The sequence below is a fragment of the Pongo pygmaeus genome, chromosome 20, assembly GCF_028885625.2.
Source record: "Pongo pygmaeus isolate AG05252 chromosome 20, NHGRI_mPonPyg2-v2.0_pri, whole genome shotgun sequence".
NCBI lineage: Eukaryota > Metazoa > Chordata > Mammalia > Primates > Hominidae > Pongo > Pongo pygmaeus.
Window position 1 is genome coordinate 58,360,973 of NC_072393.2, and position 210,398 is coordinate 58,571,370.

The 210,398-nt window shown below is 44.0% G+C and overlaps 5 protein-coding genes across 13 annotated transcripts; all 5 read left to right on the top strand.

Moving 5' to 3' along the window:
* Positions 1-308: 308 nt before the first annotated feature.
* Positions 309-36,805, top strand: PPP2R1A (protein phosphatase 2 scaffold subunit Aalpha). The gene is made up of 15 exons (XM_054461987.2): positions 309-634; positions 12,137-12,227; positions 16,160-16,260; positions 21,604-21,836; positions 23,018-23,165; positions 23,289-23,444; positions 26,086-26,200; positions 26,311-26,381; positions 26,835-26,969; positions 30,106-30,279; positions 30,606-30,666; positions 31,395-31,549; positions 32,519-32,661; positions 36,101-36,192; positions 36,349-36,805. The coding sequence occupies exons 1-15, from the start codon at positions 557-559 to the stop codon at positions 36,363-36,365; spliced, it is 1,770 nt and encodes a 589-aa protein (XP_054317962.1). The 5' UTR covers positions 309-556; the 3' UTR covers positions 36,366-36,805.
* A 38,073-nt stretch (positions 36,806-74,878) lies between these two features.
* Positions 74,879-98,062, top strand: ZNF766 (zinc finger protein 766). 4 transcript variants are annotated; one of them, XM_063658317.1, is made up of 5 exons: positions 74,935-74,973; positions 82,372-82,475; positions 87,458-87,584; positions 88,632-88,760; positions 95,402-98,062. In XM_063658317.1, the coding sequence occupies exons 1-5, from the start codon at positions 74,943-74,945 to the stop codon at positions 96,532-96,534; spliced, it is 1,524 nt and encodes a 507-aa protein (XP_063514387.1). In that variant the 5' UTR covers positions 74,935-74,942; the 3' UTR covers positions 96,535-98,062. The 4 variants fall into 4 exon arrangements, with proteins under 4 accessions (XP_054317979.2, XP_054317980.2, XP_063514387.1 ...); XM_054462004.2 differs by lacking the exon at positions 82,372-82,475 and having other exon boundaries at positions 74,879-74,973; XM_054462005.2 differs by lacking the exons at positions 82,372-82,475; positions 88,632-88,760 and having other exon boundaries at positions 74,912-74,973.
* Positions 98,063-107,196: 9,134 nt separating this feature from the next.
* On the top strand, positions 107,197-134,497 carry ZNF480 (zinc finger protein 480). 2 transcript variants are annotated; one of them, XM_054461990.2, is made up of 5 exons: positions 107,197-107,247; positions 110,389-110,479; positions 123,872-123,998; positions 125,554-125,682; positions 131,301-134,497. In XM_054461990.2, the coding sequence occupies exons 2-5, from the start codon at positions 110,408-110,410 to the stop codon at positions 132,578-132,580; spliced, it is 1,608 nt and encodes a 535-aa protein (XP_054317965.1). In that variant the 5' UTR covers positions 107,197-107,247; positions 110,389-110,407; the 3' UTR covers positions 132,581-134,497. The 2 variants fall into 2 exon arrangements, with proteins under 2 accessions (XP_054317965.1, XP_063514399.1); XM_063658329.1 differs by lacking the exon at positions 123,872-123,998 and having other exon boundaries at positions 107,206-107,247.
* A 16,974-nt stretch (positions 134,498-151,471) lies between these two features.
* ZNF610 (zinc finger protein 610) lies at positions 151,472-181,916 on the top strand. 4 transcript variants are annotated; one of them, XM_063658330.1, is made up of 7 exons: positions 151,495-151,735; positions 162,246-162,411; positions 162,870-163,107; positions 164,296-164,377; positions 168,778-168,904; positions 169,338-169,466; positions 180,495-181,916. In XM_063658330.1, the coding sequence occupies exons 4-7, from the start codon at positions 164,315-164,317 to the stop codon at positions 181,559-181,561; spliced, it is 1,386 nt and encodes a 461-aa protein (XP_063514400.1). In that variant the 5' UTR covers positions 151,495-151,735; positions 162,246-162,411; positions 162,870-163,107; positions 164,296-164,314; the 3' UTR covers positions 181,562-181,916. The 4 variants fall into 4 exon arrangements, with proteins under 4 accessions (XP_054317985.1, XP_063514400.1, XP_063514401.1 ...); XM_054462009.2 differs by lacking the exon at positions 151,495-151,735 and adding an exon at positions 160,510-160,823; XM_054462010.2 differs by lacking the exon at positions 162,246-162,411 and having other exon boundaries at positions 151,472-151,735.
* A 3,323-nt stretch (positions 181,917-185,239) lies between these two features.
* On the top strand, positions 185,240-210,069 carry ZNF880 (zinc finger protein 880). Of its 2 annotated transcripts, XM_054461973.2 has the most exons (5): positions 185,240-185,318; positions 187,836-187,962; positions 190,320-190,448; positions 198,867-200,513; positions 208,966-210,069. In XM_054461973.2, exons 1-4 carry the CDS (start codon positions 185,307-185,309, stop codon positions 200,501-200,503), a joined length of 1,905 nt encoding a protein of 634 aa, XP_054317948.2. In that variant the 5' UTR covers positions 185,240-185,306; the 3' UTR covers positions 200,504-200,513; positions 208,966-210,069. The 2 variants fall into 2 exon arrangements, with proteins under 2 accessions (XP_054317948.2, XP_054317946.2); XM_054461971.2 differs by lacking the exon at positions 208,966-210,069 and having other exon boundaries at positions 198,867-201,582.
* The last annotated feature ends 329 nt before the right edge of the window (positions 210,070-210,398 follow it).

Consider the following 210,398-nt stretch of genomic DNA (forward strand, 5'->3'; position numbering starts at 1 on the left):
AAATCAAAGTCTCACTCCCTCCTCCTGCCGCGCAAAGGCGCAGGGAGCCAGCCAGCCATCCAGCGTAACCACGGCCTGGTAACTCAAAACCTGCACACCCTCGAGCTCCCCACATGACGTCACGTATTACCACCGACGCACGCGCAGAAGCCTTCCCGGGGACTCACGACAGGGCAGGCTTAGCCTCCTCCCCATATCGCCCCTCATTGGCTAGAAACTACTGCTCGTCTCGGTCGTTGTTAGCAGCGACCAGGGCGGGTACAATCTTGGTCGCTAGGACACGGCTAACTTCCGCTTTCTTCCCCCTCTCCTAGGCTCAAACTAGTCAAATCTTGTTCACTCGACCAATGGCAAATGGGAGGTGGGCGGGACTTCGCCAGTCCGGACCAAAGAAACGCGAGCTTAGCCCGGCGTAGCGCGGCCAATGGCCGTGGAGCAGCCCCTGTAAACTGGCTCGGGCGCCCCCACGCCCGCTTTTCCTTCTCCTCCCAGCCCTGCCCCCCCACGTTTCAGCACAGCGCTGGCCGCAGTCTGACAGGAACGGGACGGAGCCAAGATGGCGGCGGCCGACGGCGACGACTCGCTGTACCCCATCGCGGTGCTCATAGACGAACTCCGCAATGAGGACGTTCAGGTCCGGAGGCTACGGGGGACTTGGGGAAGACGGGGAGGGGTACCTGGGGGCACTGGCGGCCCTCGCGGAGGAGACTCAGCGTTCGCTGGGAGTGGCGGCAGGGTGCGGCGGCCAATCAGCGTGCGTCTCTTATCTCCCCGGGTGCCCGGACTCATTGAGACGGCGCTCCCGATTGGGTGTCGGCCCAGTGGAGGGCGGGGGCCAGCGCTAGCCTCGAGGGTCCCGGGCCTGCTCTGTGCGCGCGGCGGTCCGCGGTCCTGGGAGGTTGTGGCCGGGGCTGGGGTCGGCGGACTGGGTCTGGGGGAGAGGAGGATTCCGTGATTGGCAGCGGCCTCTGAATGGCCTCTTGGAGTTGTGGGGCGCGCATGACTTGCTCCAAGTAGGGGAGGGCCGCCTGGTGGGTCGGGACCTGGGAAGGTTTTTTTCTTTTCTGGGTTTCGACTGCTGGGCCAAGTGGGGACCGAGAGGCGAAGGCCTGCCATCCCAATTCCTGCTCTTCCTCCGCCTCTCATTTTGGTTTAGGTGTCCTAAGAGGACGGGGACACAAAAACACCTCCCCCCCCCCACCAAAGGTGGGGACTAGCCAAGTTTAGGAGCGAATTAGGTTGTAGAAACCCGCCTCCCCACCTCCCCGGATCCTCCCATTGACCAGGATAGGGGGTGAAAGATTTGCTAAGCGAATGAACATTTATTTATTTCTTTTTTTTTGAGGCAGTCTCTGTGTCGCCCAGGCTGGGGCTGGGGAGCAGTGGCGCGATCTCGGCTCAGTGCAACCTCTGCATATCGAGTTCAAACCATCCTCGCGCCTCAGCTCCCTAAGTAGCTGCGATTACCGGCGCGAGCCACCACGCCCAACTAATTTTTGTATTTTTAGCAGAGACGGGGTTTCGCCATGTTGGCCGGGCTTGGTCTGGAACTCTTGACCTCAAGCGATCCACCCGCCTCGGCCTCCTAAAGTGTTGGAATTACAGGCGTGAGCCACCGCGCCCAGCCCTGATGAACATTCCTGGTTATGGGATGAGGTGGCCCAAGACTCTGAGCCGGCCTGGTGTGGGGTTGAGAACAGTTAGAACTGCAAGTCCACCTCCCACCCGCTGTGTGACCTTGTGCAAATTACTTCACCGCTTTGGGTTTCTGTGTTCCATAAAATATGCGCTAATAGTAGTCCTGGTCTTGCTGGAGGGACTTGTGAGGGACTGAACGAATTATGACACAAATAAAAAGTAGAATGGTGTCAGGCCTGTTGTAAGGGCTCGATAAATATTAGCTGTAATTATTGGGAGTGGTGATTAAAGCGGTCCCATCCTCCCTTTAGGTCTGTTTTCCCATTTATAAAATTGAACAAGGTGCACTGGGTAACCTGCCAAACGTGGGTCTCGCCTCCTAGGTTCGTGGTATATCACTGTTTCTGGTGGCAGACAGGTTGTGGTTGTACTCCCGGCCCTTCCACTTGTTACTGATTGACAAGGGCAAGTTAGTTAATCTCTCTAGGCCTGTTTCCTCTTCTCTTTAATGGGGATAATTACCTAGTTCATAGGGCGGTTGTATGAATTCTTTTGTTCAGTAAATATATGCCATGTATGAGATATGATGCTGGGGATATAGTGGAGACACCAGTTGCTATACAGGATCCAGGTGTGAAACAGGTCAGCAGAGCTGAATAGATGAGTGTGTGAAAAGTGATGGGAAGGAAACAAATAGGATGTAGTGGTAGTGAATCCATATTGAATTGGGCCTCTGTTCTGTGCAGGGCACTGTTCTAAGCACTGGTATATAGCAGGAACAAGACAGACAAAAACTCTAGGCCTTGGGGAGTTTATTTTGTAGTGAGGAGAGACAGACAATAAACAGAGTATACTGGGGATAAGCGTTAGGGAGACAAATAAAAATAAGAGAGATGGGGTATAGGGGATGCAGTTTTAAAGTGTGGTCAGGGGAGGCCTTGTTGAGATCCTGTTTGAGAACACGCCTGAAAGCAGAGGGCACAGCAAGTACAAAGTGGGGTGGGGCAGATCCATTTTAAGTAGGCCAATCAGGCAAGGTCCCTCTGAGGATGCAGAGTTTGAGAAGAGATTGAAAGAAGGTGGGGGAGAGCCTTCCAGGAAGAGGGAACAGATATGTAATGGCCTTTTTTTTTTTCTTTTTTTTTTTTTTTGAGACGGAGTCTTGTTGCTCTGTTGCCCAGGCTGGAGTGCACTGACGCGATCTCTGCTCCCTGCAACCTCTGCCTCCCGGGTTCAAGCAATTCTTCCGCCTCAGCCTCTTGAGTAGCTGGGACTACAGACGCAGGCCCCCACACCCGGCTCATTTTTTTGTGTGTGTTTTTAGAAGAGACTGGGTTTCCCGGTGTTGGCCAGGCTGGTCTCAGACTCCTGATCTCAGGTGATCCTCCTGCCTCAGCCTCCAAAAGTGCTGGAATTACAGGTGTGAACCACTGTGCCCGGCCGGTTTTTTGTTTTTTTTTAACTCCAGGATCACTTTCTTCAGCTGTCTATCCTCCCATCTTTTCATTCATCCATCCATCCACTAACCAGCAAACATTTGTAGGGAGATGTCTTTGTGCCAGGATCAGAGCTAGGCAGCTTACCGGTTTATTCTAAAGAATATTACAAAGGATACAGATGAAGACACATGCAGCTGAGGTGTAGGGGAAGTTGTGTGGAGCTTCCATGCCCTCCCTAGGCATTCCACCCTCCAGGAACCGCGAGGTGTTCATCTGTCTGGAAGCTCCTATGGCTACTTTTGTGCTACAGCCCAGAGTTGCATAGTTGTAACAGAGATGGCCTCAAAGCTTAAAATATTTGCTGTCTAACCGTTTGCAGGGAAAAAATTGCTGACCTCTGACTTAAACCATCTGTGTAACAAATTATTGGGTGCTTGCTCTGTGCTAGGTACAGTACAGAGGAATATCACTGACGATCTTACTGAATTCTCACAATCACTGTTTGAAGTAGGTCCTGTCCTTGTCCACATTTTCCAGATGAGGAGACTGAAGCACCATAAATAACATGGCCAAAGCTGTGCAGCTGAGAAGTGAAGGAGCCAGGAAAGGAAGTAGGACCTAAGGATGGAATAGAGTCTGGGGTGGGACACACGGTTGCTGATTATATTCATATGCCAGATATTTTAATTGTGTCTGAGACAGTTCAGGATACTAGAAGGAACATGGGATATGAAATCCTGTAGTCTTGATTTATTTGTTCAGCAAATATTTATCAGCACCTCCTGTGTGCCAGACTGTGTTTTAGATACTAGACATACAGTAGGGAACAAAACAGCAAAGCTGCCCTTGTGGGGTTTACATTCTGGTTTGGGAGACAGATAGATCTGTAGTGGGATGTCAGTGGCAGTAATTGCTAAGAAGAAAAATTGCTGGACATGGTGGCTCAAGCCTAATTCTAACACTTTGGTTTTATTTTATTTTTTTTGAGAGAGAGTCTCACTCTGTCATCCAGGCCGTCTCTGCTCATTGCAACCTCTGCCTCCCGGGTTCAAGTGATTCTCCTGCCTCAGCCTCCTGAGTGGCTAGGATTACAGGCGCCCGCCATCACATCCAGCTAATTTTTGTATTTTTAGTAGAGAGTGGGTTTCACCATGTTGGCCAGGCTGGTCTCAAACTCCCTGCCCACCTCTGCCTCCCAAAGTGCTGGGATTACAGGCATGAGCCACCGTGCCTGGCCAATTCTAGCACTTTGGAAGGCCAAGGTGAAAGGATCGCTTGAGCCCAGGAGTTTAAGACCAGCCTGGGCAACAAAGTGAGACCCTGTCTCCACCAAAAAAACAAAAAACTTTAGCTGGTGTGATGACACAGGCCTGTGGTCCCAGCTACTCAGGAGACTGAGGTCGGAGGATCGCTTGAACCAGGGAGATCGAGGCTGCGGTGAGAGCCTGGGCGACAGCAAGACCCTGTCTCCAAAAAAAAAAAAAAGAACAAAATAAGACAGGTACAGGGAATAGAGCAAGCACGTGGGGCTGCTGTGTTAGATAGGGAGGTTAGAGAAAGCTGCTCTGAGGAACTGATGTTGAACAAGGATTTGAATGAAATGAACAGGTCGTGGAAGAGCAGTCTGGGCAGAAGGAATAGTTGGTACAAAGGTCAGGAGTGGGAGGATGCTTGATGCGTTCAAAGCACAGCAAAAAGGCCAGTGTGACTGAGGCAGAGAGAATGGCAAAGTGGTGGGAGGTGAGGACTAGACCAGGACTAGATCAAGTGAGGCCTGTGGGCCAAGGTGAAGGCCTTGAAGATGGGAGGGAGGGGGAGGAATTGCAAGGCTTTGAGTAGTAATGATGGATTCTGGTATAATTTTAAAGGATCCTTCCTCTGGCTGTCATAGGGGTTGGGCCCTGTTGAGGTGCCATTACAAAGCACCCAGGACCAGTGTTAGCATGCAGGGGGGAAGTACGGTTACAGTCAGGACATGTTGAGGGGGGCTGATGGGATTTGCTGGTGGGTAATGTAGAGGGAAGAGTTGAGGATGACTGAAGTTTGAACCCCCGCTCTGCCAGTTTGCTCTCTGTGTGCCCCTGGAGCAGTACTTTCCCCTTTTTGGACCCAGATTCCTCATCTGCAAAATGGGGATAATGATGAAGAATCAGCATGTGCCTGGTTGTGAAGATGCAGTGAAATTGGCTTGTTCGTTGTTCTGCGGTAGTCATATGGCGGGGATTGAGCAGACCTGAGGAAATGGGGCATCTGGGGAACCGTGTGGGACCAAGTCAGCAAGTGCTAAGGCCTGGGTTGGGAATACACTGGGCTGTTTGTTTTTTTGGTTACTATCAAGGAATCAGTTGTGACAAGCCAGGCCCAGTGAGAATGCATCAGTAGACTAGGGTCAGATTGTGTTGGGCCTTGTAGGCCAGAGTAAGGCCTTAGCTTTTATTCTGAATGTGAAAGGAAAACATACCACATGTGGGATTACACCATATACATTCATATTATGGAAGGCTCCATGGGTTGAATGCAGGGTGGATCTTCAAAAGTGGGTCCCCTTTCCACAGGTGCATATAGTGGGAAGGTGGATTTTATTTATTAACTCACCACAGAGCAGGCTCCATGCTGAGGCCTGCTGGGACACAGTCCCAGTCTAGGGTGGTAAGTGCTGTCATGGAACCATAATGGGTGGACTCTTTGGAAAATCCCAATTCCTATTCTCTCACTTAACACAACAATCAACAACACAGAAGAAGACTTCCGTGACTAAATGTGTGTTGGGATGGGGAGAGATTCTTCACCACCACTAAGCAAGCAATCAGTTCTGCAGCACACACCAACTGGGTGTCCTCCAGTTCAATTCAGACACGACCTGGAGACAGTGTTGGATCCAACAGGTTGAGGGCTCAGGCCTCAAAACTGCCCCTTGGCCCTCGCCTTCAGTTGCCATTCTGGGTCGTCAGAACTTCTGATCTACCTGCTTCAAGTTGGAGTTCCCATGACCACCCTGCCTTTGGGTTTGATTAATATGCTAGAGCAGCTCTCAGAACTCAGGGAAACATGTAAGTTTATCAGTTTATTATAAAGGATAGTATAAAGAATACAGATGAAGAGAGGCATAGGGTGAGCTATGGGGGAAGGGGTGTGGAGCTTCCATGCCCTTCTTGGGTGCACCACCCTCCAGGAACCTCTGTGTGTTCAGCTATGTTGAAGTTCCCAGGCCCTGTCCTTTTAGGTTTTTATAAAGGCATTGTTAGGCAGGATTGATTAAACCTGGTGATCACCTTGACCTTCAGCCCCTCTCCGATCCCTGGAGGTTGTGGGGTGGGGCTGAAAATCCCAACCCTCTAGTCGTGCCTCTCTGTTTTCCATGACTATCTTTCCAGTGACCATGGACCCCATCCTGAAGGTATCAGTCAACATTAGCATACAAAAAGCGCCTTGGAGATTCCAAAGATTTGAGGAGTTGTATGCAAGGAAATAAGGATGAAGCCCAAATCTGTATTTCACAGTATCACAACTGTAGCAGGTGCTTGGTGGGGACACACTTGGGAGATAGTCAGTGCACAGGGAATTCTCCTCAGGATATGACATGATCAACGGCCAGTCAAGGTTTCTGAAATGATATTAATAGCTTTTCTATCAGGAATGTGACAGAGACCCCAACCAAGAGTTGTTTAAACAAGTAAGGGTTCTTTTTATTTCTCATAGCAAATTCAGCAGCTCAAAGCTATCACAGAATTGGGTCAGCTCAAAGATATCACAGAAATGCGGTTTTTTCGACTGGCCTATTTTGGTTATAAGATTCCAGCAGCATCTGCTGTCCTAATGGAACTGCACTTTTTAGTGCAGTTTAGCAGAGGCCAGCTTAGGACACAGAGAGAGGTTCTTCCCTTCCTCCCGTTTATGAAGGAGGAAAATCTCTCCTGAATCTCCTCGGCAGACTTGCTTGTATATCTCTTTGCCGAGAACCAGGTCATATGCAGAGTTAGTTGAGGTTAAGTTTGGCTATAAGTAGTAGGAAAACTCTAAATAACAGGGGCTTAAATGAACTTGAAGTTTATTTCTGACTGATGACCAAAATGTCTGGTGGCAATCCAGGCTGCTGTGGCACTTCATGGTGTCAGGGTCCCAGGCTCTTACCATTATGCGCTGGTTGTATCCTCCATTCTACCCTCCGTGTCCCCCAGGTTACCTCAGGTCCCCAAGTTGGCTGCCGAAGCCCCAACCATTATAGCTCCATTCCAGACAGGAAGGAGGGAAGATAAGTGTGACCCGCATCCCTATAAGTTGCACAAAACATTTCCACTTAGATTTTATTGGCCAGATGTTAGTCTTACGGTCACATTCAGATGCAAAGGCAATTCAGAAATGTCTTTTCCAGGGGTCATGTGTACAGCTGAAAACCAAGGATTATGAGCAGCAGTATAGCCCCGTGCAGGAGCTCTTAACTTGGGGATCATCTGCAATTCCCAGGCAGGTCCATGAATTTGGATGGCAAAAATAACATCTTTATTTTCATTAACCTCTAACTTACATTTAACTTCCCTTCTGTTATGAATTATAATATCACTATTGTATATCATAGGTACTGTTAGCAAAACCTGTGACTGTCGCCAGTGGAAATCAGGAGTGTGTTCACATGTCATTTCTGCTATTATACATACCTTCTAGTGTTGTTTATGTTCACCTTTTTCAAAACTGCGTTCATTATTAGACCCACTAAGAGGATTCATGGCACCACCCCCACCCCTCTATAAGAAAAAAACCAAAAAAAGCCGGGTGCAGTGGCTCATGCCTGTAACCCTAGCATTTTGGGAGGTCGAGGTGGGAGGATCGCTTGAGCTCAGGAGTTTGAGGGCAGCTTGGGCAACATAGTGAGGCCTCATCCCTACAAAAAGTTAAAAAACTAGCTGGGCTTGGTGACACCTGCCTGTAGACCCATCTACTTGGGTAGCTGAGGCGGGAGAATCACTTGAGCCCGGGAGGTCAAGGCTACAGTGAGCTATGATCGTGCCACTGCACTCCAGCCTGGGTAACAGAGCGAGACCCTGTCTCAAAACAACAACAAGAACAACAAAAAAGAAAAAACAGAGCAAATATGAATCCATAGTACTGGTTAAGAACCTGGTGGCTGGGATTCAAATCCTGGCTTTGCTACCAGTAAGCTGTATGCAGTTAACCTCCCTGTGCCTTTGTGTTCTCTGTCATAAGATGGGGGATTCTGTATTTCCCTCATGGGATTGTGAGGGTCAAATGAGTTAAAACATTAAAGCCCGGGGCATAGTAGAGACTAAGGAAATATTTACTGTTATTATTCTGTCATGGTGAAAAAAGGGAAAAGAAACATCAGTGGACTAGCTGCCACAATGTCCTTCTTAATAATCTGAACAAAATCAGGATGCTGTCAGTGAGGCGTGGTTGCCACGGCTACCACTATTAATCTTCCCCTAGTGCTAGGGTGTCCCTGTAGAATGTCATTTTGTACTCAAGACAACCCTCTGAAGGTAGGTATTCTCATCATCCCCACTTCGCAGATGAGAAAATTGAGGCTCAGAAAGGTACACGGATTGCCGAAGATTCCACAGCTAATATGTAAGCAGTTTAGCCTTGAACCTGGACAGTGCAGCTCTGTAGTACCACCCTAGGCCACCTTTCTCAAGCATTGATGATGCTGTCTGCCTGAAGAAGCACTTTTAATGAAACCAAAAGCAGAATCCCAAAGAACAGCAGTGGAAGGAAGGGGGCTCTCTGGATGGGAGAGCAGCCTGATTGTCATGGGCCTACCTCTTGGACATCCCCAGCTTCAAGTTGGGGTTCCCATGACCCCCTCTTTGGGTTTGATTGATTTGCTGGAGCGGCTCACAGAACTCCAGGAAACACCTAGGTTTACCAGTTTATTATAAAGGATATTGCAAAGGATACAGATGAAGAGGTGCATAGGGTGAACTATGGGGGAAGGGGCAGGGAGCTTTCATGCCATCCCTGGGGATGCCACCCTCCAAGAATCTGGATGTTCTGCTATCGGGAAGCTCTCTGAATCCTATCCTCTTTGGTTTTTATGGAAGCTTCATGATACAAACATTTTTGCCTAAATGACAGTATGTTATTGAAATTGAGTCAGGCTGCCTGGCTTCATTGCTTTCCAGTAAGTGACAGCCTCACCTCTGTGCATCAGTGTCCTCACTCGCCTCTGTGCATCAGTGAAGTGGGGATGCTGCTAACGATACATACCTCGGAGCAGTTAGGAGGATTCAGTGTGTTAATCATCCATGTCAATCACTTGGAATGCTGCCAAGCACGTAGCAAACAATAAATGTTTGTTGCTATTCTGGCATTTATGATTATGATTATTAATTGTGATTATTCCCTGCACCATCTCATTGTCCTCACGTGGTCACCTAGTGTGGCCCTAGCCCATGTGTATATTTCCCCATAGCTCAGGCTTAGAGAAGAACACACAGATCAACTTGGAGAAAACAAAGAGGAAAGAAATAGGCAACTAGGTCAATACTCCCCACAATATTTAATTTAATTAAATTAATTAATTTATTTATTTGAGGCGGAGTCTCGCTCTGTCACCCAGGCTGGAGTGCAGTGGCACGATCTCGGCTCACTGCAAGCTCCGCCTCCCGGGTTCATGCCATTCTCCTGTCTCAGCCTCCCGAGTAGCTGGGACTACAGGCGCCCGCCACCATGCCCGGCTAATTTCTTTTTGTATTTATGGTAGAGACAGGGTTTCACCGTGTTAGCCAGGATGGTCTCGATCTCCTGACCTCATGATCTGCCCGCCTCAGTCTCCCAAAGTGCTGGGATTACAGGCATGAGCCACCGCGCCCGGCCTCCCCACAGTATTTTATTATGAAAGTTTTCAGACATGCATAACGTTGGAAGACTAATGCAAGGGTCAGCAGACTACAGTCCATGGGCCCAATTCAGCCCACTGTCTGCTTTTGCAAGTAAAGTTACTGAAACACAGCTATGCCTATTTGCTTCTCTAGTTCTGGTTCTATGGTTGTTTTCAGTGCCAAACAGGCAGAGTTCAGTAGTTAGGTTTGCAAAGCTGAAAATAATTACTGTCTGGCAATGTATAGAATAAGTTTTGCTGACTTCTAGCCTAGTACAGTGAGCACCTCTATACTTATACCCCAGGTCAGTGATTGTTAGTGTTTGCCATATTAGTTTTTTATCTTTCTATAGGTCTCTCTCTATATATGTTTTATTTTTTAGCTGAAAATCAGTTGCAGGTTTTGTAGTACTTTATCCTGAGGTCTGTTTAATGCCAGAATGGTGAGTTTTTGGACTACCTGTATGAAAGATTTACTGTGTGCATTTTTCTGAGGAGAGACCATCACAACACTTCATCAGACGCTCATCATCTGTAATCCCAAAGATATTCTTCAACTCCTGGACCGGAGAACCCAACTCACGCAAGATCTTAGTCACTTGTAGACCTCGTCTCAGTTATGTGGGGCCTCAGAACAGAACAGGCTAAGGGAGCTCCTGCTCCTCAACCTCGCCCTGTCCCTACCTGTTCTGCCTCTATCCAGGAAGAAAGGTCCCCTGTGGGACCATTAGTCACGCTCCCACTCACGAAAGCATTTCCTCCCACTCTCAACACTCATGAACTCATTCCATTCTTGTGACAGTGCTGGGAGCTATTAATAATAGGAGAGGCCTCGTGGTGGAGATGAAGAAATGAGGGGAGAGTTCCACAGTCTCTCCTGCAGTCAGAGCAGCTGGCTTTGGATCCCAGACTCCCTCGGTGCTCGCTTTGGCAGGTGTCTTTACCTCTCTGAGCCTCACTTTCCAAAGTGGTGAAAAGAGGATATTAGCCATGCTTTTCTTCTAGGATCTAGAGGATCAAATGAGGTCCCAACATGTAAATGCTTGTTGTGAGATCTATTATGTGTGTTAGCCAAATATAATAGTTCTCTAGGACTGCCACAGCAAATCACCACGAACTGGGTAGCTTAACACAACAAATTTATTCTCTCACAGTTCTGGAGGCCGGAAGTCTGAAATCAAGGTCTCGGCAGGGTTGGTACCTTTTGGAGGCTCTGAGGGAGACCCATTCCATGCCTCTCTGGAAGTTAGGACTTCTGGTGGCGCCAGCAATTCCTTGTGTTCCTCGGCTTGTGGATGCATCTCCTGGTCTTTCCACCCGTCTTCACATGCCTGCCTTCCCCTCTGTATCTGTCTTCCTTTCTGTCTCTTAGAAGGACACTGTCACTGGATTTAAGGCTAACCCTCTGTTTAGGATGATATTATCTGGACACACTTAACTACGTCTGCAGACTGTTTTGACATGCACATCACTGGGACATAACTTTTTGAGGCTGCTATTCAGCCTCCTATACTGATGGTATTACTACTGCTAATGCTACTCTTGTTTTTGTAGTCATTTTATTATAATATTGTTTGTTTGTTCTTTTTTTTTTTTTTTTTTTTTTTGAGACAAAGAGTCTTACCCTGTTACCCAGGCTGGAGTGTTGTTTGTTTTTTTATAATCACTTAGCCAGCAATCCTGGCTTTAAATCGTGCTCCGTGTGATCTTAGCTGTCTGACTCTGAGAGGGGCTTTTGTTCTCCGAGCCTGTTTCCCTGTCTGTAAAATGGGACTCCAGCTAGTGACATGGGTGCAGGTGTGTGGATGTGTTTAGCCAAGTACCTGGCACAGAGGAAGCATGTTATAAACGTGGCTGCTGCTGTTAAAGCACAGTGCATTGTCATGTTAATGGTACTATGTACAGGAGAAAGTGATGAAGAGAGAGGAGGAGAGGAAGTACGGTTTTCAACAGAGTGGTCCTGGAAAGTGCAACTGAGTAGGTGTCGCCTCCATAAGACCCAAGGGATGCTTTTGCATTTGTTGCTGCTGCCACTACTATTGTTCTTATTTAATGGTTCACTCGAGGTCACAGGGTCTCTTGGTGGGTGTTTGCCAAATTACTGTTGAGCATCTTCACATAACCAAGCAAGGCTTCCAGGGGCTGACTGGGTTCAGAGCTGTGAGAACTCATGCGTGTCTGGGATTTCTAACTTTTTCCCCTCCTCTTCTTCTTCTCTCATTAGCTTCGCCTCAACAGCATCAAGAAGCTGTCCACCATTGCCTTGGCCCTTGGGGTCGAAAGGACCCGAAGTGAGCTTCTGCCTTTCCTTACAGGTAACAAAGGGGATCCCTGGGGCCCAGATGTGGGGACTCTTGGGAGGTGGTTTTCGCTAGATAAGAGAAGACTTGTGGATTTAACATATTGTTTGTGAATGTCTGCCCTGTGTTAGACACTATGGAGTGGGAAAAGGGATTCAGAGAAGTGCAGTCTTACTCTAAAAGAATGGTCTGGAATGATGGAGGCAGACAGATGGTGAAAGGGATCTAGAGGCAGATAGAACCAGGTTTGAGTTGCAGCTCCAACAGCTGGAAGCTGGTGACTTTAGACAAGTTAGTTTACCTGTTTCTTACATTTTCATCTGTAGATTGGGATAATCATCCATGTGCCAAAGTGTTGATCTGAGCATTCAATGTTAATAACAATTGCTAATACTTATGATATGCTTACTGTATGCCAGGTGGTGTTCTACACCGTATCTTGTGAGGATTGAGTTCATATAAAGTGTTTAGAAAGCTGCCTGTACTCAGTAAACATACATCACTATAATTTCACCCAGTTGATCTCACAGCAGTGCCTTAAGCAGGTAATACTACTGTCCCCATTTTATAGATGAAGAAACCAAGGTGTAGAGAGGTGAAGTGATTCATTTGCCCAAGGTCGTGCAGTTAGGAGGTAACTGAGAAGGGATATTTATCTAGTCATTCTGGCCTTTAACTTGACAGCATTGGTTAATGACTGATTTCAGATCCGAGCTCTACTACTTTCTAGGTGTGTGACTTTGGGCAAGATATTTTACATCTACCTGTTTCAGATTGTTCACAGGTGAAATGGGCATAATTATGTAACCTAACATGAAGACTAAAGAAGATACTGTAAAGTGCTTATGACACTGTGCAGTACGTGCCACCTAAGCTATAGCTGCCAGGCTGTACTAAGCACTGCTGTCTGTCAGGATGTAGGTAAAGCACTTAGTACACTGTCTGACACAGACTGCATCACAATTAATAGTAAATCCTCTGTTATCATTATTCCCATTACTACTTCATGTTTTATACTTAATACCAGCTGAAATCACAGCTGAAGGTTTAGAGTGCTTTGTCACTAAACTCTTGTGTATGGGATCATCTTACTTGGACCTAGTGATGATCCTGGGGAGGAAGGAGCTTGAGGTTGTTCACCCCCCCAACACTGGACAGATGGGGTATTGGAGCCTAAAGAGGTGCAGTGACTCGCCTACAGTGGCACAGCTAGTGACTCAGGGGTGCAGGTGTGTCTGACTGAACGCTACATGAAGAGTAGATGTCTGCTCATATGACACTGAACAAGTGGCCCCAAACCAGGTGGCTTCTGTTGGTGAACTGTTGGGGAGACTTGAAAGCTTTAGAATGCTGAGGCATGGCAGGATAATGAAGTGGTGAAGAAGTTGTAAAGGAAAAATGTTGGAGGGACCTGGGTTTGCAATAAGCAGCTGTGCCACTGACTTGCTAGGAAAACCTGAGTAGGTCACTCCACCTCTCTTAGTCTCATTTCCCTCGTCTGTAAAGGAGCCTAATAAGAGCAGTACCTAACACTCGGGGTGTGTAGGGAAAACTCTCTGTCTTTCCTCTACTTTCACATCACAGCAATCATAACACAGAACATGACTTCTGTGACCATATGTCTGGGTTTTTTCCCCCAAACTAAGCAGTGGACAGCAGCTGGTTGTCCTCTAATTCAGTTCCGACATGTCTGCCCAAAGACAGTGTCAGATCCCACAGATTGACAGCTCAGTCCCCAGGACTGTCCCTAACACCGCTCACCAGTCGCTGGTCCTCTGGAACTTCTGACTGATCAGCTTCAAGTTGGGGTTCCCATGACCCCCTCTTTGGGTTTGATTAGGCTCACAGAACTCAGGGAAACACTTACGTTTACCAATTTATTATAAAGGATATTGCAAAGGATACAGATGAAGAGATGCATAGAGTGAGGTATGGGGGAAAGGGCCGGAGCTTCCGTGCCCTCCCTGAGCCCACCACCCTCCGAGAACCTCCACATGTTTCACCATCTGGAGGGTCTCTGAACCCTCTGGGTTTTTATGGAAGCTTAATGACAGAGGGTCCTGAGTGGAACGGAGGCACCAGTCATGTGGGACTCTGTGGGAAGAGCATTTCAGGCTGTGGGGAGAGGCAGATGTGTGCTCAGTGTGTTGGAAGAGTAGCAGTGAGGTAGCCATGGGTTGAGCAAGATTGTTAAGGGAGAGTGAGACTAGGACATGAAGTTGGAGAAGAACAGTGACCACAACATGTGAGTTCAGGTTTCTTTGAAACTATTGGGAGATTGAAATGAAAGAGTGTCAGGATTTCTTTTACACCTGAAAGAGTCACTCTGGGTTCTGGGAGATCAGATGGTGTAGGGGGCAAAGGTGGAAGCAGGAAAACCAGGTAAGAAGCTGTTGCAGTCTCCCAGGCGACAGCTAGTGATGATCAGAGTGACCTTAGGTTGGGAGGGTTGACAGGCTTGGCTCAGAAGGAGCTGCCAACCCTTCCAAGAAGGATAGTTCTCTGTGGATTGGTGGAAAGACAAGGTGCTGGCAGCTCCCAAGTGTTTGGCCTTTGGCAGCATTGCTTGGCTATAAGCTCTAGACTGGAGATAGAGATGAATAAGAATTGAGTCCGTGGATATGCATAAGGTCTTCAGGAGACAAAGAAAACAGGGAGGGTGGTTTTAACTGCGTGCAGAGGGAGCCAGGGAAACTGAGGCTGGGAACGAGCCTAAGAACAGCGTAGCCGGAGTCATATTGCCGAGAATTTATTTATCGAAGGAAGAGGCAGAGATGCTAACCCTCCTACTGGGCGCTGTGCTGAGCTCTTCACTGAAAGCATTTATTTCCCTTCAGTCTCAGAACAACCCTATGAAGAGAGAACAGCCCTGTTGTGATTTAGGGTATGAGAAAGGCTCAGAGAGATGGAGTGAGTTGCTGTATAAGCACCCAACAGTAAAGCAAGATTTGAACCTACCATAAAATGGGGATGATGATAATGACTACTTAAATGAGAGGGTTGTGGTAAGGAGGTGACGCAGAAGTTGAACCCACCACTTACACTCACACCCCTTTGGCCAGAGCAGGGTCACATGGCCTTGCCAACTGCAAGGGCGTCTGGGCAATGCAGTCGGCTGTTAGATTGCCATATACCCAACTTAAATGCAGGAGGTTTAAGTGCCAGTAGATGCCAGGGATATTAGCAGCTTGTGCTGTGCAGAGATTAGCCGTTCCCACTGCCTCAGGGATGAGAGGATGGAGCTTAAGAGAGAGGCCTTTGGATGTGGGCATTAGGGACAGAACAGATTTTCCCTTCACATATTCATTCTTTCAGCAAACCTGAATTGCTGTCTGTCTGTGCTCAGCTCTAGCAGGAACTGGGGCACAGAGGAGCCAGTCCTGGGCTCGCTGATTATAGCCTATGTTAGGGATGTGGTAAAGGTGGCATGGAAGGAGAGAGAGACTGAGCCCAGAGAAGGTGTAGCGGACATCCTAGAAATCTTCCAAGAAGGGGTAGCTAAACTGAATCTCCAAGGATAAAAAAAAATTTCTGGCAGAGGGAACAGTGCTGAGGGGAGAAGCTGGACCCCAAAAAAGCTCTTGTTGACCATGCTCTGCGCTTTATACACCTGGTCATATTTGCTCCTCACTGTAACCGTTGCTACGAGGGAGGGATGGTGAACACCATTTTACAGACGCAGAAGCTGGGACTCAGATAGGTGGAATCACTCAGTCAGTGTTCCACACCTGCTAGAGGGCAGAAGCAGGACTTAGGGTTCTCTCATCCCAGCCAAGCCTGTACCTTAATCTCTGTGTCAGCCCAGGTGGAGAGTGGGGAGCAAGTGGGCGGATGGGAGAACTGAGGGCTGACAGCCTGAGGAAGCAGAATGGAGTCCATGTGTTCTGAGCTTGGGCTGGGGTCAGAGTTGAGATGGAATAGTCACGAAGTCTATCTTGGTTCCACAGATACCATCTATGATGAAGATGAGGTCCTCCTGGCCCTGGCAGAACAGCTGGGAACCTTCACTACCCTGGTGGGAGGCCCAGAGTACGTGCACTGCCTGCTGGTGAGTGGAAGGCAGGAAGTCCTCTTGCCCACCCCTTAGGGTCGGCCCGTGGCCCTGCCGGCCTAGGGCAAGGGGGGGAGCATGTCGGAGAGCGTGGGGATCACGTCAGAACAGCTGGGCCATGGACATCCGCTTTAATCCAACAAGTCAGGAGTGGCTTTTAATATCATGAACTCAGGGTGTAGTTGTCATCCTTTCTGTTTAGTGGTCAGGTAGGTGCCCAGTGCCAGGCCTTACCTGGGATTCTACATACAGGGCTGTGGGTTTAGAGTCAGGCTGGGTTCTACTACTGATTTGCTGTGTGACTTGTAAGAGAAGTATGTAACCTCTCTGTGCTGCACCTTTCTCATCTGCACAATGGGGTTATGAAAACCTTTTTAAATTATCTTGAAGAGCCCTAGCACAGTACTTGGCACTTAGTAGGTACTAACAGATGTTAACTGCAGTTGTCATTATTGTTGCTGTGACACCATATCCAGCCTGGGGGTAGGAGGGATTCCCTGTTTATGGGCGAGCCACCTGGAGCACTGAGAGGCTAAGCATCTCTTCAAGATTCTATGGCTAGTAGATGGCAGAGCTGGGATTCTTGGTCTGTCCATTTGACTGTCTGCCAGGTCCCCACCCCAGTGCCCGCCTGTGTGTCCTGTGCTAGGTGATGGCTAGGGACGCAACGATGGGTCAGATCCCAACAAGAAGCATTGTTTGAGAGAAGATGATCTGGGAAGGCAGACTCTACAGGTTGCCTAGTCCCCTGGTTTTCACTGTTCTCAGAGTGCTGGGCCGCTGCTGCTGCCTCTGCCTCTGCCCCACTCGCCCAGTGATTCTGTATTTCACTGTTGCTAGAGATACAGTGTGGCACTGGCACTTGATGATGTTTTACGGTTAGCAGCAGCCTTTCTCCCTCTAGTGGTGTATAAAGAATGGTGCTTATCATTGTTGGGATCTTGGGATTTGAGCAAATACAACAATTTGTTTTTTCCCAAACAGCGTTATCTAAGGAAACTTGATAGTTACCATTAAATTCTGGTATCTCAGCCTTCATCTGGGCATATGTGTATAATTTGTGCGTATGGACACACAAAATTGTATACAAATGGATCATTTCATACATTTTACACAAAACAGGGCTTCTTAACGTGAGCATGATGAGGTTTGGGGCCAGCCTAGAAGGGGTTCCTTGAATTTCACAAAATTGTCTGTAGCCCCTGCCTGGTATTTGTCAGGTGGAACTTCTGAGCCGTGAATTCATAGCTTTCAGTGGCTTCTCAGAGGACTTAGGAGCAGAAGACATCATTTTTATGAAACCGCAAGGCTTCAACAAGGGCCCCCAGGGTCTGCAACTGAGGTTGGGACTCAGGCTTGCTGTGGAGTTGGGCTGGGACCCAGGGATGCTTCTACCTGGCCAGGGTCTCCCAACAGAACATTCTCAGTGAGGAAAGTTCCAGTCAAGCCATGCTTCCTTTTGGGAAGCAGTTCCCTGTGACTGATGTGCCTGACGTTCATGTCAGCCAGTAGACATATCCTGGGGCTGTCTGGGCCAGGCAGTGCTGGAAACCAGAGAAGAGTGAGATCAGAATAGCTTGTGCTTGCTCGTTGCCTGCAGTGCACATCCCAAGAGCCTTACACAATTGTATACTGATGGTAGCTGTATTGCCCAGATGAGGAAACTGAGGCACAGGCTGATTTAAGTGAATTGCCCGAGCTGGGAAGAGGCAGAGTCCAGATTCCATCCCAGGCCCCTAATTCTTAGCCAATCCTATGTGCTATCCTCAGAGGGCTCCTGGTTGCTTTCAGAGCTGTAAACAAGGGAGGCAGGGGGGTCCTTAAAACCCAGGGAAAGCACCTAACGTGCTTAGGTGGGATGGGAAGTTGTCAGGGAAGGCTTCCTGGAGGAGGTGGCTGTTAACCTGGATTTTGACAGGTTATAAGAAATAGAAAATGGCTTTGTGTAGTTTCTTCATTCCACAAACATTGAGCAAGGTCTCTAGGCTGTGGAAACCCAGAGATGTGTCAGACCCACTCCCGGCACTCGCTCTCAGCAGTGGTGAAATGGAATTAATTACAGAGACTCCTGTAGTTGCAGTGTAAGGATTGTTTTTTTGTTTGTTTGTTTTGTTTTTTTCCCGAGATGGAGTTTCACTCTTGCTGCACAGGCTGGAGTGCAGTGGCGCGATCTCGGCTCACTGCAACCTCTGCCTCCCAGGTTCAGGTGATTCTCCTGCCTCAGCCTCAGGAGTAGCTGAGATTACAGGCATGTGCCACCACACCCAGCTAATTTTTGCATTTTTAGTAGAGACGGGGTTTCACTTTGTTGGTCAGACTAGTCTCGGAATCCTGACCTCAGGTGATCCACCCACCCCGGCCTCCCAAAGTGCTAGGATTACAGGTGTTAGCTACCGTGCCTGGGTGTGAGGGTTGTTTCTGTGTCAGCAGCTCTTTTTATTTTTATTTTTTCTTTGAGACAGAGTCTCACTCTGTCACCCAGGCTGGAGTGCAGTGTTGCAATCTCAGCTCACTGCAGCCTCTGCCTCCTGGGTTCAAGTGATTCTCAAGCCTCAGCCTCCCAAGTAGCTGGGATTACAGGCACCCATCATCATGCCCGGCTAATTTTTGTATTTTTTGTAGAGACAGGGTTTCACCATGTTGGCCAGGCTGGTCTGGAACTCCTGGCCTCAAATGATCACCTACCTTGGCCTCCCAAAGTTCTGGGATTACAGGCGTGAGCCACCGCATCCGGCCAGCAGTTCCTAACTCTTTTGGAATTATGGATTCCTTTGAGAATCTGTTAAATTCCGGAACCTCTCATAAAAGTACACAGGATTTTAGGCGGTTCACACTCTTCCCTACCCTGTGTGGTCTCCAGGTTTGAGAACCCTTTCCCCCAGACTTCACAGAGAGGCTTCACAGTAGTGAGTCTTCACTGTGCAAAGGCATCAATTGCAGTTTCTTAAATGTGTACGTTCCTGGGCCTGGGGGGACAGACCTGCGAAGGAAGACACTGTAGCTGGTAGCTGGCCCTCCACTCAGTCTGACAGCCCTTCCCACAGAGGCCTGGGCGAGACCAGCCTCCTGCAGCGTGGTGTCCAAGTGCCCTGGCCTGGCAGAGGCAGCGCCCGATCAGGAATCCTGGCTCTACAGCTCTGAGCGCTGTCCATGCTGGGATAGGCCTCCCGGGAGATCTGCTGCAGGGTGGTCAGGGATCATACTTTGAAAACTACTTCCTGCGGTAACCTACTGGAGAAGAGAACCTTGGCTTACATCATTACTGCTCAGCCTCTGTCCCAGGCCTCCTTATAACAGATTGCCATAAGTTCTACCTGTAGTCACTTGGCAGGTGTTCATTGAGTGCCTTCTCTGTCCCAGCCCAGGTGGTGGGAGAACTGAGGTGAGCAAGAGGAACTCTCTCCCTGTAGTATCCCAGTCACACCGCACCTATGGTCACACTCCCATGATACCGTCCTGAACCTGAGACGTCACGATAGCATGAAGACCTGTGACAATGACATTACGCTGGCTTGCTTAGTATTACATTTTTCCTTTGAATCATTCATTGCAACTATTTTTAAATGCTATTTTTAAACATTTGTTTTTATTCTTAGTTTTACTGTAAAAATATACATAGAATGTGCTATTTTAATTATTTTAAAGTGTGTAGTTCTGTGGCAGTAAGTTTATTCACATTGTGCAGCCATTATCACCATCCAAATTTTTCACCTCCTCAAACTGAAATTCCAAACCCATTGAACATGAGCTCCCCATTCCCTCTCCCCCAGCCCCTGGCAGCCACCGTTCTACTTTATGAGTTTGACTGTTCTAGAGTCCTCATATAAGTGGAATCAGAAAATATTTGTCTTTATGACTATTAGTTCATATCCCTTGGCATAACATCTTCAAGGTTGATCCGTGTTGTAGCATGTGTTACATGAGACTTCTCACATATAAGACTCTTGAGTTTTTTTGAGGGCTGCATTTGGAAAACCAGATTTGCTTATTGCCAGCTGCATTCTCCCATAGTGACAGTCCTTGGAGCTGGGGAGCACCTGCCCTCCCTGGGCTACATGCTCTCCAGGGTGTCACAGTGCCTGCCTCTTCCTATTCACGCCTTCTGCCGCCACCCCTGCCTGTCACCTTGGCTGATGGTATCATTCTGTTACTTGACTGGGCCCTGGAGGCATTTCCATTTATGATTTTTTTTTCCTGCTTTAAATACCTGTCAGCCCAAGTTGAATTTCAGACCAGAGACCTCCACACCTTTATTTGAACATATTGGGATAAGTTTAGTTTCCCTTCAGTAGGTCACTAATTAAGAGTTCCTGTCTTGTGCTAAGAGTGATGCTGGGCTCTGGGGATACAGTAGAGAGCCAGTCATATGTATCTGAAGGAGCACAGTCGTTCTAGGCCCACAGTAACAACCAGCGAGCAGTCCCGAGCCCCATAGTCCCCCAGAAACATGAGATCCCAATTCAGTCACCAGAGCTGTGTGTAACTGTTCATGGAAGCTTAGGTCAGGTTTTCGATCCTGACCTGTAGCTATTACTAGCTTGGGCAAGCCAGGCCGTACCTCACTTTTCTCTCTTTTTTTTTTTTCATTTTGAGAGGGAGTCTCGCTGTGTTGCCCAGGCTGGAGTGCAGTGGTGCGATCTCGGCTCACTGCAACCTCTACCTTCCGGGTTCAAGGATTCTTTTGCCTCAGCCTCCCGAGTAGCTGGGATTACAGGCGCACACCACCACACCCAGCTAAATTTTTTTGTATTTTTAGTAGAGACGGGGTTTCACCATATTGGCCAGGCTGGTCTCGAGCTCTTGACCTCGTGATCAACCTGCTTTGGCCTCCCAAAGTGCTGGGATTACAGGCTTGAGCCACTGTGCCCGGCCCGTTTTCTCTTCTTTAAAATCAGGACTTGCTTTATAGAATTCAGTGAGGAAGAACAAGCACCCCTGGTACAACACGGTGGTCCTGCCTAGTACACACAGTGAATAGATGTTGTACGCAGTGTCAGTGATGATCATTGCACTTTGAGAGGCTAAGAACTTTCTCCTCAGAAAGTGACGTGTGTAATTTTAAGGTTCATGGACCCCAGTGAAACTCCTTCAAGGACCCCTAAATAAGAACCTTTGTGGAAGGCACGCTGACAGAGACCTTCTGCTGGCTGGCATAGTATTACGTTTTTCCTTTGAATCATGCATTGCAACCATTTTTAAAGGCTATTTTAATGAAGGCCGGGATGGGTAATAAGGAAGTTTTCTCTGAGGAGATGAGCCCATGATGGGGTGCAGGATGGGGCTCCAGGGCCGGGGATGGTGGAGAGGGAGCTGTCCAGTGACTTCGTGTTCTCACCACAGCCACCGCTGGAGTCGCTGGCCACAGTGGAGGAGACAGTGGTGCGGGACAAGGCAGTGGAGTCCTTACGGGCCATCTCACACGAGCACTCGCCCTCTGACCTGGAGGCGCACTTTGTGCCGCTAGTGAAGCGGCTGGCGGGCGGCGACTGGTTCACCTCCCGCACCTCGGCCTGCGGCCTCTTCTCCGTCTGCTACCCCCGAGTGTCCAGTGCTGTCAAGGCGGAACTTCGACAGTGAGTCTCTGCCCCCCTTGGAAGCGCCAAGCTCCCCCCTCAGCTCCAGCCTTCTCTGAAGCCTCAGACTCCTTTCGATCTAGCTGGGGCCCAAATGCCCCTGAACTCTCTCCACTCCCACTCCTGCTTACCACCTGATGGGCCACATCCTCGAGAGTTGGTCTCTGGACACAGCCACCTGTCAGTTTACCACCTCTGCCCCTTTGCTCACTTAGGAATTGAGATGATGGCAGGTCCTCCTTCCCATTGGTTAATGTGAGGATTTAAAAGAATAATCACACATAAAGTGCTTAGAGCAAAATCTGGAACATAAAAACTTTCAGCAAATCACATCTGATGGTATCTCCAGCCTGTCCCAGGTCCAGTGCCTTTGGCAGATAAACCACCTCAGTTTTCAGCCTCCTGCTCCTCTACTTTGCAAACAGTTGACCATCAAGCCCAGGTTTGAGCCTGGCTCACTCCAGAACTCTGGTTTACGGCTGTACACATGCTTAGATACTTACACTGGCCCCCACCGTCTTTGACCGAAGCAATTGCTGCTGAAAAATAAAGCCTTTCTGTGGCTCTAGACCAGCCTCTTAGTTAAGCAGTTTTTGTTTGTGTGTTTTTTGAGATAGGATTTTGCTCTGTCATCCAGGCTGAAGTGCACTGGTGCAATCATAGCCCACTGCAGCCTCAACCTCCTGGGCTCAGGCATTCCTCCTGCCTTAGCCTCTCAAATAGCTGGGACCACAGGTGTGCAACACCACACTGGGCTCATTTTTTATTTTTGGCAGAGATGAGGTCTCACTATGTTGCTCAGGCTGGTCTTGAACTCCTGGGCTCAAGCCTTGGTCTTCCAAAGTGTTCAGATTATAGGTGTGAGCCACTGTGCCTGGCCCGTTGGTTAAGCAATTTTTATGGTCATGATGTAATCGTCAGCACTTACCATTGACTAGATTTATTATGTGCAATCTGTGAAGTGTCTCACACACATTATTTTCATTTAAACCTCATGCGGACCTGTGGGGTAGGTACTGTTACTATCAGCTCCGTTTCATAGGGCTGGGAAGACAGAGAGGGGGTTGTCACTTGTCCAAGGTCGTTCAGCTAAAACCTGGACCCACACGACTACAGAGTCTGTGCTTGCTCCTCTCTGCCATACTGCCTGCTGCCTCAGGATCCCCATCCCCGACTCCCAGGTACTTCCGGAACCTGTGCTCAGACGACACCCCCATGGTGCGGCGGGCCGCAGCCTCCAAGCTGGGGGAGTTTGCCAAGGTGCTGGAGCTGGACAACGTCAAGAGTGAGATCATCCCCATGTTCTCCAACCTGGCCTCTGACGAGCAGGTGAGTTTTGCTTCCTGGCCCTCTCTGCTCTCCCCTCCTTCTGGTGGCTCCTGCCCATGAAAGAGAATCCCAGAGCTCAGCAAGGCCTCTGCTGCCCTCCCCCTGTTCCTCTCCTCTCCCCAGGACTCGGTGCGGCTGCTGGCGGTGGAGGCGTGCGTGAACATCGCCCAGCTTCTGCCCCAGGAGGATCTGGAGGCCCTGGTGATGCCCACTCTGCGCCAGGCTGCTGAAGACAAGTCCTGGCGCGTCCGCTACATGGTGGCTGACAAGTTCACAGAGGTAGATGAGCGACCGTTGACATTGTCCCACTGGTGGGGACACTGTGATACCCTCAGAAGGGAAGCATACAGGAGCTGAGGTTTAACATTAGGCCGATGGAAACATTGGGCGTTTGAGCAATAGGATCTCTATGATCATCTAACTGCATCTCACTTCATATGCCAATCCTGGTTGATTGACATGGCATCTTGAGGTGCTACTTTGAGAAGGATTCTGAGGCTAAGTTAAGGCTACGTGGAGGAAAGTGCCACAGGAGCAGAGAAGGGTAGCACATGTGGGGGTGTTCCTGACATAATCAAGCTGTCCTTTCACAAAGGGGAAGACACAGCCCAAAAAGGTGGGGGTTTTTGTGTGTGTGTTTTTTTTTTTGAGACGGAGTCTGCGCCCAGGCTAGAGTGTTGTTGCCCAGCTGGAGTGTGGTGGCGCAATCTTGGCTCACTGCAACCTCTCCCTCCCGGGTTCAGGCAATTCTCCTGCCTTAGCCTCCTGAGAGACTGGGATTACAGGTGCCCACCACGACACCCGGCTAGTTTTTGTATTTTTATTAGAGACGGGGTTTCACCATGTTGTTAGCCAGGCTAGTCTCGAACTCCTGACCTCAAGTGATCCGCCTGCCTTGATCTCCCAAAGTGCTGGGATTACAGGTGTTAGCCACTGTGCCCAGCCCCGGAAAGTTTAATTAACTGATCAGAGTGACACTACCAGCCAGGCAGAAAGGGGACAAGACTCCAGGTCTGAGACTCTCAGGACAGTGCTCCTTCCACAGGGATCCAGATTGTCTCATCCCACAAGCATGTTTGCTGAGCACCAGCTATTTGCTGGGCCAGTGAATTCGGCACATTCCTGGCCTTCACGGAGCCAGGCAGTCTGAAGGGGAAGATTGACTTAGGGGAAATTTGATTATAAAGTGTCACAGGTGTGGGACAGACAGACAGATGTGGGGCCTTGGAAGCATTGAGGAGGGGAGGTGGTGTTGCAGCTGGTTCTAGAAGATGAGTGGGTAAGAGCTAAGATAGGAACTTTGTTCCAGCCAGACGACAAAGAACCCTGGGAGGCGAGAGCAAGTGCAAGCAGGAACATTCAGGCCTGATCTTGACGGCCCAGCCTGAGAGAAAGCAGGAGAGAGGGTAGGGTGGGATCAGAGAGGCCTCGAGTGCCACTCCACCCTGGGGCGCCCTTTGCCTGTAATTATGCTGGTTCCCACTGGCATTTGCGGGAAGGACTCAGAGCTTCAGAATAGCGCACCATCACCACAGTTAGGGAAGGCTCTTCGCGTCCTTGTCTCCTGAGCTGCATAAACTGTGTCACACTGGGTCTTAGAATAGAAATTCCATGAGGGCAGGAATTTTAGGCTGTTAAACCAGTTCTTGGCACATAGTAGACATTCAGCAAATATTTGCAAGATGAATAAAAGGCAGTATTTTCCCAAGATATCATGAGGTCCTTCAAGATTTTTACTTGTTCATTCCCGTCTTCATAATGAACTGTCCTGCTTCCTACCAGGTCTTCAGGAACCAGCTTTGCAGCAGGAGCCATGCGTCTTTCCATGCCTGGTGCTATGAAACAGGCAGGGCCAAGCGTGCCTCCCTTTTTTTTTTTTTTTTTTTAAAAGACAGAGTCTCAGTCTTTCGCCCAGGCTGGACTACAGTGGCACAAGCTCAGCTCACTGCAACCTCCACCTCCCAGACTCAAGTGATTCTCGTGCCTTAGCCTCCTGAGTAGCTGGAATTACAGCTGTGCACCACCACACCCAGCTAATTTTGTATTTTTAGTAGAGATGGGGTTTCACCGTGTTGGCCAGGATGGTCTTGAATTCCTGGCCTCAAGTGATCCACCCACCTCGGTCTCCCAAAGCGCTGGGATTACAGGTGTAAGCCACTGCGCCCGGCCCTAGAGTGCCTTCCTTTCTGTCAATCTTTATTGTTTTATTTTTATTTTGAGACAGGGTCTCACACTATCACCCAGGCTGGAGTGCAGTGGCACAGTCACGGCTCACTGCAGCCTTGACCTCCTGGGCTCAGGTGATCCTCCCACCTCAGCCTCCTGAGTAGCTAGGACTACAGGTGCCTGCCCCCACACCCAGCTAATTGTTGTGTTTTTTGTAGAGTCAGGGTTTCACTGTGTTGCCCGGGCCGGTCTTGATCTCTTGGACTCAAGCGATCTGTCCACCTCAGCTTCCCAAAGTGCTGGGATTATAGGCATGAGCCACCGCACTTGGCCTATTATTTTATTTTCATTACAAAAGTAATACGTGCTTCTGGTAACAGATCTTTAAGAAATACAGCCATATATAAATCAAAAAGTTGCAGTCACTATATCATTTGAATGTTTTTGGATCAAGTAACAGAAAACTTAACCCCAGTAGCCTGAACAATATGGAAATCTGTTATTTTTAATGCTGACAACACTGTGAGGTAGGTGCCCTTGCAGTCCTCATTTTTCTTCAGAAGCAAAAGAGGCTCAGCGAGGTGAAGAGCCTTGCCCCGGGGTCAGACTTGGCACTCGAATTAGATCTTAGCACTGCTTCCAAGGCCCACGCTCTGTCCCCTAATTCTGGTGCCTTCACTTTGATTTTGGCTTCCTTAGCCCAGAGTAAACTGCCAGGCCTTCTCACTCTCCCCCTCCTCCTTCCTGTCTGCAGCTCCAGAAAGCAGTGGGGCCTGAGATCACCAAGACAGACCTGGTCCCCGCCTTCCAGAACCTGATGAAAGACTGTGAGGCCGAGGTGAGGGCCGCAGCCTCCCACAAGGTCAAAGGTTGGTGCTGGCAGCCGAAACACAGCAAGTGGGGTGGGTATCCGAGGGGCTGGAGGTGGAACTAGCACATCAGGTCTCACTTCCCTTTGCCTCCCTCTCCCTGCCCACAGAGTTCTGTGAAAACCTCTCAGCTGATTGTCGGGAGAATGTGATCATGTCCCAGATCTTGCCTTGCATCAAGGTAACAGAGAGTTTGATGGGAGGAACCAAGTGGATCCGAGCCTGCCAAAAAGAGGGGCTGGAGACAAGGCTTTGGGGATAGTCAGCTGCAAACTAGGTTCCCAGCCCTGTGGGACCAGGCAGCTGTTGGGTTTCAAGCAGTTAGGGGACCTGACTGCAGCTTGAGGCTGACCTTAAAGGTGGAAGTACTTTCTAGAACCTCAGACGTCACTGAGTCCTCTCATTCACAGGGTCTTGGGGTTGGAGTGGGGGCTGCTGAGAGCAGGGGTCATTGAACTCTAAGTAGGTGGTACGCATAAGGAATAGTGATTTCCCCTGTACCCTAAGCCATCCCCTGCTCTATGAATGAGAGGGGCAGAAACAGGTTATTGTCTCTTAGGAGTTGGCATCTACTTGGCCACTTGCTGCTGCAGGGGTTGCACTGACCCCTGTGCCTACCTCTTCTCTCTCCCAGGAGCTGGTGTCCGATGCCAACCAACATGTCAAGTCTGCCCTGGCCTCAGTCATCATGGGTCTCTCTCCCATCTTGGGCAAAGACAACACCATCGAGCACCTCTTGCCCCTCTTCCTGGCTCAGCTGAAGGATGAGGTAAGGGTGCCAGGATCTCAGCTCTGGGTTTGTGGAGGGGACAGGTGGGTCTTCCTAGATAGCTAGGGTTTACCTAGATTGACCAGGAATCTCCTGATATCTCAACAGACATCCAGATCTTTGCTGAGTTGCATGTTTGTGGGCATACCTGTGTGTTCATGCATTCATTCCTCCAGGCACTCTTCATGAGTCTTTTCCTGGACATTGAGGATATGAAAAATAGAAATTTAAAGTTTTATTTATGGCCAGGCGTGGTGGCTCACGCCTGCAATCCCAGCACTTTGGGAAGCTGAGGCGGGTGGATCACCTGAGGTCAGGATTTCGAGACCAGCCTGGCAAACATGGTGAAACCTCGTGTCTGCTAAAAATGCAAAAATTAGCCAGGCATGGTGGCAAGTGCCTGTAATCTCAGCTACTTGGGCAGCTGAGGCAGGAGTATCACTCGAACTCAGGAGGCGGAGGTTGCAATGAGCCAAGATTGCACCACTGCACTCCAGCCTGGACAACAGAACAAGACTCTCTCTCAAAAAAAAAAATTTATGTATGTTTTGAGATAGGGTGTTGCTGTGTTGCCCACACTGCAGTGCAGTGATGTGATCATGGTCCACTGCAGCCTTCGCCTTCCAGGCTCAAGTGATCCTCCCACCTTAGCCTCCCAAGTAGCTGGGACTACAGGCAAGAGCCACCACATCTAGATAATTTTTAAAAACATTTTCCATAGAGACAAGGTATTATGTTGCCCAGGTTGGTCTTGAACTCCTGATCTCAAGCGATCCTCCTGCCTTGGCCTCCAAAGGCCTGGGATTATAGGCGTGAGCCGCCGCGCCCAACCTAGAATAAGAGTTTTGATCCTCAAAAGCCTTCAGAGACTGGCAGTGGAGGGAGACAGGCAGTCCCATGATGCCATTAAGGTGTTACAGGTTCTGTTAAGGATGAGTTCATGTTTTTTAGGGTTTAGGCTAAGGTGCTGTAGTATAGACCCCAGAATACATTCTGGCTTAAATTAGGTGGTGGATTTTTTTTCTCTCTCTCATAACAGTCTAGGCGGCCTTACACTGGTGGGTTAGCCCTGCTGACCTCAACTGTCTCTGAATCTCAGGAAACTACTCCAATTTTTAGCATCTCTTAGCTGGCATGGAGGGGTCAGGCACAGACCACAGCAGGCGCAGTCCTATGAAGGACGAGATTCCTCACATGTGCTTGCACCCCGTACACCCATTGGCCAGGAGGATCATGTGACCACACCCAGCCGTTCAGGTTGCCTGGATTACAAAGGATGAGAGGCGGTGCTGGGTGATGACTGGAGAGATCATCAGGGTGACCACTGGGGAAGGATTTGGACTTGACTGTGGGCAAGAGGAAGAGCCAGAATAGAGTTGGTGTTAGAAGGCACCCTGAGGCTTATGTGAAGGAAAGATTGAAGTGAGGCGGCCAGCAGCGATGTAGGAAGACCAAACCGGAGGCTGTGGGAGTCTGTGGGAGTCTGGAAGGCTGAGGCTAGACTAAGTGATGTGTAGAGATGAGGCTGCAGTGATACGGAAGGATTCAAGATTGTTCAGGAGGCAGAAGGGACCACATGGTGGTTTTTGCCTTGGTGGTGAAAAACTGGGCAGATGGTGCAATTGTTTGCTGGTGTGTGACATCTTTGTTCCCAAAAGCCTCAGTCTTTCTCTCTTCCCCATCCCCTTCTTTCTTTTTTATACACAGGCGCACACACAGTGTGCTAGAGAGTTGGAGGAAATACTGTAACAGAAAGTACTGCATCACATTTCAGTCCCCCATGCCCCTAAAAGTTACGTTATTCAATTCCGTTACAGTGGAGTAATCTCTTAGCCCCAGAATTACAGTCAATTTTTTAATACATTGAAAAGAGTGCACTATTTTTAATATATTTTTTGCTCTTTTTGTTTTTCCCTATTAGTGGGTGATTAATTGTACTGTTTTTAATCAATTACGTCAGTTGCTAAAAGTCTGAATCTTCATTAATGTTCATGACGAATTTTATGACTTAAGTAATTTATCTGAGTTATGCTTCACATGCACATAGTTTTTATAATCATATTTTGTAGATATTAATACAATTTATATTTGTTTTTGATGCTTTAATGGGCATAATTTGGCTGGTGAGAGCCCCTCAAGTTGTCTGCTATGTCATTTCACACCTCTCCAGAGTTTTGGGGATCATTTTGCCTCTGGCATGAGGGAAGGACCCAGGCTCAGCCCAGTTTGAAGGCAAGCCCATATGTGAGGACTGGAGCATTTTTTGCTCCAGTTTCCCCTTCAGCAAGCACTATATGGTAATCATGTGCTGGCAGCCAGCCTGTCTCAGGGCAGCTTCTCTTAGAAGAAAAGAACCAGCATGGTTTTCTTGGTGTGAGGAATTCATCTGACTTATATTTGAGATTTGCATTTTAGATTTATAAACTTTATATTTCACATTTTGACTCTCACCAGAATTTATAAACTTGTCTAAATGAAAAAGGCTACCTTTTTACTGGTGCACCAAAAAGAAGTCTTTTTAAATGGGTGAGGTATAGTCTCTGAGCCTTCTCTTCTCATGCGCATGTTCAGCACCTTGAGGCACACACAGCAAGGGCTGGAGCTGGGTGAGGGCCAGTCCTATCCTCGGAATGTGCAGGGTTTCAGCAGCCCAAGCCTGCCAGGCTTGTTCACTTGGTTATTGATTCATTTCAGTGCTCCTTTATTTATTTATTTTTTTAGACTAAAATAGTTTTAATAAGGAAATAGTTTTCTTCCTTCCCCTCGCCCGTGTTGTGGACTGATATCCAGAAAGGAACCCTTGTTAGCAAGCAGCGGAGCTAGGATTAGAAGAATCATGTCTGCCTGTTTTTTCCAGGGTGTTGTATTTTCCTACTGTGATTCTTAAAGTCCTTTCAAAATGGATAAACATTTCTTGTGATACTATTGTAAGGTTTAAAAATCTCCTTAAGTTAGTGATCCATGCTGCTTGCTTTTTGTGTGCCGTTAATGTATTCCCAGAACGGGGAGCTGGGCTTGGACAGGAGTAATCCCTCGGGAGATGTCCATAAAAGTTGATGCAGCTGAGCTCTTTCCATCCTGTCCTGGGTTGCTGTGTGCATTGCATTCTCTCAGAATCCTTCTTTCCTCTCCTCAGTGCCCTGAGGTACGGCTGAACATCATCTCTAACCTGGACTGTGTGAACGAGGTGATTGGCATCCGGCAGCTGTCCCAGTCCCTGCTCCCTGCCATTGTGGAGCTGGCTGAGGACGCCAAGTGGCGGGTGCGGCTGGCCATCATTGAGTACATGCCCCTCCTGGCTGGACAGCTGGTGAGTGAGGAGGCCTGGGGGCCAGGCAGTGCTGCCTCAGGGGAGGTACAGTATGTCCGGGGCTGTGATAGGGAAACGGGGGGCTTTGAAGGCTTAGTGGAGGCTGTGACAACTGCCTGGGGAGTCGAAGGAAGGGACCCAGGAAATAGGGCCTTAAAAGATGCATTGGATTTAATAAGAGAGAAGAGGGAAACGAGCACCTCAGATGAAGTTGAGAAGTGTCCGGTCTTTCTAGGGTGGGTGTAGGTTCCATGGGGTGTGGCTGGCAGCTCCCCCTGTTTGCTCTCCTGGAACACTTACCTTGGAACCCTTGGTTTCTCCTGTAGGGAGTGGAGTTCTTTGATGAGAAACTTAACTCCTTGTGCATGGCCTGGCTTGTGGATCATGGTGAGTACCTCCACAGGAGCAGCAAGAAGAGATGGGAGCTCCAGAAAGGCAGGATGGATTGGCTGGGGCTGTGGCGGGCAGTGGAGGAGGCTAGAGTCACTCCCCATGCCACTGGATGCTCGTATGGACCAGCTCGCGTGCTTGTTAGAGTCCCAGAGAAGTGTTGAGTGGGAGGAGGATGAAACAGATCACCCAGGGGTTGCCTGGTATAGTGGAGAGCCAGAGGGCCACTGAGCAGCCAGACCAGGGTTTTGAATCCTGCCTTTGGGGCTGTCAGATCTAAAACAAGTCACCTGCTGTCTTTGAATGAGCCCCACACTCATTCTTTGAAACTTCTTATTCTGGTCCCTTGGGGCCATTATGAGAATTGCTCATTGTTTACACTAAGAGAGGTAAAAAATAAAAGGTAATATTTATCTCTGTGAAGCCCTGTTTGAAGTAATAAGTGCCACATAATTTAGGCAAATCACTTGTTAGAGCCTTAGTTTGCCCATCTGTAAAATGAAGCCAGTAGTGGAACCTACCTCTTGGAGTGGTTGAAAAGATAGTATATAAAAAAAACAGTTACTAGATATAGCACATAGTAAGCCCTTTTTTCTCTCTTTGCCTCACATGCGGCCTGGCACCTAGGGGCTGCTTTGTAAGCCATGGTGAGTGTGACCTACATTTTGCCCACATCAGTTCTTCACCTCCAAATCCCTGTCTGTCTCACCCTCACCCTTCTGCAGTATATGCCATCCGCGAGGCAGCCACCAGCAACCTGAAGAAGCTAGTGGAAAAGTTTGGGAAGGAGTGGGCCCATGCCACAATCATCCCCAAGGTCTTGGCCATGTCCGGAGACCCCAACTACCTGCACCGCATGACTACGCTCTTCTGCATCAATGTGAGCCTTCCACCTGCCTGCTGGCCCATCCCTAGGGAACTGGAGTGCCTGGGAGAGGAAGGATGCTAGAGGGTTCCCCAAGGGAGACACCTGGCTTGGGAATGGAGACATGGAGGGCATCTTCTATCCGGAGATGAGTCCTTGGGGAACTGCAGGCAAGGGGGTGGGGCTCCCAGGGTCAGGGTCGTAGGGCCTCTGGGACTGGAGACTTGGATGGTGAGGGACCCAGGTCCTGGGAGACTTGACCTGTTGGAGCAGCGATCTCAAGCTTTATGAGCACCCGTCTCCTTCCCTGAGAAATGTGTGTCTCTATCTGTGGTGCGGTGGGTGAGTGTATGGGCTCTAGGTCAGACCTAGTTTTAAATTCTGGCGCCACCATACATTAACTATGGACCTTGGATAGTTACCTAACCCCTTCATGCTTTGGTCTTCTCATTTGTAAAGAATTCACACTGGTAATCACAGCCTGCTGAGTGTAAAGATTAATCAGGTTATACACGCACAGGGCTTAGAAGAGTTATGCTACAGATAGGAAGTGCTCCTGTCTGTTTGCTTTTCCTACGATTATAATTATCTCATGTACTACTTATTTATGTGTAAACCATACACAGAGCTAGAAAGGAAGGGATTTAAAAATAAATACAACTAAGTGTTCTGATCATTTCTTCCCATGCCACACTCTGGAGATCACTGCTCTAAGGAGGGATCCTAGGGCTTGGTAATTAAGGTCCATCTCCAGAATAATTAAGGGAAGCCAGAGGACAGAGAAACTGGGACGTCGCAGAATGGAGACATGGTGTTAGGATGGTGTTAGTGGAGTTGGGAGATTCACTCCACTAACTGAGTCACCCGTATTGCTTAGCCTCTGTAGGGCCTGATGATCACCAGAGTGGCCTGGTCAGAGGCAGAGGGAAATGAGAGTTAGCCAGGAGCTTTGCATACTCACCCCTGCCACTCACTGACCCCCAGGTGCTGTCTGAGGTCTGTGGGCAGGACATCACCACCAAGCACATGCTGCCCACGGTTCTGCGCATGGCTGGGGACCCAGTTGCCAATGTCCGCTTCAATGTGGCCAAGTCTCTGCAGAAGATAGGGCCCATCCTGGACAACAGGTGAGGTCTGGATACTCCCCCACACACTGGCAGGGGCTTGTTGTGGGCACCTTAATCTTTGACCTTTGAAGGTGGAGCCCAGGGTCAGAGGCCTGGCAGCGCTCCTTGCTTTCTGTGTGACCTTGGCTCCCTTCCCTTCTCAAGATCTGTTTTCTCAACTGTAAAATGAACATCACAGCATGAAATAGAAAGAGAGGGTGATGGGATGGCAGTCCTATGTACTGGCAACAAGTCATTAGAAAATGAAATCACCTTATGTTTTATATGTAAGTATGTGTATAATTTATAATTGCACCAAAAATATCAAATAGCCAGGAATAAATTCAATGAAAGATGTGTATGTAACACCTCTAGTGTAAACTGTAAAACACTACTGTGAGAAATTAAAGCAGACCTGACCAAGGTGGGCGGATCAGTTGAGGTCAGGAGTTCACGGCCAGCCTGGCCAACATGGCAAAACCCCGTCTCTAGTAAAAATACAAAAAATTAGCGGGTGTGGTAGCAGGCGCCTGTAATGCTAGCTGTTTGGGAGCCTGAAGGCAAGATAATCGCTTGAATCCAGGAGGCGGAGGTTGCAGTGAGCTGAGATCACGCCACTGCACTCCAGTCTGGGTGATAGAGCGAGACTCTGTCTCAAAAAAAATTAAAGCAGACCTACATAATATTCATGGATGGGACAGTTCCCTGAACTCATCTTTAGATTCAATATAAGCCCATTAAATCTTAACAGGTTCTTTAGTGGAAAATTGACACTTCTAATGAACAAAGTTGGATGATTTATACTACCAGAGACCAAGACTTACGACACCGCAGTAATTAAAATAGTTGTGAACACAAGAATATTTAAATCACCCAATAGGATGGAATCAAGGGCACAGAAACAGTCCCACGTGTGTTTAACAGCAGGCACCTCTGTAGTTGAGTGGAGAAATGTATGTATTTTAAAAAACATATTTGGGGCAGTTTGATACCCATGTAGGAATAAAAGAAGCCTCACCTCAATGCATAAACAAATTAATTTGAGATGACAGACTAGAACCAGAAAGATTTTAAGACAAAGGACCTAGAAGAAAATGTAGGAAAATATCTTCATGAGTTAGTGTAGGCACAGATTTGTTAAACAGCAAACCAGAGGAAGTGATGGGTAAGTTGACCTTCTATAAAATGTAGCACTATTTCTCAAAAGACAGCATTTTGAGAGTAAAATGCAAGCCACTGACTGGAGGAAGATGTCTGCAATGTATGTTTCTGAGAAAGGACTCATCCACAATACCTGTCTACAAATCAGGCAGGACAAGAAAGAGATGGGGAAAAAGACTTGAATAGGCACTTGAAAAAGGATCTCCAAATAGCCGGTAAGCATATGACAAGGTGTTCAGCATCATTAGCCTTCAGGAAAATGCAAATTAAAGCTCAGTGACATATCACTACACACCTCCCAGAGCAGCCAACATTAAAAAAGACTCAGTGGTGCAGATGTTGGTGAAGACATAGAAGAGCTGGAACTCTCATCCATTGCACGTGGGGCTGTACATTTAGGGTTTGATCACTCTGAAAACGGGAGTGGAACTGGAGTGGAATTTGGTGAAGCTTGTTATACAAACACCCTGTGAAACAGCCCTTCCCCTCCTGGGTCTCTATCCAGGAGAAATGAGTGCTGTTTCTGTCAGAAGAATGTTCATGGTAGCTTTATTCATAGTAGCCATAAAAATGGAAACAACCTCCATGTCTGTCCACAGTAGAGTAGATAAATTTTAGTTTACTGATGTAGTGGGAAACAATTCAGCAGTAACGAAACAAATGCCTGCTATAAGCAGCAACAGGTGACTCTCACAGATAACCATGTTGAGTGAGGAGCCAAACCCAAGAAAACACACCATTTATGTCAAGTTCAGAAACAGGCAGAATGAAGGAATCGAGATGATAGAAGTAAGAACAGTGGTTATTTGGGGAGAACAGAGAGCTGTCAACTAAAAGTGGGGGACCCACAAAGCCTGCAGATTCCTCTCTGTATCTGTTCCAGGACACAACCTCAGCTTTAGTTTCTCTCCGAAGTCCTCCTCCGTTTTCCAAAACAATTGACTCTTGGTGCAGGCGGATTTCCCTGGGTCCCATAGATGAGAGTGGGTGCCTCCTCTGGGCTCCTGGAGGACCAGGAACTTCCCCTTGGGGCCACTTACCACTCCCCTCTTATGTACCAGTTTGGTCTCTTCCTCCTGGCCCGGGTGCCTCATGGCAGAAATCAAGAGTGATTTAGCTCCATATTCACTGCTAATACATCGTAGGCCTCAGTGAGTATGTGTGAAATCAATGAAAGATCCATTTGCTGGGCCTCAAAGACTTGGGGGTTCTGAGATTCTGTTCCACTTTCCCAGCCTGCTCTGATCTCCCTGTTTGGGGCCCCAGAGAAGTCTGTCCTTGTTTGTCATACTTCTGACCTTTAATTGGTTGGTTGGTTGGTTTTTTGCAGTTTGTTTGGTTTTCCTTTGAGACAGAATCTCGCTCTGCCACCCAGGCTGGAGTACAGTGGTGCGATCTCGGCTCACTGCAGCCTCTGCCTCCTGGGTTCAGGCAGTTCTTGTGTTGTGCACCACCATGCTTGGCTAATTTTTGTACTTTCAGTAGAGATGGGGGTTTTCCCATGTTGTCCAGGCTGGTCTTGAACTCCTGGCCTCAAGTGGTCTGCCCACCTTGGCCTCCCAAAGTGCTAGGATTACAGGCATGAGCCACCGTGCTCGGCCTTGATTTTACCTTTTCTTTTTTTTTTGAGGTGGAGTTTCGCTCGTTGCCCAATTTGGAGTGCAATGGTGCAGTCTTGGCTCACCACAACCTCCGCCTCCCAGGTTCCAGCGGTTCTCCTGCCTCAGCCTCCCAAGTAGCTGGGATCACAGGCGTGCACCACCACGCCTTGCTAATTTTGTATTTTTAGTAGGGACAGGGTTTCTCCATGTTGGCCAGGCTGGTCTCGAACTCCTGACCTCAGATGATCCACCCGCCTTTGGCCTCCCAAAGTGCTGGGATTACAGATGTGAGCCACCACACCCGGCCTGATTTTACTTTTAATTGACACATGATTATACATATTTATGGGGGTATAGTGGTGTTTCAATAACGTATGCAAATGTGTAATGATCAAATTAGGATAATTAGCATATCTATCACCTTAAACGTTTACCATTTTCTTTGTGATGAGAGCATTCAAAATCTTTTATAGCTGGTTTGAAATATGCAAAATATTATTATTAACTGTGGTCACCCTCCTGTGCAGTGATCAGAGATTTCTAATTCCTGTGTGCGTCCTGGATTCTTGAGACTCCTCCCACCTTGGGTTTGGTGTGTCCGTGTCTGTGTACACCTTCTTGCTCAAGAGATGTGCCTACCTGTTGCCCCAGTCCATCCTGGCTCACCCTCTCTCTCCCTGTCTCCTTTCGCTTTCCAGCACCCTGCAGAGTGAAGTCAAGCCCATCCTAGAGAAGCTCACCCAGGACCAGGATGTGGATGTCAAATACTTTGCCCAGGAGGCTTTGACTGGTAAGACCTAGAAAGCACAGAGCCCTAGCAGGAGGGTGGACTTTGAGGACAGGCTCTAGGCCTGCGGGCAGCAGCTTCTGGGAGGGGGAGGTACCATGGCATTGTGGGCAGAGAGAGGGCTGTGGTTCTGATTCTTTCTTGTTCCTGTTTTCCTAGTTCTATCTCTCGCCTGATGCTGGAAGAGGAGCAAACACTGGCCTCTGGTGTCCACCCTCCAACCCCCCCAAGTCCCTCTTTGGGGAGACACTGGGGGGCCTTTGGCTGTCACTCCCTGTGCATGGTCTGACCCCAGGCCCCTTCCCCCAGCACGGTTCCTCCTCTCCCCAGCCTGGGAAGATGTCTCACTGTCCACCTCCCAACGGGCTGGGGGAGCATGGGGTTGGACAGGACAGCGACCCTGGGAGGAAGGGGCTACTCCGCCCACGTCGGGGAGAGATGTGAGCATCCCGGGTCACTGGATCCTGCTGCTGTGATGGGAACCCCTCCCCCATTTTCTTCTCCACCTCCCATCCTCCCTCTCATTGGTTTTTTTTGTGTGTGTGTCAACTGTGCCATTTTTATTTTATTCCTTTTATTTTCCCCCTTTTCACAGAGAAATAAAGGTCTAGAAGTAGTCGGTCCTCTGGCCTTAGTCGTCAGCATGGAGGAGGGGGCACCACCGCAGAGCCACAACATCTGCCCTTTTCTCTGGAGAAGATCTTGTTACAGGACCCATTATACCCCTATGTCCCGAAAATTCTCTGGGGATCCCGCCAGGAGTGCTGCTGGCCTTTGGGGTAGAGGGTCCATGAGGTGCTCTGGCTGGTGTCCTGTAGTGCAGTTCAGATTCATAGATGTTGGCCGAGTATTTGGGGGGTTAAAAGCAGGTACCTTGGAACCAGACTGCTTGGGTCCAAATTGTGGCTCCTTCAGTTAATAGACATGTGACTAGGAGTAGCTTGTTAAGTCTTTATGAGCTCAGTTTTGTATTGTGTAAAATGAGAGTTACAGTAATACCTAGATTGCAGGGTGGGTGGCGAGGACCAAGTGAATTAGTACCTGGAAAGTGTGTAACAGTTTCAACATGAGAAGTACACAACATGAGAAGCAGAGTTAGCTGTACATTGCCAGAGAACCCCCTGTGGGCCATTTCCTGTGTTCTTGAAGAAGACTTGGGCTTGGACCCTGTCCCCAGGAGGTCTCAGAGTAATCAGGACGGTACTAGGGAGAGAACTATGGCAAGATAGATCAGTTGTCTCTCAGTATCTATTCTCCCCTTCCTAATGTAGAAGCTCTGATTTTTAGCTGGGCACATGACTACATGGATTCAAGGTATTTTCCTAGTGTTTCTTGAAATTAGGTGTGGTATTGTGACCAAATTCTAGCCAAAAAGATGTTGAACAGAAGTGGTATATGCAGCTTCTAGGAAGTGTTCTTAAGGGGGAAGGCGTGATCCCCCACCTTTCCTCCTCCTTCGTGCACTCTGGAATGTGGACCAGATGGCCGGAGTAGGAGCTGCCACCTTGGGCCAGAGAATGATCTTAGGAGCGAAGGTAAGTAAGGCAGGACAAGATAGAAGGAGCCTGCCTCCCTGAGGCTATGAAGAGCCATGCCAGTATTGTCACCTGGGAGAATTAAATTGGTCAATTGCCTGTTCGTTTGGAGTTTCATCACTTGAAGGTGACCGGAATTCTAACTGATGCAGGGAGGGGCCCAGAGCACCCTGGAGAAAGGAGCAAGGGACGTATGGCTGGTGGTGTCTGCATGGAAGGGTTTCACAGAGGAAATGATGCTTGAGCACATTTTGACCCAGGTGGTAGAAGGGAGATGTGGCTTTGAGTGACAAGGTGATTTCACCAGCTCAGCCTTCATATTAGCACATCCCTACCCTTTGTTAGACTTTATTGTGCCCTAGGGGATGAGGCTGAAGGAGACCAAAAAGCATCTTTAGAAATTTCCATTTATACCCTGGGCGATAAACTCTCTCCCAGTTGAGAACCACTGCTCTAGAAATGTGAACACACGTGTAACCAGACATCAAAGTCTGACATTAAACTTTGACTTTCCCTGTGGTTAACGCTGCTGGTCCATTGCAACAAGAGTGCAGCGGACCAGCAGCCTTTGCATTCTCAGGAGCTTGTCAGAAATGCAGAGCCTCTCGCCCCTGCCCCGACCTGCTCAGTCAGAGCCTTCATTTTAACAAGATGCCCAGGTTCATCTGCACACTGAAGTTCGAGAAGTCCTGCCTTAAATACTAACCCAGTTTTTCTCTCTTGAGAATGCTACGTGGGTCTAGGGCTGAGGATGTGCTATGGCTCAGAGGTGGGGTCTAGAATTGGACATGTGTATGTAGACAAGGCTCAGGGATATGTTGAGGTTGCAAGATTGGGCAAGTGATGGAATGGGATCATTACAGGAGGTGGAGGTGGGATGGATACCCAGGATGTGCTGGGTAATGAGGTGATAGTCAGCGACCACAGGAGTGAGTATGAGAGACGAGGGTGAAGGATAGCTTGAGTTATTGAACCCTGGCAGAGTGTCCTCAGTTAACCAGGAGTTGCCTAGTGTCTTGGGTCATGTGTTCTAGAAGCAGAGCCCGAGTGGAGACTCGTTCAAGTGTCTGAGGGAGTGCTCTCAGGAGAAGGGACTGAGGTAACTCACCTTCTGTGAGCTTCAAGTTGGAAGAATCCAATCAGGTGATTAATGTGATGTTATTAAGTCCGTTGTTAGGAGCGGTTCCTAATCTCCCAGGCTGCAGGCTTTGTTTGCTCCATACACCTGGCTTTCTCTGTAGCAGCTGAAGTTTGATGCTAGAGCTGGGTCAGGGTGGAGAGACTGTGTGGAGCCAGGACTCATGACCCTGGCCTGTTTCTCCCCCTCTCTAGGCCTAAATCCCAGCAGTTACACTGGCCGTTTCTAATGGTTCCTTCCACAGCACTGTTCTCCAGAGCCCACACACAAATTTTGTCTCCTTTTGTGATGACTGTACTTCTTTGGCCGTTTTCGCTAACAGCCTCTTCACTGACCCCTTCCTTCCACTGCTTTGACCCAGACATCTGGATGCGAATGAGGTTGAGTCACTTGATGCCTTTGGCTAATGCATAGGGGCACAAGTAGAGCTCTAGAATCACCATGCCCTTGACTCAGGGTGCAGAATCTGCCTGTGGTGCTTGAGCTGTGGTTGTTGCTAGGCCATCGTGGCTCAAGCCTGTAATCTGAGCACTTGGGGAGGCTGAGGCGGGTGGATCACCTGAGGTCAGGAGTTCAAGATGAGCCTGGCCAACATGGTGAGACCCTGTCTCTACTAAAAATACAAAAAATTAGCCAGGCATGGTGGCAGGCACTTGTAATCCCAGCTATTTGGGAGGCTGAGGCAGGAGAATCGCTTGAACCAGGGAGGCAGAGGTTGTAGTGAGCCGAGATTGCACCATTGCACTCCAGCCTGGGCAACAAGAGCAAAACTCCATCTCAAAAATAAGTAAACAAACAAATAAATACCTTGAATGTAAATGGATTAAATTATTAAAGACACAGAATGTCATAATAATTTTTTAAAAGACCCAAGTATATACTGTGAGAGGAGACTAACTTCACCATTAAGAACACAGGAAGTGAAGAACTAGAAAAATATATTCTATGCAAATAGAAACCAAAACAGAGTTAAGGAAAAATATAATAGTACAAAAATTGTCATTATACAATGATAAAGAGGTGAATTCATCAAGAGGATGTAAGAATTGTAAATGTAGATAAGTGCACCATCAGAGAACTTTAATATATGAAGCAGATATTAATAAATCTGAAGGGAGAGACAGACTGCAATACAATACTAGTAGGGAGCTTAAATATCTTACTTTCCACAGTGGACAGATCATTCCGACAGAAAATCAATAAGAATTGTTGGATGCAAACTGCACTTTAGACCAAATGTACCCTAACAGACATACACAGAACATTCCATGAAACAGTAGCAGAGTATCATTCTTCTCAAGCATATGGAACATTCTCTAGGACAGATGATATAGATAAGACAAAGTAAATTTTATCAAATGTAATTGAAATTATATCAAGTATTAGTTCCTACTACAATGGGACAAAATTAGAAATCAATAACGAGGAATTTCAAGATGGAGGGATATGGGAAAATTAAACCACATGCTCCCAAACAAACAATGGGTCAAAAAGGAAATCACAAGAGAGATTTTAAAGTATCTTGAGACAAACAGAAATAGAAACACAACATACTAAATCTTATGGAAAGCAGCAAGAGCAGTTCTAAGGGGGAAGATTAGAGCAATAAATGCCTACAACAACAACAAAAAAGGTCTCAAGTAAACAACCTAACATTACACCCTAAGGAACTAGAAAAAGACAAGCAAACTAAATGAAGTCAGTAAAAAGAAGGAAGTAATAAAGATCCAATGTAATCAGAAAAAAATGAGAGCAGAAAAACACAATTGAGAAGATCCTTGAAACTAAGATTGCTTTTCTGAAAAGATAAATCACAAAGCTTTAGCCAAACAAACCAAGAAAAAAGAAGACTCAATATCAGACATGGAAGATGAGACATTACACTTAATACCACGGAAATACAAAAGTTCGTAAGACAACATTGTCCACAATTACATGCCAACAGGTTAGACAACCTAAAAGAAGTAGAGAAATTCCTAGAAAGATAAAACCTGCTAAGACTGAATCATGTGGAAATAGAAAATATCTTTCATTAATGCAGAATCAAGGAAAACAAATTAGGCCAGGTGCAGTGGCTCACCGCTGTAATCCCACAACTTTGGGAGGCTGAGGCAGGCAGGTCACCTGAGGTGAGGAGTTTGAGACCAACCTGGCCAACATGGTGAAACTGTGTCTTTACTAAAAATACAAAAATTAGCTGGGTGTGGTGGTGCATGCTTGTAATCCCAGCTACTTGGAAGGCTGAGGCACAAGAATCACTTCAACCGGGGAGTGGAGGTTGCAGTGAGCCTAGATCGCACCACTGCGCTTCAGCCTGGGCAACAGAGGGAGACTCTTGTCTCTAAATAAATAAAATTTAAAAAAACAAAAATTAAAAATCTGAACTGACCAAGAATGAGAAACGAGACTCAATCAGTAATAAAACACTCGCATCAAAGTAAAGCCCAGGATGTGATGTGTTATTTGCAGCATTCTACCAAACATTAAGAAAAGAGTAATGCCAATCCTCAAATTCCTTCAAAATATTTAAGAGTAGAAAACATTTCCATTCTCTTTTTTGAGGCCAGCATTACCCCGATGCCAAAGCTACACACAGGGGTACTACAAGAAAAAGCTACAGGTCAACATTCCCCGTGAACTTAGATAGAAAAATCCTAAACAGAATAGTAGCAAAAAAAAAAAAAAAAATTGACCTGCGCGGTGACTTCATGCCTGTAATCCCAGCATTTTGGGAGGCTGAAGCAGGTGGATCGCCTGAGGTCAGGAGTTCGAGACCAGCCTGGCCAACATGGTGAAACCCTATCTCTACTAAAAATACAAAAATTACCTGGGCATGGTGGCAGGTGCCTGTAATCCCAGCTACTCAGGAGGCTGAAGTAGGAGAATCACTTGAACCCAGGAGGTGAATGTTGCAGTGAGCCCAGATAGCGCCATTGCACACTCCAGCCTGGGTGGCAGAGTGAGACTCCATCTCAAAACAAAAAAAAAAGCAACACATTAAAGGATTATTTACCATAATGAAGTGGTAGGTTATCCCTGGATGAAGGATGGGTCAACCTATGCAAATCTGTGAATGTGATGCACCACATACAAAGAATGAAGACATAATCCATATGAGCATCTGAACAGATTCACTGAATGCATTGGGCAAAATTCAACATTCTTTCATGATAAAAACTCTCATCAGATTAGGTATAGAAGGAATGTACCTCAGCACAACAAAGGCCACATATGACCAACCCACAGCTAATACTATGCCCAAAGATGAACAGTTGAAAGCCTTGCCTCTATGATTGGGAACAAGTCAAGGATGCACACTCTCACCACTTTTATTTAACATAGTAGTGAATGTCCTTGCCAGAGCAATTAGGCAAGAAAAAGTAATATAAAGCATTCAAATAAAAAGGAAAGAAGTGAAATTATTCTTGTTTAGTAATGACCTTATACACAGAAAACTCAAGACTAAACAAAAATACTGTTAGAAATAATAAGTGATAATAAATGAACTTTAAAAAGTTTGAAGATATGAAATTGGTGAGCAAAATTAGTTGCATTTTTATATACTAACAGTGAACTCTCTGTAAAAGAAATCAAAACCATCTTATTTTCAATAACCAGCAAAACAATAAAATACATAGAAGTGATTTTGTCTAAAGAGGTGGATAACCTGTAAACAGAAAATTATAAAATGTTGATAAAACAATGAGGAATATACAAAAAGATGAAAAGATATGTTGTGGTTGGGAATTGGAAGAATTAATAGTGTTAAAATGTCCATACTAACCAAAGCAATCTGCAGATTCAGTGCAATCCCTATCAAAATTCTAATGGCATTTTTCACAGTAATAGAAAAAACAATCTTGAAATTCATATGAAACCCAAAACCCCCCAAATTTTCCAAAATAATCTTGGGTAAAGGAAACAAAGCTGGATGTATAACACTACCTGATTTCAACATCTGCTACGAAGCTATACTAATCAAAACACATGACACTGGCATAAAAACAGACACATGGACCAATGGGATGGAATAGAGAGCTCAGCAATAAGCCTATGCATTCATGCTCAATTGACTTCAACAACAGTGCCAAGAACACATGATGTGGAAGGATGCATTTGGATATCTACATAGAAAAACAATAAAATTGGGGTTTTTTAATCCGATTTTTATTCAAATATTGCCTCAAAATGCGTTAACAACTTAAACATAAGGTCTGAAACTATAAAACTACTAGAATAATTCATAGGAGAAAAGCTACATCATATTTGTCCAAGCAATGATTTTTGCATATGACCCCAAAAGCACAGTCAATGAAAGCAAAAATAGACAATTGGGATTATATCAAAAACTTCTGTACAGCAAAAAGTTGGGGTAGTGGTGGTGAAGAAATTTTGATTAATTAGTACAAAGATATGGTTAGAATGAATAAGCTCTACTGTTAGCACAGTAGAGATTATTGTTAACAGTAATTTATTGTACGTTTCAAAATAGCTAAGAGACGATCTAAAATGTTCTCAACGCAAAGAAATGATAAGCATTTAATGTGATGGGTATCCTAAGTTCCTTGATTATTTCATTTTTTGCTTCAGTAAATGGGATCTTGCTCTGCCACCCAGTGGCGGTCATGGCTCACTGCAGCCTTGAACTCGGCTCAAGGGATTTTTCCATCTCAGCCTCCAGAAGTGCTCAGATTACAGGCATAAGCCACTTTGCTCAGCCAAAAGGGGCCAAAAGGTGGATCACTGAAAGGTGTTATGTGAAAAATTTTTGCTGCTACCCAAATCTAAATGTTGAACTGCCCTGAATCTCCAGTACCTTAGAATGTGTTTTGAGACACAACCTTTTAAGGGCGATTAAATTAAAATGAGGGCGTTAGAGTGGGATCCAATCAATCTGACTGATGTTCTTATAGAAAGGGAAAATATGGACACAGAGAGAGACACCAGAGTGTCGTGCACATAAAGACTTTGAGGACACTTCATAATGGCGACCATCTGCACGCCAAGGAGAAAACAGCAAGCCTGCCTTCACCTCAATCTTGAACTTCCAGTCTCCACAACACTAAGAAAATTAATTTCTGTTGTTTGTACTACCCAGTCAATGGCATTTTGTTATGGCAGCCTGAGCAGATTAATACACAAGGCAAGAATCTGCCTTTTCTTTCTTTCTTTTTTCTTTTTCCTTTTTTTTTTTTTTTTTTTTTGACAGACTCTCGCTGTATCACCCAGGCTGGAGTACAGAGGCACGATCTCGGCTCACTGCAACCTCTGCCTCCTGAGTTCAAGCGATTGTCCTGCCTCAGCCTCCCCAGTAGCTGGAATTACAGGCACCCGCCACCACGCCTGGCTATTTGTATTTTTAATAGAGACAGGGCTTTGCCATGTTGGTGAGGCTGGTCTTGAACCCCTGACCTCAAGTGATCCACCTGCCTCAGCCTCCTGAAGTCCTGGGATTACAGGTGTGAGCCACTGCACCCAGCAGAATCTCCCTTTTCAATGCTGACACCTCTATGAGTTTCTTATAATCTCTCCTCATGAATTCCAGGTTCCCAGTCTCTGAAGATGTCAGTTCTTACAGCTTGACCCTCTCAGAAAGGAGAGGCTTCACAGGGAGGCATAAAGAAAGCAGAATCTGGGCATACATCTCCCATTATATTGTTTGCCCATTTTCAGGAATTAAAGGATAACAAAGTCACCAAGGGATCTTCTCCATTAGAGGGAAGCTGCTGAGATGTAGTGTGAAGAGTATTGATTGGTTTCAGAGGCAGAACTTCCTGTTGCTGTCTTTGGACAAATCGTTAACTTTTCTAAGTCTGAATCCTCCAGTGATATAGCAGTTGCCAACATTCCTCGCAGGGATATTGTGAGTCTCACAGGGCATTCTGCACGTGAAAGGAGGTGGTAAATATAAATCACTGCACATATGTGAGGCTTCATATTATAGTCATAGATGTTTTGGATCTTGCTTCCTGATTTCTGATGCTCACAGAATCTAAAATTGCAGAATTTAACCAAAGAGGGCATTTTTCTCAACCTTCTGTAAAATCCCTTTGTTCTTAATTTTCACCACATGAGAAGCAGACTTCTATCTTCTAGCTCTGATATTATTCAGTGTATGGGTCTCAATTTAGAAAAGTGATTGAGTGATGACACAGAGAGGCCAATGGGATTTTTAAAGGAAAGGCAGGGCAGAGCAGGGTACACAGTTTAGGACTGGCCAGATTGAGGCATTCCTGAGGGCCTTGGGGAAAGGGGTTGTTCCTAGTTTTCTGGTACCTGGCTTTGTGTTGACTTAGGAGAGCAGAATATTGGCTTGGTGTGTGAGAGTTTGACAAGGAGAGGGTTGGGGCATGGGCTCTGGGTGGCTAAAGTTTCATAGGAAAGGCGGGCTCCAGGAAACCCACTTCTACCTGTAAGAATTTGCTAGCCCCAAGATGGGCAGTCTCTGCCCAGTCAGGGAAGACATAGTCACAGCACCAAGAACACAGAAAATAAGGAAATATAATAAATATAATTGGCCCTGTGATGGACAGGTGCCAAACAGACAAATACAGAATCTAAAGAAACGGATTTAAAACAGAGTTTGTCACACACAAAAAAGAGAAATCCTGGGAATTTTTTTTCAAAACAACTTCACTTCTAGTCTTTTTTTTTTTTTTTTTTTGAGATGAAGTCTCTTGTCCCCCAGGCTGGAGTGCAATGGTGTGATCTCGGCTCACTGCAACCTCCGCCTCCCAGGTTCAAGCGATTCTCCTGCCTCAGCCTCATGATTACAGGTGCCTACCACCATGCCCAGCTAATTTTTGTACTTTTAGGAGAGACGGGGTTACACCATGTTGGCCAGGCTGGTCTTGAACTCCTGACCTCAGGTGATCTGCCCGCCTCGGCCTCCCAAAGTGCTGGGATTACAGGCATGAGCCACCATGCCCAGCCCACTTCTATTTTTTAAATTTCTATTTCTAAACCAGTCTTTGCAATTTCAGTCTCCGGTGAAGTCTTGGGTTGACATTACAGGAAGAGGGGGAGAACCTATAGGGAAGAGAAGGGTCTCAGAGGTGGCTATTTGGATGTAGGACTCATAACTGCCTCTGTTCAAGGTAGGAGAAAATGCTGTAGTCACAGGAATGTCTGTCCATGGGCTCTGCCTGGGAATGGGTTTCTTCCTCTATTGACTCTCCTCTATCTTAGCAGTGTTTTTGGAAACCCTAGTCAATGAATGTCTTATTATCTTGAGTTTCAGTGACTCTAGAGTTCATCTAGAAAGCTCTAATACTACATGGATTTAGATATTGTCTGAGGATAAAACTGATTTGCCTTTTTTGCAGGGCAATTTTCAGTTATTATTTTGTTCCTGGGTTGAAGAAACTGATGCATATGTGTCTTGGAGTTTAACTTTTTTTTTTTTTTTTTGAGACAGAGTCTCGCTCTGTTGCCCGGGCTGGAGTGCAATGGTGAGATCTCGGCTCACTCCAACCTCCACCTCCCAGATTCAAGCAATTCTTCTGCCTCAGCCTCTCAAGTAGCTGGGATAACAGGCGCCTGCCACCACGCCCAGCTAATTTTTGTATTTTTAGTAGAAACGGGGTTTCACCATGTTGGCCAGGCTGGTCTTGAATGCCTCACCTCAAGTGATCTGCCCACCTCAGCCTGCCAAAGTGCTGGGATTACTGGCATGAGCCACCACGCCTGGCCAGAATTGAACTTTTGAAAGAGTTTGTTCTTTCTGTGGCAGGAATAGATTGTCTTGTCCACATGCTTTTCTCCTACACCTGTGTTCAGGGCTTGGGGAGTCTTTTCCTCTGAAATAGGAGGTCCTGGTTCCACATGTCCTTAGTGAAGCTCTACTGATTTCAATCTTCTCAGATCATCTCTCTCTTCAGTATGGGCTAAATTCTTATCAGATCTCTGCAACCTGCAGCTTTGAGGCACAATGATCCAAATACACCCAGCTGCTCCTCCTGTGAGTGTCCATGTAGAGGGCACTCAGCACCTGGGAAGCTGCCGCAGGTCTAACAAGCACAGTCTGGGGATGATGCAGTGACACCTCAAAAGCCACCATCTCTGGGCACAGTCATAATAGTGGGAAACACTTAAACTTGGCTCTGGTAATTTACCTCCATTTTATTAGTAGCCTCAACTCATGAGCAAGGTGGTTTTAAAAGAATGACTTCTCCACCATATTGATCATCAGAGTTCCTGATGGAAGGGAGCATGTTATTGCACCCCTTAGATGGCACATACACCATTTAGATTTTTAATATTTTCTTTTTTGAGACGGAATCCCGCTCTGTTGCCCAGGCTGGAGTGCTGTGGCATGATCTCAGCTCACTGCAACCTCCGCCTCCTGGGTTCACACCATTCTCCTGCCTCAGCCTCCCAAGTAGCTGGGAGTACAGGCGCTCACCACCACCATGCCCAGCTAATTTTTTGTATTTTTTGTAGAGACGGGGTTTCACCATGTTAGCCAGGATGGTCTTGATCTCCTGACCTCGTGATCCACCCGCCTTGGCCTCCCAAAGTACTGGGATTACAGGCGTGAGCCACTGCACCCAGCCAGCTTTTTAATATTTTCTAACTCACCCTCTCTCAGCACATTTTGTGATATAGGTTGGGGATCAGGAGACTTCTTAGGCTTACCTTTTTCCATGGATCTCCAAAATTCTTGTCTCCTGGGGTATTTCTTGGCTGGAGTCTCTTATTACTATACACAGCAAACAAATCTGTCCTGTACCCCGGGGGCCCCCAGCTCCCATGCCATGGGCCTGTGCCGGTCCCTGGCCTGTTAGGAAACCAGCCGCACAGCAGGAGGTCAGCCGTAGGTGAGTGAGCATTCCTGCTTGAGCTCTGCCTCCTGTCAGATCAGCAGCGGCATTAGATTCTCACAGAAGCACGAACCCTGTTGTGAACTGCACATGTGAGGGATCTAGCTTGCATATTCCTTATGAGAATCTAATGACTGATGATCTGAGGTGGAACAGTTTCATTCCGAAACCATCCCCTGCTGGCAACCATCATTGGAAAGATTGTCTTCCATTAAACCAGTTCCTGGTGCTGAAAAGATTGGGGACCACTGCTCTAACCCCAAGAAGCTGACATTGCCCCTATCATTCAAGGTTCCTTATTTGCATACACATTCATGAAAAGAAAGTCCACGGTAAATTGCACATGTCTCCGCCTATAAGACCTCACATGTACAGGCAGCCCACAGAGTTGTCTAACAATTTTATCCACCACCCATTTCTTCACCATATTTACTTTTGGCAAATATTTTCATGAGTACACCATATAGTAAACCACCCTGATTCATCAGATGCAGAAGGTAAAATGAAACACATTCAATTCCCTCAAGTAACATTGGATTAAGACCATTGTAAACAGGATAATACACACCAGAATTAGGCTAACCTGCCTAAATCCACTCCACTGTGCTCATGAAGGTACCACATTCAGACAGCGGAAGAAACTCCAATAACCATGAGGGTTTATTCTAGAAATCAATGTGGCTTCTCCTTAAATTTCTATATTGACTTTTCGAGGGTGATGAGCAAGTAAACTACTCAACATTTTTCAGAAACATGAAGTTTACATATTTCTGATCAGATAAGGACATTTTTTATTCCTTATCCAGACAAAGAAGAGCCTGGACACATTGGAATCACGGCTTATGAGCAGAAAGGGGCTGACAGTTGGAAAACGTAGAGAAATTAGTTTAGAGATGTTTGCCAACCACCAGCTGAGATTATGATAGCTGGTGAGATTATGATAGCTGGTGGTTCGCCAACCACCAGCTGAGATTATGATAGCTGGTGAGATTATGATAGCTGGTGGTTCGCCAACCACCAGCTGAGAGGGCAATAGAAATGTGAAAGATGGAGGAGAGGGTGTAGAAAGACACAAAGGTGCTCGCCAGGACGAAGATGCTTTGGGTGGCTCTGGACTTGGGGGAAGATCCAGGAGAAGCATGAGTTCTGTGCATGTATTGGACCTGCTGCTTGTGCCTGTACAGGATGAAAATCGTAGAGCTACTCACCCAGATTATAAGCACAGAAAATAAAACTTCAGGGAGCACTATCAATGCTGTATACATGGAGACAGGGATTTTCTCATAATCTACAACAAAACAGTATCCCAAATCCCTTTCCTTTGTGATATTTTTGGATCCGTATTTGCTAGACGAGAACAACAGATATAGTGGAAAAATAAAATTGACCAGCATGTGTAGGATCCAGCAAAGGGAAATTGAGAAGCCAATATACTTTGGATCTTTTACTTTAAAATCTTTCCAACAGGAGTTCATAGGGCTGATCATGATGGTCTGGAAGACACTCAAGAGGCAGGTGGTGCCAGTGGACACTCCCCTGCTCATTCTCTGAACAAACAAAATAAGTTTGCATCCAAAATCATTGAGGAAATGTTTCAACCCAAAGCCTACTATTGTTTGTGGTACTCCATAAGAGAAAATGACCAAGGAGTTGGCTGTAGTCAGGTGCTTGAGAATCAAATCTGTGGACCGCAACCTGCATTCAAAGTGGTCAAACAAGAGATAATGGTAAAGAAGAGAGAAATTGCCCAAGATTCCAACTGTAGTCTGTGATAAGAAGATCATTCCTATTGCAAAATTCGTGTAAACTATTCTGTCATTCAATATGTTTTAAAAAATTATAGCAATTATTCCTCTGATAAAAAGGTTCATAGTTGAGTTTTGAAATCCAAAATGTACTTTGAAAGTGTGCTCTTCTGGGATTGCCAAAGACTGCAGGAGGCAGGAAGAGATGCATGGAATTCCCAGTAAAATTCACGGAGAAGTCAGCACTAGGAATGAGGTAGCATTAACCTGGAGGAAGAAATGACAGGTGAGTTCAGATGGAAAGAAGACATAATCAGACATTTTCATTATAACCTGAAGTTTATCCTAGTCATATTGGAAAAAAGAAAAACTGTAATCATTACCCACATCATAGAGTGTAAATTCTGAATGGATTACTCATCTAAATATTAAAGATAATAAAGGTTTTAGGAAGAAAAATTGATATTTCAGTGGTCTAAGAATAAGAAAATATCTCTAACAAAACACAAACATTAACAATATGAATGAAATGACAAATTACATTAAGACTGGTAATTGTTCGCATCAAATCCACATACATATGTACGCACACGAGAGAGAGAAGGTGGGGGAGAGAACAGAGGTGGTGACAGACGGAGAAAGATGTGTATCCGTCATGAAGAACTTTAACAAACCACACGAGATTACAAAGTGGGCTGATTGTTCCATCTGAGACTATGAAAAAGAAGTTATTCAGCCGGGCGCGGTGGCTCACACCAGTAATCCCAACACTTTGAGAGGCCAAGGCAGGAGGGTCACTTGACCCAGGGGTTTGAGAACAGCCTGGGCAAAATGGTGAGACCTCGTCTCCACAAAAAATCCAAAAACTAGCCAGGCATGGTGGTGTGTGCCTGTGTTCCCAGCTACTCAGGAGGCTGAGACAGAAGTATCACTTGAGCCCAGGAGGTTGAGCTATGATCACACCATTGTAATCCAGTCTGGGTGGCAGAGTGAGACCCTGTCTCCAAAAACAAAACAAAACAAAAAAACTAGCTTGGTGTCATGGGTGTCCATGTGAAGAGACCACCAACAGGCTTTGTGTGAGCAATAAAGTTTTTTTGCCGGGTGTGGTGGTTTACGCCTGTAATCCCAGCACTTTGGGAGGCCAAGGCGGGTGGATCACAAAGTCAGAAGATCGAGACCATCCTGGCTAATACGGTGAAACCCCGTCTCTACTAAAAATACAAAAAATTAGCTGGACGTGATGGCGGGTGCCTGTAGTCCCAGCTACTCGGGAGGCTGAGGCAGGAGAATGGCGTGAACACAGGAGGCGGAGCTTGCAGTGAGCCGAGATCATGCCACTGCACTCCAGCCTGGGTGACAGAGTGAGATTCTATCTCAAAAAAAAAAAAAAAGTTATTCAGTGGCTAAGGAATATGCAAAATATTCAATGCTGTTAGTAATCAGGAAAATTCAGAGGAAACCAATACCTGGTACCGTCATACACCAAACAGAAAGCTCAGATGGAAATGACAGGAAATACTAACTTTGACAAGGATGTGGATAAACTAAGAATTCAGGCACTGCTGGTGGATGTTGAAATGGATACAAACATTTTATAAAACTGTTCCAATAACCTCTAAATAAACTTACCAGATGTCAATTTAAGTTGCAACAATTTCATTTCTATGAATTTACAAAACATAAATTCTTACATATACCACCAAAAGATGAGTCACACGCTGTATAGTAGCACTATTCATTACTTATAAGATCCACAAACTCAATACCAATCACATGCCCATTAACAATGAAATGGCTTCATCAATTGTTTGATATTCATGCATTGGAATCTGATGAAGCAATACTGATGAATACCATCAACAATACATAATCATAAAGATATATTCAGCCGGGCACGGTGGCTCACGCCTGTAATCCCAGCACTTTGGGAGGCTGAAGCAGGCGGATCATGAGGTCAGGAGTTCAAGACCAGCTTGGCCAACATAGTGAAACCCCGTCTCTACTAAAAATACAAAAATTAGCCAGGCATGGTGGCGCATGCCTGTAGTCCCAGCTACTGGGGAGGCTGATGCATGAGAATTGCTTGAACCTGGGAGGTGGAGGTTGTGGTGAGACGAGATTGTGCCACTGCACTCCAGCCTGGGCAACAGAGCGAGACTCCGTATCAAAACAAACAAACAAAGAAACAAAAACAGAAACCATAATCATAAAGATACATTCACAAAAAATTCTTATGGAATATAGGAGCCAAATATGAAATAATTTATGCTGATTTCATTTATATCAAGTAGCAAACAGACAAATGTGATTTAAACTCTTACATACTGGAATAAATGTAAACCAGTATCTTGACAGCAACACTTCTACAAATAGTTCCAACAGAACGATAGCCTTGAGGATAGTGACTTAGCACAGAGGAGCTTCTGGTGATCTGGCAGTATTCTGTTTCCTCATCCATGTGTTGCATAAAGAGTTATGTTCTTTTGTGAAATTCCAGTGAACTGTGACTTATAACCTATGATAAGTCTTTGACTTAATCAAAATACATATCACTGGAAGCCATTATCCTCAGAAACTAACACAGGAACAGAAAACCAAACACCACATGTTCTCAGTTATAAATGGGAGCTGAACAATGAGAACACATGGACACAGGGAGAGGAACAACACACACTGGGACCTGTCGAGGAGGTGGAGGGGAGGTAGAGCATCAGGATAAATAGCTAATGCATGCAGGGCTTAATACCTAGGTGATGGGTTGATAGGTGCAACAAACAACCATGGCACACATTTGCCTATGTAACAAACCTGCACGTCCAGCACATTTATCCTGGAACTTAAAATTTAATTAAAAAAACAAAAACTATTAAAAAAATAAAAAATAATAATACATATCATCAAAAAGAGTTAGAAAAAGTTTAGGGTGGGGATATTTGTGCTAAGAATGTGTGCGAACTTCCACTTGTGTCTGTACCAGATAAAATTTATGAAGACGCAGGCACAGATTAACAGCCACAGCAAGAAACATAAGAGAATAATACCAATGCTATATATGCTGATTCTTTGATTTTTGTCCTGAATACAGAAGAAAACTATCCTGTCTTGTTTTGTTTGTAATGTTTCTGCTGCTATGTTTGGCAATCACACGCATAGGGTAAAGCTGTATTTATCAGCATACTCAAGGTCCAGTAGGGGAAAATAGAAAGCCCCATATACTTAGGATAGTTTATTTTAAATTCTACATATCTGGAGTTCCTGGGGCTCATCATGATGGCTTGAAACACTGCAGGCACAGGTGGTGCCAACGGTCACACCCTACCAACTCTGTAAGGATAACAAATTAGAATCCAAAATCACGAAGGAAATTATTCAATATAAAATCTGCCATTGACTTGGTGCTGCATACAGAGGTGTGTCTTGGGGATACCCTTAAACAGAATGTGTAGGAAGTGGCTATAATCAGGTGCTTCCAATTCAAATCTGTGGTCTTCAACCTGCACCCTGTTAAGTAAAAGAAGACATAATGGTAAAGAAGACAGAAACGCTTCAGGGTTCCAACAAAATTCTACGATAAGTAGATCATTCCTATTGCCAACTCCCTGGAGGCCATTCTGCCAGTTCCCAGTGACTGATATTCATCTTTAGAGCCAGAAGATCCTGCAGAGAACATGATAATATCAATGGAAAAACCCATATTCTACTGAGAAACATTTAAAGTTTTGTTTTGCGAAGAAGCTTTCTAGGGTTGAATGTGTAACATTTAAAGAGCACTTACAATATAGGAATCACTGCTGTAATGTGGTATGTATGATACCTTCTTTGATTTTTATAACTGTATGATGGATTCGCTGGCATACTTTTCCTTGTAGAGACAAAAGGAACTTAAGATACAGACAGGTGCAGTGATTTGTGGAAATTCACCAGCTGCTTAGGGGCTAAGAGGAGACTTGCACCTGACTAGGGTGGCTGCGAAGGTAATTGCTAAGGCCTGTGTTATGCTAACAGACCATTCAGCTGTGTTTTCAAAAAATCTGAATCTAGTTAGGTTTGTTTGTTTACCGTGCCATTTTATTTTCCATCTCTGGTATTTTATTTTATAATTTTGTTCAAAACAAGTTTCCATTCCTGTGTAAAGATTTACTGCATAAGTCAATATCCAATGTCAGTAACCTTTGATATCCCAATATACTGTTGGTGCACTAATTAGCATATAATCCTAAAGGAAACTTCCCCTGGTACAAGTTGGATTTACTGAATGCAAGAATGGCTCAATATTACTTTGGTAGCAGAAGAACTCATTAACTCATCCAATAGGAGGAAAAAATACTATGGCATTTATCAATGAAATTATTGAAGTATATTACTCTGTTTCTAGACTGTTAAACATGAAATACTAACAGGTAATAAAACAGTATAGATAGAAACTCAGTTATTGGTAATTTTTGATCAGTCAGATATCAACATGTTAATGTACAGTTATGTGAAACTATTAGCAGGGTAATGTAATTTGTAAAATACATTAAAACAGAAGAAATATCTGCAAAATTGAATCCAGAGAACACAAAATCTTGAGCATTATGGATGTTGAAATCATAGTAAAATGAACTTTTACAACTCAATAGCAAAAAATAACTCCTAAAACAAAAAAGTAATAGATCAATTTTAAAATTTTAAAATTTTAAAACTCCAAAGAAGACATTCAAATGCCCAACAGGTGTATGAAAACATGCTCCATGTCACTGGTTCTGCAGAAAATACAAGTCGAAACCACAGTGAAGTATCACTTCACACCTCTTATAATTACTATTAGCAAAAACCCAAAACAGCAAGTGTGGCAAAGAGGCAGAGAAACTGTAACTCTTATACACTGTGGCTGAAAATGCAAAATGGTGCTGCCTATGTGGAAAATGATACAGATGTTCCTCAAAAAAATTAAAATGAAGCCAGATGTGGTGCATGCCTGCAAACCTGCAGTTACTTAGGGAAACTCTGTCTCTAAAATAAAATAAAATAATAAAATAAAATAGTGACAATTAACGTATGATCCAGCCTTCCCACTTCTGAGTATACAGCAAAATAACTGAAATCAGGACTTCAGAGATATCAGAACTTCCATGTTCATTGCAGCACTGCTCACAATAGCTTGGATGTGGAAACAACCTAACTATCCATTGAATGATGAATGGATGAAAAAAATGAGATGTGTGAATATAAGGTGGAACATTATTCAGCCTTCAGAAAGAAGGAAATTCTGCAAGAGATGACGACATAGATAAATCTTAAGGATGTTGTGCTAAGTAAGTAAGGCGGTCAGTGAAGGACAAATACTGCATGATCTCACTTGTGTGTGTAATCTGAAATAGCCTAATAGAATGAGAGAGTAGGATAGGCTGGGCACGGTGGCTCATGCCTGTAATCCCAGCACTTTGGGAGGTCGAGGTCGGTGGATCACCTGAGGTCAGGAGTTCGAAACCAGCCTGCCCAACATGATGGCACCCTGTCTCTACTAAAAACAAAAGTGCAAAAATTAGCCAGGCATGGTGGCATATGCCTGTAATCCCAGCTACTCGGGAGGCTGAGTCAGGAGAATAGCTTGAACCCGGGAGGCAGAGGTTGCAGTGAGCCAAAATCATACACTCCATCTGGGGCAAAAAGAGCAAAACTCTATTTCAAAAAAAAAAAAAATTAAAGAGTTATACAGAATATTTTTGACCAGGAAAAATAACACAAGATACAGTTGATCCTGACTACTGCTGTTTGCAACTCTTAATAGTAAAGTGACTCTTCCCTTAAATGCTACTTCCCTAACTTCAAGAGGGAAAGCAGCCTCACCATAATCCTAAGAGCACAGAGGTTTTCCGTGGAGGACAATCATTGTCTCCATTAAGCACATCATTTATGCAGAGTTAGATTTCTTAAAAAACAATTTTATTCCAGAAATGATTTCAGATATATGGTTTCTGCACAGGATAAGGTAATTTTTCTAGCTCTATCCTACTCTTCATTATAACCATGGAGGCAGTATAAGCATATTATTAAAAATACTGTAAATGTACTGTGTGATTCTTATGAGGTATGTGAACAACATATATATTTATTTACTACAATCCTTGAGCACCATAAATCTTATTTAATTATCACTGGAATTATTTACCAACTCTCATCCTAAGGGAAGATTTTATTAAGATACCTTTGTTTTGTTTTGTTTCTGAGACGGAGTCTAGTTTTGTCACCCAGGCTGGAATGCAGAGGTGTGATCTCAGCTCACTGCAACCTCCGTCTCCGGGTTCAAGCAATTCTCCTGTTTCAGCCTCCCAAGTCGCTGGGATTACCGGCACCTGCCAGCACGCACAGCTAATTTTTGTATTTTTAGTAGAGTTGGGGTTTCGCCATGTTGGTCAGGCTGGTCTCAAACTCCTGAACTCGAGTGATCTGCCCGCCTCAGCCTCCCAAAGTGTTGGGATTACAGGTGTGAGCCACCGTGCTCATCCGGATTTTATTATGATACTTTGTATCCATCAGGGATTGGTATAGGGTTTAGGCCCCTCATCTCTCTTTATTGACTCAGCCCATAAGAGAGAAATTATTCCTCCTCCCTGTCTGGCTTTGCTACTGACTCTGTTTCTACAAAAGAGAAATCACTTTCCAGACATGACCGCTTGGACTTCTTTTCTTGCAGATTCTGCCTCCCAGACTGAAACACAAAAATACTCACCTGATTCCTTCCCATTGCCAGGACAGCCCAGTTTGTGTGAAGGTCATAACAGCACTGTGTGGGAAGGAGGCAGCCAGACCCTGAGATAAAGGTTTGTGAGTCTGTGACCTCATCTTCCCTCAGAAGTGCAATTATAATTTAACCTGTAGCAGCAATGACAGCCTACTTAGGGAGTTGATAACTCTTTGAAAAACTTTTTGCAGTTGCTAATTACCAGAGGCAGTTACAACTTTCTCATAAATGTCTCCAAAGAGACCACTGAAGTATCCAAAAGAGGCTCTTACTTTTTCACAATCCCTGAAGACTGCAAGGAGCAGAAAATATTGAGGTCTGGTCTGTGAGGCACTTATAGAGAAGCATGTTTGTCTCACTGGATTTCCTAATTCTATGAGATACTCTTCTTCCTAAAATCAAGCTCATCCTTAATTTGCAGATCCATTATGTAAGTATTCAGCAGGTAACTGGAATCAGACAAAGGATCTAGAATGGATTAATAATAAGAAATGAGATAAAGGTGGGAGAAAAACATGGAGTAATTTGCATTAGAAATCGATGGACTCATTTATATAATTAAATGTAAATTAACTTAGAAATGATAATATGGACACGTTCTAGGAATATACTTTACCATTGTGACCTCAGCAGTGACAGAAAAAGTCTGGACATAAAAATATTCTAAAGAGAAAGATGTAAAAAAAAAACATCTCTTACAAATAAAACAGATGATTTAACAGGCAAATTCTACCATTCTTTTTTTTTTTTTTTTTTTTTTTTTGAGTTGAAGTCTTGCTCCATTGCCCAGGCTGGAGTGCAATGGTGTGATCTCGGCTCACTGCCACCTCCACCTCCCTGGTTCAAGCAATTCCCCTGCCTCAGCCTCTCAAGTAGCTGGGATTACAGGTGCATGCCCCCACACCCAGCTAATTTTTTTATATTTTTAGTACAGACAGGGTTTCACCATATTGGCCAGACTGGTCTTAAACTCCTGACCTCAGGTGATCCACCCACCTCGGCTTCCCAAAGTGCTGGGATTACAGGCGTGAGCCACCATGCCCAGCCATTCTTTTAACTATTAGATAAACCTAGGCTATCTTCTCAATTGAACAGCAGTAGATAGGAAATTTCTCTACATTTACCATTCCTGAATTTTTAGTAAAAAGCACTAATCAGTTATGCCATTAATTTGAAGTTTAAAATGGAAGAGCCAAAAATGAAACTTTGGTTTCCCAACACACAAATCCACAATTTGACCCAGATCCACTCTCCATTCTCCTGGGAGACATTTGAGGTAAACTGAGAAGTTACAGGAAACATAGTCCACACAAGACCACACTCACTTCAGACGCCCACTGCAATTTCAGGGCTTCCCCAAATCACCCTAAAGTTGGACAATTCACTGGAAGAACTCATGGAACTCCTTGAAAGCTGCCATGCTCACGGTTATGGAAAAGATCCAGGGTAGCAGCAGGCAAGGGAAGAAGCGGATAGGGCAGAGTCCAGGATAAGCACCACATCTGGAGCTTCCATTTGTCTTCGCCCGTACTCCCAGCTACTCCGGAGGCTGAGGCAGGAGAATCGCTTGAACCCGGGAGGTGGAGGTTGCAGTGAGCAGAGATTGTGCCACTGCACTCCAGCCTGGGTGATAGAGCGAGACTCAGTCTCAAAAGAAAAAATAAAAGAAAATGTAGAAGATTTGGGTGGATGGGGGTGGGGCAGGTGTCGGTAAAGTGGTTCTAGAAGGATGGGACAGAGAGAAGATTAGGTGATGAATAAGCCCTAAACGGCAGTGGGATGATGGTCAAGCTATGGATACTGGTGGATGGGATTATATCTTCAAAGTCCCTATTTCTAAAAAGGTCCTGTGCTGAGGTACTGGGGGTTAAGATTTCAACATGAATTGGGTGGGGGAACACAATTCAACCCATAGCAGAAAGTGCATGTTGATGCCCTAAAAGGCATATTCTCAAAATATAGATATTTCAAGATGATGAGAAAGGGGCTTAGAGGAGAAGAGAAGAAAATCCTTCTTTCTTAGGCCAATGTGAAGTCCCAGGTGAGATGCTGTGTCCTCTCTTCCTCAGGAAATGCCATGTCTTTAGAATTTGAAGCTCTTTACTGATTTCTGCTTCTGAGATACTGAGCCTAGAACAGAATATGTTAGTTGTGTGTATGATATTGAGCCTAGAACATTATATATTAGTTGTGTGTGTGTGTGTGTGTGTATAGACAGAGAGCAACTTCAGATCCACTTTCAGATTGAATATGTATTCAACCCTCAGAGGGAGAATACATTTTAATACCGAAAATTGTTCCTTCTGGAGATCCAAATAGTATCAGTCATGGATTATTAATGAACAATTTGCCTTTAATTTATTATTTAAATATTTTCCCATTAAATTTGTATCTATGTGTATTCCTTTTTGGTTTTTTTTTGAGATAGAGTCTCCCTCTGTCACCCAGGCTGGAGTGCAGTGGCGTGATCTCGGCTCACCGCAATCTCTGCCTCCCGGATTCAAGGGATTCTCCTGCCTCAGCTTCCTGAGTAGCTGGTATTGCATGCGCACCACCATGCCTGGCTAATTTTTGTTGTATTTTTAGTAGAGATGGGGTTTCACCAGGTTGACCAGGCTGGTCTTGAACTTCTGACCTCAGGTGATCCACCTGCCTCAGCCTCCCAAAGTGCTGGGATAACAGGCATGAGCCACAGTGCCCAGTCTAGTACTATTTTTACATAGTATATACTATGTGTTATCATACATAAATATCCTGAAGTTCATTAAGATAAGCATGCACCTCGCATTCTTGATATTATGTAATACATATTATATTAATTCATTATGACGGTTCATTTTATGTGTCTGCTTGACTAAGCCAAGGAATGTGCAGATGGAACATCATTTCTGAGGGCGTCTGTGAGGATGTTTCCAGATGAGATAAGCATTCAAATCGACGTTCTCAGCTGAGAGGATTGCCCTCCCTAGTGTCCCTGGGCATCATCCAATCAGTTGAAGGCTTGGATAGAACAAAAGGTAGAGGAAAGAAGAATTTACCTCTTTTTCTTCCTGCCTTCCTGCTTGAGCTGGGACATTGATCTTTTCCTCCTTTGGACTAGGACTGGCACCACAGACTTTCTGGTTCTCAGGCCTTTGGGCTCAAACTGGAATTACAACACTGGCTTTTGTGGGTCTCCACCTTGCAGACAGCAGATTGTGAGACTTCTCCATAATCTCGTGAGCCAATTCTTCATAATAATATTTTTCATATATATATGTACACACACACACACACAACTACTGTTTCTATTTCTCTGGAGAACCCTAACTCACACAATTATGCATACATTTTTTGTCTCCTATGCATATTCTTTTTTTTTCTTTAAGAGATAGGGTTTTACTTTATCACCCCAGGCTGAAGTACAAAAGTGTGATCATAGCCCACTGCAGCCTCCATCTCCTGGGCTCAAGTGATTCTCCTGCCTCAATCTCCTGAGTAGCTGGGGCTACAGGTGCATGCCACTGTGCCTCACTGATTTAAATTTTTTTTTTTCTTGTAGAGAGGGAGTCTCCTTGTGTTGCCCAGGCTGGTCTTGAACTCCTGGGCTCAAGTGATCCACCCACTTCAGCTCCCCAAAGTGCTGGGATTACAGGCTGGAGCCACAGCACCCAGCCTCTTATGAATAGTCTTTTTTTTTTTAACTTTTATTTTAGGTTCGGGGGTAAATATGGAGATTTGTTACATAGGTAAACTTGTATAATGGGGGTTTGTTGTACAGATTATTTCATCACTTAGGTACTAAGCATAGTACCTGATCGGTATTTTTTTTTGGTCCTCTCCCTCCTTCCATCCTCCACCCTCAAGTAAGCTCCAGTGTCTATTGTTCATTCCCCTCCATCTGTCCATGTGTTCTCATCATTTAGCTCCCACTTACAAGTGAGAACATGTGGTATTTGATTTTCTCTTCCTGCATTAGTTTGCTAAAGATCATGGCCTCCAGCTCCATCCATGTCTCTGCAAAGGACATGATCTCATTCTTTTTTATGGCTGCATAGTATTCCATGGTGTATATGTACCACATTTTCTTTATCCAGTACCATTGATGGGCATTTAAGTTGATTCCATGTCTGTTATTGTGAGTAGTGCTGCAATGAGTATATAGGTGAGTGTGTCTTTATGGGAGAATGATTTATATTTTTTTGGGTAGATATTCAGTTGCTAGGTCAAATGGTAGTTCTGTGTTTAGCTCTTTGAGGAATCGCTACACTGCTTTCCACAATGGCTGGACTAATTTACACTCTCACTAAGTGTATAAGTGTTCCTTTTTCTCCACAATCTTGCCAGCATCTGTTATTTTTTGACTTTTTTGTGAGAGCCATCTGACTGGTGTGATGATTGTGGCTTTGATTTGCATTTCTCTAATGATCAGTGATATTGAACTTTTTTTCATATGATCACTGGCTGCATGTATGTCTTCTTTTACATGTATGTCATCTTTTACAGCTAATTAATGAGTGCAGGAATGTTGCAAGGTGCAAAGTCAACATAAAAATTAGTTGCATTTGTACATACTAACAATACACTGTTTGCAAAGGAAATAAAGAAACAATCTCATTACAATAGCACCAAAAATACTTGGAAATGAATTTAAACATGTGGGTGAAATATTTGCACCCTTAAAACTATAAGACATTGATGGAAGAAATTGGAGAAGACATAAGTAAATGAAAATACATCCCATGTTAATGGATTTGCAGAATCAGTGTTTCTAAAAGGTCTATAGTATAATGAGTGATCTACAGAATCAGTTCAATTCCTATAAAAATATCAATAGTATTTATCACACTAATGTATAACCAATCCTAAAATTCATATGGCAACAGAAAAGAACTTTCTACTGAGAAATCACAAGACCTACAATTCAGATGGGAGAAGTCATTTCTTATAAAGGGTTACAGCCTGCAAGGTGGCCATTCTGACAGACTGGGAAGTGTAAATTCCAGTAGAGCTCCCAGTGGAAAAGAAATTTATGCTGAACGAGTTAGCCAAGTATACATATTCAATAGGTAACAGGATGAGCTATGACTATTCATGCAGGGGGTCCTAACGCATGCATTTTGAACAAACATGCATGCTACCTGTGTCTCATGCTAACCTTGATATGGAGGTTGAACATTCAAATGCATTGCAATTAGGCCCTACAAGTCAAAAGGTGAAGGTGCTCTGTGTGCAGCCTCTGTAAAGCCCACCAGAACCAGTCCATGGTTGGTGGTCTCTTATCAGGAGAATGTTACCAAAATCAGTCTCTTGTCCAATCAAAGCTGTAGTTATGGCTTGTGGAACACGGGGCTTTGGGTCAGTATCTGGTGATGGATATGCTGCAATTGTTTTAATATTGCCTGTTTTGAGGCCAATGCACTTTATTTGTGCTGCTAGAGAAAAAGAACAACCGTGTGGCAGTTAAAACATAGTTTATTATTTAAGCGTAGGGGTGTGTGACCTAACCGTTGCCTGGTGTGGCTTTAGGTCTTGTTCATAATTTGGTATCTCATTGCCGCAAAGAGTCCATTATGTCGGTCTTGTGATCTCTATTTTTTTTTTTTTTTTTTTTGAGACAGAGTCTCGCTCTGTTGCCCAAGCTGGAGTGCGCTGGCCTGATCTTGGCTCACTGCAACCTCCACCTCCCAGGTTCAAGCGATTCTCCTGCCTCAGCCTCCCGAGTAGCTGGGACTACAGGCGTGCGCCACCATGCCCTGCTAATGTTTGTATTTTTAGTAGACATGGGGGTTTCACTATGTTGGCCAGGCTGGTCTCAAACTCCTGACCTTGTGATCTGTCTGCCTCGGCCCCCCAAAGTGCTGGGATTACAGGTGTGAGCCACCGTGCCCAGCTGTGATCTCTATTTTAACATTAATGTTGGTCAGTTGTTGTGTTTAAGCCACAAAAGGAGGGTATAACGAAATATCTAACCTCCATCCTGTCTTGGCCTGAACTCAGTTTTTTTTTTTTTTTTTCTTTTTTCTTGAGACGGAGTCTTGCTCTGTCGCCCAGGCTGGAATGCAGGGGTGCGATCTCGGCTCACTGCAACCTCCGCCTCCTGGGTTCAAGTGATTTTCCTACTTCAGCCTCCCAAGTTAGCTGGGACTACAGGCGCATACCACCATGAGTGGCTAATTTTTTGTGTTTTTAGTAGAGATAGGGTTTCACCGTGTTGGTCAGGCTGGTCTTGAACTCCTGACCTCGTGATCCACCTGCCTTGGCCTCCCAAAGTGCTGGGATTACAGGCGTAAGCCACTGTGCCCAGCCTAGAACTCTGTTTTTAAGGTTCCTCTGGGGTCCCCTTGGCCACAGGTGGTTGGAGAGCTTAAGATTTTATTTTTAGCTCTCAGAACCCAAATAGCCAAAGCAATCTTGAGCAAGAAGAACAAGGCTGGACAACAATTCCACCAAGGCTCAGGAAAATAGCCAGGGCAGATGGACTCTAATCTAAGTGAGTTTCACTTGCACTGAAGGCTTAAGGAAGGACCTAGAGAGCAAGCTACCCTGGGTTTCATACCCTGGGGTCACATGAACAATGGGCTGAAGCATTGAAGTACATCCAGTGTCTAGCAAAGACTGAAACAGAAGCCAGGCTGTTCAGCCAGCCCCTCCCTATCTCAGGAGGCTCCATTTCCAGAACACTCTACAGTTATTCTTGAGAACTATAGCAAGAAAGGGAGGAGAACCAGGTCAGTCCATGATCACTTGAAGAACTATCCATTGGTTACTGCTGTGATTGTGTTATGTTACATGGTAAAAGGGATTTTGCGATTGTAATGAAGGTTACTGCCCAGCTATTTATTTATTTATTTATTTTTATTTATTTATTTATTTATTTATTTATTGAGACGGAGTCTTGCTCTGTTGCCAGGCTGGAGTGTTATGGCGCCATCTCGATTCACTGCAACCTCTGACTCCCTGGTTCAAGCAATTCTCCTGCCTCAGCCTCCTGAGTAGCTGGGATTACGGCCACATCCCACTACGCCCAGCTAATTTTTGTATTTTTAGTAGATCTGGAGTTTCACCATGTTGGCCAGGATGGTCTCAATCGCCTGACCTCGTGATCTGCCCGCCTCGGCCTCCCAAAGTGCTGGGATTATAGGCGTGAGCCATGGCACCCGGCCTGCCCAGCTGTTTTTAAGACAGGAAGATAGCCCTGGATTATCTGATAGACCCAATGTCAGCCCCAATTACATGAGCCCTTAAAGAAGGAGAATAAGACAGAGAGATGCAGCAGAAGAGGAAATCAGAGATAAGAAACTTCAGAGGGGTTGTACACATTATTGCTGGCATTTAATATGGTATGGATATACCTGCACAAAGAAACTCTCAGAAGTAAATAAATTTTTGCCAACAATCTAAAAGACCTTGAAAGTGGATTGTTTGTCTCCCAGTGTCTCAAGATGAGAGCCCAGGCTGGCTGATCCTTGATCCAGCCTTATTACACCCTAATCAGTGTATCTGACCAGGCCTTCAGATTTCTGATCCAAAAACAGCAAAACAATAAATGGGTGTCATATTAAGTTGCTATGTTTGTGGTAAGTTACATTCTTCCTATAAAACAAATTTAATGCTAAAATATTTAAATAATAAAAATAAAGATACATTGTTCATTAATACCATGACTAATACTGTTTGGATCTCCAAAAATAGCTATTTTATTTTCCTTTGAGACAGAGTCTGCCTCTGTCACCCAGGCTGGAATGCAGTGGCACGATTTCGGCTCACTGCAACCTCCGCCTCCCAGGTTCAAGCGATTCTCATGCCTCAGCCTCCGAAGTAGCTGAGATTACAGGTGTCTGCCACCACACCCAGCTAATTTTTTTGTAGTTTTAGTACAGACGGGATATCGCCATGTTGGCCAGGCTGTTCTTCGACTCCTGACCTCAAGCGTTCTGCCTGCGATGGCCTCCCAAAGTGCTGATATTACAGGCATGAGCCACGGCTCCTGACCAGAAATAACAATTTTCAGTATTATACTATATCCTTCTTCCTCTGCAGCTTGAATGTATATCTGAATTTGTATCTGAAGTTTCTCACTGTCTACACACACACACACACACACACACACACACACACGCCCCTAACATAATCTGTTCTAGGCTCAGTATCTCAAAAACAGAAAAGTAAATATCTTCAAATTATAAAGACATATCATTTCGTGGGGAGGACACGGCATCTCCCCTGGGACTCCACATTAGCCTGAGAAAGAAGGATTTTCTTCTCTTTCCTTCTAAGCCTCTTTCTCATTATCTTGAAAAATCACAGTTGCATTTTGAGAACAAGCCTTTTTTAAAAACATATTATCAACATGCACCTTCTGCTATGGGTAGAATTGTGTCTCCCCAAAATTCATATATTGAAATCTTAGGACAGGCATGGTGGCTCACGCCTGTAATCCCAGCACTTTGGGAGGCCGAGGTGAGTGGATCACCTGAGGTCAGGAGTTTGAGACTAGCCTGGCCAACATGGTAAAACCCCGTCTCTACTAAAAATACAAAAATTAGCTGGGCATAGTGGCATGCGCAGTAATCCCAGCTACTAGGGAGGCTGAGGCAGGAGAATCACTTGAACCCAGGCGGCGGAGGTGGCAGTGAGCTGAGATTGTGCCACTGCAATGCAACCTGGGCGACAGAGCAAGGGAAAGAAGAAAGAGAGAGAGAAGGAAGGAAGGAAGGAAGGGAAAGAAGAAAGAAAGGAAAGAAGGAAGGAAGGAGAAAGAAAGAAAGAAAGAGAAAGAAAGAGAAAGAAAGAAGAGAAAGAAAGAAAGAAAAGAAAATCTTAACCTCAGCATGTGGCCTTATTTGGAAATAGGGTCTTTGCAGATGTGTCTCCATTCCCCAATCTCCATACTGCTTCTCTGTCCACCTGAATAACCCCTTGATGTCCACCTCACTGCCTTTTAGGTCTTTATTCATCCCCTAGTCCTCTCTTTGTCCCATCACTCTCCAACCCCTTTGTCTATACCTGTTCCCCTGCCCCCTCATCCATCCAAACCTTCTAGATATTCCTACCCCACCTAAATTCCACACCAATTTGGATTCCTTCCTCTGTCAACTTTATGCCCTGCACAATTACAGGGATCTCAGCCCAACAGTCCCCCACCCTTTTAGGACCTTCACACCCTTCCTCTCGACTTCTAGTTGCTCCCATTCTTGTACCCATGGCTCAATTTCCACATTCTCCATGGCTTCTCCCTTGAAATCCCACATCTCAGTCATAGGTTGCCCTCAGCTCCCTCTGTCCCTCACCCTTCAGCATCCTCAAGTCCACCATCCTCACTACCTTATTAATCACCAGAAATCATTTTGTCTCCCCGTGTCCATTAGCTCTCCTGCAAGGCTTGAGCTCCCCCTCCTGGCCTCTGTCTCTCTCTTGGAATATTAACAACCCCCAGGACATCTGCACTCCACCAAAAGACTTTTTTTTTTTTTTTTTTTTTTTTTTTGAGACAGAGTCTCGCTCTATTGCCAGGCTGGAGTGCGGTGGTGCAATTTTGGCTCACCACAATCTCCGCCTCCAGGGTTCAAGCCATTCTCCCGCCTCAGCCTCCCAAGTAACTAGGATTACAGGCATGTGCCACCATACCCATCTATTTTTTATATTTTTCACGGGGATGGGGTTTTGTGTTGCTGCCCAGGCTGGTCTCAAACTCCTGACTTCAGGTGATCTGCCTGCCTCGGCCTCCCAAAGTGCTGGGATTACAGGTGTGAGCCACCGTGCCCGGCCAGATTTTACAGTATCCTTTTTTGTTAATGCTGCCTTGACTCAGATCTGAGATACTGGCTAGAGTTGGCCAGTTCCCCTAATTGAGTAGCTGTTTAACTCTACACCCCCAGGCCACTATGTACCCATTTTAATCCCCTCAGGGCTATGTACCATGTAACCTGCCACGATCCCTGGTGGACTGAACAAAAGGGGTGAACGCAGGAATAAAAGACAAAGACAAAAGAGTATATTTGGAAAAGGGAGTACCTTGCCTCTAGTGGACAAGGGCCCTGAGCTTTTTCAGCCCTCCAAATTTATTAGGTAAAAGAGATAACAAGAAAGGGAGGGTGATTGTTGCGTAATTGTCAGTCGGCTGTTTGGTTCACGGCAGGCTTGCGAGACTGCATCCTTCAAACCATAGGTGCTAGATTTCCCGGTAGGTAACTTCAAGGAGCCCAGCACCAGGGAGTGATGGCCCTCAGCAAACCTCCTGGCGGCAGGCGCAGTCATGAGTTTTCTCACGTCCTGTATTCATGATAAACAATTTGCTGTTTGATCATATAGCCTCCAGTGGAAAGCTGAGTTGGTCACAATCCCTTTGGCCTTTTCGGCTCCCAAAAGTACCAGATTACTAGGTACAGCCACTTTGCCTTGAAGCCCTTGAAATGGTTCAACTTAGGCAATTCACAGGGTGGCCTGCAACACTAGCTCAGCCTCTCGCTCTGCTTGCCCTCATAAGCCCCAGTACTGCTCCATTTCGCTGTTACCTGACCCTTGGTGCAATGCCCTCCGTGGCTCTTCTGACATTTTTCTGTCCTTTGGAGCTGTAGGTAGCAGAATACTGCCTTTTCTCTTTCCAAGTGTCACTGTCTTGTGTCTTTGCATGAAAAGAATCTTTAAATCTTATTCAACATATACACATCTCCATCCCCCATGTTCTTTAACCATCTATGGACTTCATCTCTCCTGGGTGTTTTACCCACTCCGCTCCATCACTTACTTCTGCCTATGGTCCCCTCTCCATTATTCCTTTATTCCCATGACTACTGCATCCCTTAGTTCCTCAGAGTTCACTGTGTGCTATTCCCTAACTTCCTTGCACACTTTGTCCCATAGTGTCCTGAAAACCAGCAGTGCCCTTTAAACACATTGCATCCTTTAACCGCAAGTGCATAGGGAGCGGATCTCCGTGCCCTTAAAATGCCATGCCTGATAGGAGTGCCTCTGTTTGCTTTCAGGCTTACCTACTGAACACTAACACTGTGATTTTTGATTAGCGATTTGGATAAACCATATGAATTCCAAATTCTGGAGGAACTGTACAAGGCTGGACAGTGAGGAGGGCCTGAAGATGAAAGGTCAACCATGCAAAGTATTTGATCACATTCCACTATAACTCTGGGCACCAAGGCTTGAATGAGCTTCCCTGGTTGGTAATATTCCATAAGTACCATCATTTATTGATGCTGGGAAAGTAATGCTTCCATGACTGCAGGGAGAGGACAACAGGAAACTCCAGATACGGTGCTTTTCCTAAATTCTGCCCTGTCTGCTTCTTCCCTTGTGGATGTTAACCTGTATTTTTCCCTGTAATATACTGTAACCATGAGCATAACAGCTTTCAGGGAGTTCCGTGAGTTCTTCTAGTGAATCATCCAACTATAGAGTGACTTGGGGAAACTCTGAACTTCCAGTTGGTGTCTGAAGTGAGTGTGGTCTTGTGTGGACTGTGTTTCCTGTAACTTCTCAGTTGGCCTCAAATATTTCCTAGAAGAATGGAGAGTGAACCTAGGTCAAATTGTGGATTTGTGTGTTGAGAAATCAAAGTTTCACTTTGGACTCTTATATTTTATTTATTTTCTTTATTTTTTCTGAGATGGAGTCTTGCTCCATCGCCCAGGCTGGAGTGCAGTGGCGGATCTCAGCTCACTGCAACCTCCGCCTCCTGGGTTTAAGCGATTCTTCTGCCTCAGCCTCCTGAGTAGCTGGGACTACAGGTGCCCGCCACCATGCCTGGCTAATTTTTGTATTTTTAGTAGGGATGGGGTTTCACCATGTTGGCCAGGCTGGTCTTGAACTCCTGACCTCATAATCCACCCACCTCCTGGGATTATGGGCGTGAGCCACTGTGCCCAGCCCTATTTTCTTTTTTTCTTAAGACTAATCAAGTGCAGTAGTGACAAGGGAGAAAGAGTAGAACAAGGAGTTCGATCTGTAACTGACTGTGAACAATCCATTGAGATAACTGATTACCTTTGGACCTGGCTCTTATATTTTACACTTCCCAATTGATTACATAACGGATGAGTGCTTCTTTCTAGAAATTGAGGAACAGTGTATATAGACAGCTGTGGTAACCATCTACTGCTGTTCTACCTATTAGATAATGCAGTAAGCAGCAGATGGTTACCTATTATCTAATTTTACCTATTATAAATATCTAATAGGTAAAAGAATGGCAGAATTTTCCTGTCAAATCATGTGAATTGGTACTTTATTTTTGATGGGCATTTTTTTCAGCATCTTTCTTTTTAGAATATTTTCTTAATTTTTAAATTTGTTATATATTATATATAAATTATATATATATACACACATATATATACACATATATATATATATATATAATTTTCTTTTTAAAGACAGAGTCTCACTCTGTCACCCAGACTGGAGTGCAGTGGCACAATCTCAGCGCACTGCAACTTTCGCCTCCCAGGTCCAAGCAATTCTCATGCCTCAGCCTCCCAAGTAGCTGGGATTACAGGCGTGAACCACCACACCTGGCTAATTTTTTTATTTTTAGGAGTGACGGGTTTCACCATGTTGGCCAGGCTGGTCTCGAACTCCTGACCTCAAGTGACCCACCTACCTCCACCTCTCAAAGTGCTGAAATTACAGATGTGAGCCACCACACCCAGCCTTATTTTTAATTTGTATTATTATTTTGAGATGGGCTCCAGCTCTGTCACCCAGGCTGGAGTGCAGTGGCACAATCTCAGCTCACTGCAACCTCTGCCCCCCAGGCTCAAGCGATTCTCATGTCTCAGCCTCCTGACCTCCTGAGCTGGGACTACAGACACACGCCACCATGCCCAGCTAATTTTTTTGTATTTTTGGTAGAGACGGGGTTTTGCAATGTTGCCCAGGCTGGTCTCAAACTCCTGAGCTCAAGTGATCAGCACGCCTTCCAGAGTGTTGGGGATTACAGGCGTGAGCCACTGCCTCCGGCCAAGAATACTTTCATGGTTAGACTTTTTCTATCAGTGTTGGGGTCAAAACAGGAAAGTATATTTTCCTACAAAACGTCCATATCATCATTTCCAAATTAATTTCTGTTTAGTTATACAAATAAGTCCAATGATTTCTAATGCAAATTATTGACATCATGTTTTTCTTTTGCACTTATTTCATTTCTTATTATTAATCCATTTTAGATTCTTTCTCTGATTCCATTTACTTGCTGAATACTTAAATAAAGGAGCAGCTTAGGATTCTGGAAATTAACAGTGAACTTGATTTTAGGAAAAATATCTAAGAGAAGTGGGGAATCCAGTGAGACAAAGGTGCTTCTCTGCCAATTCCTCAGGCATCAGAGCTCAATATTTTCTGCTTCTTAAAGCCTTCAGGGATCTTGAAAAGTAAAAGCCCGTTTTGTATACTTTAATGATATCTTTGAAGACACGAGAAAGTTGTAATTGCCTTTGGTAATTGGCAACTGGAAAAAAAAGTTTTTCAAAAATGTTACTGTCTCCCCAAGTCTGCACTGTTATTGCTGCACCCGGTGAAATGATAATTGCAATTCTAAGGGGAGGTGAGGTCACAGGATCACAAACCTTTATGTCAGGGTCTGGTGGCCTCCCTCCCATACTTGCACAAGTTGTTGTAATCTTCACACTGAACCAACCACTCTGGCAGTGGGAAGGAGTTAGCTGAGTATATTTGTTTTTCAGCCAGAGAGGTAGAATCTGCAAGAAAAGAAGTCTTAGGGCCAGGCACGGTGGCTCACACCTGTCATCCCAGCACTTTGTGAGGCCAAGGCGGGGGGGTCACCTAAGGTAAAGAGTTCGAGACCAGCCTGGCCAACATAGTGAAAACCCAACTCTACTAAAGATACAAAAAATTAGCCAGGCATGGTGGCGGGCACCTGTAATCCCAGCTACTTGGGAGAATGAGGCAGGAGAATCCCTTGAATCCAGGAGGTGGAGGTTGCAGTGAGCCGAGATTGCGCCATTGCACTCCAGCCTGGGCGACACTAGCGAGACTCTCTAAAAAAAAGAAGAAAAAAAGAAGTCTTAGTAATTGATTATGTCCAGAAAAGGGGTTCCTCTGAGGTAGAAACAGAACCAGTGCTAAAGACAGACAAAGAGGAGGAATAATTCCTTATTTATAAGCTGAGCCAGTGAAGAAAGATGACAGTCCTAAACCCTATACCAATTCCTGATGGATACAAAGGTATCTTAACAAAATCCTCACTTGGGATGATGGTTGGTGAATAATTCCAGTGATAATTAAATAAGATTTATGGTGCTCAAGGATTGTAGTAAATAAATATATGTGTTGTTCATATACCTCCCAGGAATCATACAGTAAATTCATAATATTTTTAATAATATGCTTGTACTGCCTCCACGATTATAATGAAGAGTAGGATGGATCTAGAAAAATTACCTTATCCTGTGCAGAAACCATATATCTGAAATCATTTCTGGAATAAAATAATTTTTTTTTTTAAGAAATCTTGCTCTGTATAAATGATGTGCTTAATGGAGACAATATTGTCCTCCACGGAAAACCTCTGTGCTCTTAGGATTATGGTGAAGCTGCTTTCCCTCTTGAGGTTAGGGAAGTAGCATTTAAGGGAAACGTAGCTTTACTATTAAGAACTTCAAACAGCACTTGTCAGGATCAACTGTATCTTGTGTTATTTTTCTCTGGTCAAAAACATTCTCTATAACTTTAAATTTTTGTGATTTTATTGTAGTGAGATTACTTACAATGAGAACTATCCTCTTAACAAATATCTAAGTGTACATTATAGCCCTGTAACCTATAGGTCCAATGCTGTGCAGGGGATCTCTGGAAGTTATCCATCTTGTTTTCCTGAGACTTTTTGCCTCTGAATTAGCAACTCTTCATTAACCCCTCCCCGCATTCGCTGGCAGCCTCCGTCCTACTCTCTCGTTCTATGAGGCTGTTTCAGATTATACATACAAGTGAGATAATGCAGTATTTGTCCTTCACTGACTGCCTTACTTACCTAGCACAATATCCTTACGGTTCATCTATGTTGTCATCTCCTGCAGAATTTCCTTCTTTCTAAAGGTTGAATAATGTTCCATTGTATATTCATACACCAAATTTTCTTCACCCATTCACCATTCCACGGACAGTTCGGTGGGTGCTATTGTGAGCAGTGCTGCAATGAGCATGGAAGTTCTAATATCTCTTGGAGGTCCTGACTTCAATTCTTTTGCTAAATACTCAGAAGTGGGAAAGCTGGATCATATGGTAGTTCTTATCTCATTTTGTTGTTTTTTTTGTTAGAGATGGAGTCTTGCTATGTTTCCCAGGCTGGCCCAAACTCCTAGGCTCAAGCTATCCTCTTTCCTCTGCTCCCTGCATAACTGGGTCTGTAGGCATGCACCATCTCATGTGGCCTCATTTCAATTTTTCGATTAATGTCTATATTGTTTTCCCTACAGGCAGCACCGTGTTACATTTCCAGCCACAGTATCCAAGGGTTCCAGTTTCTCTGCATCTTTGCCATACTGGCTGTTTTTGCTAATAGTGATTATAACAGGTGGGAAGTCATACCTCATTGTGATTTTTACTTGTGTTTTCTACATAATCAGTGACACTGAGCATGTTTTTATATACCTGTTGGGCATTTGAATGTCTCCTTTATAATAATGTCTATTCAAGTCTTTAGTCCATTTTTAAATTAGGTCTATTTTTTTTTGTTTTGTTTTAGGAGTTATTTTTTGCTATTGAGTTGTAGAAGTTCGTTCTATGATTTCGACATCGATAATGCTCAAGATTTTATGTTCTCTGGATTCTATTTTTACATATTTCTTCTATTTTATTGTATTTTACAAATTATATTTCCCTGCTAATAGCTTCGCATGACTTGTACATTAACATATTGATGAGTAAATGATCAAAAATTAGTAATAATTGAGTTTCTATACCGTTTTAATACATGTTAGTATTTCATGTATAAAAGTTTAGAAACAGTAATATTGTTCAATGATTTATTTGATAGATACCATTGTATGTTTTCTCCTATTGGGTGAGTAAATGAGTCTTTCTGCTACCAAACTAATATTGAGCCATTCTTGCATTCAGTAAATCCAACTTGCATATGAGGAAGTTTCCTTTAGGATTTTAATCAGTGCGCCAACAGTTCATTCGTATATCAAAAGTTATTGACATTGGATACTGACCTATACAGTAAATCTTTACACAGAAACAAAAACTTGCTTTGATCAAAATTATAAAAGAAAATACCAGTGATGGGAAATACATGGCATGGTAAACAAACAAAACTAACTAGGCCTAGATTATTTAAAAACACAGCTGCCTGATTTGTTAGCATAGCAAGTCCTTAGGTTCCTGTCTTCGCAATCACCCTAGTCAAATTCGAGTCCCCTTTCAACCATTAAGATGCCTGGGAATTTTGACAAATCATTGAACTTCTCTGTGTCTAAGTTCTTTTTGTCTCTACAAGGAAAAGTATGCCAGTGAATCTATCATACAGTTAGAAAAATCAAAGAAGGTACCACACATACCACATGATAGCCGTGATTCCTATATTGTAAGTGCTATTTAAATGTTATACATTCAACCCTAGAAAGCCTCTCAGCAAAACAAAACTTCAAACATTTTTCAGTAGAATACTGTTTTTCAGTTATGTCATTAATGCAATCCACACCTCATGTTTTCTGCAGGATCTTCTGGCTCTCAAGACAAATGTCAATCACTAGGAACTGGCAGAATGGCCTCCAGGGATAGGAGGAATGGTCTATTTATCACAGAATATTGTTGGAATCCTGAAAAATTTCTGTCTTCCTTACCATTGTGCCTTCTTTTATTTAGCAGGGTGCAGATTGAGGTCCACAGATTTGAATGGAAGCACCTGATTATAGCCACTTCTTGCTCATTCTGTTTAAAGGTGTCCCCAAGACACACGTCTGTATGCAGCACCAAGTCAATGGCAGATTTTAGGTGATATAACTTCCTTAATGATTTCAGATTCCAATTTGTTTCTGTCCTCACAGAGTTGGTAGGGTATGACTGTTGGCACCACCTGTGTCTGCAGTGTTTCAAGCCATCATGATAAGCCCCAGGAACTACAGGTGTGTAGAATTTAAAATGAATTATCCAATGTATATTGGGCTTTCCGTTTTTCTCTGCTGGACCCTGATACATTGATAAATACGATTTTTTTCCAGCCGGGTGCAGTATCTCACACCTGTAACCCCAGCACTTTGGGAGGCCGAGGTGGGCAGATCACTTGAGGCCAGGAGCTGGAGACCAGCCTGGCCAACATGGCAAAACCCCATCTCTGCTAAAAGTACAAAAATTAGCCAGGCATGGTGGCACGCGCCTGTAATCCCAGCTACTCGAGAGGCTGAGGTAGGAGAATTGCTTGAACCCAGGAGGCGGAGGTTGCAGTGAGCTGAGATCGTGCCACTGCACTCCAGCTTGGATGACAGAGTGAGACTGTCTTAAGAAAAAAAAAGTTGGGGGGGTGAGATATGAGAGAAAAACATACTTATTAGTACCTGTTAATTCAAAAATATTGCCATAAAATTATTGCCGGCAGACGTAAGGCTATTTAAAATTTGATAATCTAGTTTTACTTCTATCAGGGTTCTATAAAAGAATAATCTGCCTACCAAATACACTTAGAATTACTGCAGAATTATTCTTTAGATCAATAAATACAATTGTCTTCTGAAGACTATTTTAAGGGCTTTGTTATCTACAGGTGCCAGGACATTGAAGAAGAGAAAACAAGATTTAAAAGAGATTATAATTTTAAAATAAAAAGTATGTTTACTTATTACTTTCAGAATGCACCTAAAGTGAATCTGAACTTACAGTATTTTTAGAAAATATTGACCTAAGCATATTTCAAAGGTGTTTAAAATAAGTGTGGAATAGAACAAGTGAAAGGAAGAAGTAATTTACATGTATTTTTAAAAAGCTATTGCTTATTTATTTATTTAGACAGAGTTTTGCTTTTGTCGCCCAGGCTGGAGTGCAATGGCGATCTCTGCTCACTGCAACCTCCACCTCCTGGGTTCAAGCAATTCTCCTGCCTCAGCCTCCCAAGTAGCTGGGATTATAGGCGTGTGCCATCACGCCCGGCTAATTTTTGTATTTTTAGTAGAGACGGGGTTTCTCCATTTTGGTCAGGCTGGTGTCCAACTCCTGACCTCCAGTGATACGACCGCCTCGGCCTCCCAAAGTGCTGGGATTACAGGCGTGAGCAACCGCGCCCGGCCTCTATTGCCTCTTTAAAAGCAACAGCTGGTAACCTGACTTCTCACTGGCCTTAGCACTCCACGCCCCAGATGTGGCTCAGGAAACTCTTTGGAACTCTCTTCTCCAGAGTGACTGGGGAATAGAAATGGGGAGGATTTCTATGCTATTCTGTGGGGCGTCAGCATGAAATTACACATTCAGCACCGGTTGAGTTTGCATATTGTATTTTAGTTTGCATTCCTTTCACAGACAATTTAAGGGCTTTTCAATTAAATTTCTAAATTTTAATTGAATTCCTTAATTTTAATTGTGGGAACTTTCCTGGATCCAAACAACAGAGGTTGACCCTCCTAGTGAGATCCCAGGTCACAAACCGTGGAGCGGTTCCAGCCTGACTGGCAAGTGTTGCTTGCAAAATCCGGAAAACCGAGACACGCCCAGAGATAGGAGGAGGGCAGCGCAGGCCCCGTTCCATAAGCATTCAGGCCCCGCCCACCACCTCGCTGGCCACGCCCCGGCCTGGCCTCTCCGTTCGCGCGCAGCCGCCTGCAGACCCGGAAGTGGATGGCGTGGAGATATGGCGCAACTGCGGCGCGTGAGTTTTCCTTTGTTTAGATTAAGTGTTCGCTTAGCGGTGCCCTCACGCTTCTGTACCCGGGATGTGGGGGGCGGTACAGACCTTGAAATCCCCGCACCGCTCTCTCCACCCCGAGTAAATTCATGCGTCCCGTCAGAATTCTGGGGGTCGCTTCCCTGTGTGTTAAAATCGCCCTAGGGCTGGTTCTGTCCCCGGTCGTTGTGCCGTAGGGCCGTGTAGGCAGCTGCTTTCGCGCCGTTTTCCTGCTTAAAACCCTTCAGTGACCCCTCCGCCAGCCCCGCGCCACGTAAAGTCCCCACCTGCGAGGCGGATCCACGCCCTCAGGGTCCCAAGCCTCGCCCTTGTCGGCCCCTGGGGCGCAGCGCCGCAGCCGCAATTCGGGAGGGGCCGCGTCCTCTGCCTGGCCTGGAGATTCTGCAGATCCCACCCTGTTCTGCCTGCCGCCCTAGTCCTCCTTGGGCCGTGCCCTTCTGTCCCCAGGCCTCTTCGCAGTCACGGCTTCTCCGGATCCTGTGTTGGGGGAGGTGGCCGGGACCTATCTTAGGGCACCCAGTGTTCTTCTGTCCCAAATTCCTCCCATTGGAAACTGTGCTCTTGAGGAGGTGGACATTTTATTCCAGTCCCCTCCCTGTGAATGTGAAGTGAAAGAGAGATGGAGAGCGAGGTAGAGGAAACAGAAAAATTGAGAGAGAAAATAATGAGGGAGATCCATAACAAGACAGCAACGCAGAGGGAGGGTGAGAGATTTGCAAAGTGAAAGAAGCACCCCAGGAAGTAGCAGGGAGAGAAAAGCAACTGGAGAAATGTAGAGAAAAGTTCTATTTCTAGACAGATGAAGGACAGCAAGGTAGGGAGAGGGGCAGCAAAGCGGGAGGCTCCTCAGACAAAGCTGGGGAGAGTAGGAGGGATTTGGAGCCAGGGCAGACCGAGCAGCGTGGTGCTGGGACAGCAAGAGGGGGCAGCCGGTGACAAGGAGAGCAGAGGGAGAACCACCCCAGAGATCTGGGGTTGCCAGACAGTGGGGACAAGGGGGCGTAACAGAGAAGAGGGAATTTAACAGGAGGAGCACAGATGGGAGAAGAAAGAGGCAGAAATATATGGAGATTGGAGACAATCAAGACTGGAGAGAAAGAGCAACAAGAGGAAAAAAATTGCAAGATGGAGCAGATCAAGTAGAAAAGAAGGAATAGAGGGAAGAAGGGGAGAAACTGCGGGAGAGGAGGGGGGCTCAAAATCTCGGCTCACTGCAACCTTAGCCTCCTGAGTTCAAGCGATTCTCCTGCCTCAGCCTCCCGAGTAGCTGGGATTACAGGCGCCCGCCACCACGCCTGGCTAATTTTGTATTTTTAGTAGAGACAGGGTTTCACCGTGTTGGCCTGACTGGTCGTGAACTCCTGAGACCTCAGGTGATCTGCCCACCTCGGCCTCCCATAGTGCTGGGATTACAGACTTGAGCCACCTTGCCCGGCCTCCTCACATTTTATTAATTTGCTAGAATGGTTCCCAGAACTCAGAGAAAATTTTACTTAGGTTTACTATCAGTTATAAAGGTTATTACAAAGGATACAGATGGAAGAGCCATCCTAGCAATTCAAAACAGAGGAGTGTGTTTTGGAAACTGTTAATTTTATCCATATCTGAAGTGAGGGGCAGTCTTGTGGGACTGAGTCCTTAACTGGGATCTGATTCTATCTCCAGGTAGATACTATCAAAATTGAGTTAAATTGTAGGTCATCCAGCTGGGAGTGTGCCAGAGAACTGGTCAGTATGGGGAAAAACACGTGCACATTTCCATCTCAACCAGTAAAGGGAAGAGATCTCCAACCGGCCCACCCACCTGTCTCAGGGCCTGTAATCTCTACTCAGTAGTAACTGGGAATGGTCTGTCCCTCCCCCTGGCTGTTGCTGACCCTGCGATTGTGCACCATGTGCCAGCCCTACTCACACTCTCAGGACAGTGTGACATCCTTCCTCTGTGGCATCACCAATATTTACTTCAAGGGATTCCTTTGGTTAGTATACCCACATGGAGGTATTGTCCATTAAAACACACACAGATACACTGGCTGGGCATGGTGGCTCACGCCTGTAATCCCAGCACTTTGGGAGGCCAAGGCGGGCGGATCACTTATGGCCAGGAGTTCCAGACCAGCCTGGCCAGCACGGTGAAACCGCATCTCTACTAAAAATACAAAAATTAGCTGGGCGTGGTGACACGTACCTGTATTCCCAGTTACTCCGGAGGCTAAGGCAGAAGAATCACTTGAACCCGGGAGGTAGAGGTTGCAGCGAGCCGAGATGGAGGTTGTAGTGAGCCGAGATCACGCCACTGCACTCCAGCCTGGGTGACAAGAGTGAGACTCTGTCTCAAAAAAAAGCACAGATGAAGCCTTTATTTTCTTGCCACTCCTCCGTGATTAAAACAAAAAATATTCTATTAATTACATCTCTCCCTGTAGTGAGTACCCCTCCCTCTTCAACGCTCCATTTGAGAACACAGTGCACTAAAATCTTGTTTATATTTCTGTCTTCAGTCTTGCCTCTAGTTCTTGATTTACCCCCTTCCAGTTAAGCTTTCACCTCCACCATTCCTTTGATCCTTTTTTTCCCAGAGGCACCAGTGATCTCTGTGTTTCGAAGTCCAATTTTGAATTTCCTATCCTCATCTTTTCATCTTAGCAACATGTTGCACAGCTGATCATTCCCTGTTCTTTTTTCTTAGCTTTGAAGACGTCTCTAAGTTTATTTAATTACTTTGTTTCAGATTTTTGTCTTACCAGTTTCCTCTGCTGGTGTCTCCTGAAGCTGTCTTCTCTGAATGTGGGAGTGTCCCATGATTTAGGTCTTTTTTGTTTTTGTTTTTGTTTTTAAGACAGGGTCTCAGTCGGTCACCCAGACTGGAGTGCAGTGGTGCAATCATAGCTCCCTGCAGCCTCGAACTCCTGGGCTCAGGAGGTCCTCCTGCCTCAGCCTCCCAAGTAGCTGGGACTCTAGGTGCACACCACCATACCCGAGTAATTTTTTTATTTTTTAGTACAGACTGGGTTTCCCTATGTTGGATAGGCTTAGATCTCAAAACTCTTCTTATCTCTGTTCACACACACTACCCTTCCTTATCATCTCATCTCATGGCTTTGAACCCCATCTACCTGTCTCCATGTGCCCTGCAGACCTCTGCCCTGAGGTCTAGAAACCTGTGTTCGGTTGTCCCCTCACTTCTTTGCTGGGACATCTAACAGGCATCTCCACCTTTGTATGTGCCACTTTCTGAACTCCCCCAAATGCATTCCCCTGCAGTCCTGCGCATCTCAGATGAGGGTGACCCTGTACTTCCTGGGGCTTAGCTGAACTTGTCATATGTTCAAAATATGTAAGATGTTACATTGTAAATACATTAATTTTTTTTTTTTTTTTTTTTTGAGACGGAGTCTTGCTGTGTCACCAGGCTGGAGTGCAGTGGTGCGATCTTGGCTCACCATAACCTCTGCCTCCCGGGTTCAAGCAATTCTCCTGTCTCAGCCTCCCGAGTAGCTGGGACTACAGGCGTGCACCACCACGTCCGACTAATTGTTTGTATTTTTAGTAGAGATGGGGTTTCATCATGCTGGCCAGGATGGTCTCGATCTCTTGACCTCGTGATCTGCCCGCCTTGGCCTCCCAAAGTGCTGGGATTACAGGCATGAGCCACCATGCCTAGCCTGTAAGTACATTAATTTATAACATAAATAATTACATATTTACTAAAACAGATGAGGAAATTTGTTTCTGAAATTCTTTTGAGGTATGGGAGAGAAATGTTGGTGGCCTCATCCCTGTGTGATCTGTGTCCCAGGACCTGTCTGAGCTCATCTCCTGCCTGTGTCCCCCTCATTTCCTCTGCTGCAGCCACACAGGCCTCTTTCCTGGGGCCAGGGTTGCTCCTGCCTCAGGGCTTCCACCTGGGCTGTCCCTCTGTCTGGACATCTCTAGCCTGTCAGCTGCAGGTGCAAACACCTTTTCTTCCTCAGGTCTTTGTTCTGATATTACCTTCTTCATGGAGGCTTCTGTGTTCCTCTCCACCCTACATTTAACACTCCAGCTACACCCTTACCCCGACTGTGGTCCACATTGCCTGCTCTGGATGTTTCTTTCTGCTCTTTTGCTGTCCACTACATAAATCCTGGTAACAAGACCCAAGGGTAGAGCAGAGCCAGAAAGTGGGGGTGTGCTGGGCTTGCCCCATCTCAGTGGAGCTCACCCCTGGTTTCACATTGGAGTGCAGATACACGTCTTGTGCCCCCAGCCTCTTACCTGAGATTCCCATTCACATACTCAGGTTGGGCCCAGCCTTAATATTTGAAGTTGATTCTACAGTAGTTGCTCCTTATCTGCCAGTGTACTTTTTGAGGTTCCAGTTACTCATGGTCAACCACAGTCCAAGGATATTACATGGCAAGTTCCAGAAATGAAGAATTCACAAGTTTTAAATTTCTCACCCTTCTGAGTAGGATGATACAATCTCTCACTGTCCCACTCTGTTTTGCTCAGGACTTGAATCATCTCTTTGTCCAGTATGTCCCCCTGTATAGTCATCCCTCGATATCACATAGGATTTGCTTCCAAGATCCCCCCAAGACTACCCAAATCAGATGACCTTCAAGACCCTTATATAAAATTGCATAATACAGTCACATGCCACATAAGGACATTTCGGTCAGCAGCAGACCACGCCTATGATGGTGGTTCCATAAGATTACACTGGAGCTGAAAAGTTCCTGTTGCCTAGCTACCTCAGAGCAGTCATGACATCATAGTGCAGTGCATTCCTTGTGTTTGTGGTGATGCTGGCGGAAACGAACCTAGTGTGTTACCAAACAGCTTTAACCTGGATGTGGAGGAGGATGACATTGAGAATCTCTTAGAGGTGGTTCATGAGGAATGGGTTAATGAGGAGTCATTGGAACTGATACAGGTACGCATAGCTGAAGAAGAGGCAAGAGAATAGGGAACTGGCTGGGCACGGTGGCTAACATCTGTAGTCTCTGCACTTTGGGAGGCCAAGGCAGGTGGATCACTTGAGGTCAGTGTCAGGAGTGGTGGCACATGCCTGTGGTCCCAGCTGCTTGAGAAGCTAAGGTAGGAGAATCACTTGAACCCAGGAGGTGGAGGTTGCAGTGAGCCAAAATCGCACCACTGCACTCCAGCCTAAGCGACAGAGCGAGACTCTATCGCAAAAAAAAAAAAAAAAAAAAAGAAAAAAGAGAATGAGCCAATAGGAAACTGAAGGAGAAAAAGAAAATACTCTCAAGGCAATTCACAGTTAAAGATAATAGCAGAAGCTTTTGCAGACCTTGACAAGCTCCTTAAAAGGTTTGAAAACATAGGCACTAACACCTAAAGATTTTCATTAATAGAAAGGAACATCCATGATGCATTATCTACTCATAAGAACATTTAGGAAGACAAAAGAAACAAAGCAAGCAAACCACCATGGATGTATTTCTGAAAAGAGTGACGCCTCTAGAAGAGCCTCAGGCAGGTCCTTCAGGAGGCGTCTGGGAGAAACCATTGTTACCATAGGAGGACTTTGTGGTGGGACAAGATTTGGCAGTGGAAGACAGTGACACTGATGGTCCTGACCGTGTGCAGGCCTAGGCTGATGTGTGTGTTTGTGTCTTAGTTGTTGACAAAAATGTTTAAAAAGGTTAAAAAAAAAATTAAAAACGAGAAAAAGTTTAGAGAATTAAGATAAAAAGATAAAATATTTTTCTATAGCTGTACAACGTGTTTGTGTTTTAAGCTGTTATTGCAAAAGAGTCAAAAAGTTAAATTTAAAAGTTTATGCAGTAAAACAGTTGCAGTAAGTAAGCTTAGTTTATTACAGAAGAAAAAAGTATTTTTTGTGAACTTAGTGCAGCCTAAATGTGCAGTGTTTATAAAGCCTGTAGTAGTGTACAGTCATGTCCTAGACCTTCGCATTCATTCATCACTCACTGACTCACCCACAGCAATTTCCAGTCCTGCAAGCTCCATTCATGGTAAGTGCCATAGACAAGTGTACCATTTTTTAAACTTATACCATATGACTTCAGTATTTTTTTTCTTTTTTTTTTTTTTGGAGACAGAATCTCACTCTGTCACCCAGGCTGGAGTGCAGTGGTATAATCCTGGCTCACTGCAACCTCTGCCTCGTGGGTTCAAGTGATTCTCCTGCCTCAGCCTCCCGAGTAGCTGGGATTACAGGCACCCACTGTCATGCCTGGCTAATTTTTGTGTTTTTAGTAGAGACGGGGTTTCCCCATGTTGGCCAGGCTGGTCTCGAACTCCTGACCTCAGATGATCCACCTGCCTTGGTCTCCCAAAGTGTTGGGATTAGAGGCATGAGCCCCCGTGCCTGGCCTTACTGTACCTTTTCTATATTTAGATATGTTTTGACTTACGAGTACTTACCATTGTTACAGTTGACTATAGTATTCAGGACATAGCATGCCCTACAGGTTTTTAGCAGTAGGCTGTATTATATATACCAGATGTGTAGTAGGCTATGCTATCTTGGTTTGTGTAAGTTCCTTCTTTAATGAAGTGGTCTGAAAATGCGTTTCTCAGAACATGTCCCTGTTATTAAGCAATGCGTGACTGTATTTGCATATAACTTATGCACATCCTCTGCATCCTCCCGTATACTGTAAACCATCTGATTACTTGTAATACCTAATTAAATATAAATGCTATGTAAATACTTGTTATACTGGGTTGTTTTCTTGTATTATTTTTATTTTATTGCTGTTTTATATTGGTGTATTGCTTCCTTTTGTCTTTTTAAAATTATTTAAGTCTATAATTGGTTAAATCCATGGATACAGACCCCATGCACTGTATACTCTGTCTGCCCATCAATCCGTTAATAGTCTTCTTTTTTGTTTTGTTTTGCTTTTGATAGTAGTCTTTTTTATCCGATCCAATTTTGTGGTATCTTATTGGTTTTAAGTGATTCTGATTTTACTTAACATGCCCCCCAAGCACATGAGGATTGATGTTGGCAAGTTGGATATGCCAGTGAGAATCTGTCACAGGCATCCTTTAAGTGGAGTAAATAGGGTTCAGTACTGTTCCAAGTTTCATTCACTCAGGGTTTTGCAACGTATCCCCTTGGATAAAGGGATTTTACTGTATTCTGTATCCAACACTGAGCACCGAAGCCGTGTCTTCATTTCTGAAGGCTAAGCTCAGCCTCTGATTCACAAAGAGGTGAGGGGGGCTGTGCTCTGCATGGGGTTTGGTCAGAGCCAGGTCTGCGCCCTGAAGGGGAGCTTAGTCCAGCCTAGCTCCCCACTGCTGCAGCGTGTGTGTGGGCTTCTCCAGGAGGGGAGTGGGTTCTGAAGAAAGGGACCAAAAACTCACTTGTTCTTCCTGTAGGAGTTTATTGTCCCGGCATCAACTCTGATGCAGTGGGCAGCAGAGGAGCGTATTTCCACAGGGTGAGTTCTTCACCACGTGTGTGGTTGTGGCAAGGGAAGAAGGTATGTTGTTTCTAAACCCTAAACAGCATATTTTTGACATTCATGATTGACTTCTAAAGAGTCATGTCGGCCGGGCGCGGTGGCTCACGCCTATAATCCCAGCACTTTGGGAGGCCGAGGCGGGCGGATCACGAGGTCAGGAGATCGAGACCATCCTGGCTAACACAGTGAAACCCCGTCTCTACTAAAAATACAAAAAATTAGCTGGGCGTGTTGGCAGGCGCCTGTAGTCGCAGCTACTCGGGAGGCTGAGGCAGGAGAATGGCGTGAACCCGGGAGGCGGAGCTTGCAGTGAGCTGAGATCGGGCCACGGCACTCCAGCCTGGGGGGCAGAGTGAGACTCCATCTCAAAAAAAAAAAAAAGTCATGTTATGTGAAGGAGAAGCTCAGAAGAGGAAAGCAGAGGAATCAGGGATGCCACTTACTCAGGTAAAGTGATATTCTCAGTAGATTGTTCTGTTTCTTATTTCTTCCTGAAATGCCGGGTGCTGGAGTTGAGAATCTTCTGAGTCTGAAGCATCCTGCCTGACAGGTTTGCTCGCACTCACCCATGCCTTCCCTCAGTCCCTCTCATCTCGCTTAGATTCCATCTCTTGTGACCCAGTAACATGAACTTGGGAAGAGGCTGCACTGGGCATGGTCCTGGGAAGGGCTCACACCCAGACGTGGATGGAGACGGGTTGAGGGTCCTGTAGTGTCAGTGCTTTCGGGCAGCAGGGATTGTTCAGGGGCCACATCTGGATGCACTGTCAGCTCTCTGTGGAGCAGGATTAGAGAAGCTGCCCACAGAAATCACGTATTAATGTGCCCAAGTACCTGGTAAATTCTGCAATAAAAATTCAGGAAATCTTTTCTGCCTTTTTTTTTTTTTTTTGGAAACAAGAGTCTCGCTCTGTCGTCCAGGTTGGCATACAGTGGTGCAATCTTGGCTCACTGCAACCTCTACCTCCCAGGCTCAAGCTATCCTCCCACCTCAGCCTCTTGAGTAGCTGGGACCACAAATGCGTACCACCATGCCCGGCAATTTTTTGAATTTTTGGTAGAGATGGGGTTTCACCATCTCCACCCACCTCAGCCTCCCAAAGTGTTGGGATTACAGATGTGAGCCATCACGCCGGGCCTTTTCTGACTTTTAGTAATAGCCAATCTGACTAATGAGATGGTATCTCATTGTGGTTTTGATTTGCATTTCTCTAATGATCAGTGATACTGAGCTTTTTTTCCATATGCTTGTTGGCTACATATATGTCTACTTTTGAGAGGTGTCTGTTCATGTCCCTTGCCCACTTTTTTCGTTTGTTTGTTTGAGATGGAATTTCGCTGTTGTCGCCCAGGCTGGAGTGCAATGGTGTGATCTCAGCTCACTGCAATCTCTGCCTCCCGGGTTCAAGCGATTCTCCTGCCTCAGCCTACTGAGTAGCTGGGATTACAGGCCCCTGCCAGCACACTCAGCTGATTTTTGTATTTTTAGTAGAGACAGGGTTTCACCATGGTGGCCAGGCTGGTTTCGGAACTTCTGACCTCAGGTGATCCAACTGCCTCAGCCTCCCAAAGTGCTGGGATTATAGGCATGAGCCACCGCACCTGGCCCTTTGCCCGCTTTTTAAGGGGGTTGTTTTTCTCTTGTAAATTTGTTTAAGTTCCTTGTAGATGCTGGATATTAGACCTTAGTTAGATGCATAGTTTGCAAAAATTTTCTCCCATTCTGTAGGTTGTCTGCTCATTCTGTTGATAGTTTCTTTTGCTGTGCAGAAGCTCTTAAAGTTAATTGGATACCACTTGTCAATTGTTGTTTTTGTTAGATTGCTTTTGGTGTCTTTGTCATGAAATCTTTGCCCATTCCTGTGTCCAGGATGGTATTGCCTAAGTTGTCTTCCAAGGTTTTTATAGTTTTGGGTTTTACACTGAAGTTTTTAATCCATCTTGAGTTGATTTTTGTGTATGGTATAAGGAAGGGGTCCGGCTTCAATCTTCTGCATGTGGCTAGCTGGTTATCCACCGTTTATGAAGTAGGGAGTCTTTTCCCCATTGCTTGTTTTTGTCAGCTTTGTCAAAGATCAGATGGTTGTTGATGCGCTTCCTTTCTGGGCTGACTATTCTGTTCCATTGGTCTTTGTGCCTGTTTTTGTACCAGTACCATGTTGTTTTGGTTGCTGTAGCCTTGTGGTATAGTTTGAAGTTGGATAACTTCATGCTTCCAGCTTTGTTCTTTTTGCTTAGGATTGCCTTGGCTATTTAGGCTCTTTTTTGATTGCATATGAATTTTAAAATAGTTTTTTCTAGTTCTGCAAAGAATGTCATTAAGATTAGCCTTCAATCTGTAAATTCTTTGGGCAGTATGGTCATTTTAATTATATTGATTCTTCTTATCCATGAGCATGGGATGTTTTTCTGTTTGTGTCTTCTCTGATTTCTTTGAGCAGTGGTTTGTAATTCTCACTGTAGAGAATAATCTAAATTTTAATGGACAAAGCAATGGGTTAGTGCAGTAGTATAAGCCTATAATTTGAGCTTCTTGGGAGGCTGAGATGGGAGGATCTCTTGAGTTTGAGACCACCCTGGGCAACATAGTGAGACCTCACATAAATTTTAAAACATACTATATTTATATATTTGAAAATAGGTACTTGTGACTGGAGTTCAAGTTTCTATGTTTTTTTTCATGATTTACCTTTTTTTTTTTTTTTTTTTTTTTTTGAGATGGAATCTCACTCTTTTGCCTAGGCTGGAGTGCAGTGGTTTGATCTCGGCTCAGTGCAGCCTCCATCTCCTGGGTTCAAACAATTCTCTTACTTCAGCCTCCCGAGTAGCTGGGATTACAGGTGCCCGCCACCGCACCTAGCTAATTTTTGCATTTTAAGTAGAGATGGGGTTTCACCGTGTTGGCCAGGCTGGTCTCGAACTCCTGACCCTCAGGTGATCTGCCCACCTCAGCCTCCCAAAGTGTTGGGATTACAGGTGTGAGCCACTGCTCCTGGCTGGTCTACTTTTTTTTAATAGCTTAATATACAGTAATGTTTATAAACTAAACTGAGTACTATTTATACATTTTTATTGTTGCAAACATGCTGAAATACACATTAGCAAAAATAATACTGACTGCCAGGCAGTATGTGCACTGTTAGTCCCAGTTTCTTGGGAGGCTGAGGAGGGAGGATCATTTGAGATCAGGAGTTCAAGGCTGTACTGTGCTATGATTATTCACTGCATCCCAACCTGGACAACATAGCAAGAGCTGGTCTCTAATAATTTTTTTTTTAAAAGATGACAAATATCTAAAAATAGGTCATTGAGAGACAACTCCTTATTTCATCTGATGTGTAAATTGTATATGTGTATTACTTTATAAGCTAAGTGTGTATAAGCGTGCACATGTGATGTGTTTGCATGAGTGCATGGATAAGCAAGCCTATAGTTAAGGTACAACATCATTTTATAAGAATTTTTTAATTTTTATTTTTATTTTATTTTTTATTTTTTTGAAACTGAGTCTCGCTCTGTCGCCCAGGCTGGAGTGCAGTGGTGTAATCTTGGCTCACTGCAGCCTCTGCCTCCCGGGTTCAAGTGATTCTCCTGCCTCAGCCTCCCGAGTAGATGGGACTACAGGCGTGCACCGCCACACCCGGCTAATTATTATATTTTTAGTAGAGACAGGTTTCACCATGTTGGCCAGGATGGTCTTGGTCTCCTGACCCCGTGATCCGCCTGCCTCAGCCTCCCAAAGTGCTGGGATTACAGGCATGAGCCAACGCTTTTGGCCGTGCGTGTTGGCTCACACCTGTAATCCCAGCACTTTGGGAGGCCTAGGCGGGCGGATCACCTGAGGTCGGGAGTTCGAGACCAGCCTGACCAATGGAGAAAGGCCGTCTGTACTAAAAATACAAAATTAGCTGGGCGTGGTGGCACACACCTGTAATCTCAGCTACTCGGGAGGCTGAGGCAGGAGAATCCCTTGAACCTGGGAGGCAGAGGTTGTGGTGAACCGAGATCGCACCATTGCACTTGAGCCTGGGCAACAAGAGCAAAACTCCGTCTCAAAAAAAAAAAATTATATTTTTGAACAGTTGAAATTACATCTGAAATACTTTCCATGACCTTATAAGTGTTCTACACTATTGGGCAGGGTGTGGTGGCTTACGCCTGTAATCCCAGCATTTTGGGAGGCCGAGGCGGGTGGCTCGCATGAGGTCAGGAGTTCAAGACCAGCCTGGGCAACATGGTGAAACCTTGTCTCTACTGAAAATACAAAAATTAGCCAGGTATGGTGGCGCATGCCTGTAATCCTAGCTGCTCGGGAGGCTAAGGCAGGAGGAGAATTACTTGAACCCGGGAGGCAGAGGTTGCAGTGAGCCGAGATTGCACCACTGCACTCCAGCCTGGGTGACAGACTGAGACTCTGTCAATAAAAAAAAAAAAAATGTGTTCTCCACTATCACGTTAATGAGTTAATGGCAGTAAGAATAGTAATGTATTATGAGGAAGATACGTGTGTATGCATATATAATGACCTTTTATGCAGATTCAGATTTTTGTCCATGAACTTAACTTTACTCAGGTAATTGTTAGTTTACTTTTGATGCTGATCTGTTACTTAACTGTTGATTCTTTAGGTTTGATTCTAATGCCCAGACACAAAATTAACCCACAATTATCTCTATAGAAGTGTTAGGTATTATGTTTGACACACCAAGTGATACTCATTATCTACCTAAGCTAGAATACAAGTAGTTGGTGTCTTCAGCTCAGGTAGATATTGAATGAAAAATCTACACTAGTTTAAAGAATATCATAACTTTTTATGGAAAAGTATAATAAAACTCAATCACAGACATATAACTAGCTCAAAAATACCTTAATGTGGATATGTCAGAATATTCACGTCAGCACTTCAGTTGAGTCAGTCCTTACAACCCTCTTCTCATTTTGTGTGAACATAATTATTCTCTCCATACCCTGTTGGTCAAATATATCTTTTATTTTAGGGACAGTTGACATTCAGGGACGTGGCCATAGAATTCTCTCAGGAGGAGTGGAAATGCCTGGACCCTGTGCAGAAGGCTTTATACAGGGATGTGATGTTGGAGAACTACAGGAACCTGGTCTCCCTGGGTAAGGATAATGCCCCTCCAGAAGTTGGGGTCTGCCCTTAGTATCTCTGCATTTTCCCTTGTGTGCCTCTTGGGAGCCCCTGCATTGCTTGACTGAGATTGAAACCCTGTTGACTTGGGCACGGTGGCTCATGCCTGTAATCCCAGCACTTTGGGAGGCTGAGGTGGGTGGATTGCTTGAGGTCAGGAGTTCGAGACCAACCTGACCATAATGATAAAACCCCATCTGTACTAAAAATACAAAAATTAGCCAGGTGTGGCGGTGTATGCCTGTAATCTCAGCTACACGGGAGGCTGAGGCAAGATAATTGCTTGCACCCAGGAGGCGGAGGTTGCAGTGAGCCGAGATCATGCCACTGCACTCCAGCCTGGGTAACAGAGCAAGATTCTGTTTCAAAAAAAAAAAAAGAAACCCTGTTGACTCAGAAATGAAAAGCTCCCCTATGCTTTCTGGACTTGAAATGCCCCCTTTCTTCAGACATTGTGTCTCCTTCATGATACACCTTTGGGTGGTACCTGGGCTTAAGTGTGCATAAAACCTTATGACAAACTTTTCAAATATCCAGTTCCCTGTTTTCTACCCCTGTGCTTCTGATTCTGTAGTTCTTGGAAGAGAGTTCGATGTCCAGTTATCACAGGGTTCCCTAAGCATTCAGGAGACAGTCTGTGGGTGAATTTGTGAAATGTTTTTCTTGAATTCTTGATTAGTTGTTTTTTTTTTTATTTATAGTAGAATGACTTATAATCCTTTGAGTACATACCCAGTAATGGGATTGCTGGGTCAAATGGTATTTCTGGTTCTAGATCCTTGAGGAATAGCCACACTGTCTTCCACAGTGGTTGAACTAATTTATACTCCCATCAACAGTGTAAAAGTGTTCCTGTTTCTCCACATTGTCTCCAGCATCTGTTGTTTGCTGACTTTTTAATGATCACCATTCTAACTGGCGTAAAAGGATTAATTTTTAATATCATCTCTCTTGCCTAAACAGAGGGCTTGGATTTTGGAGACATCACAGCACATCTTGATTCTTTCTTTTATAAACAGGAATCTGTCTTCCTGACCTGAGTATTTTCTCCATGATGAAGCAAAGGACAGAGCCCTGGACTGTGGAGAATGAAATGAAAGTAGCAAACAATCCAGATAGGTGGGAAGGTATCAAAGATATCAACACAGGTAAGAGCTCAGATGGACAGAATGAAAGCCACACTTTTTTTTTTTTTGAGACAGTCTCTGTCCCCCACACTGGCGTGCAGTGGCCATCATAGCTCACTGCAGCCTTGAACTCCTGGGCTTCAACAGTCCACCTGCTTTGGCCTCCCAAAGTGATGTGATTATAGGCATGTGCCCCGTGCCTACCAGAGCCACACTATTAAATCGTGTTTGGGAAACTCTCTATAAGTGGCAGAATTGTGTAGAGAAATAAGAGTTTAAATCCTGTGAGTTCTTAAGAGAAATCTTTACCCCCACCTGTCACCATGTCCTGTATGTATGTATGTATGTATGTATGTATGTATGTATTTATTTGGAGATGGAGTCTCGCTCTGTCTCCAGGCTGGAGTGCAATGGCGTGATCTCAGCTCATTGCAACCTCTGCCTCGCCGGTTCAAGTGATTCCTCTGCCTCAACCTCCCGAGTAGCTGGGATTACAGATGCCTGCCACCACGCCCAGCTAATTTTTGTATTTTTAGTACAGACGAGGTTTCACCTTGTTAGCCAGGATGGTCTCAATCTCTTGACCTCATGATCCGCCCGCCTCGGCCTCCCAAAGTGCTGGGATTATGGTGTGAGTCACCACGCCCGGCCCACGCTGTCGTTTAGATGTGTAATAGTTGTATGTTTTTGCCCTGCAGTGTTACTGCAGCCCAAACAGAGGCAAAAGCAAAGGCTTTTATCCTGATGGACAATATACCCTGTCATGTGGCTTCTGTCAACTCTTTAGTCCTTGATTCTGAGGGTCACAGAGAGCGCTGTTTCAAAGGAGTGTCCCTTTCCCCTGTGGTCTCTTTCTGTATGGGATTTTATCTGATGCTCAGTTCTCTATCCTTATACATCACAGCTGAGGTCTGCATAGACCTGCCTCCTTGACCTGTTCATGATCTGCCCATTTCCTGTACTGGGAAGACCTGATGGGGAGATGGGAAAACACAGGCTGCTGTCTTTTGCATCTGGGTCCTGAAAACTGCATGGAGCTGTTTCAAGCCCTCTTTGCCTGTTCAGGTCTGTTTGAGGTGGGGAAAAGTCAGGGATTTTCCTACTCTCACATGCCACTTGGCACAGAATGCTTCATTTCTGGTCACCAAAATGTGTGGAGATTTCTCCCCAACATCAACCAGTTTTGGGGTTTCCTGCAATTCATTGGTGACACTATCTACCTGACTTAGAGTTGCATCCCACAGGCTAAGGGTTGAGTCCCCAGGCCTGTCCCCCACCTAAGCCACCAATTGCCAGTAGTGGGTTGTCACCTTTCTATCTGACCAACCAGCCACAAGTCAGGGTTTCCTCGACCCCCTTCTTCTGTTCGGTTACTTTGCTAGGGTGGCTTACAGAACTCAGTGAAACACTTCATTATGTTCGTTGGTTCATGAGGAAGGACGTTTCCAAGGATACAGATGGACAGCCAGATGAGGAGATTCACAAGGCGAGGCACCTAGGAAGATTCACTGGGTGTGCCACCCTCCAGGCCTACCGCATGTGTTCAGCATTTGAAAGCTCTCAGGAATTTTTATGGAGGCTTCATTACTTAGGCATGATTGTTATTAACTCAGTCTCCAGCCCCTGTACCCTTCCTGGAGGATGGTGGTTGGTGCTGACAATTTTATGCTTCTAACCATGGCGTGGTCTTTCTGGGCTTTCTATATCTGCAGATATAGAAACCATGGATATGAAGGCCAATAGTAAGGGACTTGAGCATCACACATTTTGGTATCTCAGGGTTTTTTAGCACAAAACTCGCAAACCATGTTTTTCCTCTGCTCTCACACCACCACAACAGTTATCAACACAGAAGAAGACTTCTCTGACCAAAGGTGTGGGGGTTTTTCCCCATACACCAAGCAGCAGACAGCAGCTGGGTGTCCTCCAACTCACTTCCAACACTGTACCTGGAGATAGGGCCAGGTCCCACAGGTTTAGGGCTCAGTCTCCAAGACTTGCCCCACTTCCACCAGTTGCAAGTCTGGGTCTCCAAACTTCTGACCAACTGGCTTCCAGTTGAGGTTTCCACAATCCCCTCTTTGGGCCCAATTAGTTTGCTGGAGCAGCTCACAGAAGTCACAGAAACACTCACGTTTGCTGGTTTATTATGAAGGATATTGCAAGGATACAGATGAAGAGACGTGTGGGACAGGTATGGGGGAAGGACTGTGGAGCTTCCAAGCCCTCCCTGGGTGTGCCACTCTCCAGGAAACCGCCATGTGTTCAGACATCCTGAAGCTCTTGGAACCCAGTCCTCTTGGGTTTTGATGGAAGCTTTGTGACATCAGCATTTCTTCCCCCAGGGTATACAGCAGGACCCTCTCTGGGGAGATCTTAGGACCCGAAATCAGAAAGGTAGGGGGAAAGTTAGAGTCCTGCCTTAGGGCAGGTGAAAGGAGAGGAGGAGAAGGTTGGAGAGGTTATTTTTCTTAAGGTCTGCAGAGGTCTAACCCAACATTATAACCAAAGACTGTAGCAAGGGCTATGGGAGTTATGAGCCAGGAACTGTGGACAAAAACCAATGTATATGTGTATCATAACACCACACAGAGGAGCCTGAAACGTGTCCTCCCTAGATACCAAGGGAGATATTCTGAATAGAAATAATGGATGGGCACCCAGTCAATAATCAATGAAAGACAGCTAATAAGCACAAGTGCGTACCACTGCATTTAAATGATATAAGACCAGAGAGTCAAGAAAGACCTGGATCCCGGAAGAGCTCAATTTAAAAAAAAAAAGAAAGAAAGAATCCAAGTGGGCTTTTCCCCCCCCTAATTATAAAGGAAAAGCCTTCGTTCTTTCAATATTGAGTATGATGTTACCTTTCGGCTTTTTATATATGGACTCTATTATGTTAAGTAAGTTCCTCGTATTCCTAGTGTTTTGAGTGTTGTTTTTTTTTTTCTTTTTCTTTTGAGGGGGTGTCTCATGCTGTCGTGACCTTGACCTCGGCTCACTGCAGCCTCCACCTCCCAGGCTCAAATGATCCTCTCACCTCAACCACATGCCAGGCTGATTTTTGTATTTTTTGTAGAGGTGGAGTTTCGCCGTGTTAGCCAGGCCGGTCTGGAATTCCTGAGCTCAAGCGATCCTCCCGCCTTGACCTTCCAAAGTGTTAGGATTACAGGCGTGAGGCACCGTGCCTGGTGAGTGTTTTTATCATAAATGATTGCTGAAGTTTTTCAAATGTTTTTCTGCATCAGCTGAGATTATTGCATGGATTTCTTTTTCTTTATTCTGTTATTGTGGGATATTACATAGACTAATGTTCCAAAGTTACATCCTTCTTGCATTCCTGAAATAAATCTTGCTTGGTCATGAGGTGTGATCCATTTTAATATGCTGCTGAATTTATTTTGCTACCATTTTGTTGAGGATTTTTGCATTAGATTAATCAGGAATATTGCTCTGCAGTTTTGTTTTGTTTTGTTTTAAGATGGAGTCTTACTCTGTGGCCCAAGCTGGAGTGCAGTGGCGTGATCTCGGCCCACTGCAGCCTCTGCCTCCTGGGCTCAAGTGCTTCTCCTCCCTCAGCCTCCACCATGCCCGGATAACTTTTATATTTTAATAGAGACAGTGTTTCACTATGTTGGCCAAGCTGGTCTTGAACTCCTGACCTCAGGTGATACGCCTGCCTCAGCCTCCCAAAGTGCTGGGATTACAGAATTACAGGTGTGAGCCACCGTGCCTGGCCTGCTCTGCAGTTTTCTTTTTTTTTTTGAGACGGAGTCTTGCCCTGTTGCCCAGGCTGGAATGCAGTGGTGTGATCTCGGCTCACTGCAACCTCCACCTCCCGGGTTCAAGTGATTCTCCTGCCCCAGCCTCCCAAGTAGCTGGGATTACAGGCGCGTGCCACTACGCCCAGCTAATTTTTGTATTTTTAGTAGAGACGGGGTTTCACTATGTTGGTCAGGCTGGTCTCGAACTCTTGACTTCGTGATCCGCCCACCTTGGCCTTCCAAAGTGCTGGGATTACAGGTGTGAGCCACCGCGCCCAGCCTGCTCTACAGTTTTCTTTAGGGCCTTTGCCTCTGCTTTCAAGGTAACAGCAGCCTCATTGAATGAGTGTAGAAGTGGTTCTCCTCCTCAACCTTACGGCAGATTTTGAGGATTGGTGTTAAATCTTTCTTCAGTATTTGATAGAATTTTACACTGAGGTCATCTGGTCCATTGCTGTTGTAGTTGGTAGGTATTTAATAACTGATTCAGTCTTCTTATTTGTTACTGATGTGTTTAGATTTTCTACTTCATTGTTAAGTCTTGGTAAATGGTGTCTATCTACAAATTTATCAATTTTTTTCTTGGTTATCATATTTTTTGTTATATAATTGTTGAGTCTCATTTAATTTCCATTTTTATTTGTATAGACTTGTTTGTAATGTCCTCTTTTCCCTTTCTAATTGTAGTTATTTCTGTCATATGCTTCATGTTTCTTTTTTCTAGTTTAGGTAAGGGTTTGTCAGTCTTATTCAAAGTGTGAACTCTTACTTTCCTGACTTTCTCTAGTGCTTCTCTGCTGTTTTCTTTGTTTTCTAACCTTTATTTTTTCTTTCTGCTATCTTAATGTTCATTTTTTTCTTTTTCTTTATTTTTTTGAGACGGAGTGCTGCTCTGTCGCCCAGGCTGGAGTACAGTGGTGCGATATCGGCTCACTGCAACTCCGCCTCCCGGGTTCAAGCAATTCTCCTGCCTCAGCCTCCCAAGTAGCTGGGACTATGGACGCACGCCACATGTCCAGCTAATTTTTTTAATTTTAGTAGAGACGGGGCTTCACCTTGTTGCCCAGGCTGTTAGCGAACTCCTGAGCTCAGGCAATCCACCCTCCTCGGCCTCCCAAAGTGCTGGGATTACAGGTGTAAGCCACCGCACCCGACCGTGTTCATTTTTTTCTTTATTGAGATATAAAGTTAGGTTGTTTATATGTTATTTTATTCTAGTTTATTTATTTATTTTTTAAGAGATAGGGTCTCACTGTGTCACTTAGGCTGGAGTGCAGCGGCATGATCATAGATCCTGGGATCCAGTGATGATCTCACTTTAGCCTCCTGAGTAGCTGGAACTACAAGCACATGACACTGTGCCTCACCAATTAAAACAATAATTTATTTTATTTTATTTATTTATTTTGTTTAGAGATAGGGGGTCTCACTTTGTTGCCTAGGCTGGTCTGCAACTCCTGGCTTTAAGAGATCCTCCGACCTCAACCTCCTAAAGTGCTGGGATTACAGGTGTGAGCCACCACACCCAGCCATTTTTTTATTTTTCATGTATGCATACATCATTACAATACCCCTTCCAGCACTATTTTTGTTGCATTTCATGAGTTTTGCTGTGTTATATTTACATTTTCCTTTATATCATGATATTTTCTAATTTTACTTTTATTTTATTTTTATTTATTTATTTACTTTTATTTATTTATTTTGAGATAGAGCCTCACTCTGTCGCCCAGGCTGGAGTGCAGTGGCACGATCTCAGCTCACTGCAACCTCTGCCTCCCGGGTTCAAGTGATTCTTCTCCTGCCTCAGCCTGCTGAGTAGTTGGGATTACAGGCGCACGCCACCACACCCAGCTAATTTTTTTTTATTTTTAGCAGAGATAGGGTTTCACCATGTTGGTCAGGCTGGTCTTGAACTCCTCACCTCATGATCTACCCGCCTCGGCCTCCCAAAGTGCTGGGATTACAGGCATGAGCCACTGCATGTGGCTTTTTTTTTTTTTTTTTTTGAAACGGATTCTCATTCTGTCACTCAGGCTAGAGTGCAATGGCACAGTCTCAGCTCACTGCAACCTCTGCCTCTGGGTTCAAGCAGTTCTCCGGCCTCAGCCTCCTGAGTAGCTGGGATTATAGGCACACACCACCATATCCGGCTAATTTTTGTATTTTTGGGTGGAGACGGGGTTTCACCATTTTGGCCAGGCTGGTCTCCTGGCCTCAAGTGATCCGCCCGCCTCACCCTCCCAAAGTGCTGGGATTACAGCCACCACACCTGGTCTATGCAGCTGCTCAAAAGAGCCTCTTTCCCTAAGAGGCTCATCCTGCTTTTTCTTAGAAGCTTTCAATTTCTGTTGTATTTCTCTACTCATAATCCCTCTCAAACTCACCTGTAATCCTCCTGAGTCCTGCAGATTCCCCATTGCTCCATTGCATCACCCTACCTTTTGGGTTTTCTCCACTGTCAGTGTGATATTATGCTGATATTTCTTCCAGTGTCTGAATCAGATGAGGCAGATTCCAGTTCCTCCGTCAGGGTCTATACATGCCAGAGGCCGGATGTGGTGGCTCATGCCTATAATCCCAGCACTTTGGGAGGCCACGGCGGGCAGATCACGAGGTCAGGAGATCGAGACTATCCTGGCTAACACAGTGAAACCTCGTCTCTACTAAAAATACAAAAAAATTAGCCGGGCATGGTGGTGGACGGCTGTAGTCCCAGCTACTTGGGAGGCTGAGGCAGGAGAAAGGCGTGAACCCAGGAGGCGGAACTTGCAGTGATCCGAGATCATGCCACTGCACTCCAGCCTGGGCGGCAAAGCCAGACTCCAACTCAAAAACAAAAACAAAAAACATGCCAGAACCATGGGTTCAAATTACACTGTTTACTTGCTTTCCTAGGGAGAAGCTGTGCAGTGAGAAGCAAAACAGGAAACAAGCCTGTTACAAATCAACTTGGATTAACCTTTCAGTTACCTCTGCCAGAACTGGAGATATTTCAAGGTGAAGGGAAGATTTATGACTGTAATCAAGTTGAAAAGTACATCAGCCATAGTTCTTCAGTTTCGCCACTTCACAGAATTTATTCTGGGGTCAAAACCCACATTTTTAATAAACATAGGAATGATTTTGTTGATTTTCCATTGCTGTCACAAGAACAGAAAGCACACATTAGGAGAAAACCGTACGAATGTATTGAGCAGGGCAGAGTCTTCAGAGTGTCTTCAAGCCTTCCTAATCATCAAGTAATCCACACTGCAGATAAACCTAACAGATGTCATGAATGTGGTAAAGCCGTGAGGGACAAGTCAGGCCTCGCAGAACATTGGAGAATTCGTACGGGAGAGAAACCTTACAAATGTAAAGAATGTGGCAAGCTCTTCAATCGAATTGCATACCTTGCACGACACGAGAAAGTGCATACTGGAGAGAGTCCTTACAAATGTAATGAGTGTGGCAAGGTCTTCAGTCGAATTACATACCTTGTACGACATCAGAAAATTCATACTAGAGAGAAACCTCATAAATGTAACAAATGTGGCAAGGTTTATAGTAGCAGTTCATACCTAGCACAACATTGGAGAATTCATACAGGAGAGAAACTTTACAAATGTAATAAATGTGGCAAAGAATTTAGTGGGCATTCAAGCCTCACCACCCATCTGTTAATCCACACTGGAGAGAAACCTTACAAATGTAAAGAATGTGACAAGGCTTTTAGGCACAAGTTCTCCCTAACAGTTCATCAGAGAAATCATAATGGAGAGAAACCTTATAAATGTCATGAATGTGGCAAAGTCTTCACTCAAGTTTCACACCTTGCACGACATCAGAAAATTCACACTGGAGAGAAACCTTACAAATGTAATGAGTGTGGTAAAGTCTTCACTCAGAATTCACACCTTGCGAATCATCAGAGAATCCATACTGGAGAGAAACCTTACAAATGCCAGGTGTGTGGTAAGGTCTTTAGGCACAGTTCATGGTTTGTACAGCATCAAAGAAGTGTTCATGAGAAAGTCCTTACAAACTGAGTTTGGCAAAGTGTATTATAAGTTCTAGCAGTAATCAACATCCGAGAGTCTATACTAGAAAGAAATCATTTAAATGTACTATATGTGGCACAGGCTGTATGGAGACCTACCAAATCACTAGACATCAAAACATTCGTCTTTGGTGAAACCACACAAATGGATTGTGTGTGCCAAGGCTAACAAGTCAAAATATGTTGAACCTAATGATATGATGTGTGTAAAGGGTGCAAGGACATGTGGAAATGGTCTGTTATATTCGGGTTATTAAAAATGTAATTGGCCGGGCGCGGTGGCTCACGCCTGTAATCCCAGCACTTTGGGAGGTTGAGGTGGGTGGATCACAAGGTCAGGAGTTCGAGACCAGCCCGGCCAGTATGGTGAAACCCCGTCTCTCCTATAAATACAAAAAAATTACCCGGGCGTGGTGGCACATGCCTGTAATCCCAGCTACTCAGGAGGCTGAGGCAGGAGAATTGCTTGAATCCGTGAGGCGGAGGTTGCAGTGAGCCGAGATCACTCCACTGCACTCCAACCTGGGTGACAGAGCGAGACTCCGTCTCAAAAAAAAAAAATTATTTGGGTTTGAAAGGCCAGGTGCAGTGGTTCATGCCTATAATCTCAGCACAATAGGAAGTCAAGACAGGAGGGTCACTTGACTCCAGGAGATCAAGATCAGTATGGGCAACGTAGCAAGGCCCATCCCTACAAAATAAAAAAAATAAATAAGCCAGGCCCTTGGCATGTGTCTGTAGTTCCAGCTACTCAAGAGGCCGAGGCAGGAGGATTGCTCAAGCCCAGGAGTTTGAGAGTTTGAGCAGTGAGCTCTGATCTTGCCATTTGTACTCCAGCTTGGGTGACAGAGCGAGACCGTGTCTCAAAAGAAGAAAAAAAGGCTAGTTTTTATGACTTCAACCTGAACTTTGGAATCTCTTCATGTGCCTTCCCTACACAGGCCTTTCACTGTGGTCTCTGGGAAAGAATCAGTAAGATGACAGGGCTGACTTCATTAGCTGAGGAGCGTTTCTATCCAATTTCCTGGAGGAATAAGGACACTGCCTTTTCGGATTAAAGATTGTCTGATTTAGAGACCATGGAGGTGGACAGAGAATAACAAAACCGTGATGGCAGTCATCATGCTTATTGCAGTTAGCACACTCTTTTCTTGACAGGCACAGTGCTGCTGTGCTCTACAAATGACCATGAAATAGAGCACGCCATGACTTTAGGACACAGGTATTTTGATGGGAAGACAGGTCATTAGGGACTGATTACATAGTAGAGACGTTGCAGGGGAAATGGTGGCCACCTTCTCCATTGAATAGCAATAGCTGCTCTTTAGCAAAGACTGATTAAAAAGTACTCTGATTTTTCAAATGGAAGAGAGAACAGTTAAATCAGAGTAGAGAGTTTAATCAAAACTGCCAATGGAACATGCTCTTGAGTAGGATTCACATTTAACTGCTGGCATAATTTGCAACTGTTTGATTTTCTCATGTTTGGAACAATAAAGTTGACATTTTCCAAAGTGTGAATGATTCATCTTCTTTCTACCAATATTGTTTTATCCCATCTCAGGGGGATACTTTATAGCAGACAATAATAAGGCACCATTAGGATTTTTTTATTATTTTTATTTTTAAAATTATACTTAAAGTTCTAGTATACATGTGCACAACATGCAGGTTTGTTACATAGGTATACATGTGTCATATTCGTTTGCTGCACCCATCAACTCGTCATTTACATTAGGTATTTCTCCTAATGTTATCCCTCTGCCAGCCCCCCACCCCCCGACAGGCCCCGGTGTGTGATGCTCCCTTCCCTGTGTCTAGGTGTTCTCATTGTTCAATTCCCACCTATGAGTGAGAACATGGGGTGTTTGGTCTTCTGTCACTGTGATAGTTTGCTGAGAATGATGGTTTCCAGCTTCATCAGTGTCCCTGCAAAGGACATGAACTCATCCTTTTTATGGCTGCATAGTATTCCTTTTTTTTTTTTTTTTTTTTGAGATGAAGTTTTGCTCTGTCACTCAGGCTGGAGTGCAATGGCATGATCTCAGCTCACTGCAACCTCTGCCTCCCGGGTTCAAGTGATTCTCCTGTCTACACTTCCCAAGTAGCTGGGATTACAGGCATGCACCACCATACCCGGCTAATTTTTTGTATTTTTAGTAGAGATGGGGTTTCACCATGTTGGCCAGGCTTGTCTCGAAGTCCTGACCTCGGGTGATCCAGCCGCCTTGGGTTCCCAAAGTGCTAAGATTACAGGCGTGAGCCACTGCGCCTGGCCAGGATTTTTAAGGTTGAAGCATCCACAACAATTTTGTGTGTGAAATGAAATGACATGCACTTTTGGGCATATACACTTGGGTAAGTATGATTTTGGGTAATAGTACTTAAGTTATTCTCTCTACTCTTTGTTTTTGTTTTTTGTTTTGTTTTGTTTTGAATGGAGTTTCGCTCTTGTTGCCCAGGCTGGAGTGCAATGGTGTGATCTCAGCTCACTGCAACCTCTGCCTTCCAGGTTCAAGTGATTCTCCTGCCTCAGCCTCCCGAGTAGCTGGGATTACAGGCATGTACCACCACGCCCAGCTAATTTTGTATTTTTAGTAGAGACAGGGTTTCTCCATATTGGTGAGGCTGGTCTCGAACTCCTGACCTCAGGTGATCTGCCCACCTCAGCCTCCCAAAGTGCTGGGATTATAGGCGTGAGCCACCACACTTGGCCTACCTCTCTACTCTGCCCTAAGATGCTTGTGTGGGTAAAGTGAAAATCACATAACAGTGCAGCTTCATCATCATATACCCTCAGTGTTCATGACTTGATAAACATGCACTGTATTATGTTTCTATGTGCCTTTTTCTTGTGTGCCAAATAAGACCCATGGCAGGCACCTTCATTTTCAGGAAGCAAAAATACAGATACAGTAATATGGAAAATAGGACAAAGTGTGGACTTCAGGATGAAAATATTGTAACAATCTTGCTATTGACCTCGTAGCGCTCAGTGACATAATTTGAAAATATTAATGTTCAGAAATGTTCTCTTGAGGATGAACACACAGAATGGGAATTTCGTTTTGCTTTGGTAGATTAACTAGAAACTTCATATTTTCACCCTTATAACTTTTTTGGTAATTTGAACTTTTGATCACTCTTCTGGAACTGCTTTGACATCCACCTGAAGTTTGGTTTGGATATTGAGGATGATGATGCCATTCACTAATGTGATCTCAAAATGTTTACTCCATAATGAGGCTTTCTGGGGACAGCAGGGTAGACTTCCCTGGTTGGTCCAGATATGACTAGGGAATCGGCATAGGTGACTGGCTTGGGGTATGATGATTGTTAAGGGATAGGGCTTGGGCAGGGGTGCCCACTTGTGGTTTGAACTTTCAGCTGGTGCCAAAGGAGTGGGCCCTGAGGATTTTTCAGTTGGCCAGACGGGCAGAATAGGAAGAGAGAGTGCAGAGGTGTAAAAGGCGTTGGTGTTCAGACATCACAAAATGCAGTCAACTCTAGTACAACGCTGAATGCTTCCTCTGGAAACTCCTGCCATCTTGGTTAGGAAAGACCCCGATTTTCTTCATGATAATATCTTACGTTCCTTTTTTAGTTACAGATACAGGTCTCATTGCACAATATGATTGTTGAAAACACTTGTGAAATATTTTTTAGTAAAATTGCCTAAGATTTTTTTTATAGTAGACAATGAAAATTATTGTGTGGGTTTATAATAAATATAATGTATTACATAATATGATTTATTAAAATATATTTATTATAAATATGATATTACTAGAGCATTTTTCCAAAAGCTATGGAAATGTCATATTCCCATTATAGCATTAAGCAATATATTCCATGGTTCATTTTCAACTCTAATAAAATTATATTTTGTGTTTATATATGTATATAAAGACACATAATTTTTTTTACTTTTTTCTTTTTCTATACATTGCATCCAGATACTATGCTTGTTTTTTTTTTTTTTTTTTTTTTGAGACAGAGTCTTGCTCTGTCACCCAGGCTGGAGTGCAGCGGCGCGATCTTGGCTCACTGCAGCCTCTGCCTCCCGGGCTCAAGTGATTGTCCTGCCTCAGCCTCCCGAATAGCTGGGATTACAGACGTGCACCATCACCACACCTGGCTAATTTTTGTATTTGTAATAGAGATGGGGTTTCATCATGTTGGCCAGGCATGGTCTTGAACTGACTTCAGGTGATCTGCCCGCCTCGGCCTCCCAAAGTGTTGGGATTACAGGCATGAGCCACCACGCCCGGCCAGATGCTATGCTTAATACATTTTTTCCTAATGTCACTCTAGTGAAAATTTTAGGCGACACAAAAATCAGACTGTTGTTTGAAGACAATGTTTTTTGACAAGAGTATGCACAAGACAATGGCAGGTATAAACGTTTTATTGTAAATATGAAAAAGGAAAAAATGCTTTCACTGTATTAGAGGACTTGAAGTAACATGAAGTGATTCCAACCCTTTATCTTTATTTATTTATTTATTTATTTATTTATTTATTTATTTGAGATGGAGTTTTACTCCCGTTGCCTAAGCTGGAGTGCAATGGCGCGATCTCAGCTCACTGCAACCTTCACCTCCCGGGAGCATGCTCCTCTATCTTTTTTTTTTTTCAGATGTTTGAGCTCTTCCAGGTTTTTTGGGATTTCTGTTGGTTTGTTTTGTTTTTTGCTTTTCTACATAATTGTTTGGATAATCTTGTCAGTATCTACAAAGTGCCTTGATAGTAAATATATTAACCCTGTGTATCAATTTGGGGTAATTTCACATTTTTTTCTGTGTTGAGTCTATCAATAAATTGATATTGTATATGTCTCTATCTGGGTGTCTTTGATTTCTTTCATCAGCATTTTGTAGTTTTAAAATCCTGAGAATGTTAAATTAACATATTTTTTGACTTTTTTTTTTTTTTTTTTTGAGACAGAGCCTTGCTCTGTTGCCCGGTCTGGAGTGCAGTGGCACGATCTTGGCTCACTACAACCTCCGCCTCCCAGGTTCAAGCGATTCTCCTGCCTCAGCTTCCCGAGTAGCTGGTATTACAGGCGTATGCCACCATGCCCGGCTAATTTTTGTGTTTTTAGTAGAGATGGGGTTTTACTGTGTTGGCCAGGCTGGTCTCGAACTCCTGACCTCAAATGATACGCCCACTTCGGCCTCCCAAAGTGCTGGGATTACAGGCCTGAGCCACCACGCCTGGCCTTCATTGACCTTTTTATTGAGCAATCATGTGGTATTGTATTTTTAATTTCAGGTTCCACATGTTAATTGCTAGTGGATAGAAATATACGAGATTTTTGTATGTTGATGTTGTGCCTTGAGACCTTGAAATTTTATTTTGGAGACTTTTGTAGATATTTTTGGAATATTCTACATAAAGCTATTTTGTTAGTTTCCTGTTGTTACCGGAGTGAATGCCTTAAAACAAGAAAAAATGTATTCTTGCCCAGGCGCGGTGGCTTACGCCTATAATCCCCCCACTTTGGGACGCTGAGGCAGGTGGATCACTTGAGTTCAGGAGTTTGAGACCGGCCTGGCCAGCATGGTGAAACCCCGTCTCTACCAAAAATACAAAAATTAACCACGCTTGGTGGCGGGCGCCTGTGATCCCAGGTACTTGGGAGGCTGAGGCAGGAGAATCGAGGTGGAGGTTACAGTGAGCTGAGATTGCACCATTGCATTCCAGCCTGGGCAACAAGAGCGAAACTCTGTCTCAAAAAAAAAAAAAAAAGAGAAAAGCACATAATGGGTCATATACAAGGGTGAGCCTTCTTTGTTGTTGTCGTTGTCTTGTTTGCTTGTTTGCTTTTTTTTCTTTTTTTTCTTAGACAGGGTCTCAATCTGTTGCCCAGGCTGGAGTGCAGTGGTGTTATCTCTCTGCTCACTGCAACCTCTGCCTCCTGGGTCCAGGCGATTCTCCTGCCTCAGCCTCCCGAGTAGCTGGGATTACAGCCACCCCCACAACACCCAGCTAGTTTTTGTATTTTTAGTAGAGATAAGGTTTCACCATGTTGGCCAGGCTGGTCTCCCAGCTCCTGACTTCACTCGCCTTGACCTCCCAAAGTGCTGGGATTACAGGCATGAGCCACCGTGCCCGGCCGACAAAAATAATTTTAAAGTAATGGCTAGTTCATCCATATCTATATGTACTCCCTATATACAGAATCTGAATTCAAATTCAATCATAGCCTTATTTTCCCAGGTCACAGAAAACAGTCTCTTCTTTGAATTAATATAAGTTTATTTTTATCAGCTCACTTCTCTAATAGAGAAAATGTCTCCTCTTACTTGTTTTCATCAGGGCTCAGTTGGTACAAGAGAAAATATCATGATAATTTTTTTAAATGTTACATAGACATGACATTTTAATTACTGCTTGTATTTTGTAGTAAGACCAAAGAATTCATAATTCTATATGCTGTTTTCCCCATGATTAGTAGGAAAGAGAAAAACATTTTTCTAAATATCCTTTTTTTTTTTTTTGGAGACAGAGTCTCACTCTGTTGCCCAGGCTGGAGTGCAGTGGCACGATCTCAGCTCACTTCAACCTCCGCCTCTGGGTTGAAGCAGTTCTCCTCCCTTAGTCTCCCAAGTAGCTGGGATTACAGTTGTGCACCACCACGCCCGGCTAATTTTTGTATTTTTAGTAGAGACAGGGTTTCCTCATTTTGGCCAGGCTGGTCTCGAACTACTAACCTCAAGTGTTCTGCCTGCCTCAGCCTCACAAAGTGCTGGGATTACAGGCGTGAGCCACCATGCCTGGCCTAAATATACGTCTAAGTTTTTGTTCCATTTAACAGGTACACAGACCCTAACAATGGAAATTGACAAGCACACTTTGCAACAATTCATAATCTCTCTCTCTCTTTTTGAAAGGAGGTCTCTTTATGTTGCCCAGTCTGGGCTGGAACTTCTGGACTCAAGCAATTCTCCTGCCTCATAGTCCTGAGTAACTGGGATCACAGGCCTGTGTCACTGTGCCCAGCTAGTGTTGTCTCATACGTGACAGGAACAGATGCCAGACAACCAAAATGAATACTTAGGGCCCCTCGATACCATTCAAAGACAGAAGTATGCACAAAGTTTATGCTGACATTATCAGTTTAAACTTTTTGATGTTCTATTTGACAATTATAACGTGTGTTTATTATGTTTTCCATTTTTCATGTTAGAATATGTGGTGACAATGTTGAAAGTGACTCTACTCCTAAATTCCTAGAAAATAGCAAAGGGTGGCTGGGTGCCATGGCCCACGCCTGTGATCTCAGCATTTTGGAAGGCTGAAGAAGGAGACTTGCTTGAGCCCAGGAGTTCAAGACCACCCTAAGCAATAGAGGGAGACCCCATCTCTACAAACAGTTTTTTGTTTTATTATTTTTTTTTAATTACCAGAGCATGCTGGCATACACCTGTGATCCTAGCTCCTCTGGAGGCTGACATAGGAGGATCACCTGCACTCGGGGAAGTCAAGGCTGCAGTGAGCCCTGCACTTCAGTCTAGCTGACAGAGCAAGACTCTGTCTCAAAAAAAAATAAATAAATAAAATAAAATAAATAAAATAGAACAAAAATAAAAATTATTTGTGCCGGTGATCCCAGTTACTCAGGAGGCTAAGGTGGAGGATCTCTTGAGAGTGGTCCAGGCTGCAGTGAACCCCGATTGCACCACTGCACTCCAGCCTGGGCAACAGAGCAAGACCCTGTGATTTAAAAAAAAAAAAAAAAGCCAGGTTCAGTGGCTCACACCTGTAATCCCAGCACTTTGGGAGGCCGAGACGGGCGAATCACGAGGTCAGAAGATCGAGACCATCCTGGTTATCACGGTGAAACCCCATCTCTACTAAAAATACAAAAAATTAGTCGGGCGTGGCAGGTGCCTGTTGTACCAGCTACTCAGGAGGCTGGGGCAGGAGAATGGCGTGAACCCGGGAGGCGAAGCTTGCGGTGAGCTGAGATCGTGCCACTGCACTCCAGCCTGGGCGACAGAGCGAGACTCCATCTCAAAAAAAAAAAAAAGAAAAAAGAAAAGAAAAGAAAATTGCAAAGGTTAAACACCTACCACAGCACCCTGCCACCTGCCCCTTCCTTCCTCTCTCACCTTTGTTTTCCTGGGAACAGCTCACTGGAGAGAACCAGCAATGAAGAATTATTCTTCCTCATAGCACTTCATTAAGTCTAATGATCCTCGCCTTGTTTACAAAAGTAAAAGCCAGATGGAGACCTCTCAAATTCCCATCCTTTGACTTACCAAGGATTACTGAATTGTTTGTCCCCACTGCCAGGTGCTCATGCACTGCCCCATACCTGGTCCTTTCTAGCCTTGCTCCCTGCTCCACATAAAAGAAAAACTCTTTTCTTTGTGGCTCTTGGTCATGTGGCAATCTTGTGGTTGGAGCATTGTTCCTATTGTAATCATCCTTTTGAATACGATCTCTCCCAACTAAAGTATGAATTTGTGTTTTGAGAGATGTAAATATTTTCATTATGCCATCTGTGTTGGAATCTCTTCATTCTTTTGTATTTGTGTGTGGCATAGGCTATAAAGTATACTCAACAGTTGAAAATAGTTCCTATGTTAGTAAAATATTTTGAATCCTCAATGATTTGCATCTGTGTTATAATGATATTACAGGGTAAGCATATGTTAAAATCTCTGACTGAGGAAATATCCATTTTTACTTATTAGAGAAAAACTATATCCATGTTGGTCCCTTGAAAATTTTATGCTAATTTTATATCCTTTTTTGTTTGTTTGTTTGTTTTTTAGACGGATAGATGGAGTCTCACACTGTCACTCAGGCTGGAGTGCAGTCACCTGATCTTGGCTTACTGCAACCTCCACCTCCTGAGTTCCAGCGATTCTCCTGCCTCAGTCTCCAGAGTAGCTGGGATTACAGGCACGCACAACCGTGCCCAGCTAATTTTTGCATGTTTAGTAGAGATGGGGCTTCACCATGTTGGCCAGGCTGGTCTCGAACTCCTGACCTCAAGTGATCAACTGACTCAACCTCCCAAAGTGCTAGGATTATATACCCTAAGTGCTAGGATTATATACCCTATACCCTTGCCTGGCCAACAGGATCATATTTCAATTAATTAACACTTCAAGATGAATGCAACCTTCCAATAATAGGGATGTGAGAGAAAAGCATACTTATTAGTATATGTTAATTCACAAATATTGCCATAAAATTATTGCCAGTAGGCATGAGGCTATTTAAATTTTGATAATTTAGTTTTACTTTTTTCTAGGTTCACATGAAAAAGAATAACTTGCCCACCAAATAATCTTAGTATTATTGCAAAATTTTTCTTTGGTGAAAATCCAGTAGTCTTCTGAAGACTCTCTACAGGCTTTGTTATTCCCACATGAGAGAACATTAAGAAAAGAAAACACCTAAAAAAAGATCACAATTGTTAAAAGTACGTTTTCTAGTTACTTTCAGAATGCATGTAAAGTGAATTTGATATTACAGTATACTTAGAAATTATTGATGTAAGCATATTACAATGTCAACTAAGTTTATGTGAAAGGGATTTGAGGTTCATTCATCTCAAATTGGAATAGAATAACATAGAATAACAAATGTAAACAAGAACTATGTAATTTACATCTATTTTTAAAAGTTAATGCTTTTTTTTTTTTTTTTTTTTGGTCTCTCGCTCTGTCACCCAGGCTGGAGTGCTGCAGTGGCACGATCTCGGCTCACTGCAACCTCCGCCTCCGGGGTTCAAGCGATTCTCCTGCCTCCACCTCGAGTTGGGATTACACGCGTGCGCCACCACGCCCGGCTAATTTTTGTATTTTTAGTAGAGACGGGGTTTCACCGTGATGGCCAGGCTGGTCTCAAACTCCTTACCTCAAATGATCCCCTCCCTTGGCCTCCCAAAGTGCTGGGATTACAGGTGTGAGCCACCTCGCCCGGTTAATGCTTTTTTAAAAGCAACAATTGGTGACCTAAATTCTCACTGGCCTTAGCCCTCCATGCCCCTGGTGCTGTCACTAGAAAACTCTCTGGAGCTGAGCACAGGGTTACCTCTGTCCCTCCCGAAAGAACAGGGAATAGAAAAGGAGAGGATTTCTATTCTGCTTTGTGGGCCGTCAGCATGAAATTGCACATTCTACCCAGGCAGGGCTTTGCAGTTCACATATTAACTTGCGTCGCTTTCACAGACAATCCCAGGGCTTTTTAATTAAATTGCTAAATTTAGTTTTTTATGTATTTATGTGAGAGACTGAGTCTCTGTCGCCCAGGCTGGAGTGCAGTGGCCGTCATAACTCAGTGTAAACTCAAACTCCTGGGCTCAAGCGACCCTCCCGCCTCAGTCTTCGGGGTAGCTGGGACTACAGGTGCCCGACCCCACGGTCGGCTTAAGATTAACTTTAATAGCAGGAATTTTCCTGGATCTAATCATTAGCCTACTTTGCTCTGTCCCGGCAAGAGTACAGTTCGGAGACAGCTGAGTTGCTCCAGCCTGCTTGACAGGTCTCGCCTGCAAAACCCGGAAAACAGAGGCGCTGGAAGCGAGGCGGAGGGAAGCGCAAGCCCCGCCCCTCCCCGCCCCACCCCGCCCCCGCCCCGGCCAGGCCCGGCCCCGCCCTGCTGGGACTCCTCCGCTGCGCGCGCAGTTTCCCACAAACCCGGAAGCGGATCGCGTGGAGTGAAGGTCACGCCGCGGCGCGTGAGTTTCCCTTTGTGTAAATTAATCTGCGCTTCCCAGCTCTCCCGCGCTTCTGTACCCGGGATCTGAGGGGCCACACAGACCTTGAAATCCTCGCACCGCTCGCTCTACCCCGACCAAATTCAGGCGTCTCCGTGAGAGTCAGGCGGTCGCTTCCCTGTGTGTTTAAATCGCTCGGCGGCGGGTCCTGTCCCCCGTCTTTTTGCCACAGGGCCATGTAGTTACCTCCTGTCGCGGAGTTTTCCTGCTTCAATCCTTCAGTGATGCTTACCTTCGCCCCGCACAGCGTCCTCCTCCGCTAGGCGGATTGCGGTCTATCAGGTCCCCCCAGCCTCGCCTTTGTTGGCCATGGAGCGCAGCGCTCCAATCTCAATCCAGGAGAAGCCGCGTCTTCTGCCCAGTCCTGGGATTCTGCGGACGCCACACCTCTCTTGATCCAGACCCTACCTTTACCCTCCTTGATACGGGGTCCCGCTACTCCCCAGACTTCCTCTTCCCAGCCACCGCTTCTCCTAACCCTGGGTGTGGGGAGGACTTATTCTCTCTTGACATCCAGTGTTCTTGCGGGCCAAATAACACCCAGCTGAAACGGTGTTCTGCATGTGGGCATCGGATCCCAATTCCTTCCATGGGGATGTGTGCAGAAAGAGAGATGGAGAGCGAGGGAGAAGAGAAACATTTTGAAGCAGAAAAGAAGATTGAGGGAGAGCCATAAGCAGATGGCAAAGTAGAGAATGGATGGCGGATTTGCAGAGGCAGCGAATGAAGCCGGGAAAGTAGCAGGGGGAGAAAAGCAACTGGAGAAGCGCAGAGAAAAGTTCCATCTCCGGAGAGATGAAGGACAGCAAGATAGTGAGAGGGGCAGCAAAGTGGGACGTTCCTCAGTTTGAGAGTGGGGGAGAGGAGGAGGGATTTGGAGCCAGGGTAGACAGAGCAGTGTAGTGCTGGGACAGCAAGAGGAGTCAGCTGGTGACAACAAGAGCAGAGGGAGAACCACAGCAGGTGGAGGCCTGGGATCTCAGGGTGCCAGAGAGTGGGGACAAGGGGGTGTAACAGGAAAGAAGGGATTTAACAGAGCGGAGGGGGAGCAGAGACAGGGGAAGAGGCAGGACCGGGCACGGTGGCTCAGGCCTGTAATCCCAGCACTTTGGGAGGCCGAGGTGGGTGGATCACCTGAGGTCAGGAGTTTGAGACCAGCGTGGTCAACATGGTGAAACCCCATCTCTACAAAAAATACAAAAATTAGCCGGGCGTCAGAGCGCACATGTAATCCCAGCTACTCAGGAGGCTGAGGCAGGAGAATTGCTTGAACCCGGGAGGCGGAGGTTGCAGTGAGCTGAGATTGTGCCATTGCACTCCAGCCTGGGCGACAAGAGCAAAACTCCGTCTCAGGAAAAAAAAAGAGGCAGAAATAGGTGGAGATGGGGACGATCAAAGATTGAGCAGAAAGTTTGGAAAAGGGGTGAAACAAATTGCCAGAATGGAGCAGAACAGGTGGAAGAGAAGGAATAGAAGGAAGAAGGGGAGAAACATCAGGAGAAGAGAGGGGCTCAAAATGAGCAGAATCTTAGGGGAAAAATAAAGAGGGGGAAAAAAAGCTAGAGAAAGAAGGTGAGAATGAGAGATACGTACAGAATGAGGGAGGGAAACACAGTACTGAGAAAAGAGGGAACCCTGGGTGCAGATGAACGGTGAGTTGATTGGATATTATGATTAAGTTGTGACATTGATTTATCTATTTATAATCTGATAATATGAAATATACTTTAAAAATACAGATGAAGATGAGATGTACAAAACTCCTGTCTGTAAGGCTGGTGCATTTTACAATTCTTGGCATCAGACTTTAGCTTCCACTCACATTCCCTATTCAGGCACAGCTCAGTGACTTGAGTCATTCAGGTGTGGGTCACCCACTTTCCTTTTCTTGCGACGGGGTAGGGTGTGGGTGAGTGTATAAGATAGCAGGAAAACCAAAGTGTATTTCCTACTCTTGCAATCAACACAATAGTGAACACTCAACACAGAATGCTTCATATCTGATGAACAAAATGTGTGGGGATTTCTTCCCACCAACAAGCAATTCGTCAGACACTGCCTGGGTGATCCGTAATTTCACTCAAGTTGACACTGTCTACGTGAAGTTAGCATCAGATCCCACAGGTTGGGGGCTCAGTTCCACAAGGCTGCCCCTACTTCATGTGCTGGTTGTAAGTTCCTGGTTGGGACCTGAACTTCCACCAAACATCTAAAAATTGAAGATTCCCTTAACCCTTTCCTCAGATTTTATTAATTTGTTAGCCTGGTTCACAGAACTCAAGGAAGCATTTTGCTTAGTTTTACCCATTTGCTATGAAGACTATTGCAAAAGATACAGATGACTAGCCTGGTGGAAGAACCCTCCTAGCAAATTAATCAAAAGAAGGGGCTTTGGGATACCCTGATTTTTTTTCTTTTGTTTCGAGACGTAGTTTCACTCTTGTTGCCCATGCTGGAGTGCAATGGCATGATCTCAGCTCACTGCAACATTCACCTCCCGACTTCAAGCATTTCTCCTGCCTCAGCCTCCCAAGTAGCTGGGATTATAAGTGTGTGCCACCACGCCTAGCTAATTTTTGTAGTTTTAGTAGAGACGAAGTTTCACCATGTTGGCCAGGGTGGAATAAATGGAGTTCAGTACTGTTGAAGTTCCAGGCATCCAATGGGGGTCTTGGGACATATCCCCCATGGATAAGGGGATTCCACTGTGTTCTGCATCTGGTGCTGAGCACCAAGGCTCTGTTTCCTCCATTTCTGAGGGATTACATGAGCCTGGGATCCATAGAGAGGAGAGGAGGGGCTGTGCTCTGCATGGGGTTTGGTCAGGGCTGGGTCTGGCCCTGAAGGGGAGCTTAGACCAGCCCAGCTCCCCACTGCTGCAGCATGCATGTGGGCATCTCTAGGAGGGGAGCAGGTTCTGAAGATGAGTAAAAAACTCACTTGTTCTTCCTGTAGGAGTTTCTTGTCCCTGCATCAACTCTGGTGCAGTGGGCAGCAGAGGACATCTTTCCACAGGGTGAGGTCTAACCTGTGTATGTGATTGTGGCACAGGAAGAGGGTGTGTTGATTCTAAGCCCTAAACAGCATATTTTTGACATTTAGGATTGACTTCTAAAGAGTCATGCTGTGTGATGAAAAAGCCCAGAAGAGAAGAAAGAGGAAAGCAAAGAAGTCAGGGATGGCTCTTCCTCAGGTGAGATGATGTTCTCGGTGGATTGTTCTGTCTCCTTTCTTTCAGAAACGCTGGGCCTTGGAGTTGGGAATCTTCTCTGAGTCTGAAGTGTCCTGCCTGACAGGTTTGCTCACGCTTACCTATGCCTTCCCTCAGTGCCGAGACCAGCTTGGTTGTGGGGACCCTAACCTAGTGGCACTAGAGGAATTAAAGACACAGACAGAAGAATAGAGTATAAAGTGGGATCAGGGGCCAACAGCCATCAGAGCTGAGAGCTGTGAACAGGGTTTGACTCACATATTTATTGACAGCAAGCAATTGATAAGCATTGTTTCTATAGATTATAGATTAACTAAAATCATTCCTTATGGGAAACAAAACATTCTTAGCAAGGATTAGAGAAACAGGCTCTGGCTAATTATCTGCAGCAAAAACGTGTTAAGGCACAGGCCATTCATGCTATTGTTTGTGGTTTGAGCAGTTTTCCACTCTGGGCAGGCCAAGTGTTCCTTGCCATGCTCCAGTAAACCAACAACTTCTAGCAGTGTGTGTCATAGCCATCACGAGCACGTTTCATTGCTGCAAAAATCCTGCTTATGGCCAGTTTCTTTAAAGCCTGTTTATGACAGGCTTAGGGCCTGTTGCCAACGTGTCCCCCTTTCTGTTTTTGCAAAGCGACAAAGGCAAAGGCTGCTTTGTCACGGTGGGCTACTTCTCACAGGATTCGTGATTTGGATCTGCAGACTACACAAAGACAAACAACACAGATTAAAAGCACAATCATCATTGAAATCATGGAGCCTCCAAATGTCTTGATCCAGTTTAATGGGTTAATAGCTGCTAATCCGTCTGCAGCTCCTTCAAGCTCTTTAGTTCCTGGCATTAGCATCAGATGTGCCTGAGAGGCTTGGAATACTTCTTCCTTCAGTTTTGTAATATCTAAAGATAAATTTCCAGTATGACCCTTTAAATGTCTCTTAACTCTTTCCTACTCATGCTCTGTTTCGTTATACAGATAAGGAGTAGTGCAAAAATCAGAAGTATTCCAATCACATTGTATCTGCATTCTATATTCTAGACTAACCACTTGATCTCCTAGCCTCATTACAGTTTATCGGAGATCATTGATTTGATTAGCTAGTTTTCGGTCTGTGTTAGTTTGGGAATTGCACCGCAAAGTAGAATTTTTCTGCCAATTATTTACATAGTTTGCTCTTTGTACTGTGGAATGCAAAGTAACTCCAGCTACCATGGCAGTAGCTGTGACAGCAATCAATCTCATAATGATTAAAATTAAAGTGGCAATGAAATGCCAAGAGTACCTCAAATTCTTTTGAAGAATTTCAATAATGTATGCACAGAAGGAGAGGCTTCCCAAGGATAGGAAAGCTTTACAGGTATCCGTACTCCTCGGGCTCTTACCACTAAAATAGAATGATCAGTATTATACAAGGAAGAATTCACACAAGAAAACCATGTACATTCTTGACAAGTCACATGATGATTAGGGAGATCAAGTTTTAAATCACTTACTACAAACAAGAAAGGAGGCCTTATTGTCAGTCTCGACATGGCTGCAACTGGGGGGTCCTTGGGTTCCTCCCAAAATCTCCTCCTTAGCATCTGGCTCATGATAAGGTTTCAGGTGTCTTAATGGTATCCAAATCGGCTGCTGGTTTTGGCCTGGAGATACATAAGCATAACTTCTACCCCAAGTTGTTATTTTACCGATTTCCCAACTTTTTGTTATCGGATCTCTCCACCAAACCAGTTGTTCCGCTTCTGTCTTTGCAGCTGATTTCCGTAGATGCTGTTCAGCTGCTGATAGCATCTAGCCTTTAGGCAAGCGCAAAAAATTTTAAGTCAATAGTGCTAGATTCAATTGCATAATTGGAGTTCCATAATCACTGTTCCCCCCTTTGTGTTTTTGTAATTGCTGTTTTAGGGAGAGATTCATTCTTTCCACAATGGCTTGTCCTTGTGAATTATATGGGATGCCAGTAATGTGTTTAATACTCTATATAGAGGAAAATGTAGCTAGAGCTTGGCTAGTACAGCCTGTGGTGTTATCTGTTTTAATAGAAGCTGGAATGCCCATCACTGCGAAGCATTGCAGAAAATGCCATTTAACACAGGCAGAAGATTCCCTTGTTTGACAGGTAGCCTAAACAAAGTGAGAAAAGGTATCTACACATACATGCACATAAGCCAGTTTACCAAAAGAAGGAACATAAATGACATCTATTTGCCAAAGAGAATTAGGTTCCAATCCTTGAGGATTAACTCCTCCTGTAAAAGATGAGGAATGCACCATTTGGCAAGTTGGGCATTGCTGGATAATAGCTTTAGCTTCTTTCCAGGTAATGCTGTATCTACGTTTTAGACCAGAGGCATTAACATGGGTTAAATTGTGAAAGTGTCCAGCATTAGATATTGCAGTAGCAACTAGGCGGTCAGCCATTTGATTCCCTGCAGTTAAAGGTCCTGGAAAGGGTGTATGAGCTCTAATATGAGTAATGTAAAAGGGTGCATTCTATTCCTAACTGTGGTTTGTAATTGGGTAAATAAAGTCATTAGCTGTTCATCTGTGTGAAATCATAACTGAGCATTTTTAATTGTGTGGAATGGACTACATATGAAGAATTAGAAATGACAGGCATCTTAAAAGCAGTCAGTACCTTAATTACAGCTACAAGCTCCGATTTTTGAGCTGAAGTATAGGGCATCTGGAAAACTTCAGTTTTTGATCCAGAATAAGAAGCTTTACTATTGCTAGACTCATCTGTAAAAACATTTTCAGCACTTTTAATTGGTTTAAATTTAGTTATTCTAGGGAGAATCTAATTAGTTAATTTTAAAAATTGAAATAATTTTGTTTTTGGAAAGTGATTATTAAGAACACCCACGAAATCAGCTAACTGGGTTTGCTAAGTAAGATTATTTATAAAGGATTGTTATATTTGTGCCTTTGTAAGAGGGGCAATAATTTTTTTCAGGGTCATATCCATGCAATTTAACAATTCAAATTCTCCCATTCCCTATCAGAGTAGCAATTTGATCCAAATAATGAGTTAGAATCCATGAATTCATATGTGGAAGAAAAAGCCATTCTACCAAGTCTGCTTTTGGACAGTAACACCAGTAGGTGAATGCTGAGTTGGAAAAATCACTAAGTCTAAAGTCTTTTCTGGATCTATTCTATTTATTTGAGGTTTTATGTACTTGTTTTTCAATGAGTTGTAACTCTGCCTCAGCCTCCTTTGTTAATTGCTGAGGGCTAGTGAGACTAGGATCTCCTTTAAGGATAGAAAATAGATTACTCATGGCATAGGTAGGAATGCCTAGAGCAGGTCGTATCCAATTAATGTCCCTTAGTAATTTTTGAAAGTCATTCAGTGTTTTTCAATTGATCCTTATGGTTACTTTCTGTGGCACTATTGTAGTGTCATTTACTAAGGTCCCTAAGTAGGAGTAAGGAGTAGTAGTCTGAATTTTGTCAGGAGCTATAATTAAACTGGCATGAGAAATCCAATTTTTTAAGGGATCATAACATTGGAGTAATATTTCCTGAGTGGGGGCAGCACAAAGAATATCGTCCATATAATGAATAATGTAACACTGTGAAAATTTTTTATGAGTAGGTTCAATTGCTTGTCCTACATAAGTCTGACAAATTGTTGGACAGTTTAACATGCCTTGTGGCAACACTTTCCAATGAAAACGCTTAGCAGGCTGCAGGTTGTTTACCGCAGGAATTGTAAATGCAAACCATTCACAGTCTTGCTCAGCTGAGGGGATAGTAAAGAAAGTCTTTTAAATCTATGACTATTAAAGGCCAATTTTTTGGAATCAGCAGGAAAAGGCAATCCTGGCTGCAGTGCCCCCATAGGTTGTATAACTGAATTAATGGCTCTAAGATCTGTCAACATGCTCCATTTATGTGATTTTTTCTTAATAACAAAGACTGGAGAATTCCAGGGGGAAAATGTTGGAGCTATGTGTCCTTTTTCTAATTGTTCAGTAACTAAGTCCTCTAAAGCCTCCAGTTTCTCTTTACTTAGTAGCCATTGCTTTATCCAAGTTGGTTTATTTGTTAACCATTTTAAAGGTATAGGTTCTGGAGGCTTAACAATGGCTGCCATGAAAAATAATATCCTAAGCCCTGGCGAGAATTTTGTCCTTTTGCTTGAAGTGGTTTCTTTAACCCTTTTAAATTTTTTTCTAATCCCATGACAGGCACATACCCCATCTCTTGCATCATATGCTGACTTTGAGGGCTATATAATTGTTCTGGAATTAACACTTGTGCTCCCCATTGCTGTAATAAATCTCTTCCCCATAAATTTATAGGTACAGAAGTTACAATTGGTTGGCTGGGTGCGGTGGCTTAAGCCTGTAATCCCAGCACTTTGGGAGGCCAAGGCAGGTGGATCATGAGGTCAGGAGTTCAAGACCATCCTGGCCAACATGATGAAACCCTGTCTCTACTAAAAATACAAAAAAATTAGCCGGGCATGGTGGTGGCTGCCTGTAGTCCCAGCTACTCAGGAGGCTGAGGCAGGAGAATGGCATGAACCTGGGAGGCGGAGCTTGCAGTGAGCCGAGATCACGCCACTGCCCTCCAGCCTAGGGGACAGAGCCAGACTCTGTCTCAAAACAAACAAAAAAACCCACGAAAAGCAGAAGTTACAATTGGTTGAATAGTCCCAGATTGTTCATTGGGTCCTTCACAATGCAATATATAACTGCTTTGATATACTTTAGGGGCTATACCAACTCCAACTATGTTAAATTGAGTGGGTTGAATTGGCCACATGGACGGCCAGTGCTGTAGAGAAATGATTGAAATGTCTGCTCCTGTATCTACCAGTCCTTTAAATTTTTTTCCTTGAATAGTTATTTCACAGGTAGGACGTTTATTAGTAATTTGATTCACCCAATAAGCTGCTTTGCCTTGTTTATTTGTGCTTCCAAATCCTCTTGTTCATTTAGTTTCACTTTTCCCCATTTCCACTTATGGCACAATCAGGAGCTGTGCTATGGGCTCTCCTGGCTCTGCTTTCCAGGGAACAGAAGTAGATATAACAATTTGAATTTCCCCATTGTAATCAGAATAAATGACTCCTGCATGTACTTGGACTCCTTTTAAATTTAAACTAGACCTACCTAGAAGTAATCCTACTGTCCCCACTGGTAAGGGTCCACAGACTCCTGTTGGCACTTTTTGCGGGGGTTCCCCAGGCAGAAAGCTCACAGGTTTTGTGCAGCATAAATCTACTGCAACACTACCGGCTGTGGCAGGGGACAGGTATTGTATGGGGGTGAGGGAGTGGCCTGAGCTGGAAATGCCTCAGTTTGGAATGAGGCCCGGGATGGGTCCCTCATGGCATTTCCTGAAATCAGGTTCCCATCCTTATCAAACTTAGAGTGACACTGATTAGCCCAATGTTTTCCTTTTTTACATTTTGGACATATTTCAGGCTCAGCAGATTTCTTTTTTCCCCCAACTGGCAGCCTGACTTGCTGGTTTTTTCTACATTCTTTTTCAGTATGACCATGCTTCCCCCAGTTAAAACAAGCTCCAGGAAATGGAGTATTTCCTTTACCCACTTTCAGTCCTGCCATTGCCTGGGCTAACAGAGTAGTCTTATGCAGATTGCCTCCAATACCATCACAAGCTTTAATATAGTCAACCAAATGTGCTTTTCCCCTAATAGGTCGCAGAGTGGCTTGGCACTCAGGATTGGCGTTGTCGAAAGCTAATAACCGCAACACTATGTCCTGAGCAGCTGAATCTGCAATCACCTTTTTAAGAGACTCCTGTAATCTAGCTATAAAATCTGCATACAGTTCTTTCAGTCCCTGCTTGACAGCACTTGAAGGGTATTGTTCCCTGCCTGAAGTGATTTTTTCCCAAGCTCTAATACACACTCCTCTAAGCTGCTCTATGGCATCATCCCGCATAACCACTTGTGCATCTAAACCACCCCAGCCACCGACTCCCAAAAGTTGGTCTGCAGTTATATTAATTTGAGGTTGGGCCTGGGCATTGTGAGCAGCCTGGATGGAAGCTTCATCTGCCCACCAAGTTTTAAGTTGTAAGAACTGAGCAGGAGTTAGACAAGCTCGAGTAAGTGCATCGTAGTCAGTAGGAATCATTTGACTGGAGACAGCAACATTCTTTAACAGTCCCATTACAAAAGGAGAACTTGGTCCATATTGATTAATAGCTTGTTTAAATTCTTTAAGTATTTTAAAAGGAAAAGGCTCAAATGTAGCCATCATATTCCCCTGTTAATCAGGTGGGTGCATTCTAACAGGGAACTGCCAAGCATCCATATCAGACTCTCATCTAGCTTGCTGGATTCCTGCCTGAATAGAACCGAGAGCAGTTGCTTGAGGCACTGCTCAAACAGTCACTAGGGCAACTACTTTTTGCCCAGTGTCCTCTGGAAAAGAAAGATCTGGAGGGTCAGGCCACTCTTTTTCTTCAAAATGATGAGGGGGTGTAGACGGGTAGGGACAAACCTCTCCCTCCTTTGCTGCTTTAGCTGGCAAGGAAATCTTCTCTGTCACTTCTGTACTTCATTACACTCCCCTTCTTCTTCTGATTCCTCCTCCTTATCATCTGTGTGGAAAGGCTCCAAGGTGGAATGAACCAGAGCCCACACTGACCAGACAGTTTAGGAATGTCCTCAGCGCCATCCTTATATGCCTTCTTCAGTGTGCTGCCTAGCTTTTCCCAGACCTCTACATTCATAGTTTCTCAGTCTGGATACCAGGGGCAGTATTTCTCTACCACACTAAAAACCTGCATGAGTCAGCTAGTGCTAACTTTTATTCTTCCTTTTCTGAGGAGCTGCTGAAGCAGACTCAAATAAGCCTCATGTCTGCTTGACCCTTGTCCCGTTGTTACCCTGATGCTTCCGAGCTCCCGTTCTTACCGCAGGGATTGCTTAAGAGTACTTGGGTGTTCTCCAGCGTAGTTCCACGTTCTCCAGCCGTCACTCTGGTGACCCTTCGACCCAGGTTTGAGTCCCACGTTGGGCGCCACTTGCTGAGACCAGCTCGGTCATGGGGACCCTAACCTAGTGGCGCTAGAGGGATTAAACACACAGACACAAGAATAGAGTGTAAAGTGTGATCAGGGGGCCAACAGCCTTCAGAGCTGAGAGCTGTGAACAGAGTTTGACCCACATTTTATTGACAGCAAGCCAGTGACAAGCATTGTTTCTATAGATTATAGATTAACTAAAAGCATTCCTTACAGGAAACAAAACATTCTTAGCAAGGATTAGAGAAACAGGCTCTGGCTAATTATCTGCAGCAAAAACGTGTTGTTAAGGCACAGGCCACTCATGCTATTGTTTGTGGTTTGAGCAGTTTTCTACTCCGGGCAGGCCAGGTGTTCCTTGCCCTGCTCCAGTAAACCAACAACTTCTAGCAGTGTGCGTCATAGCCATCATGAGCACATTTCATTGCTGCAGAAATCCTATTTATGGCCAGTTTCTTTAAAGCCTGTTTATGACAGGCGTAGGGCCTGTTGCCAGCACCGCAGTCCCTCTAATCTCACTTAGATTCCATCTCCCGTTACCCAGTGACGTGAACTGGGGATTAGGCTTCACTGGGCATGGTTCTGGGAAGGGCTCACTCCCTAGCATGGATGGAGATGGGGTGTGGGCCCCGTGACATTAGAGCTGTTGGGCAGTAGGGATTGTTCAGGGGCCACATCTGAGTGCACCATCACCTCTCTGTAGACCAGAAACTGCATGTGGAAGTCACGTATTATTGTGCACGAGCACCTAGTAAATTCTAGGAAAGGAGTGAAGGAAGGAGAACCTTTTCTGCTTGATTTTTTTTTTCTTTTTTTTTTGAGACCGAGTCTTGCTCTGTCATCCAGGCCAGAGTGCAGTGGTGCAATCTCGGCTCACTACAACTTCCGTCTCTCTGGTTCAAGCAATTCTTGTGCCTCAGTGTCCTGAGTAGCTGGGATGTCAGGTGCCCACCACCACGCCCAGCTAATTTTTGTATTTTTAGTAGAGATGGAGTTTCAACATGTTGGCTAGGCTGGTCCTGAACTCCCAAGCTCAGGTGATCCACCTGCCTCAGCTTCCCAAAGTGCTGGGATTATAGGCGTGAGCCACTGTGCCCAACCTTGCCTGATTTTTACTACAGTTGAAGCTAAACGCCTTTCCCAGTTTTTTACGTCTAGCTTGGTTCAGGGAGGACGTTCTCTCATCATTCTCAGCGCAGGCTTCTCACAGAGACTGATTTTCCTTTGGGGAGTCTCCTGCACCAGCTGTGTTAAGCAAAAAATGTGACAATTTTGCTCAGAGATTGGAGCAGATTTTTTTTTTTTGTCAGGCGGAAATCATATTCTTGTCCACCAATTATTATTATCATTTTTTTCAACATCAAATTATGTATAAATTTATCTTATAGAAAAACTCGAGATGTACAGGTTAGGCCATCAAATACAAAACATTCCCTGTCCTAAATGTCTACGTGACATGTAAATAGTTGTTATGGGAGGGAGCCTTCCACCCTCTCTCAGTCTCACTGGGGACCCACTGCTGTCAGCTCTGTCAGGAGTGAGAGCAAGTTCTGTAGAATTATATGTATACAGCATTGTGGTGTTTTAAGTAAAATTCTCAGTGATTGTTTTATGATACTTCATTCTGTAAGTTGTGAAAATTTGCTCCTTTACACCTTCATGTGAACGTTCTCTGAATTAACAATCAGTCACCTCTCTGTTTTTAGTGTCTGGCTTGGTTCAGGGAGGATGTGCTCTCGTCAGCCCAGCTGGAGACTCTGGAGGTCCCTCACCTTGTCTGGGATGTGTCCTCTCTGGGCTTTGCTTGTTACCTCCTCACTGAAGGGGGTGACCAGGTTCTGCTGAGGAATGCCCCTTTCTGTACCTGCTCTTCAGCCTGTGTGGGGCAATAGGAAGCTGGGGTCTGCACCATCACGTAGTGTCTGCCTGCGTTACTGCTGGCTCTGGTTTATGCTGGTGCCTTTGTTTTCAGTGGCTTCCTGACCTGGGGCCCTGTTACTTCAATACTTATGTTCAGACAAGACAGAAACTTGTCCCTTAGGCGGTTCCCTGAAAAGTCAGAAGGTTGGATAGACATTCCCATTGTTTTCCTCTCTCAGGAGATATCTGGAGTTTGTGGTATCCTCTGGATGATGGCATGTCATGCCTGGGCAGGGGTTCTGGTGAGTGTGTGTCACATATTTTCACACTCAGCTCCCAGTAGGTTGACTTGGTACTGGTGCATCTCTGGGTGCAGCCTCCTGAGTGGCTTCTGGATTTCTCACAAAAGTCAATTGGCCCATGTATTCTTGTTTAAGTTGTGTCTACATGGATTCAAAATGGTCCAAGGCTTCCTATTCCTCTGTCTTGCTGACATTACTCTTTTAGTAGAGTTGCAGATTTCTTACACAGGTCTGGAATGTCTTCTAGTTAGGGGCCATGTATATTTCCTAAGGGAGATGTCAGATGTTTCTTTACTGTATGTGTCATTTTATAAATAGTGCCACTAAAGAAGGAAACTTTTTTCAATATATTCTGTTTTCTTTTTTTAAAATTTATTTTCTTCTTTTAATTCTTTTTTCTTTCTTTCTTTTTGAGACAGAGTCTTGTTCTGTCACCCAGGCTGAAGTGCTGTGGCAGGATCTCAGCTCACTGCAACTTCTGTCTTCTGGGTTCAAGCAATTCTCATGCCTCAGCCTCACAAGTAGCTGAGATTACAGGCGCCCACCACCACGCCCAGCTAATTTTTTGTATTTTTAGTAGAGATGGGGTTTCACCATGTTGGCCAGGCTGGTCTCGAACTCCTGACCTCAAGTGATCCACCTGCATCGGCCTCCCAAAATGCTGGCATTACAGGCCTGATCCCAGCACTGCACCAGGCTAATATATTCTTATTAGTTAATTATGCTAAAATGACATTCTTTGTCTTGGTTAAAATAATTTTGTTAATTATATATATTTTTAAATCCAGCTTTTTCCTGCCCCCAACCCCCACTAATTTTTTTTTTTTTTAACCTCTCTTTCTGGTCCCTGCACAGGCATCCTGTGCAGTGGTGATTGGCTGCAGCACAGACCAGCCCCCTTTTCCCTGCCTTAAAGTCGAGGAAATGTCTGCCATGTTTACTGCTGATTATCATGTTTCATGAGATGTTCTAGCTTAATGATATGGTTGTTTTTGTTTTCAAATTTTATTTTTGGCCTTGTTTTTAATTATCTAGTAATTTCTTAAGATGTATACTGCTATTTTCTTTGACTTATTTTGTTGAATTATTATATCATATTAATAAATTTTCTATCATGTATTAATGTTTTATTAATGGAATATATTGATAAATCCCATTGGGCTTTTGTAAATACCAAATACATAAATTTTATGGACATAATTATTATATTTATGTAAGTCAGGGTCGATCACATGTGTGTAGAATCCCAGCTTCTTGGGAAGCTGAGGCAGGAGGATCCCTTGAATGCAGGAGTTTGAGACCACCCTAGGCAACATACTGAAACCCCATCTCAATTTTTAAAAATATTATATATAATCATATTTTTATATAAATAGAGATGGGATCTTTCTGTGTTTCCCAGGCTGTTCTTAAACCCCTGTCCTCAAGCAGGCCTCCAAAAGGCCACCTTGGCCTCCAAAAGTGCTGGGATTACAGGCAGAGCCACCACACCCAGCCTACATTTATATTTTTGAATCTGGGTATTTAATAGAGATTGGAATTCAACTTTCTGTGTTTTTTCATGGTCTATCATTTTTTAATGGCTTAATATACAGCAATGTTTATAAACTCAATTGAGTACAATTTATACATTTTTGTTGCAAACATGCTGAAATGTACATAGCAAAAATAACAATGACAGGTGGGTGCCATGGTACAAACCTTTGGTTCCAGATACGTGGGAGGTTGAGGGAGAAACATTTGAGCCCCAGGAGTTCAAGGCTGTAGTACACTGTGAATAAGCCACCTCCATGCAACCTGGACAACATAGTGAGACCCTGTCTCTAAAAATTAAAAAAAAAGTGATGACAAATATCATCTAAAACATAGGTTGTTGACAGACAACTCCTATTTCAGTTGATGTGTGTAAGTGTACATGTGTGCTAGTGTATATGGGTCTAAGTGTACATATAAATAAGTGTGTACATGTGATGTGTGTTCATGACTGCACAGATGAGCAAGCCTATGGTTTTATTAAAGACACATCATCATTTTTATGTATTTTTTTTAACAGTTGAAATTACGTCTGAAATATTTTCCATGACCTCGGAAATTGTCCTACACCATCATGTTAATGAGTTGATGGCTGTGAATAGTAACATATTATGGGATACGTGTGTACTCATATATAATGATCTTTTTTTGTTTTGTTTTGTTTTTTTTGACAGAGTCTGTCTTTGTCACCAGGCTGGAGTGCAGTGGTGCGATCTTGGCTCACTGCAATCTCTGCCTCTCAGGTTCAAGTGATTCTCCTGCCTCAGCCTCCTGAGTAGCTGGGATTAAAGGCGCGTGCCACCACGCCCAGCTAATTTTTGTATTTTTTAGTAGAGACGGGGTTTCACCACATTGGTCAGGCTGGTCTTGATCCCCTGACCTCGTGATCTGCCCGCCTTGACCTCCCAAAGTGCCGGGATTACAGGCATGAGCCACCATGCCTGGCCATAATGACCTTTTATGAACGTCCATGATTTTATCCCTAAACTTGTTTTAACTTTTTTCTTAGGTAATTGTCAATTTAATTTTGATGCTGATCTGTTCATTGTTTGATTCTTTTGGTTTGGTTCTAATGCCCGGACACCTGGGATCTGGTGCTTCCTCTGCTGTTTTTAGTCCTTACACCTGGGGCAAGTTTCTTAGAGTATCTGTGACACGTTTGTCTTCTCAGTAAGACAGGGACAGGTCTTTCTTTCATGGGCTTTTGTTGTTATAGCAGTTAGTACATGTAAAGCATTTAGAATAGTGCCTGTCACATGGGAAGTGTTCAAAAGCTTCAGTCATTGCTATTGTTATCATCAGAGTTTTATAATTCTTTTTTTTTTTTTTTGAGACAGAGTCTCACTCTGTAGCCCAGGCTGTAGTGTAGTGGTGTGATGTTGGCTCATCACAACTTCTGCCTCCTCGGTTCAAGCAATTCTCTTGCCTCAGCCTCCTGAGTAACTGGGATTACAGGCACCCACCAGTACGCTCGGCTGATTTTTGTATTTTTAGTAGAGATGGGCTTTCACCATGTTGGCCAGGATGGTCTTGAACTGACCTCAAGTGATCCGCCCACCTCGGCCTCCCAAAATGCTGAGATTACAGGCGTTAGCCACCGTGCCCAGCCTATAATTCTTTTTTTTTTTTTTTTGTGAGACGAAGTCTCACTCTTGTCCCCCAGGATGGACTACAGTGGTGCAATCTCGGCTCGCTGCAACCTCTGCCTCCCGGGTTCAAGCGATTCTTCTGCCTCAGCCTCCCGAGTAGCTGGGATAACAGGTGCATACCACCACACCCGGCTAATTTTTGTATTTTAATTAGAGATGGGGTTTCACCATGTTGGCCAGACTGGTCTCTAACTCCTGACCTCAGGTCATCTGCCCACCTCAGCCTCCCAAAGTCCTGTGATTACAGGCGTGAGCCACCATGCCTGGCCTATATATATATATATATATATATTTTTTTTGAAGCCACTGTGGATATTGTCATCTCTGAAGACACCACTTGTCTTGTAGTGGTGGTGATATTGGTGGTAGGTATTCAGATCAGATAGATACTGAATGTCACTTGGAGTGTCAAAAATAATATCTAATGCTTCTATAGAGATAACCATGGGTTAATTTTTTATTTGTATTTCTTATATGTCCACTAAATGAGAAATCTGTATTGATTTTTAAAATATAACTTCTTTTGGAAAAGAATAATAAAACACAATTCACAGGCCAGGGTGGTGGCTCATGCCTGTAATCCCATCACTTAGGGAGGCTGAGATGTGTGGACCACTTGAGATCAAGAGTTCAAGACCAGCCTGGCCAACGTGGCAAAATTCTGACTCTACTGAAAATAACAAAAATTAGCCGGATGTGGTGGTGTGCACCTGTAATCCCAACTACTTGGGAGGCTGAGGCACAAGAATTGATTGAACCCAGGAGGTGGAGGTTGCAGTGAGCCAAGATCGCACCACTGCACTCCAGCCTGGGCGACAGAGTAAGACTCTGTCTCAAAAAAAAAGGAAAAAAAAAGAAGCACATTTACAGACAATAACTACATCACAAATACCTTAATGTGGATTTGTCAGAACATTCTCTTCAATCGAGTTAATCTTTACAACTCCCTTTTCATTTTGAGTGAAGATAAGTACCCTTTACATATCCTGTTGGTGAAATGTGGTTTTCATTTTAGGGACACTTGACATTCAGGGATGTTGCCATAGAATTCTCTCAGGCGGAGTGGAAATGCCTGGACCCTTCACAGAGGGCTTTATACAAAGATGTGATGTTGGAGAACTACAGGAACCTGGTCTCCCTGGGTGAGGATCATGCCCTTGCAGAAGCCGGGATCTGCCCTTCATTATTTCAGCATTTTCCCTTGTGTGCCTCCTGGGAGCCCCTGCATTGTTTGACTGACATTAAGTAGGAGAATCACTTGAACCTGGGAGGCAGAGGTTTTGGTGAGCCGAGATCACGTCATTGCCAGCTTGCCAACAGAGCAAAACTCACTCCGAAAAAAAAAAAAAACAACAACAACCAAAAAAACCCTTATTGACTCGGGCTGGGACCAGTGGCTTACACCTGTAATCCCAGCACTTTGGGAGGCCAAGGCAGGAGGATCACCTGAGGTCAGGAGTTTGAGACCAGCCTGGCCAACAATGGTGAAACCCCATCTCTACTAAAAATACAAGAATTAGCTGGGCATGGTGGTAGGAGCCTGTAATCCCAGCTACTTGGGAGGCCGAGTCAGGAGAATCTCTTGAACCCAGGAGGTAGAGGTTGCAGTGAGCCAAGATTGCACCATTGTACTCCAGCCTGGGCAACAAGAGTGAAACTCCGTCTCATAAAAAAAAAAAAATCTAAAAACCTTGTTGACTCAGAAATGAAAAGCTCCATAGTGTTTTCTGGAGTTGAAATGTCCTTTTTCTTCAGATGTTCTGTCCCCTTCATTATACATCATTGGGTGGTACCAGGGCTGAAGTATGCATAAAACCTTTTTTGTTTGTTTTTGAGATTGAGTCTTGCTCTGTTGCCCAGGCTGGAGGGCACATGATCTTGACTCACTGCAGCCTCCGCCTCCCAGGCTTAAGCAATTTGCCTTAGCCTCCCTAGTAACTGGGATTACAGGCGCCTGCCACCACATCAGGCTAATTTTTGTAGTTTTAATTTGTACAGTGTTGGCCAGGCTGGTCTCAAACTCCTGGGCTCAAGCAATCCACCTGCCTCGGCCTCCTGAAGTGCTGGGATTACAGGCATGAGCCCCCACACCCAGCTGCATAAAACCTTATGGCAAACTTTTCAGATACCCACTTACCTGTTTTCTACTCCTGTGCTTTGTGTTATGTTTTTTTTTTTTTTTTCGAGATGGGGTATTTCACTCTTGGAGGCTGGAGTGCAATGGCATGATCTCGGCTCACTGCAACCTCCACTTCCTGGGTTCAAGCGATTCTCCTGCCTTAGCTGCTCGAGTAGCTGGGATTAGAGGCATGCGCCACCACGCTCAGCTAATTTTTTTTTTTTTTTTTTTTTTTTTTGTATTTTTACTAGAGATGGAGTTTCTCCATGTTGGTCAGGCTGGTCTCGAACTCCCGACTTCAGGTGATCCACCTGCCTCGGACTCCCAAAGTGCTGGGATTACAAGTGTGAGCCACCGCGCCCGGCCTCTACTCCTGTGCTTTATACTCAGTAGTTCTTGTAAAGGGGCTTGATGTCTGTATGTTATAATATTCCCTAAGCATTCAGAAGGAGGCAGTCTATGGATGAATTTGTGAAATATTATTCTTGATTCATTTGTGATATCCTGTCTCCTTCCTACACATAGGGCTTGGATTTTGGAGATGCCACAGCACATTTTGATTCTTTTTTTACAAACAGGAATCTCTCTTCCTGACCTGAATATTAACTCCATGTTGGAGCAAAGGAGGGAGCCCTGGTCTGGTGAGAGTGAAGTGAAAATAGCAAAAAATTCAGACGAGAGGGAGCGCATCCAAGGTGTGAACACAGGTAAGAGCTCAGATGGGCATGGTGGAAGCCATGCTGTTGTTTGGGCTTTTTTTTTGTTTTGTTTTGTCTAGTTTTGGTTTTTAATGTTTGTATTTTTGTGTTTGTTTTGTTTTTGAGATGGAGTCTCTGTCATGAAACAGAGCCTGAGAGACAGAGCGAGACTCGGTTTCAAATAAATAAATAAATAATTTTCTTGTTTATTTGACTGGAGATCTTTCTTTCTCCCTCTCTCTTTCTTTCTTTCTTCCTTTCATTTATTTATTTGAGATGGAATTTTGCTCTGTTGCCCAGGCTGTAGTGCAGTGGCGTTATCTCAGTTCACTGCAACCTCCGCCTCCCGGGTTCAAGGGATTCTGCTGCCTCAGCCTTCCAGGTAGCTGTGATTATGGGCACCTGCACCATGCCCGGCTAATTTTTGTTTGTATTTTCAGTGATGACGGGGTTTCACTATGTTGGCCAGGCTGGTCTCGAACTCCTGACCTTAAATGATCTGTCTGCCTCGGCCTCCCAAAGTGCTGGAATTACAGGCGTGACCTACCGCACCCAGCTTCTTTTTGTTTTTCAGATACAGGGGTCTTGCTATGTTGCCTATGTTGATTTTGAACACCTAGGCTCAAGCAATCCTCCTGCCTCAGCCTCCATAAGTACTCTGATTACCGGCATGAGCCACGATGCCTAGTCTTATTTTTTTATTTTGAATTTAGATTTAATTGATTACCAGGAATATTTAACTAATTCCCCTGACAATTTCACTCTTCCCTCCCCCTTTCTGTTCTGTTTGTATGAATTTCAGTATTTTGGATACTCAAATGGAATCACATATGCTATTTGTCTTTTTATGACTGGCTTATCTCACTTAGCGTAGTGTCTTTCGGGTTCATCTATTTTGTAGCACATCAAGAAATTTGTATATTCTTTTAGGACTGAATAATTTTTTTCTACTTGTCTGTACCACAGTTTGTTTAACTATTCATCCATTGGTGGATACCTGCATTGCACCTACCTCTTTATTATTTTTGAAAAATGCTGCTATGAACATGGGTTTTTGTTGTCATCGTTGTTTTTTGAGATAGTGTCTCGCTGTCTTCCCCAGGCTGGAGTGCAGTGGCATGATCTTGACTCACTGCAACCTCCGCCTCCTGGGTTCAAGCAATTCTCCTGCCTCAGCCTCCCAAACAGCTGGGACTACAGGTGCACACCACCACGCCCAGCTAGTTTTTGTATTTTTAGTAGATGGGGTTTCTCCATATTGGCCAATCTCTTCTCGAACTCCTGACCTCATGATCCACCTGCCTCAGCCTCCCAAAGTGCTGGGATTGTAGGTGTGAGCTATTGTGCCTGGCCTTGAACGTGGGTTTTTAAGTATCTCTTCAAGATGCTGTCTTTATTTTTATTTTTTTTTCATTTGTTTGTTTGTTTGAGATGGAGTTTTGCTCTTGTTGCCCAGTCTGGAGTGCAATGGCACAATCTTGGCTCACTGCAACCTCCACCTCCTGGGTTCAAGCAATTCTCCTGACTCAGCCTCCTGAGCAGCTGGGATTACAAGTGTGTGCCACCACGCTCAGCTAATTTTTGTATTATTAGTAGAGACAGGGTTTCACCATGTTGGCTAGGCTGGTCTCGAACTCCTTACCTCAGGTGATCCGCCTGCCTAGGGCTCCCAAAGTAGTAACATTATGGGCATGAGTCACTGTGCCTGGCCTTTTATTGTTTTAATCTTTATACCCAGATGTGGAATTGTTGCCTATACTGATCATTTGATTTTGGATTCTTTGAGAAAATGTCATACTTGTTTCCATAGTGATTGCACCATTTCAATTTTCCACCATCTGGGGCACAAAATTCTCCTATTTCTGCATATTTTCGACAACAGTTGTGATTTTCTGGTGTTTCATTTTTTTTCCCTTTCATGACAAGAAATATTCTATATGGGTGTGAGGTGATATTCTATATGGGTGTGAGGAAAAATATTCTATTTTCTATTTGCATTTCTCTAATGATTTGTGATATTTTGCATTTTCTCATATGGTCGTATGTCACTTTTGGAAAAATGTGTATTTCTTTCCACATTTCAAAATTGGTTATTTGTTTTGCTTTGTAGGAGTTATTTGTATATTTTTATTTTATTATTTTAATTAATTATTTATTTATTTTTTGAGATGGAGTCTTGCTCTGTCACCCAGGCTGGATGCAGTGGCGTGATCTGGGCTCACTGGTACCTGCGCCTCCCAGGTTCAAGCAATTCTTCCGCCTCAGCCTCCCAAGTAGTTGGGATTACAGATGCTTACCACCGTGCCTGGCTAAATTTTTGTATCTTTAATAGAGATGGGTTTTCCCTATGTTGGCCAGGCTGATCTCGAACGCCTGACCTCAGTGATCCACTTGCAGCAGCCTCTTAAAGTGCTGGGATTACAGGCATGAGCCACCACATCCAGCCTATATATATATTAGATACTAAGTTTTTATCACAGATACGACATGCAAATATTTACTTACATATGGTAGGTTTTCTTTACTTTGTGGTAATTGTTTCTTCCATCCACAATAGTTAATTTTGTCATAGTGCATCATGTGTATTTTTACCTTCTTTCCTGTACTATCAGTTTTATATCTGGGGGAACGTTGAATCCAATCTCATGAAGCTTTTTACCTATGCTTTTTTCTAGGAGTTTTATCGTTTTAGGTCATGAATAGACTTTAATTTAATTTTTGCATAGAGTGTAAAGTAAGAGTTCAGCCTCATTCCTTTGCATGTGGGCATCCTTTCTCTTCAGCACTATTTGATGAAGTGACTGTCCTTTCCTTATTACATGGTCTTGACATTTTGATTGAACATCATTCGACCAAGTATTCGAGGGTTTGTTTCTGGCTTCTCTATTCTTGCTTTTTTTTTTTTTTTTTTTTTGCATGGGGGGATGGATTCTCACTCTGTCATCCATGCTGGAGTGTAGCAGTGAGATCTCGGCTCACTGCAACCTCCGTCTCCTGGGTTCAAGTGATTCTCCTGCCTCAGCCTCCCAAGTAGCTGGGATTACAGACCTGCACCACCATGCCTGGCTAATTTTTGTATTTTTAGTAGAGATGGGGTTTCACCATGTTAGGCGGTCTGGTCTCAAACTCCTGACCTCAAGCAATCCGCCCGCCTCGGCCTCTCAGAGTCCTGGAATTGCAGGCGTGAGCCACCTCACCTGGGTCATTTTTTACTTTAATGGAGAATTTTATTCTCTCATTTGGGTTGCTGGTACTGGACAGGTCTAAAGTACTAATGAACTTCCTTAGCTCTTCTTTATTGAGGAAAGTCTAAATTTCTCCTTTATTTTTGCAGGTGACTTTTGCTAAATATAGTATTCTTGGTTGATTTTAAGCACTTTCAATATGTCATCTCACTGCCTTCTGGCATGCAAAGTTTCCGCTGGAGAAAGCACATAGTCTTAGACATTTTCCTCTAAATGGCAAATATCTTTTTTGTTGCTCCTGTCAAAATTCCTCTTCTGTCTTTGATGTTTGATAATTTGCTGATAATATATCTCTGTGTGAATATCCTTGGGTTCATTTTAATTCGAATGGTCAGGCTTCTTGAATTGTATATTCAGGTCTTTCTTCAAAATTGGGATTTGGACAATTATGTGGACATTATTTCTTCGGTTGCAATTTCTGATCCTCTGTCTTCTCCTTATGAACCTCTAATAATTTGTGTGTTGTTGTGCTTGAGAGCATCCGAAAAATGTATTAGCATTTATTTGCTTTTCTTCTCTGTTTTTTGTTTTTGGTCTTTGTAGCTGATACTGTGGGTTTTTTTTGTTTGTTTTTTGTTTTTTTTTTTGAGATAGAGTCTCGCTCTGTAGCCCAGGCTGGAGTGCAATGGCTCCATCTTGGCTCACTGCAATCTGCCTCCCAGGTTCAAGCGATTCTCCTGCCACAGCCTCCTAAGTAACTGGGATTACAGGTGCATGCCACCACGCCCATCTAATTTTTGTATTTTTTGTAGAGATGGGCTTTCACCATGGTGGTCAGGCTGGTCTCAAACTCCTGATCTAGTGACCCTCCTGCCTTGGCCTCCCAAACTGCTGGAATTACAAGTGCAAGCCACTGTACCTGGTGGAGCTGATAGTTTTGAATAACTGATCTTTAAGTTTGCTCATTGTTTTTGGTGCTCTATCCGTCTGCTGTTGAGCACCTAATGAATTTTTACTTTATTTATTGTATTTCAGCTCCAGAATGTTTTTTGTTTCCTCCTTTGTTTAATATCTTCCTACTCATGTATCGTTTTTCTGATTTCATTTAGTTGTCTATCTCTCTTTGATATCTCTTAGCTTATTAAGAATCTTAAGGCAGTTGCTTTAAATATTTGTCAAGGGCCAGGTGCAGTGCCTCATGTCTGTAATCCCAACACTTTGGGAGGCCAAGGCAGGAGGATCACTCGGGCCAAGGAGTTCAACACCAGTCTAGGCAATATCATGAGCCCTTGTCTCTAAAATAACACAGAGAAAACTTGCTGAGGCTGGGTGTGGTGGCTCACGCCTGTAATCCCAGCACTTTGGGAGGCTGAGGCGGCCAGGTCATGGTGAGGAGTTCCAGACAAGCCTGGCCAACATGGTGAAACCCCATCTCCACTAAAAATACAAAAATTAGCCGAACATGTTAGCCGAACATGTTGGCTGGGACCTGTAGTCCCAGCTACTCAGGAGGCTGAGGCAGGATAATTGCTTGAACCTGGAGGTGGAGGTTGCAGTGAGGCAAGATTGCGTCATTGTACTCCAGCCTGGGCAACAAGAGCAAAACTCCATCTTAAAAACAAACAAAAAAAAAACAACAGAAAACCCCAAAACTTGCTGAATGTGGTGGTGCATGCCTGTAGACCCAGCTACTCAGGAGGCTGAAGCAGGAGAGATCGCTTGAGCTGGGGAAGTAGTTGCTGCAGTGAGCCACGACCATGCCACTGCAATCCAGCCTGGACGACAGAGTGAGACCCTGTCATAAATAAATAAATAAATAAATAAATAAATAAATATTTGTCTAGTAATTTAGAGAGCTGCCTGTCCTTTTCTAGGTTTGGTTTTATTTCTTTTTAGCCATATTTCTCTTTCCTTTCATAGGCCTTGTAATTTTTGGATTAGGTTTGGTAAAATAACTGCTTCTCTCAGTTGTTTTGTATAAGACTTGGTCAGAGGGAGATCTTTTCTAATTAGCCTGTTGTAAAGGGTGTGGGAACACTCCTTTTCTGGGGATGTGCCTTTCCTAGCTTTGTGCATGTACTGTTATTATGCATACTGCTTCTCTTAAGTGTCTTATTTTCCCTAAGAGACTTGTCCCTTCTTTTACTCAGAAGGTTTCAATTACTGTTCTATCTCTCTGCTCATAATCCCTCTCAAACTCACCTGTAATCCTCCTGACTCCTACAGATTTCCCAGCACTCCAGTGCATCCATCACCTTACCCTTTTCTGTTTTCAGCACTACCAGTGTGATGTATAAAGTGTGCTGATACATTGATTTCTTCCAATGTCTGAGTCAGATGAGGCAGATTCTAGTATTTTCTAGTATATTCTAGTATTTTCATCAGACTCTAAACATGCCAGAATTATGGGGTCTGAATTTTACTTTTTTCTTGCTTTCCTAGGGAGCAGCTATGCATTGGGAAGCAATGCAGAAGACAAACCAATTAAAAAACAACTTGGAGTATCCTTTCACTTACATCTGTCTGAACTGGAGCTATTTCCAGATGAAAGGGTAATAAATGGATGTAATCAAGTTGAAAACGTTATCAACCACAGTTCCTCTGTTTCCTCTCTTCAAGAAATTTCTTCCAGTGTCAAAACCCCCATTTTTAATAGGAATGATTTTGATGATTCTTCATTTCTCCCACAAGAACAGAAAGTACACATTAGAGAAAAACCTTATGAATGTAATGAGCATAGCAAAGTCTTTAGAGTGTCTTCCAGCCTTTCTAAACATCAAGTAATCCATACTGTAGAGAAACCTTACAAGTGTAATGAGTGTGGCAAGGTCTTTAGTCGCAATTCACACCTTGCAGAACATTGGAGAATTCATACTGGAGAGAAACCTTACAAATGTAATGACTGTGGCAAGGTTTTTAGTTACAATTCAAACTTTGCACGACATCAAAGAATTCATACCAGAGAGAAGCCGTATGAATGTAATGAATGTGGTAAAGTCTTCAGTAATAATTCTTACCTTGCACGACATCAAAGAATTCATGCTGAAGAGAAACCTTACAAATGTAATGAATGTGGTAAGGGCTTCAGTCATAAGTCATCTCTAGCAAATCACTGGAGAATTTATACTGGAGAGAAGCCTTACAAATGTGATGAATGTGGCAAGGCCTTCTATAGGATTGCGCTCCTTGTACGACATCAGAAAATTCATACTGGAGAGAAACCTTACAAATGTAACGAATGTGGAAAGGTCTTTATTCAGAATTCACACCTAGCACAACATTGGAGAATTCATACAGGAGAGAAACCTTACAAATGTAATGAATGTGGAAAAGTATTTAATCAACTTTCAAATCTTGCACGACATCGAAGAATTCATACTGGAGAGAAGCCTTACAAATGTAATGAATGTGGTAAAGCATTTAGTGAGTATTCAGGCCTTTCAGCCCATCTTGTAATCCACACTGGAGAGAAGCCTTACAAATGTAATGAATGTGGCAAGGCATTCAGACACAAGTTATCCCTAACCAATCATCAGAGAATCCATACTGGAGAAAGACCTTATAAATGTAATGAATGTGGCAAGGTCTTCAATCGAATTGCACACCTTGCACGACATCGGAAAATTCATACTGGAGAGAAACCTTACAAATGTAATGAGTGTGGCAAGGCTTTTAGTCGCATTTCATACCTAGCACAACATTGGACAATTCATATGGGATAGAAACTACAAAGACAACAAATGTGTCAAAGAATTTAGTGTGGACTCAAGCCTTACTACCCATCTTTTATTCCATACTGCAAAGAAATTTTGCGAATGTAAAGAATATGACAAGGTCTTCAAACACAAGTTTTTCTAATAATTCACTAGAGAATTTATACTGGAGAGACTTCACAATTATAATGAATGTGTGGAATAGTCTTCAACAAAATTTCACACCTTGCAAAAGGAAATCTAAAAAAACACAATCAGAAATGGCAAAGGGGACATTACCACCAACCCCATAGAAATACAAAAAACCCTCAAAGATTACTATAAACACCTGTATGCACACAAACTAGAAAACCTAGAAAAAATTAATAAATTCCATGAAAGATATAACCCCCCAAGATTGAACCAAAAAGAAATTGCATCCCTGACAGACCAATAATGAGTTCCAAAATTTAATCAGTAATTAAAAACCTATCAAACAAAAAAGCTCTGGACCAGACAGATTTATAGCTGAATCCTACGAGATGTATAAAGAAAAGCTGTTACCAATCTTACTGAAACTGTTCAAAAACATGGATGCAGAGGGACTCCTCCCTATCTGATACTATGAGGCCAGCATCATTCTAATACCAAAACCTGACAGACACAATGAAAAAAGAAAACTTCAGGCTGGTATTCCTGACGAATATAGGTGCAAAAATCCTCAGCAAAATACTAGTAAACCAGATCCATCTGCACATCAAAAAGCTAGTCCAACATGATCAAGCAGGCTTTAGTGTTGGGCTGCAAGGTTGGTTCAGTATACACAAATCAAGAAATGTGATTTATCACATACACAGAACTAAAAACAAAAACCATGACCATGATCATCTCTTTAGATGCAGAAATGTTTTTAATAAAATTCAACATCCTTTCATGTTAAAAACCCTCAACAAATTACACATTGAAGGAACATACTTCAATAAGAACCATCTATGATGGTCCCACATCCAAAATAATACTGAATAAGCAAAAGCTGGAAGCATTCCCCTTGAGAACTGGAAAATGACAGGGATGACCACTCTCACCACTCCGATTCAACATAGTACTGAAAGTCCTAAGCTTAGTGATCAGGCAGGATAAAGAAATAAAAGGCATATATAAATAGGAAGAGGGGAAGTCAGTTTCTCTTGTAGAAGATATAATTCTGTATTTAGAAAACCTGTTGTCTCTGCCCAAAGGCTCCTAGATCTGATAAACAGCTTCAAAAAAGTTTCAGGATACAAAATCTATGTACAAAAATTAGTTGCATTTCTATACACCAGTAATGTCCAAGCTATGAACCAAATCAAGAATGGAATCCTATTCACAGTAGCCACAAAAAGTATAAAATACCTAGGAATACAGCCAACCAGATAAGTGAAAGATTTCTACAATGAGAATTACAAAGCAGTGCACAAAGGGATAGAAACAATACAAATTGAAAAATATCTCATGCTCATGGATAGGAAGAATCAGTATTGTTAAAATACTGTCCAAAGCAATTTGCAGAGCCAGTGCTATTTCTATTGAACTACCAATAGCATTTTTCACAGAATCAGAAGAAAACATTCTGAAATTTATTTGGAACCAGAAAAGCCCAACCTAAATAGCAAAAGCAATCCTAAGCAAAAAGAGCAAAGTTTGAGGTATCACACTACCCAACTTTAAACCATACTAAAAGGCTACAGTAAATAAAACAGCATGGTACTGGTACAAAAACAGACACATAGTTCAATGGAGTAGGTAAGAGAACCCAGAAATAAAGGCATATACCTACAACCATGTGATCCTCAACAAAGCTGACAAGCAATGAAGTAAGAACTTCATTCAATAAGTGGTGCTGGCATAACTGGCTAGCCATATGCAGAACATTGAAACTGGACCCCTATCCTTCACGTTATACAAAAATCAACTCAAGATGGATTAAAGACTTAAATATAAAACCTAAAAGTATTAAATCCCTAGAAGAAAACCCAGGAAATGCCATTCTGGACATAAGCGCTGGAAAAGACTTAATGATGAACACCCCAAAGCAATTGCAACAAAAACAAAAATTGACAAGTGGGACCTTGTCAATTGAACTAAATAACTTCTGCACAGCAAAAGAAGCTATTAACAGACTACCGAATGGGAGAAAATGTTTACAAACTGCATCTGACAAAGATCTAATCCAGAATCTAAAAAGAAGTCAAATCAACAGTGAGAAAACAACCCCATTAAAAACCGGGCAAAGCCCATGAATAGATGTTTCTCAAAAGAAGACATACATGCAGCAATAAGCATATAAAAAAATGGTTAATATTGCGAATCATTAAGGATATGCAATCAAAGCCACAATGAGATACCATCTCAGACCTGTGTGAATGGGTATTATCAGAATGGGTATTATTAAAAAATCAAAACATAGATGCTAGTGAGGCTGCAGAGAAAAGGAAATGCTTATATACTGCTGGTGGAATGTAAATTAATTTAGCCATTGTGGAAGGCAGTGCAGCAATTTCTCAAAGATCTAAAAGCACATAGCATTCAACCCAGCATCCCATTACTGAGTGTATATACCTAAAGGAATATAATCATTGTACCATAAAGACAAACACGTGTATGTTCATTGCAGCACTATTCACAATAGCAAAGATGTGGAATCAAGGTAAATGCCCATCAACAGTAGACCAGATAAAGAAAATGTGGTACATATAAACCATGGAATACTATGCAGCCATAAAAAAGAACAAGACTGTGTCCTTTACAGCAACATGGATGGAGCCGAGGTTCTTATCCTAAGTGAATTAATGCAGAAACAGAAAATAAAATATCCCATGTTCTCACTTATAAGTGGGAGCTAAACATTGATTACACATGGACTCAAAGAAGGGAACAGTAGACACTGGGGCTTACGGGTGGAGGTTGGGAAGAGGATGTCACCAGGATTACCTGGTGACAAAATTAACTGTACACCAAACTCCTGCAACATGCAGTTGACCCATGTACACATACTCCTTGAACCTAAAATAAAACATGAAAAAAAGCAAATTTCACACCTTGTAAAACATCAGGGAATTTATATTGCAAAGAAACCTTACAAATGTATGTAGCAAAGCATTTAGTGTGCCTTCAAGTCTTAATATTCATCAGGTAATCTGTAATGCAGAGAAACCTTACAGTTATAGTGGATATGGGGCTGGGCACAGTGGCTGACGCCTGTGATCCCAGCACATTGGGAGACCAAGGTAGGTGGATCACCTGAGGTCAGGAGCTCAAGACCAGCCTGGCCAACATGACGAAAACCTGTCTCTACTAAAAATAGAAAAATTAGTTGGGCATGGTGGCATGTGCCTGTAATCCCAGCTACTCAGGAGGCTGAGGCAGGAGAATCACTTGAACCTGGGAGGCAGAGGCTGCAGTGAGTAGAGGTCAAGCCACTGCATTCCAGTGTGGGCAACTGGAGACTCTGTCTCAAAAAAAAAAAAAAAAAAAAAAAAAAAAAGTAGATGTGGCAAGGTCTTTACTCAGAATTCAAACCTTGCAAATCATCACAGAATCCATGCTGGAGAGCAACCTTACAAATGCAACATGCGTGGTAACGTCTTTAATCACAATTCACACCTTCCACAGCATCAGATAATTCATTCACAAGAGTCCTTACAGAGTATGGCAAACTCTTCATTATGAGTTCTGATATTAATCAGCATCAGAGTGTCGTACTAGAGAGAAATCATATAAATGTATGTGACACGGGCTTTATCCAGCCCCACCAAGTCACTGGATATCAACACATACATCTTTGAGGAAACCATAGGCTGGGTGAGGTGGCTCACGCTTGTAATCCCAGTACTTTGGGAGGCCAAGGTGGGCGGATCACTTGAGGTCAGGAGTTCAAGACCAACCTGGCCAACATGGTGAAACCCCATCTCTACTAAAAACACAAAAATTAGCTGGGTGTGGTGGAATGCGCCTGTAATCCTAGCTACTGGGGAGGCTGAGGCAGGAGAATCACTTGAACCCAGGAGGTGGAAGTTGCAGTGAGCTGAGATTGGGCCATAGCTCTCCAGCTTGGGAAACAGAGTGGGACTCTGTCTTGGGAAAAAAAAAAAAAAAAAAAACCCATAAAGATGGATTGTGGATTGTGGATGCAAAGGGTATTAATCAAGGACCATTACTATCGAACGTGAGAGCATTGAGCATTTACAAAAGAAATAACTCAAGTCTCTAGTACTTCCGTATTATATATGACATAGCATGTTGCAGAAAAATTACAAGCCAAAAGATGCCAAGCCTCATGATGCAAGGGCATGTGGAAATTGGATTTTTATTCAGGTTATTAAAATATTTAATACCTTGGACATTTTGGAAAGGCTACTTTACTCTTTATGACTTTCAGCCTAAACTGAAAACTCTCATTATGTGCTTTTCCTACAGGCCTTTCACTGTGGTCTCTGGGAAAGAATAGCATGACAGGGCTGATTTTATTAGCTGGGGAGCATTTCTATCCAGTTTCCTGGAAGAAGGACATTGCCTTTTCAGGTTAAATATTGTTTGATTTAGACAGCATGGAGGTGAGCAGAGAATAACAAAACTGTGTATCAGTCATCATACTTACTGTGTTCAGCAAACCTTTTTCCTGACAGGCACAGTGCTATAAACCTGTACAGCTGGTTACACTACTGAATACTGTAGGCAATTGTAATAAAATGGTAAGTATTTCTGTGTCTAAATATAGAAAAGTTACCATAAGAATACCATATAAGGCTGAGTGTGGTGGCTCATGCCTATAATCCCAGCACTTTTGGAGGCTGAGGTGGGCAGATCACCTGAGGTTGGGAGTTCAAGACCAGCCTGACCAACATGGAGAAACCCTGTCTCTGCTAAAAGTACAAAATTAGCCGGGCGTGGTGGTGCATGCCTGTAATCCCAGCTACTCGGGAGGCTGAGGCAGGAGAATTGCTTGAACCTGGGAGGTGGAGGCTGTGGTGAGCCAAGATCACCCCACATTAAATACCATATAAAAGACAGAAACAAAGTGCACCTATATAGGGCACTTACCATGAATGAAGCTTCCAGAACTGGAAGTTACTCTAGGTGAGACAGTGAGGAGTAGTGAGTGAATGTAGAGGCCTAGGACACACTCCACACTACTGTAGGCTTTAGAAACACTGTACACAGCTGGGCACGGTGGCTCACGCCTGTAATCCCAACACTTTGGGAGGCCGAGGCGGCTGGATCATGAGGTCAGGAGTTTGAGACCAGCCTGACCAACATGGTGAAACCTTGTGAATACTAAGATTATGAAAAAATTAGCCAGGCATGGTGGCATGTGCCTTTTATCTCAGATACTTGGGAGGCTGAGGTGGGAGAATCGCTTGAATCTGGAAGGCGGAGGTTGCAGTGAGCCAAGATCATGACATTGCACTCCAGCCTGGGTGACAGAGCAAGACTCCGTCTCAAAAAAAAAAAAAAAAGAAAAAGAAAAAAATAAAAGAAACACTGTACACTTAGGCTACACTAAATTTATTTTTAAAAAAATAAAGTGTGCTGTGATGTTACCATGGCTACAGCGTCACTAGGCATTAGGAATTTTTCAGCTCCATTGTAATCTTATGGTACCACCATCGTATATGTGGTCAGTAGTTGACCAAAACATCATTATGTGGTGCATGACTACTTATTTTCACTGATGTCCTTTGCCATTTTAAAGTGATGGAGATCTTTGTACCATAATATGTTAGGCTAAGTAATGGGTTTCTGAAACATGTTAAGAGACAAAATACTGTAAGACTGAGGTTAAATTATTACTGATTACATATCAAAAATGGATTAATAATGAAGGCATATTTAATTTAGGAATAATGTAATTATTGAAATTGACTGGGCTGGGAGCAGTGGCTCACACCTGTAATCTCAGTACTTTGGGAGGCTGAGGCAGGCAGATTATGAGGTCAGGAGTTCAGCCTGACCAACATAGTGAAACCCCATCTCTACTAAAAATACAAAAAAATCAGCTAGACGTGTTGGTGGGTGCCTTTAATCCCAGCTGCTTAGGAGGGTGAGGCAGGAGAATCGCTTGAACCCAGGAGACAGAGGTTGCATGAGTCGAGATCACGCCACTGCACTGCAGCCTCTGTGACAGAGTGAGACTCCATCTCAAAAAAAAAAAAAGAAGAAAAGACAAACACTAAAAGTGGCATCTAGATTTTTTTTTTAAGACGGGGTCTTGCTCTGTGGCCCAGGCTGGAGTACAGTGGCGTGAACACAATTCACTGTTGCTTCAGACTCCCAAGTAGCAGGGACCACAGCTATGCACCACCATACCTGGCTAATATTTATTTAGTAGAGACAGAGTGTTGCTATGTTGCCAGGCTGGTTTAGAACTCCTGGGCTCAAGGGAGCCTCCGACCTTGGTCTCTCAAAATGCTGGGACTGCAGGCATGAGCAACCATCCACCAGTTTTTTTTTTTCTTTTCTTTTTAACAGAGAACTATCACAATATACATCTGAACCTGCAAACTGCCAATTCCCAGATTTTTTTCGTCTGAAACTCATCATAATGCTAACTTTTCTACAAACAGATATTGCCTAAGACCGAGAGGGATAATAGTTTCACTATAATCAGCAGACCGCAGACATTTTCTATGGATAGTACTGTGTCCATGAAGCATATAATATACCCACCTTTAAGAAAAGAAGTTATTTATATTGCAGCCATTGCCTCTCAGACAATCAGTTTTTTGATATAATTGTCACATAGTTATATTTATTCATCGTGACATGAAAAGAGGCTTTATATTGACACCTCTATTATCCTGAAAATCATGTTTGTAATTTTTGTAGGCTGGATAAACTTCACAACTACAATTGCAGTGTGATTTAAATATCAGATAATAGTATAGAATAAAACATCAACCATCGCCACAAGTGTGGATTACATTAAATTACTGTCAGAGGTATCAGGGATTTGTATAGATGGGAGGACCAAGTGCTCCAGATTATTTCAACAACTCATTGGGATGTAGCTCTGGACCAGTTTAAACTTTTTTTTTTTTTTTTTTTGATGGAGTCTCACTCTGTCGCCTAGGCTGGAGTGCAGTGGCGCGATCTCAACTCACTGCAACCTCCACCTCCTGGGTTCAAGTAATTCTCCTGCCTCAGCCTTCCGAGTAGCTGGGACTACAGGCGCCCACCACCACACCCAGCTAATTTTTGTATTTTTAATAGAGATGGAGTTTCACCATGTTTGCCAGGATGGTCTTGATCTTGACCTCGTGATCCGCCCGCCTTGGCCTCCCAAAGTGCTAGGATTACAGTTGTGAGCCATCACACCCAGCTGGGCCAGTTTTTCTGAAGAATTTTCTGACATAAGCACTGCTCCAGATTCCTGAAGGCCTCCTTCCCTTCACAGATGCGCCTCTCAGAACAAAACGGAAAATACTCACCAGACTCTTTTCTGCTCCCAGGATGGTGGGCTCAGTATGAAGTTTATAACAGTCAGTATATCTGTGAGAGGGAGACAGCCAGGCCCTGAGATAAAGGTTTGTGATTCTGCGACCTCACCTCCCCGAAGAACCACAGTTATTAGTTTACCTTTAGCACAATTGCAGTGCATGCTAGGAAAGTCAAAAATATTTTTTTCTAATAATTTGTCTCAGTTCTCAATTACCAGAAACAATTACAGTGTCTAGTGAGTGTCTCCAAAGAGACTAATGCAGTATTTAGAAGAGGCTTTTTTATTTCCATGGACCCTGGAAGCAGACAGGAGCTCAGGTGGAGAGTGCAGGACATGCTGAGGTCTGAGCCATGAGGGACTCTCAGCAAATTGTACACCTTATGGGACCTTCTGCTTCCTTGAGTTCTGCTCAAAATCTAACTTTTTCCTGACTCTGAGAACCATATGCTTCCAGACCCCTTCTAGATTATGGGAAGGCAAATGGGATATCATGAAGAGACCGAGAAGGATCTATTAATGCACTAAGAGTGAAAGGAAGAATGTGATGTCAATAATTGATAGTTTGAAACATTAAATGGCACTTTCTGATATACATGAATGATTAAATAAAAAATTGGGAGATGAGACCTAACTCCTGTGCAGAAGAATTCCAAATAACTCTTGTAGACACTCTACCTCCAAGGAGGTGGAATACACGTAACTCCCAACTCCACAAATGCAGGCTGCACAGTGCTGCTTCCTTTTAAACAGTAAAGTATGGCAGGGAGAGAATGAGAGGAATTTTATAGCTGAGAATCCTGACAGACACAGCCTCAGACAGGTGATCAAGGTCGACATCCACAGGGGATTAAGTAATGTTAATAGTATGCACCTTTGATAGCATGTGATAAAAATGGCACTTCTCATTGGTTTTTCTCCCCAATGTACCTAACCTTTGTCTAATCATGGGAAACATCAGACAAATCCCAATAGAGTGGCAGTCCCCAATAACACATCGACAGCCCTGCTACCTAACCAGTACTCCTCAAACCTGACCAGGTTATAAAAAACAAGAGTCTGAGAATCTGTTAGAGCCAAGGGGAGCCCAAAGACACATAATGGCTAAATCTAATGTGGTGGCCTAGACAGGATCCTGGCAGAGAAAAGGTCAGGGAGCTGAAGGCCCGTGGGATGTGACCAACTCAGCATTCTTCTGGAGGCTATATGATCAAACAGCAAACTGTTTATCAAGAATGCAGGATGTGGGCAAACTCACACTTCCTTGCCATCAAAAGGTTTGCTGAGGGACATCTCTCCCTGGCACCGGGCTCCTTGAAGTTATCTAATGAGAAATCTAGCACCTATTATTCAAAGGATACAGTCTTGCAAGCCTGCTGTGAACCAAACAGCTGACTGACAATTACCTGACAATCACCCTGCCTTTCTCACTATCTCTTTTGCCTAATAAATACGGAGGGTTGTGTAAAGCTCAGAGCCCTTGTCCTCTAGGGGCAAGTATACTCTCTTGTCTTTTATTCCCACATTAGCCCCCTTTGTTCAATCCCCCTAGCTCCATGTGGGTTACAAGTGGTGCCTGAACAGGGACAGAAGTGGGTGCTTTATAAGTGGCATCACGAAGTGGCACCCTGAATAGCAACAGTGGCATCCAAACTCGGGACTATGAGGACGTAAACGAAGAAGGTCTGCTGGAGCAGAGGAACTGAAATTGACAAGGTGAACAGGGACCCTGGGACGAGCCTGCCAGCAGCGGATATAAGGTCGGTGCCCTAAAGAGGTACTGGGAGCAGTGCTTTAAAGAAGTACTGGGAATGGGAAGTTTTCTGAATCAAGGTAACAAGGGGAATAATTTGTCTATTGAAGAAAAACATTATTTGCAGTTGCTTAAAGTTTTGTTGAGACAGTCTGGAGCTCAGGTTAATTTGCAGACACTAACCTCCTGCAGAAGCCACAAAAAGCTAACACGTGTAACCCATGGTTTCCAAAGGCAAGCACTCTTGATGTGGAAAACTGTAATAGAGCAGGAGACGGATTAAAACAGGCTCATCAAAAAGGTTTTGAAGTTGATTCTTCAGTTTTTTCCACTTGGAGTTCAGTTTGTACTGTATTTCTGCCATTATCTTCTTCTTATTCTGTAGGACAGCAGGCTGAATCTAAAAATCTGAAGGAATATGTTGTTCTCACAGCTCCAATTGAAAATAAAAAACAGGAGAAGGAGGATAAAAATTGCCCTATACTGCCTCCTCCAATTGCAGAAACATTTGTACCACCTCCTTCGGTGGCAGAAATAAGAGACCCTAATACAAAGAATTTTATGCTCTGCAGTCGTAGCTGGAGAGCCCTTAGGACCTTGCACTTTTCCTATTTCCATAAGGCCTGATCCATATAATCCACAGAAGTTTATTCATGAACACACCCCACTAGAATTTAAGTTGTTGAAGGAATTAAAAACTAGTGTGGTCAATAACAGAGTACAAAGCCCATGGTTCCTGGAGGAAGGAAAGCTAGACGTAGAACTCTGGGAACAAGTAAGGAGAAATCTTTTTTTTTAAAATTTTTTTTCTTTTTATTATTATTATTATTATTATTATACTTTAGGCTCTATGGTACATGTGCACAACGTGCAGGTAAGTTACATATGTATATATGTGCCATGCTGGTGCGCTGCACCCACCAACTCGTCATCTAGCATTAGGTATCTCTCCCAATGCTATCCCTCCCCCCTCCCCCCACCCCACAACAGTCCCCGAAGTGTGATGTTCCCCTTCCTGTGTCCATTTGTTCTCAAAGTTCAGTTCCCACCTATGAGTGAGAATATGAGGTGTTTGGTTTTTTGTTCTTGCGATAGTTTACTGAGAATGATGATTTCCAATTTCATCCATGTCCCTACAAAGGACGTGAACTCATCATTTTTTATGGCTGCATAGTATTCCATGGTGTATATGTGCCACATTTTCTTAATCCAGTCTATCATTGTTGGACATTTGGGTTGGTTCCAAGTCTTTGCTATTGTGAATAATGCCGCAATAAACATACGTGTGTATGTGTCTTTATAGCAGCATGATTTATAGTCCTTTGGGTATATACCCAGTAATGGGATGGCTGGGTCAAATGGAATTTCTAGTTCTAGATCCCTGAGGCATCGCCACACTGACTTCCACAATGGTTGAACTAGTTTACAGTCCCACCAACAGTGTGAAAGTGTTCCTATTTCTCCACATCCTCTCCAGCACCTGTTGTTTCCTGACTTTTTAATGATTGCCATTCTAACTGGTGTGAGATGGTATCTCATTGTGGTTTTGATTTGCATTTCTCTGATGGCCAGTGATGGTGAGCATTTTTTCATGTGTTTTTTGGCTGCATAAATGTCTTCTTTTGAGAAATGTCTGTTCATGTCCTTTGCCCACTTTTTGATGGGGTTGTTTGTTTTTTTCTTGTAAATTTGTTGGAGTTCATGGTAGATTCTGGATATTAGCCCTTTGTCAGATGAGTAGGTTGCGAAAATTTTCTCCCATTGTGTAGGTTGCCTGTTCACTCTGATGGTAGTTTCCTTTGCTGTGCAGAAGCTCTTTAGTTTAATTAGATCCCATTTGTCAATTTTGGCTTTTGTTGCCATTGCTTTTGGTGTTTTAGACATGAAGTCCTTGCCCATGCCTATGTCCTGAATGGTAATGCCTAGGTTTTCTTCTAGGGTTTTTATGGTTTTAGGTCTAACATTTACGTCTTTAATCCATCTTGAATTGATTTTTGTATAAGGTGTAAGGAAGGGATCCAGTTTCAGCTTTCTACATATGGCTAGCCAGTTTTCCCAGCACCATTTATTAAATAGGGAATCCTTTCCCCATTTCTTGTTTTTGTCAGGTTTGTCAAAGATCAGATAGTTGTAGATATGTGGCATTATTTCTGATGGCTCTGTTCTGTTCCATTGATCTATATCTCTGTTTTGGTACCAGTACCATGCTGTTTTGGTTACTGTAGCCTTGTAGTATAGTTTGAAGTCAGGTAGCGTGATGCCTCCAGCTTTGTTCTTTTGGCTTAGGATTGACTTGGTGATGTGGGCTCTTTTTTGGTTCCATATGAACTTTAAAGTAGTTTTTTCCGATTCTGTGAAGAAAGTCATTGGTAACTTGATGGGGATGGCATTGAATCTGTAAATTACCTTGGGAAGGATGGCCATTTTCATGATATTGATTCTTCCTACCCATGAGCATGAAATGTTCTTCCATTTGTTTGTATCTTCTTTTATTTCCTTGAGCAGTGGTTTGTAGTTCTCCTTGAAGAGGTCCTTCACATCCCTTGTAAGTTGGATTCCTAGGTATTTTATTCTCTTTGAAGCAATTGTGAATGGGAGTTCACTCATGATTTGGCTCTCTGTTTGTCTGTTATTGATGTATAAGAATGCTTGTGATTTTTGTACATTGATTTTGTATCCTGAGACTTTGCTGAAGTTGCTTATCAGCTTAAGGAGATTTTGGGCTGAGACAATGGGGTTTTCTAGATATACAATCATGTCATCTGCAAACAGGGACAATTTGACTTCCTTTTTTCCTAATTGAATACCCTTGATTTCCTTCTGTTGCCTAATTGCCCTGGCCAGAACTTCCAACACTATGTTGAATAGAAGTGGTGAGAGAGGGCATCCCTGTCTTGTGCCAGTTTTCAAAGGGAATGCTTCTAGTTTTTGCCCATTCAGTATGATATTGGCTGTGGGTTTGTCATAAATAGCTCTTATTATTTTGAGATACGACCCATCAATACCTAATTTATTGAGAGTTTTTAGCATGAAGGGTTGTTGAATTTTGTCAAAGGCCTTTTCTGCATCTATTGAGATAATCATGTGGTTTTTGACTTTGGTTCTGTTTATATGCTGGATTACATTTATTGATTTGTGTATATTGAAACAGCCTTGCATCCCAGGGATGAAGCCCACTTGATCATGGTGGATAAGCTTTTTGATGTGCTGCTGGATTCTGTTTGCCAGTATTTTCTTGAGGATTTTTGCATCAATGTTCATCAAGGATATTGGTCTAAAATTCTCTTTTTTTGTTGTGTCTCTGCCAGGCTTTGGTATCAGGATGATGCTGGCCTCATAAAATGAGTTAGGGAGGATTCCCTCTTTTTCTATTGATTGGAATAGTTTCAGAAGGAATGGTACCAGCTCCTCCTTGTACCTCTGGTAGAATTCGGCTGTGAACCCATCTGGTCCTGGACTTTTTTTGGTTGGTAAGCTATTGATTATTGCCACAATTTCAGCTCCTGTTATTGGTCTATTCAGAGATTCAACTTCTTCCTGGTTTAGTCTTGGGAGGGTGTATGTGTTGAGGAATTTATCCATTTCTTCTAGATTTTCTAGTTTATTTGCATAGAGGTGTTTGTAATATTCTCTGATGGTAGTTTGTATTTCTGTGGGATTGGTGGTGATATCCCCTTTATCATTTTTTATTGCATCTATTTGATTCTTGCTCTTTTTTTCTTTATTAATCTTGCTAGCAGTCTATCAATTTTGTTGATCCTTTCAAAAAACCAGCTCCTGGATTCCTTAATTTTTTGAAGGGTTTTTTGTGTCTCTATTTCCTTCAGTTCTGCTCTGATTTTAGTTATTTCTTGCCTTCTGCTAGCTTTTGAATGTGTTTGCTCTTGCTTTTCTAGTTATTTTAATTGTGATGTTAGGGTGTCAATTTTGGATCTTTCCTGCTTTCTCTTGTGGGCATTTAGTGCTATAAATTTCCCTCTACACACTGCTTTGAATGCATCCCAGAGATTCTGGTATGTTGTGCCTTGGTTCTCATTGGTTTCAAAGAACATCTTTATTTCTGCCTTCATTTCATTATGTACCCAGTAGTCATTCAGGAGCAGGTTGTTCAGTTTCCACGTAGTTGAGCGGTTTTGAGTGAGATTCTTAATCCTGAGTTCTAGCTTGATTGCACTGTGATCTGAGAGATAGTTTGTTATAATTTCTGTTCTTTTACATTTATTGAGGAGAGCTTTACTTCCAAGTATATGGTCAATTTTGGAATAGGTGTGGTGTGGTGCTGAAAAAAATGTATATTCTGTTGATTTGGGGTGGAGAGTTCTGTAGATGTCTATTAGTTCTGCTTGGTGCAGAGCTGAGTTCAATTCCTGGGTATCCTTGTTGATTTTCTGTTTCGTTGATCTGTCTAATGTTGACAGTGGGGTGTTAAAGTCTCCCATTATTAATGTGTGGGAGTCTAAGTCTCTTTGTAGGTCACTCAGGACCTGCTTTATGAATCTGGGTGCTCCTGTATTGGGTGCATATATATTTAGGATAGTTAGCTCTTCCTGTTGAATTAATCCCTTTACCATTATGTAATGGCCTTCTTTGTCTCTTTTGATCTTTGTTGGTTTAAAGTCTGTTTTATCAGAGACTAGGATTGCAACCCCTGCCTTTTTTTGTTTTCCATTTACTTGGTAGATCTTCCTCCATCCTTTTATTTTGAGCCTATGTGTGTCTCTGCACGTGAGATGGGTTTCCTGAATACAGCACACTGATGGGTCTTGAGTATTTATCCAATTTGCCAGTCTGTGTCTTTTAATTGGAGCATTTAGTCCATTTACATTTAAAGTTAATATTGTTATGTGTGAATCTGATCCTGTCATTATGATGTTAGCTGGTTATTTTGCTCGTTAGTTGATGCAGTCTCTTCCTAGTCTCGATGGTCTTTACATTTCGGTATGATTTTGCAGTGGCTGGTACCGGTTGTGCCTTTCCATGGTTAGCGCTTCCTTCAGGAGCTCTTTTAGGGCAGGCCTGGTGGTGACAAAATCTCTCAGCATTTGCTTGTCTGTAAAATATTTTATTTCTCCTTCACTTATGAAGCTTAGTTTGGCAGGATATGAAATTCTGGGTTGAAAATTCTTTTCTTTAAGAATGTTGAATATTGGCCCCCACTCTCTTCTGGCTTGTAGGGTTTCTGCCGAGAGATCCGCTGTTAGTCTGATGGGCTTCCCTTTGATGGTAACCCGACCTTTTTCTCTGGCTGCCCTTAACATTTTTTCCTTCATTTCAACTTTGGTGAATCTGACAATTATGTGTCTTGGAGTTGCTCTTCTCGAGGAGTATCTTTGTGGCGTTCTCTGTATTTCCTGAATCTGAATGTTGGCCTGCCTTGCTAGATTGGGGAAGTTCTCCTGGATAATATCCTGCAGAGTGTTTTCCAACTTGTTTCCATTCTCCCCGTCACTTTCAGGTACACCAATCAGACGTAGATTTGGTCTTTTCACATAGTCCCACATTTCTTGGAGGCTTTGCTCGTTTCTTTTTATTCTTTTTTCTCTAAACTTCCCTTCTCACTTCATTTCATTCATTTCATCTTCCAGGGCTGATACCCTTTCTTCCATTTGATCGCATCGGCTCATGAGGCTTCTGCATTCTTCACGTAGTTCTTGAGCCTTGGTTTTCAGCTCCATCAGCTCCTTTAAGCACTTCTCTGTATTGGTTATTCTAGTTATACATTCTTCTAAATTTTTTTCAAAGTTTTCAACTTCTTTGCCTTTGGTTTGAATATCCTCCCGTAGCTCGGAGTAATTTGATCATCTGAAGCCTTCTTCTCTCAGCTCGTCAAAGTCATTCTCCGTCCAGCTTTGTTCCGTTGCTGGTGAGGAACTGTGTTCCTTTGGAGGAGGAGAGGTACTCTGCTTTTTAGAGTTTCCAGTTTTTCTGCTCTGTTTTTTCCCCATCTTTGTGGTTTTATCTACTTTTGGTCTTTGATGATGGTGATGTACAGATGGGTTTTTGGTGTGGATGTCCTTTCTGTTAGTTTTCCTTCTAACAGACAGGACCCTCAGCTGCAGGTCTGTTGGAGTACCTGGCCGGCCGTGTGAGGTGTCAGTCTGCCCCTGCTGGGGGGTGCCTCCCAGTTAGGCTGCTCGGGGGTCAGGGGTCAGGGACCCACTTGAGGAGGCAGTCAGCCCGTTCTCAGATCTCCAGTTGCGTGCTGGGAGAACGACTGCTCTCCTCAAAGCTCAGATGGAAATGCAGAAATCACCCGTCTTCTGCGTCGCTCGCGCTGGGAGCTGTAGACTGGAGGTGTTCCTATTCAGCCATCTTGGCTCCTCCCCAAGTAAGGAGAAATCTTAACATCTGGCGCAAAGGCATCAGGTCCAATAAAATCTTTAATGTTATGGGCTTTAATTAGATCAGTCTTGGCTCAGTTACACACAGAAGAGCCTAAGAAGAGCAGGGAGGAGAAAACATCACTTGCCTTATCACCTCCTCTTCCCTCAGCCCCAGTATCATCAGGCCAAAATAACAAAGAGGAAATGGAAGTCTTACCTAAGCCTCCTCTTCCAATAGATAGGACAAAGGACAGAGGATACGCTATAGCTATCAGTCCCTGCGTTAAACAGGCAACATTAGAAGGAGAGCTCTTAACCTTCTCAGTAATGCAGAATTGGCAAGGTAATCAGGTGTATGTTTATAAAAAGATAAGAAAAAACGCATTAGAAGCCGAAACTGCACAGCCAAGCAGGCAGTAGGTGGAAGAAAAGGCTCAGCAGCAGAAAAGCTCCCGGCAACCAAGCCAACAAGGCCTGCCCGGGCTGGCAACATCCCCCTGGCAAAGGAGGGAGGGACCGGTGCAGACACAGGCAAAGCCTAAGCAAGTACAACATGGCTGCCTCCCAGGACCTGCACCGCTGCCTCTGGCTCTGCGAGCAGCCCGTAGCAAAATTTCATGTGTTACATCCCAGGCTATGATTCTCTGCTAAGATTTAAGTAAAATGTAAGAATTTGAAAAACCTGTTTTCTAATAATGGCCACTGTTGTTATCTCTCTTCTATCCCTGATGTAGCTTTCCAAATTCAATTTAAGTAAAATAGTAACCTCTGAAGGGAGAGAGATTACAGAGGGCCCATGAATTAGTTAAAAAGTAACTAAAAGCTAGGCATGTAAAACCACACATTACTCTTTAAAGGAGAACTTTAAACCTAATTAAATGGTATTTGTTAAATTAAAAGGTAAAAATGCTGTGCCCTTCTCAGAAAGTGAAGAAAAGTTGTATGTAAGTGTACTGAAAACTTAGGCATGAATGACTGTCTTAACCCACTGATTACAGATAGTCTTTGATTTGTACTTGCTAGAAGAGTCCTAAATTGAGTTCCCCAGCTAGGGAGTCACTGTTTTCAGGACTGTTTGCCTGATTAAACTCCATAAACTTAGTCACATCCCACGGGCCTTCAGCTCCCTGCAGAAAAGAACATGAGTTAAAACTAAGGAAATCAGAATAAATTATGAATAAGTTGATGGTAGTGTATCAACAATGGTTTATAAACTGCAAAACCCATACAAAACTAGTATAAGATGTTAATAATAGGGAAAACGAGTCAGGGTATATGGAACTTGTCTACCTTTTTTGAATTTTTTAAATATAAATCTATAAATGTTCTAAAATAAAGTGTATTGTTTTTTAAATAACTAATTTAGGCCGGGCTTGGTGGCTCACGCCTGTAATCCCAGCACTTTGGGAGGCCAAGGCAGGTGGATCATGAGGTCAGGAGTTCAAGACCAGCCTGGCCAACTTAGTGAAATCCCGTCTCTATTAAAAATACAAAACTTAGTCGGGCATGGTGGCACGTGCCTGTAGTCCCAGCTACTCGGGTGGCTGAGGCAGGAGAATTGCTTGAACCCGGGAGGTGGAGGTTGTAGTGAGCTGAGATTGTGCCACTGCACTCCAGCTTGGGTATCGGAGTGAGACTTTGTCTCAAAAATTACTTTATTTTAAAAGTAATTTATAAAATTCAATGAATATTGGTTGGAAACACAGATGAAACAAATTTTCTAGGAAAATGTACTCTATCAATTTTGACAGTAGCAGAGATAGAAAATCTAAACAGAATGTAAGATGAAAGATATAAGATGATTTAACAGAGAAATTGTACCAATCTTTCAGGCAGGAGAATCACCTGAGGTCAGGAGTTTGAGACCAGCCTGTCCAACATGGTGAAACCCTGTCTGTACTAAAAATACAAAAATTAGCCAAGCACCGTGGTGCAAACCTGTAGCCCCAGCTACTTGGGAGGCTGAGGCTGGAGAATAGCTTGAACCGGGGAGGCAGAGGCTACAGTGAGATAAAACCGTGTCACTGCACTCCAGCCTGGGTGACAGAGCAAGACTCTGTCTCAAAAACAAACACACACACACACAGACAAACTATGTAATTTACATCTATTTTTTAAAGTTATTGCTTTTTTAAAAAGCAACAGTTGGGCTGGGCGCAGTGGCTCACCCCTGTAATCCCAGCACTTTGGGGGGGCAGGGGGGGTGGATCACGAGGTCAGGAGATTGAGACCATCCTGGCTAACATGGTGAAACCCCATCTCTACTAAAAATACAAAAAATTAGGCGGGCGTGGTGGTGGGTGCCTGTGGTCCCAGCTACTCAGAAGGCTGAGGTAGGAGAATGGCGTGAACCCGGGAGGCGGAGCTTGCAGTGAGCCTTGGTGACACAGCGAGACTCCGTCTCAAAAAAAAAAAAAGCAGTTGGTGGTGGCCTAACATCCCTCCGGGGACAGGACCCATCGCCGAATGATGGGTGTGGTGGCATGTGCCTGTAGCGATTTTAACACACAGGGAAGGGACCGCCAGACTCTCACGGAGATGCCCCAGTCGTTCTGCCTTGGGCCAGGTAAATACGGATTCCCAGGGTGGGCCTTAACCCGCCAACGCGCTTGGTGTTGTCCCTCGGAAACTCTAGAGATGAGCACTCTAGAGATGACTCAGTGGACTGGGAAAGGCAGACCCACCTCAATTTGGGTGGGCACAATCTAATCAGCTACCAGCACAGTCAGAATAAAAGCAGGCAGAAGAACGTGAAAAGACTAGACGGGCTTAACCTCCCAGCCTACATCTTTCTCCCGTGCTGGAGAGCACAAATGATGATGGAAAGGGAGAAGATTTCTATTCTGTTCTGTGGGCCGTCAGCATGAAATTGCACATGCTACCCAGGGAGGCCTTTGCATTTCGCATTTTAACTTGCAGCGCCTTCACACAGAATTCCAGGCCTTTTAAATTAAATTGTTAAAATTTGTTTTTCTTTACTTATTTATTTTAGGACAGAGTCTACACTGAGTATAGCACTGGGTCTACACTACGCCCAGGCTGGAGTGCAGTGGCCATGGTAGCTCAGTGTAGACTCGAACTCCCGGGCTGAAGCGATCCTCCAGCCTCAGCCTCTCTAGTCGCTGGGACTACAGGTGCCTGCCACCATGGCCGGCTTAAAATTCATTTTAATAGCAGGAAATTTCCTGGAGCTAATCCTCAACTGACGTTGCTTTGCTCCGGCAGGATCCCAGTTTGCAGACGCCTGAGCTGCTGCAGCCTCACTGCCGGCAAAACCCGGAAAACAGAGGCACTGGAGGCGTGGCCTAAGGAAGCCCCGCCCCACCCCGCCCCGCCCCGTCCCGCTCTCTCCGCTGCGCGCGCAGTTTTTTGCAGACCCGGAAGCGGATCGCGTGTGTAGAAGGTCACACCGCCGCGCGTCAGTTTCCCTTTGTTTAGATTCAATCTGGGCTTCCCAGCTCCCCCGCGCTTCTGTAGGCGGGATCTGAGATTCAACACAGACCTTGAAATCCCCGCACCGCTCCCTCCACCCCGTGTAAATTCAGGCGTCTCCGTGAGAGTCCGGCGGTCGCTTCCCTGTGTGTTAAAATCGCTCGGCGACGGGTCCTGTCCCCGGTCGTTCTGCCTTGGGCCAGGTAAACACGGATTTTCGAGACTCCTTTCCGTTTAAAACTCTTTACTGACCCAACGTCCTGCCCTGCGCTTTTAAAAGTCCTCACTGCAAGGTGGATTCCCGCCCGGGGAGCCTCCCAACCTCGCCCCCGGCCCCTGGAGCACAGCGCCGCAGCCCCAGTCCCGGTGGGGGAGGCCGCGTCCTGTGCTGGGTCCTGGGATCCTTGAGACCCCACACTTCTAATAATTCAGCCCCACCCTTTTCCTCCTTGATCCAGGCCTTCCTACTCCCCAGGCCTCCCCTTCCCAGCAATCGCTACTCCCGACCCCCTGGTGTGGGGACGTGACTTCTTCTGTCTTAGGACATTCAGGATTCTTCGTCCCAAATTCCATCCCACTAAAAATGTGCTCTTGGCGGAGGTGGACACCTTATTGTACTCCCCTGCCTATGGATATGTGGGGAAAGATGGTGAAAGAGTGGCAGGAAATAGAAAAATTTTGAAAAAGAAGCATGAGGGAGATCCATAAGCAGACGGCAGAGAGTAGCCGAGAGATTTACAGAGACAGTGAATGAAGCCGAGAATGTAGCAGGGGGAGAAAAGTTACAGGAGAAATACAGAGAAAAGCTGGGTCTCCAGAGAGATGAAGGACAGCAAGGTTGGGAGAGGGGCAGAAAGGGGGAGGCTCCTCAGACAGAGAATAGTGGAGATTTGGAGCCAGGGCAGACAGCAGCATGGTTCTGGGACAGCAAGAGGGGGCAGCTGATGACAAGGAGAGCAGAGGGAGAACCACAGCATGGGGAGGCCTGATCCGGGGGGGCCAGAGAGTGGGGACAAGAGAGTGTAGCAGGGAAGAGGAAATCTAACAGGGAGAACAGAGAAGAAGCAGAGATAGGGAGGGCAAGAAACAGGTAGAATGGAAATTGGGGACAATCAAAAATTGGACACAAAGAGGAACAAGGGGTAAAACAAATTGCCAGAATGGAGCAGAACAAATGGAAGAGAAGGAATAGAGGGAAGATGGGGAGAAACAACAGGAGAGGAGAGGGGCAGAAAAATAAGCCAATTCTTACGGGAAAAATGAAGTGAAAAAAAGCAGGAGAAAGAAGGTGAGAATGAGAGAGATGTACAGAATGAGGGAGGGAAACATACTAATGACAAAAGAGGGGGACCCTGAGTGCAGATGAGCGATGAGTTGATTGAATATTATGATTAAATTGTGATATACTGATTTCTCTAATTGTAATCTAAGAAGTATAAAATTTATTTCAAAAGTACAGATGAAGATGAGACTTGCAAAGTTCCTGCCTATAAGGGAAGTGCATTTTATTATTCTTGACATCACAAGTTAGCTTCCATTCACAATCCCTATTCAGCCAGAGGGCAGTGACTTGCCTCATTCGGGTGTGGGTGAGTGGATAAGATAGAAGGAAAAACCAAAGCGTTTTCCTACGCTTACAGTCAACACAATAGTGAACACCCAACACAGAATGCCACGTCTCTGGTCACCAAAATGTGTGGGGATTACTTTCCACCCACAAGCTGTTCATCAGACACTACCTGGGTGTTCTGTAATTTAACTCAATTTCACACTAACACTGTCTATGTGGGGTTAGCATCAGATTCTACAGGTTGAGAGCTCAGTTCCACAGGCATGCTCCCACTTCAGGTGCCACTTGCAAGTCCTGGGTTGGGACTTCAACCTTGTGACCAACCAACTATGAACCGGGCCATGACCCTTTCCTCACATTTTGTGAATTTGCTAGAGTGGTTCACAGAACTCAGGGAAACTTTTTGCTTAGTTTCACCCATTTGTTACAAACCATATTACAAAGGACACAGATGAACAGCCAGATGGAAGAGCCTTCCTAGTAAACTAATCAAAATGAGGGGCTTTTGGACCAGGCGCAGTGGCTCTTTCTTCTAATCCCAGCACTTCGGGAGGCCAAGGTGGGCAGATCCACTTAAGAGTTCAAGACCAGCCTGGCCAACAAGGTGAAACCCCGTCTCTACTGAAAATACAAAAATTAGCTGCGCATGGTGGCGTGTGCCTATAATCCCAGCTACTTGGCTGAGGCACAAGGATCTCTTGATCCCAAGAGGTGAAGGTTGCAGTGAGCCAAGATCGCACCACTGCACTCCAGCCTGGGCAACAGCGAGACTCTGTCTCAAAAGAAAAGGAGGGGCTCTTAGTAACCATGGTTTTTTTTCTTTTTTCTGAGATGGAGTTTCACTCTTATTGCCCTGGCTGGCGTGCAATGGTGCGATCTTGGCTCACCACTGAAGGGATCGCCTGCCCCTCCATACCTGTGGGTGTCTCATCAGGTGGAACGAGAGACTGAAAAAAGAGACACAGAGACAAAGTATAGAGAAAGAAAAGTGGGCCCAGGGGACCGGCACTCAGCATATGGAGGACCCGCACCACCGGTCCTCTGGCACTAGTCTCTGAGTTCTGTCAGTATTTATTGATCATTATCTCTACCATCTCGGAGAGGGGGATGTGGCAGGACAATAGGGTAATAGTGGGGAGAGGGTCAGCAGGAAAACATGTGAACAAAGATCTCTGTCATAAATAAGGAAAGGTGCTGTGCCTTGATGTGCACGTACACAAACATCTCGGTGCATTAAAGAGCAGTATTGCCGCCAGCATGTTTCATCTCCAGCCCTATGGTGGTTTTCTTCTATCTCAGTAAATAGAACAGACAATCGGGTTTTACACCAAGACATTCTGTTGCCCAAGGACGAGCAGGAGACAGATGCCTTCCTCTTATCTCAACTGCAAAGAGGTCTTCCTCTTTCACTAATCCTCCTCAGCACAGACCCTTTATGGGTGTCGGGCTGGGGGATGGTCAGGTCTTTCCCTTCCCATGAGGCCATGTCTCAGACTATCACATGGGGAGAAACCTTGGACAATACCTGGCTTTCCTAGGCAGAGGTCCCTGTGGCCTTCCGCAGTGTATTGTGTCCCTGGGTACATGAGATTAGAGAATGGTGATGACTTTTAACAAGCATACTGCCTTCAAGCACTTTTTAAACAAAGCACATCCTGCACAGCCCTAAATCCATTAAACCTTGAGTCAACACAGCACATGTCTCTGTGAGCACAGGGTTGGGGCTAGGGTTACAGATTTACAGCACCTCAAGGCAGAAGAATTTCTCTTAATACAGAACAAAATGGAGTCTCTTATGTCTACTTCTTTCTGCATAGACACAGTAACAGTCTGATCTCTCTTTCTTTTCTCCACACACCACAACCATCGCCTCCCGGGTTCAAGCGATTCTCTTGCCTCAGCCTCTCCAGTAGCTGGGATTACAGGTGACTGCCACCATGCCTGGCTAATCTTGTATTTTTAATAGAGATGGGATTTCTCCATGTTGGTCAGGCTGGTCTTGAACTGCCGACCTCAGGTGATCCACCCGCCTTGGCCTCCCAAAGTGCTGGGATTACAGGCGTGAGCCACCGATCCTGGCTGGAAACCATGCTTTTTATCTGCATCTAAACTGAGGGGCAGCCTTATGGGACTGCACCTTTAACCTGTGGAATCTGTGCCTATCTCCAAGTAGACAGTACCAAAATTGAGTTAACTTGTGGGACACACAGCTGCGAGCGTGCCACAGAACTGGTCAGCATGGGCCGGACGCGGTGGCTCACGCCCGTAATCCTAACACTTTGGGAGGCTGATTCGGGCAGATCACTTGAGGTCAGGAGTTCGAGACTAGCCTGGCCAACGTGGTGAAAAATAAAAAATTAGCAGGGCATAGTGGCTTGTGCGTAAGTTACTTGTCCACAAGTAACTCCCAGCTACTCAGGAGGCTGAGGCAGGGGAGTTGCTTGAACCCTGGAGGTGGAGGTTGTGGTGAGCCGAGACCGCGCCGCTGCACTCCAGCCTGGGCGACAGTGAAACTCTGTCTCAAACATGGGGGAAAACATACATTTTGGTGATGAGTGGCATAGTATTCTGTGCTGAATATGAGTGTAGTAAAAACAGTTATCTTTGGGAAGAGACTTGGCCCAGCAGTCTCAGGGCCTGTGATGTCTACTCTATAGTGACGGAATGATCTGTCTCTGCTCCTGGCTGCTGCTTATCCTGAGACTGTGCACCATGTGCCAGCCCCACTTACAGTCTCAGAATGGAATGACATCCTTCGTCTATGGTGTCATTAATTTTTTTGTCTAGGAAATTATTATTATTATTATTATTTTTTGAGACGGAGCCTCGCTCTGTCACCCAGGCTGGAGTGCAGTGGCGCAGTCTCCACTCACTACAACCCCTGCCTCCTGGGTTCAAGTGATTCTCCTGCCTCAGCCTCCCAAGTATCTGGGATTACAGGCACGCGCCACCACGCCTGGCTAATTTTTGTATTTTTAGTAGAGACGGAGTTTCACCATGTTGGCCAGGCTGGTCTCGAACTCCTGACCTCAGGTGATCTGCCCGCCTTGGCCTCCTAAAATGCTGGGATTACAGGCGGGAGCCACTGCTCCTGGCCTAGGAAATTATTTTGGTCAGCATACTGAAATGGAGGTGTTGTCCATTAAAACACACACACTCACCTACTCACTCACTAAAGCCTTTATTTTCTTTCCATTCTCCAATCTTTAAAACAAAAAATACTGTATTTACTACATTTCTCCCTGCAGTAAGTACCCCTCTTGCATGCTCTATTTAAGATCACAGTACACTAAAATCTTGTTTATATTCTGTCTTCAATTCTTGCCCCTAGTTCTTGGTTGACTCCATCCGATCAAGTTATCACATCCACCCATTCCATTGCTCCTGCGACCTACCTGTTTCTAAATTTATTTTTATTTTTAAAAAATTTTATTTTTTATTTTTATTTTTTTTGAGACAGAGTCTCGCTCTGTCATCAGGCTGGAGTGCAGTGGCACGATCTCGGCTCACTGCAACCTCTGTCTCCCAGATTCAAGCGATTCTCCTGCCTCAGCCTCCTGAGTAGCTGGGATTACAAGCACACGCCACCATGCCTGGCTAATTTTTGTATTTTTAGTAGAGACGGGGTTTCACCATGTTGGCCAAGATTGTCTCGATCTCTTGACCTTGTAATCTGCCCGCCTCGGCCTCCCAAAGTGCTGGGTTTATAGGCATGAGCTACCGCGTGTGGCCCCTAAGTTTATTTTTAATTAATTATTTATTTTTTTAAGGGATGGGGTCTCACTCTATTGCACAGGCTGGAGTGCAGTGAGGCAATCATAGCTCACTGTTACCTGGAACTCCTAGGCTCAAATGATCCTCCTGCATCAGTCTCCCAAGTAGGTAGGACTACAGGCATGTACCACTATGTCTGGCTAATATTTTTATTTATTTACTTATTTATTTATTTTTGAGACAGGGTCTTGCTCTGTCTCCCAGGCTGGAGTGCAGTGGCATAATCACAGCTCACTGCAACCTAGACCTCCTGGGCTCAAACAGTTCTCCCACCTCAGCCTCCTGAATAGCTGGGACTACAGGGGCATGCCAGTATGCCGCTAATATTTTGTTTTTTTATAGAGCTGGAGTCTTGCTATGTTGCCTAGGCTGGTCTCAATTTCCTGGGCTCAAGCGATTCTTCCATCTCAGCCACCCGAGTAGCCGGGACTACAGGTTCGTGCCACTGTGCCATGCTAATATTTTGATTTTTTGTAGAGTTGGGGTCTTGCTGTGTTGTCCAGACTGGTCTTAAACTCCTGAGCTCAAGTGATTTTCCCACCTCAGCCTCCCAAAATGTACCCAGATGGAGGCATCATTTATTAAAACACACTCCTGCATAAAATAAAGGTTTTATTTTCCTTCCACTCTTCTATCTTTAAAACAAAAAATATTGTTTTAAATACAGTTTTTAAATTTTTGTCCTCATCTTTCCTTCCCTGTCAGCAGCAATTTGCACAGCCAATCACTCCCTCTTCTTTTTTCTTAACTTTGAAGAGATTCTTCATACTTTAAAAAATCTGTTTAACTTTTTTTTTTTTTTTTTGAGGTGGAGTCTTACTCTGTCACCCAGGCTGGAGTGTAGTGGTGCGATCTCGGCTCATTGCAACCTCCGCCTCCTGGGTTCAAGTGATTCTCCCACCTCAGCCTCCTGAGTAGTCCCGAGCTGGGACTACAGGCTTGTGCCACCACACCTGGCTAATTTTTGTATTTTTAGTAGAGACGGGGTTTCACTGTGTTGGCCAGGCTTGTCTTGAACTCCTGACCTCGTGATCCATCCGCCTTGGCCTCCCAAAGTGCTGAGATTACAGGCATGAGCCACGGCGCCTGGCCCTTTTTAACATTTTTGTCATCACCTTCATGTCTCCTGAACTGTCTTCTGTGAATATGAGTGTCCCACAATTTAGTCCTTCAACCTGTTCTCTCTACCCACACCCTCTACCTTTCCTTATGATCTCATCTTACGGCTTCAAACCACCACCTGCCTGTCTCCACTTTCCCTCTCCACTCACCCCTCCTGAATTCCAGAATCCTGTGTCCACTCGTGTTCTGGACATCTCTGCTGGGGCATCCACAGGCATCTCCACCTTCATATGTCCAAAAGAGACTCCCTGAACTCCCCAAACACGTTTCCCTGGCAGTCCTGCACGTCTCAGATGAGGGACACCCTGTGCTTTCTGGGGATTAAGTAAACCTGTCAAATGTATTTAAAATATAGGAGATAATTTCTTACTTGTGTTTTCATTTATAATACAAACAATAAATCACATGTTTACTTACATGCCTGTAATCCCAGCTACTTGGGCTAAGGCAGGAGAATCGCTTGAACCCAGGGGGCAGAGGTTGCAGTTAGCCAAAGATCACGCCCTGCACTCCAGCCTGTGCGACAGAGTGAGGCCCTGTCTCACAAACCCACACACACAAAATTAGCCGGGCATGGTGGCAGGTGCCCGTACTTCCAGCTACTCTGGGAGGCTGAGGCAGAATTGCTTGAACCTGAGAGGCAGAGGTTGCAGCAAGCCGATATCACGCCATTGCACTTCAACTTGGGTGACAGAGTGAGACTGTCTCAAAAAAAATGTATTTGCTCAGTTAGGATGGAAATAGGCCTATATGGAAAGTACAGTTAATGTTTGAGTTGAATCTTGATAGAAGCAGTTTCTTGGGAGAAATGGCATCCAGCCCAGTGGAGACCCGCAAGAACAGGTCACGTCCATACATTCCCGCTAGAGGGCAGTGCTGGTGTTGGTTGAGGCTTCGGAGGTCACCTTGAAGGCTAACCGTGTGATCACTGGAGAACAGCTGGCATGCAGCCATGTCTCAGTATAGGCTACAGGTCTTCAGAGAGGCCCCTGACAGCAGAGTGTGTCGCAGCCTCTGGTCTCACAGTGCCTGTCAACCTCTTGAATTTCTGTGTATTGTGAATTCCAGTAGTCGAGGTCAGAATCTCATATATGGGGTCTGAGAAGGTGCCATATAACATTCTCCAGGGGAGGGGGGAATCCAACCACATTCTCTGGGGTGGGAGGGAAGTTTACTCCATTTCTCATTTATGGGGGCTGCTAAGGGGTGATGCATCACTCATGAAGGAAGGAGGAACACACTCCAAGTTTTTATCGCAGCATATAAGTCATTCATGTAGCAAACTGTAAGTGGAAATCATTTGAAACCTACATAACAGGGGGCCCAGGTTTCTTCTGCCTCAGAAACTTCATCTGGGGTGCTTCTCTGCCTGGAACTCTCTGGCCCCTCAGCTGCAGGTGACAAACACCCTTCCTTCCCCAGGCCTTTGTTCTGGTAGTACCTTCTTAGGATTCTGTGACCCCCCCATAGCCCCCGATTTAACACTCCAGCCTGACCCCACCCCAACTCTCCTCCATTTTGAAGGTCTGTGTGTTTCTTTCTTTCCCTTTTCCTGCCACTGTCTGGATCCTGGTGACAGCAAGGATCCAAGGGGAGAGACGAGCCAGAAGGTGGGGACTGTGCTGGCTCAACCCCTCTGAGTGGAGCTCAGCCCTAGTCTCACATTTGAGAGCTGAGGCATTTTGCAGAAACATTTCTTGTGCCTTCTTACAGAGATTCTGATTTCAATACTCAGATGGAGGCCAGGCCTAATATTTAAAGCTGATGCTACAGTAGTTGCTCCCTATCTGCTGGTTTGATTTCTGTGGTTCCAGATACTCGAGTTTAACTGTGGTCTGAAAATATTACACAGAAAGTTCCAAAAATGAAGAATGCACAACTTTTAAATTTCTCGCCATTCCGAGTAGTGTGCTGAAATCTAGCACTGTCCCACTCTCTTTTGTTTTTGAGGAGTCTCACTCCATTGCCCAGGCTGGAACACAGTGGTGCAATATCGGCTCACCGCAACCTCTGCCTCCTGGGTTCAAGTGACTCTCATGCCTCAGCCTCCCAAGTAGCTGGGATTACAGGCATATGCCACCACACCCCACTAATTTTTTGTATTTTTAGTAGAGACAGTTTCACCATGTTGCCCAGGCTGGTCTTGAACTCCTGAGCTCAGGCAATCCACCTGCCTTGGCCTCCCAAAGTGCTAGGATTACAGGTGTGAGCCACTGTACCTGGCCAGTCCCACGCTATTTTGCCCAGGACTCAAATCATCTCCTTTTCTGGTATATCTAGGCAGTACAGTCATCCCTCAGTATCGGAGGGATTACTTCCACGACCCCTGAGGATACCAAAATCAGGTGATCTTCAAGTCCCTTATGTAAAGTTGCATAGTATAGCCATAAACTGCATAATGACATTTTGGTCAACAATCAAATCTATGATGGTGGTTCCATAAGATTACACTGTTACACTGGAGCTGAAAAGTTCCTGTTGCCTAGCTACATCAGAGCAGTCATGACGTCATAGTGCAGTGCATTCCTTGTGTCTGTGGTGATGCTGGAGGGAAACAAACCTAGATCGTTGCCAGGCAGCTTTAACCTGGGTGTGGGTGAGGATGACACTGTGATGCTCCTAGAGGTGGTTCATGAGGAATGGACGAATAAGTGGTTGAAACTGATAGAAGAACACATAGCTGAAGAAGAAGTGAGAGGATAAGAAAGTGAAGGAAAAGAAAAAAAAAATCCAGGAACTTTCATAGTGAAGGGTTTAGCAGAAACTTGTACAGACCTCAACAAGCTTCTTAAAAAGTTTGAAAACATGAACTCCAACACCAAAAGGTGTTTATTTATTTATTTATTTATTTATTTTATTTTATTTTATTTTTTTGAGACGGAGTTTCACTCTGTCGCCCAGGCTGGAGTGCAGTGGCGCGATCTTGGCTCACTGCAAGCTCCGCCTCCCGGGTTCACGCCATTCTCTCACCTCAGCCTCCCGAGTAGCTGGGACTACAGGCGCCCGCCACCACGCCCAGCTAATTTTTTGTATTTTTATTAGAGACAGGGTTTCACCATTCACAGGATGGTCTCGATCTCCTGACCTTGTGATCTGCCCGCCTCGGCCTCCCAAAGTGCTGGGATTACAGGCGTGAGCCACCGCGCCTGGCTTATTTTATTTTATCTTTTGAGACAGAGTCTCGCTCTGTCACCCAGGCTGGAGTGTAGTAGTGTGATCTTGGCTCACTGCAACCTCTGCTTCCTGGGTTCAAGCAATTCTCCTGCCTCCATCTCCTGAGTAGCTGGGATTACAGGTGCCTGCCATTACACCTGGCTAATGTTTGTATTTTGTTTTTGTTTTTGTTTTTTTTGAGATGGAGTCTCACTCTGTTGCCCAGGCTCAGTTCACTGCAACCTCTGCCTCCTGGGTTCAAGCCATTCTCCTGCCTCAGCCTCCTGAGTAGCTAGGATTACAGGCATGCGCCACCATGCCCAGCTAATTTTTGTATTTTTAGTAGAGACAGGGTTTCACCATGTTGGCCAGTCTGGTGTCGAACCCCTGACCTCGTGATCTGCCTGCCTCGGCCTCCCAATGTGCTAGGATTACAGGCGTGAGCCACAGCGCCCGGCCTAATGTTTGTATTTTTGTTAGAGATGGGGTTTCACCATTTTGGCCAGGCTAGTCTCGAATTCTTGGCCTGGTGTGATCCGCCTTCCTCAGCCTCCCAAAGTTCTGGGGTTACAGGCGTGAGCCACCGCACCCAACCCCAAAAGGTGTTTATTAATAGAAAGGAAAGTTTATGGTGCATTACCTGCTCACAAGAACATTTAGGAAGAAAAAATAATGAAGTAAGCCACCATGGATATTTTTCTTCCTCTCTCGTTTCCTAATCAGCTGATTCATTTTTTTATTTTTTTATTTTTTGAGTCCGAGTCTCACTCTGTCACCAGGCTGGAGTGCAGTGGTGCGGTCTTGGCTCACTGGAACCTCCACCTCCGGGGTTCAAGTGATTCTCCTGCCTCAGCCTCCCAAGTAGCTGAGACTACAAGCATGCGCCACCACTCCCAGCTAATTTTTGTATTTTTAGTGGAGATGGGGTTTCACCATGTTGGCCAGGATGGTCTCGACCTCTTGACTTCATGATCTGCCCGCCTTGGCCTCCCAAAGTGCTGGGATTACTGGCGTGAGCTACTGCACCAGGCCCTCAGCTGCCTTTCAGATTCACACCACAGACATATTTCTGAAAGGAGTGCCTCCTCTCCTAGAAGAGCCTCAGGCAAGTTCTTCAAGAGGTATCCAGAAGAAGGCATTGTTATCCCAGATGACAGCTCCATACATGTTATTGCTCCTCAGGACCTTCCAGTGGGACAAGATGTGGCACTGGAAGACAGTGACATTGATGGTCCCCACCTTGTGTAGGCCTAGGCTAAGGTATGTGTTTGTGTCCTGGTTGTTGACAAAAAGGTTTAAATGGGGAAAAAAAATTTTAAATGGGAAAAAGCTTATAGAATAAAGACATAAAGACAAAATATTTTTGTACAGCTATACAACGTGTGTTTTAAGCTAAATGTTATTGTAGAAGTCAAAAAGTTAAATTTACAAGTTTATAAAGTCAAAAAGTTATAGTAAGCTAAGGTTAATTTGTTATTGAGAAAAAATATTTTTTATGTTAGTGTAGCCTAAATATACAGTAAGTATGTATGTATGTATGTATTTTTGAGACAGCCTCTCACACTGTCGCCCAGGCCGGAATGCAGTGGTGCGATTATGGCTCACTGCAGCCTCAACCTCTTAAGTTCAGGTGATCGTCCCACCACAGCCTCCTGGGTAGCTGGGACTACAGATGTGTTCCACCATGCCTTGACTGATTTTTTGTATTTTTTTGGTAGACACACGAGTCTCGCCATGTTGCCCAAACTGGTCTCGAAATTCTGGACTCAAGCAATCTGCCTGCCTCGTTCTCCAAACGTGCTGGGATTATAGGCATGAGCCACCACGCCTGGCCGAGTATTCAGTATTTATAAAATCTACAGTAGTACAGAGTTATGTCGTAGGCCATCACATTCAGTCACCACACACTCACTGACTCATCCAGAGCAATTTCTAGTCCTGCAAGCGCCATTCATGGTAAGTGCCCTAGACGGCTGTACCATTTTTTAAACATTTATATCATATTATTATTGTACCTTTTCTATGTCGAGACATGTTTTTATTTACAAGTACGTACTATTGTGTCACAGTTGCCTGTAGTATTCAGTACATAACATGATGTACAGGTTTTTAGCAATAGGCTATACCATATACCCTAGATGTGTAGTAGACTATACCGTCTTGGTTTATGTTAAGTTCAGTCTGTAATGAAATGGTCTGAAAACACATTTCTTAGAACAGGTCCCATTACTAAGCAGTGCATGACTGTATTTGCGTATAAATTACACACATCCTCCCATAGACTTTAAATCATCTCTTGATTACTTATAATGGATTAATGAAGTTTATAAATGCTATATAGTTGTTATACTCCGTTGTTTTCTTGTATTATTTTCATTGTTTGTTACTTTTTGGTTTCTTTCCTTTTTTTGTAATTATTTCAGTTTGTCATTGGTTGAATCCCTGGATTTGGACCCTAGAAATACTGAGGGCCGAGTGTAGACTCTATCTGCCCATTAGTCAGTGAATAGTCTTCTTTTTGATCTGGTCCACTTTTAGGATATCTCAGTCCTTTTGTTTAACCCTTATTTTACTTAACAGTATTCCCCAAGCACATGAATATTGATGCTGGCATTTTGGATATGCCAGTGAGAAGCTGTCACATGCATAATTTAAGTGGAGTAAATAGAGGTCAGTACTGTTTGAGGTTGCAGGCATCCACTGGGCATCTTGGAACATATCCTCCTGGATACGGAGATTCCACTGTGTTCTGTATCTGGTGCTGAGCACCAAGGCTCTGTGTCCTCCATTTCTGAGGGATTACATGAGCCTGGGATCCATAGAGGGGGGGGAGGGGCTGTGCTCTTCATGGGGTTTGGTCACAGCTGTGTCTCTTCCCTGAATGGGGCAGCTCAGTCCAGCCTAGCTCCCTACTGCTGTAGTGTGTGTGCAGGCTTCTCCAGGAGGGGAGCGAGTCCTGAATAAAAGAGTAAAAATTTCACTCGTTCTTCCTGTAGGAATTTCTTGTCCCTGCATCAACTCTGGTGCAGTGGGCAGCAGAGGACATCTTTCCACAGGATTAGGTCTAACCTGTGTGTGTGGTTGTGGCATAGGAAGGGGAATGTGTTGATTCTGAGCAGTAATCAGCGTATTTTTGACATTTAGGATTGACTTATAAACAGTCATGCTGTGTGATGAAGAAGCCCAGAAGAGGAAAGCAAAGGAGTCAGGGATGGCTCTTCCTCAGGTAAAGTGATATTCTCGGTGGATGGTTCTCTCTGTTTCTTTCTGAAATGCCTGAAGCATCCTGCCTGACACGTTTGCTCACACTCACCCATGCCTTCCCTCAGTCCCTCTCATCTCGCTTAGATTCCATCTCTTGTGATCCAGTGACATGAACTTGGGAAGAGGCTGCACTGGGCATGGTCCTGGGAAGGGCTCACACCCAGACATGGATGGAGACAGGGTGAGGGTCCTGTGGTGTCAGTGCTGTTGGGCAGCAGGGATTGTTCAGGGGCCACATCTGGATGCACTGTCAGCTCTCTGTGGACCAGGATTAGAGAGGCTGCCAATGGAAGTCACGTATTTTTTTTTTTTTTTGAGACAGAGTCTTGCTCTGTCACCCAGGCTGGAGTGCAGTGGCATGATCTTGGCTCACTGCAACCTCCACCTCCCGGGTTCAAGCAATTCTCCTGCTCAGCCTCCTGAGTAGCTGAGATTACAGGCGCCCGCCACCACGCCCAGCTAATTTTTTTGTATTTTTAGTAGAGACGGGGTTTCACCATGTTGGTCAGGCTGGTCTCGAACCCCTGTCCTCGTGATCCACCTGCCTCGGCCTCCCAAAGTGCTGGGATTATAGGCGTGAGCCACCGCGCCTGGCCGGAAGTCACGTATTAATGCACACAAGTACCTGGTAAATTCTGGAAAAGGAGTTCAGGAAGGAGAAATCTTTTCTGTCTGATTTTTACTACATTTGAAGCTAAACACCTTTCCTACTTTCTAGTGTCTGGCTTGGTTCAGAGAGGACATTCTCTCTTCTTTCTCAGCATGCCCCTCCCATGGAGACTAGTGTTCCTGCAGGGAGTCTTGTACAGCAGCTGTGTTAGGTGAAAAAAGCTGTAATTTTGCACAGAGATTGCAGCATAAATTTTTTGTCATTAAAGAGGTGGAAATTATATTCATTCTTGTTCCAGCAATTGTTTTTTTTAATGTTAAACATCAAATTATGTATATATTTGTTTTATAGGAAGACACCAAACATGCAGCTTAGGCCATCAAAAACAAAGCCTCCCCTGCCCTGCCCTATGCAGTTTCCCACCCTCCCTGCATCTCACTGGCGACCCACTGCTGTCAGCTCTGTGTCAAGAGCGAGAGCATGTCCTGTAGAAATATATTTATACAGCATTGGCCAGGTGTGGTGGCTCATGCCTGTAATCCCAGCACTTTGGGAGGCCGAGGCGGACAGATCACCTGAGGTCAGGAGTTTGAGACCAGCCTGGCCAACATAGTGAAACCCTGTCTCTACTGAAAATACAAAAATTAGCAAGGCATGGTGGCGGTCACCTGTAATCCCAGCTACCACAGAGGCTGAGACAGGAGAATTGCTTGAACCTGGGAGGCGGAGGTTGCAGTGAGCCAAGGTCATGCCACTGCACTCCAGCCTGGGCGACAGAGCAAGACTGTGTCTCAAAAAACAAAACAAAACAAAAAAAACGTATACAGCATTATAAGGCTGGACGCTGTGGCTCATGCCTGTAATCCTAGCGCTTTGGGAGGCCAAGGTGGGTGGATCACCTGAGGTTGGGAGTTTGAGACCAGTCTGACCAACATGGAGAAACTCCATCTCTATTAAAAACAGAAAATGAGTCGGGCATGGTGGCACATGCCTGTAATCCCAGCTCCTCGGGAGACTGAAGCAGGAGAATCGCTTGAACCCGGGAGGCGGAGGCTGCAATGAGCCAAGATTGCACCATTGCACTTCAGCCTTGGAAACAAGAGCGAAACTCCAAAAGAAATATATTTATACAGCATTATGGTATTTTAAATAAAATCCTCAGTGATTGTTTCGTTGTAATATTTTATTCCAAAAGTTGTGAAAATTTGCATGCTTTCATGTTAGGAAGATGATTCCTTGCTCCTTTACATCCTCATGTGAACGTTCTCTGAATTAGAAATTAGTCACCTTGGCAAGGTGCAGTGGCTCACGCCTGTAATCCCAGCACTTTGGGAGGCCGGAGGCGGGCAGAGCACCTGAGGTCAGGAGTTCGAGACCAGCCTGACCAACATGGTGAAACTCTGTCTCTACTAAAAATACAAAATTAGCCTGGTGTGGTGGTGCACACCTGTAATCCCAGCTACTTGTGAGGCTTAGGCGGGAGAATCACTTGAACCCGGGAGACAGAGGTTGCAGTGAGCCAAGATTGCGCCATTGCACTCCAGCCTGGGCGACAGAGCGAGACTGTCTCGAAGAAAAAAAAAAAAAGAAAGAAATCAGTCACCTCTCGTACCTCTCGTTTTTTGTGCCTGGCGTGGTTCAGGGACCATGTGCATCATTCAGCCCAGGAAGAGTCTCTGGAGGTCCTGAGCTTTGTCTGGGATGCATCCTCTCTGGACTTTGCTTGTCACCTCCTCACTGAAGAGGGTGGCCAGATTCTGCTCAGGAGCTTCCCTTTCTGCACCTGCTCTGCAGCCTGTGTGAGGCCATAGGAAGCTGGGGTCCTCACTGCCACCTAGTATCTGCCCGTGTAACTGCGGCCTCTGATTTATGCTGATGCCTTTGTTCTCGGTGGCTTCCTGATCTGGGGCCCTGTTACTTCAGTGCTTCTGTTCAAACAAGACAGAACATTGTCCCTCAGGAGAAATCTGGAGTTTGTGGTTTCCTCTGGATGATGGTGCGTCATGCCTGAGCAGGGGCTCAGGCTAATGTGTTCATGCATTTTCCCACTGGGCTCCCAGCAGGTTGACTTGGTGCTTCTTTGGGATGCAGGAACTTGCTAAGGACCTTCTGGATTTCTCACAAAGCCAATTGGTCTGTGTATTGTTTAATTTTTGTCTCCATGGGGACAGAAAGGTCTGTGGCTTCGCATTCCTGTTTCTGGCTGACATTACTCTTTAGTAGAGTTGTGGATTTCTTACACAGGTCTGGAGTGTCTTTTAGTTAGGGGCCACGTGTATTTGCTGAGGGAGAGGTAGGATGTTTCTTGTGTGTGTGTGTCATTTATAATTAGTGCTGCTGAAGAAGGAAACTTCTTCTTTTTTTTTTTTTTTTGAGATGGAGTGTTTCACTCTTGTTGCCCAGGCTGGAGTGCAATGGCGTGATCTCGGCTCACTGCAACCTCTGTCTCCCAGGTTCAAGCAATTCTTCTGCCTCAGCCTCCCGAGTAGCTGGGATTGCAGGCATGCGCCACCACGCCTGGCTAATTTTGTATTTTTAGTAGAGACGGGGTTTCTCTGTGTTGATCAGGCTGGTCTCGGACTCCCCACTCAGGTGATCCGCCCATCTTGGCCTCCCAAAGTGCTGTGATTACATGTGTGAGCCACCGCGCCTGGCCAAAACTTGTTTTCAATAAATTCGTATTAGTTAATATGCCTAAATGGCATTCTTTGTTTTGGTTACAATCCTGTCATTCGTTAGTTCTAACAGATCCTGCTTTTTCCTGCCTCGTACCCCCACTTTTTTTTTTCCTGTTTTTTTCCTCTGCTTCTGGTCCCTGCTCAGGCATCCTGTGCGGTGGTAATTGGCTGCAGCACAGACCAGTGCCCTATTCCTGGCCTTAAATTAGAGGAAATGCATCCCACGTTTACTGTTGATTATGACGTTTTATGAGATGTTCTTGTTTAATATCATGTTTTTTTTGTTTGTTTTCCAATTTCATTCTTGGCCTGAGTATTAAGTATCTAGTAATTTCTTAAGGTATGTCCTGCTGAGATATTTTCTATGACCTTTATTTGTTTGTTTATTTTTTGAGACGGAGTCTCGCTCTTGTCGCCCAGGCTGGAGTGCAGTGGTGCGATCTCGGCTCGCTGCAACATCCGCCTCCCAGGTTCAAGCAATTCTCCTGCCTCAGCCTCCCGAGTAGCTGGGATTACAGGTGCCCACCACCATGCCTGGCTAATTTTTGTATTTTTAGTAGAGACAGGGTTTCACTATGTTGGCCGGGCTCCCGAAGTGCTGGAGTTACAGACGTGAGCCACTGCACCCAGCCTATTTGTTAAATTAGTGTATAAGATTCTTAAATTTTGTATAATGTATCACTGTTTTATTAAAGAAATAAATCAATAAACTCCATTGGGCTTTCGCTAATACCTACATATGTAAATTTTAATGGATAAAAGTGCATTTATAGGCCAGGATTAGTGATGCATGCCTATAATCCCACCTTCTTGGGAGGCTGGGGCAGGATTAAACTCTTCCCTTGAACCCAGGAGTTTGAGATCTTTCTGGGCAACCTAGTAAAACCCCATCTGAATTTTTAAAAATACTGCATATTTTTGAATGTGGGCATTTACTAGAGATTGGAGTTGAAGTTTCTATGTTTTCTAATGATCTGCCATTTTTAATAGCTTAATATTCAAAAATGTTTATAAACTAAATTGAGTACAATTTATACATTTTTAGTGTTGTAAACAATGTGGTCCTCATTTTAGGGACACTTGACATTCATGGACGTGGCCATCGAGTTCTCTCAGGAGGAGTGGAAATCCCTGGACCCTGGACAGAGGGCTTTATACAGGGACGTGATGCTGGAGAACTACAGGAACCTGGTCTCTCTGGGTGAGGATGACTTCCCTCCGGAAGCCGAGATCTGCTCTAATCTATCTTTGCATTTTCTCTTGTGTGCCTCTTGGGAGCCCCTAAATTGCTTAACTGAGGTAGAAACCTTGTTGACTCAGAAATGAAAAGCTCTATTATGCTCTCTGGATTTGAAATGTGTCCTTTCTTCAGATGTTCATGATACATCATTGGGTGGCACCAGATAACCAGTTCTCTATTTTCTCCCCTGTGTTTACAAGTCAGTAGTTCTTGGAAGAGATCTCAGTGTCTACATATTGCAGTATTCCCTAAGTATTCAGAAGGAGCCCGTCTGTGGGTGAACTTCTGAGATATTATTCTTGATCCATTTGCGATATCTCCTCTCTTACCTAAACATAAGGCTTGGGTTTTGGAAATGCCCCAGCACATCTTGTTTCTTTCTTTTTATTAACAGGAATCTGTCTTCCTGACCGAAGTATTATTTCCATGTTGAGGCAAAGGAGAGAGCCCTTGGTTCTGCAAAGTCAAGTTAAAATAGTAAAAAATACAGATGGAAGGGAATGTGTCAGAAGCGTGAACACAGGTAAGAGCTCTGATGGGCAGTGTGGAAGCCATAGTTTTTATTTTTTTATTTTTGAGCCAGGGTGTTCCATTATCACCCAGGCTGTAGTGCAGTGGCAATCATAGCTCACTGCAGCCTCAAACTCCTGGACTCAAACAATCCTCCTGCCTTGGCCTCCCAAAGTTCTAGATTACAGCCACTGCACCTTGCAAAGCCATACTATTTTTTTTTTTTTTTTTGTCTTGCTCTGTTGCCCAGGCTGCAGTGCAGTGGTGTGATCTCAGCTCACTGCAACTTCTGCCTCCCAGGTTCAAGCGATTCTCGTGCCTCAGCCTCCCCAATAGCTGGGATTACAGGCATGTGTCACCACACCCAGCTAATTTTTGTGTTTTTAATAGAGACGGAGTTTCACCATGTTGGACAGGCGGGTCTCAAACTCCTGACTTCCAGTGATCTGCCTGCCTCAGCCTCCCAAAATCCTGGGATTACAGACGTGAGCCACCACACCCAGCCCATACTAACTATTAAAGAGTGTGTGGGAAACTCTCCAAAGGTGGGAGAGTTCTGTGAGAAAAGAAAAGTTTAAATCCTAGGCATTCTGAATGGAAATATTTCTTTGCTCTCTCTTGTCACTCAGCTCTATAAATGTGTAATAGTTTCATCTTTTTGCCCTCGAGTGGTGTTGCCGCCCAGAGACAAAAGCAAAGTCTTTATCATGATGGACAGCACCCGGTCATGTGGCTTCTGTGAACTTTTGTTCCATGATTCTGAAGAACACAGGGAGCATTGTTGCCAGGGGTCTCTTTCCCCTGTGGTCTTTCTTTCTGTACTTGATTCCATCTGATGCTCAGTGTCTGTCCCTGTAGGTCAAAGCCGAGGTCTTCACAGACCTGCCCCCTTGACCTATTTATTCATGGTCCACCCCATTTCCTGTACTGGGAAGATGTAATCAGGAAATGGGAAAACATGAGCTACTCTTTTTTTCGCATCTGGGCCCTGGAAACTACAGGTGCCTCCAGCCCCCTCTGCCTGTTCAGGTCTATTTGGATGGGAAAAAGCCAGTGATTTTCCTATTCTCACATGCCACTCAGCACAGAGAGCATTTCACTTCTGGTCACCAAAACGTGTGGGGATTTCTCCCCATCAACAATTTTTCACTGGATCTTTACTGGGTTTTCTATAATTCATTTCTAACACTGTCTACCTGGAGTTAGAATCAGATCCCACAGGCTAAGGGTTGGGTTCCCAAGCCTGTCACCCACCTCAGCCACCACTTGCTAGTAGTAGGTTGTCACCTTTCTGTCTGACCAACCAGCTGTAAGTTGGGTTCCCTCGACCCCCTTTTTCTGTTTGGTTACTTTGCTAGGGTGGCTTACAGAACTCAGTGAAACACTTCGTTATGTTCATTGGTTGATGACGAAGGATGTTTCTAAGGATACAGATGGACAGCCAGATGAGGAGATTCACAGGGCGAGGCACATGGGAAGATTCACTGGGTGTGCCACCCTCCAGGCACCTGTGTGTCTTCAGCATTTGGAGGCTCTCGTGACCCCATAGTTCAGGGATCTTTATGGAGGCTTCATCACATAGGCGTGATTGGTATTAACTCAATCTCCAGCCCCTCTCCTAGAAGATAGTGGGTGGGGCTGACAGTTTCATGCTTCTAAGTATGGCCTGGTCTTTCTGGTGATCAGCCCCATCCAGGGACCCACAAAGGTTGCCTCATTAGAGCAGATCACACTCACACCACCCAGGACATCTCAAGGTCTTCAGAGCTCTGTGTCAGGAACTGGGGAAGAGACCAATGTATGCATTTCTTCTTATTCCACAAGGCCCCTCAGCCATTCTTCGGTTGTGCTTCATCCACACTTTACTGGTGTGTGTCACAGGGGAGTAGGTGGCTCTTCTGAGATGCTTACTCAGCTAAGTGGGGCGCAGATAGTCAACAGAAAGACCTTGTATTGGATCCCTAGGTCCCCATGGGGAGCATGGCACAAAATAGCAACCAGATGCCTCTGGTTTTAACACTACCATCATTTGTTCAAACCACTGTTTCTTTCATCTTGTACCTTTCCATGTATTATAAATTAACTTGGCTTTTGTATATTTAGTCAGCAGTTCCATATTTCATATAAAACTCTTTGTGTTTATTATTTTGTATCTGTGGGGCTATAGTATCAGGGAATGGCCATTGGTTTATATATTTTTGAGTGTGTGTTGTTTTTTTTACAGCACAGGGTATGCCTTAGCAGGAGATTCTCTAAAACCTATAGACACTCCAGAAATTTTTGAGTAGGAGTTTAAATATTTGTTTTCCTTTGTTTTACCTGACTTAGTAGCTACTATTAAACAACATTTTGCCAATTAAATTTATTACAGTGTATAATATGGAAATTTTTTATATCTTAAGAATATGCTGTTTTAAAATTGTTGCCATCTTAATCTCAGAAATACCATTACATTGATTTGTCATAATTTGTTATTTAAGACTGAGGGGCAAAACTCAAACCATATCTTCCTCTGTCTGGTCTTGCACCACACAACAATAAACACAGACAACTTACGTGACCAAATGTGAGTTTTTCTTCCACCAATAAGCAATCAGTTCGCAGTGGATACTTGCTGAGTACCCTTGAATTCAATTCTGATGCTGTGTACCTGCAGAGCGCGTCACATCCCACAGGTAGGGGGCTCAGTCTCCAATACTGCCCCCTTTCAGACACCGGTCATAAGTCCAGGCCTCTGGAACTTTCAACCAACCAGCTTCAAAAGTTAGGGTTCCCATGGCTCCCTCTTTGCATTTGATTAATTTGCTAGAGTGGTTCACGGAGCTCATGGTAATACATACTTAGCATTTACAGGGTTTATTACACAGTGTATTTTGAAGGATCCAGACCTGGCATGGTGGCTCACATCTGTAACCCAAGAATTTTTGGAGGCTGAGGTGGGCGGATTACTTGATCCCAGGAGTTTGAGACCAGCAACATAATGAGACGTTATCTCTACCAAAAATTAAAAAATTAGCCGGGCATGGTAGTGCATACCTTGTAGTCCCAGCTGCTCAAGTGGACTGCTTGAGCCCAGGAGTTTAAGGCTGCAGTGAGCTGCACTGCAGCCTGGCTGACACAGAGCAAGACCTTATTCCAAATAGATAGAGAGGGATAAATTAACAGATGGAAAGAACATAGGGTCAGGTCTGGAAGGGTCCCCAGCACAAGAGCTTCTGTGTCCTGGAGTTGGCTTGTGCCACCCTCCTGGCATGTGTGGGAGTCCCTGCTCACCTTCCTGTCAGCCCTGGGGTGTTCAGCTGTCCAGAAGCTCTCTGAACCCAGTCCTTTTGGGTTTTTATGGAAGCTTTATTATATAATGAAGTTACATGATATGACTTCATTATTTGTCTTTTTGTCTTTGTGCGACTGGCTTATTTCACTTAACAGAGCGTCTTTCAGGTTCATCCATTTTGTAGCATATGAAGACATTTCCATATTTTTTTAGGAACAAAGAATGTTTCTTTTTCTTTCTTTTTTTGAGATGGAGTCTCACTCTGTCACCGGGCTGGAGTGAAGTGGCGCGATCTTGGCTCACTGCAACCTCCGCCTCCCGGGTTCAAGCGATTCTCCTGCCTCAGCCTCCTAAGTAGCTGCGACTACAGGCATGCGCCACCACGCCCAGCTAATTTTTGTGTTTTTAGTAGAGACGAGGTTTTACCATGTTCACTAGAATGGTCTTGATCTCCTGACCTCGTGATCCACCCACCTCAGCCTCCAAAAGTGCTGGGATTATAGGCATGAGCCACCGCGCCTGGCCTCCTTTTTCTGTTTCTTAATCAGGTTATTGGTTTTCTGATTTGTAGGAGTTTTATATATTTTAGATATATAAAATCTTATCAGAGGTATGATTTGCAAACATTTTCTCACATATGGTAGGTTTCCTTTTCACTCTGGTAATTGTTTTCTTCCATCCACAATAGTTGTAGGTCTTGTGGTAGTGCATTTTATGTATTTTTACCTTCTTTCTTGTGTTGTCAATGTTCTATCCAGGGAAGCATTATTGAATCCAATGTTATGAAGCTTTCTACCTGATTTTTTCTAGGAGTTTTATGGTTTTAGGTCTTAGTTTTAGGTCACGAATTGACTTTCAGATAATTTTTGCATACGGTGTAATAAGAGTTCAACTTCATTCCTTTCTTGTGGATATCCAGTTTCCTCAGCACTATTTGATAAAGAGACTGTCCTCTCTCATTACATGGTCTTGGTAGCCTTATTGAACATCATTTGACCAAATATTTGAGGGTTTGTTTCTGGCCTGTCTGTTCCAGTCCATTGGCGTGTATGTCTGCCTTCATGGCAGTACAGTTCTGTTTTGATGAAGGTAGCTTAGCAATAAGTTTTATAATCATGCAGTGGTGTAACACCTCCAGCTTTCTTTCTTTCAAGTTTGTTTTGCTATTGAGGCACTTGTGTGATTTCATATTAATTTTAGGATGAGTTTATTTATGAAGAAAGCTTCATTGGGATTTTGCTAAAGAGTTCACTGAATCTGTAGATCTCTTTGGCTATTGACATCTTAACCTTAAGACTTACAATCCATAAACATGGGCTGTTTTTGTATTTGTGTGTGTCTTCTCTAATTTCTTTCAGCAATTTTTTGTAGATTTCTGTGTACAAATTTTTCCCGTCCTTGTTAAGCTTATTCCCTCCATATTTGGAGGTTTTGCATGTACAGATTCCACAAAATTGCAGATCAGAAATCCATAGGTCATTGAATCTGCCCATGTGGATCCCATGGATACTTAGGGCAGACTGTATTTTCAATCCATGGTTAGTTGAATCTGCAGATATAGAAACCACAGGTATGGAAGGCCTGCAGTAAGGAACTTAGGCATCCACAGATTTTGATATCTGAGAGTGTTTTAGGAAAAGCTCTCAAACCATGTTTTTCCTCTGCTCTCACACCACCACAACAATCTGTCAAGACAGAATAAGACTTCCGTGACCGACAGTATAGGAGTTTTTTCCCACACACCAAGCAACGGACAAGAGCTGGGTTTCCTGCAGTTCAGTTCTGACACTATACCTGGAGATAGTGTCAGATCCCACAGGTTGAGGGCTCAGTGTCAAAGACTTCCCCCTTTTCTCACCAGTTACAAGTCTGGGCCTCCAGAACTTCTGACCAACTAGCTTCCAATTGTGGTTTCTGTGGCCCCTCTTTGGGCTCAATAAATTTTCTGGAATGTCTCACAGAACTCACAGAAACACTTATGTTTGCTAGTTTATTATAAAGGCTATTGAAAAGGATACAGATGAAGAGACCTGCAGGGCAAGGTACGGGGGAAGGGGCGTGGAGCTTCTATGCGCTTCCTGCATGCACCAGCATCTAGGAAGCTCCATGTGTTCAGCATCTGGAAGCTCTCTAAATGCAGTCCTCTTGGATTTTTATGGAAACTTTATTATGTCTGCATTCTTTCCCCCAGACATAAAGCAGGACCCTCTCTGGGGAGGTCTTAAGACCTGTAATCAGAAAGATGAGAGAACATTAGAGTCCTGCCTTGGGGTGGGTGAATGGAGGGTAGGAAAAAGTTGGAGAGGTTCTGTTTCCTGAGTTCTGCCCTGGGGCCTACCATACCCAACACTATAACAGAAGACTGTAGCAAAGGCTATGGGAGTTATGAGCCCGGAACTGCAGATAAAAACAAATATATATGTATACCATAACACCACACAGGGGTTCCTGGAACCTGTCTTCCCTGGACACCAAGGGACAGCTGTATTCTGAATAGAAATAATGCAACATGGGCTTTCTTTTTATTTTTTCCTAATTATGAGGGAAAAGCCTTCATTATTTCAACACTGAGTATGATGTTACCTTTTGGCTTTTTATATAAGGCTTCTGTTATGTAAAGTAGATTCCTCGTATTCCTAATGTGTAGAGTGTTTCTATCATCAGTAGTTGTTGATGTTTTTCAAATGTTTTTTCTGCATCCAATGAGCCTATCAAGTGGGTTTTTGTTTTTATTTTATTTTTGTGGAGTATTGCAGGGATCAATGTTCCTAAGTTGCAACATCCTTGCATTCCAGGAGTGACTTTCACATGATCATAGTGTGTGGTCCATTTTAATATACTGCTGAACTTGCTTGCTAGCATTTCGTTGTGGATATTTGCATTAGATTGATGAGGAATATTGCTCTGTAGTTTTCTTAGAGTCTTTGTGTGCCTTTTATGTCAAGGTAACACTAACCTCATTGAATGAGTGAGGGAGTATTTTGTCCATCACATGGAAAATTTTTAAAGAGTGTTGGTGTTAAATCCTTTTTCAGTATTTGATAGAGTTTTACAGTGAAGTCATCTGGTTCATTACTTGTTTTTGTTAGTAGTTATTTGATAACTAATTCAATCTCCTTATTTGTTACTCATCTTAGTGTTTCTACTTCTTCATGTGTAAGTCTTGGTGAGCAGTGTGTATCTAGAAATTCATCCATTGTTGGGACACAGTTGTACAATCTCATTTTCTTTTTTTTTTTTTCCGAGACAGAGTCTCGCTCTTGTAGCCCAGGCTGGAGTACACTGGCGCGATCTCGGCTCACTGCAACCTCCGCCTCCCGGGTTCCAGCGATTCTCCTGCCTCAGCCTCCTGAATAGCTGGGATTACAGGCGTGCACCACCAGGCCTGGCTAATTTTTTGTATTTTTAGTAGAGATGGGGTTTCACCATGGCCAGGCTGGTCTTGAACTCCTGACCTCAGGAGATCCACCTGCCTCGGCCTCGCAAAGTGCTGGGATTATAGGCGTGAGCCACTGCGCCTGGCCACAGTCTCATTTTCTACAATTCAGTTTTATTTGTAATGTCCTCTATTCCATTTCTAAGTTTACTTATTTGAGGCTTACGCTTCATTTTTGTTTTGTTGTTTGTTTATCTAGCTAAGGGTTTGTCAATCTTTTTAAAATTTATTTTAATTGAAAAAAATTTTTTTCAAAAGAGATAGAAGGTCTCATTATGTTGCTCAGGCTGATCTTGAACTCCTGAGCTCAAGTGATCCTCCCGCCTTGCCCTCCCAAAGTGCTAGGATTACAGGCGTGAAACACTATGCCCAGCTGTCAATTTTCTTACCATTCAAAGTATGAGCTTGCAGTTGCATGACTTTAGTGTTTCTCTATTCTGTTTTCTTTGTTTTCTAATCTTAATTTTTTCTTTCTGCTACCTTTGTATTTAGTTTGTTTTTTTTTCATACTTCATTGAAGTATAAAGTTAGATTGTTTACATGTAACTTTATTTATTTATTTTAGTGATGCGTTCTCACTCCGTCTCCCACATTGGAGTGCAGTAGTGCAATCATAGCTCACTTCGACCACAAACTCCTAGGCTAAAGTAATTCTCTTATCTCAGCCTCCTGAGTAGCTAGGACTACAGGTGCATGGCACTGTGCCTTGCTAACTAAAAAATAAATAAGCCAGCACTATGGCTCACACCTGTGGGAATCACACTATGGGATTATGCCTGTAATCCTAGCACTTTGGGAGGCCGAGGCGGGTGGATCACTTGAGGTCAGGAGTTCAAGACCAGTCTCACCAACATGGTAAAACCCCGTCTCTACTAAAAATACAAAAGTTAGCTGGGCATGGTGGCACACGCCTGTGGTCCCAGCCACTGGGGAGGCTGAGGCAGGAGAATCAGTTGAACCCGGGAGGCGGAGGTTGCAGTGAGCCGAGATCGCACCACTGCACTCCAGCCTGGTGACAGAGCGAGACTCCATCTCAAAAATAAATAAATAAATAAATTTTGTAGAGATGGTGTCTTGTTGCCTGTGCTGGTCTGCAACTCCTAGCTTGAAGTACTCCTCATGCCTCAAACTCCCAAGTGCCAGGATTACAGATGTGAGCCATCATGCCTGGCCATTTGTTTATTTTTAATGTAAGCACACATTTTTGTTGCATTTTATAAGTTCTGGTGTGTTCTGTTTTCCTTTCCTTTTCTATCAAGATATTTTAAAAATCAGTTTGTGGTTTCTTTTTTGACCTATTGGTTTTTTAGGTGTGTTGTTTAATTTGGACATATTTGTGGGTTTTACATTTTTTTCTGTTAATTTTGTTTTATTACATTATAATGGGAATAATACTTTGTAGACTTCTAAATGTTTAAAAGTTTGTTTTGTGTCATAACATGAGGTCCATCCTGGAAATTGTTCCATGGGCACTTCCGAAAAATTTGTATTCTGCTGTTTTTAGGTAATATGTTCTGTATACGTCTGTCATATCTAATGAGGCTATAGTGATGTTTGAGTCCTCTGTTTTATTCTTATTCTCTTTGATTTTTATTTATTTATTTTTAGTTTTTAGTTTTAAGGAGCAGGGAGTTTCATAGGCAAGAAAGAAAGGGGAAGAAAGAAAGAAGAAGCTCCCCTGTACAGAGACAGAGTGAGGGGGTCTCCAAAGCTGAGAGACAGAACCCCCTTCTCTTTTGGTTCTATCTTTTTTTTTTTTTTTTTTTTTTGAGACATAGTCTCACCCTGTTCCCTACCCAGGCTGGAGGGCAATGGTGTGATCTCAGCTCACTGCAACCTCCACCTCCCAGGTTCAAGCGATTCTTATGCCTCAGCCACCCGAGTAGCTAGGATTACTAGAATGCACCACCACATGCCGCTAATTTTTGTAGTTTTTGTAGAGATGGGGTTTCGCCATATTGGCCAGGCTAGTCTTGAACTCCTGGCTTCTAGTAATCCTCCTGCCTCAGCCTCCAAAAGTGCTGGGATTACAGGTGTGAGCCACCCTGCTTGGTCACCTGGTTCTATCCATTTTCGAAAATGAATTATAGAAGTCTACTACTATATTGTGGAGCTATCTGTTTCTCCTTTGAATTTTGTGAATGTTTCCATCCTATACTTAGGGGCTGCAATATTTGGTGCCTTTACATTTATAGTTGTTATATCTTCTTGGTGAATTGAACCCTTCATCATTTTATAATAACTTTTCTTTCTTATACTGGTTATTGAGTAAACGTCTGTTCTCTTTGATTTTAATATAGATACCTCTGCGCTCTGCTGGTTACTATTTGCATGGAATATCCTTTTCCATCCTTTGAGTTTCAGCCAGCGTATGTCTTAAGAGTTAAAGGGAGTCTGTTGTGGATAGGATTTAATTGGATCCTGTTTTGTTCTGATTCCAGTGGGAAATCATTTGGATTTCACATACTCATAGAGAAGGCCTTAATATTGCCATCTTGTCACATATTATCTGTAGATTTTGTAACATCTTGTAGATTTTTTTGTCCTTCATTTTTCCCTTACTGCCTGCTTTTGTATTTTGTTGGTTTTTTAATCGTGACATGCTTTGATCCCCTTCTCATCTCCTCTGGTGTATGTTTGTAGACGTTCCTCTTGTGGTTAAGATTGAAGTTACATAAAACATTGTAACAATAAAACATTATTTTAAAATGTTAACAGCTTAACCTTGATTATGTACCGAAAGCATTACATTATAGCTGTGCTATTTGTTATTGTGCTAGAAATTCCTTCTATATATGTAATATTCCCATTAACACATTTTAGTGCTTTTAAAATAATTTTGCCTTTGAAATGCTAGGAAAGAAAAGCCAAATTACAAATGAAAAGTACAATAATGCATGATTTTTTTGTTTTCTTTTTAAATTTTTTTCTCATACAGTGTCACTCTCAGGATACTATGTTTCCATATTTGATCATTTATTGACCTTTAATGGAGAACTTTATATTTTCATTTGGGTTAGAAGTACTGTCTGGGGTCCTTTTATTTCCTTTTGAAGGATTCCTTTTAGCATTTCTTGTCAGACAGTTCCAAAGTACTAATTACCTTCCTCAGCTCTTCTTTATTCAGGAACGTCTAAATTTCTCCTTTATTTTTGCAAGCAAGTTTTGCTGAATATAGTATTCTTGGTTTTTTGTTTGTTTGTTTGTTTGAGAAGGAGTCTCTCTCTGTTGCCCAGGCTAGAGTGCTGTGGCGCGATCTTGGCTCACTGTAACCTCTGCGCCCTGCCTTCCCCCATGCCAGGTTCAAGTGATTCTCCTGCCTCAGCCTCCCAAAGTAGCTGGGATTACAGGCATGTGCCAGCATAGCCAGCTAATTTTTGTGTTTTTAGCAGAGATGAGGTTTCACCATGTTGGCCAGGCTGGTCTTGAACTTCTGACCTCAGTTCATCAGTCCACCTCAGCCTCCCAAAGTGGTAGGATTACAGGTATGAGCCACTGCACCCAGCCGTATTTTTTTTTTCTTTAAGCACTTTCAACATATCATCATCTTTCTGCCTTCTAGCCTGCAAGTTTGCTTTAAGATGTTTAATGATAGGCTGGGCATGGTGGCTCACGCCTGTAATCCCAACACTTTGGGAGACCAAGGCAGGCAGATTGCCTGAGGTTGGGAGTTTGAGACCAGTCTGGCCAACATGGTGAAACCCCATCTCTACTAAAAATACAAAAAAATTAGACAAACGTGGTGGCGTGTGCCTGTATTTCCAGCTACTTGGGAGGCTGATGCAGGGGAATTGCTTGCGGAGGTTGCAGTGAGCTGAGGTGGCACAACTGCACTCCAGCCTGGGGCAACAGAGAGAGATTCCGTCTCAAAAAAAAAAAAAAAAAAAGAATTGTGACAGGTGTGACAGGGAGACCTTTCCCAATTAACCTGTTGTAAAGGGTGTGGGAACACCTCACTTCTGGGGATGTGTGTTTCCTAGCTTTATGCATATATTATACTATTACTAATGTCTATACAACTGCTCTTAAATGTCTTATTTTCTCTGAGAGGCTCATCCCTGCTTTTTCTGAGAAGCTTTCAGTTTCTGTTCTATTTTTCTGCCCTTAATCTTTCTCAAAGTCAACCATAATCCTCCCGAGTCCTGCAGATTCCCCACTGCTCCAATGCATCACGTCACCCCCTGGTGTTTTCAGCTCTCACAATGTGACATGCAAAGTATGCCAATACTTCTTCCAGTGTCTGAGTTGGGTGAGGCTGATTCTAGTCCCTCCACCAGACTGTAAACATGCCAGAATCATGGGTTCATGTTCTACTCTTTCTTCTTTTCTAGGGAGGAGCTGTATATTGGGAAGCAATGCAGAAAACAAGCCTATTAAAAATCAACTTGGATTAACCCTTGATTCACATCTGTCTGAATTGCAGCTGTTTCAAGCCGGAAGGAAAATGTACAGAAGTAATCAAGTTGAAAATTCGTTTACAAACCATCGTTCCTTAGTTTCACCACTTCAAAAAATTTCTTCTAGTTTCACAACACACATTTTTAATAAATATAGAAACGATCTTATTGATTTCCCATTACTCCCACAAGAAGAGAAAGCATACATTAGAGGAAAATCATATGAATGTAATGAAGATGGTGAAGTTTTTAGAGTCCCTGCAAGCCTGACTAACCATCAAGTAATCCATACTGCAGAGAAACCTTACAAATGTACTGAATGTGGCAAGGTCTTCAGTCGCAATTCACACCTTGTAGAACATTGGAGAATTCATACTGGACAGAAGCCTTACAAATGTAGTGAATGTGACAAGGTGTTTAATCGCAATTCAAACCTTGCACGACATCAAAGAATTCATACTGGAGAGAAGCCTCACAAATGTAACGAATGTGGCAAAGCATTTAGAGAGTGTTCAGGACTTACTACCCATCTTGTAATCCATACTGGAGAGAAACCTTACAAATGTAATGAGTGTGGCAAGAACTTCAGGCACAAATTTTCTCTAACCAATCATCAGAGAAGTCACACGGCGGAAAAACCTTACAAATGTAATGAATGTGGCAAGGTCTTTAGTCTGCTTTCATACCTTGCACGGCATCAAATAATTCATAGTACAGAGAAGCCCTACAAATGTAACGAATGTGGAAGAGCATTTCGCAAGCGTCCGGGCCTTATGGCCCATCTTCTAATCCATACTGGAGAGAAACCTTACAAATGTAATGAATGTGACAAAGTCTTTGGGCGCAAATTATACCTAACCAACCATCAGAGAATTCATACTGGAGAGAGACCTTACAAGTGTAATGCGTGTGGCAAGGTCTTCAATCAAAATCCACACCTTTCACGACATCGGAAAATTCATGCTGGAGAGAATTCACTGCGTACTTTACAGATGCAATGAATGTGGCAAAGTCTTTAGTTACAATTCACACCTAGCACAACATTGGAGGACCCAGGAGAAAAACCTTACAAATATCATGAATGTGGCAAAGAATTTAGTTTGCATTCAAGCCTCATCACTCATCTCTTGATCCACACTGAAAGGAAACCCTACAAATGTAAAGTTAATAACATATATATAAATAATCTATAAAGAGAGAACAGTTATATCAGAATAGAGCATTTAATGAAAACTACCAGTATAGCATATTCTTGAGTAGGATTCACAGTTAACTGCTGGCACTATAATTTGTAACTCTTTGATTTAGAATGTACATACTTCTCATGTTTTAAGTAATAAAGTTTAAAGTTTTTTTCTTTTTTCTTTTTTTTTTGAGATCAAGTCTCACTGTATCACCCAGGCTGGAGTGTAGTGGCACGATCTTGGCTCACTGCAACCTCCGTCTCCCGGGTTCAAGCGATTCTCCTGCCTCAGCCTCCCGAGTAGCTGGGATTACAGGCATGCGCCACTACTGCCCAGCTAATTTTTGTATTTTTAGTCAAGATGGGGTTTCCCCATGTTGGCCAGGCTGGTCTCAAACTCCTGACCTCAAGTGATCCACTGGCCTTGGCCTCCCAAAGTGCTGGGATTATAGGTGTGAGCCACAGCGCCCAGCCTAGTTTAAATTTTTCTTAGTGTGAATGAATCACAACCTTTCTACCAACATTGTTTAATCTTACCTCAGGAGGATACTTTATAGTAGAGAATAATGTCCCGTTAGGATTTTAAGGTTGAAGCAGCCAGAACAATGTGTGTGTGTGTGTGTGTGTGAGAGACATAAAACAACATACGCTTTTGAGTGCATATACTTAGGTAAGTATGATTTTGAGTAATTACACTTAGTACATGAGTTCGTCTCTCTGTACTCTGGCGTAGAGTGCTTATGTGGGTAAAGTCAAAATCACTTTGTGAATAGCAGTGCAATTTCAGCCTTGTACACCCTCAAATGTGCATCACTGTTAATGAGTATGCCCTGTATTATGTTTCTACATGCCTCTTTCTTGTGTGCCAAGTAAGACCTATGGTGAGCACCTTCATTTTCATGCAGCAAAAATATATAGTAATATGACAAATAATTAGGAAATAAAAGTATTGGTTGAGGGTAAAAATGTAGCTGGGCGTGGTGGCTCACGCCTATAACCTCAGCACTTTGGAAGGCTGAGGTGGGCGGATCACGAGGGCAGGAGATTGAGACCTTCCTGGCCAACATGGTGAAGCCCTGTCTCTACTAAAAATACAAAAAAAAACCAATTAGCTGGGCGTGGTGGTGTGCACCTGTAGTCCCAGCTACTCGGGAGGCTGAGGCAGGAGAATCGCTTGAACCCGAGAGGCAGAGGTTGCACTGAGCTGAGATCGCATCACTGCACTCCAGCCTGGTGACAGAGTGAGGATCCATCTCAACAACAACAACAAAAATACTGTAACACAATTTCTTTACTACTAGTGTTCAGTGACATCATTTGAAAATATTAATGTTCATGCATTTTCTTTTAAGTCGAAGCACACAGGGAATTTTGTTTTGGTACATTAACTAGAAACTTCATATAGTCACCCTGACAACTCTTGGTAATTTGAATTTTTGACCAGTCTTCTGGAACTTGTTTGAAGTTCCCCTAAGGTTTGGCTTGGATCTTGAGAATGATGATCCCATACACTGATATGGTTTGAGAGTGTTTATTATATAATGAGGCTTTGTGGCGGAAAGCAGGGTATACTTTTCCAGCTGGTCCAAAAGTGGCTTCAGAGAACTGGGATAGGTGACTGGCTTGGGGTGTCATGATTGCTAAAGGGTAGGGCTGGGGCGGGGGTACCCACTTGTGGTTTGAACTTCCAGCTGGTTCCAAAGGAGTGAGCACTGAGGCTTTATTATCAGTTGACTGGATGGGCAGAATAGGAAGAGGGAGTGCAGAGGTGTAAAAGGCGTTAGTGTTCAGACATCACAAAATGCTGTCAACTCTAGTACAACACTGAATGCTTCCTCTGGAAACTCCTGCCATCTTGGTTAGGAAATACACCCAATTTTCTTCATGGTAATATTTTATTATATTCCCTTTATGGATACAGATATAGGTCTCATTGCATATATAATATGATTGTTGAAAATGCTTGTGAAATATAGTTCAGTAAAATTGCCTAAGGTTTTTGTTTCTGTTTTTTTTTTTTACAGTATTTCAATGAAAATTATTGTTTGGAAGTGTTTATAATAAATATGACTTACCATATAATTTCATATCTAATTATACAATAAATATGACAGAATTTTGTAATGTATTACACAATAAATGACATTTTTGTAATCTATATTTATTATACGATAAATACAATTTTACTACAAGAGCATTTTTCCAAAAGCTATGGATATGTCATTTTCTGATTCTGGTATTATGCAATATATTTCATGGTTCATTTTCAATTGTAATAAAATTATGTTTTATATGTATATATATTTTTACATTTTTTTTTCCTACATTGCCTCCAAATTCTATGTTTAATACATTTCTTCCCTGTTTTGCTCTGGTGAAAACTTTAGGGGACAAATAAATGAGGGTGCTATTTGGAGGCAAAATTTTGTGACATGAGACTGGGCATGGTGGCATGTACCTGTACTCCCAGCTACTTGGGAGGCGGAGGTGGGAGGATCGCTTGATCCCAGGAGGTCGAGGCTGCAGTCACTGAGCTGTGATTGTGCTACTGCACTTCAGCCTGGGCGACAGAGGGAGACCGTCTCAAAAAAAAACTTGTGACATGAGTATGTCCATAAGACAATGGCAGGTATACACTAGGATTAATATAAATATGAAAAAGAAAAAAATACTTGGCCGGGTGGGGGGCCCACGCCTGTAATCCCAGCATTTTGGGAGGCCGAGGCAGGCAGATCACGAGGTCAGGAGTTCAAGACCAGCCTGGCCAACATGGAGAAACCTTGTCTCTATTAAAAATACAAAAAAGTAGCCCGGTGTGGTGGCGGACGCCTGTAATCCCAGCTGCTTGGGAGGCAGAGGCAGGAGAATAGCTTGAACCCAGGCTGCGGAGGTTGCAGTGAGCCCAGATCGCATCACTTCAGTCCAGCCTGGGCAAAAGAGCGAAACGCTGTCTCAAATTGAAAAAAAAAAAAAGGAAATTGCACATTCCGCCCTGGCAGGGTTTTGCATTTCATATTTTAATTTGCATCCCCTTCCCGAACAATTCCAGGGCTTTAAAATTCCGGAAACTAGCGTTTATTTATTATTCATTTATATTTATTTATTTTAATTATTTCCAATTTATTATTTATTTATGATTATGTATTTATTTATTAGGCACAAGGTTTCTCTCTGCCGCCCAGGCGGGAGTGCAGCGACACGACCTCGGCTCACCGCAGCCTCCACCTCATGGGCTCAAGCGATCCTCCCGCCTCAGCATCCGGGTGGCTAGGACGACATACGAGCGCTCCTACGGCCGATTTAAAATTAATTTTAATAGCAGGAATTTTCGTGGATCTAATCATCAACAGACTTTCCCTCTGCCGGGGCACGATGTGTTTCCAGATAGCTGAGTTGCTCCAGTCTCCACGGCACGTCTCGCCTCCAAAACGTGACGAGCTGGGAGCCAGGCAGAGGGAAGCGCAGGCCCCGCCCAATTCCATCCTGGGCTGGCCTCGCCTCGCCTCTCAGCTGCGCGCGCAGTTTCCTGGAGACCCGGAAGCAGATTTCGTGGAGTGACGGTCATGCTGCGGCGTGTGAGTTTCCCTTTGTTTAGATTAAATCTGGGACGCTGAGTCTCCTTGCGCTTCTGTACCCGGCATCTCAGGGGTCACACAGACCTTGAAATCCCCGCACCGCTCCTTCCACTCCGACTAAACTCAGACGTTCTAATGAGAGTCTGGCGGTCGCTTCCCTAAGTGTTAAAATCGCTCAGAGGCTGGTCCTGTCCCCGGTCTTTCACCACAGGGCCATGTAAACAGCTGCTATCCGGAGTTTTCCTGCTTCAGATCCTTCAGTGACCCCCTGGACGCGCCACGCGCCGCTTAAAGTTCTTACCAGCGAGATGGATCCAAGTCTTTCCGGTCCCCCAAGCCTCGCCCTCTTTTCACAGGCGTGCCCCCTTTTCAGTGCCTTAAATGAGAGGAAATCTATCTGATGTTTACTGCTGATTGTGATGTTTGAGTCTCCATTGGGCTTTTGCTAAAACCTAAATAAATATTTAGTGGACAAAATTAGGTTAGTGCAAAAGTAATGGCAAAACCGCGATCAGTTTTGCACCAACCTAATATTTATGGGCCGGGGCTGGAATTTGTCTTCTCCTGAGGCCCAGGCTGGACAATTCCTTGAGCACAGGAGTTTGAGACCACTCTGGACAACATAGTGGGACCCCCATCTCAATTTTTGAAACATATTTTTCAGTGTGGGTATTTAATAGAGATTGGAATTCAAGTTTCTATGTTTTTACATGGTCTGTGTTTTTGAAATATTTTAATATAAAATAATGTTTATAAACTGAATTGAGCACAGTTTATACATTTTTATTGTTGTAAACATGCTGAAATGCACATTAGCAAAAATAATAATGACAGCCAGGCACAGTGGTGCACACCTGTCATTCTAGTTACTCGGAGAGGGTGTCATTTGAGGCCAGGAGTTCAAGGCTGTAGTGTGCAATGAATAAGCCGCTGCACTGCAACCTGGACACATTAAAAAACAAAGACAAATATCTAAAAAAGAGGTCATTGAGAGACAACTCTTTCAGGTGTCATGTATATGTTTACTAGAGTGTATGTGTGTGAGTGTACATATGTATATGAATAAGTATATGTGTGTGCGTGAGTGTACATATGTATATGAATAAGTGTATATGTGTGTGCGTGAGTGCACAGATGAGCAGGTCTATTGTTTTTATCAAAGGCACATCATCAGTTTATATACATCTTATATCTTTTAACAGTTGAAATTACATCTTAAATATTTTCATGACCTTAAAATTGTTCTATACTCTTATGATGATGAGTCGATGGCTGTAAGGATAGTAACCTATTATGGGGATACATGTGTGACAGTTTCTTGACTTTAATCCCAGAACTTGTTTTAACTATACTCAATTAGGTCATTGTCTGTCAATTTACTTTTGATGCTGATCTGTTACTTTATTGTTTGATCTTTTTTTTTTTTCTTTTTTTGAGACGGAGTCTCGCTTTGTCACCCAGGCTGGAGTGCAGTGGCACCATCTCAGGTCACTGCAAACTCCACCTCCCGGGTTCATGTGATTCTCCTGCCTCAGCCTCCCGAGTAGCTGGGATTACATGTGCCCACCACCACACCCGGCTAATTTTTGTATTTTTGGTAGAGATGGGGTTTCATCATGTTGGCTAGGCTGGTCTTCAACTCCTGACCTCAAATGATCCACCTGCCTTCTTGGCCTCCCAAAGTGCTGGGATTACAGGCATGAGCCACCACGCCTAGCTTAATTCTTAAAGTTTGAGTCTAATGCCCAGAAACCTGGGATCTGGTGCTTACTCTGCCATTTTTAGCCTTCACATCTGGGGCAAATTTCTTAGAATGTCTGAGAAAGAGTTGTCTCTTCAGTAGGATGGGAACAGATTGTTCTTTTATGGGCTTTTGTTGTTATAGCAGTTAGTACATGTAAAACATTTAGAAAGTACCTGTCACATGGGAAATGTTCAAAAGCTTCATCCTGGCTGGGTAAGGTGGCTCATGCCTGTAAACCCAGCACTTTTGGAGGCCGAGGCAGGTGGGTTGCTTGAGGTCAGGAGTTCGAGACCAGCCTCACCAACATAGTGAAACCCCGTCTCTACTAAAAATAGAAAAATTAGCTGGGCATGGTGGTGGGTGCCTGTAGTCCCAGCTACTCTGGAGGCTGAGGCAGGAGAATCACTTGAACCTGGAAGGCGGATGTTGCAGTGAGCCAAGATTGTGCCACTACACTCCAGCCTGGGCACCAAAGTGAGACTCCGTCTAAAAATATATATATAGAGAGAGTATCTGACACTTCTATAGAAATAACCGTGGGTTATTTTTTTGTATTTCTTGTATTGTCCACAAAATTAGAAATCTATACTAATTTAAAGAATATCATAACTTCTAATGGAGAAGTATAATAAAACACAATTTGAAACACATAACTAGCTAAAAAATACCTTAATGTGGATTTGTCAGAGCATTCACTTCAATCAAGTCAGTCCTTACAACTGTCTTCTCATTTTGTGTGATACCCTGTTGGTGAAATGCGTTTTTCATTTTAGGGACACTTGACGTTCAGGGATGTGGCCATAGAATTCTCTCAGGAGGAGTGGAAATGCCTGGACCCTGCTCAGAGGACTTTATACAGGGAAGTGATGTTGGAGAACTACAGGAACCTGGTCTTCCTGGGTGAGGATAACTTCCCTCCAGAAGTCAGGATCTGCACTGGTGTATTTTTGCATTTTGTCCTGTGCCGCTTAGCATCTTAGGAGTCAATGTATTGCTTGACTGAGATTGAAACCCTGTTGACTCAGAAATGAAAACCTCCATAATGCTTTATAATGCTGTATTTTTCAGAAATGATAAGCTCCATAATGCTTTCTGGACTTGAAATAATATTCTGCCCGCTTCAAGGTTCATGAAGGGGTGGCCTGCCCCTCCACACCTGTGGGTGTTTCTCATTGGGTGGGACGAGAGAACTGCAGGCAAGCCTGACTGATGTCAGGCCCTCCACAAGAGGTGGAGGAGCAGAGTCTTCTCTAAACTCCCCTGGGGGAAGGGAGACTCCCTTTCCCGGTCTGCTAAGTAGCGGGTGTTTTTCCTTGACGCTAATGCTACCGCTAGACCACGGTCCGCTTGGCAAGGGGCGTCTTCCCAGACGTTGGCATCACCGCTAGACCAAGGAGCCCTCTGGTGGCCCTGTCTGGGCATAACAGAAGGCTCGCACTCTTGTCTTCTGGTCACTTCTCACTGTGTCTTCTCAGCTCCTATCTCTGTATGGCCTGGTTTTTCCTAGGTTATGATTATAGAGCGAGGATTATTATAGGAATAAAGAGTAATTGCTACCAACGGAGGACCCGCGTTGGCACCGGTCTCTGAGTTCCCTCAGTATTTATTGATCATTATCTCTACCATCTCGGAGAGGGGGATGTGGCATGACAATACGGTAATAGCGGGAGGAGGGTCAGCAGGAAAACATGTGAACAAATGTCTCTGTGTCATAAAGTTAGAAAAGGTGCTGTGCTTTGATGTGCACATACATAAACATATCTGGTGCATTAAAGAGCAGTATTGCCGCCAGCATGTCTCACCTCCAGCCTTAAGGCGGATTTCTCCTATCTCAGTAGATGGAACCTACAATTGGGTTTTACACCGAGACATTCCATTGCCCAGGGACGAGCAGGAGACAGATGCCTTCCACTTATCTCAACTGCAAAGAGGCCTTCCTCTTTTACTAATCCTCCTCAGCACAGACCCTTTATGGGTGTCGGGCTGGGGGATGGTCAGGTCTTTCCCTTCCCACGAGGCCATATCTCAGACTGTCACATGGGGAGAAACCTTGGACAATGCCTGGCTTTCCTAGGCAGAGGTCCCTGTGGCCTTCCACAGTGTATTGTGTCCCTGGGTACTTGAGATTAGAGAGTGGTGATGACTTTTAACAAGCATACTGCCTTCAAGCACTTGTTTAACAAAGCACATCCTGCAAAGCCCTAAATCCATTAAACCTTGAGTCAACACAGCAAATGTCTCTGTGAGCACAGGGTTGGGGCTAGGGTTACAGATTAACAGCATCTCAAGGCAGAAGAATTTCTCTTAATAGAGAACAAAATGGAGTCTCTTATGTCTACTTCTTTCTGCGTAGACACAGTAACAGTCTGATCTCTCTTTCTTTTCCCCACAATTCATCGTTGAGTGGTACCAGGGCTTAAGTATGCATCAAACCTTATGACAGACTTAAGATATCTAGTTCTGTTATCCACCCCGTGCTTATGATTCATTACTTCTTGCAAGAGAGCTCGATGTCTACATGTTACAATGTTTCCTCAGCATTCAGAAGGAGGCAGTGGATGAATTCATGTGAAATACTATTCTTTTTTTTTTTTTTTTTTTTTTTTGAGACAGTCTCGCTCTGTTGCTAGGCTGGAGTGCAGTGGCAGTATCTCGGCTCACTGCAACCTCCGCCTCCCAGGTTCAAGCGATTCTCCTGCCTCAGGGTCCCGAGTAGCTAGGAGTATAGGCGTGTGCCACCACGCCTGGCTATTTTTTGTATTTTTAGTAGAGACGGGGTTTCACCATATTGGTCAGGCTAGTCTTGAACTCCTGACCTCGTTATCCGCCCGCCTGGGCCTCCCAAAGTGCTGGGATTATAGGCATGAGCCACCATGCCTGGCGAAATACTGTTCTTGATTCATTTATAATATCCTCTCTCCTACCTAGACATGGGGCTTGGATTCTGGAGATGCTACAGCACACATTCATTCTTTCTTTTTATTATTATTATTATTATTTTTTTTTTTTTTTTTTGAGACAGAGTCTTGCTCTGTTGCCCAGGCTGGAGTGCAGTGGTGCAATCTCGGCTCACTGCAAGCTCCGCCTGCCGGGTTCATGCCATTCTCCTGCCTCAGCCTCCCGAGTAGCTGGGACTACAGGCGCCCGCCACCACACCCGGCTAATTTTTTTTTTTTTTTTTTTTTGTATTTTTAGTAGAGACGGGGTTTCACCATGTTAGCCAGGATAGTCTCGATATTCTTTCTTTTTTTAAATAGGAATCTGTCTTCCTGACCTGAGTATTATCTCCATGTTGGAGCAAAGGAGAGATCCCCGGAATCTGCAGAGTGAAATGAAAATGGCCAACAATCCAGGTGGCAGGGAATGCATCAACGGTGTGAACACAGGTAAAAGCTTAGATGGCCAGAGTGGAGGCCCCATAATTTTTTTTTTTTTTAAACAGGGTCTTGCTCTGTCACTGAGGCTGTCGTAGAGTGGCAATCATCAGTGGCAATCGTGGCTTAACTCATAGCCTCAAACTCCTGGACTCAAGTGATCCTCCTTCCTCTGCTTCCCAAAGTGGTGAGATTACAAGCAGGAGCCACTGTACCCTGCAAAACCACACTTTGAGATTCTGTTTGGGAGCTCTCTGCAAGTGGGAGAATTCTTTGGGAAAATAAAAGTTTAAATCCTGGGAGTTCTGATTGGAGTTTGTTTTGTTTTGTTTTGTTGAGACAAGTTCCTTGCTCTGTTGCCCAGGCTGGAGTGCGGTGGTGGTGTGATCGTGGCCCCTGTACCCTCAGTCTTTAGGCTCATATGATCATCTCGTCTCTGCCAGCCAAGTCACTGGGACTGTAGGCATGTGCCATTGCATCTTGCTAATTTTTAAAAAATGTTTTGTGGAGATGAGGTCTCACTAGGTTGCGCAGGCTTGTCTTGAACTCCTGGCCTCAACTATTCTTCCCACCTGGACTGCCTAAGTGAGTTAGTTCACTTAGAATAATGGCCTTCAGTTCTATCCAGGTTGCTGCAAATGCCATTATTTCGTTGCATTTTATGGCTGAGTAGTATCCCATATTATATGTATACCACATTTTCTTTATCCACTTGTGGATTGATGGGCATTTGAGCTGGTTCTCTACTTTTGCACTTGTGAATTGTGCTGCTATAAACGTGTGTGCAAGTGTCTCTTTTGTATAATGACTTCTTTTCCTCTGGGTAGATACCCAGGAGTGGTTTTGCTGGATCTAATGGTAGATCTACTTTTAGTTCTTTAAGGATTCTCCACATTGTTTTCCGTAGTGGTTGTACCAGTTTACATTCCCACCAGCAGTGTAAAGTGGTCCCTTTTCACCACATCCACGCCAACATGTATTATTTTTTTATTTTTTGATTATGGCCATTCTTGCAGGAGTAAAGGGTATTACATTATAGTTTTAATTTGCATTTCTCCGATAATTAGTGATGTTGAGTCTTTCTTCATATGTTGGCCCTTTCTATATCTTCTTTTGACAATTATCTATTCATGTCCTCAGCCCACTTTTTTTTTTTTTTTTTGAGACAGCGTCTTACTCTGTCGCCCAGGCTGGAGTGCAATGGCACGATCTCAGCTCACTGCAACCTCCACCTCCTGTGTTCAAGTGATTCTCCTGCCTCAGCCTCCTGAGTAGCTGGGATTACAGGCACCCGCCACCACGCCTGGCTAATTTTTGTATTTTTAGTAGAGACAGGGTTTCATTATGTTGGCCAGGCTGGTCTCAAACTACTCACCTCAGGTGATCCATGGGCCTTGGGCTCCCAAAATGCTGGGATTACAAGGGTGAGAGACTGCGCCCAGCCCTTAGCCCACTTTTTGATAGGATTGTTTGTTTTTTTCTTGCTGATTTGTTTGAGTTCCTTGTAGATTCTGGATATTAGTCCTTTGTCAGATACATAGTTTGCAAAGATTTTCTCCCACGCTGTGGGTTGTCTTACTCTGCCGATTATTTCTTTTGCTGTGTCAGAGGCAAAGTCTTTATCATGATGGACAACACCCTGTCATATGGCTTATGAGAATTCTTTGATTCCCTCATTCTGAAGGACATAGGGAGGGCTGTGTCAAAGGGGCCTCTTTTTCCCGTGGTCTCTGTTTCTGTAGTGATTTTATCTGATGCTAAGTTTATATATCAAACCTGGGGTCTGCATAGACCTGCCTCCTTGACCTATGTATGGTCCACACAATTTCCTATACTAGGAAGACCTAATCAGAAGATAGGAAAACATTGGCTGCTCTTTTTTTTTTTTGCATGCGGGGCTCAAAGATTGCATGAAGGCGTCTCAACCCCTCTTTGCCTCTTCAGGTCTTGTGGAGATAGGGAAAATCCAGTGTTTTTTCTACTCTCAAATGCTACTCAGCAGAGAGTGCTTCACTTCTGGTCAACCGAATGGGTGGGGATTTCTCCGCACCAACAACCAGTTTTTCAGTGGCCATCTAATAGTTTTCTGTGATGCCTTTCTGATATTATCTATCTGGAATTAGAGTCAGATCCCACAGCAAAGGGTTGAGTTCCCAAACATGTCCCCTACCTCAGCAACCAATCACAAGTAGTAGGTTGTCACCTTTCCTTCTTACCAACCAGCTACAAGTTGGTGTTCCCTCAAGCCCCTTCTTGGGGTTGATTACTTTGCTAGGGTGGCCCACAGAACTCAGTAAAACTTTCTTAGGTTCACTGCCTCACACTGAAGGATGTTTTGAAGGATACAGATGAACAGCTGGATGAGATTCACAAGGGGAGGCACGTGGGAAGATTCACTGGGTGTGCCACCCTCCAGGCACCTGTGTGTCTTCAGCATTTGGAAGATCTCATGAACCCATAGTTCAGGGACTTTATTTATTTATTTATTTATTTTTGAGACAGAGTCTTGCTCTGTCACCCAGGCTGGAGTGAAGTGGCACAATTTCAACTCACTGCAATCTCTGCCTCCCGGTTCAAGTGATTCTTCTAGTTCAGGGATTTTTTATGGAGGCTGCATCACATAGGCATGATTGATATTAACTCAGTCTCCAGCCCCTCTTCCCTTCCTGGAAGACAGTGGATGGGGCTGACACTTTCATGCTTGTAATCATGGCCTGGTCTTTCTGATGATCAGCCCAGTCCAGGGAACCTACAGAGGTTGCCTCATTAGCACAAATCACATTCCTATCACCCAGAACATTCCAAGGACTTAGGAGCTCTGTGTCAGGAGCCAACGAAGAGACCAATGTATGTATTTCTTCTTATTTTACAAGGTTCCGCAGCCATTCTTCAGTTGTGCTTTGTCCATACTTTACTGGTGTGTGTAACGGGAGTAGGTGGCTCTTCTGAGATTTGTACTCAGCAGAATGGGAAAGACAATTGACAGAAAGATCCTTTAGGCCAGGGGTGGTGTCTCATGCCTGTAATCCCAGCACTTTGGGAGGCTGAGGCAGGCAGATCAGGAAGTCATGAGATCGAAACCATCCTGGCCAACATGGTGAAACCCCGTCTCTATTAAAGAATATAAAAAAAAATTAGCTGGGCGTGGTGGTGCATGCCTATAGTCCCAGCTACTCAGGAGGCTGAGGCAGGAGAATCGCTTCAATCCAGGAGGCGGAGGTTGCAGTGAGCCAAGATCGTGCCACTGCACTCCAGCCTGGTGACAGAGCGGGACTCTGTCTCAAAAAAAAAAAAAAGAAAGATCCTTTATTGGATGCCCGAGTCCTCGTGACAGAATAGTTTACTAGAATGATGCATCTGGTTGTAAGACTAAAGCCACTGCTGATTTTATTTTGGGCCTTTCCATGTATTAGAAATGAACTTGGGGCCAGGCACAGTGGCTCATACCTGTAATCCTAGCACTTTGGGAGGCTGAGGTTAGTGGATTGATTGAGCCCAGGAGTTTGAGACCAGCCTGGACAACATGGCAAAAACTTGTCTCTACAAAACATATAAAAATTTGACTGTGGTGGTGCACACCTGTAGTCCCAGCTACTCAGGAGGCTGAGGTGGGAGAATCACCTGAGCCCAGGAGGTCAAGGCAGCAGCCAGCCATGATCGTGTCACTGAACTCCAGCCTTAGTACAGAGTGACACCTTGTCTCAGAAAAAAAAAAATAAGAAGAAAATAAAAAATAAATGAACTTGACTTATTTGTATTTAGTCAACAGTTCCATATGGTACTCTTTGTCTTTGTTTTATATGTGTGGGGATGTTGTATCAGGGAATGGCCATTGATTTATATATTTTTGAGGACTTTTTTTTTTTTTTTTTTTTTGCCTAGGAGTTTATCTAACACCTATATACACTCCAGGAGTTTTGGAATGGGTAGTATAAATATTTCTTTTCCTTTCCTTTACCTGATTAAGATATTAAATAATATTTTTGTCAGTTACATTTATTAGAATGTATAAATTGGGAATTTATTTTCATTTTTCTTTTTTTTTTTGATAGAGTCTTGCTCTGTCACCCAGGCTGGAGTGCAATGCCTCAATCTTGGCTCACTGCAACCTCTGCTTCCTGGGTTCAAGCAATTCTTTTGCATTGGCCTCCCAAAGTGCTAGGATTACAAGCGTGAGCCTCTGCACCTGGCCTCATTTTTAATTTTTTTAGAGACAGGGTTTCACTCTGCTGCCCAGGCTAGATGGCAGTGGTGCAATTTTAGGTCACTGCATCCTTGACTTTGGGGGCAAAAGTGCTCTTGCCAGCTCAGGTGATCCACCCGCCTCAGCCTCCCAAAGTGCTGGGATTGCAGGCGTGAGTCACTGTACCCGGCTCTGATATTTTTAATAATGCTGCAATGAACATGGGTTTCTAAATATCTCTTTAAAATGCTATCTTAGTTCTTTTGTATATATACCCAGATGAGGAATTGTTGCCTATACTGGTAATTTGATTTTGGATTATTTGAGAAAATGTCATACTTGTTTATTTATTTTTTATTATTATTTTCGAGACGGTCTCACTCTGTCACCCAGGATAGAGTGTGGTATACAATCTCAGTTCACTGCAACCTCCGTCTCCCAGGTTCAAGTGATTCTTGTGCCTCAGCCTCCTGAGTAGCTGGGATTACAGGCGTGTGCCTCCATCCCATCTAATTTTTGTACTTCTTTAATAGAGACAGGGTTTTACCATGTTGGCCAGGCTGGTCTCCAACTCCTGGTCTCAGGTGATCCACCTGCTTCAGCCTCCCAAAGTGCTGGGATTACAGGCGTGAGCTACTGCACCTGGCACATACTTCTTTGCACCATTATACATTTCCAACAACAGGACATAAGTCTCCCATTTCTGCACATTTTTGCCACTTGTGATTTACTGTTTTTTTTTTGTTTTTTGGGTTTTTTTTTTTTAACAATAAACATTCCATATTGGATGTGAGATTATAGCTCATTGTGTTTTTTATTTGCATTTTTCCAATGATTAGTGATATTTTGCATGTTTAATATGGTTGCCAGTTATTTGTATATCACCTCTGGAGAAATGTGTATTCCATTCTTTTCCTTATTTCTTAATTTTTCATTTACTTTTATTCAATAATAATATTAAATGAAATATCTTTTTTTATTTGTATGAGTTACATATATTTTAGATATTAACGTCTTATCGGAGGTTTGATTTGCAAATATTTTGTTACATTTAGTAAGTTTCCTTTTGACTCTGGCAATTGTTTTCCTTCATTCACAATCATTGTCTGTCTTGTAGTGCATTTTATGTATTTTTGCCTTCTTTCTTGTTCTGTTGTTTTAGATATATTCTTGCTCTTTTGCCCAGGCTGGAGTGCAGTGGTACAGTCATAGCTCATTGTATCCTGTATCTCCTGGGTTCAAGTGATCCTCCTGCCTCAGCCTCCCAAGTAGCTGGGACTACAGGCATGCACCACCATGCCTGGCTAATTTTTAAAAATTTTTTGTGGAGACAGGGTCTTGCTGTGTTGCCCAGGCTGGACTTGAACCTCTAGGATCAGTGATCTTCCCACTTCAGCCTTGCAAAGTGTTGGAATTACAAGCATGAGCCACTGCTCCCAACCAGAATCCTCTGTTTCTTTATTCTTCTTCTGGTTCTATCCATTTTCAAAACTGGAATATTGAATTCAACTATAATATTGTGGAGCTATTTCTCTTTGGAGTTTTATCAAGTTTTCATTCTATACTTAGTTTTTTAAATTTACTTATTACTTTTAATAGAGATGGGGTGCCAGTGTGTTGCCCAGGCTTATCTCAAACTCTTAGGCTCTAGTAATCCTCCTGCCTCAGCCTCCCAAAGGGCTGGGATTACAGGCATGAGCCACTGCACCCAGCCTCATTCTGTACTTAGGAGCTCTGACACTTGGTGTTTATATATTTATAATTGTTGTATCTTCTTGGTGAATTGAGTCTTTCATCATTCTATAATAATCTTTGTCTCTTATGGTTTTTGAGTAAAAGTCTATTATCTCATATTAACACTGCTACCTGTACTTTCTGCTGGTTACTGTTTGCATGGAAAATATTTTTCCATCCTTTCCATTTCAGCCTGTGTGTGTCCTTAGAATTAAAGGGAGTTTCTTGCAGGTAGGATTTAGTAAATCTTGTTTTCTTCTGATTGCAAAGTTAAATCAGGCCAACATTACATGAAAAGAAGGAGAATATCAAACATAGAAACTATTAAAAACAAAAGAATACATATTAGATTATTATTGTAGATTATTTAAATCTTGTAGATTTTTTCCCTACATTTCTTTCTTACTGTCTTCTGTAGTATTTTGCTTGTTTCATTGTAGTGACATACTTGAATCCCATGTGTGTGTGTCCAATACATTTTCTTTTTGTGGTTAGCATTGCAGCTACTTCAAATACTGAAATTGAAACATTCTATTTTTAAATATTGACAGTGTAACTTTGGTTAGGTACAGAAAGGTCTACTTCACAACTCTGCTCTCACTTTCTGTTATTAATGGCAGAAATTATTTTGATATATGTTATGGTCCCATTAACATACATATATAGTGCTTTTTAAATGATTTTGTCTTTTAATTGCTAGGAAAGAATTATGGGAGGCTGAGGCGGGTGGATCATCTGAGGTCAGGAGTTCGAGACCAGCCTGGCTGACATGGTGAAACCCCGTCTCTACTAAAAATACAAAAATTAGCCAGGTGGGGTAACGCATGCCTATAATCCCAGGTACTACTTGGGAGGCTGAGGTGGGAGAATTGTTTGAACTTGGGAGGTGGAGGTTGCAGTGAGCCAAGATCGCGCCACTGCACTCCAGCCTGGGTGACAGAGCAAGACTCTGTCTCAAAAAACAAACAAACAAAAACCATTAAAAGTCAAGTTACAAAAGAAAAGAGTAATAATAAATATCTTTATATTTGATTATTTACTGACCTTTAATGGTATTGAGGTTAAAGATACTATTTAGAGACCTTTTATTTTATATTGAAGGAATCCCTTTAGCATTTCTTGTTGGGCAAGTCTAGAATACTAATGCACTCCCTCAGCTCTTCATTTTCTAAGAACATCTAAATTTCTTATTTTTGCAGGTGAATGTTACTAAATATAGTATTCTTGGTTGATATTTTTGCTTTGTTTTAAAGTGTTTTCAACATTTCCTCTCACTGCCTTCTACCCTGCAAAGTTTCTGTTGAAAAATACACATAATCTTGTATAGTTTCCCTTTATGTGACAAGTCTTTTTTTGTTGCTGCTATCAAGACCGTTTCTTTGTCTTTGACTTTTGATAATTTCTGTATAGTATGTCTCTGAATGTCCTTGGGTTAGTTTTAGTTAGCATTTTAGTTTAGTTAGTTGACCAAGCTTCTTGAATTTGTATATTCATTTCTTTCCTTAGATTGGGGATGTTTGAGCATTATTTCTACAATGGTGATTTCAAATCCTCGTCTTCCTGTGAATCTCCAATAGTTTGTATATTGTTCCACCTGATAGTGTCTCAAAAATGTACTAGGGTTGGTTTTCTTCATCATTTTTTCTTTTTGCTCTTTGGAGCTGATTCTTTTGAATAACGTATCTTTCAATTTGCTCATTGTTTTCTGTTCCTTTTGCAGTCTGCTGTTGAATCCCTTAGTGAAGTATTACTTCAGTTATCATATTTAAGCTCCAGAATTTCTGTTCTTTTGGTTTTAGTAGTTTCTCCTGTGATTGGTATTCTTTTTCTTTTCATGTAATGTTTGCCTGATTTTATTTAGTTATCTGTCTCTGTTATCTTTTTTAGCTCATTAAGCATCTTAAGGCAGTTGCTTTAAATACCTGTCAAGTAATTCAGAGGGCTGCCTATTTTTAGGCTTGTTTTGTGGAGATTGATTGATTGATCATAATTTTAGCCATATTTCCCTGTCCTTTTGTAGGCCTCGTAATTTTTGGTTTAGGTTTGGTAAAGCAACCACTTCTCCCAGTTATTTTGTGTAAGAGTTGTGCAGGAGGATACCTTTACTAATTAGCCTGCTATAAAGGGTGTAGGAACAGCCACTCCTTTTCTGGGGATGTGTTTTTTTCTGGCTTGTGGAAGTACTATTACTAATGACTATACAGCTGCTCTAAAAGTTCTGATTTTCCTTAAGAGGCTCATCCTTGCTTTTTCTCAGAAGCTTTCAACTTCTGTTGTATTTCTCTGCTCATAGTCTCTCTCAAACTCACCCATAATCCACCTGACTCCTGCAGGTTCCCCACTGCTCCAGTGCATCCCTCCGTCCCTTTTGTTTTCTGCACTGCCAGCATGATACACACAGTATGCTGATATTCCTTCCCATGTCTGAGTCAGGTGAGGCAGAATTTAGTCTGTCAGACACTGAACATGCCATTGTCATGGGTTGAAGTTCCACTGTTTTCTTTCTTTTTTAGAGAGCAGCTCTAAATTGGGAAGCAATGCAGGAAACAAGTCTCTTAAAAATCAACTTGGATTAACCTTTCAGTTACATCTGAGTGAATTGCAGCTATTTCAAGCTGAAAGGAATATTTCTGGATGTAAACATGTTGAAAAACCTATCAACAACAATTCCTTAGTTTCACCACTTCAAAAAATTTATTCTAGTGTCAAATCCCACATTTTAAATAAATATAGAAATGATTTTGATGATTCTCCATTTCTCCCACAAGAACAAAAAGCACAAATTAGGGAAAAACCTTGTGAATGTAATGAGCATGGCAAAGTCTTTAGAGTGTCTTCAAGCCTTGCTAACCATCAAGTAATCCACACTGCAGATAACCCTTACAAATGTAATGAATGTGACAAGGTCTTCAGTAACAGTTCAAACCTTGTACAACATCAAAGAATTCATACTGGAGAGAAGCCTTACAAGTGTCATGAATGTGGCAAACTCTTCAATCGAATTTCACTCCTTGCACGACATCAGAGAATCCATACTGGAGAGAAACCTTACAAATGTAATGAGTGTGGCAAAGTCTTCACTCAAAATTCTCACCTTGCAAATCATCACAGAATCCACACTGGAGAGAAACCTTACAAATGTAATGAGTGTGGTAAGGTCTTCAATAGAAATGCGCACCTTGCACGACATCAGAAAATTCATAGTGGAGAGAAACCTTACAAATGTAAGGAATGTGGCAAAGCATTTTCAGGGGGTTCAGGCCTTACCGCTCATCTTGTAATTCACACTGGAGAGAAACTTTACAAATGTATTAAATGTGGCAAGGTCTTCAATCGAAATGCACACCTTACCAGACATCAAAGAATCCATACTGGAGAGAAACCTTATGAATGTAAAGAATGTGGCAAGGTCTTCAGGCACAAGTTTTGTCTAACCAATCATCATAGAATGCACACGGGAGAGCAACCTTACAAATGTAATGAATGTGGCAAAGTCTTCAGTTACAATTCACACCTTGCACAACATCAGAGAACACATACTGGAGAGAAACCTTACAAATGCAGTGACTGTGGCAAGGTATTTAGTCGACTTTCATGCCTTACACGACATCAAAGAGTTCATACTGGAGAGAAGCCTTACAAATGTAATGAATGTGGCAAAGCATTTAGAGACAGTTCAGGCCTTACTGCCCATCTACTAATTCATACTGGAGAGAAACCTTACAAATGTAAAGAATGTGCCAAGGTCTTCAGGCATAGATTATCCCTAAGCAATCATCAGAGATTTCATACTGGAGAGAAACCTTACAGATGTAATGAATGTGGCAAGGACTTCACTCGAAATTCAAACCTTGCAAATCATCACAGAATCCATACTGGAGAGAAACCTTACAAATGCGGTGAATGTGACAAAGTCTTTAGTCACAATTCACACCTTGCACGACATAGGCAGATTCATACTGGAGAGAAGCCTTACAAATGCAATGAATGTGGCAAGGTCTTCAGCCACAAGTTATACCTAAAAAAACATGAGGGAATTCATACTGGGGAGAAACCCTACAGATGTCATGAATGTGGTAAGGACTTCACTCGAAATTCAAACCTGGCAAATCATCACAGAATCCATACTGGAGAGAAGCCGTACAGATGAAATGTGTGTGGTAAGATCTTTAGTAATAATTCACACCTTGCACAGCATGAGAGAATTCATTCATGAGAGAGTTCTTACAAACTGAGTATGGCAAACTCTTCATGCTAAGTTCTAGCATTAATCAACATCAGAGATTCCATACTAAAGAGAAATCATAGCAGTGTATGTGAAACAGGTCTCTTGAGGCCTGCCAAATGACTAGATATGAAAACATACATCTTGGATGAAACCACACAGATGGATTATGTATGCTGAGGCTATTATTCAAGGACCATTACTATGGAACATGATAAGATTTACACAAGCGATAATTCAGTCTCCAGTTCTCCAATATTTATGATATTGCATGCTGCAGAAAAGTCACAGCTCCAAATACGTTGAATCTCATGACGTGATGCATGTCAAAGGTCCAAGGCCATGTGGAAATGGTCAGTTATATTCAGGCAATTAAAAAACCTAATTATATAGGGTTTTTTGAAAAGGCTACTTTACATTTTATGACTTTCATCCTCAACTCTGAAATCACTTCATGTGACTTCCTTAGAGACCTTTCACTGTGGTCTCTTGAAAAGAATCAGGATGCCGGGCGCGATGGCTCCCACCTGTAATCCCAATACTTTTGGGAGGCCGAGGCGGGCAGATCACGAGGTTAAGAGATGAAGACCATTCTGGCTAACACGGTGAAACCCTGTCTCTACTAAAAATACAAAAAATTAGCCGGGTGTGGTGGCAGACGCCCGTGGTCCCAGCTACTCGGGAGGCTGAGGCAGGAGAATGGTGTGAACCTGGGAGGTGGAGCTTGCAGTGAGCTATCACGCCACTGCACTCCAGCCTGGGGGACAGAGTGAGACTCCGTCTCAAAAAAAAAAAAAAAAAAAAACAAAAAAGAAGCAGTATGATGACAGGGATGACTTCATTAGCTGAGAATCATTTCTATCAGTTTCCCGAGGAAGAAGGACACTGCGTTTTCAGATTATTGTCTGATTTAGAGAGCATGGAGGTGGGGAGGAATCATATAAAACGATGATGGCAGTCATCGTACTGTTGCTGAGCACTTTTTTCCTGACAGAATGGCACAGTGCTTCTGTGCTCTACCAACTAGCCATGAAATAGAGCATATCTATAGAAATCATGCAAGGGAGATGGTGGCCACTTGGATTGCATAGCAATCACTGTTTAGACAAGAATGATTAAAAAGTAGTCATTTTTGGCCGGGTGCAGTGGCTCACACCTGTAATCCCAGCACTTTGGGAGGCAAGGTGGGTGGATCACTTGAGGTCAGGAGTTTGAGACCAGCCTGGTCAATATCTCCAAACCCCATCTCTACTAAAAATACAAAAATTAGCTGAGCTTGGTGGTAGATGCTTGTAATCCCAGCTACTCGGGAGGCTGAGGCAGGAGAATCGCTTGAACCCAGGAGGCAGAGGTTGCAGTGAGCCAAGATCGCACCATTGCACTCCATCCAGCCTGGGTGACGAGCAAAACTCTGTCTCCAAAAAAAAAAAAAAAAAAAAAAGTGGTCATTTTTGAAATGGAAGAGAGAACAGTTAGATTGGAGAATTTAAACTACCAGTATGCCATGTTCTTGAGTAGTATTTACATTTAACTGTTGGCATAATTTCCAGCTGTTTGATTTAGAATGTACATAGTTCTCATGTTTTAATTAATAAAATTAAAATTTTCCTAAGTATGAATGAATCACATCATTTCTACCAATTGTTTTATTCCCCCCTTAGGAGAATATGCTGCACAGTAATGCAACATTAATAGTAAATACTCTGCCATTTGGTTTTGTTTGTCTTCACACTGAGTTATGTAGCAGTGATATGTGTCTAACCACTAACTTTAGTGTAAAATAGGCATTTTAAAAAATGCACCATTAAGGTTGACGCATCCAGAACAATTTTGTGTGTGTGTGTGAAACCAACATATGCACACACTTGTGAGTGCATATCCTTGGGTAAGTATAATTTACACTAATCATACTTAATACTTGAATTATTCTCTCTGTGCCACTTCAGCCTCATACACCCTCAAAAGTCCATCAAACATTCACTATTCATTATATTTCTACGTGCCTGTTGTGTGCCAAAGAAGACTCATTGCATGCACCTTAATTTTTATGAAGCAAAAATACAAATGTATGACAAATACTATTTTTTTTTTTTTTTTGAGACAGTGTCTCGCTCTGTCACCCATGCTGGAGTGCAGTGGCACGATCTCGGCTCACTGCAACCTCTGCCTCCTGGGTTCAAGCAATTCTCCTGCTTCAGCCTCCCGAGTAGCTGGGACTACAGGCGCACGCCGCCACGGCCAGCTAATTTTTTGTATTTTATTAGAGACGGGGTTTCACCATGTTGCCCAGGCTGTTCTCAAACTTCTGAACTCAGGCAATCCGCCCACCTCCGCCTCCCAAAGTGCTAGGATTACAGGTGTGAGCCACTGCGCCTGGCGACAGATAATACTAAATGAAAGAAAATATGTTAATAAGAGTGAAAATACTGTACCACAATGTCTTTTTTTTTCCTAGTAATGCATGTCTTTATTTTTTTTTCCTAGTAGTGCTCAGTGACGTAAGTGGAAAATATTAATGTTCATAAATTTTCTCTTTTTTTTTTTTTTTAGACAGAGTCTCACTCTGTCGCCCAGGCTGGAGTGCAGTGGCACGATCTCGGCTCACTGCAACCTCCACCTCCCAGGTTGAAGCGATTCTTCTGCTTCAGCCTCCCAAGTAACTGTGATTACAGGCACGCACCACCACGCCTGGCTAATTTGTGTATTTTTAGTAGATACAGGGTTTCACCATATTGGCCAGGCTGGTCTCAAACTCCTGACCTCATGATCCACCCGCCTCGGACTCCCAAAGTGCTGGCATTACAGGTGTGAGCCACTGCACCTGGCCCATAAATTTTCTCTTAAGAATAGTCACACAGAATGGGCATTTTTTTTGCTTTTGTAGATTAACTGGAAACTTCATATACTCCCCCTTATAACATTTTTGGCAATTTGAACTTTTTTTTTTTTTTTTCGAGACAGAGTCTCACTCTGTCACCAGGCTGGAGTGCAGTGGCGCGATCTCGGCTCATGGCAACCTCCGCCTCCTGGGTTCAAATGGCTGCCTCAGCCTCATGAGTACCTGGGACTACAAGTGTGTACCACCACGCCCAGCTAATTTTTGTATTCTTAATAGAGACGGGGTTTCACCATGTTGGCCAGGATGGTCTTGATCTCTTGACCTCATGATCCACCCGCCTCAGACTCCCAAAGTACTGAGATTACAGGCATGAGCTACCACACTTGGCCGATAATTTGAACTTTTGACTGCTGTACTGGAATTTGTTTGAAGTCCACCTAAAGTTTGTGTTAGATATTGAGAATGATGATGCCATACACTGATATGGTCTGCAAATGTTTACTACATAAACATTTACATGAGGCTTTCTGGGGAAAGAAGGATGGACTTCCCCAGCTGGTCCAAATTGGAGAACAGGGATAGGTGAGCAGCCTGGGATGTTGTATTAGTCTGTTCTCATGCTGCTAATACAGACATACCCGAGACTGGGTAATTTATAAGGAAAAAGAAGTTTAATGGACTCACAGTTCACAGGGCTACAGAGACCTCACAATCATGGCAGAAGGTGAAGGAGGAGCAAACGCATGTCTTACATGGTGGCAGGCAAGAGAGAGCCTATGCAGGGAAACTGACCTTTATAAAACCATAAGATCTCATGAGATTTATTCACTATCATGAGAACAGCACGGGAAAATCCCACCCCCATGATTCAGTTACCTCCCACCGGGTCCCTCCCACAACATGTGGGGATCATGGAAGCTACAATTCAAGATGAGATTTGGTGGGGACACAGCCAAACCATATCATTTTGCCCCTAGTCCTTCCCAAATCTCACATCCTCACATTTCAAAACCAATCATGCCTTCCCAACAGTCCCCCAAAGTCTTAACTTATTTCAGCATGAACTCAAAAGTCCACAGTCCAAAGTTTCATCTGAGACAAACAAGTCTCTTCTGTTTATGAGCCTGTAAAATAAAAAGCAAGTTAGTTATTTCCTAGGTACAGTGGAGGCACAGGCATTGGGTAAATAACACCCATTCCAAATGGGAGAAATTGGCCAAAACAGGTCACAGGCCCCATGCAAGTCTGAAATCCAGCAGGGCAGTCAAATCTTAAAGCTCCAAAATGATCTCTTGACTCCGTGTCTCACATCCAGGTCACACTGATGCAAGAGTTGGGTTCCCATGGTCTTGCAGGGAACCCATCTCTGCCCCTGTGACTTTGCAGGGTATAGCTCCTCTCCTGGCTGCTTTCACAGGCTGGTGTTGAGTGTCTGCTACTTTTCCAGGCACATGGTGCAAGCTGTCAGTGAATCTACCATTCTGGGGTCTGGAGGAGGGTGGCCCTTTTCTCACAGCTTTACTAGGCGGTGCCCCAGTGAGTAGTCTGTGTAGGGGCTCCAACCCAACATTTTACTTCTGTACTGCTCTAGCAGAGGTTCTCCATGAGGGCTCCGCCCCTGCAGCTCACCTCTGCTCCAGTTCCAATAAAGTTCCTCATCTCCATCTGAGACCACCTTCAGCCTGGACTTTTTGGTCAGAACCATTCAACAACCATTTTCTAGGAAGCTTCAAACTTTCCCACATCTTCCTGTCTTCTTTTGAGCCCTCCAAACTGTTCCAGCCTTTGCCTGTTACCCAGTTCCAAATTTGCTTCCACATTTTGAGGTATCCTTATAGCAGCACCCCACTCTACTGTTACCAATTTACTCTATTAGTTTGTTCTCATGCTGCTAATAAAGAAATACCCAAGACTGGGTAATTTATGAAGACAAAGAGGTTTAATGGACTCAGTTCCACGGGGTTGTGTCCTCCGTGCTTCTGCCACAGGGCCATATAGAGAGCTCTTATCGTGGAGATTTCCTGCCTCAAATCCTTCAGTGTCCCCTACACTGGCCCGCACCTTTTTTAAGGTCCTCACCGCAAGGTTGATTCCTGCCCTGGGCGCTTCCCATCCGCTCCCTCACCAGCTCTGGAGTGCAGCGATGCAGCCCCAGTCCCAGGGAGGCCGTGTACTCTTCCTGGTCCTGGGATCCTGCAGACCCTGCCCCTCTCCTGATTTTCTCCTGCCTTTTTCCTCCTTGATCGGGAGCCCTTCTGCTCCCCAGGCCTCCCCTTCTCCTGATATCGATTGTGGGGACGTGACTTCTATCTCAGGACATTAAGGTTTCCCTTGTCCCAAATTCCATCCCACAGAAAATGTGCTCTTGAGGTGGGGATCTGACTCCAATCCCCTCCCTGTGAATGTGTGGAGGAGAGGAAATAGAAAAATGGTGAAATGGGAAAGAAGAATGAAGGAGACCCATAAACAGATGGCAGCTGGGTGCGATGGCTCACACCTGTAATCCCAGCACTTTGGGAGGCTGAGGCGGGCAGATCACGTGAGGTCGGGGAGTTCAAGACCAGCCTGACCAACATGGAGAAACCCTGTCTCTAAAAAATACAAAATTAGCCAGGCGTGGTGGCAAATGCCTGTAATCCCAGCTACTCTGGAGGCTGAGGCAGGAGAATCGCTTTTACCTGGGAGGCAGAGGTTGTGGTGAGCCAAGATCGCACCATTGCACTCCAGCCTGGGCGACGAGCGAAACTCCATCTCAAAAAACAAAAACAAAACAAAACAAAAAAACAGATGGCAAAGTAGATGGTGGATGAGGGATTTGCAGAGACAGTGCATGAAGATGCCGAGAAAGGAGCAGGGGGAGAAAAGCAACTAGAGAAATTTAGAGAAAAACTGGGTTTCTAGAGAGATAAAGCTCAGCAAGATAGGGAGAGGGGCAGAAAGGGGGAGGCTCCTCAGATGGAGAGTTGGGGAGAGAAGGAGGGATTTGGAGCCAGGGCAGACAGAGCAGCATGGTGCTGGGAGAGCAAGAGGGGGCAGCTGGTGACAAGGAGAGCAGAGGGAGAACCACAGCCTGGGGAGACCTGGGATCTGGGGATGCCAGAGAGGGGACAGGTGGGTATAGCAGGGAAGAGGGGATTTAACAGGGGAAGCTGGGGGCAGCAGAGATGGGGGAAGAAAGAGGCAGAACTGTATGAAGATTGGAGACAAATATTGTGCAGAAAGAAGAATAAGAGGTGAAAGAAGTGAGAAAGGAGCAGAACATTTGGAAGAGAAGGAATAGAGGGAAGAGCGGGAGAAGGAAGAAGGGCTTGAAATGAGAACCCTAAGGGAAAAATAAAGAGAAAAAAAAGCTAGGAAAAGAAGGTGAGAATGAGAGGTAGGTAGAGAAACACACAGTAATGAGGAAAGGGGGGGACACTCAGTCCAGATGAATGATGAATTGATTGGATATTATGATTAATTTCTGTATAATAAACAAAATTTGTTTAAAATATACAGATGAAGATGAGAATTGGAAAACTGTCTATAAGGCATGTGCATTTCATAATTCTTGGTATCAGAGGTTAGCTTCCATTTGCTGTCCTTATTCTGCCAGATGGCAGTGACTTGACTCATTCAGGTGTGTGTCACTATCTTCAGTTCTGGGATGGGGCAGGGTGTGGGCGAGTGTATAAGATAGGAGGAAAAACCAAAGTGTTTTTTCTACTCTCACAATCAACACAATAGTGAATGCTCAACACAGAATGCCTCATCTCCGGTCATCAAAATGTGAGGGGATTACTTCCCACCAACAAGCAATTTTTCATCAGATAAAAACTGGGTGTTCTCTAATTGAGCTCAACTTGACACCATTTATAGGGGGTTAGCATTAGATCTCACAGGAGGCTGAGGGCTCAGTTGCACAAAACTGCCCCCAGAATTTGCTATTGCCAGAGAGATTTACACAACTTGGAGAAACAATTTACTTAGGTGTACCATTTGTTATAAAGGATGTTACACAGGACACAGATCAACAGCCAGATGGAAGAGCATTCCTAATAAATTAATGGAAACAGAAGTATGTTTTGGAAACCATGGACTGACTTTCTTTCTCTTTCTCTCCTCCCTTCCTCCCTTTCTCTCTCTCTTTCTTTCTTTCTCTTTCTTTCTTTTCTTTCTTTCTTTCCTTTCTCTCTCTCTCTCTTTCTTTTCTTTTCTTTCTTTCACTTTGATGGAGCCTTGCTCTGTCACCCAGGCTAGAGTGCAGTGGTGCTATCTCAGCTCACTGCAACCTCCACCTCCCAGGTTCAAGTGATTCTCCTGCCTCAGACTCCCAGGTAGCTGGGATTACAGGCATCTGCCACCACACCTGGCTAATTTTTATATTTTTAGTAGAGACAGTGTATTGCCACGTTGGCCAGGCTGGTCTCGAACTCCAACCTCAAGTGATCTACCTGCCTCGGCATCCCAAAATACTGGGATTACAGGCGTGGGCCACTGCACCCAGCCCAGGGCTTGAGTTTTAAAGTTGCCACAGTACACCTTGGTTCTCTTTTTTTATAAACAGGAATCTGCCTTCCTGACCTGAGTATTATCTCTATGCAGGAGTGTAGGGACCAGCCCCACAGGGTCGGTGGGTCTCTCCCTGTGTGCGGTGATGAGAGAGTGTAGAAATAAAGACACAAGACAAAGAGATAAGAGAAAAGGCAGCTGGGCGTGGGGGACCACTACCACCAATGCGCAGAGACCGGTAGTGGCCCCGAATGTCTGGCTGTGCTGTTAGTTATTGGATACAAGGCAGAAGGGGCAGGGTAAAGAATGTGAGTCACCTCCAATGATAGGTAAGGTCACGTGGGTCACGTGTCCACTGGACAGGGGGCCCTTCCCTGCCTGGGAGCCGAGGTAGAGAGGGAGAGGAGACAGACAGAAAGACAGCTGACGCCATTATTTCTGCATATCAGGGACTATTAGTACTTTCACTAATTTACTACTGCTATCTAGAAGGCAGAGCCAGGCGTACAGGATGGAACATGAAGGCAGACTAGGAGTGTGACCACTGAAGCAGAGCATCACAGGGAGACGGTTAGGCCTCCAGATAACTGCGGGCAAGCCTGACTGATGTCAGGCCCTCCACAAGAGGTGGAGGAGCAGAGTCTTCTCTAAACTCCCCCGGAGAAAGGAAGACTCCCCCCCACCTTTCCCGGTCTGCTAAGTAGCGGGTGTTTTCCCTTGACACTTATGCTACCGCTGGACCACAGTCCACCTGGCAACAGGCGTCTTCCCAGATGCTGGCATTACCACTAGAACAAGGAGCCCTCTGGTGGCCCTGTCTGGGCATAACAGAAGGCTCACACTCGTCTTCTGGTCACACCTCACTATGTCCCCTCAGCTCCTATCTCTGTATGGCCTGGTTTTTCCTAGGCTATGATTATAGAGTGAGGATTATTATAATATTGGAATAAGAAGTAATTGCTACAAACTAATGATTAATGATATTCATATATAATCATATCTAAGATCTATATCTGGTGTAACTATTCTTGTTTTATATTTTATTATACTGGAACAGCTCGTGTCATCTGTCTCTTGCCTCGGCGCCTGGGTGGCTTGCCGCCCACATGGGAGCAAAGGAGAGAGCCCTGAACTCTGCAGAGTGAAAGGAAAATAGCAAAAAATCCAGATGGGAGGGAATGGATCAAAGGTGTGAACACAGGTAAGAGCTCAGATGGGCAGAGTGGAAGCTGAAGCTGTATAATTTTTTTTTTTTTTTTCCTTGAGAGACAGGGTCTTGCTCTGTTAGCCAGGTTGGAGTGCAGTGGCAATCATAGCTCACTGCAGCCTGGAACTCCTGGACTCAAGTCATCCTCCTTCCTCTGCCTCCCAAACTGGTGGGATTACAGGTGTGAGCCAATGCACCCTGCAAAGCCACACTAATAAATAGTGTTTGGGAAACTCTGCAACTGGGATAATTCTGTGGAAAACCAATAGTATAAATCCTGTTAGTTTTTTTTTTTTTTTCTTTTCTTTTCTGAGACAGAGTCTCACTCTGTTGCCCAGGCTGGAGTGCAGTGGCGCAATCTCGGCTCACTGCAACCTCTGCCTCCCAAGTTTAAGCTAGTATCCTGCCTCAGCCTCCTGAGTAGCTGGGATTACTGGTGCCTGCCACCATCCTTGGCTAATTTTTGTATTTTTAGTAGAGATGGGGTTTCACCAAGTTGGCCAGGCTGGTCTCGAACTCCTGTCCTCAGTTGATCTGCCCGCCTCAGCCTCCCAAAGTGCTGGCATTACAGGTGTGAGCCACCACGCCTGGCCTAAATCCTGTTAGTTTTGAATGGAAATTTTCCCTTTTTTTTTCTTTTCTGGGACAGGTTCTTGCTCTGAGACAATGACAAGTACAAACTAGGTTTACTGTAAATATGAGAAAGGGAAAAAATATTTTTACTGTATTAGAAGACTTGAAATCACATGAAGTGATACCAATCTTTTGTTGTTGGTGGTCAGATGTTTAGGTATTTTAGGTGTTTGGGTTTTTTGTCTTTCTACATAACTGCTAACCTTGTTAGTATCTGCAGAATGCCTTAATTAGGAAAGGTATTAACCCTATGTGTCAGATTTGTGTAATTCATATTGTTTTATATGGAGTCTTCCAATAAATGTATATGGTATATGTCTCTATTTGCTGTCTTTGATTTCTTTTATCAGCATTTGGTAGTTGTAACATAACAGTTCTATGAATGTTTTGTTTCACATGTATTTCTTTGACCCTTTTTTTTTGAGACAGAGTCTCGCTCTGTTGCCCAGGCTGGAGTGCAGTGGTGCCATCTCGGCTCACTGCAAGCTCCGCCTCCTGAGTTCATGCCATTCTCCTGCCTCGGCCTCCCCAGTAGCTGGGACTACAGGCACCTGCCACCACGCTTGGCTAATTTTTTTTGTATTTTCTTAGTAGAGATGGGGTTTTGCCGTGTTAGCCAGGATAGTCTCGATCTCCTGACCTCGTAGTCC

What these genes read in the sequence shown, in the direction of transcription:
- PPP2R1A (XM_054461987.2), top strand. Translation starts at nt 557, where the DNA reads ATGGCGGCGGCCGACGGCGACGACTCGCTGTACCCCATCGCGGTGCTC. An exon ending in GCTTCTGCCTTTCCTTACAG is followed by an intron (nt 12,228 to 16,159) that starts GTAACAAAGGGG and finishes TTGGTTCCACAG; the next exon opens with ATACCATCTATGATGAAGAT. An exon ending in GTCAAGGCGGAACTTCGACA is followed by an intron (nt 21,837 to 23,017) that starts GTGAGTCTCTGC and finishes CCCGACTCCCAG; the next exon opens with GTACTTCCGGAACCTGTGCT.
- ZNF766 (XM_063658317.1), top strand. Translation starts at nt 74,943, where the DNA reads ATGGCGTGGAGATATGGCGCAACTGCGGCGC. An exon ending in CAGGAACCTGGTCTCCCTGG is followed by an intron (nt 87,585 to 88,631) that starts GTAAGGATAATG and finishes TTTTATAAACAG; the next exon opens with GAATCTGTCTTCCTGACCTG. An exon ending in TATCAAAGATATCAACACAG is followed by an intron (nt 88,761 to 95,401) that starts GTAAGAGCTCAG and finishes TTGCTTTCCTAG; the next exon opens with GGAGAAGCTGTGCAGTGAGA.
- ZNF480 (XM_054461990.2), top strand. Translation starts at nt 110,408, where the DNA reads ATGCTGTGTGATGAAAAAGCCCAGAAGAGAAGAAAGAGGAAAGCAAAG. An exon ending in CAGGGATGGCTCTTCCTCAG is followed by an intron (nt 110,480 to 123,871) that starts GTGAGATGATGT and finishes TTTTCATTTTAG; the next exon opens with GGACACTTGACATTCAGGGA. An exon ending in CAGGAACCTGGTCTCCCTGG is followed by an intron (nt 123,999 to 125,553) that starts GTGAGGATCATG and finishes TTTTACAAACAG; the next exon opens with GAATCTCTCTTCCTGACCTG.
- ZNF610 (XM_054462010.2), top strand. Translation starts at nt 164,315, where the DNA reads ATGCTGTGTGATGAAGAAGCCCAGAAGAGGAAAGCAAAGGAGTCAGGG. An exon ending in CAGGGATGGCTCTTCCTCAG is followed by an intron (nt 164,378 to 168,777) that starts GTAAAGTGATAT and finishes TCCTCATTTTAG; the next exon opens with GGACACTTGACATTCATGGA. An exon ending in TGTCAGAAGCGTGAACACAG is followed by an intron (nt 169,467 to 180,494) that starts GTAAGAGCTCTG and finishes CTTCTTTTCTAG; the next exon opens with GGAGGAGCTGTATATTGGGA.
- ZNF880 (XM_054461973.2), top strand. An exon ending in CAGGAACCTGGTCTTCCTGG is followed by an intron (nt 187,963 to 190,319) that starts GTGAGGATAACT and finishes TTTTTTAAATAG; the next exon opens with GAATCTGTCTTCCTGACCTG. An exon ending in CATCAACGGTGTGAACACAG is followed by an intron (nt 190,449 to 198,866) that starts GTAAAAGCTTAG and finishes TTTCTTTTTTAG; the next exon opens with AGAGCAGCTCTAAATTGGGA.